This window comes from Mesoplodon densirostris, chromosome 19 (assembly GCF_025265405.1).
Source record: "Mesoplodon densirostris isolate mMesDen1 chromosome 19, mMesDen1 primary haplotype, whole genome shotgun sequence".
Classification (NCBI taxonomy): domain Eukaryota; kingdom Metazoa; phylum Chordata; class Mammalia; order Artiodactyla; family Ziphiidae; genus Mesoplodon; species Mesoplodon densirostris.
The window spans coordinates 12698905-12975851 of NC_082679.1; the positions used below are offsets into that span (position 1 = coordinate 12698905).

Here is a 276947-nt window from a genome sequence, read left to right on the forward strand (position 1 = left end):
GTCAGCTTTTCTGTTGCTTGTGTCCAAGATTAATCAAAATATTTAACGACCAGTGATTTGGGCACTGAGCGATCAGCAGGCTTCATTGCTGTGCCTGATATTAAGGCTTTTTCCTCCCCTGTATTGGGAGGTCTGGGAAGTGGGGTGAAGGGGAAATTAGAGTGGTCACAGTGTGGAAAATGTGCAGATCTCGAGGCAGCATGATTTACCAACCAATACAGAAATAATTTAGTATCTCAACAATCAATGTAGCAAGATAGCTTGTCCAAGCTGTGAAAATTAATAAACAGAAACCTCATTTAAAATGAAGTTGGGCGGCCAGAAGGGAGAGCTGTCATGCCCTGCCTCTCTAGGGCAATTATAGACGGGACAGGAAGAGATGTACCTTTCTGTTTTCAACAGGAAGAAGGTTACTGCCTTACTACCCATCAGGAGGAAGGAAGAATTTCTTCTTGCCCAGCAGCGGTCCAGCCACTAAAAGGAGGCTGTTACAGCTCAGCCAAAGAAAAGCGATTAAACTTCAAGCTCCCAGTTTCTTCCACTGGACTCGGTTTATAACAGACCCTCCCAACTCTCCCTTCTCCTCTATAAAACAATGTCCCTCTCCTTTGTTCTCCCCACTTGCTTGTGCTTTACCATAGAGTCCATGTCCCAAATTGTAATTCTCTGCTATTCCCAAATAAACCCATTTTGCTGGTAAGATACCTGGCTGTTTTATTGTTTTAGTTTTAAAAAGCTGAATATTAGCTTTACTTGCCAACTGACGCAACCCCCTTTTGGCATGTGCTAGCGTGAATGGATTTCTGTTTCCTACAGCTGGGGGAAGAAAAAAAACCCTCTTATGAACTCTAGTCATGAATCAAACCTTTAGGAAATAACAAATAGCAGTGAAATCTCACTTTAACCGTATGAGGTCATTTCAGCTTCGGGTCAGGCAGAAACACTACGGAGATTTTGACTGTGAGTTGCCAGGGGATCCGCACCCTTTGGCCCAGCAATCCCACCACTGGGACGCACAAGGATGTGCATCGAGGCATTATTTATAATGGGAGGAAATTGGAAACAGCTTCAATGTCTGGCAACGCTGCCCTGTTGAGTAAACACCCTGCAAACATTAGAGATTGTGTTTATGCAAAGATGTTTTAACAAGGGAACAGCTTATGTTTTAAGAAGGGAAAAAGCAGGACTGTATAAACAATTTGCTCACACAGTTATGTAAAACACACACACACACACACACACACACACACACCACTTTTCAAGCCTGAATAAAATAGAAAAGGCTGAAAGGAAATACATCAAAATGTTAACTACAGTAGTGATGTGGGATTGGGGAAGAGGTATTTTTGTCTTTCTAGTTTTCTGTATTTTCCAAATTGTGCTTAACCAACAACGAACTCTTCTTTTTAATTTTATTTTCGAAAATTTTAACTTAGGTCATGAACATTTCCAAACAGCTACCAAAAGCAGAGAGACAATAAACTCACATGGGCCCATCACTCAGCTTCAAGAACTGTCAACATTTTGCTATTTCATCACCTTTCCCCTCTATTTGGAAATACTGAAAAAAAAAAATACAAGTGATGGACATCATGTCCATTCTTAAATACCACAATGAACATCAAAATAAACGGGGGGGCTGCATTTCCTTATATAACTCCAAAGCCTTATCACATCTAACAAAATTGACAAAATTTTAAATATCATCTCACAGCCAGTCCTTATTCAGGTTTCCCCCATCTGTCTCAAAAACATCTCTTTACGGTGGTTCTCTTTGAATTGAGATACAGACAAAGTACATTCACTGTTTGTTTTTTTAAAAATATTCTTATTTACAAATAGTAAAAGTCATCCATGGGTGTGTGTATGTGTACACCATTTTATGAATTTTAATAAATGCATAGAATTGTATAACCACCGCCACAGCAGGATTCATGGCAGTTCTGTCACTCCAAAAATTCCCTCAGGCTTTGTAATCAAGTGTGTTTGGTTTTTGTGTTTCTGTATTTTTTCTTTTTTTCTAATGGGAGGAGAAAAGCAGTCATCGGAGGTGGTTGAAGCCCTGAAGTTATCTAAGATTTCAAAGCAAGGGTTAGGTAGGAGACCTGGGCTCCAGTCCTGCTCTCTGGCTTGGGGGTCTTCCTGTCTTGGAGAGGCAGTTTCCTCATCTGTAAGGTAGGTGCTGTGAGGACCCAGTGAGTAAGGAAGGGTGCCCAGGAAGCTCTCAGTGATAGCAGTGCTTAGTCTGACCTGCCCTTCCTTGTTTATTCACAGCCCCCCAGGCTGAGCCATCTCCTTGTCCGGGCACCAGGCCTGCACAGAGCAGCCATGTCCTCCTTATATCCTCTCCTCCCTCGCCCTCACAGCCAACATGACTCTACATTCTGTGGTTTCTACTTTCCGTGGGACTGGAATTCACCCCCTCCTCCAGCCCAGAGTCCACAGGGCCTGCCCCATCTGGGTGCTTGCCTGGCCTCCAGCCTTCCCTTGGGTCACCTGGTCCCCTCAGCACCCTCCCCCCAGCCCCCAGCTTCCTAAATGTCACCACACCCTCTGGTGTGTCCCTGGATATCACAGAGACCTGCCAAGTGCCTCCATTCCCTATACAATATTATTTCCGGGCTTCCCCGGTGGCGCAGTGGTTAAGAATCTGCCTGCCAATGCAAGGCACATGGGTTCGAGCCCTGGCCTGGGAAGATCCCACATGCCGCGGAGCAACTAAGCCTGTGTGCTACAACTACTGAGCCTGAGCTCTAGAGCCCGCAAGCCACAACTACTGAAGCCTGCACGCCTAGAGCCCGTGCTCCACAACGAGAAGCCACGACAATGAGAAGCCCGCGCACCGCAACGAAGAGTAGCCCCACTCACCACAACTAAAGAAAGCTTGTGCACAGCAACAAAGACCCAACACAGCCAAAAATAAATAAATAAATAAATAAATTTATTTTAAAAAATTATTTCCCATAATAATCAGGAAATGAAATAAACAATATTAATGGCCAGAAAAGAGATGCAAAGGCTGAACTGTTCTCGAACCTCATATATATATAATCATGCCAATAAAAAAGAATTTAAAAATAAATACTACAGTACAAAAAAGAAAAAAAAAGTAGCATTGCTATTTATTCAAAGTTTATTGAAAGATTCAAAGTTGGAACTTGGATCCTTTGGTTACAGTCTGATGCAATAAAACTTCATGTAAATAATTGTGAGTTTTTTTCTTCTTGAGGAGAGAGAGAGATTGGGAAAGAGAGACACAGAGAGAAACCAAGAGAGAGCGTGCATGCAAGCAGGTTGCATTTCCAGTGGCTACTTTACAGGGAGTCTCAGCACTGAGTCCCACCGTCCAGACATTGGGCCCTGAGCACTTGGGGGCCACGCTGCAAAGCGACCCCCCCCACCCCGTCAGTACTAAGGGCAAGGGTATCGCAGGAGCATTACTTCCCGCTGCCTGGATGGGATTCAGAAATCCCATCCCTCCTTCTCCCTTTACAAGACCCCCTCCGCATACATCCCCGCCCCGGCCCTGTGCCCTGGCCCCGGCCCTGGCCCCTGGCCCCGGCCCGCTCGCTGCCTGAGTTCTGAGCGGGAAGATGCGCTTAGTACGCTGAAGAAGGGAACTGAGTCGGCGGGGCAGGGTGTGCGGGTGTAAAAGCACATTGTGTTGGGAGAGAGGGGCCTGAGGGCCTGAAATGTCTTGTTTCTTAAGTTGGGTGGTGGGAACACGGAGGTTCATTCCATTTTCTTTTCGTTTGTTTTGTTTCTTGAAGCTGTTTCTTGAAGTCGACGTGCATGCAAAACAGTACAGACTGTAAGTGTTCAGCAGGGTGAATTTCCGCCAGTTGAATGCACCTCGGTCACCAGCGCCCAGACCAAGAAGCAGTTTGGCTCCTTTCAGCGCATCTGCCCTCCCATCAGGGTCACCCTCATTTTGACTTCTGACGGCATAGACTGTTTTATCCTGTCCTGAATTTGAAGTAAATAGAAGCAGAATATATATTATCTCGAGTATCTGGCTTTTTCCACTCAACGCAGTGTGAGACTCACTCTTGTAACCACGTGTAGTCATAGGTTGTTCTCATAGCAGATCCCCGCTGTGTGGCTGTACCCAGTTTATTTATCCATTCTCTATTGGTGGCGAGGGAGTGAGTCAAGTGGAAAGAGTCCCCCAGGCAGAGGGAACGCCCAGTGCAAAGGTCCTGAGGTGAGAACATGTCTGGTGCTTCAGAGAAACAATAAGGAGATCCATGTGCCTGGAGAGGACTAAGCGGGGAGGAGAAGGGGGTGACGAAACCAGAAGCAGATGGTGCCAAGTTGTATGGGCTACAGAGGGGGCTCCAGCTTTTACTCTGAGTGAGATGGAGCAGGGGAGGGACTGGATCTGACTTGGGTGTTCAGAGTCCCTCTAGCTGCTTGAGAAAGGGACTGGGGAGGGGGGCAGCGGTGGGAGCAGGAAGCCTGGGGAGGAGGGTGGGACACGGGTCACCGGAAGTGTTTAGGCTCAGAATACAATTTTTCTCTGTGTGATTAGTGATATATTTTATTCACTCCAACCATCATACTGTGTGATTTTATTGTCCCCATTTTTTGCTATGCTTCCCCCCCACCCTCATTAAGGCTTCTTTGAAGTGACCGCGTTTTTTGTTTGTTTGCTTTGTCTTGTGTTTTCTCACTCTTCCTTTTCCCTCCACTAATTTGGAATCTAGGCACCATTTCTATTCTTTCAGTAGCAATCCTTGAAATTTTACATGCACACTGTAAAAAATCAGATCTGAAGTTTAATTAAAAGTTTAATCTTCAGACCAAACACTACCTGGATCATAGAGCACTTTATCTCCCCAGTTCTACTTATATTGATATTGTAGTCCAGAATTTTAGATCTCAAAAAAATTTTTTTAACCTTTTTTTTTGGAGATCAATTCAAATTTGCAAGACGAAGAATAGCATAAAGAACATTCATATACTTTTTACTCAGGTTCATTTCTTGTTAACATTTTTACCCTCTTTAACATTTGCTCTGGAGACTTCCTGGTGGTCCAGTGTTTAAGACTCCACGCTCCCAGTGGAGGGGGCATGGGTTCAATCTCTGGTCAGGGAACTAGATGCCGCAACTAAGACCCAGCGCAGCCAGATAAATAAATAAACAAGTATTTTTAAAAAATTTTGCTCTGTTATGTTTGTGGGGGGAAGGGAATTTGTATAATTTGAAGCTAAGATACATACACATGGCCTTCTACTCCTAAATAGTTCAGTGTGCATTTTCTAAGAATATAGATGTTCTTTTACATAACCACAGTACAATGACTAACGTTCATAAATTTAACATTAACATGCAAAAGTTTCTTACTCTACTATTTGTATTCCAGTTTTGTCATTGACCCAATAATGTTCTAATTTATAGCATAACTTTTCTTCCAATACAGGACAAGAGGATATATTGTACAACACAGGGAATACAGCCTATATTTTTATAATAACTATAAATGGAGTAGAACCTTTTAAAATTGTGAATCACTATATTGTACCTCTGTAACATATAATATTGTACGTAACTATACTTTGCTTAAAAAATGCAGGACAGGACATCTTTTATAGGTAGAGTTGACAGAATTTGCTGATAGATTTGATGTAGGATGTAAAGGAAAATGTCAACTTCCTGAAACATTTTGGGGATTCACTGGACCCAGAGGCACAGATGATATACGTCAGGAACAGTCTCTCTGTTCATCTCCCAGCCCTGTTTTCCCTTGTGTTGGCTTCACTTTCAGACTACTCTTCCCTCAGGGGAGCCCCCAGTGCTCCAGGCCTAAGCCCTTCCAGCACGGCGAGTCTACGAGGGCCCTCCCCAACAACCCCGCAATGGTTCCAGGACTGACTCTCATTGGTCCGACTTCAGGGACACGCCCAATCCTGAACCAACTGCAAAGGCCAAGGGGAGGGATTCACTCATTGGCCAGGCCTGGAGTCTTCCTGTGGGATCAGCTAGGTCCCTACTCCAGACTTACTGGGAGTGGAGCCCAGCCATCTGCCTTTTAACAAGCCCTCCAGGTGATTCTGGTGCCCTTGTTTTAGGATAAAAGCTGAATCGCTACCACAAAGACACTTCAAAATATGATGACTTAAGTAAAAAAGTTTATTCTCACATAATACTCTCTCAAATAATACCCACAGGTGAAATGATCCAGGCTGGCAACGTGGTGATCCAGGGACCCAGGTTCTTTCCACTCTAACACACAGCTGTTTGAAGCGATCCCAAGCCATCATATTACTTCGCTTCATGATTATTTTTGAACTGTTCAGAAAATGAACTCTGGAGACAAATTGCCTAGGTTCAATCCAGGCTCTGACACTTAGTAGTTGTGTGATCTTGGGTGAGTAGTTTCCTTACCTCTCCGTGCTTGAAATGAGGAAAATGCAAATGTAACAGAACCCATTTCATAGGGCTGATGTGAGGATTAAATGAGGTAACATGTATAAAGCAGCACAGTGCCTGGCACATAGGATGCACTATTTATGTATTACCTATGATGATGATGATGATGGTGGTGGTGGTGGTGAAGAAGAAGAAGAAAATGACGTTGACGGCGACGATGAAGACTGCAGTCAGCAGACCAAAGGCTGGAACCGGGGGTCGGTGCTCGCTGATGACTGTATAAGCATCAGCCACTAGGGAGCGCGGGCGGCTTGGGACGCGCTTGCTCCGTGACCGTCAGGGAGCGCTGCGGCGCTTGTCTGGCGAGCGTGGTGACAGTATGGACTATTTCCTCTGGACATTCCAGAGGAGAACGCGCTGGTCCCGGCACGTGCCAAGGACCCCACAGCGCCGGGGCTAGAGGCTAGTGAGGAGGATGTAGGCAGGAAAAAGCTAGCTCTTTGGCACACCCTCCAGTCCCGGCGCGGGGTTAGAGGGAAGTTTGGGGCTCTCAAAACCCCACCCCACACCCAGGATACTGAAATTCCAACTCAAAGTTTTCCAGCAGTGTTGGCTATCCCAGTCCCCATTCCTGGGATATTTATACAGCAAGATGGTTGCGGAGGGTAATGGGATAACTACCGGCAGCCCAGGCACAGGCGCTTGAGGGAATGGGAGTATTTGCGAATTGCCTACAACGTTCGTGTGCTTTTCTTCTGTGAATGTCCAGAGCTTTCAACAGATTCTCAAAGGGATCTTTGAACAGAGACTGTTCAGAACGCTAGCTCTTCCTCCAGGAAGCCTTCCCTGATGTTCTCTCAGACTGGCTCAGGTGCCTCCTCTGGAACCCCACAACCTCTGATCTTCCCTATCCCAGCCCCGACCCCTCTCCTGTGCCTCTCCCATCCCAGCACAAATGGTCATGTCTGGCAATGCATCTTTTTTTTTTTTTTTTTTTTGCGGTACGCGGACCTCTCACTGTTGTGGCCTCTCTTGTTGAGGAGCACAGGCTCCGGATGCGCAGGCTCAGCGGCCATGGCTCACGGGCCCAGCCGCTCCGCGGCATGTGGGATCTTCCCGGACCGGGGCACGAACTCGTGTACCCTGCATCGGCAGGCGGACTCTCAACCACTGCGCCACCAGGGAAGCCCTGGCAATGCATCTTTGTCCCTCACTGGAGCTCCATGAAGGCAGGGACCAGGGATTCCTTGGTCACTAAAAATGTCAGTAGCATTGTCCAACACAAGGGCTGACATACAAAAGAAAGGGGAGGGGGCATTTAAAGGATATTTGCCTTCCTTACCTGCAGGCCTTTGCTGATGCTGTTCCCTCCACCTGGCACACCCTCCTCCACTGCTTTGTCTGGCTCATTTCCCCATATTGTTCAGGTCTCAGCTCAGATATCTTCTCCACGAGCCCTCCCTAGCTCCTACCTCTTAAGGCTGGGCTAAAGTTTGTGTTCTCAACACTCACTTATTACAAAGCAGATATTATATAGAAAATATCGTTGAATGAATGAATGACAGGTCAGTGTTTGGGCCAGGGTCCCTGTATTAGCTGAAGGGTCGCTTCTTGACTCCCTTTGTAGAGTTTCTTTTTCTTTTTAACCACTTCATTGAGCTACAATTCACCTACCATACAACTCACCCATTTATTACTATTTTTTTAATTGGGGTATAGTTGTTTACAATGTTGTGTTAGTTTCTACTGTACAGCAAAGTAGATTCCCTGTGCTATACAGCAGGTTCTTATTAGTTACCTGTTTTATACATATTAGTGTATACCTGTCAATCCCAGTCTCCCAATTCATCCCACCACCACCCCTCCTTTCCCCCCTTGGTGTCCATACATTTGTTCTCTACAACTCACCCATTTAAAGTGTACAATTCAGTGGGTTTTAGTACAAAGTTGTGCAACCATCTTCCCTTTGTGGAGCTTTGAGCCTCTCACAGTCTGACACCCCTCCCTGCCAAGGTCCCTGTGCTAAGTGTTTCTCACTGTCCCATTGAAGGGGAAAGAGTCTGGCCCCCAGGTGAGGAAGATCAGGTGAAGAACAAGATCTAGCCATCTGCCCTCACCATCTGACCAACCACAGAGCTTGGCATTTCCAGGAAGCCCTCAGGTTATGATAACAATCACTGAGCACTTGCCAGATGCCAGGTGAAGTTCGAAGCACTTGACATACAGAATGATTCATGTAATCGCCACCAGCACTCCTGTAGAGTAGACACTATTGGTATGATCCTCCATGTGGCACCAGTGGGAAATCGACCCTTTCTGAAGCTCATGAGGGGTCAGGTCAAGAAGGAGCCCCTGTTCCCCATTTATACAACTTGAGCTGAACCTGGAAGATTAAAATTGATATCTCATGGACCAGACCCACAGGGTGGTTATAAAAATTATTATTATTTAAAATGGGGACATTTCCCTCTCTGTTCCATCCACTCCTTAAGCAGAATGTCCCTGGTTGCGTATCCTCACCTTTGTACTTTGATTTTCTTATCCTGCACCTGCTTCCCTCTAGCATCACTCACCTGGTCACTGAAGCATTTGAGTGTGAGAACCTAACACTAACAGGTGGGTGAAGAATGACTCAGGTACAGTCTTTTGTATTGTTTTTTTTTTTCCAGTGCCAATGGGCTCCCCCACTCCTGACTGTCCCCTGTCCTCTGAGCCTATGCTCATCCAGGCTTTCTGTTTTTCTTGGGAGGAGGAGACCTTTGGACTCCCCACATGGTCAGGAAGAAGGCAGCAGCCACTGGGGAGGAGGTCCGTGCTGGGCTCTTTACCATCACACACACAGCTCATCCCCACCTCCACATGTCCTTGCACAGGCCACCCACCAGGACTGCCACTCCCTGCTCTGCCACAGCCAAATCCCAGCTGGAGGCCCAGGCCTGGATGCACCCCTCCAGTGACTACTGCTCCCACCTCCTTTCCATGGCCCACTTGTACCAGAAAAGCTCTAAACTTCTTTGGGGGAATTCCCTGGTGGCACAGTGGTTAAGACTCTGCGCTCCCAGTGCAGGGGGCCCAGGTTCGATCTCTGGTCAGGGAACTAGATCCCACATGCATGCTGCAGCTAAGAGTTTGCATGCCACAACTAAGGAGCCAGCGAGCTGCAATTAAGGAGCCCGCCTGCCTCAACTAAGACCCGGTGCAACCAAATAAATTAATTAATTAACACTAATAAATAAATAAACTTCTTTGGGAAACAGAGGAAATGTGGGGTTCCCTGAGCAAAGAGGGAGTGCCCTGAGCAGGGGCTGAGGCTACCCCATCCCACCCCTTCCTGGGGCCTCACATAGGGGGAAGTGGGGGCTACAGACAGGATCTACTGAGAGGGTCAGGAGTATTAAAAATCCAGAGGTAAGACCTCTCTCGAGATCAGAGAGAGAATAAAACAGGGAGATAGGGAAAGAGAAAGACACAGCAACAGAGACCAAAAGACAAAGACACGGAGAATTAGGCAGAGGAAACAAGCAGAAAGGCAAGAGACAGAAGACAGAGACAAAGAAACAGACATAGGAGAAGAGCAAAGACCAAGGGAGGCAGAGATAGACCAAGTGACAGAGGCACGGGAATGAAGAAGTAGGGACGGCGAGAGGATGTGATTTAGTAGCTCAAAGAACAAACTCTAGAGCCAAAGTGGGAGAAACATTAGGAAGACAGAGACAGAAGATACAAAATAGGTGTTTTTTAATTGAACATTTTTATAAAAAGGAGCGGGAATATGAAGGGGACCATGGGCTAAGCCCGGGCCCGCGGCGTCCGTAGGAAGGGCACTCCTCCTCCCCGTCTGTCCCATCGACCATCCTCTGCTCCGGGTCCGGCATCCCTATGCGCATGCGCGAAAGCAAGAGGGCGGATGTGTGCAGCAGGGACCCCGCGTACGCAGGCGCGGAGTGGGCGGTCCACGGCTGCTGGAGCTCAGGCCCGGGGCCTGGCGGGCGTGCAGTGGTGCGGCTCGTGCGAGGGTGCGAATCCTGGGCGGCAGATGCAGCGGAACGAGCCATCCGTGTTGACGCAGCGCGCGTTGACGCAGAGCTGGGCGGCCGCCTCGGCCTCGTCACACTCGTTGATGTCTGGGGGGGGGGGGGAATACCAGGAGCGCTGTTCAGAGCTGGGGACCCGGGAGCCCACGTCCCTGGCCCCTGAGGCTCCTGGTGCAGAGGGGTGTGGATGCTGAGCCTCCTGTTGGAGTGGAATCCAGCCACTACCACCCGTTGGCTGTGTGAGCCTGGGCAGTAACTTAACCTCTCTGTGCCTCAGCCTTGTGTTCTGTGAGATGAGTGTGGTAGCCCCTAGGACACTATGTTTTTGTTAGAAAAACAATACTAATGACGATATCAACAACAATAAGTACTCACTCTGTGCCAGACATTGTTTTAAGTATATTACATGTATTAACTTTATCCTCCCAATAACCCTGTGAGCTAGGTACTGTGCAAACTGAGGCCTAGCGTGGGGAAGCCCCTTACCCCATGTCACACAAAAAGCCCACTCTGCCCAGGGGGTTCGCAGACCAGCTCACAAAGACCCCGAGTGCCCAGCCCCCTTGCCATTTCTTGGCTGTGAGACTTTGAGGAACTCAGTTCTCTTCTCTGAGCTTTACACATAGGCCTCACTGTCATTGTAAATCAATGTTCACGACTCTATGAAATGGGTTCTACGACTATACTCATTTTTCAGGTAAGAAAAACTGAGCAAGGGACAGTGACCTGTCCGGGGTCACACAGCAAGCTGCTGGACTGAGCCTGAGGTCTATCCAACTCCCCCCGAGTCCCTGATTGTAATCACTCTGCTTTACTACTGTCTAAACTAGGCAGACATAATTCCTATTCGATGGGAAGACTGAAAGCTCTTCAAAGAGGTCAAGCAAACTGCCCAAGGTAGCCCTGGGAGTTCTTAGAAATCACGCCTGCAGGATCCTATCCTTCCATCCTGCTTCAAGCTCAGCCACAGTGCTGTGGTCAAGCTCCACTTTCCTCCCAGCCTGACCTGTCCTTCAGGCAAGCCCGGTCTCTGAGCAAAAATTACTTTCTGCTCCCCACCGGGGCTGGCCGGTCTCCTTGACGTCCCTGATTACCCACCCCTAGTAAAGGCTTCCACCCTCTCTTGTACCCCACCTCCATGCTGGCCCCGGCCCACCCCTCACCGACGCAGGCCATGCGGGTCATGTCCAGGCGGTAGCCATCGAAGCAGTCGCAGGTGAAGCCCTCGGGGACACGCACACATCGGCCGTGGGCGCAGCCGTCCAGGATCCCACACTCCTCCGCCTCCAGCCCTTCGTACGGCCCAGCCTGGGCGCCTGCGGAGAGTGCGGGGACTCCGGGGTTCGGGTGGGGCCGCGCCCCAGGTTCGGTGGGTCCCCTTCTAAAACTGCCCATCCCGCTCCAGGACTCTGGGGGGCGCTGTGAGGCCAGGATGTTTACGTCGCTCTGCTCTCTGGCTTTCCTTCTGTCCTCATCGCTTTCTAGGAAGGTCTACAGGGATGTCTCTGTTCCTCTTCATCCGTGCTCTCTGTCGCTCTCTCCGACAATATCTCCGTTTTCCCATCTCTCTGAGCCTGTCTCTCCCGCGGCTTCTCTTCGTTTCTGTCTCTGTCTCTCCTCCTCCCCCTCCTTTCCTCCCTTCCCCATCTCCACCTCTCTGCACACCTGGCTTCTCATCTTAGTCCCCATCACTCGGGCCGCAGTACTCACCAGCATAGCTTCCACCTTCAGGCGACTCCTCAGGCTCTGGGACGGAGCCACGGGTGTCGCGGGACCGATAGCGCCAGCGGGAGCCCGGGCCGGGTGGAGCAGGAGCCTCGGATTCACCGTAGGGGCCACCATCGTCCTCAAAGTCGGGCATGTCGAAGGGTGGCGTCCCGTAGGGGGCCTCCCGGCGCGCGAAGGGCCCAGGTGGCGGTGGGTAGGGGTCATAGGGTAGGACGGGTGGCAGGTACAACTCAGGCCCGTACGGAAGGCCCTGGTAAGGTGAACCTAGGTCTGGGCCATACTCGTAGGGGAGTCCAAAGCCACCTGGCCGTGCGGGTCCATATGAGGGGGGGCGCAGCACATTGCACAGGGCCTCAAAGTCATCTGCGAACAGGAGCCAAGCCTAACAATCAGCCCTTGCTTCCTCGGCACCCATCATTCACGTCCCCCCTCGGGGAAGAGAAGCCCGAAGGAGAGGGTGGGGAGGGCCGTGGGCTGAGGCATTAGAGGGGCTTCAAAGGAGGAGACTGGGATTGCAGGCTTGGGATCAGGGGTTCTGGAGCCAGGATTGAAGGTCTGAGGACTGAGACGGGGATTCCGAGGCACTGGGATCGGGAGTACTGAGGACTGCGGCTAGAAATCAGGGTCCAAGTGCTGGAATTTGGGGGCCCATGAGATCTGGGGCTAGGGGCCTACAAAAATGGGATGGAGGTGTTTTAGGGACCAGGACTGGGAAGTACCAGGGGCCTGAGGGGTCAGGATGCATGGGAGGGGATCTGAACCATGGGACCTGGAAGTCAGAGGAGCAAGGGCCTAGGACTGGCACTGGTTTCCCAAGGGCTGAGAACAGGGAGACTCAGGGCTTTTTAGAGCCAAGGCATGGAGATCTCTGGAGCTGTGTGTTGGCTTCTTAGGCACCTGGATGTGGGTATCCAAGCCACTGGGACTTGGAGGTTTGCGAGCTATGACCAGAGTCTGTGAGCCAGGATGGCAGGATCTGAGCAACTGGTATTGGAGGTCTAAAGGTCCAGGATTTGGGGGAGGGGTCTCATGGGCTGTCCTGGGCTTCTAGAGACCAGGAGTTGAAGGTCTGAGAGATCAGACCTTGGGACCTTTTGGGACTGGAACTATGAGACCTGCTGAGTCAGGCCTTGGGGTTTCTGGGGTTGAGGCTTGGAGGTCTTTGGGTTATGACTTGGGGTCTAAGATTTAGGAATGCACTGGGACATAGGGGTCTGAGGACCTGGATTTGGAGCATGAGGGGCAGAGTCTCGGAGTGTGGCCCAGGCAGGTGGCAGTACCTGAGTCCTGTGCTGGGCAGAGGGCACAGTCCATGCCCCAGGCCTCGCCGTAGAGGCAGCAGCACTCTGTGTAGGTGGCCTGGCGATCCAGCCGAGGGCGACTGCACACGAGGTCAGCCCCCACTTCCTGCCAGCACACTCCCAGGTTGTCGTCTGAGGGCAGAGACAGCGTGCATCAAGGCGGGAAGAAACTCAAGCCCTCCCAAATGCTCCATCTCCTCCCTACTGGAGCAGCCCAGCCATCCTCTGCCTCTGCCACCAAATCCTTCTCAGCAGCTGTGATCTGACTCCCGGAAGTCGTCTGAGGTAGCTCCAGATGAGTACGGGGCTTGGTCTGGCACAAGGCTATCATATAGGAGGGTGAGAGGGTCTGAGAGGAGGATTCTATCCAAGACTGGCCGCTGCAGGGGCTCTGTGACCCCAGGGCAGTTGCTTTTCCTCTCTGAGCATTGTTGAATAAAGTCTCAGGATGTGGAAGGACGTTGTAGGCAAAGGGATTGGGAGGAGAAGAGACTTTGGGTCAGTGGGCAAAAGGAGAGAGAGGACCAAAAGAAATAAACACAAACACATCGAAAGAGAGACTCAAAGAAACACAGGAAAGCAAAGATGCAGAGAGAAACAGACCTAAAAGCAAAGACAGAGGCAGAGAGTGTCAGAAATTCAGAGAAAGGCCTAAAGACAGAAACCCACAGAGGGGTGCAAAGAGACAGAGACCCACAGGGAAATAATAGAAAGCACACTTTTAGCACTTAGTAAGACCAGGTCCCATTCTGTTCTTAAAAATAAAATTCCTCACTCAGAGCCACCCTATAAAGTAGGGGCTATTGCCAATCCACCCAATGTGCAGAAAGGAAGTTGGGGGTCCAAGAGGCGATAAGGAACGTGCACGTGTACACAGGGCCAGTAAGTGGCAGGGAGGCTCCTCTACAACCTTCGTCTTTAACCAGGCCCGCTGGCCTCTTGTTCCGAGAGACAAACACCGAGACCGGAAGCTAAATGGGGCATGAAGGGGCGTGCCCCGGGTGCACGCGGGAGGCTGAGTGGGGGTAATGAGGGGCTGGACTGCGTGGGAGAGACCTGGGCGGGGCTAACCGGCGGGGCGGGGCGGGAGGAGGGGTTACCGAGGCTCTGGCTCTCGTTGGAGACGCAGCGGCGCCCTGAGCCGTCCAGCACAAGTGGGGGCTCGCACGTGCAGTGATAAGAGCCTATGGTATTGACGCAGCGGCCGCCCTCACAGGCTGGCTCCTCGTCCGCGCACTCGTCGTTATCTAGGGAGGCATGGAGGAGTGATCAGGAAGCAGCCCTCTCCCCTTTCCCATTTCCCCGGTGCATTGACGGTGGGATGGATGGAGTCTAGACTCCAGGAAGGACTTCCTGCTGGTGGTGGCCACATTCCAGAGAGGAGCTGGAGTGGCCAAGGGTTGGGAGAGTCCCAGGCGGGGGTGTGAGTGCCGGTGGAGGTGGGGTTCCTACCGATGCACTCCAGGCGCTGGGCATGATAGTAGTAGCCATTGCTGCAATAACATGAGTAGCCTGGGGCCGTGTTCACGCACACGCCGCTCTTGCACACCTGGTCTCGGAAGAGCTGGCATTCGTCCACGTCTGCGGGAAGGATGGTCAGAGGCACACACACCCCCATCAAGAGAGACGGGGGGAGGGGGGGAGGCAGGCCAGGTTGTGGGGTGGGCTGGATGGGGGGGGGTGTGTGTAGCTGCGGGGCGTGATCAGGGAAGAGAAAGACAGAGATGGCAAGAGAGACCCAGAGGGAGAGATACAGAGGATAAGGGTGGGAGGGGGAGAGACAGAGATAAAGAAAACAGAGATAGCGCGAGACAGAGCTGGGCCTGGGGGCTGAGGGTGGGCGGGCCTTACCTCTCCGGAGGCTCGGGTCTCCGCTGGGCGCCAGGTAGCCCCGGCCGTGGGGGCACAGTGACTGGTACTCAGCTGCACACAGAGACAAGGCTGAGCCCAGACACCCGTGCCCCAGCCCCTGCCTTGGGCCTGCCTGTGCCCACTTGCCTCAGTGCCCACCCTTCACTGCCCAAGTCTTTAGCCCCTGTGCCTGTTTGTATCCACCTCTCAGACTCGCGCCCACCTGGCTGGCAGCTCACTCTTGCCCGTGCAATACCAGCACCTCAGTCCCTTGTCCAAATGTGTCCCTTTGTCCCAGTCCCACGTCCACCTATTGCTACCCAAACCCTCCGCCCTGTGTCCACCCAGCGGCCCATGCCCACCTGTCTCGGTGCTTGGGCACTGCTGGATGCGGCAGCCGCTGCCCCAGCCCTCACCCACAGTGCAGCAGCACTCCTGCCACGTCACGTTCCGGGCCAGGATGTTGTCACATGCATCCGGAGCTGCCGTGTCAAAGTAGCACTCCCGGCGCCCGCTGCCCACAGGGCCCTGCCTAGGTGGGCTTGGCCGGCGGGACGGTGGTGGTGGCAGCCTGGCTGGCAGACTGGGGCTGGCGGGTATGTGGGGCTGCGGGCCCGGGAACGTGCCTGAGGAGACAGTGTGGGCTGAGCCTCCAGCCCCTATGTTATGGATGGGGAAACTGAGGCCCCATGTGGCAGAACCGACTCCACACCTCTCAGCCTCTGTCATCATCTCTCTCCCATTCTCACCTCCTCTAATTTCTGTACCTCTTGCCTCCCCATCTCACTCTCCCAAGCGTCCGGCCCATCATCCAAGCTGCAGTTCAGGTAGGAGAAGAGGGGATTTCCCTGGCCTCCTGGAGGCCTCCCTGGGGCCTCACATCCAACGTGTCCCAGTCTGGTCTCAGAATCTTCATACCCAAATCTAGACCTAGGCCTGGACACCTCTCCCTGACCCAGGCAGCCCCACAGCCTGTCCACTTTGGCCTCTTGAGCCCCTCTCCCACCTGCCCTCTCCTCCCCTCCCATGGCCCTTGCCTTGGTCCAGCCCTGTCCTCTCTGCTCAGGTCCCAGCCCCACTCCAATCCACCTTCACATGGCAGCCAGAGGAAGTTCCAAAACCTGATCACACCCCTCTCCCGCTCAAAACCTCTCCGTGGTGCCAGAGCGCCTCAAGAAAAGTCCAACCTCCTGACCACGGTAATAAGTCAGTGTGGTCTGGCGCCTGACTCCTTCTGCAGCCTCACTTCTCCCCACCCCTTCCCTTGCTCTGTAGAGCATGTCACCCTGAACTTATTTCAGTCCCTCAAACATGTCGGGTCCTCTCTTGCCTTGCCAGGCCTTTGCCCTTGCTGTATCCTCTGCCCAGAATGCCCTCCCTCATCCACTTGGCTTGGCTTATTTCTACTCATCCTACTACTCTCAGTTCAGACATCCCCTCCTACAGGAAGCCCTCCCTAACTCTCCTTCAAGGCTGGGGAGGTGCCTCCTCTGGATTCCCACCATGCCCTAGCCTTTCCCATCACAGGCTTGTTTGCTCTGGCCTGTGCCTCATCCATCCCAGTCCTGATCACTCTGGGTTGTTACCATCAGGTTATATTGCTATCTGCCCCCACTAGATTGTGAGCCCCTTGAAGACAGGGTGGTCTCTCCTGGTCACTACTGTGTCCCCAGGGCCCAGAAAAGGGCCTAAACTCAGTGAACATATGTTGAATGAAGGAATCTGGTAAAGTCAGAACCAGGATCTACATCTCCTGATACTGAGTCCCACACCCAGGTTAACTCATGTGTTCTGAAGGTTTTTGTTGTTTAAAACAACAGCATCTAACTGATGGCAGCTGTCCACATCAGGAATGGTTAGATCCCATTATTTTTCTGCGGGGCCGGCAGCCATCAGTTAAGTAGACATTGATCTCAGTCTCACCAGCAGACGTCCGAGGGGGAACACAGCGCCCAGTCATGGGGTCAAACTCCTCAGGGCTGTTGGGGCAGACACAGAGGAAGGAGCCTTCCACATTCTCACACAGGGCAGCTCCACACACACCCTGTAGCGTTTCACATTCATTCACATCTGTGAACAGGAGACAACAGGGAAGAGGGAGTCAATGGTTGTAAACTTCTGGAATTCCGTAAGTCTAAAAGTCTGGGCTCTGAGTGTGAGTATTTTAATGGCCCAGATCCCATCATCTGCTTATCTTTTGGTGACAAGCCCTGAATTTCCCTTGGGAACCCTCTGCTCCTCCAACCTAAGTTTTGAGCAGGCCAAGCAGATTGCTGCATTTCTCTGATTCAGAGACAGGCAGTGACCAAGCTGGGCCAATCAAAGCCAGTCCTGGGACTCATTCTAGAAATATGGAGAAAGAGCCTCCCTCTGTAGCCAGGGATGTCAAGCTAAGGATGTCAACCAGAGGCGCTAGGGCCACTTTTGTCATTGTGAAAAGAGAATCTGCCTGAAAATAAATGCATTAGAGGATAGCAGAGCTGGGAGAACAGCTAGCCTTGTTACAATTCCTGGATCCACGTATGCCTGAAGTTCAAATATTTCCCAGGACTTCAGTTTAATGCCCTTTAAACAAATGAAGCCTGTTGTATTTGCATTTGTCAAAACTAAGTGAGTGTATAATTAAGACTCATGCATTGCACTGTATGTAAATTGAACCTCAAATAAAAATATCTGTAAGCACAAATTGAACTCTCGTTAATGACATGCATTATGCACAGAAGAATTTAGGGGGAAGTATATTGAAGCCTGCAATTTAATCTTAAAATTCTATCCAAAAAATTTTGTGGATTAATGGAAAGATGTGTGAGGAAACAAGCATAACCAAATGATAATAATAGAATATAGACCATGGGTATGCTGATGTTTCATTCTACAGGCCTTTTAACTTTCTGTATGTTTAGAAATTTTCCTTGGGATTTCCCTGGCGGTCCGTGGGATTTCCACGGTGCTTTCACTGCCGTGGCCCGGGTGCAATCCCTGGTCAGGAACTAAGATCCCACAAGCCGTGGGGCATGGCAAAAAAAAAAAAAAAAAAAAAAAAAAAATTCCTCATAAAATGTTGGGAAAAAAATAAAGGATGTTTATGTACACTTAAGATTAGTGCAGTTTTCGAACTTCCCCGGCAATCCAGCAGTTAAGACTCTGCGCTTCCACCGCAGGGGGCGCAGGTTTGATCCCTGGTCGGGAACTAAGACCCCGCATGCCGAGCAGTGCGGCCAAAAAAAAAAAAAAAAAAAAAAATTAGTGTACTTTTACTACTTTATGCATGCATTTTTAAAGCACACCCCAAATAAAATCTAGATAAATAGGGGTTCCTGAGTCACATGAAGATGATCTTATATTCCAAGGTCTAAATTCCATACCCTTAAAGTTTACATGCATTCAGATCTATGGAGAGAAGCAGGGCCTGACAACCTCTTCCCCACCCTCTGGCCCCACCCACCCCCTGGAGCCCCGTACCCACGCAGTGACGCCCGTCCCGCGCCCCCTCGTAGCCCTGGTCACAGAGGCACTGGAAGGAGCCAGGCAGGTTCTGGCACATGGCATGGGCCCCGCAGAAGGACCGGTTCCGGCATTCGTCCACATCTGCAACCACCAGACAGTCAGGCCATTGCTGGACCTTCTATCCCCTCCACATCTCACCCATTGCCCCAGGGACACCCACCCTGGCATCCGCCCCCTGGTGTGGGTTGGTAGCCAGGGTCACAGGCAGGTGTGCAGCGGTAGGAGCCAGGGGTATTCTCACAGCGCTGGGCCCCACAAATCCCTGGGCCATATTCCTGGCACTCATCCACATCTGCAAAAGAGTGGGGAGGGGAGGGGGGAAGGAGAGGGGAGTCACAGGCCTGGATTCACAGGTTCCTGGTGCTGCTTCCAGTTCCCATGACTGAGAAGTCTCTGAATCTGGTATTCTAGGAGTCTGAGCTTCTAAAAATCAACAAGCATTGATACCTCTTAAGGCCTCATTACCATTTCTCAAATAGCCTAAACATGGTCCTGCCTCAGGGCCTTTGCACTTGCTGTCCCCTCTGTCAGGAACACTTCCCTCAGCTATCTGCATGGCTCCCTCCCTTGCTTCACTCAAGGGTCTAGGTCTAGACCTAGCACCCCTACCCCTACTGCCCTGTCATCTCTGTCCATTTATCCTGCTTTACTTTCCTTCTTAAACTTCTTATATCCATGTAGTTATTGGTATGCCAACTGTCACCTCCCTAGAATGCAAACTCCACGTTGGCAGGGGTTTGTGCCTGTCTTGCTCCTCATTGTATCCTCAGGGTGTAGAACAGTGCCTGATACACAGTAGGTGCCCCCAAATGGTTTGCTGAATAAATCGAGTTCATATTTACATATTTATTGTCTGTCTCTCCCCCTAGGACGTCAACTCCATGAGGACAGGGATTCTGTTTTACTTATTGCCTGTTCTACTGCCAGTGTTGCACACTGTAGTTGCTTAATGAATTCTTGTGGAATTAATGAATGAGGTCCCATGAAACTAGGTTTCCACGAATCGGGGGTCTGGCAACCCAAGAGCCCAAGGCAGTCAGCAGTCATTTCATCTGTTCCACAAAATGCTGACCCACACACCATCCCCCACCCCCACCCCCAAATCTGGGCTGCTTCTGGAAGCGAGGCTTGCTCTGTTTCCTGACAGGAGTGTCTGCCCCTATCCTCCTGTCTCCCCTCTACAAAAAATTATAAAGACACGCTGGTGGCTTGTTTCCACCACGATTAGGAGAGTCAAGTACACTGGTTGGGAGCCCTTTCCCTCCCCTCCCCCCAAGTCCGTGAGGCCTGGAGCCGGCTTCTGCGACTCTTCGTGGGGGTGGGGCAGTGGTCTCACCGTCACAGGTGCCCTCAGGGCCTGCGTGGTAGCCAGGGTCGCAGTCGCGGACACAGCGGTAGGAGCCGGGGGAATTCTCACAACGCTGGGACCCGCACAAGGCTGGGCCCCGCTCCCGACATTCGTCCACGTCTGCGGGGGGGAGGCAGCGCAGTCAGATGGGAGAGGCAGGGAGGGAAAGGAAAAAAGGTGGGGGAGTCAAGGAGGGGAGAGGAGAGTCAGAAGAGGGAGGCGGGAGTCGCAGGAAAGGGGGAGGGAGAAAGCAGCAGAGGAGAGGCAGAGGGGGGAGACAAATGGGGGAGACCAGGACGCAGAGGGGAGAGGGACCAGGCAGAGGCGAGGCCTCTCACCGAGGCAGGAGGCGAGGTCTGGGCCAGCGCGGTGTCCTGGAGGACAGACGCACTCGAAAGAGCCGTCGGTGTTGGTACAGATGCCGCTCTGGCAGAGGTCCTCCTCGCTGCATTCGTCCACGTCTGCGGGACAGTGTCGGAAACCGCAGGCGGATCTCCTTTGCTTAACATTCCAAGCCGCGCCCCTCCACCGCCCTTTCCCCGCCCCTCCAGATCCAAGACCTTAACGCCTTCCCCACCTGCCTTAGGCTCCTCCCTTTCCTGCAAGCCCCACCTCTCCGACGGGTTTGGCTCCATCCTTTCCATTCACTGCCCAATTTATCCACACTCCACCCTTTCCCCTTTTGTCTCCCAACTCCGCCCCTCCCTTTCCCCACCGTTTCCCGATCCAGGTCCAGCCTGGGTACGGACCGAGGCAAGAGGCTCCGCGAGGTCCGGGCCGGTAACCGGGAGCACAAGTACAGGCAAAGGAGCCGTCGGTGTTGAGGCACTCGCCGTTGGGGAAGCAAAAGTCGCCCTCCAGGCACTCGTTCACGTCTAGGGTACCCAGAGGTAGGGCTGCGGGGTTACCAGACCCGCCCCCGAGACCCAAGCCCCGCCTACAAAGGAGCAACCCTGTCCCCCAAGCCACACCCCGATGGCCGGTTTCTAAATTCCACCTGCAGTCCCTTAGTCCAGCTCCCACCTCCCCACCAGGCTTTACCCAGGAAGCCAAGTCCCACTCCCAGGCTGTCCAGCCTTTTCCCCGCCCAGCCCACCTGCGCAGGGCCCGGGCCGACCAGGTGGCGCCCGGTAGCCTGTCGCGCAGGTGCAGCGGAAGGAGCCTTCAGTGTTAGTGCAGTGGCCGTGGGGGCCGCAGGAGGCTCCCGAAAGGCATTCGTCCACATCTGTGGGAATGGGGATTTCAGAAGGGGTTCTGTCTAGGAACACACTGATGGATCCCCTTGGGGGAGAGGGGTCTGAAGAAGGTGATGGGAAGTGTCTTGGGTTGGATATGAGGTGAAGGCTCCATGGCAGAAGTGGGTAGGGGAGACTGGGGTTGGGGGTCCTTGAGTCTGGGTTTCTGGGAACTCCCTGTGCCAGGATCCTGGGGTCAGTTGAAGGGACTCTGGACTGAGACAGGGGTCAGACATTAATTAGGGTAAGGGGTCAAGTATTTTAAACCAGGATAATTAGATGGCATTCTGGTGAGTCCGGGGCCAGAGTCTCTAGTCAAGGGTCAGGGTCCAGGATCATGAAGACAATCAGGCCCCAGGGAAGGTACTCTGAGAAGGGGCAGGGGCAGTGAAAGAGGCAGGGTCAAGCATCACACAGAGTCATGGGTTGTAGTCAGGGTTGTGGTCAGTAGTTACGTTTAGGTCAAATGTCACAGTCAAGTTGAGGGTTCATTGGTCACAGAGTCAGCAGTCACACTCAGGGCCAAGGGTCCTGGTCCAAATCAGGAACTGCAGTCTGATCAGGGGTTCATAGTCTAGGTCAAGAATTGCAGTCAGGCTCTGGGGGTTGTGGTCCAGGTAAGGGGATTGAGATCCAGGTTAGAAGGTTGTAGGCCAGGTCAGGGGTCATGATCTGGGTCAGGAGGCATGATGCAGGTCCAAGGTCACACCCAGGGCCTGATCTCACCAGTACATCGGCCATGGTGCAGGTGGTGACCAGCAGGACAGGCCCTGCACTGGAAGGAGCCAGGTGAGTTCACACACTCCTGCCCAGGACATGCCAGGTGGTTCTCACACTCATTCACATCTGGGGAACAGAGGAGAGGGTGGCTTTGGAGGAGTGGCCCAACGCCCCCCTCACCCATCCACACTCCTCCCTCCCTCCCCGGCCTCACCCTCGCACTCAGAGCCGGCAGCACTGGGTTGGAAGCCCGTGGGGCAGACGCACTGGAAGCTGCCTTCTGTGTTCTCACACCGGCCATAGGTGCAGGGCGGGGGGCTACGGGCACACTCATCCACATCTGGGGCAGAGGAGACCAGTGGGGCTGAGGAAGGGGCCTGGACCCATCGCCATCACCACCCACCCCAACATTCTACTCTGGAGGAAGCGTCCTGGACTTTGTTCAGGCTGCTCCCTCCTCCCAGAAGGACAGACCCTTTCGTTGTTTCCCCATTAACGGTCTCTCCAGCTGCCAGGATGCGGCTAAGGCACCACCTCCTGCATGTTGCCTTCCCTGACTCAGAGTTGTCCCTTCCTCAGGGTTCCCACAAGCACAAGAGTATCATCGAAAACACGAGGAGGAATGGAGAGCACCCTCATATTTGGAGAAAGGGGAGAAGATGCTGGAGCCAGACCCTCGCCACCCCCTCAATACCCCCAGGGACCCCCAGTCCCTGTCAATACCCCCAGGGACCCCCAGTCCCTGTCCTCCTTCACTGAGCCCCATCTCTCTGCCTCTCTGTCTCCCAAACCTGTCTCCAGTCCCTACAGCAGATGGAGGTGAAGTGGCTTTGGACTCAGCACCCTCACCTTGGCAGGGGGCCCCCGGCCCACGGGAGCGGAAGCCAGCAGGGCAGGCACAGTGAAAGGAGCCTGCTGTGTTGTCACAACGGCCTGGCCCACAGGGTGGTGGCTCCTGGGCACACTCATCCACGTCTTCTTCACACGCTGAGCCCCGGAAGCCAGCCGGGCACACACAGCGGAAGGAGCCAGGCAGGTTCTCACAGACCCCTCGGCCGCACACGCCCGGGCTCTGGATGCATTCATCCACATCTGCTCAGAGCAAGGGACCCAGGTCATACCTCCTTTATGCCCCTTCCGCCCCCACCAACCATGCTCTATTCTACCTCCCTGACCTCCTTCGCTCTGACCTTCCACCCTCCATCATTCTGCCACCCTGTCCCCGTGATTCTGCTCTCCACCTTCCATCACTCTGCCACCTTATCCGTCATCATTCTAACTCTATCCTCCATCCCTCTACTTCCTCAGTCCCTATTAAGCTGCTTGCCTGCTTCCTAGAACTCTGTCTTTCTAGTCCGTATCAGTGGGCCTCCTTAAACTCTGTCCTGCATAACCCTACCCCTTCCCCCATTAATGACGTCTCCATCCCCCATCCCTCTGCTTCTCCATCCTCCATGACTCAGCCTTTCTGTTTTCCAACACTTGGCCTCTCCATCCCCAACAGGCTGCATGTCTGGTTCTCAGAGCCTGGCCTCTTTCTCCCATCAATCAGCCTCCCTCTGCCTCATTGCTCGGTGTCTCCATCCCTCACCACTGCCACTCTACCCTTCCCCCTACATGCCCAATCCCTCACCCTGGCAGCTGGCTCCGTGGGGCGCAGCCTGGTACCCAGCGGGGCACACGCACAGGAAGCTGCCTGGCGTGTTCTCGCAGCGCCCACGGTCACAGGGTGGCGGCACGCGGTGGCACTCGTCCACGTCTGCGGGCACAAACCGCGTGGCTGGGACTGGGCCAGACACTCCGCCTCCTCGCCCCCCCCAGAAGGCCTGGGGAGGCGGGGAGGCGGGGATGGCAGGGGCGGAGTCAAGCTTCGGCCAGGGCCAGGTCGAGGCAGGAGCCAGGGGCGGTAGAGGGGCTCGGAGGGGCTCGGTTTAAGGCTGAGGCGGAGCTTCAGCGGGGAGGACAGGACAAGCGTTGGAGACCCAGCTTGGGCAGAGGCAGAGCGGGGGACCGTGAGGGGGGCAATTTGGGGAGGGCAGGGCCTGGGGAGGGCAAGGGCGGGAAGAACAGCTTTGGGGACCGAACAAAGGGAAGGCAGGAGCGAGGGAAGGGGTGGTTCGGGGACGGGGTACTGGTGTGGCAGGGTGGAAATCAGGAGTCATGGTGAGTAGATAGGTTGCAGCAGTTGTGAGACAGGGGAGGGGCCTTGGAGAGGGCAGAAGCTAGTCTGGAATATTGAAGGGGCGGGGCCAAGGGAGGGGCGGAGCCGGGACCCAGTCAAGGAGAGGGGCGGGACAGTAGTACGACAGGGACCGGCCCCGACGGGAAGGGCCGGCTGGGCCGGAAAGAGGCAGCGGTGGGGCCGAAGTGAGAGCGGGAGCTGGTTTGGAGACGGAGCCAGGGGCCAGGGGCCAGGCCAAGGCAGTAGTTGGGCTGAAGGGATGTGGGGAAGAGTGCGAGGGCGGGAACTGCTCCAGAGGGAGAGCTGGAGCGAGACCCCAGCTGGGGTGGGGCCTGGATTTCTCACCCAGACACTCCGCACCCCGCGGGCCAGCTCGGAAGCCCGGCCCGCACACGCAACGGAAGCTGCCTGGCGTGTTTTCGCAGCGCCCGGGAGCACAAGGCGTGGGAATGCGGCGACATTCGTCCACGTCTGAGGGTACGGAGGGGTCTGGTCAGGAGGTGACAGGGTAGAGCCGCCCACCCCGCCTCCGTCCTCCCCCTCGGCCTGGCTCACCAATGCAGCGCATGGCCTGCGGGCTGAGCCGGAAACCGGAGTCGCATGCGCAGGTGTAGCCACTGGGCCGGGGAATGCAGCGTCCCGGGCCGCAGACCTGGGGATTACGTTGACACTCGCCTGCAGAGGGACCTGCGGGGGTCCAGTGAGCCAGGGTTCCCCCATCTATGAATCTTCTGTCCCTTTCATCCCAGTTCAGTTCCCTCAGATCCCCTGCCTAAAACACCCTCCCGGATGTCCCCCCTCAAGCCCAGTCTTCCCCCTCTGATGTCGCTCTCCTTTATCATGGGACATTCTCATCAGATCCTCTGCCTGAATCCTCCCATAATGCCACTCCAAAGTCTTCATTTTTTAATATTTTGCTCCCCAGTCTTCTGCCTGAGATATGTTCTAAGTGTCCTCCGTGAAAAATAATTATTTGTCTCATGTTAACTGAGCACTTACTATGTGCCAGATACCTCAGAGGCAGCTTGCTGAATTCTCACAATGATCCGCATTTTATAGATGAAGAAACTGAGCCTCAGGGAGGTTAAGTTGACCTTCCCAATTGACAGAGAACTTGCACCCAGGCTTGCCTGACTCCAGCTCCTGATGTAACCACCACCCCACCCTTCAAACCTTTATCTTTCCCCACCCATTCCTTAACTCCTCTGGCTGTCACATCCTTATCTGTTCTATTGTAGAATCTTCACTTTGGAGCCCCCCACCCCGAACTCCTGCCTGTAATACCGCCATCAATGCCGCTGATTCCCTCTACCGCACCTGATTCAGGGATCTCTGGACCAGTCCAAGCAGGGATGCTGGGCAGGGGAAGCTCAGGGCCTGGACGGGGGGGCTCTGGCCTCGGTTCTAGCCGTGGCTCAGGCCGGGGTTCTGGGCGATGAGTGGGCAGAAAGCCTGGTAAAGAAGGGCTATCAACAGTGGAGACCTGGGTTTGGGTGTCCCCACTCATCTCCCCTTGGAGACAACACTCCCTCCTCCAGAAACCAGCTCACCTGTGCGTGGCCGAGAGGTGGAGGATGGGGCACGGGGCTGGCTGAGGGATACTCGGGGTGGTTCCTGGCCCAGGGGTCTGGTGTTGTAGCGGAGGTCAGAGGCCGAGTAATGGTAGCCAGGGCCAGCTGGGCAGATCTCCCGAAAACCCTCTGGACACAGGAAAGGGAAGAAGATGGGCAGAGAGAGGGCAAGAGAGTAGGGGGGAATGAGAGGGAAGGGGGGTGAAGGAGAGAGAAAAGCGGTGGGGGTGGGGCTAGGGTCTGGCCTTGACCGTGGGTAGGGCTTAGCCTGGGAGTGTGTTAGGGGTTTGCGTTGGATGCTGAAATGGGGTCTAAGAGTGACTGGGGGGACCTGGGGTCTGGGAGCATCTGGGGGGAGTGTAGTCTAAGGGAATTAGACCCAGGGACGTTCTGGCATGAGGGTAGGGTGGACATGGGACCAGCTTCAGGCCCCAGTGGCCAAAGAATGGGACATCTCAGAGGCTAAAGGTGGGACCAAGGATGTTTTTCCCTCTTTGGGATGATGGCAGGGACCGGAGTTGAGGGCAGGGTCTGGTTTGTTGTCTACAGGGATGGGGTTGAAGGCCAGGAAACAGTCAGGTCCATTGTGGGGTCTGGTTTTATGAAGAAGCAAGATTGCCTGGGAGGTGTCTCCGGGAGGGGCGTGTCTGGGGCGGGGCCCAAGGCGGAACCTAGGTTGAAAGCAGTGTCTCAGAAGCTGGGGAGGTAGCCAGAGCCTGGGAACAAGGATGGGCAGGCAGCCTATCTCAAGGGCTAGGGGAGGTCGAGGCGGGGGGTGACGCTAGGCAGACGCAGCCTAACTTCAAGGTCATGTGCAAGCCAGGGTGGAGTCCAGTCTGAAGACAGGCTGTCTCAGATGCCGGGTGCGTGGCCAAGGCTAGGGCCCAACCTGGTTGGAGGCGCTGGGGGCGGAGCCTAGAATGGGGGCTGATTGTGTCAAGTCTAGAGAAAGGCGGGCAGGAGGCGCTCACCTGAGCCATAGGGTGGGCAGAGCTGGCAACCCCGGCCCCAGGCTTTGCCTACGCGGCTGCAGCAGCAGATCTGTTTGGTGATGTTGCGTAGAATGGGCAGCGAGCAGCCGCCGTCGCGGAGCACGCGGAAGCAGGGCCCCTTGGCCTCTGAGATCACGTGTTGGGCTGGGGGTGGGGGAGGAAATTCTTCAGGGCGGGGTTGGGAGTGTAGTGGGACTAGGGGATCTGGGAGGTAGGGGAATGGTCCCAGGGAGGGTTCGGTGGGTGTGAGGGGCATTTGGGAAAGCTCTGAGAGAGTCTGAGGAAGAGCTGAGGGGTCTGGGAGGTCTGAAAATGGTTTGGGGCTTGAGGAGAGTCTGAGGGGTGAGTGAGAGAATCTGGGAAGGATCTCAGGATCTGAAGAAGGTCTGGTGGTCCAGAGAGAGAGGAGGAAATTTGGGGGCTTGAGAGGAGCTGATGAAAGTCTGGGGATCCTAATCCAAAAGGTTTGAGGGGTTCATAGAGGAGCTGAAGAAGGTTCAGAGAGACTGAGGGTGAATGAGAGTCTGAGATGAGACGTTCTGAGGGGGATCTAAGAGTGACTGGGTGAACCTGGGGTCTGGGAGCATCTGGGGGAAGTGTGGTCTAAGGGAATTAGACCCAGGGATGTTCTGGCATGAGGGTAGGGTGGACATGGGACCAGCTTCAGGCCCCAGTGACTCACAGATGCAGCTGCTGCGGGACGAGTCAAGCAGAAAGCCGTCGGGGCACACGCAGGTGTATCCGCCATGCGTGTTCGCACACTCCCCGTGCTGGCAGCGCCCGCCAGTCTCGCACTCATCCACATCTGCGAGGGAAGGGGTGGTTCCAGTGGCGTCAGGGGCAAGCTCCCAGCCAGCCCCGTCCCAAGCTTCTCCCACGCCTGCCCCAGCTCACCTTCGCAGGACCCATTAACCCTTTCAAAGCCAGCTGGACACGGTCCATCTGGGACGCCCACTTGGTCGGAGTTACCTGTAGAGAGAGGAGAGGGTTGGGCCGGGGCGCGCGGAGCGAGATGGAGTGGGCGGGGACGAAAATGGGGTGGGAGGAACTAAAAGGTGTTGAGTGTGGTTTGAGTGCAAGGTCAGCCTTAGGTTGGCGATCTGCATCAGTAGGCCTATGGCGCAAAGTCCGAGTGAGAACAGGGGAGCCAGAGTCAGAAAGTGGGGTGGGTGGTCCCAGACGGTATGGATAGGTCTAGACTGGAAATGATCCCCACAACGGGTAGGCATGGCTAGAATTTGTGTAAGGGTATAACTATGGGCAGAGTACAAGAAGCAGCCGGGTTCTCACTCCTCCCCAGCTCCGAGCACCTCAGGGACATCCTGGGGCTTACCCAGGAGCTCCGAGCACGACTGACAGTCGTGAACGCCCCAGGCCAAGCCGGCCCCTCTGCAGCAGACCTCCTGCGTCCGGAGCCCGGGCAGCGGGGACGCACACTGTGGGGAAGTGTAGGGTGAGCGCGCCCCCGCGCGGTGGCACGCTCCGGGCCCCTCCCCACCGGCCTCCTCTCACTTCGCCTCCGCGCAGCTCCCGAAAGCAGTAACCGAAGCCCGAGGCGTCCGAGTAGCCGTCCTCGCGCGGCGCGCTCTGTGCCAGCACCGTGTAGGGCGCTGCCGCCTCCGCCCGAGCCGCCGCCTCCGCCCGCGCCACTGCCTCGGCGTCCGCCTCCTCCCAAGGGCCGGACACACGCTCCACCTGGTGCACCACCACCGACGCCTCCTGCGGGTGCTCCACGTGGACGCTCACCATAGACGCCACGCCTGGAGAGAGGCACGGGGGTGGGCAAAGTGGGAGTAGGAATGGGGGAAAGGGCGCGCTGGAGAAGGGTACTTAAGAGAAGGTAGGAAAGATGGGAGTCAGAGGAACGGCAAGGTGGTGGACAGAGGGGGCGGAGGGGACTCCGGCCGCACTTTCCTCACCATGCTCATCGTCACGGTGGTTGGCCAGTGGCATGGTGTACACAGAGCGGGTGAAGCCTGGCATGGCCGGGGCCGGGGGTCGGGCGCCCGATGAGTGCAACTGGCAGAACTTGCCAGCGAAGTCCGGGGGACAGAGGCAGCGGTCAGGCTTCACGCACACACCTCCGTTGTGACAGATCAAGGGACACAGGACTAGGGGGAGAGCGAGGACACTCAGGGTCGGCAACCCTCCTTGCAGCCCCCTTGGGACGAGCGCACTCAAACGAGCTCAGTCCCTAACGTTGTAACTACACATATCAAAGGTATCAAAGGTATCACTCAGTTCAAAGTCGTTCCGCCATGAACTGTCTTGAGTCATCCCCCCGCTAACCCTGGCCACTTGCGTTGGCTGGGTCCAGTCGTACAGCCCTTGATGGTATAGCTCCGCCCACTGGGTCCACTCGCCACGCCCTCCAGCTCCTTCTTCACTTTCATTTCACCCCGCCCTCCCTCTCGAGTCACACTTTCAGGCCGAGTCCACGGCGTACCAGCCCCGCCCAGACAGCGTTGTACCCGCCCGTAGGCTCAGCCCCGCCCACTCTAGCTCTTGCCTTCGCATTTAGCGCCGCCCATCTTTTACTGTTCAGCCCCTCAGACCCAGCGCTGGTCACTTCCATTGACCAAACCCACATTTTGCCACTCCCTGGCACTACCACTTGCTCGCAACTCCGTCTCCCTACCATTCTAGGCACGCTCACACCCCGCCCGGCAGAGTCCACTACGTTCAAGCTCCGCCCACAGGCTGTGCGGTTTTGCCCCCTCCCCTTTCTACGCACCCTGCCCACATCACCTTCTTCTACCCGAGGGATTGTAAACCCCGCCTATCAAGGCGTCTAACCTGCTGCCTTTAGCCCCACCCACCTTCCTTTCCTCAAGTTAATTTGCCCTGGCTCACTCGCTCACGCTCCTCTCACCCCACCTCCCGGCTATCTGGACGTCCTAGCCACCCCCCGCCCCCCGCGCTTTGTCTCCTCCCACCTCCCCTTGGCTCCGGCTCTCCAGTTCTAGCTCTGACTTCCCGCCCCCAGTAGCCCCGGGGCGGGGCCAGCGGGAACGCGCCTGCTCTCCCCTAGGCGCGCCCTCGCTGGGCCTCAGGCCACCTCTGGGCGGGGCACTACCAGCTGTGCGGCGGGGTAAACAAAGAGGGGTGCGGCGGGGGCAGGGCGGCGGCTCCTCATTCGGGACCCTTGGGGAGCCCCGGGCCCGCTGAGCCAAAGAAGGCCGGACGTATCCTGCGAGGGCACCCCCTCCCTTTCTCCCCAGGGGCTGCCGGGAACAGCTGGAGACAGCTGTGTGGAGGGCAGGAAGGGGGCAGGCGGCCGGGGCCGTCCAGGAAGGCGTGTCTGGGATTCTGAGCCACACACTGGAGACAGGAAAGCATAGAGGGAGCCCCCTCAATTTATAAGGGTAAAGAGACTGCACTCCTGGGAGGAGATCAGTTAGAAGGCAGCACTGTGGGGTTCAAAGACCACTGGAGGTTTCTGGAACAGAAAGGGAGCCTATCCCAGAGGAAACGGAGGCACCCTTCAACAGAAGGAATCCCTTAAGTCCTGTGGAGGAGGGTTACCTAAAAACAGGACTCTAGTGTCTTCTAGGGAATGGCCAATTTGAGGGTGCTGAGAACAAGGTTTAGATGGAGAAGTGGGATTCTTGGGAGTCCCCAGCCCAAGAGAGCCTCAATTGTCTGGGAAGACTGTAAGATACTGTGGAATCCCCCCTCTCCTCTAAGCTAAGGGATTAGGTACCCAAGTCTTTTTGATTAATGGCTGCTTGAGGGGAACACAGTATCTGTAGTCCTCTTGGGAGGATCACTGATCAAGACCAATTCTGGGTTTCTCTGAAGATAGATGGATCAGAAGTTCCTGGGGAGGGAGTCAGCTGAAAGAGAAGGACTTGGATAGACAGGAATTGGGGATCACTTGGAAACAGAAAATAGGAGCCTTTTGTGGGAAGAGAATTCGACTAGGGAGCAGTTATCACTGTATAGAATCTGTAATCCGGGGTTTCCCCTGGATGTGGGGAGGAATAGCTGAGGGACAAAACTAGAGTCCTCTGGTGAGGGGCACAGTCTGGGGAGATTACATCAGAAGAATGTGAGGGAATTTCACTGAAGGGGCTGGTCTCCGGAGTCCGTTGATAGCGGTGCAGAGGGGCTTAGGGCGTGAGGGCAGAGACTCTGGGCTCCCCTAGTTAGAGGAGTCAGGCCAGGACTCCAGGGTGCTCTAATAGGGGTCCTTAATTAAGTGGCAGGCCTAGGAGAGGCTTAACTAGGAAACAAGATTCCAAAATAGGAATCTGTTGGGGGGTTGCGGGTGGTAATCCAGCTAAGTCTGGGGGCATTTCCTAACCTCCGAAAACACTTGTCTGTCTTCTCTCATCCTGAATGTAGGCCACCCCCCAGCACCCTGAGGGCCTCCACACCCAGGGCGGGCCGCTAGATGGGCACAGGCAACTCCATGTCCCACACCCTTGGAGGGCTGAGGGGCTGAGGACATCGAGGTCCTCCCGAGGTCAGCCCCATTCACAGACCCCTCCTTGTGCCTCCAGGGGCTTGGCACCCGCCTGGGCAAGGCTCCTGGCACAGGCCCGTTGAGGCTGGGCCGGGAGGGAGTGAGGGAAGGAGGGAGGAAGGGGAGGAGAGAGGGAGTGGCAGCGGGCGGGGGCTCAGGCGGGAGATGAGCTCACGCCGGCCAGGGCTGGGTTGGCTGGGGGCCAGGCTGGGCGAGTTCTCCGGCGCCAGGGGCCCCCACTCCCCACTCCAGAGGGCCTCCGGGGCTGGGGGCAGGTAGGCCCAGACCCTGAGAGCCCACCCACCACCATACCCTGGGGCCAACAGGTGGCCCACCCCCCCACCAAGGGCTCTCCATCTCTAGGGGAGCCTGGTGCGCACACTCCTCCGGTCCCCTCTGCCCCCAGGGGGCGCCTTTTCCCCTAGGCCTCCTGCCTGGATTGCTCTTCCACGTGCGACCCTTGCAACTCAGGGTCCTGCACAGACCCTCCTTCTACGAACTCTTTCCCTCTCAGCTCTCAGGATCAGCTTTCCACACCCCAATCCCCCTCCTCACAGGCACTCCCATCCTAGACTTTCCTAATCCGTCCCACCCAAAGAAGCAGAAAGTGGAAAACCCCCCATGGCCCTGGATTTCTCCCTTGGACTCTGGGGACCCCCTACTCACAGTCACAGAATTCGGACCCCTTTCCCCCAAGACCCCAAGCCCCTCAATTCTGGTATTCCCCACTTTGACTCAAAGGCACAGAAGTCAGCCCCCAATCCCCTCATATGGGACATCACAGGTCCCTGAGAACCCTCATTGCTTGCAAAATCAAGACCCTCAGGACCCAACCCCAAAAGACAGGAATTTGAGGCTCTCTTCCTTAAATAAGCCAGGGATTCCCCAGCACTACTGCGTAAAGAATCTGGACTCCCGCGCCCTGGGGACTGTCTCCCCCATCCCCGGGAATCCTCCTCCACCCGGGGAAGCCCTCCCTCGGGACCACCACCCCGCACTCACAGGCGCGGAAGCCGGGGCCCCCCGGGGCCGCCCCGCCGGGCGCGCCGCTGTCCACGCTGGTGGCGTTGCGGGGCGCGCAGGTCGGGGTGCAGCGGGGGCCGGTGGGCCCATGGACGCAGCTCAGGCCGCACACGGCCGGGGTGAAGCGCACGCGGAGGCGCTCTCGGGGCCGACCCAGCCCGGGCTGCGGCCGGAGCAGCGCCAGCAGCACCAATAGCGACACCCAGAGCAGCCGCGCGCCGCCCGCCATGGCTGCAGCGCCGCGCTCCGCCGCGCCGCCGCCCCAGCCCGCCCGAGGGGCCCGGCCGCGCCCGCCCGCCCGCGGGGGAGGGCGGCCGCGCCCCCGCTCAGGCCCTCCGCTCCCCACCACTCCCTCCCCGGCGGCCGCGCGGGGGCGCGTGGGGCCGGGCGCTCAGCCAGAGGCGCGCAGGCTGGGCGCTAGACTCGCAGGGGGGAGGGGGGCGCCCCCTCTGCCCCCGCCTCGCACCAACAAGTGAATGGGGCCCGCAGGGGAGCGACGGGGAAGGGAACAGGTGGGGGCGGGCCCGTTTCCCCCCCAGACAGGGCTGAATCCATAAAGAGGAAAGAGTAGTGGGGGCCGCATTTGGGGAGGAGGCTAAAGGCTGTCTCTGCCTTAGTCACAGAGGAAGGAGCTTCATCTGGGTAGGCGGCTGTCATGGCACATCTGGGCAGCCAGGTGGCACATCTGGGGGAGAGAAGGGTCGGTGCACCTGGGCACATGAAGGAATTGGGGGTTTGGATGGTGGGCAGAACGCTGGAGGGGCACATTTGAGGACGCAGTCACATCTAACCAGGACCCTCACACCTGGGAGAAGTCAGAATGGATTAGGGGAAACGGTGGATTGAGACTGTGGGCGGGGGTCTTCACATCTGGCCGGAGGCCCACATCTGGAAGACTTTAGGGAGGAGGGGACACATCTGGGCTGAAGGCCACAGCAGGAGGGGGACTTCTGAGGGTGGTTGAGACTAGGGGGTGTGCTAGCCCCGGGGCCGAGAGCCGGAGCGGGAGGAAGGCAGGAGGACGGTTGGGAAAGTAGTGGGAGGCCTTTGGCCCCTAGCCGCCCCGCAGTTTTGGGCATTCGGTAACCAGGCAGGCGCCAACCCGCACAATCGCTTTTGTTGTCTGGGCAAGTTCGGCCGCTTTCTCTGCCGGGACAGCGCCCCCCTCTTCGACCGGCAGTGGGGAGCCCGGACGCTTGGCTTCCCGGCCCCACCCCCGCGGGTCAGCGCCTCTGGCCAGCGTCTGGTCCTGTCCCGGACTCACCTCTCGCTGCCGGACGCCGGGGTCCCTAGAGGGGGCTGCGTCCTGGGGAGGGGTGCTGAGCTACAATGGGGGGCGGCTAGGCGGCGGCTGGACCGTGGGAACCAGACGGCTTTATCTGGCCCGGAACCCCCGGCCCCCCGGCGGAGGAAGGGCGGATGTTCTTACCCTGGGACTGGCCGGCAGGGGCTCGCTGTGGGGGCCTCCTTCTCAGCAATGCCCGGGCCCCCGGCCCGCGGGGCCGCCGTCGCCTCAGCAGAGCTCGGGCTTCCTGCAGCCTGGGTGGGAGGGGGCAGAGAAGGAGCTGTCACAGTGGTTCGTCTGACACCCCCCTCCCCGAAACTGAAAGAGACCTCCCACACCAGGAGGTCTCCCAGTGGAGGCTCTGCGACGCCCCCCACCATCTCTTTATGGGGACCAGGCCTTGAGCATTCGTTGGAGGCTTGGAAGAAACAAAGTCAGTGGGAGAAACAGAGATGAGGAAGGGAGAGAGAGAAGAGAGACACAGAGGCAAAGAGACAGGTAACTATGAGAGAAAGAGACAGACGGAAAGAACAAATAGAGAGAGAGGAACATGGAGACAGAGACAGAGATAGAAACTGAAAGACCCCAGAGACAGCGATTGGCGAGAAAAGGAGAAACAGAAACAGAGACACAAGTTGATAGAGAGAGCAAGGGAGAGGAGACCCAGGGAGCAGAGAGAAAGATGTGCCAGAAATGGTGGCAGAGTTGGGAGCATCTAGTAGGGGAGGGTTGCACACTCACGTCAGTGGCTGCCAGTTAAGGGACACCTGTTTCTTCCTCACGCTGAGGCTGGGCCTTGACAGCTCTGGGGGCACTGGAGTCAGGCACCACTGAGGGCCTGCACACTTTCTGGGCCGGCAGCTCTGGACCCTGCAGGAGGCTTCAGAGACAGCCAGGGACTAAGTGGAAAAGGAGGCGACTGAGTTCCTCTTTCATCCAGCTCTGCAGCTGGGATGAGGGGTGAGGAAGGGAGCCCCCAGTTCCTCTGCTCCTACCACCTTTCCCCTCCTACCTATACCTCACCTACAAGAACCCACCTCTGAAGCAGCGGCTCCTCCTGGGCGATCGGCCTGGGCAGCAGCGACAAGCAGCAACACTATAAATAGAAGGATGGAAGTCACTCAGGCCCCTAGCACTGTAGAACTCCCCAAAGGAAGGCAATGAGGGATAGGGGAGGGAAAGCCAAGATAAGGTTTGAGGGTGCTCGAGATTGATGTGTGACCAATCTGAGGCACTGTGCTCGATGCCTCAGTTTCCCCATCTGTACAATAGGAGGCAAACTGGTTTAGGCTCTCCAGGGATAAAGGTCACAGCAACCTCACGTTTATTTTTCTTCTGAAGTGTTTGAGGTAAGGTATTATTGGAAAAGACATTTAATAGTCTTTTTAAAATGATTAAAAAAAAGAAGAAGAAGACTGAAAGAGGATTTCTAAGCGCACTTCCAAGTCCGATCTGGGAATCTAGAACCCCGCCCTCCTCGCACTTCCCTGTCCTGGACTCAGCCGTCATCCCGCGGTTGGCCGGCAGATGGCGCCACTCCACAGGCCTCAACGGCTGGGGAGGGAGGTCCTCCTTTGACTATGGGTCCAGCAGGGTGCAGAGGTGGAGGGGGATACAGGAGCCGCAGCCCAGTACTGGGAATCCCGAGGCCTGAGTTCTAGCCCCTTCCTGCCCTTCCACGTTGTGTGTCCTGGAGCCAGAGTCTCCTGGTCTATGGGTCTCAGTTTCCCGCCTGACCAGGAGGAAGGAGTCGTTCTTGGAGGAATCTCCGCGCCGGGAGGGTCTCAGATTCTGGCTGGCGGAGCCCTCAGCTTGGGCGCAAGTGCGTCGCAACCAAGGGGCCCCCCAGACAAATCCATTATCCCCAGGCTAAGGGGGACGAGGGACGAGGCCGCGCGCGCCGGCCGGGAGAGAGGGGCAGCGGGGGGATGCTGCGAAGGGGACGTCGGGCGTATGGACTCTTTTTAGATGGATGGGGCCCAGTAGGGGAGGAGGCCGCCCGGGTGGGAGCCTTCCGGACCCCCGATCCTGCAGTCATCCCTCCCGCCTTTTCTCCGGGTTAACCCCTTCCCAGCCCCGCCCCCGGCGCGGCTCGGGTTACTAAACGCATTCGCAGAGACGGAGGCGGGAGCTGAGCCCGGGGCCTTTGTAACGGAGCGCTGGGCCGCAGGGCGGGGGTGGGGGGTGTGGGGGGGTACTGGGCAGACTGTTTCCTTCGATCTCGTCACCCGTAGACAGGAAGAGTGGCTATAACCCCCTAAATCTATAGGAAATTCTGGATTTCTTGCCGCGAAATCACTGGTACCTCATTCAAGCCTGGAATCCGCTAATTCTAGGAAACTAAAGCATCCCCCAACCCTCATGAAACCTGAGGGCCCCCCATCTCCGCACAAATTTCCACAAGCCCCTCCACCATCAACCCAAAACTCCACTTCTTCCTCACTCATTAGGAAAAGGTCTCTTAATTAGTTCGGGCCTCCCCGCCCCCCAGAAAACCAGGACATGTCAACTCCCCCTTAAAGTGCCCTGATAACCTCCCATACTCTTCCTCCCTAAGCACCCAGTTAGTTTGGGGGACCCCATCCCAGCTCAGCCCCACCCATCTATTATCTTAGGAGAACTCAAAGCCCCATCCCCATATAAACTGGGACCCTTCTCCAAATAAACTCTAGAATTCCCTGGAGCCATATCCGTCTCTACCACACGGGAGGGGAATCCCTCCCCTCAAAATCTCAGTACACCTCGGATTCTAACCCTTACAAAATAGAGGGCCCTAATAAATTCAAGAGCTCTGGTTCTTCATCCTTATCACGAAGCAGTGGGTTCACATTCCCCTAAATCCGAAAGTCCTGGTCTTCCTAGACCTCCAGACTTATTGCGTAGAGGCGGCACAAGGACGAGGGGGCCGCAGCGGGGCTTACCCGGCCGGGCGGCCCGGGATCACCGCAACCTCGACGGCCTGGCTGGGGCTGGGGCCGGCGGCGTGGGCGGCGGCGGCGGCGGCTGCAAGGAGAGACAGCAGCAGCACCAGCAGGAGGGGGCGGCGGCCGCTGGGGCCAGGCAGCCGCATCGTGTCGGGCGTGGAGTCGCGCTCCAGGCGGCCAGTCTGTCCAGCGGGTCAGTCTTGGCGCGGCCCCGCCTCCCGCCCCCGCCCGAGGCCGACTCATTTTCTCCACAGTCCCAGTCTCAGGCTGCGAACTTCCCTCCAATCAGAGCCCGGCTCCGCCAGGGGGCGCTGCCCACGCGACCAATCAGGAGGCGAGAGGGGAGGGGTTAAATAGACAGGTGCCTGGCATGGGGCTTCGGGGACCAGAAATTTTCAGTGCTGTAGAGGGTACTGGCTCAGTGAACCCCGTTATAAAGGAGAGGCCTCAAGTGTGGAGTTGCTGGGACTCCTCCCAGTCGACGCGCAGGCGGTGGGCAGATTTCCCTAAACTAGATTCCCACTGGAAGACCTCATCCCCTGGTTCACAGTCCTGGGAGAAGTCCATCAGAATTTGCTCCTCGACTGGCATAAATTCTGGCAGACCCCACAGGTGCCTACTTCTCACGTGAGAGACTTGGCATTCTGGGGGCAGAACGCCAATCCTAATCCTGCACTGAGCTCCAGGTCCGGCCCCTCTGAGAATCCCAGGCCCACTCTGGACCTTCCCAAAGGATTTGTCCCTTCTCAAGGCCCTGTTTCAGGGGTTCCAGGCTCAACAAACAATAGCTTGTTCCTCAGAAGGCTGTAGCCTCTGCCCCTCAGAGGACCCAGGCTCCGCCCCTGACCCACAGACTCCACTCCCACAGGGCTCCCAGTTCTGCTCTCCTATTTGCACCCCCCTTCACCACCACCCCTAGAGGGTACCACAGCCCCCTCCCTGCCTGAATATTTAAAGGCGCCCAAGCGCACCCCTCCAACTCCCAGAATTGCAGACTTTCTCCTTAAAGAATTCCAGTCCCCTCTCTTCCTAGGGACCTCTACCATTAGGAGCCCCAAGCCACAAGTGGCCTTAGTCCCCACCCACACCTGCTTTAGTGGGTTCTAGGCTCCAAGCTCTGCTCACAACCTTCCAACTCAGAGGGTCTCAAGCCCAGCCCCGCCCTTTTATTATAAATTCAAGGCCCCACCCTCTTTCCTCAGAATTACAAACCTCACCTCTCTGCTCCCAAAGGCATCAGAGCTTCAGAACCTGCCCCCTAGTTGCCCCCTTCTCTGAGTTTCAGGCCACACCCTTTCCCATAAGAATTGGGCCAAGGCCTCACACTTAGGATTCCAAACCCTACCCCTTTCACGTTTGTCCCCCCTCCGGGGACCCCGTCTCTCAAAGCAGTTTGATTCTTAAGGTTCCCAGTTCTGTAGCCTTAGCCCCGCCCCGAGTAGGTCCCAGCCTCCGCCCACACAGGGTACTAGGCCTGACCATACGGCTGACTCCAGACCAAGAACAGCAATCAATTCAGCTTCGACTTCATCCCCAACTCCTGCTCCTTCTTCCAAGGGATGTGCAAGGAGGACAGGGGACCCCCTTCACCCTCCGCCTTACCTTGAGGCACACGGCCTGATTCACACAGCCACACTCACACCCGTTAATGTCACCTACAGCAATCCATGCCTACACCCAAAACTGACACCCAGAAGTCTGGGCCCACCCACCGTCCAGGGACACACAGTCCCTTGGAGCAATAACGACGGCACTCAGGCCCCACTCAGGGGCATTTGTGAGTTGTCCCAGCTCAGTGATCGAGTGCCTGGCTCTGCCCACTGAATATGCCCTGTGTCCCTGTCTTCATGTAGCTCCCACGATCCCTGCTAACATGACCCTGCAGGACAGTGTGTCCCTGCCCCCGCTGCCCCCCTCCCCGTCTCCTACCCTGTGGCTGGAGCATTTGCTGAGGGTGCTGCCGAAATTTCTCCCTTCTGCTTGGGATCCAGGGCATCTTCAATGCTCGTTGCTAGGCAACAGCCTCTGGCTTACCACTGCAACTTCCGGGGATGGCATTGGCTTCCCCTCCCCGCCCAGAATTTGGAGTTCCCAGCTCCCAATCCCCCCCATCAGTGCCACTATCTTCCAGGGTTGTTTCTATATCTCTCCTGGATCCTGATCTGATCTCGACCCTTCAGAATCCCTCAGAGCTCTAGAGCCCTGGCATTCCAGAAGCTTCCTCCATTGTATGTGCTCACACACGGGGTTTTATCCTGGTATTAAGAAAACAAACAAATCTTTTTAGTGTTCTTGATTTTCTGACATTCTCTTCCTCAGTTCTAGAATCATTAGCATCCCAGAAACACAAGTGTTCTGGATTCCCTGGCATGGAAAAAAAACAATCTCAATAATCTAGCTCTGTGAGCATTACAAAATACCCCCACATTCTAGATCACAGACATTCCAGAACACTCGTGTTTTAGAATCACTCACCTTTTAGGCCTCCCACTCATGTTCTAGATTCTCTGGCAATCCAGAACCCCTTGACATTATGGACTTCTTCGAATGCAAACAAATCCTCTAGTGATCTAGAAGGGAAGGGCTGGCATTCCAGAATATGCCTATACTCTAGATTTCCTAGTAATCCAGATTCCTTTGTTTCCTATAATTATCAGCATTCCAGAATGCCTGGCTTGCAAAATATTCCTACTGGTGTAGATTCATAGGCATTCTAGAAAACTCCTCTGTTCTAGAATCATTGGCTTTCCAGGTCCTTTTTCAGAAACTTCTACAGTCTGGATTCTTTGATATGCAGGGAGGAAGCCTAATACTGCTCATCCACTAGTACTCTAGAATATTCCTGTGTTCTACATTTCCTAACATTCTAGACCCCACTCCCCTATGTTACAGAAGTTCTGGCATTCCAGAAACTCTGGAATTCCAGGGTTAGCATATTCTAAAATCCCTTGTTCTTAGTTGGCCCACTTTCTCTTCTATTCATTGACCCAAGGAAAAGATGCAGAAAACTTCCCTGAGGTATTAACTGGGGAAAAACCTCAAGGATGTCAGGCTGGGGTGAGCTGATCCTGTTCTACATACCCTCCCTGGTGTGGGCAAGAGAGGGGTGAAAGACTGGGCAGCCAGGGATATGGACAAAGTGTTTGCAGTGGTGAGGTTTGGGGTACAAATGTCACCTAGCCGACATCTGTGTTTCTGCCAACCTGTTGGCAGAAATTCATCCCTGTTTGTGGTAATAGTACCCTGAATCACCTTTCAGGAACTCTTCCTCCACTCTGTCAACATGGGGCTGACCTCACTGCCTGGCTCGTGAGGGCACGTGATCCCTGGAAGGACACAGTGATTGGTCAAGGAATGGCCATCTGATTCAGTTTAAGTCAATGAGAATCAGTCCTGTGATTTTGCTGCTGCCAGAGAGAAAAATGTTGCTAAGGAGCTACCTGGAGGTATCTCGGCACAGAGGCGGGAAAACCTGACTGAGAATGATCCCAGAGGAGAGCAAAGCCAAAAGATGGAAAGATATTCTGGATGAGTGATTGAGCCTTGGATCCAGCCATGCCTGAAGCCAGAGTGTAATCCAATTCCCCTTCTTTACTTAAACCAGGAGAGACAGATGTTCCTGAATCTACAGCCAGGGACCTGGTTGGGCACCACGGCTCTCCTACCCTTTCCCTAGGGGTGCCCAAACCCTCTCAGAATGTGACCAAGGTGTTGGCAGTGAGAACTTTATTAGGGAAGGGTGACTTTGGCTCCAGAAAAGGGAGATGAGGGGGGCCTAGTAACACTAACCACTCCAAGGAGGCCCTGGCCCTGAACCCAGGGCTGTGACAGGAAGCGGGGCAGGCACCTGAGTCCCCCAGGGCCTGGGTATCTCAAGGCACCATGGCAGCCATGTTCAGAAGGAAGTTTCAGTGAGCTTCATCTTGGGGGGTGCAAGGGGAGCCCCGAGACCCGCGGAGGGCCGGGGGGCTGGTATCGGTGGCCGCTGGGGCTCCGGCCCACTCCGCACCAGTTCCTGGCAGCGTTCCACGAAGCTGCCTCCCCAGCGGCGCCGGGCCTCAGCCTGTGGGGGGCTCGGGCTCCCACGGCGGCCAGACAGGGAGGTGCTGCTGAAGGCTGAGTGGAGACTGAGGGGGTGATGAGGGTCAGTGCAGGTCATCAGGGTGGAGCTGGGTCCCCCCTGCCCCCAGGCCACCGTGTTCTGCCCTCCGCCCCATTGCTCAGAAGGGGAAGTGGAGTCACGCCTACCTGGTGAGAGAGGTCCGGGGCGAGGGGCTGGGGGGAGCGCCCCTCAAGGAAGCCAGCGGGGCTAGTTCGCACTGCTCTAGCTGTTCCAGCAGCTCTTCCTCTGTCAGGCCCCCTGCTGGGGGGTGCAAGGAAGCAGGGTCAGGGGCAAGACAAGGGCACAGGTCAAGAGACAAAGGTCATGTGCAAGGACTGAGGTTGGGATAGGAGGAAAGATGCAGAGGTCGATGGACAGGGGTCAGAAGCTAAGAAAGAGAGGTTAAAAAGCAAGGGCGAGGAGGGGTTGGGGGGCAGGGAAAGGGGCCAGAGGGCAAGGGCTTGGGGAGGGAGCTCATGGTGAAGGAGGTTGTGGAGAGAGTGCAGGGTGAGTCTGTGGGGCTTGGGACGGGACTCGAGCGGGAAGTACCAGGCGCCTGGCCGAGGCCGTCCATGGCGGTGGTCAGGTCCCACATGGCCAAGCTGCTGTTGGCCTGGCCAGTGAGCAGGTAGCGCCGGGGCCGGGAGCCCAGCCTCCGGGAGCCCTCACACTCGAGCACCGTGAAGGCGGTGGTGGGCGAGCCATCCACGGAGCGCACGGAGCACACCCTGAGAGGGGAGGGGCAGGGGTCACCTTGGTCACACCAGGGCCTGGCCTGGTCCCTCTTCTCATCTTTATACCCCTCCCAGGCCTCAGTCCCCACCGCCCTTGTGGTTTCAGTTCCTGCATCTCGGATGATCACCCAAGCCTCTCCACCCCTCCCAAATCTACTGTCTTGGGTTCCAGCCCTGTGGGGACCAGGAGCCTCCTGGATGTCCCCAGCCCCACACACCCACCATGGGGCCCAAATGGGATTCTCCCCCAAACATGTTGCCCTCCCTGTTCCTGTCTCAGGGAGAGCCCAAGACTCATCCTGGGTGCCTCCCTCACTTCCCAGCATTCCCCATGGCCGGCCCCCTCCTCCCCTCCCCATCTGGCCCTGATCAAGCCCTGCCCTCTCCGGCCAGGCATCTGTCCCAGCCTCCTCCCTGGGCTCTTGGTCTCCTCTCCAACCTCCAGTCCATCCCCCTCAGAGCGGCTATGGCTCCCCAGGACACTCAGGACAGTCTCAGCTCTTCCATACGATTGGCAAGGCTCCGCCCCTCTGCAGCCCCATTTCTCACCTCTTGGTGCTCCAGCCCCCCGAGACCACGTGCATGTCCCTGGTTATCCTCTCTGGCTGTTCCAGCCTTTGCACATGCTGCCCCTTCAGCCAGGCACAGACTTTCCCCGCCCTCCTTTCTTCTGCTCATTCCTATTTATCCTCAAGGTCTCTGCTCAGAGACTTCTATTCTACAGGCCCCCTTCCCAGGCTGGAGCAAGCAGGCCTCTGGGCTCCCACAGCTTCCCGTCCCTCCCCGATCCTGGCCCTCGCCCCCCAGCCTGTGCACACGCCCCCAGCCCCCAGCCCGGCCCTGACTACACTGGGCATCTCTGCTTGCGGTCCAGCAGGGGCACCTGGGATTGTTCCAGCTTCACTCCCATCCACACGTCGCACCTTTGATACCCCAAACTCCAAATCTAGGACCAGGCTTGTGCTCCTTCCCAGCCTCTGCTCCTGCGGTGCCCCTTGGCTGGGATGCCCTTCTGACCTCCCTGGCATCTTGCCTTCTCCTCTGACCCCCCCCCCCCACCCACCGTTTGACGCGACAGTCCTCACCGCTGACCAGTGGAGGAAAGACGCACGAAGAGCTGGCTGGCATTTGGTACCACCTTCTGAATGAACACTTGCTGGTCATCCCGCTCGCCGTAGGGGCCTGGGCCAGGTAGAGGGGGGTAGTCAGGGCCAGCTGGGGTCCCTGTGACCTCCAGATCCCAAGACTCTGCCTCCTTCCCCACTGATGAACCTCCCCCCAGGACCAGGTCCCCATCCCCAGGTGGCTAGAGTTGGGTGAGGTCAGACAGGGTTGGGTGTCAGCAACAGTCAGTGCAGTTCAGGCACATCAGGGGCAGGGGGCGGATCCTGGGTCAGCAGGAATCAATGCGGGTAACAGAATTCAACTGGGATAGCTGGGAGTAAGTGGCGGTCAATAGGGGTCAGGTGGTGATGGGTGGAGGTCAACCCCATCAGCTCGGTGGGTCAAGAGAGGTCTACAGGGGTCAGGAAAGGGATCAGTGGAGGCCAACGGAGGTCAGGCAGGGTCCGTGCGGTGGGGGACCCGGGGCTAGGAGGCACCAATGTCATTGCCAGCACTGCAGCCGCCATGCCCATCGGCCGATTCCAGCGCCAGGATCTTGAATGAAGCGAGCGGGGTGGAGCCAGGCTGGGTGGAAATCATGCCACGGAAGCGAGTCACAGACCACGTCCGCACGTGGTTGTTGTCGGCACAGACTGAGGAGCCAGGGGGCAGCAGCAGGTCAGGCGCGGCCGTGGCATCACCACTGCCCGACCTTCCTGAGCCCCGGGATGACCTCCTTTCAAAGGTGTCAGGATTCAGGCCCCTCTGAATTCTTCCCTTTCAGAGAATCCTCTCTTCGCCAGAACTCCAAATAGTTAACAATCCCGTTGGCTCTGCCTCCAAGGCATTCCAGGGCCTGCTCTCACGTTTCCCTGTCCACTGCTCCCACCCCACCCCTACCCTGGTCCTGTCCATCTCATCTCCTGCCTGGACCATTGAAGCAGCCTCCTCCTTGGCCTTCCTGCTCCCATCCTGTCCCCACATGCAGTCAGAGGGACCCTGTGGACACCTGTGTCAGGTCACAGCCCTCCTCTGCTGTGAGACCTCCCGCAGCGCCATCTCATTCAGGGTTAAGGACAAAGCCTTCTCCATGGGTTACAAGGTCCCATGGACCTACCCCATCATCCCCCACCCTCTTCCTCACCCACTCCACTCTGGGCCCAGTGGGCCCCTGCTTTTCCTTAGACACACCAAACATCCTCCCACCTCAGAGCCTTTGCAATGCCTGTTCCCTCTGCCTGGAATGCTTGTCCCCACTGACCTGCACTGCTCATTTCTGTTCAGAGCTCCTTCCTCAGGAAGAACTTCCCGAACCATGCACTCTCCAGTGATCCTGGCACTCTCTTGGCCTCTCACATAGCTTTGTTTTTATTCATGGCCCCCATCCCCATTGCCAGATAGTGATTTATATTTTTATTGATTTATTGTCTGCTGCCCCCACTAGAGCATCAGCTCCACGAGGGTAGGGACTTGGCCTGTCTTATCACTGTATCCCCCGTGCCTGGCAATCGCTAAATTGATTAATTTTCTCCTCTCCCTGGCAAATCCACTCTCCCCCAGACTGGTCCCCTTCACGGAGTTCTCCAGAGGCCACTCCCCACACACTGTCTCTCCCCAGTGGAAACCCTCATCCACCTGGCTTCGTGCTCACAGCTAAGCCATCCCTCCTGCAGGGAGATGGGCATGCGGGGCAGCCAGGCAAGGCTCACCTGAGATGAGGTGCTTCTCTGAGAGCATGATCTTGGTGACGGGGCTGCGGTGCACGGTGAAGGTCTGAAAGAGCTGAGGCCCCGAGCCCACGGTCTCGGGATGCTGCACAATGACACGCACGCCCCCTGAGCTGGTGCCATAGGCGATCTCGATCCAGTTCCCACTGTCACCTGGTGAGGGGCCGAGGAGGAAGAGAGGGACAGGGTCACAGAGTGACAGAAACCAAGGTAGAGAGAAGAGGCAACAAAGAACAGATGCAGAGTCAGAAAGTAAAGGGAGAGGGAGAGGTGGAGAGAACAAGGTGGCGAGATGTGGGAAACAGAGGAATGGGAGACAGAGGGACAGGGCGGAGAAACCAGAGACAGAAATTAAGACAGAGAGAGGGACAGATTGACATATGTACACTAATATGTATAAAATAGATAACTAATAAGAACGTGCTATATAAAAAATAAATTAAAAAATTAAAAAAGACAGAGACAGAGCTGAGAAGAGGGGGAAGAGAGGTCGAAAAATAGAGAAACGGGGAACCAAGAAACAAATCACAGGGAGGGACACAGAGACAAAGACTGACAGAGAGAGAGAGATGGAATTCAAGAGAAATACAGAGAAACATAGAAAGGGACATATAAACCAACAGGCCAGGGTTCAGTCTCTTCAGGGAACTAAGATCCTGCAAGCCACATGGTGGGGTGGGGTCAGACAAACAAACAAAACCAGACAGACAGCAAGACAAGAAAATGAAACTCGACCCAGCGTGCCTGAGGGACTCCCCACCCTTGCCAAATTTCCACAGGGGAAAGGTTTGTTGTAACGTCACAAACTTAATGGACCATCTTAAGGAATGTGGGTAAAATGTGGTTTTAATATTTTATGCAGGAGTTAGAAGCAATGGATTCGGGTTATGAATAGTAACATGGATGGATATTTAACCTAGGGCAGGATGGACAAAAGTAAGATATATAAACTGAGTTATATACCCCATACTATTTATGCAAATTCAAAAACATGCCCATAATATCCATTTTGTAAGGACACATACAAATGAAAATATAAATGCTAAACATGACAGAATAGTGGCACGTGGTGAGGAGGGGGATGGGGAGGAAAGGAGTAAATCAATGAAATAAGAAAGGGGCCTTAGGAATTCCCTGGCAGTCCAGTGGTTGGGGCTCCGTGCTCTCACTGCCAAGGGCCTGGGCTCGATGCCTGGTCAGGGAACTAAGATCCCACAAGCCACACGGTGTGGCCAAATAAATAAATAAATACAGTTTTAAAAAAGAAAGGGGACTTATGTGATGACATGCTGTGAAGTTAAGTTTATTATTAGTTTACGCCTGCTAGAAAAAAATTCACTGTGACCCCTACCTCACACCATACCTAAAAGTTAATTTGAAATGGAACAGAAACCTACATGTAAAAGCTAAAAGTGCAAAGCTTCTAGAAGAAAACATAGGGAAAAATCTTCACAACCTGGGGGTAGGGTAAGAGATCTTAAGCTGCAAAAAAGCACTAACCATTAAAAAAAAATTAATCGTTACCCAAAGTGAACAAAGTCAGACACAAAAAGCCACATACTGCATGATTCCATTTACATTAAATGTCTAGAACAGGCAAATCCATAGAGACAGAAAGTGGATTAGAGGTGTCCAGGGGCTGTCAGGAGGGAGGAATGGGGTGTGATTGCTAACAAGCATGGGGTTTCTTTTTGGGGTGATAAAAACGTTCTGGAATTAGATAGTGGTGATGGTGGCACAACTTTGTGAATCTACTAAAATTACTCAGTTGTGAATTTTATGGTATGGGAATTATATCTCAGTAAAAACAAACAAAAAAAACTAGTTCTCTGCATTTGCAATCAAGAAAACAAAACACAAAGACTGTCTCAAGTGAGAGAACTCAGCTTCATCCACTGTAACACATGCATCCTCTTTTTGTTTGATCGTTTATGTTTTTTTGATTTTGTTTGTTTTGGGTTTTTGTTTGTTGTTTTTTTTGGGGGGGGGGGTTGGCCACGCTACACAGCTTATGGGATTTTAGTTTCTGACTAGGAATCGAACCTGGGTCCTCGGCAGTGAGAACTCGGAGTCCTAACCACTGGACCACCAGGGAATTCCCAAGACATGCATCCTCTTTGTTTTAGGAGCGTGCAAGCATCACGCCCTAATCACAGATATGGGAAAGAAACACCAAGATCAACTACTAGAGGTCAATTTTGCCCCTGGTGAAGAGGCCCGCCGTGGCTGAGCACCTAGAACAGTGCCTATATGTAAGTGGTGCTCAGTAACTGTTTGTTGAATGACTATATGAGCTGAATCTGTCTCCTTCTCCATAAATCTCACTGGGTCATGCTACACAAGTGATGGGGAGACAGCTCCAGGCTGCGGCCGGGGCTGGCTGCTGACGGCAGGGCGGGGAGCTGAGCTATAGCTTACTGGTCTTTGGGGTGAGGTAGACACTCAGGGCTGTGACTCCATCCTCCGCCGGGTCCCGGTAGAGCTCGCTGACAAGGAGGTCATTGTCCTTCATGCGCAGGGGGAATTTCTGCACATCTGGGGTGGACAGGGAGGATGGAGTGGGTTTGTTCAAGGTACCCCAGCCTTTCCCCTCCTCTCCCACCTCTCAGGGGAGGTTCCCAGGCAGCTGGGGTGCCGGCTGCTGCTCACCCACGTAGTAGATGGAGCCGTTGTTGCAGCCCAGGAGGAGGAAGGAGCCTGCGGCATCGTAACTGGTGATGGGCTGCACCTCCTGGACCTGGGGGTGGGGCGGGGTGGGCTGTGGCCATGGTGCCATCCCTTCCTGCCTTTGCCTCTGCAGTGCCCCCCCTGGCATGCCCATGTCTCCCTGCTCCAGCACCCTCCCTCCAGCTTCTAGGCCCACTCCTCCCCAGCCTTGCCTGCTCCAGGCCTGCATCATCGGCATCTGTCTCTGAATGGCTCTTGGTTGGCGCTTCTGTCTCGTGGCCTCTCCTTGACTCTGTATTTCTGACATTTCTTTATTCATCTCCATCTTTCTCTCTGTGTCCCTTCATCTACTACAGTCATTTAGTCCTGGTTTCTCTCCATCCACCCTCTTTCTGTCTCTCTGGCACCTCTGACCTCCTGTTTCTATTTGTCTGTTTCTCTGCATCTCTGTTTCTTTCTCTCTCCTTTCTGTTTGTCTGTTTCTCTCAGCCAAACGCTCACACTTTAGAAAACAACGCTGTGGGTGTATTTTCTGTTTTACAGGTTGGACAGAGCTTGGGCCGAGTGCAGAGAGAATGACGGACGTTGGCACGTCTGTCTCTGGGTTTCCGCCTCCTCTACCATCTCCCCCGACCCGGTCTCCCACCCAGTGTCTGGAGAATCCTCTCTTCCTTTCCAAACCCACCCTCCTTCACGTCAGCCACGAAGGCCTCCTGGATCCTCCTTTGGTCTTTATCATACCCCATCCTACCCCACCCCTGGATCTGGCCCACTGCTGGGTCCCCTGGTTCTCTCCACGTCGGGTGGGGCAGAAAGGAACCCCGCCCTGGGTCTGACTGGTCTGGGCACCCGAGAAAGGGGCAGCCAGGCTGGCCAGTGCCCTGACCTGCCAGTGCTTGGTGACGGCATTCCACACCCCAATGCGCCCTGTGTGGCTTGTGGCGATGAGCTGGTTCCCGACGAAGAACAAGGCCTCCACAGGCACGCCCAGATGGAAGACTCCTGCACAGGGTGAGGAAGGCTGAGCCAGGACCCCCTTTCACGGGGGAGAAGAGGGGTGGCAGGAAGGACTCCAAGGGCCAGAGGATTCAACTTGGTCATAGAATCTTTACAGGCTAGAGGATTCCAGCAGGAATTACAGAGGATTACAACGGGCCAGATTCCTGCTGCGGTGTGGGACTCTAACAGGGTGTGGAATTCCAACACAGCTAAGATTTTCAACAAAGGCAAAAAACTCTATGGGCGGCAGAGGATTCTCACGAGGATTAAGATTTGTTAGGGAACAGATTAGTCGAAGGAGTCAGATTTCTAATGGGAACAGATTCTAACAGGTCTGGGGTTTTACTGGCATGGAGAATTCTCCCCAAGCAAAGAGATCTAACAGGGCAGTGAATTCTGACGGAAGACAGAATTGTATGTGGGTGGATTTTTCTACCAGACCAAGGAATGCTAACAGGATACGGAATTCTAAAGGGCTGGAGCATCCTAACAACGCAAAGAGAATTGTGGCACGTGGGCTGTTTTAACAGGCCACAAGTTGGAGCAGAATTCTAAAGGGCAAAAGGGTTCTGGGAAAAGCCTGGTGCCATACCTATCTCAGAGCCACCGCCTTCTGCCTGCAGAGCCCACAGCAGAATCTCGCTGCCCGTGGCTGCTGCCACCATCTTGTCATGCTCACCCAGGGCCCCACTGAGCACCCGGGCTGTGAGTGCCAGTCGCTCAATGGGCCAGTCCAGGCGGGGACTGGAGAACACCAGCTGCCAGCCAGAGGCTTCCTTTAGCCTGGAAGATTGAGGGACATCATGAACCCTCACCCTGAGCCCTCCCCATCAACAGGGCTTAAGGTGTCCTCCCACCGCCTTCCCTGAGCACCTATAGCAGACAAGAAACTGGGTATAGGCCACAGCGATCCAGTTGTTGTGTCCACACACCAGGCGCACCATTCCCGGCTCCTCTGGTAGCCCTTGGGGGGAAAGGCAGGGATCAGGGCAGGGTCACAGGGGCCCACTGGCTGCCCCAATCTCCCAAGAGACAGAAATGTACCTGATGGGGAGGGAGGGGCTTTCTCATCTAGCATTCGGCCCAGCAGCCCGGCATTGCCCAGGTTGGGGGGCATCGTGTTGCTCCGTCGAACAGGGGCTGGGCGTCCCCCTGCTTGCTGGGGCCCCACCAGGCTGTGCCTGTTCCGCCGCTTCACCGGGGACACTGTGGCAGGGAGAAGGGGCAGAGTGACAATCATTGTCATAATTGTAATAATTGTCACATAGCAAGCACTTAAATTGTGCCACATACTGATTTTGCCACGTGGGTAGCATCGTCTCCTAGAGAAAAGATTTTCGGTGGTGCAGGGACATGGCGTTAAATGAGACTGAATCACAAAGCGAGCTGCTCCCTTTTCAGTTCCTTTGAGCCCATCAAAAAGAAAGAATCAGTTTGGGGCTGCCACGATATCGATACCTCTTCAATATTTGGCAATCTTTCCTTTTAAGAAATGGAAGCCTGTCTCATTGGCAGACAACAGCATCTACCCAGAGTTTAATTACACGGTTATGTTTGGGGTTTATTTCACGTCTACTTGTTTATGGCATGAAAATAGTGACAAAAAGCTTCTATTTAAAACAATTTTAAAAAACTGGGTCAAACTAAGTTAAGAGAACAATACGTCTTCATATTTGACAAACTTCATGAAGGTTGTAGGTCTTGACTGAGGTTAGGGAAATAAAGCCATAAACTGAATTTCCCCACTCTGTTCCTTCTACCTATCAGCAAAGTCTAGTAGATTACAGTTCCCAATAACCACTGGTGCATATTCTCCATGGTCAGTGGGCTGGCTGCTCCATGGAGATTATAGTCAATAACTCTCCTTTAATATTTCTCCCCTCCATGCAAAGGACACCAGTTCTCCCTAAGCCTCCCTACAAGGAAATCAAACCTGGACTACAACTCCCATTGGGCTCTAGGGTAAGCTTCTGAGCCTCAGGGAGACTAGCTTGGCCCATTGCCTCATTGGAAATGCTGTTTCTTACTTCTTTTCCAAGCATCAATCCAAGCATCTGATATAGAACTACAACTCCCATAGTGTCTCAGGGCCCACAGCTTAGGCACCCAAGAGCTGCAGCCTTATGGGAAATGTAGTCTTTAATCCCCCCTCCATTCCTTAGTAGTTCCCACCTGGTGGAGGCAGGAAACCATTGAAGAGGACGTTTCCGCAAGAAGATCGATCCAACTCTTCCCGAAGCTGCAGACGACGAACTAAGACGGAAGGACTCAAAGGCTGGGACTTGGAGAACACTGAGGCAGATCCCTTTCCCCCTCCCCCATCTCTTTCTCCACAGAATATCACCACCCTCCTGAGACCCAGGACCAAACCCAGGGCTCTCAGCTCTAACCCAACCTTCTTTCAGGAGAGAGGGGAAAGGGGGAGCATCACTAGAGGGCTGGTTTTCTATGGGATGAGGATGCTAAAGGGGGCCCCACTTACCCAGAGGAGTGAGCCCATAGAACTGGGCTTCGTGGAGGAGGCTGGAACCGTGGACACCCCTGGGTAGTAGAATTGACTAGGGGTCAGGGTCTGGGGAGTGGGAGTGGACAGAGAATTCTGAGGACGAAGTTTTCAAAACTGCACAGAGAATCTCAGGAGGTAGAAAATTTTGATGGGATCAAGATTCTAAAGAAGCAATGATCTGGGCGGTGAAAATGTGTGTGTGTGTGTGTGTGTGTGTGTGTGTGTGTGTTTTGTGGGGGAGAATTTTAAGGACACATAATTTAAATATGATCAAGAAGCTTAAGTGAACATTCTGAGAGGAAGAAGAGACTTCCCGGGGGGGTGAAGACGGTGGGGGACTCCCCTTTATCTTCCATGCCAACCTGGGGTCCAACTCTTTGGTGCGCAGGAAGTTGAGGATAGGGGCGAAGACGGTGGGGTCCCTGTCGATGAAGATCTGCGGGGAAGGGAAGCAGAGGAAAGATAGGGCAAAGAGCGGGGCTGAGTGCGGATCCTGTCCCTCCTCCTACCGGCCGCCCCATATCAGCTCTTGCTCTACTCACGGCTCCGGTCTCATCTTTCAGTGTTGAGATGCGTCCGCTCAGAAGACTGCAGGGAGGGGACGCAGAGCAGGTGTCACGGGCCGGGGTGTGTGTGTGAGGGGAGATTAGGTCTCCCCATACCCTCTCCTCCCGCCCCCCCACCCCAAACTCGCTCTTCCAATCACCTGGAGAAGAAGGAGTCTGGGATCCAGGTGAGAGTCTGGCGAGAGGTACTGAATCTGTGCGGGGACCGTAAGCGGACGCGAGATGATGGAGGGAAGATGAGGAATGAGGCCCCCAATCTCAACCCGGTGAGTTCCCTTCCTTCCCCCAGCACCCATCCAGGCTCCCCGCCTCCAGCAGGGGGCGGAGCAATCCCTGATGGACAGGAATTCCCCCTGGAGAGGCGGGTACTCCCACCCCGTTCCCCGCTCCCGAGAGTAGCGCCTCAGGAAACTCCTACACTCACCTCTTGCCTCCCACGTTCAGATGAATCACCTCCCCGGGAGGTCCCCGACCTGGGACCCCGTCTGCTGCAGGGGCTGCGGCTGCCATGGCCCCCGGGCTAGCCGGCCGGCCTGCACCCGCTTCCGGGTGTGCCTCCCGCCCCGCCCCCACCGGGTGCTCATTGGGCAGGAGACTCCCGGAGCCACCGGCGATTGGGTAAAGCGCTCACTCATCGCAGTTAATTTCTCCGCCTCCTTAAAGGGTCCCGCCTTTCCTGTCCTGGACGGGGCGGACCGAACGGCTCCTTTGGGGAAGTTGTTACCACGGATAGCAAAACGTTCCTCCATCCCTCTGGGGTTCCCGATTTAGGAATGGCATCTAGGTGATTCGTCGGGGACACGTGTTTAGATCTCGAAATTAGTCCACACCAAGAGGGACATCTAAATGTTCTCCGCAACAGTTTCTTCCCCTCGCCCCACCCAGTCCTCCTGGGCGCAGCCCATGAAACGCGAACAAACCAGCACAGACCGTCAAAGCCAAAGGATTTATTATAGGTACACAGAGTGCGCGCCTGCCACACGCCCCCACACCCCTGGGTCCCAGCGGCTTCTCCAGGTAGCCATGGGGGCTGCCCACAACCCGGTTCCCCCACTCCCCAGGAAAATGCTCCAGCCAGAAGCATGCAGGGGGAGGGCTTCCCCTCGCCCCTCCCCTCCCGAAGTGGCATTTACAGCTGGAGGGGGGAGGAGAGAGGAAGACAGTTTTGTGCTTTGACGCCCCTCCCATTAAAAGCCTTCGCGGATGCGGGGCAGGGGGAGGAGGAAGTCGACGTTTTGCAAAAATAAACTAAGTCAGGAATTAACCGCACGGTTCTGAGACGGCGGAGTGCGGGGGCTACGGCCCCTTCACTCCCCCTTCCCAGACAGAGATCAAGGCAGCATTGGAAGTGAGGTAAAGGCGGGGAAGGGGGCGTCCCCTCCCCACCCCCTAGCACCCTGGATGGTCCAGGGGACCTCACCAGCGCCCCCATGCCCATCCCTAGGGCGGGAATTATCGCCCCTACCACCCCAGCTTCTTGGGGCTGGATCTGGGCATCCGGGCAGGGAGCTTGGCTCAACTGGCCCCTTACCCGCCCCCCCCCCCAAGCTCAGTTATTGCATAAAAATAATGGAGCCCCAGCACCTGGGGTGGAGGTGGCGAGCGGGAAGGGGCCGAGATATGGCTATAGGGGCAGCAATCCCCCCACCACTTCTTGGGGTGCAGGAGAAGTCCCCTCCTTTCCGGTGCCGGTCAGGGCGCGTCCGCAGTGTTGGTGGGACTAGGGCCTCCCACCCCTGCGGAAGAAAACGTGTCTTTGTGCCCACAGTGCGGGGAGGAGGGGCGGGGAGGTGAGTCAGGCCCTGCGGGTGGGAAGTCACTTCCGGCGCCCGCTGGCCCTGCGCTCCCCCGCCTCCCGCTTGGGATTGCCCTCGTCTGTGGACGACGTGGTGGGTTGTGTCTGGCCCCAGCGGGCGATCTCGGCGTGTTCCCCCACCGAGGCAGCCACAGCCTCCAGCCAGCCGTTCATCTCCTCCTGGTGAGAGAAACAGGACACAGTCTATATTTGGAAGACAGGAGACTGATGAATCTAGAATCAGACTGCCCACTCTGAACCTAAGTTTCCTCATCTATTAAATGGATAATAACAGTAATGATGATGATGATGTAAATAGTTACATAGCACTTATTTTGTGCCTAGCTCTGTTCTAAGCACTTTTGTGGATTAATTCACTTAATCCTATGCATTTGGATTATATCTAACACCCACTATAGAGATAAACAACAAGAAGCAATAATATCAGCAGACACAAAGCACTGTAATTTTATGGGCCCTGTAAGTGCTCTATCTGTATCAACTTATTTAATTCTCACAATAATCCTATGATGGAAAACTATTTTTATCTCCATTTTAAAGATAAGTAAAAGAGGCATGGAGGGAAGAAAGGCCTACTTCATAGCCTCTTGTGATGATGAATGAGGTAACAAGTGTTACTATTTTCAGCATCTCTTCAAACCACCTCCATGCCTGCTCCTCCTCCCCTGACCTCTCCCCTTAGCCCCAAGCCCAAGGTCCACTCACATTCTTGTCTCTCACCCACCTCCTCCTCCCCTCCCCACAGGCCTGCCCTAATCCAATCTTGTGCTCTCCCACTTGGGTTCCTGCCCTGGCCACCTCCTGTGCTCCACACCTCCACTCTCGCCCTCTCCAATCTACCCTGCACATGGTAGCCAAAAGGATCTTTCTTATCCATCACTGTAACCCTCCCTTGCTCAAAACTCTGCCATGGCTCCCTAGTGCCCTTAGAATAAACTCCAGCCTCTGAATGATCCACGGTGTCCTTAGAGATCCAGCCTCTGGGAACCTTTCTGAGAACTTTCCTCCTTGAACTCTCCTCCAGCACAGTTAACCCTTTGCGATTCTGTACTTCTGGTTCTTTGCACTTGTAGTTCACCTTTTTTTTTTTTTTTTTTAAAGCTAACTCCCTCCCAACTTTCTAGTTTCATCTCAGAGGCCAAGGCAAGGAGGTTGGATGTTGTCCTGGGGCCTCCAGGCCAGCCCCTGATCTTCCACCTCCCCCCAGCTAGATTAGGAACTTCTTCTGGTTTCTCATTGCCCATGGGCTTTCCCATTTCAGCCCTGGTAACTCTGGCTTGTGCTTCTCCTCTTCACAGCCCCATCACTCTGGGCCAGGAGTCAGCCAGCCAGGTGGTTCCTGAGGTCAAATAGGGGAGAGAAAGGAACAGATCTCACCTCATCTTTAGCCTGGAGCAAAAACTCACTGCCATCCTGGGTTCTGTGGGAGAGGACACAGGATCTGGGGGCTCTGAGGCAGAGGCCCAGCCCACCCATCCACCAACCGTCCTCCAGGGAAGCAGGGTATTGCCGGGAGGGGGAAGGTGGGTCTTGGACCCTCCCTCTTGCCCATTGAGGGGGCTCACTGGAGCTTGAAGACGTGCTTCTTTTTCTTGTAGTCACTAGCCACCTCGCTGGTGGCCTTGTGCAGGCTGAGCAGTGGCTCCCCGCCATGTGTGCCCCCCGATGCTGGGCCCTTGGCGTCCTTGTAGAAGCCCAGCTCCCCCTTGCTGAGCACGCAGTATAGGCTCACCCACGACCTGGGGTGACGACATGGGGCTCAAGGCAGAGTCGCAGCACTCTGCCTGAGTACTCTTCATTAATACCCTTCGTGGGCTGAATATGCTTGAGCCTTCCTCCCTCTGGACCTTTGCCCTAGTTGGGCCATACACCTGGAGTGCTCTTCCTATGGCAGTTGCTGAGCTGAGAGGAGGGTCTAAGCCTCTGGGTACCAAGCCTTTGTCCAGGCTGGCCACTGCTGAGGTTGGCCTTCCTTATCCCCGCCCACACTAAATTTCCTGAAGGCAACACTTAAGCTGTCTCCTCCACAGGCCTCTGCTTGGGCATGTTCCTCGCCACTCCTCCACCACCCCCACCCCGAACCCCGAATCCCCTGAAGGGAGATCTATTGGTCTATTGGTCTACTGTCTGGAGTGAGGAATTCTTGTCTCCCCATTCAGCGGAAGCACCAACCGAGGAGGAAGTCTTCCACGATCAAAATACATCCAGGTGCCCCTGTTTATTCCCATCTTGGTCTCAGCACAAGGAGGAAAGACTACCTCCACAGGCAAAACCTCAATCTGTTCTGCCAACTCCTTCTGCTTGTTCAACGCTTCCCTTATGGGCTCCACCTCTCCCCACATTCTGCCTCTCAGTTGGACAAAAAAGGGTTGGACAATCGGGAGCTGGACTCCAAGAGTAGACACATCACTGTTAGGCCCCCATCTGGAAACCTATATGAGGTGCCCCCCACCCCTCAGCCCTCAGTTTGGGATCCGCCCCTTATCAGGCCCTTCCTCAATTTTAAATTGAGATATATGAACCCACCCCACTCACTGGTTGAAGGACCTCTCAAGGCTCCACCTCACGAGCCTTGAGAACCCTCTAGACGAGACCCCACATCGTTTGCTATTAGCTCTAGTTAACTCTTGGGTTGGTTGCTATGAGATTGAGTAGTAATAACTTTTTCTTCAGGTCCCGCCCCCATCTAAGCTCCACCCACTCACCCATTGGACGCACTAACCTTAAGCCCCGCTCCTCCGGTTCATTGATTGATTCTTTGAAGTTAAGGCCCCCTTTTCAGGCTTCGCCTACCCCGCCACGGGTTGGGCGCCCTGAAATTTAGCCCCACCCCCCTTTTCAGACCCACTTATTCATTCATTTGGCCCTGAGCTTGGGACCCGCCTTCCAAAGCCCCGCCCACGCGCTCACCGGTTGGACGACTTGCGGTTAGCGTCGAGCTCGCGCTTGCGCAGCAGGAAGCCCTCGTGCTGCACTGTATGAGTGGGCGGTGGCGGAGGCGCGGGGGCGGAGCTGCCCTGGGCCGGGGCGGACCGCGAGCGCCGGCTTCCCCCGCCCTCACCACCCTCTCGGGGCCGCGGCCGCCGTCGCGGCTTGGGCCGGTCCCGCGCCCGCGGCCGGTCCGGCCGAGGTGTCCGCTCGGGCGGCTCAAGCCCGTTGGGCAGGCGGCCGGGGGGAAGCTCGCGAGGCTGAGGCAGCGACGGCTGTGTGAAGGGAGGGGGAAGAGGGGTGCTGTCCATAGTGGGGTGTGGGAGCCATCTGTCTGGGGGAACTCACAGGTCTGGGGGTCCCATCTGTCTGCAGGGCAATCTGTCTTGAAGGCGAGTATGGGAGGATCTCAGGGTTGGAGGCCCAACTCTTAAGGGCTCCCCCGGTCTTGGGAGTGGGTCTGTCAGGACTCCTACTCCTACGTTTGGAATCCCTCTCTATCTAAGGGGGAAGGGAGTTAGACCTATGGAGGTAGGGGGTGCAGGCAGGTAGATGTCCCAGCATCTTTGTAGGAGGAATCTGGGGCCTCCTGTGTGTGTACGGTTGTCGGTAAGGAAATCTGAGACCCCCACTGGGCTAGAGAAAAAGTCCAGGACAGATGTGGGAAGAGTCTGGAGTCTACTTGTGTGTGTGTGTGTGTGTGTGTGTGTGTGTGTGTGTGTGTGTGTGTGTGTGTGTGTGTGTGTGTGTTGAGGGCGGTATGAGTCTCTTACGTCGGTGGCCTCATCTTTCTAAGGGAGAAAATTTCAGATTGTGGGAGGCATCTGGGGGCCCTCTCCATCCCCTGAGAGCCTCTGCAGGGTTCAGATAGGGGGGCAGGGCTAGGCACTGGTGTTTCTGGGATTCTGACTCCGGTTCTGAGGAGAGGGGCCCCCACACCCCCACCCACACCGAGGCTCAACTTACCCCAACAGGGAGCCCTGGGCCTGCCTCTTTCTCCTGCAGCTGCTCCACAATGTCAGCCAGGGTGGCCTTCCTGGGGGTGGGGGGGGGGTGGGCACAGAAAGACCCAATGGAACTGGGATGCCTTCTCCCAGAGACCAGCCTGGCTGGCCAGAGGAGCCTCAACCTCTTAGCCTGAGATGCCAGGTCCCTGTCCACTTCTGCAGCTGCCTGTCTCAGATGTCTGCCTTACACACCACAGGTGCTCAGCACATACCTGCCAAATGGAAGATGGAACCTCTCTCCCCTCTTGAGTTTTAAGCAACACAAAGACCAAAATGCAAACTGGTGCCTTCAAGCCTTTGAACATACTGTTGCCTTTTTCCACCCACCCCCTAAGCTTTCAAGCTCCCTGGACTTCCCCCATCCCAGCCCTGATCATTCTGGGTCACACTCTCTGGTGACAAGTCTGTTTCCCCCACTGGACTGTGAGCCCCATGAAAGCAGGGCTGGAGCTGGTTTGGTCATTGCTCTCCCCAGCACATACCACACACAGAGTGGGCACTCAGCCAATGTTCACAAAATACAAAATTAAAAGGGGTCAGGAAGTCATTGTCACTGAAACGTATTTGACCAAAGGCCTCTTTCTGGGGACACAGCTGGTTGAAGTGATGTGCACAACACACTCAGGATTCTGAAAGGCCTGAGTTCCAGTCGTGCTTCACCCAAGCCGAGTGACTTGCCCTCTGTGAGCCTCAGTTGCTCCATCCATAAAATGGATATGATTACAGCACCCAGTTTATAAGGTTGAGAGAGACTGTGATAAAGGGTCTTAACTCCAATCAGGGAGGTGATGGTTCCACCATTAGCCCAGTGGAGAAACTGAGATGCAGAGAGGATAAAATCCCTGCCCAGGGTCATCCAGGGGATTTGATGCAGGGGTCAGAAACTCAGTAGCAGAGAACCTGCACCTAGAGGAAGCCATTGCCACTGTGGGATAGTGGGAACGACTCCCAACCTCTTCCAGCCTCAGTTTACATCTCTGCAGAATGGGTGCCACAAATGTATATCTCCCTCCCTAGGCAGTTCTGAGCCCGGAAGCCCTCTCCGCTGGGCCTGTGCGGCTCCAGGAGCTCTCCGTGTCCCCCTTCCTCCACTCCCTGGGCACATGGGGCCTCACCCCTTGGCCAGGTCTCCTCTGGTGGGCATCTCCTGTTCGCTGGACTCCTGCCGCTCCAACCGCCGCTCCCGCCGCTCGCGCCGCCTCTCCATCTGCTCGTAGCGGCCCAGGGTAAGGCTGTGTGCCACCTCATGTTCCGTTGACTCCGGCCGCTCTGGCCGCCGCCTCCGCGCAGCCTCCTCAGATTGCTCGGCCGATTCCTGCCGCTCCTGCCGCCGCCTCCTGGGCAGCTCCTCCGCGCGATCAGCGGACTCCTGGCGCTCTGGCCGCGGCCGGACCTGCTCCACTGCCGCGGGGGCCCCAGGGGTCTCCGCGGCGTCCTCTGGTGCAGCCGGCAGGGCCGTGGGCTCCACCCTCCCCGGGACCTCCGGCAGCCGATCGATGCGCGGCTGGAGGCGCTCCGGCTTGAGCTCCTGGCGCACGTACCCCACCCGGGTCCGCACCTCGGCCGAGAGCGTGTCCGAGGCCCGGCGGGCCAAGGGCTCCAAGCCCCTCTCATAGCCCCCTGGTCTCAGCAGGGGCGCAGCCTTGGCCGCCAGTTCCGTAGGGTCTCCAAAGAACTTGCGCCCCAGTAGCGGGGTGGGTGGCTGCTTGCTCTGTTCTGCCTTGAGTTTCTCGATCTGGGGACAGAGGGGCCAGGCTCAGGTGGAAAGGCGGGGTGGGGGCGGGGCCTGGGAAGGTGGCTCTGGGTCGTCTGCCTCACCACCTAGTTTATTAGTTATTAGTGAAAAAGCAAGGTTGTCCAGGCCTGTCTCTGCCAGGAGCTTAATACCTATCTTCTCCTGCAAACACCTAGTGTTCTTTTAAGAATTGGATAAATCATCACTTTCTCTAGGTGCCTTTCTGCCCCCCTCCATTGCCTCCTTCCTTCCAGACCTTAAGACTTTTAATTACAATGGTCCCTTCTCCTCATTCTTCAAGTCTCAGATCAGAGTCCCCCAGGCCAAGACAAGTGTTTCTGGGCTCTCATGTCCCCCTGTGCTTCCCCCATCCTAGCCCTGGACTGTCGCTGGTGACAGGTGACAGGTGACAGGTCTGTCCCCTCCCCCCTTCAACCCTCTCCCCCACCCCTGTACCCCCCAGAACTGGGAGCCCAATGAGGGTGTGTCTCGGCTCTCACTCAACACAGCGCTGAGCCCGTGTGTTTGTCTCATACAGAGAGATGGGTGTGGAGCTGTGGGAGGGGTGCTGGGGCAGGAAATGGGGTGCTGACCGTGGTCAGGCGCCGTAGAGAGCTGAACTTTTCTTCCCAGGCCGCAGCCGCTTTGCGGAAGGCCTCGTGTCGCCGGATAAGCTGCTCCACCTCGTCCACGCTGCTCCCCAGCTCCCGGCTCTGCAGGAGCGGCTCCTGGGCCGTCAGCCAGGCATCAGCCACCACCGCCTCCTGGGCAAACTGGTGCACTTCCAGCACTGAGGAGAGACATTTGGGGTAAGGGTGCTGGGGGCACCTGTGGGCCCTTCACGGGGGCAGTGGCTATTTTTTCTGGCCTTCCACACCCGCTCTGGTTTCCCAGCCCTGACCGCTCTGGGCTCTGCAGGAAGGAGAGAGGCGGGGGCTATTTCTGAGGGCACCAGCTCCTCCCCTAGGTGTCTGCCATCAGGGAGTCAATGATAAGGCAGCCCCCTTGTCCACCCTCCCAGGCCTTCGTGTTTGCTGCTGAGGACCCATGGGGTGTGCAAAGCATGACTGTCACCCTCTGGGCTTTTCCTGACACGCTGGGGCATATCCCTGTGCCCTTGAGCCACGTGTGTCTGGGCCCCCACTCACTCTGCTGCAGCCATTCCCAATGGCGGTCCCACTTGTCCGACACCTCCTCCTTCCTGGTTCCCAGCTTGTCCAGCTGTGCCTGGATCTGGGAGTGGCGGGTGGGGAGGGAGAGGCATCAGGGGTGGCTCCCACCCCGATGGGCACAGATGGCAGAGGGAGACCCCTGCTCCCCTCCCACCTCATCAGCCACTGCACTCTTGTTGAGCAGCAGAGAGCACCCCAGCTCCTGGCAGGCTGTCAGCTCGGGCACCCGTGCCTCCAGCTCAGTCTTCAGGGCCTGGTGGTAGTTCATGAGCACCTCCACCGATGACACGTCCCTACAGTGGGTGGTGGGTAGGAATCTGAGCCATGGGCCGCCTCCCTCGACCTCCCCCAACCCTCCACATACGCAGCTCCTGATGAGCCCAAATCCCTGAGGCTGGGATTCCACACCACCTCGGGACACCCCCCTCCCACGATCAAGTTCTGAAGGGCCAATCTTCTTCACTGATTCAATGATTCCAACTTTCCCAAAGGGCTAAAATGTCCCACTTTGGTGATTCTAACCTAGAATTCCAAGATCCAATTTTTCTAATTTTCTAAAGCTATACTTCTGAAGCTTCCACTAGCCAATGATTCTAACCTAAGTCTGTGCTGTCCCATATGGTAACCACTAGACATGTGTGGCAGTTGAGCACTTGAAATGTGGCTGGTCTGACTTGAGATGTGTTCAAGTGTAAAGCAGACACCATATTTTGAAGATTTAGTATAAAGAAGAAGGTAAAATTATCTCGATAATTTTAATATTGACTACATGTTGAAGTAACAACATTTGGGGTATAATGGGTTAAATAAAATGAATTACTAAAATTAATTTTCACTTGCTTCTCTTTACTTTTTCTAATGTGGTTACAAGAAAATCTTAAGTTATATATGTGGCTCACATTTGTGGCCTGCATTGTATAACTATTGGACAGTGCCGTTCTAAGCTGTTATATGGCCAAAGCAAATTCCAAATTTCTGAAGGTTCTGTCAGTCAACAAGTGTAGCTTTATAAGTCTTAATATGTCCAGGGACTTCTCTGGTGGCCCAGTGGTTAGGACTCCACGCTTTCACGGCTGAGGGCCTGGGTTCGATCCCTGGTTAGGGAACTAGGATCCCACAAGCCACACGGTGCAGCAAAAAAAAGAAAAAAAAACACTTAATATGTCCAAATGTATTTCTGATGGTCCCACATGGTAATGATTCCTACCTAAGACTTCGTATGCCTAGAACAATCTCCCTGATTCTCCCCTATCTCCCAAATGTACCCTCCCCAAAACTGTCTACCTCAGCAAATCCACCCATCATTCATCCGTGACTCCTCTTTTTCCCTCAGCCCCTTAAGCTAATCCATCAGTCAAGACTGGACATTTATAACTTGAAAACATACTCTGTGAAATGATATGAAATCTGAGATTTGTTTTGAAATAACTCCATTAAGGGTGGAGGGGACGTGGGGGAGTGTATAGATGAAGATGGGCCAGGTGTTCACTGTACACATGTGGGTTCCCTATGTGTCACCGCTACATCTGCGTAGAGTTGAAATTTTCCATAATGAAAAGGTTTTTTCAATTCCTAAAATCCATCATGCTGCCTTGTTTCTTCAACGGCCGCACTGGGCCAAGCCAACATCACCTCTCACTTGGATGATGGCAGCAGCCTCCTGACTGGCCTACCTGCTTCCACCCTGGCTCTCCACAATCTATTTGTCACAGGCACCCGGAGTGATCTTTCTCAAATGTGTATCATATCACATCACTCCCCTGCCCTAAGCTCTCCCATGGCTCCCATCTCACTCCAAGCAAAGGGAAACTCCTCAGCATGCCCTATTGCCCCTCTAACGTCATTTCCTGCCATTCCCCACTCTCCCCCCTCACTCCAGCCAGCCACAAGGACCACCTAGCCTTTGCTGAAACATGTCTGACGACAGCCTACTTCAGGGCCTTTGCACTTGCTGATCCCTCCACCTGGAAGACCCTTCCCCCCAAAACTTTACCCAACTCACGATCACTTCACTCAGGTCCCCTTACCTTGCTCTATTTTTCTTTAATTACTCTCTGAAATAACATTACGTGTTTGTTTATTTACTTATCTGTTGCCTGCTTCCTCCCTCAGAATGTAAGCTGCATCAGGGCAGGGTCTGGACCTTGCTCACCATCTGGCATACAGTAGGCATCAATAAATATTTGCTGAGTAAACGAATGCAGGCTCAAGGCCCTACAGTTCACAAAAACAATGTTATGTATCCACCACTCTCCAGGCCCTTGTTTTCCTGGACACACTGCTGGGCTAATATTTCCCAGCCTCTCTAGCAGATAGGTTGGGACCACTGAGCCAACAGAACGTGAGTGCAGGTTTAATCCCTAAAAGGTCCCACGGTATCCTCCCGCTCTCTTTTTCTTATCTGTAGCTGGATGCAGAAGGTCCAGCAAATCACCCCAGGGCTGATGATGGAAGAACAGTGGCTCCCAATCACCGTGGGACAGGCTTCTGCTGGATACTTATATCGAACTGTTATGTGAGCAATAAATCAGTGCCTACTAGGTTAAGCCCCCAGCACACCTCCCTGTCCCTATCTTGAGTCAGCCCATCCCATGCTGCGACACCTCCACAAAGGCAGGAGGATGCACTGTGCTCTGAGCCCCAATGCCAGGCCTGACAAGGGGTCTTAAAACACAAGAAGCATGTAGAACAGTGCATGGTAGGCAGAGGTGCCACACAGGTATTGGCTATTGTGATTTTTTTTTATGGGAAGGGGACTGCTGATGGGCTGGGGGTGGCTGCCCAAAGGCAGGTAAGAAGCCTGAGGTATGATAAGGGGCACCTGGGCTTGTCAGTTGCCCCAATCTGGCTGGCGATGCCATCCATCCAGGAGAGCAGGTCACGGGCCTGGCTGTGGAATCGCAGGGCGTCGGCCGTGGAGCTCACGTGCAGGCGGGCGTCCTCGCAGGCTGCCAGCAGCTCCTTCCAGCCCAGCAGCACCTCCTGCTCCCGGCTGGCGATGGCCTCCGCGTACTCACCCGCGTACACCGTCCGCAGCTGGGCTGCCCCCTCCTGGAGCTGCCGTACCTGAGGGGCATGCCAGGTCGAGCACCAGCCCTCCACGGGGTCCAGGCTCCACCCTCTCTTTCCCCCATCTGCTGGCTGGGTGCAGAGCCTAAAGAAGTAAGGAGCCTGCACCCTTGAGATTCCAACTGGGTTTCATTCCTATCCGCTGCCTGATTTCTTTTTGACTTTCCCACTTTCTGACTTCTTTTAGACCCACTACCGTATTTCTCTCATGTCTGCTGCCTGATGTTTCTTTGACTTACCTGCATTCTGACTTCTTTTACACCTACCCTCAGGTTTCTTTCAGTCTACTGTCTGATTTCTTTTAGTCTGAGAGCTCTATTTCTATTGGGTCTGCCACCTCATTTTTTTCAGGCTCACCTCTATCTTGTTTCTTTCAGGAAACCCTTCCTCCACCCTGACATCTATTAGACATGCTGTCCAATATTTTCCACTCAATTTTTTCAGACCCACTCCCTACTACCCAATTTCCTTCAGAATCGCTATCCAGTTACTATCAGGTCTCCTGCCCAATTTCCATTGGTTCTGCTATGTGAGTTAGACCCACTGCTCACTCTCCATGAGCTCAACCACCTGATTTCTTTTGGAGGGACCACCATACTTGTATCAGACCCACCATGTAATCACTATCAGTCTCTCTGCCTGATTTCTAACAGTCATCTGTATGATGCATATAAAATAATTGTCCAATTTCTACCTTCCATTAGACCTGCAACCCAATTTCCTTTGGTTCTACTGCTTGAGTCCTATTAGGCCCACAGCTTCATTTCCATCTGATTTCTCAGATCCACCTCCTAATTCCTATCAGACCCACTGCTTGATTCCTATTAGCTCTGATTTCCATTCATTAAATCCAAACCCACCAAATTTCTTCGAGGAAACTCATGTGATTTCTATCAGAGACCTGCTGCCTAATTTCTATCTGCCCCACAGCCAAATTTCTCTCAACGCCCTCCCAATTCCTTTTAGACTCTCCATCTGGATTTGGGTAACAGTTTCTGGGAGAACCCCTGCCCCACCTCCACTGGAAACACTGTCTACTTTCTATCAGCCACGCTATACCACTTTTCTTCCGTCACTGTCTGAGTCTGTGCAGCAGGCCATCAGTCCGTTTTCCACCTGCCACATCATGTGACTTCTCCCTGTTCCGTGGTCTGTTTTCTATCTATCCCACCATCTAATTTCAATGTGGTCCACAGCCTGATTTTTGCCTGCTCTGCTGCCCCCATCCCTTGGTCACACTGTCCAGGCCCTCCCACCTGTCCCTCCTGGCCGCCAGCTCCCCACCTGGGACACGAGGAGCTGCAGGTCATGTTCAAAGGCGCGCAGGGTCCGCTGCATGGAGCCGGCGCTGGGCCTCGGCTCAGGCGGGGTGGTCAGGCGAGGCAGTCGCCTCCGCTTCTCCTCGATCTGTCCTTGAAGCTCTCGGGCGTCGCTGAAGAACTTGTGCAGCTCCCGAGAGGCGGCCAGCAGCTGGGCCCGTGTGCCCATTAGCTCCAGAAGCTCGGCCCAGGCCTCGTTCAGCCCATCCTTCCACTCAGCCATGGTGGCCGCCGCCGTGTGGCCGCCCTCGATCAGCTCATCCACCATCTGGTTCACTGCCGCCAGCCGCTCCCGCCCTGCCGTGCCGGTCTCACTGGCGAACTCCGAGAATTTCTCCTGCAGCACCTGCCACCAGGAAATGGGGGGCCCAGCGTGGGCAAAGGTGCTGTACACGCCAGCCCCCTCCAACCCACCATCTTGTGGCAGGTGAGAATAATAACAACACTAATGATGACAACCAGAACAAAAAATATCCGACACTTACTGAGCACGCATTCTGTAGCGATAACAGTAACAAAAATAAAAATAAGACGACAAGAATAGGCCCTGTGTGTGCTCAGTACTGTCCTAAGGGCTTTACGTTATATCAATCCATCTGTGTCTCAACAGAGCCATGAAGTGGTGCTATTACCATTCTCCTATTATGGATGGGGAAACTGAGGCCCAGAGAACCTTAGTAGCAGACACAGTGGCCACTGGATCATTGTTTCTTCCTAATGCTGCTCACCGTGACGTGCTCAAAGTCCTGGCCGAGCTCAGGTGAGCCAGCTACCACCTCCTTCTCTGCGATCCAGTGCTCGAGCTCGTCCACCTGGCGGCTGAGCTGGTACAGCCAGTACTGCTGCTCCAGGCCCACCCGGCGTTCCTCGCCCAGCTCCTTGAGTGCCACGTACAGGCGGTCCACCTGAGACTGCCGCCGGCTGATCTGCTCGCTGCTGGGGGACAGGGAGGGGCAGGGATGGAGCCCCCTGAGACTTCCAGGACAGAGCTCTGACCCCCTGCCACCCCCTCGCTCAGGGCAGAGCCGTGCAACCCTTCAGGCAGGCCACCCTTCAGGCAGGGTTGAGTCCCGTCAGACTCCTTCACGAGGGACTATGTTCTGCAAGCCTTGGATGCAGCCAACCCGGCACTTGCATCTCAGCGCTCAGGGAAAATTCTGCTTTCCTAAGCTTGATAAGCTCATCACCCCCTCTCACCCCCTCCCAGCCTTCCAGTCTGTGGTCCCACACCTGGCCCCTCCAGCGACCTGAGTGGGACTCCAGACCCCCTACTTGGGTCCCCAGCCAACCCACCTCACCTCCAGTCCCAGTCTCCAGGCTCAGGCGGACAGAGGTCTAGCTCTGTGCCTCTGTCTCAGATCTCACCCCTCGGCCCAGCCTCCTAGATGTGGGCCCTGCACTTAAACTCAGGGAGGCCATATGACCCGCTGTCCAAGAGGTCTCAGGCCATGCCCAATCACAGTGCTCCAGGATTTTCTGTCCTAGGGAGAGGACCCTTCTCTGTCCTGAGCTCTTACTTCTCCCCTCAGACCTAGACATCACCCCCCTCCCCTACACTCAAATCCCAGTGCTCCCGGCCCCACCCCCTCAAACATCCCTGCGCAGCGCTCCTCTCTTCCCGGCCCCCAGCCACTTGCCAAAATCCGAAAGCACCAGCCCGGGGCAATGAGGGACCCCTCCCACCCCAATGTCCAATCCTGGCCTTGCCCCAATTTCCAACAGCGAAGCTCCAGATCCTGCTGGACCATCCCCCAAGAACCGGCCCCGCCCCTGCGTGGCCCCGATCCCCCGCCTGCCCACCTGTCCGGGTGCCCCATCTCCAGCAGCGCCCGGCACTGGCGCGACAGCTGCGCGATGCTTTCCTCGTAGTTCTCCACGCCCTGCTCCAGCTGCAGGTGCTTCTTGAGCAGCTGCAGGGTGCTCTGTTCGTCCTGGGGGCACACGGCGCCCGCGATGAGGCGGCAGGGGCCGGCCCCGGGCTCCAGCGTCCCCAAGCCCCCCCGCACCCCCAGCCCGGGCGCACCTTGCCCTTGTCCTCACTCATCATGAGCAGCTCCTGCTCGCCCAGCCACGCCTCCACCTCGGCCACGTCGAAGTAATACTGCTCCACTTGGAAGGCGGCGTCCAGCACCTGCTGCCGCCGCTCGGCCGCCTCCCGCAGTCCGGCCCAGGCGCTCTGCAGCTGCTCTTGGCCGCGGCGCACGGCCTCAGCTTCGGGGCTGCGCAGCGACACCAGGGCGCCCGCGCGCTCCAGCACCTCCTCCAGGCGCGTCCCGTGCGCCTGGATCTCCCGCCGCAGGCCCTGGGGGTGGGAGCGGAGAGGAGCGTTCAGAGGGCGCCTCCATGACTGGCGCTGCCCAGGAGAGGATAACAAACAGCCGCAGATGGCCCACCACGTGCCGGGTACCACTTAAGCATTTTGCGGTTCCTCGATCACTCATCCCCCACCACCACCACGTTTCAGGTGGGAAAACAGGCACGGAGAGGTGAAGTACGTTGCCAGAGAACAAGCAGCTAGTAAGGGGGTGACAGGATTTGAACACAGGAGGCTGGATCCAGAGACTCTGCTCTCAAACAAGATGCCCGATGATAGCAAGATTACCCCTCTAATGGTTGCAACACAGGCCCAAACACAGGTATCATTTACATGCGTATCATTTACATACAGGGAAGTGCACAAATCTTAGGGGTACAGCTCGACACATTTTTACACACTATACACCTGTGTACCCAGATCAGGATACAGAATTCTTCCGTCACCCCCAGAAGGTTCTCTCCACCAGCGCTGTAATTGCTGAGTACTTTAGTTAACCTCTCCTATGCCTCGGTTCCCCAACTGGTAAATGGAGTTAATAATAATAGCCAACACCAAGTGCCTGTCAGACACTTTGCTAAGTAAGGGCTTTGCATAATGTAGCCACTCTTTTTTTTTTTTCCTGCCACACCGCATGGCCTGCGGGGTCTTAGCTCCCCACTAGGGAGCGAACCTGTGCCTCCCGCAGTGGAAGCGCAGAGCCCTAATCACTGCACTGCCAGGGAATTCCCTGCATAGTAAGTCTTTAATCGATGTATTATTATTATTGTTATCATTATTATTATTTTTTGGCCATGCCGCGTGGCATTCGGGATATTAGTTCCCCCGACCAGGGATTGAACCTGTGCGTGCCCCTATAGCGGAAGTGTAAGAGTCTTTTTTTTTGGGAGGATGGGAGTTTCTTTTTTTTTTTAAACATCTTTATTGGAGTATAATTGCTTTACAATGGTGTGTTAGTTTCTGCTGTATAACAAAGTGAATCAGCTGTATGTATCCATATATTCCCATATCCCCTCCCTCTTGAAGCACAGAGTCTTAACCACTGGACCACCAGGGAGGTCCCATCACTGTATTATTATTACCTCTCTTATATATGTCTTACTTTGGGCTTTGGTGAAAGAGTGGCTTTGATCAAAGGGTTCCTCTGCAATTGGGTTCCTCTGCAAAAGGGTTCCCTAAGCAATTGGGAGAACCACGGCTCTAGACCAAGTCTCTACTTATTTAGATGTGGAAATTGAGTCTCAGAGAAGTAAATAAAGGTCCAGAGATTTTTAGTGGCTCAGAAGCCCCCCACTGTGCTCGGTGTAGGTGTCAGCCTCCGATTATCTCTGTCCTCTCTCCCTATAGGTGTCTGCGGTTCTTGTTGGTTTGTTGTTTTCTTTTTCGTGGCCCAGTAGCCAGTGTCCTTACTTCTAGTCACAGGACCCTAATTTTCATTTGGGGAATCCCCTTGCCTCCATCTCAGCCCAGATAAAGTTAAGGCTGACCCCACCTACAGGTTCCAAGGGTGAGCCCTTAGTCCAGACCAGGCCATTCAGAGCTGTCTAAATCCCTGGCCACCATGATTAGTTCAGCATGGACATGTGATTCAAGTTGAGCCCCAAAGAGTTATTCCTGCGACTACTGCTGAAATTATTGAGAGAGAAAAATTCTCTTCAGTTTTACTGGTGGGATATAAACTTGAATCTGTTGGAGTTCTTTTACCAGCAGGAGAGGAAAGCTGGCCTGAGAACAAAGCTAACAGGAAAAAAATATATGGAAATGAGAGATTCATGACATCTTGGAAGCACCTGATGCATGTATCTGCGGTCCACGGTCTCCCCAATTACAAGAGCCTATTCCTCTCTTTGGCTTTAACCACCTTGAGCTGTTTTCTATCATTCGTATCCAGATGTGTCCTAACCCACTCCCTTGCCATGGCTCTGCTCACCTGGTTCTTCTTGATGTACTGCTGGACGGCCTGCAAACCATTGCCTCGCTCTGTCTGCATGGCCAGTGGCAGCCGCTCCTGGACCCATGCCTGGAGAGGAATCAGGGAGCAGGTCAAGGGAAGGACACAGGGAGCAGGGCAAGGACCCCTCCCTCCCAACTAAACTGTAAGCATCCAAGCCTCCCCGGCATCCAAGGCCCTTCCTCACCTAAAAGTCTGCTCATGTCTTCAGCCTCCTCTCTGGACATGTTCTGTCTTGCTCTCTGCACTCAAGCCAGGCTCATGCTTACCTGTGGCCTTTGCACAGGCAGGTCTTGCTTCCTCGAATTCCCTTCCCATTCCCTCAGCAGGCTCCCTCAAATGTACTCTTCCTTCACGTCTCAGCTCAGACATCCCCTCCTCCAGGAAACTCTCCCTGACTTTGGAACTTGGCCAGATGCCTCCTCCCGGCTTTCACAGCCCCCTGCTTCCCGCATCACATTCCTAACCACACTGGGTTGTCACTGACTTAGGACAAGTCTGTTTTCCCCTTTGGACTCATCTGTGGGCAGGAACAGGGTCTGCCTTGGCCACTCCTGTGACCTAGCATCATGTAAGCACAGGGTTGCGCCCAGAATGATCAAGTGAATGAGCAAATTAGTGAATGACTGAATGAGGAAATGAATGGATGAGTGACAAGCGAGTAAGTGAATAATAAATAAATGAGTGAAAGAATGAATAAAGGATGAGTGGATGAATAAATCAATAACCTCATGAATAAATCAATGAGTGATTGAAAGTGTTAATGAAATGTGAAAGAGTGAATGAATGAGTGAATAAGTAAGTGAAAAAGTTAAGGACTGAATGACTGAGTCTATCTGCTTATTAGTGGATAGGTCCCTCAGCCATCTCCACCCTTGAACCCTCCTAAGTCCCATGGCCCCGCCCCCATCCCAGTCTCCACCCCCTCTGCCCGCTGGCCCGCCTCTGGCCTCCTGCCCCGCCCCACCTTCGCACACCCCTCCTCTTATCCTGGCCCCGCCCGAGATCCCCGCGCAGACCCTCACCAACTCGTCCTCGACGTCGTGCGCCACCTGGTGCAGCTCCTTGGAGGCGAGCAGCAGGCGGCGGCGCTCCTGCAGCGGCTCGAGCAGACGCACCAGGCGCTCGCCCACCGCGTTCTGCCGCTCGCCCACCAGTTCCTTGCTCGCCGGCTCCAGCGGCAGCGCCGCCGTCTGCGCCTGCAACTCTCCCACCTCGCGGTACCACTCCTCCACTTGAGACTCCATCGACTGTAGGGACAAGGGTAGGGTCAGCAGGCCCCACCCTCCCTCCTGATCCCGCTGTGGCTCTCCAGTACCTTTATGGTAGCAGCCAAACCCCTGATCGAGGCCCACTATTCCACTCTCCCCTGGCCCAATTCCTTCCAGAAGCGCTGCCCTCCTCTCTGATCCTGCAACCCACTAAGCTAGTTCCTGTCTCAAGGCCTCTGCAGTAACTATTCCCTCTGCCAGGCATGCTCTTCCCAGTCAATCAGATTTCAGCTCAGCTGTTACCTTTTCAAAGAGTCTTTCCTGACCCCCTGGACTAAAGTGGCCCATTAGTTCATTAGTTCTCAGAAAAACCCTTTGAGGTTGGTGGTATCCCTATGTTACAGAGGAGGAAACTGAGGCCCAGAAAAGTTAGGTAATTTGTCCAAAGAGTCAACCTTTCCAAATATCAAAAATAAATACAAAGCTATAATGGTTGATGTGCCACAGGGATAGACAGAAAGTGGAAAAGCAGGCCCAAATACACAGGAGAATTCATACAGTTTATAGATGCCATTGCCAACCTCTGAGGAAAGGATGGGTTATTCAATGAATGGTCAGGGGCCAAGTCGCTGACCAATTTAGCTGGATCCCTTCCTCACTCTTTATGCTGAAAATAATTCCAGATGGATTAAAGACTTAAGTGGAATAAGTAAATCCATAAGGCATACTAAGAAAACCGGGGCAAATGCTTTTATAACCTTGGGATGGAGACAATCTTTCCAGGCACATAAACCGTAAAGGGAAAGATTTATAAATTTGGCCACAAAAAATACTTTTGTTTTTAAAAAAATACTTTTGCAACAACCAAAATTTCTAGATTTAGTTAAAGGCAAATGACAAGCTGGAAAAATAATATGTGTTAGAGCAAGGCACTAGTTTCTTTAACAGTAAAAGAATTCCCTTTTATCCTGCTTCCTTTGTCTCTGCAGCACTTAACCATCATCGGATAACTGTCTTTACTTGTGAGGCCTTTTTTTTATTGGTCTCCTGCTTCTGGAATGTTAGTGTCAATTCACCTCTGTATTCCCAAGTGCCTAGAACAGTGTCCAGCATGTAATAGGCCTTCAATTGCGGTTTGTTCAATGCACAAATGAATGACATCAGCAAAGAGAGGTTGCCCCAAAGAGAAATGGGCATTAGATGTGAACAGGCAACATAAAGAAGAAAAATTAAGCGCACGAAAAGATTCCCAGTCTCACTAATCAGCAGGATAATACAGATTAAAACAAGGTATCCTTTTCTATTCAACAGATTGGCAAAAATTTAAAAGATCAATAATATCTAGTGTTGGCAAAGATACAGGGAGATGGGCACACTCAGCCACTGTCAGTGGTGGTGTAAATTAGTAGAGCCTTTTTGGAAGGCAGTTTGGCAGGTCCTATCAAAATGCAATATGTGTCAAAATGCTTTGATCCAGCACTGGCACTTGCACTTCTAGGAATGTATTTAAAGAAACACTGGCACAGAGACTTCCCAGGTGGCGCAGTGGTTAAGAATCTGCCTGCCAATGCAGGGGACATGGGTTCGAGCCCTGGTCTGGGAAGATACCACATGCTGTGGAGCAACTAAGCCTGTGCGCCACAACTACTGAGCCTGCGCTCTGGAGCCCACGAGCCACAACGACTGAGCCCGCATGCCACAACTACTGAAGCCCGCGCGTAGAGCCCATGCTCCACAACGAGAAGCCACCGCAATGAGAAGCCTGCACACCGCAATGAAGAGTAGTCCCCACTTGCTGCAACTAGAGAAAGCCCATGCACAGCAACAAAGACCCTACGCAGCCAAAAATAAAATAAATAAAATTAATAATAATAAAAAAACTAAATTAATAAAAAAAAGAAACACTGGCACATATGCACAAAGATGCTTGTCTGAGGATGTTCATCATAGCAGAGATGTTTGTCCAAAGACCTCAACATAGCAGAGCTTATAATGGGGAAAAAAAATGGAAACAACCTCGATGCTCATCAAGAGTGAAATGGTTAAACAAATCCACATCAGTATTGAATAATACCCAAGATATACTGTTAAGAGGAAAAAAAATTTAGAACATACTTATGAATAGATATTTGTAGTGGATTACACATGCGTAAAAATTCCCTGGAATAAACAAGAAATTAATAACAGATGGTACCTATTGGGGGGACGAGAATTTAGTGAATGGGGACAGGGATGAAGGAGAGACTTTTCACATAGGATTTTTTATATAGTTTTTGATGTCTGAACCATGATATTTATTTATTCAAGAATTTAAGTTAAGCATGAAATCCAAAGAAAATAAAACCATTGGTAATCCATATAGGTACATCTATTAACACATAGAAAGAGATCTAGAAGGATGCACACCAAGTAATAGTTGAAGTCCCCTTTGGAGTGTGGGATCCGGAGGCATGTTGAAGTGAGACTTTATATTTTACCGAAGATATCTAGGTTAGTAGGATCTTCCCCCCGCCCCAAAATTTTATGTATTGTGTGATTCTAAACAGATGGGGGAAATCTAGAAAAGAAAACAAAATAATGAAATTAAGTGGTAACAGATTACAGCAAAAGACTGAAACCCAAAGCTGGAAACTTAAGAACCAAATCAAGACTTTTGTTGGAAGGTTCTGTAGTGCAGAGGGGTTGGTTTTGCCTGTCTAACATCCGTCCCTTCCTTTGCAGCACCTGAAAATCCACTCTCAGGTCCTGAACTTCTTGAGGAACTAATAAAACCTAGAGGGCCAAGGTGGCCACATGATCTAAACCTGGCCAATCAGAACACTGGGTCAGGGATGGTCATATTACCTAAGCTGGGCCAATGAAAACTATTCCTGCTTCCTAAGGGGCTGATGAAACCAAGCGGTCCAAGAATGGCCATGTGACTCAGGCCTGGTCAATGAGAACACTGAATCACCCTGGCCACAAGGATTGGGTAAGAGATGGCATGTAACCGAAGATCAGCCAATGAAAACTCTTCCCACTTTTGCTGGAAAGGTGTGTGAGCTCAAAAGGGGTGGCCTCCTTCTCATCGTATTCCTAAAGGTAGAAGAACACAGACCTGGGATACTGGAGACGATTTTGCCACCAAGAGGGAACAGGCTCCCCAGTGACGGTGCCAACACAGAGAAAAGCAGGGTGCAGAAACAAAGACAGAGAGATTCCTGAGGACGTATTTGAGGAACCGATCCAGCCGTGCCCCAAGCTCATGCCCCCTGGATCTTCCAGCTGTGAGCCAACACTGTCCCCTTTTAGCCTAAGTCCTATGAACTGCACCCCAAAGAACCCCAGCTGATACAGTCCACAATCTGTAGGAGTCATAAAAATGGGTAAAAATCAAACCTTATAACAAGTCAAAACCATGTACAATGGAAAAAAATTTAAAGGCACAATTAGAAGTGGGAGAAATCAAAGAAAAATGAAATAGTCATCCCCAAAATGTTTTCGCTAAGAGAAACATTGTAGTGATGTGTAGGAGAATAAAAATTCAGGAAACTTTCAAATATAGTCTGAAATATGAAGGTTGTAAGTTCCACTTGCCTATGAAATGAAAACTCCTCTACCACCTCTCCAGCAAGTGGCCGTGTGACCCGAGATGGAATAATTCCAGGGGCTGCCACTTTTCTACTTCTACAAAAATGCCACGTATTTTGAACACCCATTTAATGTGTATCCTTTCCTGCAAACATGGGCTAAGGATACAGAAGTACAGTGGTCCTTAAACACATGAAAAGATGTTCAGCCTCCTTCAATATTTAGGAAAATGCAAATTCAAATAACTACAAAATAGTATCTTTCACTTCTCAGATTAGCAGAGATGAAAAAGCTTGCTAATACCTAATGATGTCAGCCATGTGGGGAGATGGATGGCTCTCACACTGCAGGTGTGTCCACTGCCGTTTCAGGAGAACACTTGGCAATATTTATCAAAAAGTTTAATGCATACACCTTTTGGTCCCAAAATTTTACTTTGATTATGATCTACAGAAATATTTGCACGTAGGCTCAAATACATATGGACAGGGAGGTCTGTTGTGGCATTATTTATACGAGCGGAAGATTGAAAACAGCCCGAAGGTTTCTCAAAGGCTGGTGAATGACATTGTCAAACTACCCCTGGAATACCATGCAACCGTTTAAAAGGACAGACTATATCCTAGATTTTGTGACAAGGAAGGACGCCTCGGGTGTTTTGTCAAGTGAAAAGGCAAGCTTCGCTATAGTCTGTATGTCGTGTGTATGTGTGTGGGTATGCATAGGATATTTCTAGAAGGATAGAGAAGAAACAGTTGAGAGCAGTTACACCCCTGCGGAGTGGGACTTGCATGTGGAGGAGGAAGGAAGACTTCACTTTTCACATCATACCCTTCTGTTTGAACTTCTTGCCATAACAGCAATAACGGGTAACACACCCTGACTGCTCTAAGCACTTGACAAGAATGAATTAGTTTAATCCTCACAACAGCATATGAGGTCAGGGAAGATGCGGATGTTTGTATTGTTCACAACTGGAGCCCAGCTCCTGGCTCCACGCCTGGCACAGAGTAAGTCTCCATGAATGTGTGTTGATTTTGTTTGTTGGATTGGTCACCACGCTCTTCTGCGTCTCTTGGTATTAAAGGTTAACATTAAAAAGAAAAGTAAACTAGCTTTAAACATTAAAACCAAAGAAACAACACGGATGATTCTTGAAAACATTACGCGAAAGAAGCCAGACACAAAGGACAATATATTGTACGATTCCATTTATATGAAATGACCAAAATAGGCAAATCTGCAGAGAGAGAAAGTAGACTAGTAGAGGGAACTAATGGGTGCAGGGTTTCTCTTTGGGGTGATGCAAATGTTCTGGAATTAGATAGTGGTGAGAGTCACTTGACTTTGTAAATACACTAAAAATCACTGAATTGTACTTTAAGAGTGTGTATTTTGGGAATTCCCTGGTGGTCCAGTGTTAGAACTCCGTGCTCTCACTGCTGAGGCCCTGGGTTCAATCCCCAGTCGGGGAACTAACATCCCACAAGCCGTGCAGCACAGCCAAAAAAAAAAAAAAAAAGATAAAAAAAGAGGTTAAAGGTAAAAAACAAAACAAACAAACAAAAGACAGAAGAGCCTACTTCCAAAAGAGCTTCAGGCGCTCTGCCACATGGTGACACACAAGCCCTGACCCCCACATCAACCTGATTCCTACTCGGATCCACCTGCTGTCTTCCCGTATTCCAGCTGGGGAGACTGAGGCTCAGAGACGATCAATGCCTGGTCCAGAGTAAAAACTGCCAGAACCAGAATTTGAACCCAGGACTATGTGACCACGAAACCCTAGTGGCCCTCAGTCACTCTGCTTCTCTGTAATTGGGGATGATGTGGCTCAGAAAGGTGGGGTCACTTGTCCTCAGTCACACAGTAGGAGAACGAGGGTTCAAACCCTGGACTGTGTAGCTCCTGACTCTGGGCCATGATGAGCCAGATGAAGAAATGTGGGGCAAAGAATGAAAAGGGGCGAAGAGGGTGTTTTCTCGGCCAGAGAAAAGAGCCTGGCTTAGGGTGGGAGGTAGTCTTTACGGACGCAGCTCAGCAGCTGCAAAGACTCCAAGTGCATCTTCCCCTGACTGGTCCCCCTTAGATGGCAGGAGACCAGCTCCCCACTTCCCTCCCCAAGCAAGAGCCCATGGCTGAGCCAGGCCAGCTGGTCAGACCCCTGGGACTGGGAAAGCAGGGGTTTGGGACTCTACCATCTGGCCCCTCAGCCGGGAAGGACAGTTGGAGGAGGCCCTGAAGGAGGACTCTGGGTCACATGGCCTAGACCTGGGAGGCGGGGCTCCAGGAAGGCTGCTGCAGCAGCTGGGGTGGGGGACAAGGGGAAGGACACGAGGAGGACACAGGGATGAGGAGAGATCAAGGGAGAGGGGCAGAGATGGAGAACTGAAATGAAAAGAGACGGAGAGAAGAGAGTGAGAGAGTAAGACAGAGAGAGATAAAGAGACAGAGACAGACAGGTGAGAAAGAGAGAGAAAAAAACTAAGAGAAACAGAGACACAGAGGAACTGGGGGAGCAGGACTGGGAGACAGGCCCAGAGTGAGGCAGAGGGGGAAGAGATCACTCTCACAGCCACACCCCCTCGGACCCCAAGCCAACACCGCCCCCAGCCCAGCCTGGCCCTGGTGCCCTGAGGGGTAGAGCAGCCAGGAGATGCGCCCGGTTGGACCGACCCCTTCCCTCCTGCATATGCCCAGTGTCTGGGATCTCAGGCAGGCCCCAGGGGACAGCAAGGCCTTGGGAGGCCACTCCCCTCCCCAGTGGCAACTCCTGAGGCCCAGCTGGACTCCATATGGGGGCCTTGGCCCACCGAGTCACTCCCCACCTCGGGCTCCCTCTGCTGGGGAAAGGGGCCAGGAGTCCTGTGCTGGGCCTACCCATCGCTGCGTGACCCCCCCCCCCCAACAACCAGGCTCTCATCCGCCCTGGGCCTCAGTGTCTCCCTTAAACAATGGGGACCTCACCTCCTGGTCCCCAGGGCTTGGTGGGCCTAACCCCCTCCATGTGGAGGGAAGAGCCGGCTCTGCACTTGTCTAGGGCAGGAGGCCCCAAACCTTCCCTCTGAAACCTAAATGGCCAAAAAGGGAGACAAGGATGCTCAAGGTCACCAGTTCCCCCCAGAATGCAAATGCAAAGACCACAGTGAGATATGCTGCCTATTCACCAGACTGGGAAAAAAATCTAAAAAGTCTGCCAACACCAAGTGTTGGCAAGCATGGGTAGAAACAGGAGCTCTCATTTGCTGCTGGGGCAAGGGCATGAAATGGCATCAGGACTCAGGCGAGCAATCTGTCACAACCAGGTGAACTATAAACTGACAGCTCTAACTCTCGGCGCTATATTAACGTCTCATATAGCACCTCCCCCCGCCCCACCAAATACATTTTTTAAAAGCTACATGGATGCGGGGAAGTGCCAAACTGGAATATAATCAGAAACAAATGAAACAACTATTTCACATAAATAACATAATCTATGGAAGGCAGAGAAATAACCCAACTTTTGAACACAGTATAGTGACGATGTGCCCTCTGGTGGAAGACAATTAAAAATTTAAAACCTGTAAGCAAGAATTGTCTCTTAGTTAGATTTGCTGGGTCAGCAATTCTGAAACTACATCATGCAGTACATCTTATAATCTTTACAACGTTCGTATGAAATCACTACTGTTATTATGTCCATTTGACTGAAGAAGAAACTGACGCACAGAAAGAGAAATAATTCCAAGTTAGCCAGTTGGTAAGTCACAGAGCTGGGCTTGACCCCAGGCAGCCAGGCTCCAGCATCCATGGCCTTGACCTTGGCATGTACTGCCACCCAGAGTCCCGCTGTCACCAAATGGCTTAGCATTAGGGTCCTTCCCTTTGCACAGAGGAGGCGCCTGACGCTCAGACCAGAGGCAAAGCCACGTGCCTAACATCACACACCTCGTAAGTGGCAGTGCGCTGATTCAAACCCACACCTGCTGAGTCCCGAGTCTGTGCTTTTATTCACTGCAATAAACTGCTGAGGAAGAGTTAGTAATCATCGTAAGACAATGAATAATCCTAGTAATAGTTGCTGCTGTGCTGGAGGTCTCCATTTGCCCCTCCTGACCCACAGTCTAAGCTTCTCCATCCTGCTCTGTGCCCCGGGGTCGGCGGGGGCGGAGTGGGGTGGGCTGACCTGTATGGACCACAGCAACTGGCTCCCCTGCCTTCTGGCTTCCAGGTGGGCTGGGCTCAGGATTGGCTAAATAATTTGCAGGGCCCAGTGCAAAATGAAAATGCAGGTCCCTTGATTCAAATGTTAAGAATTTCAAAACAGGACAGGGACTTCCCTGGCGGTCCAGTGGTTGAGAATCCACGCTTCCACTGCAGGGGGCACGGGTTCTATCCCTGGTCGGGGAACTAAGATCCTGCATGCTCCGCGGCACGGCCAAAAGAATTTCAAAACAGGACAGCAGAGCATAAAACCGAGTGTGGGGTCCCGTGGGACTGCACCCATGAAGTAAGTCCTGTGAACTAAGCGGAGGGGACCTATCATTTCCCGGCTCCTCCCTGCAGCAGCGGCCATTCTTGCCTAAGGGTCCCCGCTCCTTCCAGGCGACTCTGCACCCCCTGTCCTCCCCCACCCCCCTCACTCCTGCCCGGAAGTGAAGCTCCCTCCTACTGGCCCCAAGGCTTCCCCATTCCCTGCTCACACCTTTGTCAAGACTCTCGATAGGCCCTCTTCAAATCGTCCTCAGTGGAGCATGCCTTCTGTTTCCTGTTGGGACCCTGACAGTCACAGATCCCCATTTGCTGGGAACTCACCACATCCCAGTGCACACCTTCACCTGGCCCTGGGATGCCCGCGCTGAGGCAGTCCTACTTAAGATGAGACGACAGAGGTTCAGAGAGGGACTACACTTGTGCCCTGGCTGGAATTTGAACCCAGGTCTGTCTGCCACCCCTTAGGGCCTTCACCACTTGGCCCCTGGCTGCTACTACTCCTTGTTCCCTCCTCTGTCTGACCATCCAGGCCACCACTTGTTTCTGCCAATATTCCAGGTGATCCCTCAGAGCAGACCTGGGGCCGAGTCATCCCTGCGTGACCACTGCCTGTGCAACTAATGCAGTGTGGACCTCAGGCAGTGATGGATTTTTCAGAGGCCAGTGAGAGGGTCATGTTCCCCACTATGGTCTGGGAGTATTGAGGGAGGAGGGTGGATGGGAACTAAATGTGGTCCTGAATGGCCACTTGGTGGCTGTGTGGCGTTGGGAGAGCCAGGACTCTTTCTGTGTTGTGGTTTCCTCACATGTCCAGTGAGGATAAACCACAGCACTTCCCTCGTAGGGCTGCTGGGGAGGAGGGACAGGTTAGCAGTGGCTGGCACAGAACACAGATCAGCGGCTCTCAAAGTGTGGTCCGGGTACTCCTGGGGATTCCCAAGATCTTTTCAAGGCGTCTGCAAGGTTACAACATTGTTTAAAAAAAATACTAAGCTGTTGATTTGCCTTCATCCCTCTCATTCTCTTCCAGGTGCACAGCAGGGTTTTGCAGGGACCGTATGACCAGTGCTATTGCAAGAGACACTGAATACAGAAGCAGAGGTGAGAAGCCAGCACTCTTTTTTTTTTTTGGCCACACCGGGTGGCATGCAGGATCTTAGTTCCCCGACCAGGGATTGAACCTGTGCTAACCACTGGACCGTCAGGGAATTCCCTCCAGTGCTCTTTTTTTTTTTTTTTTTTTTGCTGTACGCGGGCCTCTCACTGTTGTGGCCTCTCCCGCTGCGGAGCACAGGCTCTGGACACGCAGGCTCAGTGGCCATGGCTCACGGGCCCAGCCGCTCCACGGCATGTGGGATCCTCCCAGACCAGGGCATGAACCCATGTCCCCTGCATTGGCAGGCGGACTCTCAACCACTGCACCACCAGGGAAGCCTCCTCCAGTGCTCTTTTAAGCCAGGCATGAAAGGGAGCTGCAACATTGAAAACGATGCCAATCTTTTGCCTACGTTTTTTTGTTGTTTTGGAAAATACAGTTATTCTTCATAAAATAATGCTTTGGGGTTCATATGTGATTGACTTATTGTTGTTGTTTTAAAACAAATCAACCGTTTAAATGTGTCTCAGTTTTCATTTTTTAATATAGTAAATATTAAACACGCAAACAAGCTCTCTGGGATCTCAGTGATTTGTAAGAGGTAAAGGGATCCTGGAGACAAGGCAGTTGAGAACCGCTGGGGTACAGAAAGCAATGATGTCCCTGACATCCTATTCAGATCTGTTGCTCTTTGCTTCTTTGCCCATCTCCCTCACCAGAATATGAGCCCCACGGGGGCCGTAAGTTTTTGTCAGTTTTGCTTACTGCTGTATTCCAGAAAAGCGCCTAGCGTGTTGACATAGGTGCTCAGTAAAGATCTGCTGCATAGATAACTGAATAAATACTAATTAGTGTCATGTGCTTTTATTATCAGTCGACTTCTTTTTTTCTTTGCCAGACACTATGTCAAACACTTTGGAAGCATAACTATGCAGGAGTGGTGAAGAGTTGAGGGACCTGGATTTGAATCCAAGCACTGCCACTGGCTACCCTGGGCCATTAGTTCACCTCCCAGAGCCTCAGGCATTGTTCCTGGGATGTAAAGGCAGGAGCTGTCACACCTTGGGTGGTGAGATGCAACTCCTACATTCGCACCTCCAGTCAGCGCATCAAACAGTAAGATACCGAGCACCACAGGCTGCCAGCCTAGGAGCAGAGATAAAGCAGACACTGCGTCTGGAGACACTGGCTAGCTGTGTGTCCTTGGGCCAGGCGGTCTACCTTCCGTGCCTCAGTTTCCCCGTTGGTCAAATGGGGGATAATAACAGTACCAATCTCTTAGGGTTGCTGGGAGGAGTCAGTGAGAGCTCGGCACAGAGGCTGGTGGGGGAAGCACTCCATGAATGCCGTTATTTTATTCATTTATTTATTTTGGCTGCCCGAGTGGCATGGGGATCTTAGTTCCCCCACCAGGGATCGAACCCGTGCCCCCTGCACTGGGAGCGTGAAGTCTTAACCATCGGACCGCCAGGGAAGTCCCATGAATGCTGTTATTATGCTGTGCAAAGCCAGCCCCCTACCTCTGGGCCTTGGTTTCTCCATCCAGGAAACAGGTGTCAGGGTCCTGGAAAACCCGCAGTGTGCTTGTTATCTACCTACTGCTTTTTGGCTCTAAATCTCTCCTCCCCCTTTGTACCCCCTGCCCTAGGGGTGGTGGGTGCTTCCAACAGTGGCTACTAGCTGGACTGCCTCAGTATTCCCTTTATGTTTCCAGCTCTTCTAACACATTTGAAATAAACCCTTATCTTAAATCCCTTCTGTCTGAAATATCTCAAGTGGGATCTGACCCTGACTCTGGCCCCACTATGTTTAGAAAGCCCCCGTCTGTGTCAGCCAGGCCGTACCTGCAGCTTCTTGAGCTGGCTGTTGACAGTGGCCAGGTCCCCACCAGGGTCCACATCTTGCAGCTGGCTTTCCATGTGAAGGAGCTTCTTGTCCAGCTCAGCGAAGCTCTGCACCAGCTGGTCGGCCTTGCTGGCCTCAAAGAGCTGCCTCGCCTTGGCCTGGGTGGTGCTCTCCAGCTCCGCCCAGCACTGCCGGATCTCACCCAGCTTCTTCCGCACCGAGGCTGCCAGCTCTGGTTTCTCCTGCATCAGTTGCTGGCCCTCCTGCCCCAGAGGACGGGAGACAGGAAATGAGGGGGAGGGAGTGGATGGTGGGGAGGGACAGAGAAATATGGGGGCAGCAGAACATAGGGAGAGATGTGGAGAGAGAGATAGAATCAAGGAGTTGGAGACACACAGAGAGACAGAGACATGAAGGGTGGTTGGAGAGAAAGCACCAAGCATGGGAAGAGAGACGAGGAGAGACAGACAGACAGAGGTGTGGAGAGGGAGACAGACAACACAGAGGCATGAAAAGGAGACAGAGAGAGACAGATAGCCATAGAGTGATGGATACAGAGACGTGCACAAAGTTAGAAACATGGGAAGAGGACCATAAGACAGAGAAGGGGAGCGAGAGACAGAGATGGAAGAAAGAGACAGAGAGAGAGAGAGGCAGAGAGAACAAACCTCCATTAAACTCAAAGTCAAGGAGAGTGGCTTTGCCACGTGCCACCATTATGGGGCATCGGTGGCCATTTAAGGGTTTAAGACCCACCTGGGTGCCTCTGTTTGAGTGAAAAGAGTGGGGGGATCCAGGGCAGCAGGTCTAGGGGCAGTTTTGGGGGTTGATGCTTAGAGCAAAAATCTGCCTGGGTCCCTCCAAGCTGAAGTCAAGCTCCAATATATGTTGGCCTAGAGCCACATATATCATATTACATATTACAAATAACAATACCATAGCAATTACAGCTCCTAGGTGCCTGGCCTTGTGTTAATAAGCACTTTATATACTCAAGAGCCTATATTTATTATTTCCTAATTTTAAAGCAGAGCATAAACAACAAGGTCCAATTGTATAGCACAGCAAACTATATTTAAAATCTTGTAATAAACCATATGAAAAATAATATACATGTATACATATGTATATATGTATACACATATATATATAACTGAATCACTTTGCTGTACACCAGAAACTAACACAACGTTGTAAATCAACTATACTTTAATAAAAAATTTAAAATTTAAAAAATAAAGCGGAGCAAACTGAGGCTCAAAGAAGTTAATACAATTCTCCCAAGGCCCCAGAGCTGGTAACAGGCATAGACCGAATGAGAACCCAAGGGTGTAGGAACCCACTGTTCACTTTAACCCCAGCTTCCCAGGCCTGCCCCAACCTGACTACCTGACTTTCTATTTTAAATGCTCCAAATGGTGTGGAAGGAAGCCTGGTGGGGGAGATTATAAGAAGGGGTGAAATATTTAACAACCATTCAGAAGAGATGTTGGCCATTTTATAGACAGGCAAACTGAGGCTCAAAGAGGTTACACTAATTACTCAAGGCCACAAAACTAGGAGCAGATGTGGAAATTATCTGAACCAGTTCAGGGGTATGAGAGGAGCAGGCTGGCAGTGGAGGGTGAAGGAGGTGAAACATGGGTTCCCTGGAGGCCCCTGGCACCTGGCATGGGCAGCAGGTCCTTCTGCATACTCACCCTCTCAATCTTCTCCAGCCACTCCTTATTCTGAGCCAGCTCTGCCATGAACGCCTGATGCCGGAGCCATCTCTTATGCAGCTTGTGGCCGTCTTCCCGCGTGCTGTCTCGCGCCATCAGCATCTTCTCATGGATCCAGCCATCCAGCTGTGCAGGATGGGGGAGGGGCTCAGCCAATTCCCACAACCTGCCATAGCGCCCCCCGCCATCCCCTCCACAATGTCCCAGGTTCAGGGCCTAGGCTTCTAGGACTGGGGAGGGAGAGAAGGGTGGGATGGAAAAAGCTGTGCAAGTGAGGCCTTTATGGCAGGGGTGTGCAGCTTAAGCCCTTTCCTAGGGAGTAGGGGATGGATGAAAGGGTCCCCAGAATGCATCATCTCTTAGCCCTCTGTCCTCAGGTCAGCCCCTCTCAACTCCTCATAAGCCCTAAGCCCCAAGGTAGGGTTCCTAGGCCAGTCTTCCCACCCATAGCCAAATCAGCCCTCCAAAACAAGCCCTCCAACCTAATTTAGCTCACTTTCAATTCAGTCTTGCACCACTCACCCCCAGCAATACTTAGACCCTTCAATTCCGTCTCAGCCACCTCCAATAAGGACCAATTCAAGATCTCCAACCCATTCCCAAAGGTATCAGGTGAAGCCCCCATATCTAGTCCCAGACCCCCAGTATGGCCAGATGAACCCCTAAAAAACCTCCCAACTAGTGCCAAGTCTAGTTCCCTCCAAACCATCCCTCCAGTGTGGGGTAGACCCCTCCCCTGCAACCCAGATCCAGCCTCCTTGATGAGCCCACAGGACTCCCCAAATCCAACCTTGAGGATCCAGCCCAAGACCACAGTTCACCAAAACCATGATGCATTCTGGCCCCCAACCAAAGCCAACCCCGCCAAATGCAAGCATCAGGGCTACCTTCTGGCTCCCCAGATGAGTCTACCCCAAATGAGATGCTGCAAATCTAGCATCACACTCTCCAGCGTGGACCAGATAGAACCTCCGCAGCCACCCCCCCCTCCCAAACTAAAGCCATTTCTAGTGCCCCCACTCACCAACAAAACCAGTCATCCCAAATGCAAGCAACAGGAGTGGGCCCCTCTCACTACCCTCAGCAGGCCCAGTCACGGGGCTGCTTTCTGAGCCACCCCTCCCTCCCAATGAGACTTGTCCCTCAAGGAGGAACCTCCCCACTAATGACCAAACCTGGCACCTGGGCAGTTTGCTCCTCCCCTTTCTCCTCCCCCCTCAGTCACAAGATCCTCCTCCTCCCTCTTGGAAAAAAAAAAAACAACAAAAAACCACGGACTCTGGCTTACAGTCATAGCCAAGGACAAATTCCCAGTCGGCCAAACCCCACTCCATGTCCCCTGAGCATGTGCTCCCCAGGGGTCCAGGACAGCGTCATACTCCCTCATACATACACAGACACACACACGAGCCAAGTCAAATGCTGAATCCCCCAATGCTATCAGATTCCCGACAAGCAGGGAAGAGTTTGCCAATGGCAGCCACAGCTCATAGGGAAGGCAAAGCCCCTGAAGGAGAGGTACTCTGTCATCAAGGTAAAGCCGCCCAAAAGTGATTGACCCCCATCACTGAGGGCAAAGCCAGAGTCCCCAACAACCCAGGAAAAAAGCTCCCAAATGTCAGAGCCCTCCAAACCCAGAGCGAGTCCAAGACCCTCATCGCCCAAGGCAGACCCCCGCAAAAGTGATTCGCCCCCATCATCTAAGGCTAACAGATTCTGCAAGAACCAGGGAAGAATCTCTCCAAAGGTTGAGAGTCCCCCAACCCCAGGGCAAATCTCAGATGCCCCATTAGCCAGAGGAGAGGCCCCTAGAGAGGCTGGGACCCCCTTAACCCCCAGGGCAAATCCACACTACCCCAGGAGTAGCCTTAGAAGTCCTCCCTTTCCGCTACTCTCCCTTGGGACCCGGCCCCTCAGTCCGGCCCGCAGCAGCACCGCGGACAGCTCCCGGCATCTGGGCCCCTCCCCAGGGCTGGGGTCCCTGCGCCTTACCGACCCGCCCCCGTGCCGCCGGCGCCCCTCCCTCCCGCGGCGGGCGGGCGAGCACGCGCCCAAGCCCCCTCCCCCGCCCGCCTCGGCGGGGGTGCGCGTCAGCCCCCTCCCCTGGGCGCCCCCGAGACCTGAAAGTGGCGGAGGCGTTGGCGGGCGGTCCCTGCAGCGGGCGGGCGGGCGGGCTCTTGCCCCTCTACCGCGACGGCGGCAACAGCGGTGGTGACGGCTGAGTCTCCGGCGGACACGCGCCCCCTCCCCCGCCACCGCGCAGCGGCAGCGCGCCCGCCCGCGCGCGCCCCCTGCCTGCCTACGTGCCCGCCTCTCTGCCGGGCCCCAGATGCGCGTAGAGGAGAAATCATCACGCTCCCTAAAGCATGGGGAGGGGGTGTTCCTGCGCCATCTCAGATGATTGCTGCTTGGTCCAGAACAATCTAACGAGAGGGGGAAGGGGCTCCTGGGCCAAATCAAACGGCGTGGGGGAGAGGGGGTAGGCTGGGGCCTGGGCTACCTCAGCTATGTGAAGGGGTGAGGTGGGGTGGGAAAGGGCTCAGATTCCTGGCTACCTCAGCTATACAGGGGTAAAAACTATGGGAGGGAGCCGGAAATATCTCTTATAAGACTTCAGTCCCGAATAATCTCCAGTGGGAAGAAGGGGGACAGGGGGTTCTTGAACTCATCTCTAGTGGGCTCGAGTCCCAGACCCATCTCTAATGGACTTGAGTTGGGAGGGGGAATATGGAAGCCCTTATCCATTTCATGTGTGGGGAGAACATGGGGGTTCACCATGGGGGGAATCAAATCATCTTTAATTGGGGAGATTCGGACCTGGTTCCTGAACCATCTTTGGTTGGGGGAAACTTAAGATGTATCATCGCGGAGGGGGTACTAATTATCCTGAGTCAGGTAGATAGATGAGACCAGGACCATCTCTGTTTGGGATTAGGAAAATGTTTACTGGGCCATCTCTCATGGGGCCATCTCTTATGTGGTCAGGGTCCAGAATAGTTTCTATGGAATGCAGGGTAAGGAGAGAAAGGCAGCGTATCTCCTGGGCTGTCTCTAATGGAGAAGGGGACCTGGACCACCTCTGATTTGGGTTGATCCTAACGGCTGTGTAGTTCATGTCTAAAGGGGCAGAGCTTGATTCCTGGACACTGTTAAAGGGGCGAAGGCTTGGCCGGGGACTGTCTCTGACCGAAGCTGCGCTCTGGGCTTCTGGTCCACCCACGGCTCCCCCCACCCCTCTCCTGTCTCCCGTCCCTCTCTCCCCAGCAGAGAGCTTCTCACGAACCTCCGGCGGGGAAAGGTGAGATCAGCGCGCGTCCCCGCGGGACCTGTGGGCGCGGACGCGCGCCGTTGCCAGGGGCACCCAAGGCCCCTCCCTCCTTCCCCAGCGCGTGGGTGGAGGAGACTTGAGGAGCATGCGCACTGAGGCCAGGATCCGCACGCCTCCTGGCGGCGTGAGGTGAACCTCGCTCCGCGACCCACTTAGACGGGGCGTCCCCTCCCCCACTGCGCCTCAGTCCTGGAGCACTTCCCTGCCTAGGAAAGAAGTCCCTGTGCCCCAGCAGAGGTGGAGTTCCTACCTCGTGGCAGTCTCGGAGGAAGTGCTGCAGCCCAAGTTGGTCGTGTAGCTTCTGCATCCATTGCTGGGCCCGTAGTTGGTTTTCTTGGCTCCTGGGGGTGGGGAGATAGGAATTGGGGGAAGCCTGTGTCTGGGGGCGCTGGCAGTAGGGCTGTGAGGGCGTCTGGCTTGGCAGGGCTAGGAACCTGGGGCATATGTACGAGCGAGGAAGAGGAGAGAGCAAGGTAGGGATGGGAGTAAAGGCAAAGAAACATCAGTGGGGGCAGAGCCAGGGACAGAGCTGAGGGAGGAAGAGAGAGGAGGGAGGGAGAGGAAGGCGGGGGAGAGAGAGAATGGGAGAGAGAGGGACAGAGACAGACAGATATCTGAAAAGAAAGAAATACCCTTAGAGAGACACAATCCCATAGAGAGAGATAACAGACCTACAGAGTAAGAGATACCGAGAGAGATAAAAACTTAGAGAATGAGAGACACCTAGGGAGAAAGAGAGATCAGGAGGGAGAGATAGATTGACGGGGGGGGGGGGGGGGGGGGGCGGGGAGGTGGGGGTATGCAAAGGCTTAGAGAGATAAACAGGAACACATACAGGCACAAGACCAGAGATAAAGAAAAACAAAGACTTCAAGAGGGAATGATTGACAGAGACTTGGACTAGAGACAGACAAAGAAAGAGACCCAGAGATAAAGAAAATAGGAAAACACAAGGGAAGAAATGAAGCAAGGGTAGTGCCAGAGACAGCGAGAGAGATAGAGAGACAGAGAGGAGAGCAGTAGACAGAAAGCAGAGGGAAGGAAAGTGACAGAGAGGGTCAGGGGAGGGACAGCCCAAAAAGGGACAGGAAGAGAAGTGGCCAGATGCCCCCAGTAAAAGACACAGCCAGACAGACAGAAGGCTGCAACAGAGTTGGAGAGAGGGATGAGAGCAGGGCATGGATAGATGCAGCTGGAGCCACACGGAGGCAAGGAGGGGCAGGCCCTTGGCCTAAGTGAACTGGCCGGGCTGGACCCAGGCCCCGCCACCCCGGAGCCAGCAAGCACCGCAGCCCCAGGCAGTCTGGCCTCCTGGCCACAGTGCAGGGCAAAGTGCCCAAGAGGCCTGGTGGAGAGGGCTGAGGGGGTCCCTCTTTGCTGTGCCTTGAATAAGCAACTCCCAGCTCAGGGCCTTGGCATTGGCTGTTTCCTCTGCCTGGAATGGTCTTCCCTCCAAAGTGTACTCAAATGTCACGTTCTTAGCGAGACCCCTGCTGATCACTCCCCAACACTTTCTGGCTTTCTTTCCTTCTTTAACTTTCTCCTTTGCACTTAACACTATCTAACATACTGTATATGCTACGTATTTCTCTTGTCTGTCTCCCCCCCAGGATGTCATTCCGTGAGGGCAGGATTTTTTTGTCTGTTTTGCTCACACCTGTATCCCCAATGCCTAGAAAAAGGAGCTGGCACACAGTAGGTGCTCAATACATATTTTATGAATGAAAGAAAGCAAGAGAGACAGAGAGGCAGAGAGAAGAGGGAGGGCAGAAATAAAAGTAAAATATCCGAGAGAGAGAGAGAGAGAGAGAGAGAGAGAGAGAGAGAGAGGCAGGAAAAAAAGACAGAGAGATGCAGATATAGGTAGAAAAAACAAGGAGAGAGAGACAAGGAAACAGAGATACATAGTTGTACAGGGAGACGGAGGCAAAGAGATGGAGTGTGTGGGAGCAAGTTACAGAGAGAACCAAGGGCAGAGCTGGATGGAAGGGCCAGAGACAAGCAAAATATGTACTCCCTCCTGCCAAGACTCAGCTCAGGAACCAGGAAATAGGAAATGCCTCTGAAATTGAACCACACTCAATCCCTCCAGGCCTTCAGCAGCCAACTTGTCAAGCATCAGTCCTAGGGGTGAGGAAAATCCCTTGTTTCTGGGAGGGTGAGAAAAGAGCTGTGACCTCTGGCAAGTCTGTTCCCCTCTCTGAGCCTCATGTGCCCAATGCAGACAAGATGCAAGAGCGCCCTGCACGCAGGACTGGGCCAGGTTCCAGGCGAGGTGAGGCTCGTGGAGAGAGAAGTGACTTGCTCTGAATCTACAGGTTGAGAGGCAGAGCTGGGACTAGGACCAGGCCCTGTTTGACCCCAGGGCTCCCACGGCCCCCTGCATCTCTCCCATCCTGGCCCTGACCATTCTGGGCCATCCTTGTCAGACAGCATGCGAGCTCTATGAGGGCAGGAATCGTATTCTGTGCTGGTCACCGCTGCACGCCCAGCATTGCCCCACACAGGGCCTGGAACAAAGCGTGGACTCAGTACTTGTTTAATTGGCTGAAGAATAAATGAATAGGGACTTCCCTGGTGGTCCAGCGGCTAAGCCTCTGTGCTCCCAATGCAGGGGGCCCGGGTTCGATCCCTGGTCAGGGAACAAGACCCCACATGCTGCAACTAAAGATCCCACATGACGCAACTAAAGATCCCGCACGCGGCAACGAAGCTCCCACGTGCTGCAACTACGACCCCGGCGCAGCCAAATAAATAAATAAATATTTTTTAAAAGAATAAATGAATAAACAATAGAATGAAAGGAGCCATTAATGACTGCAAAGGAATGAAGGCATGACTCAGAAGGAACAGCCCTCCAGGCTCCACCTCCTCATTCTGCAGAGCCCGGCAGAGAGCAGACACTCAAGAAATGCTGGGTAAAAGAAGGAAGGGGCCAGGCCTGGAGCGGAGGACGCTAGATCATGAATTTGCATCCTCAGGATGAGAATCTCCATAAAAATTTTCCTTTAGGAAACTCCAACCTTGTCTCAAATGAATTTAGGGAAGCCAGAGACTGAAAAGCCAAGGGGCTGGGGCCTCGGGGCTGTGGACGGTGGTGGAGGGACTGGGAATGATTTCCATCAGGAGACAGAAGATGGAGCAGCACTGGGCTCTCTTCCTGCCTCGCTCATGCCAGAGAGGAGAAAGCTGGGGTCACCAGGACGGGCAGAAACAGCAACAATGACGGAAAGAAAGAAGCGGGCCTGAAGGAAATCCTATAAATGACTCTGCTTGAGGGCTGGGGTTTTTTGTTTTTGTTTTTTTTGTTTTTTGCGGGGTGGGGAAGGGTTGCTGTTTTGTTCAGGGCTTAGAATAGTGCCTGGCACACAGTAGATGTTAACATTTTAACAACCAGTCCGGCTATCCCAGGCTGAGGGCAGGCTTGGGAGAGAAACTTTTCATTGTATATCCTTTTGCAGCTTTTGGGTTATCAACCACAAGTTACCTTTTCACAGATCATCAATTTAAAGCGAATCTAAAGCAATATGGAATTAAATAGAAATCAAAGACACAGAGAGGGAATTCCCTGGAGGTCCAGTGGTTAGGACTCCACGCTTCCATTGCAGGGGGCATGGGTTCGATCTCTGGTCAGGAAACTCAGATCCCGCAAGCCGCATGGCACGGCCAAGAAAAGAAAAAGAGAGAGACAGAAGAGCAGAAATGTGATGGAAAGAAAGGGAATTCTGGCCTCCTCGACCCTCCCCTGTGCCGAGGTCCCACCCCCTGTGCCCCTGGGGTCTGAGGGACCTACTTCTCCAGCAGCTGAGTCACGGCCTCCTGGGCCTGCTCCCCGTAGGCGTTGCCCTGTCTCAGCAGGCTCTCAGCAGCCTGCACGGCCACCTGCATCTTCTGCTGGTTCAGCTCCATCGTGGTGAGAAAATCCCGGTGCCGTTTCAGTGCCTCTTCCACCGACTCCACGGTGCCCGGCAGGTCCAGACCCGACAGTGCCACCTCCTGGGAATGGGGGAGGGGTGATGCTCCGTTTAGCCCTGCTTCATTCCAGGACCAGGGAGAGGCTGCCAGCCTGCCTTGCCACCACTTTCCTCTCCCTTGCTCACTGTGTTCTAGCATTGAACACGCCAGGTATGGTCCCACTTCAGATCCTTTTCCCATGCTGGTCCCTCCAGATAGCCCCATGGCTGGCTCTTTCACTTTCTTCAGGTCTCTGACCATCTGTCAAAAATAGCATCCTCCTCCCCCAGCCATATCCCTTTATCCTGCTTTATTATTTTTCATAGCATATACCTGACATGATATTATATATGCTATTACTTGTTTATCATCTCCTCCCCCACATATATACACACACACTAGAATGCCAGCCACAAGAGGGTGGGATTTTGTGTTTTGTTTCCTCTGTGCTCAGCCGCAGAATAGTGCCTGGCACAGAGGAGGCACTCAGTAAATATTTGGTTATTTGATGAAGACTGACCTGGGTCCTGTGTGACTTCAAGGAAGTTCTTTCCCTCTCTGGGGTTAGTTTTCTAACTGGTAAAATTGGTGGATCAGAAAGGGTCTCTCAAGGCCACCTCAGCTCCAATGTTTAGTAACCTCATGATTCCAGGGGTCCCTGGTCTGTTTCTCCAGATAATCCTCTAACTGGGTCAGCTTTCTCTAGATAACCAGCACAGGTAGTCATGCTTTCTAAAATGATCCCTAGGGACTTCCCTGGTGGTCCAGTGGTAAAGAATCCACCTTACAATGCAGGGGACGCAGGTTCGATCCCTGCTCAAGGAACCGGGATCCCACATGCCATGGGGCGACTAAGCCCGCGTGCCACAACTGCTGAGCTCGCACGCCTCAACTAGAGAGACCGTGTGCCGCAAACTACAGAGCCCACGCGCTCTGGAACCCGTGCGCCACAACTAGAGAGAAGCCCATGCCACAACGAAAAGTCCCGCATCCTGCGGGCCGTAACTAAGACCCGATGCAGCCAAATAAATAAATAAAATGCTCCCTAAAAGCTGGTACCTACTCTTGGACAATCTGAAAACTGGGTGTTCCATCTTGTCCAAATCCTCAAATTTGGTTCCCATCCCAGCAAGACCCCCCAAATGGATTAGCTGTTACCAGATAACCACGGCACTTGATTCCTCAAGCCATAAAGGCAGTTACCCTCTCCAGAAAATCTGCAAATTACCATTCCCAATAAGAAGATAATCTGCTAATTTAGGCCCCCAGAACCACTTAATCCACCATCATTTACTGACCCCAATAATCTCTCAGCCTGAATTCCCTCTACCATAATCTTCATCCTCTGTTATCCACCCCAAGATCTTCTTTAAACCCCATTGACCATCACCAATCAACCTCATACTCTTATTTCCTTCCAGATAATCCACAAACCCAAGAAGCCACTCCAATGAACACCCAAATGCATTACTTACTCAGAATAGTCCATAAACTGTTAGTCACCTAAAATAAGACGCCACCCCACACATCGTAATCCTCAACGTAATCCTCAAATTCTGTTACACATCCACCCACACATGTTCACACCGGATGCTCCACAAACCCAGCCATCCGTACCAGATACCTGCCACACACACACCGCCGCTGACAGCAGATAAGCCACGAAGCCAGTGGTCCCCGCAAACACACTCCTCCATACATTCCCTTGTCCCCGAAATCCCCCGCGGCCTCAGACCCCCGCCTGCGTCAACCCCGAAGCGGGCACCTGGTTGCGCAGCACCGCCCGCGCCTGGCGTAGGTCGCGCAGAAAGAGCTGGTAGACGTGCGCCTGGACCAGCGCCTCCCTGCGCGCCTCCCACAAGCCGAGCAGCTTGTGCCAACCAAGTTCGAGGTGCGGCAGCCACTCGTCGAGTGCCAGGCCCGGACCCAGCTCGGTGCCGTCGCCCGCCAGCAGTGCCTCGCTGGCCGCCACGATGCGCGCGTAGTCCTCCTCGCGCTGGTCCACTTCCTCCTTGAGGGCGGCGTGGCGCGCCAGCAGCGCGTCCGCCTCTTCCAGGCTGCCGGGCAGGGGCCCCTCGCCGCCGCCCGCCGTCTCCTGGGCGCGCACCAGCCAGTCCAGGAAAGCGTCCAGGTCATGTAGGAAGCGCTGTAGGCGCCCGGCCGCCGCCACCGCCTCGCCACAGGCCTGAGCCGCGCTAGCCAACGCGCCCCACTCGGCACCCAGTTCCTCGGCACCCTGATGCAGCCGCGCAGCCTGAGCCGGGAAGCGCACAGCCAGCAGGGCCGCCTCCTCCTGGAGGGCCGCCTGGCGCGGCTCTAGCGCTTGCAGAGCAGCCTCCAGGCCGCTGAGGCGCCACTGCAAGGCGCCGCCCGCGCGGGGCGCGTTCTCCACAGCCCTCCGCTTCTCGCGCATCTGGGCGCGCACCTCCGCCACCTCCAGCAGGTGGTTCTCCACCAGCAGCACCGCGTTCACCTCCTCTTTGCGTTGTTCCGCCAGCTCCACGATGCGGTTCCACCTGCCCAGGGGAAGCAGGGCGGCTTAAGGAGGACGGAGACCCCTCTTGGGTGTGGAGGGCCCATCGACCCTAGGTAGAACCCGGCCACTGTGTGACCTTAGAATGTCACCTTATCTCACCGAGCCCCAGTTTCTGTCTGTGTAAAATGGACTCTACCGGGTACATTTGCTTAGAACAGCGGTTCTCAAAATGTAATCTGAGCAAGGGCAAAACTATCTTCATCAAAATGCTAAGATGCTATTTGCCTTTTCACTTGCATTCTGTCCCGAGTGCACAGTGGAGTTTTCCAGAGGCTGCAGGATAAAGACTGACTGCAGAAGCAGACCTGAGAACTCAGCTGCCTTCTCCTAAGCCAGACATGAAACAGATGTGCAAAAACGCAGAACAACACCATCCTTCTCGCTACATTTTTTTTGTTTTGAAAGGTTTTTTTTCATTAAAACATGTTAGCTATGTTAACAGACTAAGTTTATTATTGTTATTTTTAACGACGTAATATTTTTAAATTACTCAGTATTAATTTCTAATATAGTAAATATTAATAGATATAACCCACTAAAACAAGCTCTTTGGGGTCCTTAATAGTTTTTAAGAGTGCAAAGTGTTCTGAAACCAAAGAGTGTGGGAACTGCTGGCTTATGACATCAGATAATACATTGGATGCAATGAATAGTTACTGAGCATGTACTATAAGCCGGGTGCTAAGGCAAACCTCTTTCATTCCGAAATAAATAAATGGGGAAAATTACACATTGCCCTGTGCCTTCAGGCAAGTGATGATATTTCTCTGGGCCTCAGTTCCCTTTCATAGGCAGTGTATGGTCCAGTTTATAAGCACAGAATCCGAGCCAGACTGCCTGGCTGTGTCAGGCTCAAAGTCAAATCTGAGCTATGTACCCTTTGGTTAGTAACCTTCTCTGTGCCTCAGTTTCCCCGCCAGTAAAATGGACATAGCACAGTATCTACCTCATAGGGGTGCTGTGAGAGTCAAATGAGTTATGGTTTGTGAAGTGCTTAAAACAGTACCTGTTAGCTACTATTATTGAGTGGGGATAATAGTCCCCACTATTGATATGGGGACTTGATATGGCCCCGAAGACCATATCAGGGCCTTTGCCTTGGCTGTGCTCCCTGCCTGGAATGCTCGGTACCCTCCCTCCCCTCCCCCATATGTACTCTTCCTGTGGCTGGATCCTTCTCATTCCCCCCACCCCTTTTATTAAGCTCTGCCCTCACCATCCTGAAATCCTTTTCTCAGCCAGCCCCCAGGGAAGTGGCCCCAAAGCAGGCTGCCCTCCCTTCTCAGGGAAGCTGAAGGAAAAGGGCTTCCCCCAGGTCCACCCGAGCCCCCCGGGTCCCTCACCTGGAGGACCCACCTGATGGGGGGACCTTCCTTGGCTGCCTTCTCATCCCCTTTGAGGGCCCAGCTCAAAATGTTATGGCTGACCACAAGATCTAAAATCACCCCCAAGCTCCAGTTATGCCCTACCAGGTCATAAATCCTTAAATAAATCCTTAAAACTCTCTAAATATCTTGTCCACGTATTAGTCTATTTGTGAACTCTCTGTCACCTCTAGAATGGACACACCACAAGGGCAGAAATTAGGACTCTGAAAGCAGAAGGACTCAAGTTCAAGTTCTGCTCTGGCCAGATTTGCCATGTGAACTTGGGCAAATCATTTCCATCTCTGATCCTGTTTCCTTATTTGGAGAATGGGGATAATTATGTCCACTTCATTGGGTGTTTAATGAGTTCATGTGGCTAAAGCACTTAGCACATCATCTCACTAAACGGCGTAAATCACTATTGCTGTCATTATCTTTTTAGGCCCTGGTGCCCTGGGATTGTTGAGTCTACAGAGACTTGGAAATCACTGGATATTGGGATCTTCCAGCACAGCAGTTAAGGGCACAATCTTTGGAGTCAGACAAATCCAGGCTTGATCCCCATAACTTGCCATGTGACCTCAGGCCACCTTCACCTCTCTGAGCCCCCATTTCCTCCTCTCTCACATGGGTAATTTACACCCCACAGAATTGCCGGGAAGACTGAATATATATATATATATATATATATATATATATATATGATCAAGAGCCCCAGTTCTGGATTCAGGCAGAACTGGGTTTGACTCCTACTTACTAGACTGAGTAAGCTTGAATAAGGATTTCACCTCTCTGGATCTGTGTCTTTATCCATAAACCCTACCTTGCAAGAACTACTGGCAGTGTTCTAGTGGGAAAGATTTAATTTGTTGCTATTCTTAAAGACTTCTGAATTCTGGAAACGTTACTATGGAAATTGGGATATTGGGAGATAAAACCAAAGTACTTGGAAAATTTCCTGGCAGATAGTGGATACTCAATAAATCATTTCTGAACAAGTAAGTTAATACCCCATTGAAAGGTATCGTGTCCTCATTTTACCACATCACCACTAGCACTGGGTATTTTAATTTTTTCAAGATTTTGCTAATTTACTAGATGGCCCTTATCATCTCGGGGATTTGAAAGTGCACGTTCTTGATTTCTACAGTTGGTGAATGAGGAAAAGAATGATGGGAAGAACTGGTGTGGGATACCTAGAAGAACTTCCAGCCCCAGGCCTCACCTACCTGCTGTTGAGGTGGTCCTGGCAGGAGCGCACCTCTTCTGAGCTGGGGTGGCCTCCTTCCACCAGTTCCTGAACTGTGCGGTTCACATCCAGGACACGGCCCATCAGACTGTTCATCTCCTGGTCCAGACTCTCAAATCTGCGGAAGAAGGATGGACGTGCTCAGAGAGGCCTGGACCCTGGGGACCTGTTCACTGGCTTTTGGGAAGCTGCCTTCCCCTGGTTCTTCTCCTAACTCTCCAACCTCACCTCCTTAGGCTCCTTTGCTGGCTCCTCTTCTTCTACCTGCCCCTTAAATGTTAGATTCCTCAGGGCTCCATCCTGGGCCCTCTGAGCTTTCCCTCACATCCTGCCTGACCCATCTCACCCACTCCCACAGTCCTTGCCCCTGAACCCATCACCCACACATCTGTCTCCAGCTTCAACCTCATTCCTTTTGAACCTGTCTCCAACATTAAAGCCTGCTGTGCATCTCCTCCAGGGTCCTCACTGTACTCAAACTAGCTTCAACATCTCCCCCAATTTGTTCTCCCTCTGGGTCTCCATCTCAGGGACAGCCCCCACCCCCATTCCCTGGGCTCTGTTTTGGACAAACAGTCCCCCCAAGCCTGTCTGCCCCCATGGCCTGTCTACTTGGGCTCCAGCCCTGGTCCAGTCCTGTCCTCTCCTACCTGAATCCTCACCCCAGCTGCCTCTCTGGGCTCCCAGCCACCATTCTCACCCCCTCCAACCTACCCTCCACATGGCAGCCAGGGAAACCTGTTTTAAGTTGGCCATGGTCCTCCCTTGTTTAAAACAATGCCCAAGGCTGTGGCTTGGGTAACTGTGGGCACAGTAACAGCGGGGACCAGGCCTGTGTTTCCAGCAATGCTCAGCCCAAGACCTGGAACAGGGCAGGAGCTCAATAAGTACCCACTGAATGAGTGGATGCATGAACATGCTCAGAGAGAGATGCAGAGGGTTCATCCACTATCTTAACAACCCGTTTCTAAATCTGCCGACAGACAAATCAGTATCTAATGTGTCACATGGTGGTAACTGCTGTGAAGAAATGTGAAGTGGGGTGAGGGAAGAGAAAGTGACAAGGGTCAGAACAATTTTATAGCTAGGGAGGTAACATCTATGCAAGGGCAGTGGGAGTCCCAGGGAGAGGGGTCAGGCTGGGACACCCCTGGAGGAGCTCAGGTTAATTTCGTGCCAGGTGACTATAAGCCTCATAGTAATAATAGCAGCCGCTCATGGAACGCTCCCTGGACCCAGGCGTTTGCCAAGTAGTTTGCACATACTAAGTCATTTATTGTTCTCCAGTAGCCTGTGAGGTTGGGACTATCATTCCCATTTTACTGGAACCCCCGGTTCCAGGTGAGTGGACATGGGAACTGTTGAACCAAGGAACGAGAGACCGTGTGCGTGAGGAAGGGGACCGGGGAATCCCAGCAGTGCGCGCTCACCGGTGCTGCACCACCTCGACGTCGTCGAGTGAATCGGGCACACGCATGGCGAGCAGCCACTGCTCCTTCTCACCGATCCACAGCTCGCACGCGTGCACCTCGCCGAACATGCGGTAGACAGCGAGGGCATCCCGCAGCCACTGGCGCCGCAGAGCAGCCACCTCGGTCACCTCGGAGAATAGCTGCTCGGCCTCCACCACGCGCACCTGCAGTGCCACCACCAGTGGCCCGGCGCCGCTGGCGCCCCCCAGTGCCGCCAGCTGACGCCGCAGGCCGCCCACGGGCCCGCGATGCGCCTCCACCTCCCCGGTGAGCGCGCGGTGCTGGCGGGCCAGGCGGCGGCTGGATGCTTCGTCGTGGCCGAAGTCGCCCGCGGCTGCTAGGCGGTAGGCGTCGCGGAGCCAGTCCAGGAGACCGTCTAGGTCAGCACCGAACTGGTGCAGCGCCCGCGCCTCCTGCAGCCGCCGCTCGCGCCGCGCCGCCGCCTCTTCCAGCCGCTGCCAGCGCCGCCGCGCGCTCGCCGCGCGCTCCGCCAGGCCCGCCAGGTGCACCGTCTCGGCGCCCGAGCCCACGGCGCCACCGGCCGCGGCCAGCTCCTCGCCGCGCCGCAGGGCCTGCTGCAGCAGCGCCCGCCGCCCGCCCACCTCGCCCTGCAGGATCTTGTGCTGAGCCAGGAGGCGCGCGGTGCTGTACAGGTCGTGGGCGCCGTCCGCCGCTCCCACCGCGCCGCCTCCGCCCGCCGCCTCTAGGAGGCGCTCCTTGTCGCGGGCCCAGCTCTCGGCCTCCTCCAGCTCCTGCAGCAGCGCCCACAGGCTGCGCGAGGCCTCCAGTTCCGCGCGCCGCCCAGCCGCCTGCTCCTGCAGCTCCGCCAGACAGCCGTGCACGTGGTTCACGCGGTTGCAGATGACCTGCGGATCGCAGGGCTGGTAACCTGGACCAGGAAAAGGGGCAGATCCCGGGTTGGGCACGGGCCAGGGGGCGTCCAAGAGAGGGTGGTACAAGGCTACCTGCCTAGTCCTTGGCCCGACTTTATCAGATGCTAGGTTACACCTCCCCTCCTCCAGGCAGCTTTCCCTGACACCCCAAATCTGGAGCAGGCGCCTTCTCTGGCTCTCCCAGGCTTCTCTGCTTCCCATCCCAGCCCGGACCACTCTGCCTGTGACTCCTTCACCCAGCTCTGAACCCTCTGGGCCGTCACTGACAGTCTGTCTCCCCTACTGGACTGGGAGCCCCGTGAGGACAGGGCCAGGGACTGTCTCCAGCACACCATGTCCCCACCACTGCCCAGCACAGGGTGGAGCCCAGAGCAGTCACCTAGTGAAAACGGTGACTTACTGATTGAATGATGAATGGAAACAGAGATTCAGAGAATCCTAGAATGTGTATATTTTAGTGTAAATATACAGTGTTTTCCCTTCAGAAATGGACCCGATGAAACTTCTCTACTCTTAAGCTATGCTTCTGGGTTCCCTCTCTCATCCTCTGTCACCGTATCTATTAACCCAGTGATGACCTAAACTCCTTTTTTGTCTTCAAATATTTCACCTTCCTCCTGGACCTCTGGTTTGTGACTAAGAACTGTGAGATTAACTTAATGGGTTGCAGCCAGCATTTCTTTAATGAAATGGAATAGAATGAATAGAAAATATCAGAGGTAAGGAGAAGCATTGTTTTATAAAGACTTTGTGTCTCTGTGTGTCTGTGTCTGTGTGTGTCTGCACGTGTGCCTGTGAACTCTGGGTCATGAGGTAAATGTATTTCTTACTGGGTCAAAACAGTATGAGAGACACTGCCCTAGATGGCCTGTGGGATTTCTGCATTCCTGGACATTCACTGAAATTGACCCAAATATGGAGGCATCCAACTGAATTAATAAACATCAACAGCATCCATGTATCTGGCCCTTACTCTGACACACTGTCATTTAGTTCTCACAACCATTCTATGAGGCCAGTGTCCTCCTTAGCCCCATCTTGCAGATGAAGAAACTCACACCCAGGGAGGGAAGCTACTTGCCCAGGATCAGCTAAGAATTAGTTGAGCAGGACGCCACACTCTGGACCACTTAGCAGACAGCGCTGCCTCCCGTCACCATGACAACACCCCCCCACACACTAGTCTCTTTGCTGTTTCCACGGTGCTGCTGGCGCATTGTCACCAGGCACCGAGACCTCACAGGGAAAAGACCGAGGGAGCTTCCTTGAGAAACATCCGTAAGAATGAGGATGAAGAGTGAAGATGAAGGAGAGGGTCCCCACAGTGTCTCGTGGGGTCATGAGGTTGGTGATGGGCTGAGCTAGGATGGGGATGTCTGCACTGGGGCTTGGAAGGAGACCTCAACATCTGCTCTTAGGACATGACCCAGTCCATGAGGGTGAGAAACCCCTGGCCATCCTGCAAGCTGGACAGCGTCTTCCTTTCCTAACAATGCTCCAGGATTCCCAAGGGCCATGGCTCCAGATAAAGGAGTGAGACAGACTCAGCCTCCAAGCCCTCTCTCTGATCAGCTCTGCAGCTCTGGGCCTCAGTTTACTCATCAGTGAGAAATAAAAAAGCAGCCCTGATGCTGTCAGCACTCATACACAGTTGCACAGGACACAACATCAGACAAGACCACTCTGCAATAGGGATGCAGCGGGACGAGGACAAGACCGTTCCACAATCACGTCTGAGAGCACCCAAAACAAAGTCACTGTGCAAACCACAAAAATGGCCACCCCCCTGCCCGCCCCCTCACCTGGCCAAGGTGAACCACTCCTGCCAATCCTGTTCCTCCCACTACCTGGATAAAAATGATTAAGATGTGCAATCATCTAATTACCCCCACTTCCTGACAGCATCCAATCTGCAGCAAAACACACTATGTTAAATCATCCCAAATCACCTAACACAAGCCCACATCCTATAACAAGCCCCTCTTAACATCCTCTTACTAAGATGCCCCATGGTTCCCCTGGTGTGTGCAAAGAACCAAAAAACCCAGCTTGGTTTGACTACAGCAGGGTTCCTGGTGGTCTTTGGCTGGAGGGCGTTGACATCAGTAAAATGAGAACATTTTTAGAGCCAGTCTGGGTTTTGCCTATCAGCATCCATGTCCCTGCATCTGATAATGGCGCCCCACCCCCCTCCTTCTCAGTTCATGTCTTTGAAGGGAGCTGACCCCACTCTTGGCTCTGGGAGGGCATGTCACATAGATGTGGCCAATTAGATCACTGGATAGCCTGGGGCCATAATGCTTGGCTGAGTGATGGGAACGGGACCTACAGTGGGCTAATGAAAACTTTCCTTGGACCTTTTGCCAGGATATTGAGAGAAAGGGGCCTGTCTCTTGCTGGGTCTGCGAAGCTGCTGGATGATCCCAGATTTACACCACAAGGGGAGGGACAGCCCAATAGTGACACAAACATAAAGACTGGAGTCAGAAACAGATGGAGTCTTAAAAGCATCACTGAACTATCCCTGGATCCAGCCATACCTGAAGCAAAGCTCATCCTTTCCTGCACAGTTAGTTACATCAGCCAGTACATTCCCCTTTCCTCCTTAAGTGAATTGAATTGAGTTTCTCTCACTTGATGCTAAACAGGCCTTGACAATAATTACCTTACCCAGTCTTTTTATGGTATTCACTGAGATGAGTTGTGAAAGGCTTAGCACATAACAAGTGCTCAAGAAACGTGAACTATTACTGCAGAATCTCAAAACAGGAAGAAGTCATGTGGTCCAACCTCTCACTCAAGGCACTAATTTCCCATGTGATATCCCTGATGGAGTGTGATCCTAGTTGGTGCTTGGATGCCTCCAAAGATGGGGAGCTCACTCCTTCATTCTGCCTCTCAGGAGACATTCTGCTTCTATTAGCACCAGCCCTGAAAGTCTCCACCCCAATCCCCAACCTCAGACTCACCCTGAAGCTGGGAGAAACGCAGGGCAGAAGCATTGAGCGCCTCCACCCGCTCACTCTGGGCCGAGATGTCCCCCTCCAGCAGTCCATGCTTCTGCAGCAGGTCCTCTGCCTCCACCAGGTGCTGCCCACACTCCCGGGACAGCAGCTGAGCCTACAAGTAGGGGCAGCCCTGAGTATATTTTTGGCATTGGCCCTTAGGCCACTCACGCCCCCCGCATCGCCCATGCCAGCCCTCTGCTTCTCTACTCCATCACTTGAACTCTGATCTGTCTCAGTCTCCGTGTATCTGTCATCATCTCTCTCCATCTCTGTCTCTCTGGATGTCCCATCTCTCATCATCTCCCCAATTCTGGGCTCTGTCTATCTCACCGTGTCTCCCTCTCTATGCCTCCATCTCCCCCTTCTTCTGTCTCTCTTTGCCTTCCCCCCATTCTCATTTACACTTCTGTCTCCATCTCGACCTCTATCTCTTTCTTTCCATGTCTCTCTCTCTTTTTTAAAAAAATATTGGGACTTCCCTGGTGGTCCAGTGATAAAGAATCCACCTTCCAATGCAGGGGACGCAGGTTTGATCCCTGGTCAGGGAACTAAGATCCTACATGCCGCGGGGCAACTAAGCCCACGCGCCACAACTACTGAGTTCGCACATCTCAACTAGAGAGCCTGTGTGCCACAAAACTACAGAGCCCACACGCCACAACTACAGAGCCCATGCGCCCTGGAGCCTGTGCGCCACAACTAGAGAAGAGAAAACCCTCATGCCACAACTACAGAGAAGCCTGAGCGCCACAACGAAAGATCCGGCATGCCTCAACTAAGACCCAATGCAGCCAAAAATAATTAATTAATCTTTTTAAAAATATTTATTTATTTATTTGGCTGTGCTGGGTCTTAGGTGTGGCATGCAGGATCTTCCGTTGCAGCATGTGGGATCTAGTTCCCTGACCAGGGATCGAACCTGGGCCCCCTGCATTGGGAGCGTGGAGTCTTACCCACTGGACCGCCAGGGAAGTCCCTCCATGTCTCTCTTCGTGTCTGTATTTCTCTCTCTCTCTTTGCTTCCATCCTTATCTCCATCTTGCTCTGTATCTGTCTATCTGTCTCCAGTAGGTCTCTCTCTTTCTCACATGGATTCCATCTTCCTATGTGTCTTTCTCTGTAGCCATTTAGATTTCTGTTGCTACCTTTGGGTCTGCTTCTCCAGCTCTCTCTCTTTCTTTCTCTGATTTCTCTTTCTCTCAAACTGTCGCGATCTTCCTCTGACTTAATCTCTCTGCCTCTCTGTCCCTGACTCGCTCTGTTTCCATATTACTGTGTATTTTTATCTATTTCTCCAGATATTTTTCTCTCTTTCTCACACGTTCTTTTTCTGCCTCTCTGTCTCTCTCTGTATCTTTCACTCTTTCTTTTTGTCCCCTTTTCTCTTTACCTCTTTCTGTCTCTCTCCCCTTCCCTCTCCATCTTTGACAACTCTTTCAGTGTATATACCCTTTCCTCCCCTCCTGGCATGCCACTCCCATCATTGGCCCCCGATCTGGCCCCTACCTGCATCTCCTCCATCCAGTCCACCATGTACACCATCTCCTGGAAGACTTTCTGCAGGGCCAGGTTCTGCTCGAGCCGTGTCCGCCGGGCACCTACCAGCCCAGTCAGCAGGGCCCACTGCCGCAGGACACTGTCACGCTGGGCTGCCACGCGGCGGGCATCATAGTAGCTTTCAATCGCCAATGCCTGGGCCAGCTCTGCCACGCCCTGCACCCGCTCCTCATAGGCCGCAATGTCTGCCTCAATCGCTTCGTGCTTCTTCATGGCTGCCTCCACTGCTGGCAGCTCATACCCAAAGTTGTCCTGGGGCAGGGCAGGCCACAGACACTCATCCGCGTTGCCTCAGCAGTCAACCTGCTACCTTGAGCCTGCGTGACCCTGGAAACTCCCCCACTGGCTCCTGTTACTCTGGAGACCAGTCCCATCCTTCTCTGTTACCCTGGAGAGCAGCCCCACCACCCCAAGTTACCCTGGAGACCAGCTCCACCCTTCCCTGTTACCCTAGAGACAAGCCCCACCATCCCCAGTTACCCTGGAGACCAGCTCCACCATCCGCAGTTACCCTGGAGACCAGCTCCACCCTTCCCTGTTACATCTCTAACCCTAAACTTGTTACCCAGGAAATAGGCCCCATCCTTCCATTTCCTTAGAGACTGGGGACCAGGCCTACCATATGCTGTTACTTAGGAGACCAATTCTATCCTCCTGAGTTACCCTGGACACCAGATAACAACCTCCTTTGTCACTTAAGAGATAACTAAATACTCTCCCTCTTCTGTCCTCTCTAGTTACCCTGGAGACCAGTCTCACCTTCCTATTACCCTGGAGAGCAGGCCCACACCCCTCCCCCGCCAAACACTTAGGAAAACAATTCTCCCTTCCCACCTTCATTTGTCACCTAGGAGACTAATCCAACACTTCTCTGTTGCTTAGGAGATCAAGTCTCTCTCTCTGGTCCCAGGACCATCAGCGTCATCCTCCCTCCCTTTCCCCCAGAGCCAAGCCCTACGCCCTGTACCTGGGACACCAGGCGCTGGTTCTCATTCAGCCAGCTCTCCCGCATAGCCACCTTGTGGTCAAACCTCTGGGCTAGTAGTTCCAGCTTCTCCTGCCGGATCAGCTCAGCCCGTAGGGCAGCCTCCCGCTCATGTTCTGCCTTCTCCAGCTGTCCCCATGCCTAAGGAGGCAGGAGGAAGCAGTCAGATTCCAACAACTGCCCACAGTTTAATGGCCCTGGCTCCTCTATTTGAGGTCACTCCTAGCACTTGTGGCACCTTTGTGCAGATTGGAAAGAAACGTTGCTTCCTCGGGACACTTTACTGCTGGAAAAACCATCAGAATGAATATCCAGTCCATGATGTCTGCAGTGTGAACGGCTCCCTTGAGCAGTGCACAACCTACACAACTTCACAGAGCAACCCTTCCTCTCCCCTACATCCTCAGCCTCACCTTGTCAATATCCCAGATGCCACAGCCCTCCCGGGGCACGTAGAGGCGACGGTTGCTGGCACGCAATTTGCTCTGGATGCTGAAGAGCAGCACCTCCAGGTTCCCCTTCTCCTGAAACCTGAAGGGGCCTGAGCTCAGGAACCCTGCCTCCACACCTCCACCGGCTACCCTCCCTCCTGAGCTGGGCCTCACTTGACGGGCTTCTCCAGTGTGCAATACGTTGTGAAAGCCTGAAGCTGCTGCTGCACCCCACTCAGTGAGTTGGCAAACTTCTGGTTGCTGATGAGGCCCACGGTGCGGTGGATCCAGGCCAGCAGCTCGGCTGCCAGCTCCTCGTAGCGCTCAATGATCTTCCCCACCTCCAACACCTGGTCCAGGACCTGACCCGGCAAAGGAAGGTGGGGTCAGCCTCATCCCAGATATGGTTCCCAGGCTCCCACCCTCCCCATTCCTTGGCTCCTCTTACCTTCCCAATTCGCTTCCCCTCCACAGCCAGAGCCTTCATCTTAGAGAAATAATGGTAGAAGGAGACCACATAGGTGATGATGGACTTCTCATCCGGAGCCTCCATGTTCACATCTGATGATTAAAGGAGAGGGAGGGAGCATGATGATGAGTGCTCTGACAGAGAGACAGAAGGTATTAAGTGGTGGGAGGGAGAACTCACTCTTACTTGCTGTGTGACCTTGGGCAAGATAGCTAACCTCTCTGTTCCTCAGTTTTTGTATCTGCCCAGTGGGCATCTACCTCATGGGATTAAATAGTGCCTGACACATATAAACCACCATAGAGAAATTATCTATAATGATTTCTTTTTTTTTTTTTTTTTGGCTGCTTTGGGTCTTCATTGCTGTGCACGGGCTTTTCTCTATTTTCAGTGAGCAGGTTTTTTTCTCATTGCGGTGGCTTCTCTTGTTGCGGAGCATGGGCTCTAGGCACGTGGGCTTCAGTAGTTGCAGCTCATGGGCTCAGTAGTTGTGGTGCACGGGCTTAGTTGCTCCACAGCATGTGGGATCTTCCTGGACCAGGCTCGAACCCATGTCCCCATGCACTGGCAAGTGGATACTTAACCACCGTGCCACCAGGGACATCCCTCTATAATGATTTCTGGAACACACTATTCTACTTTCTACCTCAGGGCCTTTGCACATGCTGTTCTGTCTGAAACACTGTTCCTTTTCTTCATGCCAAACTCCCACTCATCCTTCAGGGCTCCACTCGACTTAAGTTTCCTCAAATAAGCCTTTCTGTTCATCCTGTCTGGAGATGGTCTCCTCTTGTTATTCTTCCTCATAACATCTTATCATTTCTTCCTAGAACGAATCACAATTTATAATTACATATTCCCTTATGTGATTATGTTCTTACCTAGAGTTTGAGCTCCATGAGGACAAGGGCTATGCCTGTCTTTTGCCACTGTTCCTGCCATGCCCAGCACACAGTAGGAGCTCAGTAAATACATACACTAAGTGATGAATGGTATGTGAAGTTTGAAGTCAAGGACATGGGCTTTGGAGGCAGCCTGAGCTTGAATCCCAGCTCAATCACTTACTCACTGAATATCCTTATAAAATAGACCTAACTTCTTTGAGCTCAGTTTCCCCATTGTTTTTTTGTTTGTTTGTTTTTGTTGTTTTTCAGTACGCGGGCCTCTCACTGTTGTGGCCTCTCCCGTTGCGGAGCACAGGCTCTGGACGCGCAGGCTCAGCAGCCATGGCTCACGGGCCCAGCCGCTCCCCAGCATGTGGGATCCTCCCGGACCGGGGCACGAACCCGCGTCCCCTGCATTGGCAGGTGGACTCTCAACCACTGCACCACCAGGGAAGCCCCCCACCCTTGTTACAGTAAGGATAGTCACAATGCCAGCCACCTAGAAACACTATCAGTATTAGAGAGAATAACCTGGCACAGAGGAGAAACTCAGTAAATCCTGATTATCATTTTAATTTACTCATTGAATGCACAGCATTATACTTTGCTCTTATTCTTCCTCATCTCATGAAACTGACATCCAATAAACACCTACTATGTGTCAGGCACTGTAAGAGGCAAGGTAGAGGAATGATTCAGACCATGAATTCTGGAATCAGAAAGTCCTGTTTACTGGGTTTTCAGTGTGACACTGGGCTACTGACTTCACATCTCTGAGCCTTTGTTTCCATCACTTTATAACAGGATTGATGACTTCTATCCAACCAGGTCAGTGTGAGGATGAAAGGGAACAGTGCTGATACAATTCCCAGCCATGTGCTTGGCACATGGTAGATGCTCAGAAAAGGGCAGCAACCCTTATTCCAGATATGGGGGATTGGTGGGGTATGATTATGGCCATTATTCCAGAGATGGGGGCTGGAATTGGGTGAGATCATGGACTGGGAATGAGGTTGAAGTCAGGGGTGGGGTTGGGAATAAACTGAAAATGGGAAAGGGGTTGGGGATGAGGACAGAGTTGTGGATGGGGACAGACAAAGGGATGGGCTGGGGATGGGGAGGGGGGTGGGCATGGGAATAGGACAGTGCTGCAGATTGGGTTGGGGATGGTGTTGGCTTCAGGGATGGGACCGGGGTTAGGAAGAGAGGGGGGTTGGGTTTGGTGGGGAGGTGATTAAGGATGGGGTTGGGGAAGGGGGGTTAAGCTGAACACAGGAATGGAGATGGGGGTGGGTTTGAGGTAGAGATAGAGAAAGTAGAAGATGTGGGGATGGGAAGGAGGTGGGATTGGAGATGAGGAAGGGGAGGGAGATGGGAGGGAGCTGGAATTTGAAATGGCCTTGGGGTTTAGGATGATATTGCAGCCAGATGGGGTTGAGTCTGGGATGGCACTGGGGTTGGGAGTCCCCCAAGAGGAAATCTGGGCTGGGGCCATGCAGGGCTCACCCTCAGGGTCCAGCAGACGTGCCAGCCCCAGGTGCTGCTCAGCCGTGCGGAAAGCTCTCTGCAGGTTGTAGTTGGCGTTGGACTTGGTGAGTTTGCTGAAGTCCACGAGATCGGGCCTGGGCAGGGGCACAGAGAGGGCAGGCAGCAGGCAGGCTCCAAAGCCAGTGGGCAAATGGATGAACAGACATCCCTGTCTGAGTCCCACCCAGGGCGAGGGCAGGAGGAGCACGACCCGGCCATTGAGAAAGCTGTGTGTGCTGGTGCATGTCTGTACAGCACTTAGCTGTGGGTGTGAGCGCTGCGTGAGGGCACATGTACGTCTGACTTCATGACACACACGTGTCTACGTGGGTGTGTTTCTGTATAGTATTATGTAGTGCTTTGAAGTATGAGGTCTGGAGCCAGTGCTCCTGACTCAAGCCCCAGCTTGGCCATTTCCTGGCCGTCACTCTGGGTGAGCTACTGCATCACTTTGTGCCTCAGTTTCCTCGTTTGTAAAATGGGTAGAATAACAGCATCTGCCTCTTAGGGTCATTGAATATTAATGACTTATTGGAACGCACTTAGACCAATGCCAGTACACCCAGTAAATGGTTCCCTTGTTAGCAGGACCCTGGTTAGAGCTTGCAGGTTTCTGGGTATGTAGGTGGGGCTGGGTATCCCCATATGTGCATGAGTGTGTACATACGGGTTCTGGCTTCCCTCACACTAGAGCAAGTCCCTCCCAGTCTCTAGGCCTCAGTTTCCCCAAACTGTCACATGGTCAATCATGATGTGGGTGTAATTTATCTGGGTACCCTTCCTCAGCCAGTTCAGCCCCGGGCCCTGAAGTATGAATAGGTGGGTTCACAGGGAGGCAGATGGGGGGCCTGGGAGCTCACCATGAGGAAGGACTTTCTGATGGGAGGAGATGCTGTGCACACTCCAGAGTGGACCATGCATGGGGAGTGAGCTGCCCACCCTGTGGGCATCCAAGCAGCAGGCAGAGGTAGAAGCCATATAGATGCATGAGTATATTCCTGTGTGCACACATCTGTGCAAGGGCACACGTGTTTCCATGTGTGTACAGGGTATGTGGCCCGGACAGGGGACTGTGTGTGCATCTGTGTGTAAGTGTGTGTGTTAGAGCATGTGTGTGAATGGAAATGTGTATGTGTGCAGAGAGGTGAAGGGGGTGGGTCCTGTGTCTGTGTGTGTCATCTATATACATCCGTGTACAGGTGTGTACCTGAGGGATGGGGGTGGGGGTAGGGTTCAGGGCAGGGCTGCCCCAGGCCAGGTGGTACCTGTGACGGTGGATGAGGGCATTGAAGGCCAAGCCGTCCCGCCAGCTGGTGGTAAAATTCTGGATGTTTACCTCAGGGTAACTGGCAGCGTGGAAGGGAGAGACAGAGGCAGAGATGGAGAGAGTCAGGAGGAAAGAGGCAGGAAGGGAGAGAGAGACAAACAGAGATGGATTGATGGATGGTTGGATAGATAGATAGATAGACAGATAGATAGATAGATAGGAGATAGATAGATGATAAAAGATAGATGATAGATAGGTGGGTAGATAGAAGGGTAGATAGATATAGATGATATATAAGTAGATAAGGAAGAAAGAAAGGAAGAAAGAAAGAAAGAAAGAAAGAAAGAAAGAGAGAAAGAGAAAGAAAGGAAGGAAGGAAGGAAGGAAGGGGAAAGAAAGACAGAAAGGAGGAAGGAAGGAAAGAAAGAAACAAAGAGCCAGGAAGATGGAAAGAGAAAGAGAGAGGGAGGGAGAGGGAAGGGGACAGGAGAGGAGCAAGAAAGAGAGAGAGGCAGAGGGAATAAGCAAGAGAAGGAAAGAAGGAGAAAAGATGAACGGACAGAGAGAGACAGAGAGAGACAGAGAGCAAGATACAGACAGAGATAGGGAAAGAAAGGAGTGGGGAGAGAGATACAGGAGGGGAGAGTGGAGGGGAGGAGAGATCGGAACAAGGAAAAGCAGACATAGAGGTAAACACAGACACACGGAAGAACAGATAGCATTGCAAGACAGACAGAGAGCCCCAGGAGGACAAGAGTCAGAGAAAGCCCAGTCTGCATCCATACCTGCCCCTCCCGCCTTCCTCCCAGGGCTGCTCTCCAGAGGGCACTTCAGTTTCAGGTCAGGCCCCTCCCAGCAGGGGGACCAGGGACATGGCCGGTGGTGTCTGCGAGCCCCTCTTCCCAACCCCACTGAAGGTACCAGGACGCTGAGCTGCCTAAGCCCTGGTGTGTGCCCCCCTAGGCTGAGGGGTGGCTGCTTTCAGGGGTGGGGGAGCAGGGGAAAGCTTGGGAATAGGGTCAGGGGTCCATCCAGGTGCACATGAGGCCTTTTGAGGTGCAGGACGAGATGGGGGGAGAGAAGGGAGAAGGATGGGGACAGCCCACCACCTTCCGACATTGTTCCCTGAGGAGTCTGAGTTCTAAATTTGAACCTGGCCTTCTGGATTGTTATACAGGTTTATTCATCAAGGTCGGAAGAGTCTGCTACCAGTTCATTAATTTCAGATGTAACTTTTGATGCTGAGGATTTGGGCTGCCCCTTGAGCTCCTGTCCCAGAGGGAAGCCCAGAGGTTAGGGCCTGGCCCTCCTCGGGATGTGGGAGCTTACCCAGCTGTCTTCATCTGACACCACAAGAGCAGCGCGTCCTTGGCCGAGCGAGTCTCTCTGTTGTCCTCAGTCTCAATTTTGATGACTTGAATCTGTGAGGATACAAAACATGGCTGTTGGGGTGTGGAAGGCTTGAGCCTGAGAGTGGCAGCAGAGATGGGAGAGGCAGCTTCAGGCTGAGGGTGGGAGAACCCCTTCTCTCCCCCTCCCCTTCCCATATGGCATGTCCACTCCTCCCTCCTCCCAGAGTCTTTCCTACCTGGCCCCCTCTTCACCTCCCTATGGCCACACGGTGGTCCAGCTCCAGTCTCTTCCTTGGGCTCCCAGCTCCCAATTTTGGCCATGACCCTCAACCCAGAGGGATCCTTCTAAATCTGATTATGCCCCTCCTCTTGATAAAACTCTCTAATTTCTCCCCATCTCAGACAGAGTAAGATCAAATTGCTCATCACAGATCACCAAGGCCCTGCCAACCCTTCTGAGCTCAACTCCTCCCTGTCTCCCCCCGCCTCCCAGTCTCTAGCCATACTGGTCTTTCTCTACCTGCAACATGCCAAGCTTATTCCTACCCCAGGGCCTTTGCATCTGCTGTGCCCCCTGCCTGGAATGCTTTCTCCTTTCATCTTCACTCAGCCATCAGCTTCTCAGAGAGCCCTTCTCTGGTCCCCAAGGCTAAAATCTCAACACAATCAACTGGATATTTTAGATTGCTTTTACTGCTTTATCATAATCTATTCTTTTCTCATAGCTCTTTTTACTTCTCTGCTTAGAATTGATCCTTTTCCCATACATGTCTTGTTTGCACATTGACGTGTTTATTTATTATCTGTCTAACCTCCCCACCCGTGTCTTGCTCCATAAAACAGAAAATTTGTCTATTTTGTTTCTGAACTGGAGCAAGACTGCCTGGATTCCAGTTCCAGCTCTACTACCTAGCTGTGTGATCTTGAGCATATTACTTCACATCCCTCAGCTTCAGTTACCTCACTGGTAAAATGGAATAATGAATAGTACCTAATTTTTGGGGTTGCTGTGCATATTAAATGCCAAGTGCTTAGAAGAGAGTAAAAACTATGTAAATGAGGATCATAATGATGGTGGTGATAATGATTTTTTAAAACAGGGTTCCTGGAACATATTAGGAATATTTTTGGAATGATTGATTGAGTGGGTGAGGGACACCGTCCTAAGGCCCCACCCTGGGGGGTGGACTGGGCTGGGGTCACTTGGAGATCACCTGGAAGCGCAGGATGATGGTCCAGACCAGCCCGAGGGTGAGTCGGTGGTTCCCGTCCACGATGTCATGTGAGCCCACGTTCTCCAGGTGCACACGCTGCTCCTTCAGGAACTGCAGTGCCTTGTCTACATTTTCCAGTGAGTGGATCCTCATGCGACCACGCGTGGGCCTTGGCTAGGGCAGCAGGGGCATTAGGAAATCCGGCACCTCGCCAAGAGCACTGTGCCCTCGACCCCACCCCTTCCAAAGAAGGCCACCCCCATAACTACGCTCCCCAACCCCATGTCCAAGTCCAGGCCACGCCCCTTCAGTCTTATCAAAGACCCAGGACCTAATCCTTCTAAAGAAGGCCTGACCCGTTCATAGCCAGAACCTTTCAAGTCACCTCCTTTCAGGACTTTTTCAAGTTCCAGGCCTCGCCCCTTCAACTTAAGCTCCACCTCCAAACTGATAGCCACGCCTTTTATCATGAAGCTCCGCCCTCTGCCTGTAGCCATACTCCCGCCCCTTCCATTGGATCTCTGCCCCAGGCCACCAATGTTTTGCCACTAGTTCCACCACTCACTTCCTCCTTTTCAGGTCCCTGTCTTGAGCCACGCCCATTCCTATCAGGCCCCGCCCCACTCCAGGGCTCTCCTCTTTTTTTATAGCTCTATTCCTTCCAAGGGTGTTTGTTCCTAGCCATGGCCCTCACGACTTCCTGAGCTTCAGGCTCTGGTCCTTTAATCAATCTCTAGCTCCATCAGAACACCACCCTTTGCGATGAAGTCCCATCCAAGCCCAGAAATACAACTGCAACCCATACAACAAGCCACACCCATACAAGAGTTCCGTCTCGTCCCCCAGACTCCCGTGACCTAGGCCTCACCCTTCCGATGACAACCACACCCTCAACCGTAGACCCCCTACAACAAGAGTTCTGCCCCTGTTTTATAGCCATGCCTCCTACTACCGCAACCCCAGGCCAGTCCCTTCTAATAAAGCTCCTCTCTTTTCCAATAGCCCCACCCCTTCCAGCGGAGCCCCACTCAAGCCCAGAGTCCCGCCCCGAAGGACAGCCCTCTCTGACGGAAACCCGTCTCTGTTCCAAGCCACACCCCCAGGCTCCTCGCAACCAGGCTCCATCCCTGGGCCATAGCCCCGCCCACCCAAATGAGGTGCCTTTTACCCACCCAGCCTTTCTTAGGTCGCTCCATCCACCCATTAGCCAGGCCTGCAGTAGTCCAACCCGAGACGCTAGGGCCGCCCCCTTTACCCAGCCCTTCTGGCCCCCTCACCAGCTGCTCCCCGGACAGCACTTCCAGGAGCCGCGTGAGCACGAAGCCATCCCTGAGGTCCGCATAGAGGTCCCCGATGTGGCAGCCAACGCGAGCGAGGTGCGAGTTCACCCACTTGGTGAAGGTTTTCTTCTGCACGGCCTCCCGCTCATCTGCAGGACAGGCCCTGATGAGCCCTCGTCTCTTCCAGGAACTCCCCCTTCCAGCTTCACCCCAGCCCTCCACCGCCAGCCAAATCCTGCTCAGGCCCAGCTCCCTGCAACTATCAGGTCTCTGGGCAGGCGGCTCCTCCTACCTGGGACGCCCTCCCCCTCTCCCCCCCTCCCATGCCCACCTGGAGACCGCTTCTCTGTCCTTTAAAGTTTTCCTGAGATGTCACTTCCACAGGAAAGCTGCCCTGTTTCTTACCCTAGTCAGCGCTGTTCATTCGTTCAGGAAATACCTGAGCACCCACTATGTGCCCCACACTGTTCTAGGCTCTGAATACGAGGCAGAGCTCAGTTTAGTGGGGACACATAATACGCTAGGGAGCCACAGCGGGTTAAGGAGGGAGAAGGACAGGATGAGAGTTGGGTCTCAGGAATATCTCTGGCTTCTGTGGGAAGGGTGCATCAGAGAGAGCAAGAATAGCAGCCCAGAGCCCAGGGAGGAAGAGACTGGGGAAAGGACCCAGGAGAGAGAGGAAGAGGCTGGACCAGGGCAGAAGCTGAGGGGATGGGAGAAGGAGGCATACTGGAGAGTTATTTAGAGATGAAAAAGTAAGAGTCAGCCAGTGACAGGCTGTGGGGAACGAAGAGGAAGGAATATGCTAGACTGAATGTCCCTTGAGAGCAGGAACCACATCTCCCCCTCTGTAGTAGCTGGACTGCCAGGTTTCCCACATCCCTGGGGCAAGAAGTAGGCACGGGATTACTTAAGCGGGGTGGGGGAGGGGAAATGTGTACAACTTCCGCCTTGCTTGCTTACAAAGAAATTGTTTGGGACCTCTCTTCCCTCTTCCCATTTTTGTTATTTTTTTGGCGGCGTGGCATTTGGGATCTTAGTTCCCCAACCAGGGATGGAACCCATGCCCCTGCAGTGGAAGCGCAGAGTCCTAACCACTGGACCGCCAGGCAGGGAATTCTCGCTCCATTTTCTTTTTTTTAAGTAACAGTTTTAGGGACTTCCCTGGTGGTGCAGTGGTTAAGAATCCGCCTGCCAATGCAGGGGACACGGGTTTGCTCCCTGGTCCGGGAAGATCCCACATGCCGTGGAGCTACTAAGCCCGTGTGCCACAACTACTGAGCCCGCGTGCCTAGAGCCCGTGCTCTGCAACAAGAGAAGCCACCGCAATGAGAAGCCTGTGCACCACAACGAAGAGTAGCCCCCGCTCGCTGTAACTAAAAAAAGCCCAGCAACGAAGATCCAAAGCAGCCAAAAATAAATAAATTAATTTAAAAAAATAACAGTTTTAGTATGAGCTACATTCCCATACTATAAAATTCACCCTTTTAAGGTGTAAATTCAGTGGTTTTTACTATATTCACAGAGTTGTGCAACCATCACTTCTATCTAGTAACATTTTTATCACCCCAAAAAGAAACCCTGTACCCATTAGAAGTCACTCCCCATTCTCCCGTCTCCTAACCCTAGGCAACCATTCATCTATTTTCTGTCTCTAAGGATTTACCTATTCTGGATACTTCACATAAATGGAATCATGCAGGTCTTTTGTGTCTGGCTTCTTTCACGCAGCATAATGTTTTCAAGGTCCGTCCACGTTGTGGCATGTATCAGTACTTTATTCCTTTTACAGTCAAGTAATATTCCATTATATGGATATACTACATTTTACTTCTCTATCCATCAGCTGATGGACATTTGGGTTGTTTCCACTTTTTGGTGATTATGAACAATACTGCTACAAACAATAAGGTACAAGTTTTTGTGTAGACACGTGTTTTCAGTTATCTTGAGTATCAACCTGGGAGTGGAATGGCTGGGTCATCTGGTAACTCTATGTTTAACCTTTTGAGGAAATGCCAGACTGTTTCCCAAAGCAGCTGAACCATTTTACATTCCCACCAGCAATGTACAAAGGTTCCAATTTCCCCACATCCTCGCCACGACTTGTTATTTTCCTTTTTTATTTTATTTTTTAAAATTACGGTCAACCCAGTGGGTGTGAAGTAGTTTCTCAATGTGATTTTTCCCCCAGGTTCATAATTTATTGTATAAATTGAGTATCACATGATGAGTTGACATTAGTTTCTCCAGGCATGAGAACTTATGAGATGAGGTACAGTTTAGAATCCATTTATGTGGCTTTCACAGCTGGAGTTTTTTTGGACCTTAACTTGAAGTATAAGACTATCCAAGCAATGCCTTTATACGTGACCAGTACACAGTTCATTCTCCCTGTGAGAGTATAAGAGTTGAAATATTTTTTGATACCAGTGAAATGGAATTGGGTGTCAGTTTCTGGACCTGCCACAATTCCAGCCTTCTAAAAGGCACAAACCGCCAGCCTGTCTCAAGGTGGTTTCGATTTGCACTTCCCTAATGATGAATGATTTTGAGCATCTTTCACATGCTTATTGGCCGTTTGTATTGCTTCTTTGGTGAAATGATCTATGCAAATCATTTGCCCACTTTTATTTTATTTATGTATTTTTGGCTGTGTTGGGTCTTCGTTGCTGCGTACGGGCTTTCTCTAGTTGCGGCAAGTGGGGGCTACTCTTTGTTGGGGTGTGGGGGGCTTCTCATTGCAGTGGCTCCTCTTGTTGCAGAGCGCAGGCTCTAGGCACACGGGCTTCACTAGTTGTGGCACGTGGGCTTGGTAGTTGTGGCTCGCGGGCTCTAGAGCACAGGCTCAGTAGTTGTGGCACACAGGCTTAGTCGCTCCACGCCATGTGGGATCGTCCCGGACCAGGGCTCGAACCCATGCCCCCTGCATTGGCAGGCGGATTCTTAACCACTGCACCACCAGGGAAGCCCTGGTCCACAGAGCACGGGATGGAAGAAGGAACTGAGAACCCACACTAACTGCTTGGAGCAGAGCCTCCTTGCCAATGAGGCTGCTCATGTAGGGACTATCCAGGGGAGAGAAATAAGCTCCTATCTCCTTTAAGCCACTGTATTTTTGGCTCTCTTGTTACAGCAGAGACCTTAGCCTGTACAGACACTGTTTGCATTTTATCACTAAATAATTTAGCAGTCGCACTTTTAAGTTTCCCATGAGTACAGAAATCATGATTTATATTGCCAGTTTATTTCCATTTTTAGCCACTTGAAATCTCCCAATAACTTTTATTTCCTAACATTAACCATTTGTAACATTATCACCTGTTGCATTTGACTCTGGCAGTAGAAAATACACATTGCTAGAAAACACACACTGACTGACCTGTATTTTTTTGTGCTTCAAGTTGGATCTTGAATGTTTGCCTCTAATTTGAAAGTGAATATGCAGAAACAAACAGTAAATCCAAATGGCAATCTTGTTTGCCTAAGTGTGGGTTTTGTGCTGTTTGGATAGGATGGGGGACCTGTGTGAACACATGGATCACACACGAGGAAGTGATGACAGAAAAGATGCTGAACTGGGTATTTGGTGATTCTGCCTTCCAAAGGCGATGCCCATAGCAGATTGTGGTCCATGCTGAGGCCCAAGTAGAACTTGAGTGCATCCCCAGCGTGGTGCAGAATGAGGGCAACTGGATTCAGTCCTGCTTTTACTGATGACCAGCTATGTGACTTCAAAAGCACATCCCTCCTCTTTGGGCCTCCATTTTCCCATTTCCAAAATGAGGGTTTAGGACTAGATCAGGATTTCTTCAGTGGGTTCTGGGGGACACTGGGTGTTTGGGAACTCATGCTTGGAAGACAAGGACCCAGGAGAATATTTTTAATTTTGTAACTTCATTTCAATGATCCTCAGAGAAAATTAATAGAAACACATCCTGGACTATCTGGATGGTGACTTTATAGAGGACTACGCTGTGAAACTTGGGGGTTTGTGGTTACAATCTCGTTAGCATGAAGCTGGGGTCCAGAACTGAAATGCCCACCAGGGCCAGGCAGGCTCCACATGAGAGAACGAGGCCCTCCTAAAAGGGGGCAGCGGCCACATGGCCCTGGCGTCTGGAGTCTCACAGGAGTGAAGACCTAGCGTTGCCATATCACATGATGGCCCATGAGGTGCCAAAAATCTGGAGATAAAAATCTCCCTGTTTTTAAATGTTGGCAACTGATTTACGTTTTTTTTTTTTTTTTTTTTTTTTTTTTTTGCGGTATGCGGGCCTCTCACTGTTGTGGCCTCCCCCGTTGCGGAGCACAGGCTCCGGACGCGCAGGCTCCGGACGCGCAGGCTCTGGACGCGCAGGCTCAGCGGCCATGGCTCACGGGCCCAGCCGCTCCGCGGCATATGGGATCCTCCCAGACCGGGGCACGAACCCGTATCCCCTGCATTGGCAGGCGGACTCTCAACCACTTGCGCCACCAGGGAGGCCCTGATTTACGTTTTTATAAAACACAGTGGGGCTGAAAACCAAATGTGTCCCAGAGTGCCACTTCTGACCTAAGTTGACATTGAATGTTTACTGTGTTGGTGAGTGTGTGTGGCTACCTCACTGGATGTCTTCCATCTGCCCCTCAGGTGCCTTCTCCCCTCTTCTGCACCTACTCTGAGCCCAGGGAGCCTGGCTGGCGTGAACTATATGAATGGGCTCCCTGGCCCTTAAAGGCCTCAGACTTTTGGCTGGGTTTCGCTATCAGGAGATGAGAGGAGAGAGAAAGGGCTGAGGGACTTGTTCCCTCCCTGCCTAACCAGCTTCCCCAGGACCTGGTGCCTCTCCCTACATCCCCCACTCCTCCTGGGGATGCCTCTCTCCCCTCTCACTACTCCCTGCCCTGCCCCAGTCCCTGGGGGTGGGGAGGAATCTCCACACCTCTCTAAATAGTCCCTTCATTCAACTCTCCTTAATTTTACCCCTTTGAGGGGGCCATCTGCTTCCTCCTGGCGCTCTAGCTGGCACACATACCTTTGGGTTGTCAAGACTCCAAGGCAAATGATAAACGTCCTACCTCTGCCATTGTGCTCATATTATTTTGCCATTTATATATTCTTCCCCACTGTGGTAGTCACCAATCACAAGTGAAATGCATTTCCTTAGAATAACACTTTAATTTTTCACATCTTTAATACACTGAGGTTTTCATAGAGTAGGAACTAACTACTCCCTTATCTACTACTGGTTACAGAGAAAGGATAGAGAGAGACAATATGTAAATGATATGTTGGCTATTAGTCTGCGAAAAGTTAGGAAGCTGGAGACACTAAGTATTGGTGGAAATGTGAGGACATCATAACCCTCATGCCTGCTGGTGGGGCAGCCATTCGGAAGGCAATCTGAGTCAAATTAAATTAGTGCATAGCCGCCATGGGCCAGCAATTCTTTCCCTATGTATATGGCCCGTAAACTTTTCCACGCTGGTTTATAAAGAGCATGTATGACGATGTTCAGTGTAGTGCTATTAGCGGGGACGGGGCAGGGACAGGTTGGGGGTTGGGGAGAGCCTGGTTGTCCATTACTGGGAAAGTGGAACATGGCGAGTGCACACCATCAACTCTATGCAGCAGTTAGAAGCCAGAGTAGAGGCGCACAGAGCCACATGGATGAGTCTTGAGGCTACAAGGCATAGCACTGAATGAGAACATAATGCAAAAAATGCAATCGAGACTATGATAAAACATGCATCGATTAGCAATACCTGCATGTACAAACCCACATGTATAGGGCTCCCAGATTTATGACAAAGTGAAATTGCAGTTCAGTAGGGAAAGTCTTTTCAATAAATGGAGCTGAGTCAACTGGACATCCGTGTGGGGGAAAAAGAGAACCTTGACCCACACTGTACACAATAATAAATATACTAAATACCATTTGGCTTATAAATCTAAATGTGAAAGGAATACAATAAGGCTTTCAGAAGAAAACATCAAAGAATATCTCCATGACCTTGGAGTAGGCAAAGATTTCTTACACAAGACACAGAATTTTAGCCGTACAGGAAATAATGATTAAGTAATTATCAAATTAGACTACCTTTAAATTAAGAAAAACTGTTCATCAAAAGGCACCGTTAAGAGAATGAAGAGGCAAGCCACACAGTGGGAGAAAATATTCACAACACATATATCAGACAAAGGACTTGTACCCAGAATATATAAGAACACCCGCAAAACAATTAGAAAAAGGCAGGAATATTAATAGGAAAATGGGCAAAAGACTTGAATGGGCACTTCACAGGAGGCTATCCAAATAGTCAGTAAATATATGAAGAGGAGCTCCACTTCATTCGTTGTTTTTAGTCATCAGGAAAATGCAAATTAAAACCACAGTAGAATGCACACCCATTAGAATGGCTAAAATTACAAGACTGACCTCACCAAGGGTTGGATGTACAGCAACTGAATCATTCATACACTGCTGGTGGGAATGTGAAATGATACAAACTGGAAGTTTCTACTAAAGTTAGGTATACACATACCTTATGACCCAACAATTTCACTCCTGGGTGGGTATAAGCCCCCAAAATGAGTGCTATGTCTCTCAAAACATGTATATTTAGAGCAGCAATAATCTGTAATAGTCTGTGATACTACAAATCACTAGTTTGTAATAGTCTAGTTTGTGACATCCCCAAATTAGAAGCAAACCAAATGCTCATCAACAGGTGAATGGATAAACCATGGCATTTTCACACTGTGGAATACTATACAGCAATGAAAAGGCACAACCTACACATACAGGTAGACATGGGTGAATCTCATGAGGAGCGTGTTGAGTGAATGAACCCAAACACAGAAGGGTACCCACTGCATGATTCCATTTATATAAAGTTCAAATGCTAGCAAAATGAATGTACACTGGCTAGGACAGTGTTTACTCTCGGGATGATACAAAGGCAGCCTGAGAGGGACTTCTCTAGGGCTGTCAGATTCTGTTTCCTGATCTGGTTAAAAGGGGGTGCTCATTGTGGAAATTCTGGACACACAATATATCTGCCTTTCTGTGTCATGTAATACCTTTTAGAGTTAAAAAAAACATGGATACATGCACACTAATTAGCAACGCACGTGTTGCGAAGAAAAAGATTTGCGTTAAAACAATCAGAATGATTGCCTATAGGAGAGAAGGCATTGGTGTGAGATATGGGGCTAAAAGAGAATAAAGGAGTAGATCAAGAGGAAAGGGGCTTCCAACATTGTGAAGCAACTATAGTCCAATTAAAAAAAAAAAAAGAGGAAAGGGGCCCCCACACAAACTGTGGAACATGGGACTTCCCTGGTGGTCCAGCGATTAAGACTCTGTGCTCCCAATGCAGGGGGCTGGGTTCAATTCCTGGTCAGGAACTAGATCCCGCATGACGCAACTAAAAAGACCCTGCATGTTACAACTAAGACGCAGTGCAGCCAAATACATAAATAAATATTTAAAAGAAAAAAAAAAAACTGTGGAGCATGATTATGGGAAATCTCTGTGGTGGATGGGACCAGACAACTTTAAAAAATATCTTCATGCAGGGACTTCCTGGCGGTCCAGTGGTTAAGACTCCATGATTCCACTGCAGGGGGCATGGGTTCGATCCCTAGTTGGGGAACTAAGATCCCGCATGCCGCACAGTGCGGCCAAAAAAAAAAAAAAAAACCACCATGCAAAAACATATTACAGAGGACTCTGCTCAAGGGTTTGGCCTTAGTGTGAATAGAGGAAAACCATGAGAGAAGTGGGCAAAGGGATGCAAAAGAAAATGCACCCTAGCTGTCTACGTCATGTTAGTATCTTGACCAGCAGGATAGCAGCATCTCGAAGTCACTGTTAAGCTGAAGTTACTGGTTTTGTGGTTTGGGTCTGGAATCCAGTATAATGTGTTTTAGTTGTAGAGAAGCATAGCATAAGAGATATAAACAGAGCTGTGTGTTTTTGTGCATTTAAGAAAACCATATTTCAATGATAACACTTATATGTGGAATCTAAAATACGACACAAATGAATTTATCTATGAAACAGAAACAGACTCACAGATATAGAGAACAGACTTGTGGTTGCCAAGGGGGAGGGGGATGGGGGAGGGAAGGACTGGGAGTTTGGAATTAGCAGATGCAAACTATTTTATCTAGAACAGGTAAACAACGAAGTCCTACTGCATAGCACAGGGAACTACAATATATTCAATATCCCATAACAAACCATAACGGAACAGAAAACCATAGTTCTAATAATTAAGTAGACACAGGGAGTGTATGAGAATTTTTTTTTTTTTCTTAGCTGGGTCCCTACATTTCTCTGGACTCTGTGCTGTCTGAGGTGTCCAGGGCTGGTGCTCTCTGAATCAGTGGTTCTAACAGTTGAGGAGTCCTTGATCCTCACGTCACCACATCCCACCTCTGCTTAAAATCTCACCATAGCTCCAGGTGCCCTCACCCTCTTTGGAATGGCCTTCAAGGCCCCTCAAGATCTGGCAGCCACTGGCTCCTTGCCTGCCATCATTTGCTCACCACTTCGCTCCAGCCACTCTCCACTTCTAGAGGTCTTGCCTATTCTGTTCCCTCTCTCTGGAATATTCTTCCACTCTCCTCCCCAGGGTTCACTCTTGTTTGTCCATTAGGGCTCAGCTCAGCCATCTCTTCCTCCAGAAAGCACTCTGATTCTCTAGACTGGATCAGGCCCCTCATCTGGTCTCCTACAGCCCTGAACTTCCACATCTGGCCTCTGCCTGCGCCTCCCCCATCTCGGCCCTGATCCCTGTGAGTCATCATTTGGGGCTGGATCTAACTTTCCCACTGGACTGGGAGCCCTGGAGGAGCAGGACCAGGTCCGCCTCAGTCACTACTATGTCTCTCATATTGTCCAGGACAGGCCAGGCGCAGAGCAGTCACTGATTAAATATTTTGTGGATGAAATAATAAATTCTAGAATTCTAAGTAGATACGTTCCCAAGTTTTTTAATCTATGAGTCTAAAAATACAATTTTGGGACTTCCCTGGTGGTCCACTGGTTAAGACTCCACACTTCCAACACAGGGTGGGCTCAGGTTTGATTGTTGGTTGGGGAACTAAGATCCCACATGCCGTGCATCACGGCCAAGAAAAGAATAAAAAATTTAAAAAATTTTAAAATACAATTTTGGGCTTCCCTGGTGGCGCACTGGTTAAGAATCTGCCTGCCAATGCAGGGAACACGGGTTTGAGCCCTGGTCCGGGAAGATCCCATATGCCGCAGAGCAACTAAGCCCCTGCACCACAACTACTGAGCCTGCTCTCTAGAGCCCACACACCACAACTACTGAGCCCTCGTGCTGCAACTACTGAAGCCCACGTGCCTAGAGCATGTGCTCTGCAACAAGAGAAGACGCCACAATGAGAAGCTCGCGCACCGCAACGAAGAGTAGCCCCTGCTCGCCGCAACTAGAGAAAGCCCGTGCACAGCAACAGAGACCCAATGCAGACAAAAATAAATAAATAAATAAATGTATAGGAAAAAAAAATGTTAAGTTTCCATGAGTATATGTTTATATTCTTCTAGGTGTCTAAACCAGAGGAAGCTAGCAATCCATGGGTTGAATCTGGTTCAGACTTTATGCACTTACAATTGTTTTTCATTTTTTGTTTTTTGTTTTGATTGGGAAATTGCAGATAAACAACAGAGCTAGCAGCTCTGGGCCTGCCTTTCCCCATGGTTAGAGCAGGTGACTAGGGCGACCACAGTCCCCAGGCCACTCACTCGTGTATGTTACCTGCTTTCCCAGAGGTCCTTGAGTTTAACAACCTGCTTGACATCTTATACGTTTCCAAGAATCTTAATATTGAAGATCCCATGATTGTCAAATGCTGAGTTACTAAAATTCTGAGATTCTAAGGGAACTCATTCTGACTTTTGGATTTTAAGATTTCATGACTCTTGACAATATATATTTTATGTGTATAACACTCCATGTTTCTGAGATATTAACATTCCAAGGGTCATCGTGCTAAGGGTCTAATGTTTTAAATGATTATGGAGTTACATGTCTCTGAAGGGTCTTTGTTCATAAAACTTTACTATTGATGATTAAACACTTCTGAGATTCTAAAGCCCCGTGAATACAAAGTCCTAAAGTTCAAGGGCCTACAGTTCCAAAGGTCTAAGATCGTAAGACTCTATAACTATACAGTTCTCCAGTCTTTGTTTATATTGTCCTAAAACATCCAAGTATGGTGACCAACCATTCCAGTTGTCCCAGGACTGAGGGTTTCAGTGCGAAAAACATGAATGTGTGGTTATTCTTTCTTAAAGTGCTCAGGATCCACGTTTCTAATCTGAAATCCTATAGGTTTAGGATTATAAAGCCCTAAGGATCTCTGTGCATTAGAGTTTAAGTTTCTGATGTTCTAAGACCCTAGGAGCCAACGATTAAAATGTCTTAAGATCTGTGATTATAAAGTTCTGTTTACACGAGTCTCCACTTCTAAAGGTCTTGGGTTTAAAGAATCTCTGGGTATGACATTCCAAGGTCCTAAGATGCGAGGTTTCAGCACTTCGGGATTCTAAGGAAGTATGCTTAGAAAGTCCTTCGTTTCTGGGATTGTATTAATACATTTCTACGTTTCTATGGCTGCACTGCTCCATACAGCAGCCACAAACCACATGTGGCTATTGAAATTTAAATTAATTAAAACTAAATCAAATTAAAAATTCATTCCCTCAAATAGCACTGGCCACATTTCAAGTGCTCACAGCCACAAGTATCAGTGGTTAGTATATTGGACATCACAGATACAGAACATTTTCCCATTATCATGGAAAGCTCTATTGGACAGTGCTGGTCTAAAGATTCAAGGTCCGGGCTTCCCTGGTGGTGCAGTGGTTGAGAGTCCGCCTGCCGATGCAGGGGACGCGGGTTCGTGCCCTGGTCCGGGAAGATCCCACATGCCGCGCGGAGCGGCTAGGCCCGTGAGCCATGGCCGCTGAGCCTGCGCGTCCGGAGCCTGTGCTCCGCAACGGGAGAAGCCACAACAGTGAGAGGCCCGTGTACCACAGAGAAAAGAAAAAAAAAAAAAAAGATTCAAGGTCCAAATGTCTGTAACTCTCTTCCCATCCTCCAGGCCATCAAGGTACAAAGACACCATCCCAGCAGCTTCCTCCCTTCCTTCCCTCCCACCCTCGCACCCCAGCCCTCCTCCAGGTACCTGCCAAGGCCTTGATCCTGGAGCACTCAAAGAGTGAGGCGGCCGCGGTGGAGGCGGCTGGTTGTTCCCGCTCCCAGCCCCGATCTGGACTCTCCCAGCGGGCTGCAGGGTTGTTATTGTTAGGGGCTGGCGGCCCCTCCATGTTATCCACTTCCCCTGGTACCTGCGCCATCAGGGAAGGTGAGGCCTGGGAATGAGGAGAGGAAGGTTAGGGCTAGAAACAGAGCCTGAGTTCAGAGGTCCCACTTCTAACAGCAACTGGCTGTGGGTCCTGTTCCCTCTCACCTTCAGTTTCTCTGTCTTTAGAAGGGACATGATAATAATGGCAATAGTGTTCACCCTGACCACATCATAGGGCTGTGGTCAAGCACCAAGTTTAGTGCAGGGTAGGGGCTCGGCAAATTGTCACTGTTGGGACTTCCCTGGGCGTCCAGTGGTTAAGACTCAGCGCTTCCACTGCAGGGGTCACAGGTTTGATCCCTGGTTGAGGACCTGAGATCCCACATGACACAGAGATCCCGCATGCCGTGCGGCAAAAAAAAAAAAAATTGTCACTGTTATTATTGTTAGAAAGATAACATTGTTATCAACAGAACTCTATAAGGCAGTAATAACAATAATTCACATTCATTGAGCAGTTGCACTGTGCTCAGTACTTTATATGCATTATCTTATTTAATTCCCACAAATTCAATTCTGTAAAGAAAGGTACTATTAAGCCTATTTTACAGAGGAGGAAGCTGAGGCACAGAGGGGGTAATTCACTTGCCCAAGGTCACACAGCTAGTGAGTAACCAAGATTCAAATGTAGTCACTTTGATCAAATAACTGCATTAATGCCCTCAGTTCTTCATCCTTATAGCCACACCCTTTGCCATATAACTCTTCAGTGTTCTCCCACTCTGGGTTTGGGAGGAATGGAAGAGGGCGTTGGGGGGACATGCCCTACCCCTTGACTCTGGGTTTGGCCACATGACTTGCTTTGACCAACAGTATTAGGTAGAAGTGCTGGTGAGTTCTGAGCCTAGGACTCAGGAGACATTGCATGTTTTTGCTTGTGTTTGACTGTGGCCATGAGACTACTAGGCTAGTCCAGGTCCAAGGCCCTCATCACAGCCAAGGTCAGCTAGAGCAACTAACAGTCAACATCCCCCTACCCATCCCAACTGGTGAATAAGCTCATATAAGCCCAGCCTAAGTCGCTGACCTCAGACTGACTCGAGGCTAAATAAATGCTTAGTGTTTTAAGACACTGAGTTTGGGGGTGGTTTCTTATACAACATTATTGTGGCAACAGCTAACTGACATACTGTCTGACTCCAGAGCTATGTTCTAGAACACTGCCAGATTGTAAATATGAAATCTAAGGGTGTGGGAGACATTAGATACATCTCCTCCACCCTCTGGAACCCCAGGCCTGATTCTAAGACTAAGAAAGGAGGGAGTTGGGAGGAGATCAGTGTCCCCATTCTCAAAATATTCCGACAGTTGCCAACTCACCAGATTTTAGGAAGGCAGGGTCTAGGTCTTGGTCAGTGTAGTGGAGACTGTCCCTTTCAACAGACACTCAAAAATCCATTATTATTTTTCCCTTCTTCCATGGAAAGCTGTAAGTGGGCACCTGTGTGACCTTGGCTGAGTCACTTACCCTCTCTAGGGCTCAGTCTGTTCATCTGTAAAGTGGTAATGATAACGGTACCCATTTCCTAGGGGTGTTTGAAGATGACAGGATTAATAATGCAGGGAACATGGTATCTAGTACACAGCAAGCCCTCAATACGTGGGCCTTGCTATTATTATTCATCCTCCAGTCACGTATCTTAGCAAATAAAAGTGCCTGTGCTGGAGTCTGATAGAAATGAGCTCCAAGTCCTGCTTTATTCTTGCTGTATCTTTAAACCCTTTAACTTGGCTTCTCTGTGCCTCAGTTTCCCTCCCTGTGAAACGGTGAGCACAACTGTTTCCTCAATGGAGGATACTTGGAGATGGAGAGGCACTTAGCACTTCGTGATCTCTCAGGCAGTCTGGCGGTGGAACAGCCCTGGCCATTACGTGATTCAACGGGAGAAGGAAGGGAGAAGGCGGTGGCGGAGGTGGAAGGGGGTGTCCTGCAGACTCCAGGAAAGGTTGGCTGGGCGAGGCTGGGGATGGGACCTGAGATAGGATGCTTTAACCCTTCCAAGGCCGCGCCTCTCTCTCTCCCTGCAGTCTAGTCACCGTTCCCAAGGAGAGGGGCCTGGGAAGGACAAGGCTTGGATAAAAGACCCACGCATGGCACGGAGGCTGGACTGGGTTGAGGGATGGGAGCTGATTCTGCCCTCGACCCTCCGCCTCCCCCAGCCGAGGAGACCCTCGGGGCTCAAGCCATGCCCAAGGCGCGCGGGGGAGGGATGCTAGGGCAGGTGGGAAGATGCTGGAGGGAGGGGCTATCCATCCCCAAGCCGCTCACCTGGGCCCGCGGCCGCCGGTGCCGCTGTCCCCGCTGCTGACCGTGCCCGACCGCCCTCCCTGTCGGCGTCCACTGCCCGGCCTGGCCGTCTCTGCTCGGCCCCACCGGCCCAGCCGCTCGGTCAGATCCGCATGCGCCGCGGCCGCCGGCGCACCTCCTCCCGCTCGCGCAGCCGCCGCGCTCGGCGCGCCCCCGGGACCCCCTCCCGCCCGCGGTCCCCCGCCACCCCGGCCGCCTGCAGCGCCGGCCCACGCGCGGTCACACACCCGGCCACGGCGTGTGATACACAGCTGCAGGGGCCCGAGATAGCGTCACACACAGTTCACACTCTCACGGGGTCACACAGTCCCACACTGCCACACACACACGGGGTCACCTACAGCGTCACAGACATTATCCACATCCACACACTCACACTGCCACCCCCTCACATGGGGTCACACAGTGTCAAATATTCAAACCGTCTCACGCAGTCATAAGCTCACACGAAGTCCCGCCCTGGAACAGGGCGCGACAGCGTCACACACTGTAAAACACTCAAATACTGTCACCACCATTCACGCGTTCTCATACACAAGCACACATATGCCACACACTGTTGCACACCTCCATGGGGTCACAAAGAGTGTCATATACTCACACATCACACACTGCTTTCCTATCACACAGCGTCACACACTTTTACACACTCAAACTTGTTACATCCCTTACACACTCGCATGGGGGTCATACACCCTGCACTGTCACCCACTTACACATCACACAGTCACAGGTCACAAATAGCACCACCACAACAGTCAACACCCACAGCCACACTCAAATGATGGCACGTTGTCACACAACTTACATGACACACGCAGTGTCACACACTAACAGAGTCACACACTCCCACATAACACAACTCACACATGTCCCACACTCACACCATATCCCCCAGCGGCATGGATGCATACAGCATCACAGACTGACACACCGTCACCCAGTGTCACCACAAGATCTCAGAAGAACAGCATCAATGTCTTCCACACGTGGTGTCACACACAGTCTCATACTGTAATACGGTGTTTTACGCAGAGGATGGCACATGGTATCACCCACAATCATGCTCTCCTTTGGCGTTATTCACAGTCACACAGGGCCACACGGGCACATAGACACGCAGTTACACAGTGTCACACCCACGCACCCACACTGGCCTCCCTCACTTTTTCCCCTTGTAGCCTAGAGGAGCTTTGGGGCGTAGTGTGAGTCCCAGATCAGCCTAGTGGCCCTGAGAGAGGGGGTCTGAGCGAGGTGATGTGGGTGTGGCCCGCGCTCGCCCCGCCCCGCTCTGGGAGTTTAGAGCTCGGAGGCGGGGCACTGGGTTCACCTTCGTAGACCGCCAGATACGGCCACGCCTCCCAGTCTAAGGGGCGGGCTGGAAGGCGGTGCTGGGCCGCAGGCGGAGGCGAGCCGACTCCCGCCCCGCCCACCCCGTTCTTAACCAGAGGAGAGGCCTTATGGCCCCGCCCCTCGGCCGGAGTCGGGGACAGGAGGCTGGCTGAGGCGTGGCCCTCTGAGCGGCCCCGCCCCGTCTCTCCCGCTAGGGAAGGACGGAGAGGGCGGCCTAGCCGCCAGTCGGTTCCCGCGTGTCCTGCGACTCCGCGGCCTCGCACCCCCACGACCCCGCAGCATGGCCGTCAAGAAGATTGCCATCTTCGGCGCCACCGGCAGGACCGGGCTCACCACCCTGGCGCAGGCGGTGCAAGCAGGCATGAGCTGGGGCGGGCAGGGGGTGTCACGGGGTGCACAGACAGAACTTTAGGAAGTGGCATCCTGGGGTCGGGCCGAGGCTGGTTGGGGCCCTCAGTGCCTTGGTGTGTGAGGACCTAGGGGGGCAAAACAGGTGGCCACGGGGGCAGAAACGGGGCACGCTGTGAGGTCCAATTTTACGTGAGCCCAAGGAACAGGTATTGGCCCTAGGAAGCTGGGGGACTGTAGTGACAGGTTTAAATTAAATCCAATGCTCTGATGAAATGTAGTTGTTATTGTGGTGCTGGTGGTTGCACACCCAGCAAGGGCTTAACTAAGCCAGGCATTGGGCTGGCCTCCCAGCACTGTCCTCTCTTAGCACGTGTTAAATCCGCACAGCACTCATGTCGGGTAGGAACTAGTATCACGCCATTTGACAGGTGAGAAAACTGAGGCCCACTGAGTGATCTGCCCAATGTCACATAGCTGGAAAGTGGCAGTGCTGGAATTTGTACCCAGTGCTTGCTCTTTGTTTGTTTTTTATTGAAACCACCAATGGGTCGTTTCCCCCCCCACACATTTTATTTATTTATTTATTTTTGGCTGCATTGGGTCTTCGTTGCTGCGCGTGGGCTTTCTCTAGTTTCAGAGAGCGGAGCTACTCTTCGTCATGGTGCGTGGGCTTCTCATTGCGGTGGCTTCTCTTGTCGTGGAGCACGGGCTCTAGGCGTGCGGGCTTCAGCAGTTGCAGCACGTGGGCTCAGTAGTTGTGGCTCGTGGGTTCTAGAGTGCAGGCTCAGTAGTTGTGGCGCAAGGGCTTAGTTGCTCCGCCGCATGTGGGATCCTCCCGGACCAGGGCTCGAATCCGTGTCCCCTGCATTGGCAGGCAGATTCTTAACCACTGCGCCACCAGAGAAGTCCCACCAGTGCTTGCTCTTAACTGCCAAAAGTCCACCGGCTCTTGGTTTGGGCACCAGGGCTTAAAGTTGAAAAAGCTGAGGGGTGGGTTGCTGTGGGCACCTAATGGAAAGAAGATCACGGAGACAAGGGTGAAGACTTGGGCACACGGGTCCCGGGAAAGTCAATGAGCACTGAAAATTTGCAGTTGCCCCAGGAAAGGAGGCAGGAAAGGGCATCAGTATCATGCAGCAGTACCCTGCCCCCACCGTCCAGACTTCACCAACCCCCCTCGGAGCCTGACACTTCCAGATATAGCACCCCACCCTTGCTGGCCTTGGTGACTCTGAAGATATTGACTATCTGGTTGCCCCAAAAGGGTGGAGGCCGCCAGGCTCCCACTCTCAGCTGTCTCCTAGCCCAGCTCTCCCTTCAAGGGACTCTGCCTGAAAGTTCCCCATTCGGCCCACTGCTCTCCCCCTCCCTGGGAAGACCTAGTGAGGATCTTGGCTTGTAGGGACAGGAGAAACGAATTTGCTGGTAAACATTTCCTGGCGGGGAAGTAAGAGGGAGAAGTGGAGAGTTGCTGAGTCACCCTGAGGGGCTGGATTCTCATGTTACTACCTTTCTCAGTCCTGGATTCTATGAAATTCTGCTCATCCACCCTGCTGGGCACAGCTGGAACTGCACCTGGGGGTGTGGAGCGTTGAGGCCTACGGGAGTCCCCGGCTTTTCACTGTGGCTCTGACAGCTCTCTTCAGAGCCACAGTGAACCTGAGCCTCACTGTCCCCATCAGAAAAAGGAAGAGCTTGAATGAGCTCGGCTTTTATTTACCTCAGTGATTCTGTAAGGCTGAGTCCTGACAGGCATAGACTCTGGTGCCTGTGTGTCTGCATTCCAAACCCCAGCTCTGCCACTTAACAACTGTGTGGTCAAGTGCCTTGTCATCTGTGTACCTAGATATCTGTAAAGTGAGGATGAAACTAGGAGAACACGACCTGGGGTTCTTGTGATGATTAAATGAGATATTACAATATATGGAAAATGCTTAGAACCGTGTCCAGCATATAGTTGGTGCTCAAGAGGCACTCCTTGGCTGACAGAACTCAGATTATAGCTGTGTGATCCTGGCCCAATTACCTAAAATTGCCTTAGTTTCCCCATCCTCAAAATGGGCATATAATACAACCTACTTTGTGGAGTTGTTGCAATCTGGGGCTTTTCAAACTGTGGGTCATAATGAGTTCTGAAATATATTTAATTGGTCACAACAGTGTCAGAATGTATCACATGTTAAATATTGGTTTTATGAAACTTTCATTTCAATTATATATGTATGGGTTTGTGTATACTGGGTTTGGAAGTGAAATCTATTCTGTATGGAGGGTTGAGATCAAAAAAGCTTAAAAGGGGCATGATCTCTACAAGTGACTCTCACATCGTTAGGAAAAAACTTTATACACATATAATTATACATGTTATGTGTATATTTTATATATACACAGAGAGAAAGATAAAGCAAATATGCGAATCTAGGCCTTGCAGCCTTCCTATAGGTCTGAATTTATTTCAAAATTAAAAATTAACAGAAAAAGATAAATAAAGTAAGGGATTTTTTAAACAAAAAAAAGAAAGAAAGAAAAAAAGAAATGTTTAGAAATAACCTACAAATGCTCTCGTTCTTTGTAAAGGGCAAAATCTGTGAATTCTAACACTATAGTTTGGTATGGTAGCCACTAGCCACATGTTGCTATTAAAATTTAAATGTGGGTTGTGTTAAAAATTTTTGGAAAAAAACGTCATTCATCTGCAGAAAGGACTTAGCACAGCACTTGGCACATAGGAGGCTCTCTCTCTCTCTCTCTCTCTCTCTCTCTCTCTCTCTCTCTCTCTCTCTCTCTCTCTCTCTCTCTCTTTGGCTGTGCCACACAGCCTGTGAGATCTTAGTTCCCCGACCAGGGATTGAAGATTGAACCTGGGCCGTCAGCAGTGAGACTGTGGAATCCTAACCACTGGACTGCCAGGGAATTCCCTAGGAGGCCCTCAATAAATGTCACTAATCATCAATAATGTACCATTAACAGGCACTCTTGTGCTGGGCCTGCGTCACTGAGCTCTCACTGTCCGTGAGAAAGTTTCTCCTCCAAAATACCCACGATTTACTAGGGTCCGTTTTAACGAATACAGTGGTAATTAACCAGTGCCTGCGGTGGCATCATGAAAGCTTTCATTGCTCCCTGATGTGTGTGAGGGCAGCACAGGTGTCATTCCCTTATGAAAGGTAGTCACACAGGATGGGGATGCTAGGGATTGTGATTTTCACTTTAGAGAGGAGACTGAGGGCCAGTCAGGGAAGGTGTTTCCTGAGGTTCCTCAGCCAGTAAGTGGAGCTGGGACTTCCCTTGCGGTCCAGTGGTTAAGACTCCACACTTCCACTGCAGGGGGCACAGGTTCGATCCGTGGTCAGGGAACTAAGATCCCACATGCCCGGCTGGACCAAAAAAAAAAAAAAAGAGGTAGAGCCAGAGTTCGAACCCAGGTCCGTGCGCTTTTGTGTTGATATAAAAGTCAGGGAGATGGTGGCGAATATGTCACAGTCCCTGGACCCACGGGGCCCTTGCTTGACTCCAGGTCAGCATAAGTAGGGCCATGACAGAGGAAGCACAATTGGCTGGGGGTTCTGGGGAAAGAGGGTAAGGGTGCTCCAGGCAGAGGGGCACGTGCAAAGGCCAGGAGTCAGGAAACAGCGTGATGCATTTGAGGAACTGAAAGTTGTTCAGTGTGTGAAAAGGGCCATGGCTCCAGCATAGGTGAGAGAGGAGAGGCCATATCCTGGGGGGCCTTGAAGTCTGTCATAAGGAACATGACTATCTCAGGGCACTGGGGGGGTCAGGGGACGGATCTGAGCCAAGGGCACTTTGATATAGCAGTGGAAAGCTCTACCTGGCTACCATGTGAAATATGGGTTGGAGGGGTTGAGAGAGGCCAGGAGCCCAGGGAATACTAGACCAGGACGGGAAAAAAAAATTGTGAGATGGTGAAAAGGTATAACAACCAACACCCATATAATGCTCTTTCCTGTGCCAGACACTCTTCTAATCTTTTCATTTGTTTTCGTTTTGCATTTTTTAAATAGCAGCTTTTTAAAGATATCATTCACATACCACACAATTCACCCATTTAAAGTATACAGTTCAGTGGTTTTTAGCATATTCACAGACTCGTGCAAACCTCACCACAATCAGTTGGAAACATTTTCATCACCACCAAAAGGAACCCTTAGAAGTCACTCCCCGTTTTCCTGCTCAACCCCTTCCCCAGCCCTAGGCAACCACTCACGTGCTTTTTGTTTATATGGATTTTCCTGTTCTGAACCTTTCGTATAAATGGAATCATACGCTATGTGGCTCTTTATGACTGGCTTCCTTCACTTAGCAAAAAAATTGTTTTTTCAAAGTTCATCCATATCGTAGCATGTGTATCATTTCTTTTCATTGTTGAATACCATTACATTGTTTAGATATACCACATTTTATTTATCCATTCAGTTGATGGAGATTTGGGTTGTTTCCACTTTTTGGCTATGATGAGTAGTGCCTCTATGAACATTCACGTATGAGTTTTGTGTGAACAGATGTTTTCATTTCTCTTTGGCATATACTTAGGAGTGGAATTGCTGGGTCACATGGTAACAATATGTTTAACCTTCTGAGGAACTGCCAGATTATCTTCCAAAGCAGGTGTATCATTCAACGTTCCCATCAGCAGTGTGTGAGGGTTCCTGTTTCACCACATGCACATCAACATTTATTATGTCTTTTTGATTATGACCATCCTAGTGGGTATGAAATGGGATCTTGCTGTGGTTTTGATTTGCATTTCCCTGATGGCTAATGATATTGAGTATCTTTTCATGTGTTTATTGGCCATTTGTATAACCTCTTTGGAGAAATGTCTATTCAGATCTTTTGCCCAGCTTTTTTTTTTTTTTTTAATTTATTTATTTATTTATTTAGGCTGTGCTGGGTCTTAGTTGCAGCATGCAGGATCTTCGTTGAGGCATGCAGGATCTTTGTTTATTTATTTATTTTTTTAGTTGCGGCACGTGGGATCTTTTAGTTGGAGCATGCGGACTTCTTAGCTGCAACATGCGAACTCTTAGTTGCGGCTTGCGGGATCTAGTTCTCAGATCAGGGATTGAACCCGGGCCCCCTGCATTGGGAGTGTGGAGTCTTACCCACTGGACCACCAGGGAAGTCCTTGCCCAGCTTTTAATATTCATCTTTTATTATCAAGTTGTAGGTGTTCTTTATATATTCTAAATACAAGTCTCTTATCAGATACATGATTTGCAAAATTTTTCTCCCATTTTGTGGGTTGTCTTTTCTTTTCACTTTCTTGATAGTGTCCTTGGAAGCACAAAATTTTTTTTTTTTTTTTTTTTTTTTTTTGCGGTACACGGGCCTCTCACCGCTGCGACCTCCCCTGTCACGGAGCACAGGCTCCAGACGCGCAGGTCCAGCGGCCATGGCTCACGGGCCCAGCCGCTCCGTGGCACGTGGGATCCTCCCGGACCGGGGCACGAACCCGCGCCCCCTGAATCGGCAGGCCGACCCCCAACCACTGCGCCACCAGGGAAGCCCCAAAATTTTTTAATTTTGATGGTGTCCAGTGTATCTATTTTTTCTTCTGTTGCGTGTGCTTTTGGTGTCATAGCTAGGAAACCATTGCCTAATCCAAAGACACAAAGATTTATGCCTATGTTTTCTTCTAAGATTTTTTTTTATTAATTTATTTTATTCTATTTATTTTGGGCTGTGTTGGGTCTTCGCTGCCGTGTGCGGGCTTTCTCTAGTTGCAGCAAGCAAGGGCTACTCTTCGTTGAGGTGTGCAGGCTTCTCATTGCGGTGGTTTCTCTTGTTGCGGAGCACGGGCTCTAGGCGCGCGGGCTTCAGTAGTTGTGGCTCACGGGCTCTAGAGCACAGGCTCAGTAGTTGTGGCACACGGGCTTAGTTGCTCCTCGGCATGTGGGATCTTCCCGGACCAGGGCTCGAACCCATGTCCCCTGCATTGGCAGGCAGATTCTTAACCACTGTACCACCAGGGAAGCCCTCTTCTAAGATTTTTATAGTTTTAGCACTTACATTTAGGTCTTTGATCATTTTGAGTTAATTTTTGTATATGGTGTGAGGTAATAGGGATCCAACTTCATTCTTTTACATATGGATATCAAGTTGTCCCCGCATCATTTGTTGAAAAGACTGTACTTGCCCCATTGAATCATCTTGGCACCCTTGTCAAAAATCAACCAACTACATTAAACTTTTAGACATATTATTTAGGCAGTTCGTTGGTGGTCTAGTGGTTAGGACTCGGCGTTTTCACTGCTGTGGCCCTGGGTTCAATCCCTGGTCAGGGAACTAAGTTCCTGCAAGCTGCATGGCGCGGCCAAAAAAAAAAAAAGAAATGTTATTTAAACCCACAATAACCCTATAAGGTAGAGCCTATTATTAGCGTCATTTTAAAAATGAAGGCCCTAAGGCCCAGGCAGGTTAAGTGAGTTGCCCAGTGTCACAACTAGGTAGTGGTAGGGCCAGACAGAATTCAAACCCAGGATTGCTTTGAGGATTAAATAAGCAAATAAATGTAAGGAATTTGGCACCTAGCATATAGTGAGTGCTCTCTAAGTATTATGTATCATTATTATTATTATCACTGCCCCAGAGTGTACAAATTTCTAATCATTTGTTTTTTACATATATGATGACAGCTATCAAGAGAAATGTAGGGCTTCCCTGGTGGCGCAGTGGTTGAGAGTTCGCCTGCCGATGCAGGGGACACGGGTTCGTGCCCCGATCCCGGAAGATCCCACATGCCGCGGAGCGGCTGGGCCCGCGAGCCATGGCCGCGGAGCCTGTGTGTCCGGAGCCTGTGCTCCACAACGGGAGAGGCCACAGCAGTGAGAGGCCCGCGTACAGCAAAAAAAAAAAAAAAAAAAAAAAAAAAAGAGAAATGTAACAGGGGCGTTCCCTGGCGGTCCAGTGGTTAGGACTCCGTGCTTTCATTGCCAAGGGCCCGGGTTCAGTCCCTGGTGGGGGAGCTAAGATCCCACAAGCTGTGTGGCACAGCTGAAAAAAAAGGGAGAGAGAGAGAGAAAAATGGAACAATTTTGTTGTTTTCCCTTTTCCTTTATCACTTTCAGAATAATGGATTAATCCTTTGATAGGTTCCAATGATGACCAATGAAGTTTCTTAGTATCATTATGAGCTCACAGATTTTTGTATATTTGATGTACTTCATTTCTTTGCCATCAGTATTCTTCTGGACAAATCATATTGCCCCCTATTTGCCTTGTGGGAACCCCTTCAAGTGGCTTCTGTGTCCTCTTGACATCACCCCATCATTTTTTGAACACCACCTTACCAGCTGGAGGTACAAGATAAGATGTTCCAGGCTCATCTTGTCCTCTCCCTGGCATGGCCCAGCAAGCGTCCATTTCTTCAACGAGCTCTGGCTCATTTTTCATGAGAATGCTATTTAGAGGCTGTCTTCATCAGCTCAGGCCACTATAACAAAATGCCACAGACCGGGTTGCTTAAACAACAGACATTTCTCACAGTTCTAGAGAGCGGAGAGTTCAAGATCAAGGTACTAACAGGTTTGGTTTCTGATGAGGGCCCTCTTCCTGGCTTGCAGCTGGCCGCCTTCTTGCTGTGTTCTAACATGGTAGAGAGAGAGAGAGCCTTGGTCTTCCTCTTCTTATAAGGACACTAATTCCATTATGGGGACCCTACCCTCATGACCTCATCTAATCTAATTACCTCCCAAAGCGTCCATCTCCAAATACCATCACATTGGGGGTTAGGGCTTCAGCATATGAATTCAGCATATGACACAAGCATTCAGTCCATAACAGAGACTACAACTACTAATTTTATTTTTTTTTGCAATACACATAAACATTGATATATTTTGCCATTATTTAAAACAAAGGAAGAACTATGTTGTTTGTAATCTTTAAAAGGGAGGATATGTGTCAGAAAGGGGACACAGAGTTACAGAGTTATCCAAAATTATCCAAAATTCTAACTGTTTAGTAACTGTTTAGTAACCACTAAGTCAGGACCCAGCCCTTCAGAAGTAAGACCTGGGGAACCAAACCCAATAATGGACAACCTTTGGGCAGCTCATGTCCTTCTCTGTACCTCAGCTTGCTCCAGGACCATGGATGGGGGGCATAGACCAGTGTGATGCCAAGCATTAACCCTTTAGTTGCCGGAGGGTGGAGAAGTTGCAGGAGTGGGGACTGAAGGGAAGAAGAGACCCTTGGAGGCATCAGAGCAGGTTATTTATGAACCGACGTCAAGGTATCACCTTATTTTAACAACCAGCTGGATATCAACTGTGGGTGTGCCAGCGAAAATGTTTGAAGACCATTGTCTCAGAACAGGGGGCCTGCGGGATGGATTTGGGGGTTCGTGGCACCCTCCAGGACCCAGCCCACAAGCCGACTGACCTGACTCTCTGCCCCTCTCTGCAGGCTATGAGGTAACAGTGCTGGTACGGGACACCTCCAGGCTGCCCTCAGAGGGGCCCCAGCCGGCCCACGTGATAGTGGGTGACGTTCGGCAGGCGGCCGATGTGGACAAGACTGTGGCGGGGCAGGACGCCGTCATCGTGCTGCTGGGCACCGGCAATGACCTCAGTACTGGGCCCCCCCTCTGCCCACGGCCCACCCCTGCACCTCGGCCCCCAGCGCCACCCCCGCCCCCCGCCCCGCCCCTGCCACCGCCGCCGCCGCCGCCGCCCACCAGTGACAGCCACTCTCTGTCTCCTCTAAGGTCCTACCACAGTGATGTCCGAGGGTGCCCAGAACATTGTGGCGGCCATGAAGGCCCACGGCGTGGACAAGGTCGTGGCCTGCACCTCGGGTGGGTGGCGGGGTCATAGGGGTGGGACTGAAGAGTGGGGGATAAGTACTGGACGGGCAGCCCAGGGGCTCCTACAAGGTGGTCTTAGAGCCACTCCAAGTTACTGTGTATTTATTGAGCACCACCTGAGTGCCTGAACCTTGCTGGATGGGGCCAGAGACACAATACAGCCCTGGGCCCTGCGCTCATGGTTCTCATAAGGAGGAGGGAAGTGGCAACAGAGCCATCATCAAACAGTGACCAGTCAGGGCCAGGGTTGGGGGAAGCACAGGCAGAGAGGTCAAGGCCAGGATTCGGGGGGGAGCATAGGCAGAGGGATCAGGGCCGGGATAGGGGAAGCCTAGAGGACTCTGGGGGCCCAGAGGGGTGCCTGACGCATCCTGAAAAAGGGTCAGGGAGAGAGCGTCATAGAGGAAATGACAGAGCTGTGTATACATAGGCCAGGTCTTTACCCTCACAGAGCTCCCAATTTATGAGGAGATGGTATTAAACAAATGGTTGCCTGGAATAATCTGAAAGGAAGGCTGCAGGGTGTGTGACAGGAGCAGTTAATGCTAAGAGCATTTATTGATCTCTTATTGTGTGCTCGGCACCATGTGAGTGCCTTACAGATGAATGCCACTTAATCCTCTCCAAACTCCTTTGAGTAGTACTTATATTCACAGTGGAACATAGTAGGTGCTCAGTGAATAGTAGCTGTTCTTATTGCTTCCTAGCTAAGGGGGTGGAGGCACAGAGAGGCCCATCACCTTACCCGAGATCACACAGCCTGTGGCCGGCAGAGCTGGGGTGCAGAACCGGACTGTCTCCGTGGTCCACACTCCTCACCTTTGTCCCATCACACGTTGTCTCCCAGGGAAGGGAAGTGACATGAGGGCGCAGTGGGAGGATAAGGGGACTCCAGGCAGAGGGATCAGCATTTTCAAAGGCTGTGAGGTGGGAGGGAGTGTGGCTGCAGCAGAGCGAGTGAAGGGGAGAGTGTTGGGTGGTGAGGTCACGTGGGGCCTCGTGGACCCGATGGGGCCTTTGCTTTTACCCTGAGTGGGATAGGGTCACAGATGAGTCTGACCCCTCTGGCTGTGCTGGGGGAACAGAATGTGGGGGGGCAGGGGCAGGGAGACCAGGGAAGAGGCTGTTGCCATGGTCTAGGCAGGAGGTAACGGGAGCAGGCAGGGTGAGAAGCCTGGAGAAACTAGAGGGCAGTAGTGAGCCCCTGTAGGGGTGGGTCCTGGCAGGAGACCTGCGGGCTATGGGCCTGGCCAGGCTGTCCTCAAGCCTTGGCTGATCCTGCCCTGTGTGCCCCCAGCCTTCCTCCTGTGGGACCCGTCCAAGGTGCCCCCAAGACTGCAGGATGTGACTGATGACCATATCCGGATGCACAAGATACTGCAGCAGTCGGGCCTGAAGTACGTGGCTGTGATGCCACCACACATAGGTGAGTGGGTGGGGACCCAGCTGCGGGGTTACCACCAGCCTGCCCCCTCCTGTCCTCTGTCGACATTCACTGGGCCTTCCCTGGCCAGTTGAAAATTGCAAACCTTCCTCCCACACTTTCTATGCTCTTTCCTGCTTGATTTGTATCTCCTTTCTAACATACTTTTCAATTATCTCTGTTGTACAAACTATCCAAAATTTTAAAACGTAAAACAAAAACCCTCATTTATGATGACTCTGTCAGTACTAGGAGCTGACTAGGCTCTGGGGGCACTTCTTGCTGGGGTCTCGCATGCCTTTGCTCAGTAGCTGGCAATAGAATTGCGTGGAAGGAAGCCACGACAAGGCTCGTGGTAGGTGCAGACTGTCTGTCCCTGGAACACCTGCATGCTGCCTTTCCTAGCGTCAGATCTCTCAGGGTTGCTTCCACTGTATTCTCTTTATTAGAAGCAAGTTATGGGACTTCCCTGGTGGTCCAGTGGTTAAGACTCCATGCTCCCAATGCAGGGGGCCCTGGTTCGATCCCTGGTCAGGGAACTAGATCCCACATGCATGCCGCAACTAAAAAGATCCCACATCCTGCAACTAAGACCTGGCGCAGCCAAATAAAATAAATACATAAATAAATAAATATTTTTTTAAAAAAGAAGCAAGTTATACTGGGGCTGCCCCACATTCAAGGGACAGGGACTTATGCTTCACATCGTCTTTTTCTTTTTTTAAACCCATTTATTCATTCATTTATTTGGCCACACCATGCAGTATGCAGGATCTTAGTTCCCTGATCAGGGATTGAACCCATGCCCCCTGCTGTGGAAACATGGAGTCCTAACCACTGGACCACCAGGGAAGTCCCTCGTTTCTTTCTTTATCTTACTTAGCGCGTGTCTCCCACACTAGAATTTTGAAGTCTGAAGTTTTGTTTGAAGCACAGATTTTGTCTTGTTTTGATTACAGCTGTGTTCCTAGTGCCTAGAACAGGGCTTGGCATGTAGTAGGTGCTCAGTAAATATTTGTCCCATGAGCTAATACCAGGGAAGATGCCTCACCTCCAGGTGGTGCTGTGGAGGGAACCACACCCTCTTTTCCCCTCCCAGGTCTGGAATACACATTGAGAGAGAGTCAGACCGAGGGAGAGATGCATTTACAAATGTCTCTTGCATAGGAAGTGTGTGCCTGGCCATGATTACAAGTACCAATGATGTAGTCTCTGCTCTCATGAAGCTTACATTTCTAGCGGGGGAGACAAACGAAATAGATGATCTATATTACTGTTGGGTCGTGCTACACTGAATGAAGAAACCATAAAGTTCAGTGAAGGAACTTCCCTGGTAGCGCAGTGGTTAAGAATCCGCCTGCCAATGCAGGGGACACGGGTTCGATCCCTGGTCTGGGAAGATCCCACATGCCGCAGACCAGCCGCGGAACAACTAAGCCCCTGCACCACAACTACTGAGCCTGCGCGCCACAACTACTGAAGCCCGCACACCTAAAGCCCGTGCTCCGCAGCAAGAGAAGACACCGCAATGAGAAGCCCACTCGCCACAACTAGAGAAAGCCCGTGCACAGCAACTAAGACCCAACGCAGCCAAAAAGAACTCGGTGAAGAGAGTAAGCCTCAGCTGTAAGCAGAGGCTCGCTAAGGAGATGGCCCTTCCCCCAGATACTCACCTGATTCCCCCAGTCAGGGGACTACATTCAATGTCCTGGGCTAAACCATAATGGAAAAGAACATTAGAAAAGAATGTGTGTACATATATATATATATATATATATATATATATACATATATGTGTGTGTTAAAAAAAAAGACACCAGGCCTGTTATGTTTCATGCTATGAAAAACATTAAAAAAAAAAATGATTGTTCCAGGTTAAAGGTGACATGGCGACTGAACTGGATCCTGATTTTGAGGGGAGGGGGAGGTTGGAAGATATTTTTTGGCAGTTGGGGAAATCTGAATTTCTAAATTCATCATTCTAAATGATGTCTCTTGCATAGGAAGTGTGTGCCTGGCCACAATTCCCCTCAGGGGGAATCAGGTGAGTGTCTGGGGGAAGGGAGGACATTCTGGGATAAGGGAACCGCAGTGCGGATGCCCGAGCCAGGCACTTGTATCTCCTTCACATTTGCCTGTCTGCTGGATGAGCACTTCTGCTGTGCCCTCTGCCTTCTGCTTGGAGAAAGACGAGCCCTGCACACCTTACAGAGGTTCAAGTAAGCTCAATGTTGAGGTTCAATTCAGGATTCTTGTTGAGACGAGAATCCTAAGCTCTGAATCAGTAGTGAAGCGGCATGGCGGAGAAGCCGGGCAAAGTCCCAGCCCCAGCACTTTGTGGACTTAAGGCCCATGGCCTCTGAACCTCAGTTTCCTCATCTGTAAACGGGGTTTTACTTCTTGACCTCCCAGGTTTGAAGTGAATATCCAGAGAGATCATGCCTAAAAATTATTTAACACAAAGGTTTTTTTTTAGTTCTTCTTTTTTTGAATATTTATTTTATTCATTATTTTCCTTTTTTTTTTTTTTTTTTTTTGGCTTCGTCGGGTCTTAGTTGCGGCACACAGGATCTTTGTTGAGGCACGCGGGGTCTTTTTCGTTCTGGCACGCAGTCTGCTCGGGCTGCTCTCTAGTTGTGGCCTGCGGGGTTTTTCTCTTCTCTAGTTGTGGTGCGCAGGCTCCAGGGCACATGGGCTCTGTAGTTTGCAGCACGCGGGGTCTCTCGTCGAGGCGCGAGAACTCAGTAGTTGTGGCGTGCGGGCTTAGTTGCACTGCGGCATGTGGGATCTTAGTTCCCCGACCAGGGATGGAACTCGAATCCCCTGCATTGGAAGGCGGATTCTTTACCACTGGACCACAAGGGAAGTCCCAGTCCTTTTTTTGTACGTGTATGAAAACTTTGAAACCTCCAGAAAAGTTAAAGAAATTAAAGGTTTGTGAATACCCATAAACCATTCATCTAGGTTCACTTGTTAACATTTTGGCCTTTTTGCTTTCTCTATCTGTCTATCTATCTATCTATCTATCTATCTATGCATGCATCTAATGTGTATGTGTATATATGTGAATACATATGTAATGTATATATCTTTTTTAAATAAGTGTGTATTTTTATATTTTTCTTTTTCTTTCTTTCTTTCTTTTTTTTTTGGCTCAACCATTGAAAGTAGGTTGCAGACAGCGGCACACTCTACTCCTAGAACCTCTTGATAGGCATCTTCCAAGAAGAAATATTTGGATACGAACCACAGTACTGTTATCGCACCAAGGGAATTGACATTAACTCTACCACATCATTTAGTATCCAGCCCATATTCAGATTTCCCCAACTGCCAAAAAATATCTTCCAACCTCCCCCTCCCCTCAAAATCAGGATCCAATCCAGGATCGTGTGTTGTGTTTAAGTCACTATGTCATATTTAACCTGGAACAATCCTCCATATCCTTTTTTTTTTTAATGTTTTTCATAACATGAAACATAACAGGCCTGGTGTTTTTTTTTTTTAACATATATATACAGTCTTTCTAATATTCTTTTCCATTATGGTTTATCCCAGGACATTGACTGTAGTTCCCTGTGCTATACAGTAGGACTTTGTTATCCCAGGTGTCTTTTAAAATATCCCACGTTCTGGACTTCTGTAGTTATTTTCTTACAGACTCATATTAAAAATTTTTAGCAGGATTGCCACATGGGTGAGGGTGTGTATTTCTTATTGCACATGACCCCAGGTTGTCTCTGCGCTGGTATGCTGCATTTGATCCCTAAGTTAAGTTGGTCACTGTCAGAATACAGGCGCTAGATGCCCTGGTAACAGCCAGGTCATGGTGGGGGAGGGCGAGGGGGGCACAGAGCAAATGTAGCCTTTGCCACTGTGAAGTCACCCTCTGCAACCATGGGACATAACTTCCTCTCTCCAAGACTCAATTTTCCCACTTGTAAAATAGAATTAACAATAGTTCCTAGCCCATTCTCTGCTTTATTTCTCACCATCTAACATATTGTCTATTTTACTTTCTTATCGTATTAGTTGCCTTTTCCTAGTGACTGTCTGAATGCTGAGGGCAGGGATTCATATCTGTTTTGTCCCTTTCAGTGTGCCCAGCGCCTGACGTATAATAAGTCATCAATAAGAATTTGGCGAATGGGACTTCCCTGGTGGTACAGTGGTTAAGACTCCGTGCTTCCACTGCAGGGGGCAAGGGTTTGACCCCTGGTCAGGGAAGTTCTGCATGCCACGCCAAAAAAAAAAAAAAAACCTCACTTAGAGAGTGAATGAAGTAAAGAGTACAGGTTAGTGCCCTGCATGTGGGAAGAGTTTCATACATTGTTGGCTGTTATACCATCTTATACCATCTGGGCTGGGCACACTGTAGACACCCTGGGATGATCATTGAAGTGATCACATGTTGCTTGCAGGAGGGGAAAGGACATCTGATTTACCCAGTCCCTTTGTCTTTACCTTGCAGGAGACCAACCGCTGACTGGGGCCTACTCAGTGACCCTGGATGGACGAGGGCCCTCGAGGGTCATCTCCAAACACGACCTGGGCCACTTCATGCTGCGCTGCCTCACCACTGATGAGTACAATGGGCACAGCACCTACCCCTCCCATCAGTACGAGTAGGACTCTGGCCCCGTCCAGGAGGACAGCATCCCAGGAAATAGAGAGCAAAGGAAGGGAGCAATAAATCTTGAGCCAAGAGCTTCAAGTTATTTTAGAGTACCCACCTCTGTGACTCCTCCTCTCTCTGGCTCTATCTGGGTGTCTCAGTGTCTCTGTCTGGCTCTGTGTGAGATTTTCTGGGTATTCATTCATTCATTTCCTCGCTTGGTCCTGTGCTGGGGACCCAGTGGTGGCTGTGAGGACCCAGTGGTGACCCTGCCTTCACAGATCTCACAGTCCAGTGGGGAAGACAGCCCTGCCCCTGTCAGTGACAACACAGAGTGGCCAGGACTCTGATAGAGGAAGTACAGAGGGCTGAGGGACCCAGCTTGAGGAGTGAACAGGGTTCTGTGGAAGAGGGGATATCCCACCTGAAACCTCGTTTGGTGAGAATGAGCCAGGAGAAGGTTCTAAGGAATGATAGCATTCTGGGCAGAAGATACCACATGAGCGAAGGCCAGGAGGCTGGAGAGCACATAGCCCCTTTGAAGAACTAAAATCTGTCCCCTACAGTTAATAACACTTTGCTCGGAGGAGAGAAGCAATCAGCCCCAAGAGGCTGTTCGAAGGACACTAAACTGTCCAGGGTCATTGTAGAAAGTTTAAGCTTTAGTCTAAGATGTTATGCAAGGAGTGGAGCAGGGGAGAGGTGGGGAGGGGACCGTCAGGTTTGTGTTTTTTAAAGCTTCCCTTGGCTACGGTGTGAAGGTGGGTCAGAGGATGAAAGAGTGGAGGCTGGGGACCCAGGGGGTGCCCAGAGGCAGAGAAGGGAGAGTGGGCGGGAGGGAACCTGAGTGGACAGTTCGCTGGGGAGGGGCAGGGAGGGAGGCATCCAGAAGGAAGCCTAGGGCTATATCCTGGAGATGGGGTTTTACGGGGGCCACCCTGAGAAGGAAACCCTGGAGGAGCAAGTCTGAGAGGGGGAAGGGGAAGAATCGCCCCTTCCTCATCATGTCCCTCTTTGGAATTTACCTTTGTTCCCTAGAAACACCCTTCCCAGGCCTGAGCAAGCCAGTGCTCTCTCCTCTCCATAGCCCCCCCGCCCCCCCCCCCAAATCCATTCCAATCATGTACTGCTGCAAACAGCTGGATGACTTGGTTAACACATTCCAACCGATGAGAACTGGTCTGAGGAGCCTTAAACCTTCCTTCCCAGGGGCGGCCTGGAGAAAACTGTCTCCTCTGCCCCTTGGTGACAACTTGTTGTGGAGGTGAGGCGATGCTGGTTCAGGCTTTCAGGGCACTAGCACTGTTTTATTTCTTCCCTCTTTATTTCTTTCTGTCACATTGGGCATTTAACAAACTTTCACTGAGTGCCTGCTTTGTGTCCAGCCCTGTGCTAGGTGATGCTGTGGACCAAGCAGTGGGTGACTGAGATAACCTTGGTACATGTCCTCAGGAGGCCCACAGTCCAGACAGAGACAGCCCAGGGCCAAGATGGGGGAGGCAGGGGCAGAGGAGTCAAGGCCAAGACAGAGGAAGCACAGGACACCATGGGAGTCCAGAATGGGTCCCAACTCATCCTGGAGGCTCAGGGAGGGCTTCTGAGAGGAGGAATCCTTTGAGATGAGTTCTGATGAGAATTCTGGGTTCTGGGAATTGAGGGTGTATTTTCAGGATGGGGGAGCAAATTTAAAGATCCAGAGGCCTTTTATTTTTCTCATTTTTGAGAACTTGTTATGTACCTGAGATTGTTGTAAACACTGGGGATAAGGCAGGAAGGAAAACAGAATCTCTGAGTTCATGGTGGTGGAGGGCACTTGAAGCCGTTTTAGAAAACCTGAAAGTCAATCCGTGTGGCAGGATTGCTGGGATCAAGGAGGAGTGTGTATCAGGCCAGACCTGAAGGGCTTTGAGGCAAAAATATGAGTTTGGACTTTATCCCCAGGACAGTGGGGAGCGGTGAACCAGTTTCCAGCAGCGGGGGTTGCCACCCTGAGAGAGGAAGGATGGGGCGTCAGGAGGATGTATGAGACACCACCAGAGGACACGCTGCGGAAAAGTCCTTATAAGAAGAAGGCCGCGGGGTAAAGCCGGGGGGAGCAGAAGGACAGGGGCGGTGAAGGGGCGGGGTTGCGATCGCCCAGGCAACATAGGCCACGCCAAACTATTGGCTGGTCTTCAATGCGTCATCCTCCTCCGCCCCGCAGGGTCCGCCCTCGGAACCCAGGGGGCGCGGCCTCAGCGAGAGACTCAGACCCGCCCGTCCGGAAAACGGGTTGGAGTGGGGAGTGCGAGGCACTCTTGCTCCGCGACGCGGTCCAAGCTGGTATAAAGAGATCGTAGAGAGCAATAATGACGATCTCGGAGCAAGGATAGTAACTGAGTTGAAAGAAACAGCGTTGATATCCCCTCCACTCTAGAGACGTGGCCCCCCCCTCCCAGCGAGTTGCAATCCTTTAAATAGTCCGCGGAGCAAGGGAGGGGAGGACCGGTGGGGCGTCTCCAGGCGAAGGCCTGGTGGCCCCGCCCAACTAATCCGCGCCCCGCGGCGGGCAGCACTCCAGCCAATCGTGGCTCGCGGCTCGGCTCCCGGGCTGAGCTGGGTGGCCCTGAGGCCAGACTGAGAGTCCCCAGAGAGGTGAGCGAGGGCCCTACCCAGCACTGGAGGGTCGCAAAGCCGCGGGCGTTCCCGGAGGTGGTCATTGCGAACCTGGTAGTTGAGGTGAGGTGTGGCTGCCTGGCTTGGGATCTGCCTTGGGTTGGAGGAGGTGGAGGCGCGCCTCCGAGAGTTGCGGAGGCGGGATACTGGTGGGAGTAGGAGACGCAGATTAAGGGGAGGGTTAGGGACCGGAGTTTCGAGATCCTGGACGGAAGGCGAAGTTTTGGGGGCAGGATCTTCAAGTGAAGGGAGTTTGAAGCTGGGACATGGGGTGTTTGGAGAAGCAAGAAAACTAGAGAAGGAACTTTTGGGGTAGGAAATCTGAAGATTAGGACAATTCGGGCCTCCGGGACAGGTTGAATTCGGGGTTCTAGTGTTCAGGAAAAGGTGTGAGGGGTTGGGCTGGGATCCCAGGCATTTGGAGAAGCGCGAGAACTAGGGGCAAGGACACTTGGTCTCCAAGACGCCGTGTCGGAGAGGGGGTGCTGGGGAGAGTTCCCTGTCAGGTATTGGAGCCAGAGGGGGAGACTGGAGGTGAAGTCGAGAAGCGTTTGAAAGACGGGAGAACAGGGGAAGTTGACGGGAGAAGGTCTCAAAATTGAGATACCTAGTGTCCCGAACGGAGTGCGTCGTAGAGCATTTGTAAATCTTTGAGCACTGTGTTGGGGTCTGGGTCTCTGGACCCGAGGGCAGTTTGAGGGGAAAATCCAGGACCTTCTGCGGTCAGAAGAAAAGCAGTTTCACAGCCCGAGTCTGGAGTGGGGGAGGGGTGTTCCGGGCTTGGAGCTCAGACCCTCCGCCCTGGAGGCGGTGGAGGGCGGGGCTCGGCAGGCGCCCGGCCGCTGGACGTCCGGGTTCCCTTCCCCCACGTACTGCGGACCCCTCTGCGCATGCCCAGGGGGAGGGCGGGGAAGGTTAGTCCCTGCGGCGTGCGGAGCCTTCCGGGAATTGTAGTGCGTGCTCAACGTCAGTGCGTGTACCTGGAGGCTATTGGTCCACATTTCCCAGAAGCCTCTGGGCCAAATTGGGGCGTGTCTGAATGCTGAAAGGAGATGCATAAAGGAGCGGGGCCTGTAGAGGGCCCACGTCTGGTTGGATGGGCCGGTAGGGGCGGGGCTTGGCTTGAGTCGAGTTCTAGCAAGCTTTCCTGCGGGGCGAGCCCTGGGGTAATATGAAGGCACCCGCGAGGGCCTGAGGGAGGCCCCTTCACTGTCATTGGGCGCGCTCCCAAGTCAGTTAGCGAGAGGGCATGGACAGAGAAACATCTTCCCTGTGAAAGACGAGTGTCCATAGATAGGTGCCCTTACAGGGCTCCAGGTGGCTGGAATATAGTAGGCACTGAAAATATCGAATGAATAAATGGCAACTAACTCTTGTTCATTAAGTGTGTAATGTCACATTACTTCCCGAGATCACACAGCTGAGCAGCGTGAAAGGCAGAATTCAAACCCAGGATTTTCTGCTTTGAGGCCGGGTCTCTGTACTCAACCCCTGTCTTGTGTATGTCACATTTGAAGAAGGGTATTGTGGAAAGAACAGCTTTAAGATTTAGGGGGACTTGAGTTAGTATCCTCATCTTGCAGATGAGGAAGTTGAGTCTCAAGGAGGGAAATTCACTATTTGAGCCCACATGGGCAAGTAAGTGGGATTCAAACCCAGCTGTTTAAGTCCAGATCTTGTTTTCTTTTCTTTTCTTTTTTTCTTTCTTTTTTTTTTTTTTTTTTTGATGTGGATCATTTTTAAAGTCCTTACTGAATTTGTTACAATATTGCTTCTGTTTTATGGTTTTCTTTTTTTTTTTTTTTCTTTTTTTTGGCCGCGAGGCATGTGGGTCTTAACTCCCCAACCAGGGACCGAACCTGCACCCCCTGCATTGGAAGGCGAAGTCTTAACTACTGGACCACCAGGGAAGCCCCCCAGATCTTGTTTTCTTTTCTTTTCTTTTTTTAAATTAATTAATTTATTTTTGGCTGCATTGAGTCTTCGTTGCTGTGCGCAGGCTTTCTCTGGTTGTGACAAGCGGGGGCTACTCTTTGTTGTGGTACATGTTTCTCATTGCTGTGGCTTCTCTTGTTGCGGAGCACAGGCTCCGGGCCCATGGGCTTCATTAGTTGTGGCACGCAGGCTCAGTAGTTGTGGCGCACAGGCTTAGTTGCTCCACGGCATGTGGGATCTTCCTGGACCAGGGCTCGAACCCATGTCCCCTGCGTTGGCAGGTGGATTCTTAACCACTGTGCCACGAGGGAAGTTCCAGATCTTGTTTTCTTAATCTTATACATTTACTCTCCTCCTTAGCCTTGTGGTATTCATGCTATCTCCATTTTATAGATGCAGAACTGAAGTTTGGATCATTACAAATCAACAGCAACCATACAGGAGATTCAGGGTTTGAACTAGCCCTGGTGTGTCTAACTTGCCCCTCTTCTCTCTACAGGGCATCATGGTAGGAGGCTTGAAGAGGAAACACTCAGATCTGGAGGAGGAAGAGGAGGATGAGAAGTGGGACTGGGGTCCGGCAGGCCTGCGGAGCTACCAGCAAGCCCTGCTCCGTATCTCCCTAGACAAAGTCCAGCGAAGCCTGGGCCCCCGAGCACCCAGCCTTCGCAGGCATGTCCTCATCCACAATACCCTCCAGCAGCTCCAAGCTGCGCTTTGCCTGACTCCTGCACCTGCCCTGCCCCCAGAGCCCCTCTTCCTGGGCGAGGAGGACTTCTCCCTGTCGGCCACCATCGGCTCTATTCTCAGGGAGCTGGAGACCTCCATGGATGAGACCGAGCCCCCTCAGAATCCAGTGGCTCCCCCAGGCCCTCAGAATGAAGTGCTGCCCCAGCCCGATCCAGTCTTCTTAGAAGCTCTGAGCTCCCGGTACCTGGGGGACTCTGGCCTGGATGACTTCTTCCTGGACATTGACACATCTGCAGTGGAGAAGGAGCCTTCACTGGCCCCACCAGAGCCTCCTCACAACCTCTTCTGTGCCCCAGGGTCCTGGGAGTGGAATGAACTAGATCACATCATGGAAATCATTCTGGGATCCTAAAACTTTGATGTGGGGGGCCCTTCCTCATCGCAGCCTTGGTGGGCTGAATCCCTGGATGCAACTCTGTGTGTGTATGTGTGTGTGTGTGTGTGTGTTTTGATGGGGGCTCTAAGCAGTGGCTGTGGCCTCCTTCCTCCCATTTCAGGGTTCCAAATTGTCTCGCATGTATGTGTGTGTCTGGTTATCGCAACCTTCTGTGAAGGTGGGTCTTCCTGAATTAATTTATCTGTTCCAAATGCCTTAATGAGACTCTGTTTCTGGGAGTCTGGTTTCCCACTTCCACATTTCTTCTGCCTTTCCCTCCAGTTCCCACTCCCCTTGTGTCCACTGGGGCCTCAGGGCAGATAGTTTGGGCCTGTCAGAGGATGACAGGGATGTGCGCCTGATTGCTATGGAAACCCAGCCTCTGCCTCTTGCACTTCCAGGTAGTGGGAGGGGCTGGCCTCCTCCCCACAGGCTGAACCCCACCTCCTTCACAGGACCGCAATCCAAGCAGGCTCCTGATTCATGACCAGGCCGGACCATGTGCAATAGGGTGGAAACCAAACTGCTCCATGCCACGTTATTTAAAAGAAAGGCGGGTTTTGTGGTGGTTTTTTGTTTCTGTTTTTGTTTTTTGATTGTTTGTAATGATTTTTTTTTTTTTTAATAAAAGTACTTTGGAAGGAGTGGTGTTAAAGTTTCTAAACTTCAGTGGGTCAGTGGGAGGGACCTGGTAATTTCCCTAGACTCCTGTACCCCTTCCCTGTCAAAGGTGGGGCAGGTATATTATTAAACATAACATTTATTGAATGCTTTTTAAGAGCACTGTTCTACCTACTTTATTTGAATTAAGTCATCTAATCCCCATGATTATACAGAAATAGATACTGTTCTCACGTTTTACATAGGAGGAGCTTGAGGTTCAGAGAGGCCAAGTCACTTGCTCAGGGTCACACAGCCAGGAAGAATGAGGACCAAGGAGCTAGAATTCAAATTCAGTCTACCTCCAGAGCCTTCTTAACAATTGTATTTGTTGCTTCTTTGTAGATTTAGATTCCCCAGACACATGGGTGGACACAGGAGAGAGAGACTGGGTCACATGAATTACATGTCAAATGATAAAGCCCTCTGGCACGTAAAAGTCAGCCCTTTCATTGTATGAAATGTGCTGCTGAGGCCCAGGGGAGAAAGAAAATGCCCAAAGACCCCCAGTACTAACAGCAGATCTTTCTAGAAAACTGTTGGCTAGGAAGCAGAGTAAAGTTAATGGTTCTAATGATTTATTTAAGAGGTGTAAGCCCAGGCTGGTGAGAGTGAGGGGAAAAAAACGGGAGGCCAGGGAAGATGTGTTGAGATACACTGCTGCAGGGACTTCCCTGGCGGTCCAGCGGTTAAGACTCCATGCTTCCAATGCAAGGCGTGCAGCCAAAAAAAAAGATATATTGCTGCACTGGCTAGGCCTCCACAAAGACCTTTGAAGACATGGCAGCAGGTAAGGTTACACAGCACTTAGGGACTTTTCTAGAAGGGTTGCAAGGAGGAAGTGCACCTGGGTGTAACACAAAGGGAATGGGGGGGGGGATTTTGCCTTTGTTTTCTGGCTCAAAGCCAGATTCTCTCCCTGAGAGGGGCATTGCATCTAAGTCTGAAAACAGCTGGGTAACTAACAGGTGGGTGCCAATCCGGAGAAAGAGGAGGTGGTCAAGGGATCTCAAGAAGGTACATGGGGTCCACATCTCAATGTGGATGCCCAGTGGATCGTGTCTAACTCCTAGTTAAAACGTTCAGTGACTTCTCACACTCAGAATAAAACCCCAACCCCTGCAAGGCCTGACAATCTTGCTTCTAACTTCCCCAGTTTAATCTCCCATTCTCCCCTCCCTCACGCAACTCCGGTTGGCCCCAGGGCTTTTGCACTTGCTGTTAACAGCTGCAGAGGACACTTCCTCCATAGTTTCACCAGTCTAAATGTCCCCTTCTCAGAGAGGTCTTCCCTGCCCTTCCTAGTTCAACAAGACCAGGTGCACCCCCACCCAGCCCACTTCCCATTGTTTGATTTTCTTAGTAGCACCTATCCAATCTCAAGTTATTTATGAACTCTTCATGCTTAGGCTCCTGGTCTGTTGGAGAAATCTCTCAGAGAGAGGGGTCATGTTGTAGTGCATAGAATTATGCTCGGCACAGATAAGCACTCAAATTGTTGTTGTTGTTGTTGAGAAGGCGAACTGCCAACTTTGCAATGGCCAAGCCTCCTTCCCACCTCCCTCATCTCCCCCACACCATTCTCTGCTATTCTTCAAACACACCATGTCCCACCCTCAAGACCTGGAGTAACACCTACCTCACTGAGCGATCATGCCAAGTGTGTAAGAGGGCGTCTGATGCACACCAAGTATTCCAATAATTGCTCAAATTTACTGAGTGCCTACTGTGGACCTGGCACTCTTCCAGACACATGAACAAAGCACAGTTCCCACTCTCATAAAGCCTCATAGTGGGAGAAGGCTGAAAAAATACACGAGTGTGTACTGTTTACTGAAATAAACAGTAAAATGTAGTCTGTCTAATCTGTCCAGGGGTGATAACTGCTGTGGAGAAAAAGCAGGAGAGTGATGGGGGTATTGCTATTTAGATGGGATGGCAAGAGAAGGCCTCACTGACAGGATGACATTTGAGAAAGACCTGAAGGAGGTGAGAAGTGAGCCATGTGAATCTGTGGAGAAACAATCCTGGTGGCAGGAAGACAGTGCAAAGGCCCTGTGGTCAGAGCATGAGTGGAGTGTTTGAAGGACCATTTGGAGGTCTGTGTGGCTGGAGTAGAGGGAACAAGGGGGAGAGTACTAGGAGATGAGATGAGAAAGAGTTGAGGGGGGCAAATCATGTAGAGTCTTGTGGAGTCCCGTAGGGAGCATTTGAGCTTTACCCTGAACCCTGAGTGAGATGGAAGGCATGGGATGGCATTGAGCAGTGGAGGAAGGAGATCTGACTCACTTTTACATGGACTCCCTTTGCCCTAAAGATACAGGAGTGAAGAGGAATCATGGAGCTTGTTAGGACCACAGTGAATCCAGAATGAGGAGCACCCCAACTTTCTAGATCATCACACTGAGGCTCAGAGAGGTCCAGCTCCAGCCGTCAAGAAACTGGCAAGATAAGTGGAAAGGCTGGCCCTGCAGAGGGAAATGGGTCCCTGAGGGCAGAGTCCGCGTTCCCCAAGCTGCCCTCCCCCGCCCGGCCCCGCGGTGGGGGATGGGCCTCGGCCACCTCGGTCCCTCCCACCTGCCCACTCTCCGCCCCGAGCTGGATGCCCGGGAGCCCCGCCGGCGCCTCCTCTCTCCCCAGGGGCCAGGTGGGGCGGCCGGCGGGGGGCGGGGCGCTCCCCCGAACCTCCCTCCCTCCCCAGCTGGCGGACGCTCCGCCCCAGGGCTGCCTGGCCAGTGGCTTCGCTTCTGGTTTCATTTCCCAAGGTCCGGGCTCTCTCCTTTTCCCTTCCCCCAGCCCTTTGAATTCCTGGCTCCTTTTTCACTTTCTGGTCTCAGTTCCAATGTCACCTCTCTGGGAGACTCTCCCGGACCACCCTGGCTACAGGCACCTCTCTCCCGGCCTCTCTATTACCCCGTCCTATTTGTATTCTCCAAGTCACTGAACAGAAGCAGAAAGTATCTTCCTCATTTATTCATCTTCCAGGGTCTTCTCATCCCACTCAGAATGGAAAACAAAGGTCCAAAGAGTGCTCTCAGCAGCGGTCCCCAACCTTTTTGGCACTAGGGACCGGTTTCGTGGAAGGCAATTTTTCCACAGACGTGTGTGTGTGTAGGGATGGTTCAGGCGGTAATGCGAGCGATGGGGAGCGACGGGCAGCGGCAGATGAAACTTCTGTTGCTCGCCCTCCCGCCACTCACCTCCTGCTGTGCGGCCCGGTCCCTAACAGGCGGGGGACCAGGACCGGTCCGCGGCCTGTAAGTTGGGGACCCCTGCTCTAAAGGGCCTGAAAACTTCTCTGACCTCTTCCCTGGCAGCAGAGACAGCACCTCTCAGCCCAGGGCCTTTGCACTGGCCCTTTCCTCTGGCTGGAACACTCTTCTTCCAGAGCTTTACTACCTCTCCCACTTCATCAAGTCTCTACTCGATGTCACCTCTTCGGAAACCCCTCCGCCACCACCAGCTGCCTGTCCAAACTGCACACCTTTTCATTACTCTCGTCCTGCTCTGCTTTTCCTTTTCACTTGTCACCTTCTAAGATACTAAGTAATTGCTTTATTAAGTTTATTATTGTCCACCTCCTCATATCAGGGATTTTTGTTTATAATTTTATTGCCATAACTTCAGTGCCTAGAACAGTGCCTGGCACACAATTTATTTGTCTTCATATTTCTTTTTCCACCCCATCCATCCCCTCATCCATGAGAAGAGAGGCTCTGTGAGGCGATTCCAGAGCTGTAGCCCCATTGTCTACAACAGTGCCCACCACATAGTAGATGCTCAATAAACACGTTAAACTCCTCAGACTCCTGTGAGCTCTTCTTCCCTTTATGACCTGGAAAGACCCACTTGGAGACTCTGAGTCTCCTTTTTCCCAGGCCAGAAAGATAGGTTGTGAGGGAAATTATGTGAATTTGCCTAGCAGATTAGCATTTTACCCTTTTTTTATTATGAAAAATTTCAAGCACAGAGAAATGATACAAAAAAAAAAAGTATGTCTTCTGAGCACTTGAATACCCTCCCACCTAGATTTAATTTTCAACATTTTAAGTTTCCTTTCCTGCAGATGTGTATGTACATTTTTTCTTTTGCTGAACCATTGGAGAGTAAACTGCTGACATTTTGACATTCTACCCCTAATTAATAGCTCAGCAGACATCTCTTAAGAGTAAGGACACTTGCCTACAAACCACAATCCTTTTTCACATCTAAGAGAATTAAGAATTCCCTAATATCATCTAATCTTCAAACTTCCCCAGTTTTCTCAAGAATGTCTTTTATAGAAGTTTTTACGCCCAAATCAAAACCAGAATCTAATGCAGGTTCACATGCCTATTTGGTTGAAATAAAGAAATTATATAGTATCTTTTATTCTGAAACTTACTCCCCCTCAACCCCACCAATCCCTTCTTGTGATTTCTTGAAATTGAATTTTTGGTAGAACAACCCAGTTGTGCTGTAGATGTCCCATATTCTGTTTTTGTCTGATTGTGTTTGTGTTTAATTTTGTACATGCGAATTCAACTCTTGCAGAAACCCTATGTGGCAGGTACTCTTTAGCTGAGTTTTTGTTTTTTTTACTCTCCTTGTATAATTATATTTAAACTTTTTTTTTTAAATTTGTCTGTGCCCCACAGCATGCGGGATCTTAATTCCCTGACCAGGGATTGAACCCGTGCCCCCTGCAATGGAAGCGCGGAGTCTTAACCTTTGGACCACCAGGGAAGTCCCTGTTTGTGTTTGTCACTCTCTGTTCCCCATATAAGCTGGAGGTTGGGTCTAGACACTTGATGAGACTCAGTTTATGAAATTTAACAGGGAGACTCCACAAGGAATGTTGTGTACTTCCTAACGCATCACATCAGGTGACACTGCTGTGGATACAAAGTTTCATTACATGGTTAAGGTGTTGAGCATCACACCTCCACAACATAAAAGGATATTTCCCCCTTTGCAGTTAGCAAGGAATCTGTGGGATGATTCCTTGGAAGCTGTCAAGATCCTGTTCCCCCCTAAACTTTTACCCTAAGGAGTGAGAATCCATTGATAACGGCTGCCTGAATCAACCAGTCTAGTTAGCATTTTTAAAAATTAATTAATTAATTTTTATTTTTGGCTGCCTTGGGTCTTTGTTGATGCGTGCGGTCTTTTCTCTAGTTGCAGTGAGCAGGGGCTACTCTTTGTTGCGGTCTGCGGGCTTCTCATTGGGTGGCTTCTCTTGTTGCGGAGCACATGCTCTAGGCGCGCGGGCTTCAGTAGTTGTGGCACTCGGGTTCAGTAGTTGTGGCTCGCGGGCTTAGTTGCTCCGCGGCACGTGGGATCTTCCCGGACCAGGGCTCGAACCCGTGTCCCCTGCATTGGCAGGCGGATTCTTAACCACTGTGCCACCAGGGAAGCCCTAGTTATCATTTTTGATATCTTACTTGGGTCAGGAGTTTTATTCACAAACAGTTCTTCCCATAGGAGGAGTTAGCAAATGAGCTACTTGAAGGTTAAGTCCCATTGTCGGTTTATCTGACAAGTATTAAACTCCTGCCTACTTGCACCCCACCCTGAATGTCTCACTTGAACTAAGCACCTGTGCTATTACCACAACAGCTATTACTACTGAAAAAAAGGACACGTTACACACCACTCTGAGCATTTTGCAGGAATTGTTTTATTTAATCCTCAAAACAATCCTCCGAGCCAGACGCTATTTCTCTCATTTTAAAAGTGAGGAGGGCCTCCCTGGTGGCGCAGTGGTTGAGAGTCCGCCTGCCGATGCAGGGGATACGGGTTCGTGCCCCGGTCTGGGAGGATCCCATATGCCGCGGAGCGGCTGGGCCCGTGAGCCATGGCCGCTGAGCCTGCGCGTCCGGAGCCTGCGCGTCCGGAGCCTGTGCTCCGCAACGGGAGAGGCCACAACAGTGAGAGGCCCGCATACCGGGAAAAAAAAAAAAAAAAAAAAAGTGAGGAAACTGAGACCCTCCTAAGGCACTAAAGTACTTGCCCAAAGTCAAACAGCTACTTAGGAAATGGACCCCAGGGTGGGATTCCAGTGGCATCCCACCCCCACCCTCCCACTCCAGCCTGTAACCACGATTGAATACAACTACCCAGCATTTGCTGATATAGTGCTCTTATAGGTACTACCTTATTTTAATTTTCCTAACTCTCGAGAGGTAGGCAAGAAGACCCCCATTTAACAGACTTTGTAGGCTCAGAGACCAAGGTCACACACCGAGTGAGTGTGAGTCCGAATTTGAACCCAGGCCTAGCTAGCCTAGAGTGTAGACCCCTCTTGGGGCTGGGTGCGAAAGAAGCTCAGTTACTGGGTTTGGCAGGTGAGTGGGCAGGTGTGAGGGGCCCGCACCTTAGGAGACAAAAGCCCCACCCCGCCACTGTGCCACAGGGCAAAGAGCCACCCTACCTTCCCCCCTCCCCTCACGCAGCTGCCGGGACATGCGCCCTGAAGCCAACTTCCTCCCTCTTCGAACCCGCCCCCTACAGGCTCCGCCCATCACCGTCTAGGACCAATCCCTGGATGAAGGGCGGGGTTGCCACGGGAGTGGGCGGTAGCTAAGGGAAGTCAGTAGCCTGGAGTCGTGAGCCGGAGTCAGAACTGCGTCTCTCAACTCAGGCGCCGGTTGCTGAAGGGGACCGGGCGAGCAATGCTGCCGCCACCGCTTCCTGATTGGCTGCGGGTGGCTCCCTCTTCGTTCTGATTGGCAGCTGCTGAGCTGGGTATGTAAATGAAGGGAAGAGGCCTGGGAAAGAAGGGGTACTGGCCGCGGGGTCATTTGGCAGGTTCGATCCCCGGGTCCGGCAGGTGCGCGCCAGGGCTGCCCGGGATCGAGACGCACGGGCCTCTCTGTGCCGCCCGCCCCGGCCAGGCCGGGTGAATCACGCCGCAGCCCGGGAAGGGGGCGGAGGCGCCGGCTCCCTGGCTCCGGCTGCGTGACTCACCCGCCCCCGCCGCCGCCGCTTCTGGAGGAGTAGCCTCCACTGCCTTCCGGAAGCGAGCGGAGGCCGAGAGGGCAGAACAGCTCTCCGGGGATCCAGGCACGCAAGGTCCCGGGTGGCAAGCAGGAAAGACCGCGTCCCGCGGGGCAGTGTAAAGGGTCCCGGGGTATGGGGAACCGGAATACCCGGGGGAAAGCCGGCCTAGTGCCGCTAGGGGGCGCCGGGACCGGGGCGGGGGGCGGAGTCGGGGGTGGGGGCTGAATTCCTGCGGTTCCGGATGCTCGGGTCTGCTGGGAAGGAGGCAAGGACCCAGTTTTGAGTAGTGTGAGTGGTCACTCTTAAAGTTCTGCTGGGCAAGGATCTGGATACTGTACCCTGCAGGCTGCCTGGCTTAAAAAAGCAGGTTGGCTCAGGGGCACCCACCCCGGGGAAAGTGTGGGTCCTCAGACTTCTCTCCGTGAACCCCGTGCCCATCAGGATTTTCCGGCAAGCTCTGTCCACTCTGTCTCCCAAATAAATCCTGAATCGACCAACTTCCTTCCATGTCCACTACCGCCTTATACTCCCAAGTCACCTATCTTTGCCGACCCCAAAGAGTGCAGTAGCCTTCGAATGGATCTCAGGGACACCCTCCCCGCCGCCCCCCCCACCCCTCTCCGTCGCCCTACCCCTTCCTCTTAGCAGCCAAGGGGATCTTCTGGAAACTTAATCAGTCCACAATACCACTCTCCCTGCTCAAAACCATTCAGTGACTTCCCACCACACTCATAATAAAAATCCAAGCTCCTTGCCTCTGCCTAGTCTCCCCAGGGTAGGCTGGGTTGCCTGCCCCAAGCCCCAGCCCCTGTCTCTCTGTGCACTGACCACAGTCTTTTTTCAGTTCAAATTCATCCAGCCTCTAGGTCTTTCTTTGCCTTTGTTGTTCTTTATTCCTTCTCATACTTGAGGGCTCATTTCAATTGTCACCTCCTCAGGGGAGCCTTCCTTGACCACTCTCCAGAACCTTTTAGTATCTTCCTAGCACCATCTGTACATTTCCTGTATTTGTCTATTTATTTATTGAGAATACTATTAGTAGACAATAAATATTTGATTAACCCATGTGAAACAGTTGCTATTGTGGGTAAAAAAAAAAAAAGGTTGAATATTGGACATTTCACATGGTTCATTGAAGAAATAAATAATAATAGTTATTATTAATAGTACTTATTCACAGGAGTAATTGCTATGTACCAGGCACTGTTCTAAGTGCTTTTTGTATCTCATTTATTCCTTAAAACAACTCTAGGAAATAGATACAATTATCATTCATGTCTTAAAGTTTCCCTAAGAAAGCCTAGGCTCAGAGAGGTTAAGTGATTTGCCCAAGATCACACGGACAGCAGTGGTCCGAACTTCACATTGGCTTTCCATAACTGAATGACTCTTCCCTCCCCACAGATGATGCTGAGCAAGGGCCTGAAGCGAAAGCGGGAGGAGGAGGAGGAGGGGAAAGAAGCCCTGGCAGTTGACACCTGGTGGCTGGATCCTGGCCATCCAGCAGTGGCACAGGCACCCCCAGCCGTGGCCTCCAGTTCCCTCTTTGACCTTTCGGTGCTCAAGCTCCACCACAGCCTGCGGCAGAGTGAACCGGACCTGCGGCACCTGGTGCTGGTAGTGAACACACTGCGGCGAATTCAGGCGTCCATGGCACCCACAGCTGCCCTGCCACCTGTGCCCAGCCCGCCTACAGCCCCAGGCATAGCTGACAGCCTGCTGGCCAGCTCTGATGCCGCCCTCTCAGCCTCCATGGCCAGCCTTCTGGAGGACCTCAGCCATATTGAGGGCCTGAGCCAGGCTCCCCAGCCCCTGGTAGATGAGGGGCCACCAGGCCGCCCCATTGGGGGAGCCCCACCCAGCTTGGGTGCCTTGGACCTGCTTGGCCCAGCCACTGGATGTCTGCTGGATGATGGGCTTGAGGGCCTGTTTGAGGACATTGACACATCCATGTATGACAGTGAACTTTGGGCACCAGCCTCTGAGGGCCACAAATCCAGCCCTGAGGATGGGCCAGGCAAGGAGGAAGCTCCAGAGCTGGATGAGGCCGAACTGGACTACCTCATGGACGTGCTGGTGGGCACACAGGCACTGGAGCGGCCACCAGGGCCAGGGCGCTGACTCCCCCAGAGCTGGGATGTTGATCTGGTGTCCAAACTGAGCCTGGTGGCTGGACCAACTCTCCTTTGAAAGACACAGCTGGCTTCCCTAGAGAGGGGCTTTGGAGAGAAAGAATCCAGTCCTGGGCAACTTCACCTCCGTCCTCTGGTCTGGCTGATCGGGGGAGTCTGGAATTGGCCCTTGTGATGAAATGACAGGGCCTGGTGGCTGGAATGTGATTGGACCAGGCCCAGTGCTGAATCCCTGGAGGCACAGCTTGGTATACTCTTTCCCTGATGTGGGAAAAGACCCCAACCAGTTTTTTTGAAATTAAAGCCAGTTGTGGGAAGTCTCAAGTCTGTGTATTGCTTTATTTCTGGGCTAAGGCGAGGGTGATAAAATAACCTCTAACATTTATTGAGCCGTGGACACCCAGCACAGTTCTAAGCACTTGACATGTGTTAATTGATTTAATCCTCATAACAAGATGGGCATATTATTAGCCCCATTTTACAGATGAGAAAACTGAGGCTCCAAGAAGTCATCACAAAAAAAAAAAGTCATCACTTGAGGAGATAGGTTTCAAATTTCACTGCTTTTTGGTCTGAGAAGCAGACCAGTTAGGTCTGGTAACTGGCCCTCTGGAAAACTCCTGGAATATACTCAGCCAGGTCTCCCTGATGTGGCTGTGTGTGTACATGGTGGTAGAGGAGGAGCCCCAGGCCACTATTTAAAAAGGAAATCTAGTCCTTGCCTGGAGTCTACCTGTGTGTCTTGGGGGCTGGGGTGGGGGCAGATGGGAGCTTTCAGAATGAGCCAGAAATAAAAGCACAAAGCTAAAGGCTGGATGGAGCCTGTCCTTGGAGCGCTGAGAGCCAGCTCTCCAGGAAAACACTGAAAGAAAGGGAGACTCCAGCAAGTTTTAAATAAAATCCACTCTGGGTCTCAAATCTCTCTTTGGGCAAGGGATAAGGCAGCTTGGAAGCTGATTCCGAAATAAAGTCACCAAGTGTGGTGGCTTGACAGAACGGCAGGCGATCCTGCTTTCCTTCTAGAAGAAACTCGGGCCCCAGCGAGCTGGGGCCACCTGCCTGACAGCCTGTGTGATAGGGTTGGCCTGAGCGCCGGGTGTCTGCGCCGCCCCCGCCGTCCAGCCGCATTCCTGGCCCCGCGGGAGGGGCCGCACACTCAGAGGCCTGGCACGGGACCCAGGCAGCGTCCTTCCTGGCGGCCGTGGGGGCAGGGCAGCGCCCGGGGTACGGGACGGGGGGAGGGGCACGATGAAAGCTGCATCTGGGGAGCGTGGAGGTGGGCTGGGGGGGAGGGGCAGAGGGTCGGACGGTGACCTGACGGGCTGGCTGCCCTTCGAATGCGGGAAGCCCCGGCTAAGGGACACTAAAATCGTGGGGCCCGGGTGCCTCCACTCTGGCCGGAAGCTTCAGGGAGGCTGAAGCTGGGGTGGAAACGGGGGGGGGTGGGGAAGGGAGGGGGGACAGGGGAGGGGAGAGAGGCAGGCTGCTTCGGCCGGCCGCTCGGGCCTGGAAGGGGCGGGCAGAGTGGAGCTTCCTGGAGGAGCGGAGGAAGTCGTGCCCATTTCTGGAAGTGGATGGGATGGCCCCGGGTGGGGAGTGGAAATGGCCCAAAGGGAGCTGGTGCCCAGGCTGAGGGTCTTCCGGGTGCCTGACTCCAGCACCTGGTGACTCCAGCCCTGGGCAATGGGACTCAAACTCGGTTTTTACCCAGACCCAGACCTTGGAAGGCTGAGCTCAGCAATGCCCCCTGGTGCCCAGTCTGGGGGTCTGTCCTGCCACTGCCCTAGATTCCCTGGAGACCTGACCAGTGGTCAAGGGAGTCCCCAGTGTGGGTTCAGCAATGCGTTCTGTTTACAACACCCTGAGGACCTATTTCTGATGTCTCTGGGTGCCAAACTGGGGGATAATCTGTGATACCTACTTCTATTTTTTAATTTTTGGCTGCGTGTTGGGTCTTTCTTGTGGCGCACAAGCTTTCTCTAGTTGCGGCGAGCGGGGGCTACTCGTCATCGGGGTGCGCAGGCTTCTCATTGCGGTGGCTTCTCTTGTTGCGGAGCCCAGGCTCTAGGCGCATGGGCTTCAGTAGTTGTGGCACTGTGGGCTCAGTTGTTGTGGCTTGAGGGCTCTAGAGCGCAGGCTCAGTAGGGGTGGCACACGGGCTTAGTTGTTCTGTGGCATGTGGGATCTTCCCGGACCAGGGCTCTATCCTGTGTCCCCTGCACTGGCAGGCAGATTCTTAACCACTTGCGCCACCAGGAAAGTCCCTGTGATACCTATTGATGCAGACAGCCTACCCATCTGTCAACGATGGTCCCATCTGCCCCTGTGCCTGTTTGGCAAGCGTTGCTCCCCTCTCGGCAGAGTCTCTGTGTACAGTTTCTCCGGTTGTGCACTGCACATAGGCTCCATATTTAAGGGGCTACCACACGTCTCACACACCATGCATTTACATATTTATTAAGGCAGTTTCACAGCAGATGGAGGTCAAGTGCCTTGGGGAAGGGGTGTGCCTTTTGCACAAAAGCAGCATATGGGCTAGATCAGCCCTGGTCCCAACTCCCTGGTGCCCTCGGTTTATGACAGCTTGTGCCTGAAGACCTGCCCTACTCTCCCCATGTCTGACCCCTGGACGATTGTGCAGCTCCCTGGCTCTGGTGTGCCCCTCCGCCCTCAGGCTCAACCCCAGGAGGCCACGCTACCTCGGCCAGCAGATTCCAGGGCCCACACCATTCCTAATGGAGCCACCAGCCCTGGAGCTGGGGCTGCTTTTCACAGAGCCTCTGTGTGCTCCCACCACGACACTCCCCAGGCCAGCTCCCCTCCATGGGCATTCACAGGGACCCCCATCACACGCATACTCTTCTTTCCTCCAGCACCTGGGAGAGCTGTCCTTGGTCTCCTTCTCCCTCCCCTCCTTCGCTTCCCTCATTCAGCAAAGATTTATGGGTACCTACCCTACTGTGTGCCTGGCCCTATGTAAAAGGCAAATCTGACCACATCTCTCCCCTGCTCTGAGCCCCTCAGAATGTATCCCAGTCCTTGGGGGGGGGGGTCTGAACCCTGGACCGTCCAAGGCTCACCTTCTGCCCCTGTCCCATTCACTCATTCAATGAGCATTTACTGGACACCTACGGTTTGCAGTCCCAGTGTGGAGATCTAACGATGCTTAGTCAATGATGATGATGATTATGATTATTTTGGCTGCATTGGGTCTTCATTGCTGTGCGTGGGCTTTCTCTAGTTGTGGTGAGCGGGGGCTACTCTTCGTTGAGGTGCACGGGCTCCTCATTGCGGTGGCTTCTCTTGTTGCAGAGCACAGGCTTTAGGCACACAGCCTTCGGTAGTTGCAGCACATGGTCTCAGTAGTTGCGGCACGTGGGCCCTAGAGCACGCGGGCTTCAGTATTTGTGGCACGTAGGCTCAGTAGTTGTGGCGCATGGGCTCAGTTGCCCCGTGACATGTGGGATCTTCCCGAACCAGGGGTCAAACCCGTGTCCCCTGCCTTGGCAGGCAGACTCTTAACCACTGTGCCACCAGGGAAGTCCAGTCAATGATTATTGACTCAATAAGCCATACTGTGTTGAAAGCCAGGCCACCTGTGTTTGAACTTCTGCTTTGCCGTCTGTGGCTGTGTGACCCTAGGCAAGGTTCTCGACTTCTCTGGGCCTCAGGGTCCTCATCTGTAAGCTGGGACAGCCCTCAAAGGACTGTTGTTCTGAGGGGAGAGTGTTCTAGGCAGAGGGATGTGCAAGGGTTAGGAAGTGAGGGACCCTACAATCTTTTCAGGAATCTGTAAGCTGCTGGGTTTGATTGGAAACGGGAAAAGTGGTAAGGTAAGTGATGGAGCTGGAGGGGTTGGCAGGGACCAGGGCACACAAGGCCCTGGATGGGGGAACTTTACTCTGAAGGTACTAGGGTAAAGGAATCTGGAAGTAAATGGATCTCTCTGGCTGCCATTGGTGGGAGGTGAGACTGGGGGCCAGGAGTCCAGAGGGGAGGGAGGCCACAGAGGGACAGAGAAGCCTTGGAGAGGAGAGGGGAGGGGAGGGGAGGGGAGGGGAGAGATGCTAGAGAGGACAGGCTGTGGGGGTGATGAGCTGCAATAGAGGAGGGGCCTAGGATGAGACCCAGGGCTCTAGCCAGGGGACTTGGGGATGGTGGGGCGACCCTGGGATGGTGACCCAGAGGGGGAGCAGGTCTGGGGTTGACACTGAAGCCAGAGAGGGACACAGTGGGTGCAGGGGTCTGTGAGGACACCCAGGGGCAGGCATCCAGGTGGCTGGGCCCCTGGGACTGGAGCTCGGTAGAGAGGGCAGGGGGTGGGAGCAGGCCTAAAGGACGGGAGTGAGGAAGACAGCAGTTTCCCTGGGCTGCACTGGGTAGGACCTGGCTCCTGCTTGACTCAGACTGGGTGGGGAGAGGGTGGTCCCTGAGGAGAGCCTTCCACCTCCTTCCCCAGCTCTGCAGGATGTCCTGTGTTTATGGAGGTGGCCTTGCCAGGAACTGGGACACTGGTGCCACCCCTGAAATTCAACTTCCCTTGGCCACACCCCCTTGGGTGAGGAAAAGCAAGAGACAGAGAAAGAGAGACACAGAGAGACACGAAGAGAGATAAGGAATGAGGACAGAGACATAGAGGGGCACAGAGAGAGACAGAGACACAGAGAGAGAGACATATCTTTCACCACAAAAAACTCAGAGCAAACTGGGAAAGGAGGCTCCCTTCACCTGCTAAAGGGCAGCTACAAAAAACATGCAGCTAACATCATACTTCATGGCAAAAGACTGTGCTTGTCCCCTAAGATTGGGAACAAGCAAGGATATCTGCCCTCTGAGACCCAGAGAGGGACAGGATAGCCTGTACCAGCCTCCTTGTCTGTCTGACCCTGAGCAACAAGGGGTGAATTTTCTTTCCAGCTCTAGCCTGGTCTGTCATCAGATTCCTTCCACCCTCCACCCTTTGTCCCTCCTGTAGGTACCCAGGGCCCTCAGAACAAAGTCGCAGCCCCTCCTCGTGGCCCTGCTGGCCCTCCCCTCATCTTCCCCTCACTCTCACATTCACCAGTTTCTCAAAGGGGCCCTTTGCACGGGCTGTTTCCTCTACCTGAAACCCACTCTCATTTATCCACCACCTGCAGCTTGGCATGAACTCCTATGTATCCTTCAGGTGCCAGCTCAAATGTTACCTCCTCCAAGAAGCCCTCCATGCCATTCCTGATAGTATCAGAGTGCCAGACCCCTCTTACAGACCTGGATCCTTTTCTCACAGCACTTAGCTCCGAGTGTGTAATTATACACTCATTTTGTTAGTCACTTCTTTAGTGTCTGCCCCCCTTGGACTGAGTCCTGTGAGGGCACAGTCACAGTCACTGCTGTGTCTCCAGAACCGCCCAGCCCAGGGATGGATGGATACAGCGGAGGTGTCTGCAAATAGCTGGTGAATAAGTGTTTAAATGAGAAGGAGATGCAAAGGAAGGGGCATGTGTGGCTCTAGAGACACAGCCATGAACAAGGACACAGTTCTCAGCTCCTGGAAATTTCCTATGCGCTGAGCTCCGTCTGGATTCAGATCCTTTGCACAGGCTGTTACGTCTGCCCATGAAACTGTTCCCCTCCCTCTTCTCTCTCTCCCTCTTTTTTGTTTGTTTGTTTGTTTTGTTTTGTTTTTTTGGCCAAGCTGTGTGGCTTGCAGGATCCTAGTTCCCTGACCAGGGATCGAACCCACGCCTCCTGCAGTGGAAGCAGAGTCCTAACCACTGGACCGCCAGGGAATTTCTACACTCCCTCTTCTCTTGCCTAGATCCTATGGGTCATTCAAGTCTCAGCTCACATGTCCCCTCCTACAGGAAGCCTTCCCTTATCTCCCTTCCTAGGGTGAAGCAGGTACCTTTCCTGGGCTACCCCAGCAAGGCTCTGACCTCTCTGCCTGCAATTCCCTCATCCCAACCCTGGCCACTCTGGGTCTGTCTCCCTGTTGGACTGTGAACTCTGTGAAAGCAGGCCCAGGCTATCTTGGTCACACTGTGTCGCCAGCACCATCCAGCATGGGGCTGGGCAGAAGACCAGGTGCTCATTGACCGTTTGCTGACATTGAATGAAGGACTGCTCCCTCTCTCCCCCTGGTGCTTTGCCCGTGTTCCTCCTCCCTCCTTCTGGAAAACTCTTCCCTAGCCTTTTACCTGGTTCCCTCCTCAACCCTCCAGTTTGACTCCAGGAATCCTGTCCTGAGCCTGCCCCCCTTGGTGAATTTAGGTCTGTTAGTGTCCCCAGTGCCCAGCAAAGGGCCTGTCACCAAGGGCTTGTGAATGTTTGTTGAATGAATAAATGAACAGATGAATGTTTGAATGAATCAATGAATGAGAGAGAGAGAGAGGGCACCTGCAGTGGAGGAAGGGTCTCCTCAGGCCCATCAGCAGCCCTGACCACACTGTTCCTTCCACCCTTCCCGGGAGGAGGGCTCTGGCTGGGTTCTGCCACACCCCAACCCTTGGTGGCTGCCAGGCCTGGAAGGCATTTCCCAGAGGTCAGCACATTCCTGCCTTCCCCGGTGGCTGAGAGTGGGCAGGGGGCATTTCGGAGAGAGGGGAGGAGGGCCCTAGCATTCTGGGTTCCTGCCAACCAGTTCCTAGTCCCCCATGCCCTCGTGCCCATGCCCTCGGGAGTAGGCCCCAACTGCTCAGTGTGGGGAGGGGGATGAATTCGCAGAGGGGCCAGATGAGCTGACGTGAAGGGTGAGGGTGCCGATGGAGCTGAGGGCCTGGTGGCTGTGCCTGGCTGGACAATGGGGCCGAAGCTGCTGACATGCATTTTGGGGGTAATCCCCAGCCTCTTCCCAGCCCCAGCCCCAGGCCCGGGCTCAGAGAGCCAGGAGCATCCGAGGCAGCGGCCGGGTGGGTGTGAGGGGCATGTGGGGGTACTTGTGCTCCCTGTGCCGCCCCCCGGGGTCTGGTGAGTCAGGGCAGGCTGGGGGCCGGGGGTCAGGGGATCAGGGTGAGGTCTAGTGGCCTTGGTTTGGGAGTTGGGCAGGTCTGGGTTCAAATCCTGGTGCTACCTATTACCCGCTGTGGGTGACCTTGGTGTCATTCCCCTCTCTGAGCCTCCTTGTCTGTTTTATGAAGGGGACAGACGTGTGTTGCAGGGTCTTTGGGCTCCAGCAGAACTGAGGTTGGACCCCAGCTCCACCACCCCCTGCTGTGTAGCTAAAAATTGGGCAAAATCTATCTTGCGCCCTTGATTCCAGGAGCCGAGCTTTGGGTGCCCAGCACAGTATTTAGTACAGGATAGGTGCCCCCTGAAATGGCAACTCCATTAAACAGAGAAGTGGGGCTCCCCTGGCCCCAGGCTCACTCAGACCAAAAGTCCCCTGACAAGTCTAGCTGGTCCCCTAATTTGTGTGAAGAATGCAAAATACGTATAAGTAACATTCACTCCGGGCCAGGCACTTATTAAAGTTTTTAGTCTCTCTTAAGTCATTTTATCTTCACAAGAAACCCATAAGGTGGGCACTTTTACTGTCCCTGTTTTAGAGATGAAGAAACGGAGGCCCAGAAAGATGCTGCGATTTGCTGAAGTTCACACAGCCAGGACATGGCTGAGCTGGGATTTGAACCCAAATTGACCAGGAGAGGGAGTAGAAGTTTAATCTAGGGGTCCCAGGAACCAGCGGGGTCATGCCTGGGTGTGGAAGCCAGGGGATAGTGCTGGTGAGGGGCTGAATCTCCAAGTGGCACCAGCAACGTGCAAATCCCAGGAGCAGGGCTCATGGTGGAGGTCTCAGCCCAGGCAAGGGAACAGCACTGGGCTGTCTTGGCTTCTCTTCTGTGGTTCCCACCCCCTTGCGGGTGGACATAGCTGGGAGATGGGGATGTTTGTTTCCCTACCACCCACCCCCTGGTGATGTCATACCTCGGCAGCCAATGGCTGGGGTCTCCCCCTCCTCCCCCTCCCCATTCCTTTTCCCCCCCAGCTTGGGGCTGGGGCTGAGCAGACGGACCAGGAGCTCTCGAGGTGTCTGGAGGCCCAGTGGTAAGAGACCGGCCTGCCAATTCCCTTCCTGGCCAGGCTGAGAAGCCCTGGGAATGAGACCCAGGATCTTGGGAGGTGCTGGGAGGGTGTCTGGGGCCCAGGAGGCTGCGTGGTATAGGAGTTAAAGGTACAGACCTTGGAACCAGACCCTGGGTTCAAATCCCAATGTTCTCTTCTTTCTAGCTGTGTCGTCTTGGGCAAGTTATTTCATTCTTTGTGCCTCTACTTTCCCATCTCTAAAATGGGCTGAGGGAGGCTACCTCCCAGGGCTGACATGAGTGTAGATGAGTTGCTGCTTATAAAGAGCTGGGGCAGGATGCTGAGGGTGGGACAGGAGTTTTTGTTCCTGGAATAGAGTGCTGGGGAGGCAAGGCTGATCTTGTTGGTTGGAGGCTGGTGCCCGAGCTGCATTTTGTCCCTCACCCGAAGCTCCTCTTTGGTATGTGAGCAAAGGCTGGATATGAGACACTTTGAGATGCAGACACACTTGCCGTCAGAGACTGGTTTATGTTCCTTGAGCACGTACTACATCCTCTGAATATTCTAAGCACCTGTTGTTGTCTCACAATTCCTCAAAGCCAGTCTTATCGGCTCCATTTTACAGATGAAGAAGCTGAGGCCCTGAGAGGTGAAATACCTTGCCCAAGTATTCAAACCTGAAGAGTGCTGGAGCAGGCCCTAACGGAGGCAGCTGGAAGCCACTGCCAGAATGCCTCTCCCCCCCCACATCACTAGATGGCCTCAGACAACGCCTAGGGGCCCGGATGAGTCAGATCTACCCCCCACTCCCATTGCAAGGGCACCAGATCCCTCTGGTGGTTGGGGTGGCTGAGGCTCTGAGAGGGGAGAATTCCTAAACGAGGCTGGCGCCAGCCATGGTGGGGGGAGGAGGGTACAGTGAGGCAAATCTGGGGGATTCCTCAGCAGGCCCAGCTCGGCTGAGGGGCCCAGGGTACAAATGACAACCCCTCACCCCAGCCACCCTGAAGGGCATGAGTGATATCTTAAATGGGCATCTAAGTTGTGATTTCCCCAGGGAGGTGTTTTCAGGAGTTAATGAGCCCAGGCAGGGAAGGATCTTTGCACATAGTAAGTGCTCAAGAAATGGGGACTCTCAGAATTCTGGAAGCTCAGGAATGTACGAGGGCAGCGTCACAGGAATCGCTCAAGAAGTGGGCTGTTGGCCTCTGGAGGGTCCTGCCTGGCCTTGATTCTCCAGGGAATCCCCATTAGATCTTCCCCTAACACAAGTCAGCCCCCCCAACCCCACCTCCCTACCCCTCCTTCCCCTGCCTAGTGGGACAGGCAGATCTGGGAACAGAGAGTACCCGGGGTTGGGCCCTTCCAAAGCTGCTTCCTTCCGAAGCTGCTCCCACCCCATCCCACCCCAGGAGCTGGGTACGTGGCTCAGGAAGGGCACAGCTGGGCTAAATATAACCTGGGCTGGGCAGCTGTCCCGGGCAGGGATGAAGAAGCCCTCACCCTGGCTGAGCTTCCTGTGCCAGCCTCTGGGTGTGACCTTCTCTGGCCTGTCCTGGAGCAGGGAGCTTGCGGCCTAGGGGATCCTCCCCTCCATCTCCACCACCTCCTACAAGTAGCAGGCTTCTCTCACCCCCAGCTCAGGATACTACGTTATATCAGGGAGTCAGAGTTAGCATTTCAGACCTGGGTTCAAGTCCCAACTCCCTCACAGTGACACCCTGGCTCTTTTTTTTTTTTTTTTTTTTTGGCCAGGCCACGTGGCATGTGGGATCTTAGTTCCCTGACGAGGGATCGAACCCGGGGCCCCTGCAGTGGAAGCACGGAATCCTAACCACTGCACCGCCAGGGAATTCCCTGTGATATCCCGTTTCTTAACCCTAATTTACTCATCAGTAAAATGGGGTACCATGAGGCCATGTCTATAAAGTGTCTGCCTGGCTCAGGGTTGGCACCAACGAGGTCCCTCTAAAAATGCCTGTTCCTGACACCCTTGATCCCCTCTGCCCAGCCCAACTCCTGCCTCAGCTGTTTTGCTGCTTGGGCCTCCTCCAGTGCTCAGAGCCACCAACACAAGTGAAGGTACAGAGTTGGGGTCAAGGGCACAGGTCCTAGCTGTGTGACCCCAGACAGGTCACTTGCCCTCTCTGAGCCTCAGTTTTCAACCCTAAAATAGCCATCACATCCAGAGTGATTTCGAGGCCTAAGGGTGCCAGCATAAGGCCCAGTTCAGAGGAAATAATCCAGATGTGGGAGCCAAGCACTACTTGGAGGGGCTGGGGGCTCACAGGGGAGACCAGGACCCCTAGGAGAGCCAGAGAGGAGCCTTCTGACACCGTGGGGGGGGGGCAACCAGTGAAGTGGGTACAGCTGGAGCATTGAGGGGGTCCCAGTGTCCTCTATCCTGGCCAGTGGTGGGCTATGAAGGGCCATTGTGCAGCTGGGGGTGGGTGGGCAGGGGTGGAATGTGACTGGGCACAGCAGATGGGCCATTGTTTGAGGGAATGTGCCGCGTGAGGCCTGACCTTTCCCTGTGGAGTGGGGGTTGGCGGGTTGGCATGCCAGCTGGGGGCTGGGAGGACAAGGCCAGAGTCGGGGGCTCGGAGGAGGGAGACAGGATCCATCCCCTTTTCCCCAGAAGGGCCTGTCGGGGAGGCTGCACGCAAATCCTGGCTCTACCTCCTTCCCGCTGTGCTGTGACCTTGAGCAAGGCCCCTGGCCTCTCTCAGGGCTTAGGGTTTTCTCTCTCTCTTTTTTTTTTTTTTAATTATTTTTTACTGGAGTATAGTTGATTTACAATGTTGTGGGGTTAGGGTTTTCTGCGGTGAGGTGGAAAGTGAAGGTCTTAGCAGAGGACTGGCAAAGAGTAACCACGCAATGCCCGTTAGTTATTATCAGACAAGTTCAAGTCCTGGCTGGGTCACTTGTGACCCAGGAAAGTGACTTTCCTTCTCCCAGCCTCAGGTGTCTTCTTTGTAACAAGCTCAGTAATTGTATTGACCTCACAGGGGTGTTCTGAAATCCACATGCAATGACCCCCATGGGATATTCGACACAAGATCAAGACCACAGGAAGTTCTTAGTGATAATCATAGCAAGTGCTTATGAAGTGCCCACCATGTGCCTGGCACTGTATATTTACAAACACATTTGACCCTCCTAACAGCCCTGGGAGGTAGGTGCCCTCATTCTCCCCATTTTATAGATGAGGAGACTGAGGCACAGAGAGGTGAGGTGATTTGCCTACAGGGAGTACATGGCAGTGGATATAATGATTTTACAGTGAATTTGGCCCCCTCAGTCAGCTGAGGTGGTTGGTGTAGGGGCTCTGCTGTCAGAAAGGCCTAGGAGTCAGTTCTGGCTATACTGCCGTGTCACCTTGGATAAAGGTCTTCTGAGCCTTAGTGCCCCCACCTGCCCACCTGCACTATGGGGATAGAGTACCCCCTTTTTTTTTTTTTTTTTTGGCCACACCGTGCAGGATGCAGGATCTTAGTTCCCTGACCAGTGATCAAACCTGTGCCCCCTGCAGTGGAAGCGTGGAGTCCTAACCACTAGACTGCCAGGGAATTCCTGGGGATAGAGTACTGACAGAGTGTGGAAAGGGTCAGACACTCAGGAAGCAATCAGTGGGGTTAGCTGATAGTAATGCTCACGTTACTCTTCTTAGAGCCCCGGACCCAGGAGGCCCAAGGAGCTGGAGGTGACCCTGAGGTGAGCACTGGCTGGTGCCACATGCCCCTCCCTGCCCCTCCCTGGCCTGTCTGGAGCCTCATGACCTGATCTCTCCCTGGCAGGCAGCGAGACCCCAGAGGAAGGGCGCGAGCCCCGCAGACGACTGTGCACCACCCCAGGCTGGGCTCCTGTTAGGAGGGGGTGCTTGTTCCCAGGCAGCGGTAAGAGGACAGCTGGGATGGGGGGCCCTTCTCCCCTTCTCATACCTACCTTGACCTCTCCCTTTAAGCCCAGCCTTCTCCTCTCATCCTCTCCTGGCCTCAAGCCTCCATTGCTGGCCTCAAGCCTCCATCCCTGCCCCTGCAGGCTCAGAGGCAGCTGCTCCATGCAGAACTGAAACTGGTCCTGCAGCAGAAGGGAGAGAGGAAGCAGGAGCCTGGGGCCCAGGTGACTCCCAGCAGCGCCATGGAGGCCAGGAGCCAGAGTGCTGAGGTGAGTGCCCAACACATCCTGCAAGGGGGGCTTGTGGGGCCTTGGTGGGAGGCACGGACTAGGGTAGCAAGGCAACACTTCCTGGCTTCTCTGTGCCTCAGTCTCCCCATCTGTGAAATGGAGATAGCTGCAGGGCCTATTTTATGGGTCACTGTGAAGGAAAAAAAAATTAACATTTGTAATGTGCTTAACACAGTACCTGGCACAGACTAAGATTCAAAGAAGCTAATTCATTGAGCATAATGGAATTATATTAACAATAATAAGTTTTAAAAAATAGAGTATAAACCCTTCATCAGAAGAGGCAGGATGGTGTAGGGGTTAAAGACATGGGCTTTGGACCCATGGGCTTACATCCCAACCCTATCACTTCAGCTGTACAGCCCTGAACAGATGACCTGAACTTTCTAACCCTCAGTTTCCCCATCGGTGAAATGGGGCAATGGTCCCCACCTCTGAGGGTGCTGAGGACTCACACTTGTGTCATTTGCCCAGGGCCTGGTACCTAGGAAGCCTCCTCGAATGTCAAGGGCTTTCACTGTTATGGAGATGGAGCACTAGCACTGACTGCATCCCATTGGATGCCAGGCACAGAGTAGGTCTCCTTTTACAGGAGTCAAGCTGAGGCCGAGGGGTGGCAGGCAGGGAGTAAAGTGCACGGAGGCCACTGCCTACAGGACGGCTTATGGGCTCTGAGGTCACAGACCTGAGGTTGAGGCCCCACCGCTTAACTTGCTGTGTGGCGTTAGGCAGTCACTTCACTTCTCTGGACCTTTGTGTCCTACTCTGTGACTGCCCAAGCTGTGGGGAGGATGAAAGGAGATGCCACACATAAAATGCTTAGCCCGGGGCCTAAGGGTGGTGGTGATGGTCATGCTTTTCCCTGCTGCCTCTACCACAACTCTTCCTACCCCTTCTCACCATGCCCCGCCCAGCTCTCCAGTCCCGGGGCCACTGCTGTGGGGCATCTGGCCAGACCTGCTTTCCCCTCTCCAAGCCCTGGGCTCAACCCCAGTCTGTACCAGCCTCAACGCACTACCCACTACAGCAACCCCTCACATCTCTGTTGCTTCAGGTCTCAGCTCACAGTCAGAGACTCCTTCCAGTACACCCATGTTACCCAACTTTACAGTAGGGAAATGGGTCCAGAGAGGGCAAAGTCCCGCCCCCCACCGCCACCAAGACACACAGCAGATTGGGTTCCTGGATGGTTGTGGAACTGAGGCCTTTCACTGTTTCTTCTGGGAAGCCCGGGTGCGGATCCCACAGTGCACTGCTGGGCCAGGGCCAGGTCAGCACCATTTACAGTAAATGCCAGGAATACCACATCTGCCAGCCCACCACTCATTACCCACGCACGCTTCTTCACTGGATTCCCTCTCCAATGGGCGTTATGCAGGGCTTGGGGTCATAGAGTCCACAATAGGGCACAGTCACACACATCAAGCCTTCAAGGAGGCCAGTCCCACCTGCACCCCTCCATGCCGCACCACTAAGGGTCGGCCCTTTCTTCGGGACCCCATCCTCCATCCCACCCCTGTTCTGCTGTTATTAAAGCCCCTCCCCATAATTCAAGCCCGTCCACAGACTATGGGTCCCCTCCGCACCTCCACGGTTACACTCTAGCCTCATCCATCTCCTATCTTTCGCCGCTCCTCTCAGGAAACCGTCCTCTATCCGCAAATGCTCCAACCCTAGCTCCGCCCCGAACTGGCCACGCCCCTGGGGGGGAGGCACAGCCCCGCCCTCATATCAGGCCCGCCTCTCAGTCACAGCTCAGGTTCTCTCTGGCCTCCCCACCCCGCCCCTCCTCTACAACACCATCCCGCGCCCCGCCTCTCCCGACAGCGGTCTTTGGGGCTCCACCAGGCCTGTGAGCCTCGAGAGCCGTTGAACCCTTTCGCGGGGTCTCACTGAGCGAGCGGCCCTCGGGCTCACTTAAAGGGGAGATGCTGGAGAGGGTGGGCCCGCGCAACCTGCCTGAGCCCCGCCGAGGCGCCTGTGCCCTGAGGACCCGGTTAAGAGCCGCTTTTAAGCTCAATGGCGGGCTCTGGGCGAAGTCCCGCCCTAGCGCCCCATGGCGACCCCTCGCCGCCCTCCGCAGGAGCTGAGGCGGGCGGAGTTGGTGGAGATCATCGTGGAGACGGAGGCGCAGACGGGGGTCAGCGGCATCAACGTAGCCGGCGGCGGCAAGGAGGGAATCTTCGTCCGCGAGCTGCGTGAGGACTCACCTGCGGCTAGGAGCCTCAGCCTGCAGGAAGGTGAGCGGGGCGGGGGCATGGGACGGGGCTTTCCTGCGGGGGCGGGGTTGGGAAGCTGCCCTGGGTACTGGGACCAGGAGGCGGGGTTAAGGGCTAGGGGCGGGGCTTTGTGTTACCTATCGGCTTTGCGGTTGATCCGAGCAGGAGCTCTGGAGGTTCATTGTCTCGGTTCGACTCCCAGATCTTGTGATCTTTCTGTGCCTCGGTTTTTTCACCTCTAAAATGGGACTAATTCTAGTACTTATCTCATAGGGTTATTATGTGGATTAAAAGTTTGAAAACACAGCACGTAGCTAAGTGGCACATGGTAAGCACTAAGTAAGTGCTAGTTATTGTTTTGTTGTTGAGGCTGAAGAAAAGAGGCGGAGTTAACAACTTGGAGGGGGTGGGGAGGGGAGCTTAGTAAGGGCTATTTTAGGTAACATGGCTGAGGCTGATGTGATTTATTCATGCAACAACTATTTACTAAGTGCCTTCTATTTCCAGATTTATTCTGGGCGCTTGGGCTACTGCAGTGAACAAAACAGATAACACTCTCTGCACCTATGGAGCTAACGTTCTAGTGAGGAGAGACATATTTAAGCAAAATATGTAAAATACACAGTAAATTAGAAGGCGATATATGCTTACGGATTCCAGGACGGAAGCTGCATTTTAAAATATTTATTTATTTATTTATTTATGGCTGCGTTGGGTCTTCATTGCTGCTCCCGAGCTTTCTCTAGTTGTGGCGATTGAGGGCTGCTCTTTGTAGTGGTGGGTGGGCTTCTCATTGCAGTGGCTTCTCTTGTTGTGGCGCACAGGCTCTAGGCGCGTGGGCTTCAGTAGTTGTGGCATGTGGGCTCAGTAGTTGTGGCACACGGGCTTAGTTGCTCTGCGGCATGTGGGATCTTCCCGGACCAGGGCTCGAACCCGTGTCCCCTGCATTGGCAGGCGGATTCTTAACCACTGTGCCACCGGGGAAGTCCCGGAAGCTGCATTTTTAAATAGGGTGAGCCAGGAAGAGCAGAAAGGCCTGAAGAAGGTAAGGGAATGAGCTATGTGGCCATCTGGAGGAGCATTCCAGGCAGAGAGAACAGCCAGTGCAAATGCCCCAAGATGGGAGCGTGCCTGGCTTGTTGGAGGAACAGCAAGGAAGCCAGGATGGATGGAGTTAGTGAAGAGTAGAGTAAGAGATGAGGCCAGAGAGGTAAGAGAAAGGGTCGTTTTTAGAGAGCTTTATAGGCCATGGGGAAGACTTTGACTTTTAATCTGGAAGGTTTGTGAGTGAAGAAAGAACATGAATTGACTGTGTTGAAATGCTGTGTTAGCGGTAGACTGGGGGTGGTGGGGGGCAGGATGGGGAGCAGGAAAAGAGGCTACTGTGATCTTCCAGGTAAGAGATTGGTGATGCTTGGGGCCAAAAGAGTGTTATTGGAGATGAAGAGAAGGGTTTGGATTCTGGATATCATTTGGGTCTCAAGCAGGGGTTCAAGCAGATGAAGTCTGGGACTTGACCGTTGGACTTAACTACACAGAGGTCACTGCATAGCATCTTGAGAGGAGCAGTTCAAGGCTCTGGGAAGCGGGTGTCAAAAGTGTAATCAGAGAGGTGGAAATAATGCAGCTAGACAGCTCAATGAATTTTGCCATCAAGGTGAACAGATAAATGGGGCAGGAGCTCCAGAAGGAGTGAGGTCAAGACAAACTTTCTTATGAGAGAAAGAATGGTATGTTGTATGCTGATGGGAATAATGTAGACGAGAAGGACAAATTGATAATGTGGGGAGAGAGGGGAGAATTGCTGGAGTGTGTCCCTGAAAAGGTGGTGGAGGGATTGACCAGAGCCAGGAGTGGGGATGGTTTATCCCTACCTAGAACAGGTGGAGAGTGGAGAAAATCGCCACAGGATCAGAGGGTTGAATAATGGGGCGGGAGCTTCTGGAAGTTCTCTTCTGATTCTGTTCTCTCAGTAAAAGAAGCAAAGTTAGTGTCTGAAGTGTGAGGATGGGGGAGGGGAGTAGGAAGGGGAGGGGTGTGACCTGAATGGGCTTGGATTTGCTCAGTGAGGGAGACGGAGCTAAGGCCGAGGCCGTGGCTTTGTCCTTAAGCGTCAGAACCTCAAACTAGGAGGAACTTTGCGTCTCAATCCTGTGCTCGGGTATAGGCGGGGCCAAAAATTTGGGAGGCGCCTCGCTGCACAGGCTCCAGGTAAGTGGGTGGAACCAGGCCTGGGCGGAGCCGAGAGATGCCCACGCCCCGCCCACCTCCACCTGGCCTGCAGGGGACCAGCTGCTGAGCGCCCGAGTGTTCTTCGAGAACTTCAAGTACGAGGACGCACTACGCCTGCTGCAATGCGCCGAGCCTTACAAGGTCTCCTTCTGCCTGAAGCGCACTGTGCCCACCGGGGACCTGGCGCTGCGGTCTGGGACCGTGGCTGGCTACGAGATCAAGGGCCCGCGGGCCAAGGTGGCCAAGCTGGTACGCGTGCTTAGCCCGGTTACGGCCCTGGACTGCCCCAGCAATCCTGTCTCTGCGCCATGAGCCCCACTGCCCCACACTGGTGGGCCAGCCTTGCCCTCTGTCTCGTCACTAACCCAGCGCTAATCCCATCCACTGCCTCCTGTTCTCTGCCCCTAAACTCCTCCCTGGGGAGGGGGACCCACCCATCCCAAATCAGGACCCTCACCCACCTCGTCAGGGGTCCTGAACCAGGACGCTCTGAACCAGAGAGGCCAGGTTCAAGCCTGAGGGCAGCTCATTTACTGCTGAGTGACCCTTGACAAGTTTCTTTCCCTCCTTGGGCCTCAGTTTCCCCATCTCTAGAGTGAGGGTTTGGGGGAAAATCCTGGAGGAGGAGCCAGAAGTCCTGGGTCACAGTTTCTACACTCCTGTTGATTCACTGTAAGATTCTAAATAAAGTCTTTGCCTTCCGGGGCAGTAAGGGTGAAATGACAGGCAGGAAGTGGGGATGGTGTTTTGGGGACAAGATGCTCAATCCAGCACATCCTCAGCCTGGTAAAATAACCACATGGGGCTCCCCCTGTCCACCGCAGGCCTCCCACTGTCCCACCGCCTCCTGCCTCTCTCCTCTCTCCCCAGAACATCCAGAGTCTGTCCCCTGTGAAGAAGAAGAAGATGGTGGTGCCCGGGGCCCTGGGGGTCCCTGCAGACCTGGCCCCTGTTGACGTCGAATTCTCCTTTCCCAAGTTCTCCCGTCTGCGTCGAGGCCTCAAAGCCGAGGCTGTTAAAGGTCCTGTCCCAGCTGCCCCCACCCGCCGGCGCCTCCAGCTGCCTCGGCTACGTGTCCGAGAAGTGGCCGAAGAGGCCCAGGTAGCCCGACTGGCAGCTGCAGCTCCTCCCCCCAGGAAGGCCAAAGCAGAGGCCGAGGTGGCTGCAGGGGCCCGATTCACAGCTCCCCAGGTGGAGCTGGTTGGGCCTCGGCTGCCGGGTGCTGAGGTGGGTGTCCCCCAGGTCGCAGCCCCCAAGGGGGAGGTGGCCCCTGCAGCAGAGGTAGTCAGCGGCTTTGCCCTCCACTTGCCAACCCTTGGGCTGGGAGCCCCAGCTGCACCTGCTGTGGAGCCTGCAGCTGGAGGGATCCAGGTCCCCCAAGTGGAGCTGCCCACCTTGCCCTCGCTACCCACTCTGCCCACACTTCCCTGCCTGGAGACCCAGGAAGGGGCTGTGGCAGTGACGGTGCCCACCCTGGACGTGGCAGCGCCTACGGTGGCGTTGGACCTGGCCTTGCCTGGTGCAGAGGTGGAAGCCCGAGTAGAGGCGCCTGAGGTGGCCCTGAAGATGCCCCGCCTCAGTTTCCCCCGCTTTGGGGCTCGAGCAAAGGAAGTTGCTGAGGCTAAGGTGGCCAAGGGCAGCCCTGAGGCCAGGGTGAAGGGGCCCAAACTTCGAATGCCCACCTTTGGGCTTTCTCTCCTGGAGCCCCGGCCCGCTGCCCCTGAAGCCGTTGAGAGCAAGCTGAAGCTGCCCACCATCAAGATGCCCTCCTTTGGCATCGGGGTCTCGCCGCCTGAGGTCAAGGTGCCCAAGGGGCCTGAGGTGAAGCTCCCCAAGGCCCCAGACGTCAAGCTCCCCAAAATGCCCGAGGCAGCCCTTCCAGATGTGCGACTCCCAGAGGTGGAGCTCCCCAAAGTGTCAGAGATGAAACTCCCAAAAGTGCCGGAGATGGCCGTGCCAGAGGTGAGGCTTCCAGAGGTGCAGCTGCCGAAAGTTCCAGAGCTGAAGCTGCCAAAGGTGCCTGAGATGGCCGTGCCAGAAGTGCAGCTCCCAGAAGTGCAGCTCCCGAAAGTTCCAGAGCTGAAGCTGCCAAAGGTACCCGAGACGAAATGCCCCGAGATGAAGCTCCCGAAGGTGCCCGAGATGGCTGTACCGGAGGTGCGGCTCCCAGAGGTACAGCTGCCAAAAGTCTCGGAGATAAAACTCCCCAAGTTGCCCGAGATGGTCGTGCCGGACGTGCACCTCCCGGAAGTGCAGCTGCCAAAAGTCTCAGAGATGAAAGTCCCCGACGTGAAACTCCCCGAGATGAAGCTCCCGAAGGTGCCCGAGATGGCTGTGCCAGAGGTGCGACTCCCAGAGGTACAGCTGCCAAAAGTCTCGGAGATAAAACTCCCCAAGTTGCCTGAGATAGTCGTGCCGGACGTGCACCTCCCGGAAGTGCAGCTGCCAAAGGTGTCGGAGATGCGGCTGCCAGAAGTGCAGGCGCCAAAGGTCCCAGATGTGCATCTGCCGAAGGCACCTGAGGTGAAGCTGCCCAAGGCTCCAGAGGTACAGCTAAAAGCTGCCAGGGCAGAGGAAGCAGAGGGGGTGGAATCTGGCTTCAAGATGTCCAAGATGACTATGCCTAAGCTAGGGAGGGCAGAGTCCCCATCTCGAGGCAAGCCAGATGAGGCTAGTGCTGAGGTCTTGGGGAAGCTGGTGACACTTCCCTGTCTGAAGCCAGAGATGGGCAGCGAGGCTCGTGTGGGTGTCCCCCCTCTCACACTGCCCTCAGTGGAACTAGACCTGCCCGGGGCCTTCGGCCTGGAGGGGCAGGTCCCAGCAGCCGACATGGGCAAGGTGGAGCAGTCAGAAGCCCCTGGGGTGGAAGCAGGTGTCGGGGAAATGGCCTTCTGGTTGCCCTCCGTTGAGATCGTCACGCCACAGCTGCCCACAGTGGAGGTTGAGGAAGGGCAAGTAGAGGTGACGGAGGTGAAAGTCAAGCCTTCCTCCAAGTTCTCCCTGCCCAAGTTTGGACTCTCGGGGCCAAAGGTGACCAAGGCAGAGGCTGAGGGGGCTGGACGAGCCACCAAGCTGAAGGTGTCCAAGTTTGCCATCTCACTCCCCAAGGCTCGGGTGGGCGCCGAGGCGGAGGCCAGAGGGACGGGGGAGGCAGGCCTGCTGCCCGCCCTCGATCTGTCCGTCCCACAGCTCAGCCTGGATTCCCATCTGCCCACAGGCAAGGTGGAGGTGGCAGGGACTGATGCCAAGCTCAAGGGGCCCAGGTTTGGCCTGCCCAGGTTTGGGGTCAGAGGCCGGGACAGCGAGGCAGGAGAACTAGTGCCAGGGGCGGCTGAGTTGGAGGGCAAGAGCAGGGGTTGGGATGCGAGGGTGAAGATGCCCAAGCTGAAGATGCCCTCCTTTGGGCTGGCTCGAGGGAAGGAAGCAGAAATCCAGGGGGGGCGAGTCAGCCCCGGGGAAAAGCCAGAGTCCACGGCTGTGCAGCTTAAGATCCCTGAGGTGGAATTGGTTACTCTGGGGGCCCAGGAGGAAGGGCAAATGTCCGCAACCAGGCAGGTGGGCACTGAGGGCCAGGATGGGGGGCCGAGGGTGCCGCTATGCATCTCCCTGCCCCAGGTGGAGCTGCCCAGCTTTGGGGAGGCTGACCTGGGTGCCACCCCCGGGCAGCAGGCCAAGAATGCACCTCCTCCAGCAGAGGGCACACCAGGCTATAGGATCCAGGTGCCTCAGGTGACCTTGTCTCTACCTGGAGCCCAGGTGGTGGGTGGTGAGCTGCTCGTGGGTGAGGGTGTCTTCAAGATGCCCGCTGTGACAGTGCCCCAGCTTGAGCTGGACGTGGGGCTGAGCCGAGAGGTGCAGGTGGGTGAGGCAGCCACAGGTGAGGGTGGGCTGAGGCTGAAGATGCCCACGCTGGGGGCTAGAGATGCGGCGGGGGGTGAGGGGCCTAGGGACCAGCCCCCAGGGGCCGAGCGCACCTTCCACCTCTCGCTGCCTGACGTGGAGCTCTCCCCGCCCGCTGTGGGCAGCCATGCTGAATACCAGGTGTCGTCCGAGGGCGAGGGGGATGCCGGACACAAGCTCAAGATGCGGCTGCCCCGGTTCGGCCTGGCACGGGCCAAGGAGGGGGTTGAGGAGGCCGAGAAGGCCAAGAACCCAAAACTCAGGCTGCCCCGCGTGGGCTTCAGCCAGAGCGAGGCGGCCGGTGGGGAAGGCTCCCCCAGCCCCGAGGATGAGGAAGAGGAGGGCTGCGGGGAAGGGGCCTCCGGGCGCCGAGGCCGCGTCCGAGTCCGCTTGCCCCGTGTGGGCCTGACTACCCCTTCCAAGGCCTCTCGGGGGCAGGAGGGCGAGGCGGCCCCCAAGTCACCTGGAGGGGAGAAGTCACCCAAGTTCCGCTTCCCCCGGGTGTCCCTAAGCCCCAAGGCCCAGGAGGAAGGTGGATTCCGTGTCCGGCTGCCCAATGTGGGGTTTTCGGAGACGGGGCCTCCAGGACCCACGAGGATGGAGGGGGCTCAGGCTGCCGTCATCTGAAACCCTTCAGCAGAGGGAGACTCCCTTCCTGTCTTCCCATCCCCCTCCTCGTTTTGTGTGTGAGATAACTAGCACTAACCCTCAGAGGGCTGGGAGGCGGGCAACTGACCGGTCAGGGCCGGGGAGTCTGTGCCTGGCTCTTTGGCAGGAGTGCCCGTATCTTGCCAAGCCATGTGAATAAAATAATCCAGAGGTAGCTTTGTGTCAGGTCTCCTCTGTGTGTGTGTTTGTTGGGCGGCGGGGGGGCGGGGGGGGCGGGTGCAGAGAAAGGAGTCCCTTGAGGATGGCCTGAAGGGATCCTTTGTGCAGTGAGACAGGCCACCCCTGGTCTGAGGAGACTCTGGGAGGCCTTGGGGTGGGCCTGGTGGGAGGGGGCTGTCCTAGCCCTTCAGAATTCCCAGGGGCCTCTGAGCTGGGGAAGTTCCCCAGCAGAACCCAGCTGCAGGACCCACTCCTGCCGGGACAACCCCAGGGCCTCCACCCCAGGCACCCGGCTGCCCTCTTAGGACTAAGTCCCAGGGTCGGGGCTGGGCCTCAGGCTCCAGGGACCCATCTCCACTCAGGATCCAAGTCCCTAAGCCCCCTCCAGGGTCCCCAGGCTCCCCCATTTCTCTCTGAGATGCCCTAGACAAGCTGTCTAGTCCCAAATCTCCCCCTGATGGCACTATAGCCACTCCTCCACTCCCTTCACATCTCCGCCCTCCCATTCTAGAGGAAGATGGGCTATTGATCAGTGCCCTTGTGTTGTCCCAAACTCCCAACTTACTCCAGTGCCTTCTTCCTTCAAGCCGACCCCGCCTTGGGTCACTCACTACCCACCACATGCTTCCTCTTCATGCGCACCAAACAAGGCAGGAGTTACCTACGTTCCTGGTGCGCACCCCTTGCCCAGGCCCCCAGCATTTGAGGTTTTCTTCCTGCCACAGCTGACCTGTCAGTGTCCTCAGTGGCCTGTCTGTGGCCACGCTCAGGGCCTCTTCTGTCTCCTGTGTCCTGACTTCTCAGGGCTCCTTCCTCCTTCCTGAGCGCTCTCTTCTCTCTCTCCCACACTCCTCCTCTCTCTCCTCCTGTCCCTTGGGCCCTCAGGGCTCCTCCCAGGCCCTCATGCATCCCCACACCCTCCCTGGGCCATGTCGCCCTCCCCTCAGCTTCCACTCCTCACCTCTGTGCTGATAATTCCCCAAACCTCTCCTGGGTCCACACGGGCCTCCAGTGCACGTCTTCATCTCTGCACACCCCCCTGACGTCTCCTGGATGCTAAGAGGTTGTGTCCAGTGGTTCAGAGCTTGGCTCGAGAGCCAGACTGCTCAGGGTCAAAGCCTGCCTCTGGCACCACCTGGGTGACCTTAGGCATTTTTAAAATTTCTTTTGGCCTCTATTTTCTCTTCCATAAAATAGAGGTATTGAGATGTATATTGTAAGGATCAGATAAGGCTTCTAAAGCACTGGGAACGGGGAATTCCCTGTGGTGGTCCAGGGATTAGGACTCTGTGCTCTCACTGCTGGGGGCCCGGATTCAATCCTGGTCGGGGAACTAAGATCCCACAAGCCGCGTTGCCAAAATAAATAAATAAAAATTTAAAAAAAACCAAACCGGGCTTCCCTGGTGGCGCAGTGGTTGAGAGTCCACCTGCCGATGCAGGGGACACGGGTTCATGCCCCGGTCCGGGAAGATCCCACATGCCGCGGAGCGGCTGGGCCCGTGAGCCATGGCCGCTGAGCCTGCGCGTCCGGAGCCTGTGCTCCGCAATGGGAGAGGCCACAACAGTGAGAGGCCCGCGTACCGCAAAACAAAAACAAAAACAAAAACCCAACAACACTCAATACCCGTTTAAATGTTTTAATGTTAAATTTCCTGACGTCCTCTCCGCCAAACTGCTCCCGGTCCATGTTCCATCCCTCTCAAGGCCAGAGCCCTGCACGGCTCCCTCCTTTCCCCCAACCTGGCCTCCTGTGTGCCTCTTCCCCCGCCTCCCCAACCTCTCCCACCTGGGCCCTGCTGCAGGCTGGGGCCCTCCACTCTTGCCCCGTCCAATCCACTCTTCTTCACACAGTAGCTTTCTGATACTCAGATCTGCCCCTGGGGAGTTCCCTGGTGGCCTAGTGGTTAGGATTCGGCACTGTCACTGCTGTGGTCCAGGATCGATCCCTGGTCGGGGAACTGAGATCCTGCAAGTTGAGCGGCGCAGCTAAAATTTAAATAAATAAATAAATAAAAATCTGAACCTGCCCTTCCTTGTTCAAAGTCCTTCTGTGGCTCCCCACTGCCCTCGGGACAAAGTCCAGACTCCTTAGCCTGGCATTCAAGACCCTTTGCACCATGGCCCCCCTTTAGCCACGCCTCCCCAGGGCAGCCACAGGCAGGGGCAGCTGTTTTCTGAACACGGACGCACACACAAATCCCCTAGCTCGGGAAGCCTGCCGTTCCTCACCTCTGTTTAAGAATGTCCCATTCCTCTATGCCCGAGGCCCACGATCAGACTCCCCTCTCTGTCGACCCTTCTCCTGTCCAGCCCCTCTAGGGTTCCGCCACTGGACGGGGGAGGGGGCATTACCTGCCACCCCGCCCCCCATTCCAGCCAGGGGCTCAGGTCTCCAACAACAGAACCGGAGCCACTCGGCAACGCTGGAACACATTCAGTGGGGCTTGGGGCCCCTCATTCCAAGCCAGGAGGGCTTCGAGGGAAGAGTGCTCCCCCTGGCAGACTTGCCCTGCGGCCCAGGTGTCTGGGGGTTGTCAGGGAGGTGGGGGTGAACCTCGCAGGGCGAGGCACGAGTGCGGTTCTCTTTCCTCCACTGGGGAGGCCTCGGGGCCAGCGTCGGGGTGGGAGGCCTCGGAAGCAGAGCCTGTGGGGCGGAGGTGGCGGCAGGACAGTGTCTGGTGGCAGAGGCACCATGGCCACCATCCAGTCGGAGACTGACTGCTATGACATCATCGAGGTGCTGGGCAAGGGCACCTTCGGGGAGGTGGCCAAGGGCTGGCGGCAAAGCACAGGCGAGATGGTGGCCATCAAGATCCTGAAGAACGATGCTTACCGCAACCGAATCATCAAGAACGAGCTGAAGCTGCTGCGTTGCATGAGGGGCCTGGACCCAGAGGAGGCCCACGTTGTCCGTTTCCTCGAGTTCTTCCACGACGCCCTCAAGTTCTACCTGGTCTTTGAACTGTTGGAGCAAAACCTTTTCGAATTCCAGAAGGAGAACAACTTTGTGCCCCTCCCCGCCCGCCACATCCGCACGGTCACCCTGCAGGTGCTCAGAGCCCTGGTCCGGCTCAAGGAGCTAGCCATCATCCACGCCGACCTCAAGCCTGAGAACATCATGCTGGTGGACCAGACTCGCTGTCCCTTCAGGGTCAAGGTGAGCGTGGCCATCCAGCCCTGGACACTCTTCTGAGGCTGAGGTTCCCCTTGTCCCACCTCCCAACCCTGAGGTCTCTCCCTCCCTGGCCATGATGGCTCTCCCCACCTCCTGGCTCTGATATCCCCATCTCCCCATCCCAATTCTGACATCCTCTCCCGCTCAGCCCTGAGGTCCCCCCGTCCTCGTTCAATTCTTAGCTCAGCTCCTCTGGCCTAGTCCTGTCCCTGTGGGGCTGACATTCTAGTGGGGGAGATAGAGTCGCCAAGGTAAATGAGTAAAATATGGTAGGGCTTCCCTGGTGGCGCAGTGGTTGAGAGTCCGCCTGCCGATGCAGGGGACACGGGTTTGTGCCCCGGTCTGGGAAGATCCCACATGCCGCGGAGCGGCTGGGCCCGTGAGCCATGGCCGCTGAGCCTGCGCGTCCGGAGCCTGTGCTCCGCAACGGGAGAGGCCACAACAGTGAGAGGCCCGCGTACCGCAAAAAAGAAATGGTATATGAGTGAGAAGGAGACAAGATAAAGTAGGGAGGAGGAGGAGGTGGGGTGGTGATGAGTAAAACTTTAGACTCTGTGGTCAGGAAGGCCTCCCTGAGAAGGTCACATTTGAGAGAAGTCTTGAAGGAGGGAGGGAGCTGTGTCGACATCTGGGAGAAAGTATCAGTGCAAAGGCCCTGAGGTAGGAGTGGACCAAGTATACGTATTTGAGGAGCACTGAGGAAGCCAGTGTGGCTGAAACAGAGTGACTGAGGGGAAGAGGGAGGAAATAAGATCAGGAAGGTGATGGGGCCAGGTCGTACAGGGCCTTGTGGGCCACAGAGGAGACTTGGGCTTTATTCTGTGTAAGGTGGAGCCATAGGAGGATCCTGGGCAGAGGAGGGCTGTGATTGGACGCAGGTGTTCACGGGCTCCCTCTGACTGCAGGGGCAGGAAAGACTGAGGGGACAGGAGCAGGAAGACAGTGAGGGGTGACTGCCCCAGTCCAGGTGGGAGATGGGGGTGGGTTTGGGGTAGATTTTTTTTTTTCTTTTTTTTGACCACAAGGCGAGGCTTGCGGGACCTTAGTTCCCTGACCAGGGATTGAACCTTGGCCCCGGCAGTGAAAGTGCTGAGTCCTAACCACTGGACTACCCGGGGATTCCCTCAGGGTAGATTTTAAAACAGGACTTGCTGGTAAATCTTATGTGAAGTGTGAGAGAGGAAGAGAGGGCTTGAGGGAGGCTGAAAGCCTGTTGGCCTGAGCGACTGGAAGGATGGCAACAGCATCCTTCATCATGAGTTTGTTCATCAGCAAACATTTTCTGAATGCCTGCTCTGGGCCTGACCCTCTGCTGGGCACACAGCCACCTCCTCTGCGCTGTTACGGGTCCCTGGATTCCCCCATCCCGGCTCTGACCCCTCTGTCTGCTTATGGGTTTGTTACTGTCTGGTGATGGTTCTGAACTAGGAGCATCGTGAGGGCGGAGCCAGGGGCATTTTGGTCACCACCGTGTCCCCGGCATCTCCCAGCACAGCACCTTCATGGAGTCAGTGCTCAATGAATGTCAGAGACACAGGGAGATACAGAGACAGGAAAAGGCAGATCATTCTGTCCCAACAGATGGAGGGATAGAGACCCAAGGAAGGAAGGTTTTCCACAAACATAGCAGGAGACAGACAGGACAGAGCCACAACACCTGGCCAGCGCTGGCACCCCTACCGCATTTGTGGAGTGAATGAATGAGTCCCACGAACGTTGACTGAATGATCAGGGTCAGTCAAGCTCTCTGGGATTCAGGCCTCAGCCATCTGTGTTCAGAGTCCAGATTAATAACCATTTCGTCATACTGCCTTCTGCAAATAGAAGGTGAGGGATAGCTGAATGAAAAGCAGAGAAACTCAGGGAGGGAAACTGAGGGAGGGACTAAGATAGAGTCACAGAGATTCAGAGTGAGAAATGGCAGATCGCCCCAGAGGCATCGGGAGAGAAAAGGGCTTTCGGTCATTCACAGTGTTAGTCAACAGGTGTTCATCAAGCACCTGTATGAACCAGGGGCCCGTGTGGGGTGTTAACAGTGCTTGATGGTGAAGACGGAAGAGGACCTGGGTGTCAGGGAGGTGTCCTTCTAGTTGGTCGACCCAGAGATGGGGACAGAGAGAGACACTGAGAGTTGAGGGACACAGACAAGTGACGAGAGGCAAAGAAAGAAAAGAGAGAGGTACCAAGAAGAGACAGAAAGAAAGAGAATGACGCGAATAAAAAGCTCATTCATTCATTCATTCACTCTTTACTGAGCCCCTACTGTGTGCCAGGCACTGTTCTAGGGATCTAGGGATGCAGCAGTGAACAGACAAAATCCCTGCCCTTGTGGGACTGATATCCTAGTTGGGTAGAGAGACAATGAACTCCATACAAACGTAAAAATATGTAGTACGTGAAATGGTGTTAAGAGCTATGGAGAAAAGCAGAGGGCTAGGGAGGTGGATAGGAAGGGAGGGGTGTGCTGTTTTTAATAGGATGGTTAGCGGAGGCCTCCCTGAGAAGGTGACATTTGAGTAAAGACTTGAGGTGAGAGAGGGGAGCCGTGTGGACATCCGGAGGAAGAGCATTCCAGGCAGAGGGAACAGCCAGTGCCAAGGCCCTGAACTGGGAATGTGTCCGGCTTGTTCAAGGAATAGCGAGAGGTTGGTGTGGCTGCAGCTGGGTGTGTGAGGGGGAAGGTGGGAGGAGGTGCGAGCAGAGAGGGGACCGGGCAGATGTTGGAGCCTTGTGGGCCAGGGTGAAGACTTTGGCTTTTATCACAGGATGTGGTAAAGCCACCGGAAGATTCTGAGCAGGAGAGGGACGTGATCTGACTTACGTGGTCACAGGGTCCCTCGGGCTGCATGTGAGAAGCAGACTGGAGGGAGAGGGAGGAACAGGGAGACCAGCAAGGAGGCCCTTCCATTAGTCTAGGCAGGGGATGAGGAGGACAGGACCAGGGTGGGGCTGTGGCTGAGATGCAGAGTGGGCAGAGCAGAAGGTGTTGTGCTGGGGCTGCCCTTCTGTGAGAAGGTGGACGTGTGGTCCCTGGGCTGTGTCATGGCTGAGCTGCCCCTGGGCTGGCCCCTCTACCCAGCCAGCAAGATTTGCTGATGGACAAGGCATGGGGTGAGAGAGAAAGAGACAGGTCTTAACCCTCATGGACATAAGTTCTAGTGGAGAGAAACAGAGACAGAGAGACGAGTACGCAAACCAGAGACAAAGGCTGGAGGAGACAGATAGGGACGTAAACAAGAGATCAAGATTCACAGATGTAGCGACAGTCAGGTGGCAGATGCAGAAAGACACTGGCAAGAGATGCCGGGGAGGCTCAGATCGATCAGCTGTCCCGGCCCACTTGCCTCCCTCCCTCCGCTCAGGTGATCGACTTCGGCTCGGCCAGCATATTCAGCGAGGTGCGCTACATCAAGGGGCCGTATATCCAGTCTCGCTTCTACCGGGCCCCCGAGATTCTGCTGGGGCTGCCCTTCTGTGAGAAGGTGGACGTGTGGTCCCTGGGCTGCATCATGGCTGAGCTGCACCTGGGCTGGCCCCTCTACCCAGGCAACAACGAGTACGACCAGGTGCGCTACATCTGTGAGACCCAGGGCCTGCCCAAGCCCCACATGCTGCATGCCGCCTGTAAGGCCCACCACTTCTTCAAGCGCGACCCTCACCCCGACGCCACCAACCCCTGGCAGCTGAAGTCCTCGGCCGACTACCTGGCTGAGACCAAGGTAGGGGGGCAGGTGGGGTGAGGGCCATCAGCGTGGCAGCTGCCGCATCAAGAAAAAGTCTAGGTTAGATCTCAGAGAGGATTGGAAACTTGAGGGCCAGCTGTGGGGGTGGTCACAGCCAGAGGGAACTGAGGGAGACCCCAGGTGGGACTGGAAGTCAGGGCAGCCTGTCTGCCACCTCTGTGGCTGCCGTCATCAGACTTGTGTGGCAAGAGTCTGGCTGAGATAGCAGAAAGGACTGGAAGTTTGGACCAGCCGCAGGAGCTGTTACAGCGAGAGAGGGGTCTGAGCGTGACCAAAGGTGGCACCGAAAGTATATGGCAGCTCCTCTGATAACTCCTGAGCTGGTCGTGGTTAAAGAATTTGGCAAGAATTGTCTGGGCTTGACTCCTGGGAGGCCTGAGGGCTGGGATCAGATGTGGCGATCAGCTGTGGCAGCAAGAGGGATCTGGATTCGATTCCAAGGAGCACTAGAGGTTTAGGGCAGCCCTTCTGCTAGCTGCTGGTAGGGGCTGGACCCATGGCTCGAGGGAGGACTGGAGGCCTGGGGCGAGGTGTGAAACTTGGGTCGGTGAGATCCCTGGGTTAGACAAGAGGAGGACCAGAGATCACCGTCAGCTGTCCTTCCTGCAGCAGTAGGAGGGGTCTGGATTAGACTAGAGGGGTTCTGGTGTTAGTGAGCAGGTGTGGCCCGCCCCCCCAGATGCAAGAGATCTCCAAGTCAGATCATGGGCAGAACTGGAAGTCTGGGTTCCTGTGGGTGGACTTCATAGCCACAAGAGAGCTCTGGGCCAGACTGGAGGGCCCACCGGAAGCTGGGGGGTCCTATGTGGGCTCCACAGCAGAAGTACCTGGGGCCCAAGTCCTGGACTCGATGTCAACCCCTGCCCTACCCTGTGGCCCACCAGGTGTGCCCACTGGAGCGCCGCAAGTACATGCTCAAGTCACTGGACCAGATAGAGACGGTGAACGGCGGCAGGGCAGCCCGTCGGCTGACCTTCCCCGACCGCGAGGCGCTGGCGGAGCGCGCTGACCTCAAGAGCATGGTGGAGCTGATCAAGCGCATGCTGACGTGGGAGTCGCACGAACGCATCAGCCCCAGCGCCGCCCTGCACCACCCCTTCGTGTCCATGCAGCAGCTGCGCAGCGCCCATCAGACCACCCGCTACTACCAGCTCTCGCTGCACGGCTGCCGCCTCTCCCTGCAGGTGGAGGGCAAGAAACCTATGTCTGTTGTGGATGCCGCGGAAGACGGGCCCCCCTGCTACACTCTGGCCGAGGAGGAGGAGACCGTGGGTCTGGGCAGCGGGCCTTTATTCCGGGAGGGGAAGGCACCAGGCATGCAGAAAGCCATCGATCAGCTGGACGACTTGAGTCTGCAGGAGGCGGGGAGTGGGCTGCGGGGCGAGACCCACACCGACGTCGTCCTCGACGTGCTGGCCCCGGTCAAGGCTGCTGCTGCTGGCCGCTGGGTGCCCGACTCTGGCCCCAAGCCCATCCTGGCCTTCTATGGCAACCGCCTGGCAGGCCGCCACAAGGCCCACAAGCCACCCGCAGGCTCCAAGTCCAACTCCAACGTCAGCAACCTCATCCTGCTGAGCCAGGCCTCGCCCGAGGAAGACGCCCCGTGCAGGGGCGGCGGCTGGGTGGAAGGAGAGCAGCGAGGGGCCTCTGCGGAGCCGCCTGCCATCCCGCAGCGGGACGGGGATGGGCCAGACATCAAGGACGTGACCGTGGATGCTGAGGTGACCCAGGGGGCAGCTAGGATGCAGGTGGTTCTGGGGTCAGGGCCTCCCCAGAGCTCCAGGATCGGGGCATAGTGAACCAACCTTGCCTCCCGTACATTTGCATGGCCCGCGGCTGGCTCAGGATCCAACACACACAACTAGCCCACCCTCAGCATGTGACAAGGCTCAGCAAACACTAATACACCCGTAGGATGTGATGAAGCTCAGCAAACACTAACCCATATTAAGGCTGTGTAAAAACTCAGAACACAGTAATCCACATACGGGAAGTGATAGAGGCCCAGTACTCTGAACAAGGCCATGGGACAGCTCAGCGCCCCCCAGGAAGATGTAACAGAGCCTCAGCAAACACACCTTCAGGACACATTAAGGTCTCAACACACAGCATTTAAGCCTCCAAAATGGGATGAGGGTTCAGGATGTACAAAATCGTCCTCAGGAATTGACAAGGATGCAGCTGGGATCAGGAGGAGTCCATGAGGGGCAGCGTGGTGGTTCCGGGGTGGGGTGGGGGGCGCTTCTTGGCTGATGCCCATCTCTTCTCCCCAACAGGGGCCAGGTCCTGAGTTCTTCGACCTCAGCAGCTGTCCTGGGGAATGGCTGGGTCAGCCAGACTGGACCCTGGAGAGCGTCGGGGGTCCACGGGCTCAGGGGCTCCCACCATGCCACGCCCACCCGCATGGTCCACCCCGGGCCACCAGCTTTCTGCAGCACGTCGGCGGGCACCACTGATGGTGACCCCACCCCTGCCCATCACTGGGTGATGCGCTAGCGGGGCTGGCATCCCCTCCTCAGAGCTATCCCCTGAACTGACAAATTATTCTTACAGAAAGATAATTATCCAGAAATACCCCATTCCCCCCGCCCCGCTCACGGCGCATGCCTGCACACACCCCCCGAACACAGGAGGGTTTTGGGGTCTGGCCCGTGGCCCCCTCGGCCAGAGGGATGCAGGACGGGGGCTGCACCCCACTGGCCCTGGTGCCTGTTTATTTCCATAAAGCACTGCTCACCAGTACTGCCTCACGCCTGTCCTCCCTGCCTGAGGCCTGGACTGGCACTGGGGTGGGGTTCGGGGGGGCACCCAGGCCCTGCTCTCTAATGCTGCACCCAGCCAGCCACTGGCTCAGGCTGGAGGCTGTGCTTGGCACACTGACCCATCCGCTAAATATGCTCAGTGCCTGGCACGTAAGAATCCACCCTCAGAACATTCTCAGTGCTCGGCAGATGCCAGTCTGAGCTTGCCAGATGCCAGGTTCTCAGCGTCTGTTGACCTGTCTTTGCCACACGTGACAGGCTTGGCATGCATCATCCATGCTTGGGACATGAGAAGTGTAAGTTCACTCAGCAGGTGTATGTAAATTCACGCTTGGTACATGCTCTCGTGTCCAGACGTGTGAGTCCACCCTCGGGCTATGGCAGTGGCTCAGCGCGTGCTCATCTGGCTGGGGACACACCAAGTGTGCAGCACACGCTGCGCCATGCTGGCTACATGAGGCTCGGTTCATGCCAGCCCACAAGGTCACACGCGCATGCTCAGCACACACTAGCTCATGTGCATTGTGCGCCGACGGCTCAGCGCACGCCAGCCCACGCTGGTCACCCACTGAGGGCTCAGCACACACCAGCCATGTGCTGAGCGTCCAGTACACACCAAACCACACTGGTCACATGCTGAGGGCTCAGCATGCGTGAAGGTGTCCCCACCAGAGGGCCATGCCAGCTGTCCCCTACCCGGCACCCCACCTCACACCACTCAGTCAGGCACAGGCTGTACACACAAGTTATTTACTTCTTATTATGACCTCAGGCCCTCTTTGCCCTGGAAAGTGGGGTGGGCCAGGGGGCCAGGCCCAGCATGCACCCCTACTTCTTCGGGGGCTGATCCCTCCCCCAGCTTGGCTAGGTCCTCTGCGGCCACAGCATCAGGCTGGCGGGGGCGGAGGTAGAAGCGGGAGAGCACGGTGGGGAGCCTGTGGGAGCCACGATGGGGCAGACAGAAGCGGGGGCACGGGGACAGGGATCGAGACCTGGAACACCCGCGCCCGCGGGGGCCTCGCAGGCCTGTTCTGTCCGCTGGACCGGGCCTCAGAGCAGGCGACAGGCGTTGCCCACACTGTCAGCTGAGGTGTCAAGGTCATGGCTGTAAGGGGAGTCCCAGTCCCTCAGGAAAACGGCCTCCAGCTGGCTCCGCAGGCCGCCCCGCCCGTTCTGCGTCACCAGCAGAGAGGTGCCCGCCGTCTCGGTGAAGTAGCTGCCGGACCAGTTGGAGGTTCCTACAGGGAGCGGGGGTCCAGAGAATCAGGGCCCGTGGTGCTGCCTGGACCCCCTTCCGTCCCCCCACCCCGGCGGCGCTCAGGACACTCACCGATGTAGGTGGCACGTTCAGTCACCATGTACTTGTTGTGGTTGACGCGGGTGTAAGGGATTCGGGCCTGGGCCTCGTCCGCAGGGACCACAAAGAGTTTCTGAGAGGGAGGGGAGATGCGGGGTTGGGTTAGAGAAGCCCCAGGGTCTGGGGTGGGGAGTGGAACCAGGTCTGCGGGACTGGGGACTCAGCTTCTTCTCTCGCGGGCCTGGGGGCCAGAATGGGTACTCGGTAAACGCCGGCTGAAAGGGAGGACCCTGTCGCCTCATATGCCACCTGTTCCCTCTAGAATGACTCCGGTTCATCCCTTAGGTCTTACTTCAGATGTCCCCCTTTCCAGAAAGTCTTCCGCGACCCCTCAGGCTGCAGCGGGAGCTTCTGCTGGGCTCCCCCATCCCAGCCCTAACCCCTCTGCCCGTGCCCTTGATTCTGGCCAATCAGGGCACAGCCCACTCTGGGTTGTCCCTGTCAGATGACAGGTGAGCTCCACGATTGCTGTGTCCCCGGTACTGCCCTGCACAGGGGCTGATGGGTAGGTCTGGGGTAGGTGCTTACCACCTGGATGTCAAAGTGGGTGTGGTTGTCACGCAGGGCAGCCAGGGAGAGCAGGAAGGCCCGCATGGATGGCTCAGAGTGCCCCCAGCAGCTGACCAGCAGGCGCACCTTGACGCCCCGCTCATAGGCAGCCCGCCGCAGCCCGTCGTCAATGGCAGGCCAGAACCTGGGGGAGGCAGGTGCAGGATGCGGAGGGAGGCCTCACTTCAGCTTTAGGGAGCCAGGCATGGGGCCCGCTGCAGCTTCTGAGAAGCCCCAAGCCCCTACCCCATCTCTAGCTCCAAGCCCTGCTCCCCCCACCAATCTTCTCATTGTCTTGTCTGCTGCCCCCAGACTACCTGCTCTGAGCCCCCAGAGTCCAGTCATCCCCCCTTCCTATCCCAGATCTCAAACCCAAACCCTGCCACCCCAAACCTGAATACCCTTAGTCCTACCTCCCAAGCCCGTCATCCCATATCCAGCCCACACTCCCTGCCTCCTAGCTGCAGAAATCCCACATCCCGCATCCTCTGCCTTAAGCTTCCAGTCCCCCGTCTCCACACCACCCCCCGAATATTTTCATCCTCTTCTGTCCCCTTCTCCTTGTCTTGAGCATCCAGACCCACTCTCCCTGTCACCTCTGTCTCTCCCCATGGCGTCCCCTCCCTCTGTCCCCTGGTCTTGGCCCCGTGCCTGCTTTCTGGGCCCCATCGCTCTCTCTCCTGTGTCCTCTTCCACTCACGGTGGCTCCCTACCTTGACCCCTGTCCACGCGCCCAGCGGTACCTGTGTGGGTGGGAGAACTCCATGGTGGGCAGGTAGTTCATGATCGCGATGTAGATGAAACTCCGCGCGTTGTCCACCACGTTGAGGAGGGCTTTCAAGTCTGGGGTGCGGCCACTTGGACACAGTGGTGGGGGTGCACTCTGGGGGATGAGGGGACAGTCAAGACACATGTCCTTCACAGTGGACCCCTGCTACAGACAGCTTGTCACGAGCCAGGTCCTGTGGGTCTCACTAATGCTCAGCCCCCATGAAGGAGAGGGATAATTACCACGTCCTTTTTTTGCAGGTGAGCAAACGGAGGCTCAGAGAGGGTAAGTGATTTGCCTAAGGTCACACAGCTGATAAATGGAGCCAGAGTTTGAACCGAGGCTGTCTGGTTCCAGAACTTATGCTCTAACCCAGTGGTTCTCGACATGAGGTCCCTGGTCAGGTAGCAACAGCATCAGCTGGAAACTTGTTAGAAATGCAAATTCTTGGGCCTCACTGCCCACGGCACACAGAACCAAGGTGCTGGGGTGGAGCCCAGGAATCTGGGTTTCAACAAGCCCTTCTGGTGATTCTAATGCATGCTCAAGTTTGAGGACCTCTGCTCTAATCACTTTTGTCCCTGACTTATAGTCCATCCTGATGGCACTCCTCATGTGCCCAGCCACACCAGGCCCTTCACCCAGCTCTCTCCATCCTCACAACAGGTGAGCAAACTCGAGCTCTGAAAGGGGTAGTGGTAACGGGGGAACCATTAATGTCCCGTGGGAGGTCACTGGAGCAAAGGACCCCAGTGAATCGTGTCCCCCCATCCATGCCTTAGCGTGGCCCTCCAGGATGACACTCGGCTTGGTCAGGTGACTTGCTCGGGGGGAACCCAGGTTGGCCACCCCAACTAGTGAAAATATCAACAGCTAAAAACAGCGGTGCCTTGTCCAGAGTGCCAAGGGCAATAGTGGGTGCTGTCCCATAGAACTTTCCGCACTGATGGAAATGTTCTTTATCTGCACTGTCCAGTATGGCAACTGCTTGCTATGTGTGGCTGCTGAGCACTTGAAATGTGGCTGGTGTGACTGAGGAACTGAGTTTTTAACTGTAGTTCATTTTAATTGATTAAAAATGCGACATGCAGCTATACTGGACAGGTCACCCAGAGCTCGGCCTGCATGGACCCAGCCGTGCCTCTCACTAGCCCTAAGAGGTGGTAAATATTGCAATACTTATCTTCTGTGTGAAACCAAGGCCTAGGGAGGTTGGGACACAGCTCAGGCCCTGAGTGAGCAGGAGTGACAGCCAGTGGTCAGGAACCCCCATCCCTACCAAATCACTGGGCAGGGCTTGATGGGGGCCTAGAGAAGGGATGTGGCCGGGGTGTGACAGGCCCCTCTGCCCTCAGACTCACTGCCAGGTAGGCCAGAGCAGGGGTTCCGTTGAGGCAGATTTCCATTGGTGTCTCTTGATTGTAGCGGGTGTCATAAGGCCGGGGCCAGGTTGACGGGATGGAGATGCCCGCCTGGCCCAGGTACCAGTAGGCCTCAAAGATCTTGGTCAGGTCTCGAGCTAGGCAACTGCAGTTGTACATGACCACGCCCAGCTCCTTGACCTGTGGGAGGGCAATGCTGAGCCCGGGGTAGTGGCCTGGTGCCCACAGATGACATGGACACCTGCAGCCCTTCCCCCTGCCCCCCACCAAGTCCCCCTACCTGCCCCTTGCCCTTCTATCTCCCCCTCTCTCTGACCCTGTCTTCCTTCTTTCTGCCCCTTAACCACGCCCCCCACCCCCCCTCTCCCAGCTAAAGCCCTGGGATGGACATGATCTTGACTCAAGACTAAAATCTTAAGTTTTGGTGAAAATCAGTTATTCCAAAGCTCCAGGTTTCCTGAGCCTTTGCGTACACCGTTGCTTCTACCCTCCACTGAGCTCCTACTCAGTCTTAGGTCTCAGCTGACAGTTTCCTCCTCCAGGGATCCTGACTTGACTGCCCAGCCTGTGTCAGGCATTCTTTGAGGCTCTCAGGGTCCCTTGGGCCTCCTTCATCACCTTCTCTGGTGACAAACCTGCCTCCCCATTGGACTGGGAGGACAGGCACAGGGGATGTCTCAGGGACAGCTGTGTGTTCAGCATCTCCCTGCGGAGCTGGTGAGATTAGGGGTTTGGAAAATATTTGTTGAGCAAATGATCACTGCCTAAGCTGTACCCTTTTCCTGTCCTGTGCCAATTCCTACAGCTCCTCCAGTTATCAGATTAGTTTTCATCTCTTTTGGGAGACTTTCCTTGGTACCCCAGGTTGGGTCACCCGTCCTGGCCCTGACCCCTCCACTTGTGCTCCCCCCTCGCCACCATCTCAGACTTGACCCTTTTGGGCTGACACTGGAGACAGGCCCGTCTCCACCCTGGACCGGGGGTTCCAAGAGGTCCACCATGTTCCCAGCATCAGAACAGGGCTGGGCTTAGAGCAGGCACGCAGAGAGTGAATCATGAAGGTCAAATGGGTGGACAGGGCCTGGAATGTCCTGTAGATGCCATCGGGGATCAGAGGGGCTTCCCTGAGCAGAGCGAGGCAGGTGGAGGGCTGGATTTGGGGATGTTAGGTAGGAGGTGGGAAGGAAGCCATTGCAGAGACTGGAAGAGAGGACTCTGGGGTTGAGGTGGGGCGCAGCTGGAGGCCGGGCGCCCTGTGGGGCAGGGAGCGGCCTAGAAGGGCAGTGGGCAGGGTGCAGGCAGACCTGGGTCAGGGAACGCCAGTCCATGTTGGCACTGCCAAGGTAGAAGTGGGTCTGGTCTACCACCCAGAACTTGGTGTGCAGGACGCCATGGGTCAGCTTCTGCATGTCCACCATGCGGACCTGGGCACCTGGAGGGACAGGGGTGGTGGTCAGGGGCTGGCTTGGGCAGCCGCAGGCCCGGCCCACTCCCAGCTGCCCCCTAGCTCACCGCTTTGCAGCAGGGCCTGCAGATCTGCCTGGGGCTGGGGCCCACTTGGCTTGCTCACGGCAATGCGGACCTTCACACCTCGGGGTGCCAGGGTCTGTAGCTGCCGGAGGACCTCCTCGCCCTGCGGGGAGGGGAGAGACTCTGAGGGGCTGGATCAGCCAACTCTCCAACCCCATGCAGCACCCCCCATGGAGTTGTTTTGAGATTAGGCTTCTAGATCTGATCAGGCTTTACATTAGCCGGGACACTCAGGGAAGGCTTTACACAGGTTAAGATGTTAAAACCTTTATCTGTTTGTTTTTGTGTGTGTGGTAATCAGGGCCTCTCACTGTTGTGGCCTCTCCCATTGTGGAGCACAGGCTCCAGACGCGCAGGCTCAGCAGCCACGGCTCACGGGCCCAGCCACTCCACGGCATGTGAGATCTTCCCGGGCTGGGGCACGAACCCGTGTCCCCTGCATCGGCAGGTGGACTCTCAACCGCTGCGCCACCAGGGAAGCCCCTATCTGTTTTATTTTATTGATTTTTTTAGCCACACTGTGCGGCATGTGGGATCCTAGTTCCCCGACCAGGGATTGAACCCGTGCCCCCTGCAGCGGAAGTGCAGAGTCTTAACCATTGGACCACCTGGGAAGTCCCTTTATCTGTTTTAATAATTGGCGCTCTGAGCCCTGCTAGGGCCTCCCTGCCACTCCTGCCCTTCACGCGACCTTCCCAAGATCCTGACTTGGAAGTATCAATGCCTGTCACAGAAGGGACCTCTGGGCACCTTGCAGGATGTTGGGGGCACAGTGCAGGCTTGGGGTCTGGGAAGGTTTGGGTGAAGCTTGATGATGCCAATAACATGAATAGCAACAGCCATTGATTCCCTGGTTTCTACTGTGAGCCAGGCCCCTTCTAAGTCCCTTTACATGTGAACTCACTGACTTCTCACCACTCTCACTGATGAGGCAAATCTGAGTATATCCCAAGGTGCAGATGGGGAAACTGAGCATTGGAGAAATCAATGGGGAAGCAGGATTTGAACTCAGATGGTCTGCCTCCTATGTCTGTGCTTTGTGCTTTGAACCATTCCAGTAGGAACCAGCAGGGCGTGGGAGCTCATGACTTTTTTTTTCTTTTTTGGCTTGTGGGATCTTAGTTCTCCAACCAGGGATTGAACCCGCGCCCTTGGCAGTGAAAGCGCAGAGTCCTAACCACTGGACCGCCAGGGAATTTCCAGCTCATATCATTTTTAACTGTCGTATATTTTTTCAGGCAGTGCTTAATAAACCTCACAATTTTAATACATTTTAAGCCTACCTCTGACAAAGAGTGGCAGCAAGGAAAGGGAAAAAAAGGGACAAATTCACCATGTCTTTCAATGAAGGGCTTATCCACCTAGGCTGTTCCTTTTCAAATCTTGAAGTTTTATGTTTTTTAAGTTTGTCTGCAGACCCTAACGAGGCTATCAGAGCAAATGCTTATAAAGGGCTGACTCTGTCGGGCATTGTGCTATAATTGGCAGGGATTGGCCCGTTTCATCCTCACAAGAGGGGAGTGCTAGATATTGCCCCATTCTACAGATGAGGAAACTGAAGACCGAGAGGTGAGGTGACCTGCCCAAGGTCACACGGCTGGGAAGTGGCAGCCTGGCTTGAGGCTGGTCTGGTACTCACTCCATGTTTCCATTTCTTTGTGTGACAGGGTCGGGGCAGCTTGTGGGTGAGTGATATCTGCCAGCCTAATCCCTCATAACCAAACCCATACCCTGACATTCAGAGGCCTCCAGATGAATGTGACAAAACGCCCCCAGTCCAGAGGGCCATGTGAAGACAGTTGCTTCCAAACACCTGTGTCCAACCCGCTGTGTGAGACATGTCCACCTGTCTCCCGGGCTATAGGGAAACCCCTTTCATCCACCTCCCCAGTGCCTCCCCCCACCCGTTGCCAGCCAGGGCCCAGGTTGCCAGGTACCTGCTGAGCAGAGGGCTCCTGAGTGTGGGTGTCATTGTTGGTGAGGGTCCAGTAGAAGGAGGCAATGTCCAGGCTGCTGTGGGCACCGGCGAGCAGGCCCAGCCAGGCCTGGCTGGTGGAGGGGTTGCCCGTGGAGGCATTGGGGAAGTCCAGGCCCTCGGGAATGCTCTCCACCAGCACTGCTCTGGGGGGTGGGGGGAGGCAGAATCAGCCATAGGGGGCTGAAACGTGAGTGCTCCCTTGTCTGCCCACGGAGGATGGAAGACTATGTGTATTTGTGTCGGTACTCATGATTCTCTGTGTGTCTGCATTTGCCTGTCTAGAGGTGTGGAAGGAAGGTTGTGCATGTGGATGTGTGTGTGTGTGTGTCTGTCCCCAGATGTGGATGGAAGACGCCATGTGTGTCCATTCACAGACAGATAGAAGATGATGCTGTGGCTGCCATGGCAACAGTGTGGGGGAAGGGGGTGGGCATGGAGGGAAGAACCGTGACGGTCCACTTGGGAGCCGGTGATCACCTTATTCTGTCTCCACCACTGGGTGCAGGCCCTGCTTAGTGCGTGTTGAAGTGTCCCTGGCCTGGCAGCGCCCCTCCCCCCTCCACTTACTCGCAAGGGTCATAGCAGGGGGCTGGGCGCTGGTTGGGCCCAAAGAGATGCAAATCGCCGTATTCCCATAGAAACAGCTGAGTCATCAGGGCACCGAAGCCCACAACCGCCAGGATGAGGACCAGCAGGACCCAACGGGCTTTCTGTGGGGAGGAGGAGGCGATCAGCCAGCCCAAGGAGGGCAGCCCAGGCCATGGCTGAGACAGAGTGAGGGTGGCGGTGGGCTCCTACCTTTTCTGCAGCTTTCCATGCCTCGATCTCGTTCATGGGTAGTTCGTTGGAGGGCTCCTCAGCAGGCACCTTCAGCTGGAGGACAGGGATGATGGTGTGTGTGTGGGGGGTGACAGGGCAGCTCAGTGGGGCCCCTACTCTCTGCTGGGTCCAGCCCCTCCCCACTGGGTCCCCCATCCACCTACCTCCTGGTACATCAGTTTAGGCTTCATCTTGCTGGGCAGCCAGGGGTTATACAGATTCCAGCGGCAAAGTGGGTGTGTCAGGGTCTCCAAACTGCAGGGAACAAAAGCTGGCACTGTGTGGGGGTGTTCTAGGCTTTTGGGGACATCACAGAAAGCAGATCAGCTTCGGGCTCACGGGACTCACTGGGTCGCCTTGTCTGTGATCACGGGGGCCACTGGCACTGCGCCTGCCACCCCTAAATGAGGAAGCTGACTGCTGGTCAGTTGGGATTTCGAAATCCCTCAAGGTCCAACTCCTTTGCTTCCCTCCTATCCCTCTGCGGTGCCCTCCCTGCCCCCCTTTAGTGCCCACCATGCCCCCGCCCCAAGCCCCACACTGCCCCTCATCAGCACCCACACTGCTCCCCATTAGCGCTTTCCCTTCTCTGAGCTCTAACCTATACATTCCCAAAATGACAGCTCCGGATTGGGTCAGCGGAGCCCTAAATCTTTGTGCCTGGCTTCTCCCAGCCCTGGGATTACCCAGAAGTCATTTTCCAGGTGGCTCCTTTGCCCTCACCCTCAGGTAACCACTAGATAGCTCAGGCCAGGAGCCCAGGACCATCGCGGCCTCCCCGCCAGACCCCAGCCCATCCCCGAAACCATCCTCCCCTCCCCTGCCCCAGAGGGGCCTCGGTCTTACTCGGCAGGCGGCTGCTGCTACCTCCACGGGGCCCCAGCTTCTGCCCCAACAGGCTGAGCAGGGGCTGGAGGAAGGAGGGGGCGGGGCCCGAGGGGCTCCGCCCACTGCAGCGGGGAGTCTGCGCAGTGAGAGCGCCGGTCCGGGCTCACCGCAGGAAGAAGGGGAGCCCGGCCGCCCAGTACAGCCAACCTGACGGGGGTGGAGGGAGAGTACATGGCTGAGCGATCGGTTTTGCTACGGTCCACCCTAGAGCCCCCATGTGGGGTAGGGAGGCCACAGGTAAAGAGAAAAAAGACCCCCACATCTTTTCTCGTCTGCAAACCTTGTGAATTTTTGTACCATGGGCATGTATTACCTGGTCAAAAATAAATACATAAATAAGATTAATGACTTTAAAAATTATAAAATGAAATGGAATGATCAAGGCTGAATAACACGATTTAGGGACGTAGCGATGAAATCAGCTTAGAAGACACAGCCCACGCTAAGGGAGGGGAAGAGCGGTGGGGGGGGAGGGGATGGTGGGTTTTCCCTTGGACTGTGGACTGCAGTCAGTGTTTCGTTAAAAAAAAAAAAAAAAAAGTCAACTGATATTTTGATAAGGATTTAAAAATTTTTGTCTCTTAAATCCAGGCTCTGGCTGGAGGGGTAAGCAGGGTTTCCCACATACCATCTCATATCTCCGAAGCAGGATTTGAGGCCACAGATGGAGAAATAAATTGGAGGTCCCCCTCCCCGCCCACCTTTCTCAATGAAAGAGGGGCAGGACCCCCTTCCCCACATCCAGGCAGGAAGTCAACAAATGCAGAGAAGGATTATTACTGAGGGGAGCAACAGCGTTGGAAGTGGTTGCCTTGACAGCGGGATTTGGGGGTGGGTCAGGATTGCTTTTTATCGTCCGCCTATTTTCTTCTTTAAAATTGTGAAACATGCACGACTTACAGAAAAGAAAACATCTCTGTGCAGGTTAAAAAATAATTATAAAGCCTACACAGGTGTTGCCGCGTCCCAGGTTTTGTCACGTTTTTAAAAATTCATGCGCACGCATTAATGTGTTTTTAAAAAAAAGAAGAAAAAAGGAAGGAAATTCCAAAAGGGAGCCAGGTTCTCTCCTTACCGCAATATCCTGCCTAGATCTGAAAGGATAATTTGGAAACCCCTTTCCCCCCAACGTCGGATCCCAGATTGGCAAGGGTGGAAGAGCACAGCTAGATCCCCTCCTATCATTGCAGGAAGCGAGCCAAACCGGCATGGGTCAAATGGATCCAGCAAGAAATGGCAACAGATCAAGGTTATTTGGAACTCCAGAGGTCACCAAGAGAAGCAGAGGATAACAGTCTTGGATGTGGCTGACCTCAGGGTTGGAGGGTGGGGGGAGGGGGAGGCATGGGGCAGGAAACAAGTTTGCCTTTTATTTATTTATTTGTGAAGGGCCTTGGTGAGAAATGTTTTATTTAAGAATATGGGGTTGGAACTGCAGGTGATGTGAAATTAGGGAAGCTAAGATAAACAAAAACAAAACTGGGCAGAGGTAGGGTGCGGAGCTGTGAGGGACGTCACTCTGCAAGGTGAGCCGGGGAACTGGGATGGCTGGTAATAAATCAAAAATAGGAAGAAAATAGACGCATTTCACTCAGTTTGTTAGCGAGCTTTTGGCTTTCAAATTGTGCCATGATGATAGGTCTGTAATGATGGGTTTAATTTTGACTTGTTATATTTTTATCAAAGCAATACACCTAAGGTATCAATATTTCAAAAGAAAACTAGTCCTGAAGAGGTGGTGTAGACTGGGTTAGATTGGCGAGGCAGTTAACACTGTGGCTTCCAGAGCCAGGTGCCTGATTTTAATATGAGCCTCAGCGTGTACGTGACTGACTTCAGAGAAGTGACAGTGCATCTGTGCCCTAGTTTCCCCATCTGCAAAATGGGCACAGCAAGAATAGCACCTACTTTTTACGAGGCTGTTCATTAATTTTGCACACATTTATGGAGTACCTGTGCACCAGGTATTGTTTTAAGCACTGGGGATATCACTGTGAACAAAACAGACATGAGGAAAGACGGACAAAAAAACAGTATTAAATTAAATTATATGTTAGAAGGTAATAAGTGCTATGGAGTCTCAGGGAAGAGGGACAGGGGTGGGGCCGGGGTTGGGATTGCTTACAATTTTAAATAAAGAGGTCAAGGAAGGCCTCGCAGAGAAGGGAGTACCTGAGGGAAAAAAACTTCAAGCAGAGGAGGAATGGAGCTACTGGACATCTTGGGGAAGAGTGTTCTAAGCAGAGGGAACAGCGAGTGCAAAGGCCGTGAGGCAGGAGTGTGCCTGGTGTGGATAGGGAAGAGCGAGGAGACCAGTGTGTCTGTAGTCGAATGGCCTGTGGGAAGAGGGAGAGGAGGTAAGTCTGAGGTGACAGGACCAGATCATGCTGGGCTACCTGGACTGTGGCAAGAAGGACGGGGCCGCGGGTAGGTTCTGAGCAGAGGAGGGAACATGATCTCCTTTGGGGGTTGTGGTGGGTTGAGTGGGGGCCTCAAAAAAGATAGGTCAGATGTGGTCATCACTCCTGGAACTTGTGAATGTGACCTTATTTGGAAAAAGGTTTCCTTTTCTTCTCTGATTGCTGTGGCTAAAACTTCCAAAACTATGTTGAATAAGAGTGGTGAGAGTGGGCAACCTTGTCTTGTTCCTGATCTTAGTGGAAATGGTTTCAATTTTTCACCATTGAGGACGATGCTGGCTGTGGGTTTGTCATATATGACCTTTATTATGTTGAGGAAAGTTCCCTCTATGCCTACTTTCTGCAGGGTTTTTATCATAAATGGGTGTTGAATTTTGTCAAAAGCTTTCTCTGCATCTATTGAGATGATCATATGGTTTTTCTCCTTCAGTTTGTTAATATGGTGTATCACGTTGATTGATTTGCGTATATTGAAGAATCCTTGCATTCCTGGAATAAACCCCACTTGATCATGGTGTATGATCCTTTTAATGTGCTGTTGGATTCTGTTTGCTAGTATTTTGTTGAGGATTTTTGCATCTATGTTCATCAGTGATATTGGCCTGTAGTTTTCTTTCTTTGTGACATCCTTGTCTGGTTATTGGTTGTAACCACTCAATAAATGTTTATTGAAAACAGAAGAAAAGAAGCAGTAGAGCGGAAACCCTTGAGAATAGACTTTCTTAGAAGTCTCTCTAGATCTAGTGACACTCAGTGTATACACAATGTGTGAGTAGCTTGTGTTCTAAGCCCAGAGCAATAGGGTAGGTGCAGATGACACCTCAGCCTGAGGGTAAAATTAAGGTCAATTCAAGGTTGATTCAAGCCGTATGAAAGTGCAAAGAAGGATGTGGCGCCAGTTAGCTGTTGAAGCCCACGTGAAGCACTGGACAGGCCATACCTCAGGAAACATTCACTAACCTATGAACCTTCCATACGGTTCAAAACAGAACTGTTCTTGGGTTTAAAGGAGCCGACTTCCATTCGATTGTGCAGACCCCTTCAGACTGACTGCACAATTGTCTGTGGTCAAGTCTACAGAAAACAGAACAGGGCACTGGTTTTGTGAACTTTTTTGTTTTGTTTTTAGCAGTAGACCTTTTATTTCAAAGGACCCCCTAGAAGGTGCCCCTTCTAGGGAGAGAAGATGCTCAGTCTGAAAAACAATTAAATAAGTAAAAAAAATACACACACAACCCCCTGTCCCCCAACACTCCATCATGAATGGTGAATACTTCTGAACTGGAACTCAAAAATCTAAGCTGTCCCATCCCTACTCAAACCCCCTCTGTGGCTCCCCATTGCCTCCAGGACCAAGTGCAACCATCTTACGATGTCCTCTTGGGCCCTACATGGACAGCCCCTGTGGACCTTCCCCACCATTACAGCTTCAGTCCCCCTTTCTGACTCCAAAGCTGTCTCCGATTCCCACCTCCTCCCTGAATTTCAGCTCCGGAAGTCCCATGGCCTCCTAGACACCTCCACCCAGGTGTCCCTAAGCCCCATACACCAACCATGTCTCCAACTGTCCTTAGGATCTCTCCCAAACCTGCTCCTCCCCCGGGTCCCCCTTTCAAGGAGAGCTGTTCTACCCATCCTTCAGGTCTCAGCCTGTGCGCTACCTTCTCCAGAAAGCCCTGCCTCCCCCAGAGTCCTGGGCCTTGTCCTGGACCGCCCAGAACTTATCCACTTGGCCTCCCAAGCATGTCTCCCACCCCCACCCCCCTTTTTCTCTCCCCTCCATGGCCCCGAACTGGCCTCTCCCACTTGGGTCCCTACTCCAGCCACATCCTGTGGCTCCCAGCCTCCACTCAACCCTTCCAATTCCCCCTCTATCTGAGTCTGACTTGTCCCCCACTCTGCTCAAAACCTCTCTGTGGCCCCCCGGTATCCACAGGATAAAGTCTCAGCTCCTCACTGTAGCTCCCAAAGCCCTGAATGATCTCCCCTCAATAACCTCTTGGGCTTATTCTCTTACCATCCCTGATGGCCTAGTCATATTTAATGTTTTTCAGTTCCTCGAACTGAAACCACACGTTTACCACCAAACCTGCCCACAGCTTCTCCTCCTGCCTAGCATACCTTTTCTCCTCTTCATGTTGCTTATTCCCATCAGCTCGTGTACCACCTCCTCCAGGAAGCCCTCCCTGACCCCCTGTCTGGTCCAGGCATCCTTTTTGGGATCTGACAGTTCCCTGGGCTTCTCTATCCCAGCCCAGACCCCTCTGCCTGTGTTTCCCCCAACCTGGCCCTGAACACTCTGGGCTGTCACTACCTGATGATGGATCTGTTTCTCCCACTGAACTGCAAAACCTGTGAGGGCAGGGCCAGGCTGGCTCAGTCACTGCTGTGTCCCCAGTATCACCCAGCACAGGGACAGTACATGGCAGATGCTCAGTGGCCAGTTCATCCATCTATTCATTCAATGAGTATTTATTCAACGACTACTGCTGACAAGCCCTATCTAGAAATTGGAGATACAGCACAGACAAAAAAAAAAAAAAAAAAAAAAGTCCCTAGGAAGGAAGAAATTCTTTTGAGGGAGTAAGACAGTAGATTAAATGAGCGAAACATACAGTTGGTGCCTTGGAGAAAAATAAAACAATGAAAATGGTTGATGTCTCAGTTCAAAAAGAACAACACAACACATCTGGGGCAAAGAAGCATTATTATCCCTGTTTTTCAGATGAGGAGGTAGGGCTCAGGGAAATCACTGCCCAGGTCACACGGCGTTGGTCTGTCGGCCAAGAATTTGAACCCAGAGCTCAGTTCTGTTCCAGGACACTACACTGTCAAACCAATTCCCGAACACAGAATAAGGCAGAATATCTTTTCCTTGCCACCCTCAGGGAGATCTGAGCCTGTGAAAGGATAGGATGTGGGAGAGCAAGGGCTCCTTACGTTTATGGAACCAGGCACTTCTCAAAACACTTTATATATTCAATTCTAACAGCAGTGTTTCTTTTAGCCCCGGGTAACAGATAAGGGAACAAAAGACCTAGAAAGGTTCAGTCACTGGCACAAAGGGACACAGCCAGGAAACGGTGGAGCCAGAATTTGAGCCCAAGCTGCCTCAGGGTCCCGGGTGTAGACAGCTACCTCTCCTGCTGTGTAACATCTGTAGATCTGTGAAGCCCTCCGTCCCTCCCCAGTAGCCTCTAAAAACCCCTACCAACATCCCTCCCCCATCCCACCCCACCCCAAATCTTTGAGAGGGACATTTGAAGCTTTCTCCAAATACAAAGGATATGTGAGTGCAGCTTTAAGAAGAAGAGTCTGGCTGTCCTTCCAACCAGGCTGCTCTTGCCAATCCATCCTTGGTAGAAGTTCTCCAGCTGCTTCTGCTTCTTCATGTCACATCATGTCACATCAGATCACATCCCTCCTCTCCTCCAAATCCTCCCATGGCTCCCACCTCACTCAGAGTAAAGCCCAAGTCTTCTCCATGGCCCATGAGACCCCAGATGATCTGCCCCCATCACCCCACTAACTTCATCCCCCATCCCTCTCCTTCCTCACTGGTCTCCTTGCTATTCCTTAAATATTCCATGCATGCTCCTACCTCAGGGCCTTTGCATTTGCTGTTCTCTCGGCCTAGAATGCCGCTCTTCCCCCAGATAGCCAGGTCACTCTCTCCCCTCTTCAAGTCTTTGTTCAAATGTCACCAGATCACCCTACTTAAAACTATAATCTTTGCATCCCCCAACTCCCTCCTAACACATCATATAACCTACTTCCCTGTTTGTGTACTGTCTCTTACCCCTGCTAGAATGTAAACTCCGTGAGGCCAAGGATCTCTGTTTTGCTCACTGATGTATCCCCAATGCCTAGCCCAATGCTGAGCATGTAGAACATGCTTAATAAATATTTATTGAATGAATTAACTTGCATTTTCATTCCCATGTTGCAGGATGTAGCAACTGAGGCACAGGGACCTTAAGCCAGCTGCCCAAGGTCATGCAGTTATTTAAGTACTAAATGCTAGAACCAAGATTGGAACCAGGGTGTTCCAGTCCCCAGGCACACACTGTAATGACTGTCCTACACGGTCATGCTAAGGCAAGCTGAGTGACTAAGATACTTACCTTTCCACCTGGGGATTCAGGGTTGCTGAGGTTTGACAAAGGTGTGGTGAGACCTGCCTCATCTCTCTGCACCCCCAATTCTATAAGTCAAGGGAGGGTTGGGTCTAAGCTTTCTAGAGTCTTCCTCCCACCAAGCGCTCCTCCACTCCTGCCGTTGGCTAAGTGCTCTCAATTTGGGGGTGGGAAATCAGTCACTCCAACAAGGTAAGGAGATAGGGATTAAGTATTTACATGAGCAAGGTTCATGATGGCTGATGGGTCACCCCCTCAGGTGTGGTGATGTGGCAGAGGTGAGGACAGCATAGAGATCATGATGTGGGACAGCAGGGGTTGGCTGCTGTGGCAGAGAGTATCAGGATACAGAGAGTGGTGACGACACCACGGTAATGATGAGGGCAGCTGGGGGGAGGGGGAGAGCGATAATGAGGAGGGGATGAAGGTGACTGGATGAGGGTGAGGGTGAGATGATTAATAATATTAGCTCAAATGACCACATCAAGCTGGGCATGTCACAAGAATAAACTCGCAGGATCCTCACAATCATCCCTGACGTAGGTGTCCTTGTGTGCGTTTCACAGATGAGGAAGCTGAGACTGCAAACGTGTGATTAGGTGGTCAAGGTTACCCAGATGTTTAGTGGTGGAGCCAGGATAACGGGCTCTAGTACCCGGTATGTGAGAGGGGACACGGGGAAATACCGGGGATATGAAGGGAAGAATAACAACTGTAAGGCAGGGTAGGTCCTTATGGGGAAAACTAGAAGCATTAGGCACGGACAGTGACTGTCAGAGGACGGGGAGGGATGGAGACATAAAGGATGAGGAAGATATAAGGGAAGCGTGAGCGCGACTTAAGGAGATGGTGACAAGAGGCGTGCGAAGGTGACACGGGGGTATGATGACGATTTATGAGAAGGACTTCGTAAAGGAGTAATAGAAACAAAAGAGGGAGAGGGGTGCAGGCGATATGAGAAGGCGACACGACTTAAAGGGGGGGTGACTGCGACATTTGGTGGCCATGGGGACTTAAAGGGAACGAAATCTTATCAAGGGGGTTGACGGCGACCTAAGAAGGGTGATGGCGACATAAGGGGAGTGGTAACGATTTAAGCGGGATGCAACATAAGGGGAGGAATGGGGACATAAAGGGACAGAGGATGATATAAGAGGAGAGATGCATTATATTCGAAGGACGACACGAGGAGGGCAGCCGAGACGCCGCGCCCCCAGATCGCATATTACCTGCACTCCACGTCTCCCACTCCGGGACTCAGCCCCGCACGTACCTTCTAGGCTGGAGCCCCGCCCGACCGCCCCCGCCGTGCGCAGGCGCACTCCGGCTAGACTGCGGGCCGGTGGGGACCAGGCAATTGCCTTTCTCATTGGCCGCGCTCCTCGCTAGCGTGGGGAGGGGAAGCGCCTGGGAGAGTGCGGGTGGTCACGTGACGGTTGCCGCTATGCTCTCGCTGGTGGCTACCCGGAGGGCTAGAGCGGCCGCGGGCCGGTAAGTCCGGCTTCCGGCGGCGAGGACGGTGCTTCCGGGGCGGGCAGCCGGGCCGAAGGAGGAGGGTCTGACAGTTGGCGCGCCGGGTGGGAGGGCGGGCGGCGCGAGTGGGCGCGGGCCCAGAGGGCCAGGTGAGGCGCGGGCCGTGAGTGGTGGGACTGGGTTGGATGAGGTGGGGATGAATGGCGCCCGGGGTTCCTGACTCAGTCCTGGCGCCGCTGTGCGACTCGGCTCTTGACAAGCTACTTCTTTCTCTGAACCTCAGTTTCCTCTCTGTAGAATGGGGATCAGAATCTGGCTATGGCATCCTCTTTATGGGTTGGAGTGAGAAGTCAGCTCGTGCATGTCGGAGCCCCTAGCTCAGCGCCTGGCACACTGTTCACTTGGTTGCTATACTGTTATTGTTTGTATTGTTGATGATGTTTGTACTTGGTGTGGAAGATCTGGGTGTGGGAGCGTGGAATTGGGAGCCAACAGATCTCAGTTCAAGACCTAGCTACACTTTGTGGTAGTGGACCTGTGCCTTCACCTGTCTGAACCTCGTTTTCCTCGTCTATACAACGAAGGCTAATAGCCCCAATATCATAGAGTCATTGTGAGGATGCTGATGAAATGTGCGTGTAAACTCCTTAGCATAGGATCTGACAGTATAGAGCAGGAGCTCAGTGGATTGGGACTATAATAAAAAATGATTCTGAGAGTCATTGGTGTAGATGGGACTTGCAAGGAAGAGAGGAGGAAGGAAGCTCAGAGACGGCGATAGGAAGAACTTGGAATCTGGAGCTAGGCAAATCGACATCCTGCCACTTACTATTTGATAAATTTTGCCAAATCCCTTAGTATTACGTTTTCCTTTTTCTTAAAAACTGATGCATTTTCCTCCAGTCAGTTCATTTGAGAAAGAAAATTTGTATTGCTTTATTAATGGAAAACTAGCATTTTGGCCGTGAGAAGAAGGAAAACTTAACCTGAACTCCAGTGGAAGCAGAACGGTCTATTAAATGGTAGACAGAAACTGAAAGAATTGAAAAGGGAATAACTTGTACTATTGTGGTTCTATGTTGTCAGATCCCATGGACCCTGTTAAGTTATACTCTGTTCTCAGCTCACACTTTGCATATGACTGACATCAGCTTAGTGACTGTCCTACCCTTTTTCTGACTCGCTTAAGATTTATTTAATGCACATGTACAAAACCTGCTGAGCATTGTTCTAAGGGCTTGGCGTTTATAAACTCTTTTAACCCTGCTAAGCACTTTAAGAATAGATAGGCTTATCCTTTTTTCTTTAAGTTGAAGTATAGTTGATGTACAATAACTCCTATCATTCTTATTTTATAGTTGAAGGGAGTGAGATCCAGAAAGGTTAAGCCAGTTGCCCCAGAGTCAGGGTTAGGAAGTGGTAAAATCGAGATTTGGAGCCAAGCCTTCTAAGGGCTTAGGATGAGGAGTCTGGTGCATGGTGATTACTTGAATTTTGGGAGCTGTCATTTTTCTATTATTGTTAATGTTATGTAATCTTCACTGTTCAGAAAGTCAGTGCTGGAGATGGGCTTTTAGTGGTGGAGAGAGGACACTGAGTCCAGCAGGGAATTCTGCAGTTATAGTGGGAGGATACCAGTACTTAGAGCCTCCTAGTAAGTGTTAACTGAAACTTTGCAAAGACAGACCACAGTGCCTGGCGCATAGTAATCCCTTGACCAGTGTCAATCATAGCCACTGACTGACTTGGGTTCAAACCCTGGCCCTGTAGTTACTTGCCGTGTGGCCTCGGACCTGCCACTCTAATCTGTAACTTGGAGATCATTTTTACTTTTTACTGCGGTGGTTGTGAGGAGTCATGGAGATGTGAACATATTCAGTGCCTGGCACGTAAACATTCAGCAGGAGCTCCTGCATGGGCATCGGAATCAGGGAGAACTTGTTTTTGAATCCTAGTAAAGTGCTTGCTAGATGTGGCATTTGGCAAATGACTGCACCACAAGGAGTTGGTTTTTTCATTGATTAAAATGGGGCTAATTATAGTCCTCACTCATGAGGAGGTTGTGAGGCATCAGTGTGATGCCTGGCATTGGTCCTGGTGCATAGTTAGTGCTTGGTATGTGAAATGCTGTTGTTCTGTCTGACTTACTGAAGCCTCTCCATGCCTTGCTCTTTGAGAGATGTTGGTTGTGTTGTCTTTGTCCAGTGGTAAAATCCCGAAGGGAAAAGGGATCTTAGGAGCCAAGTACAGGGTGAAGTGACGTCCGTGGTCATGTTCATCCTACTTGGGAGTAAAGGAGAGAGCCTCACATCTGGGGGCTTTGGGAAGGCTTCACAAAGCAGGTGGCAGCCAAGCAGAGTGATGGAGAGCTTGCCAGGAGGACAGGAGGAGCAAGCATTCCAGGCACAGGTGACATTCTGTGTGAAAAGTGGGTGGCAGGGCTTCCCTGGTGGCGCAGTGGTTGAGAGTCCGCCTGCCGATGCAGGGGACACGGGTTCGTGCCCCGGTCCGGGAAGATCCCACATACCGCGGAGCGGCTGGGCCCATGAGCCGTGGCCGCTGAGCCTGCGCGTCCGGAGCCTGTGCTCCGCAACGGGAGAGGCCACAACAGCGAGAGGCCTGCGTACCGCAAAAAAAAAAAAAAAAAAAAAAAAAAAGTGGGTGGCAGGCAAAGCACTTGGGTGTTAGAGGGAAAGCCGTGGTGGGAGGCCGGGGGAATAAGGAGAACCAGCACTTCTAGAGTAGGTACTTAGTATACACCAGGCACTCTTGAGCGCTTTGTACTTAGAAACTCATCTAACCCCACAGCAGTCCTCTAAGGCAAATAATGTTTGTACCATCCCAGTTTACAGATGGGGACACTGAAGCCCGACTGGTGAAGTCCCTTGCCAAGGTCACACAGCTAGTAAGTGGTAGAGCCAGGTTTGAATCCTGCAAGTCTGGTTCCAGAGTCCTTACTCTTGTACTATCTCTGTGATACCATCATAATGGGGGAGGTGCGGGAACGGGCAGATTGTACGTGATGGTGAACAGAAAGGTGCTGGCCAGTGGGCCTTCTGCACCCTGTAGAGGAGGCGGAGGCGGGGTGGGTGAAAAGGATCAGAACTGGGGGCTGGAGTGGGTGGAGGGGAGCAGTGTGGAGGGAGAGGGCAGGGACTGAGAAGAGGAGGCGGGCCAGGTGGGCAGTTTGGGCCGGGGCAGCACGGGACAGGTGGTCCTGGAGTCAGGTAGTAGCGAAGCGTCAGGTGAGGAAATGATTTCTGTTAGTTCTCTTTCAACACTGCTGTTCATGTGCAGGAGGAAGTCTCCGTTGGGGCTAATGTCTTTAACACCTTTCTGGCACCTGCTGATCTTCCCCAAGAGAAAACTGGTTTTCCATTTCTGCTCTGGGACCCCCTCCTGACTGGTGCCCCGCCTCTCTGCTCTGGCCCCTCACACTTGCCTCCTTTCTCCCTCCCCTGTTCCTGCTGCGCCACGGACATGCCAGATGGGCTCCTGGCTCAGGGCACTGGACTTGCTGTACCTTCTCCTGGAACACTCTTCCTCTGCAAAACTGCACGGCTCACCCCTCCACCTCCTTCAGGCCTCTACATTGTCACTTCAGAGAGCTCTTCTCTGACCACCCATTCAGAACCGCAAGCCCTCCCTTCCCCGGGCCCTCTGTGTTTTCTCCATAACGCGAAAGCCTTTCTGACACCTGATATTGTCCACTGGTTTGCTTGTTTACTCTCTGTCTCCCTGTTTCCCATGTCCCCACCTAGATGCCAAGCTCTGGAGTTTGTTTGTTTTTTGCTGCGCCTTGCGGCATGTGGGATCTTAATTCCCTGACCAGGGATCGAACCTGTGCCCCCTTCAGTGGAAGCGTGGAGTCTTAACCACTGGACCGCCAGGGAAGTCCTCAAGCTCTGGTTTTTGTTAACCTCAGTATTCCTGGCTCCTAGAACAGTGCCTCACACACAGTAGGTTCTCAGGAAAGAGTTTTTGAATGGGTGAATGCAATGAGTATTTAGGGTTAAGGTCTTGGGCAGGGGGTGTCTTTTTTTCTGTCCCTCTCTTATTCCAGCCAGAAACTTGTGAGGTGTGTGGGAATGGAGATGTGGACATTTGCTGCCTCTGGGCCTTATCCGAGGCAGGAGTGATAGTTGTGCTGACAGCTCTGCCCCAGGCTGACTTCCTGCCAGCCGCTCCAGGCTATTCCTGGGCTGTGAGCCCCCAGCCCAGGAACTCTCCTCTGGCAGGCAGACAGGCAGCGAGAGAGGGACGGACACTTAGCCGGCGGCGACTCATGGGGGCTCTCCTCTTGTTCTCTCTTGCAGGCTCCAGGGAGCAGAGTGAAGGCGAGGGAGGATGGTCTCTGTAACCATGGGTGAGTCTTCTCTCTGGGGCCCCCTCTCCCCTCTGCCCTGTGTGAGGTATGACCTTGGTGGCGGGAGCAGGCTGGGGGAGGGAGGGCTGGTCACTGGCAGGAACAGCTGTGCTCCGGGGAACGTGGAGGGAGGGCCAGGGCCTGCTCAGGGCCTATCCCCCTCCGCTCTGTATCTTGGCCTGCTGACAACGTATTTTGGCCATAAAGAACTTCAGGCCATAAAGTCCTGAAGTCCAGCAGATTTCTCATATGACCTCTCAGAGCCTCGATTTTCTCACCTGTAAAATGGAGATAGTAACATCCTGGGACGTTGTAAGGATTAGGAGGTTATTGCATGTGAAATCTTGGGCATGGTTCTCAGCAAATGTTAGCTGTTTTTATTCTCATGAGCTTTATCACCACATTCTCTTCGAACTCTCTACTTGGGGATTGCCAAAGCACAGAGATTATTAGCTGGTAGCTTTTAAATTTTTGGAGATTTGTACATATAGAAAAGTACATAAAACATATTTGTGTGGTCATAAGAGCAATTAAAAGCAAACATCTGAGTGCATCCTTTATGATTCTATTTATATAAAGCACAGAAGCAGGCAAAATCAATCTATGCTGCTAGAAAGTGTTGATTGCCCTTGCGAGGCAGGGAGAAGTGACTGCCTAGGGAATGTGAGGCAGGGGATGCTTCTGGAATGTTGGAAATGTTTTATTTCTTGATCTGGGTACTGGTTACATGGGTATGTTGGTTTATGAAAATGTATCGACTTGTGTGTACTTCTGTGGGTGAAAATGATAGTTCAATAAAAAGGTTTTAAAAAAACACCCCCGGGGCTTCCCTGGTGGCACAGTGGTTGAGGGTCCGCCTGCCGATGCAGGGGACGCGCGTTTGTTCCCTGGTCCGGGGGGATCCCATGTGCCGCGGAGCGGCTGGGCCCGTGAGCTGTGGCCGCTGAGCCTGCGCGTCCGGAGCCGCCTGTGCTCTGCAACGGGAGAGGCCACAACAGTGAGGGGCTCGAGTACCACAAAAAAAAAAAAAAAAAAAGAACTAGAATATTGCCTGCCCCCCTGAGGGCTCCAACGCAATCATACACCCCCTCCCTCCTCCAGATGGAATAAACCACTATCTTCTCTTTGTGATAATCTCTCCTTACCTTTCTTATAGTTGTACCACGAATGAAAACATTCCTATAGACTTGGTTTTGAACTTAAGTGAATGCAATCATGCCATGAGTTCTTTTGCGTCTGGCTTCTGTTGCTCAGCACAGTGTCTGAGAGTCATCTCTGGTGCTGTGTGTAGTTGCAGTTCTTTGCTTTGCACTGTTCCGTAGTATTTATTGTGTGAGCAGCCACCATTTGTTTGTCAATGCTATTGTCGGTGGATATTGCATTGTTTCTGGGTTGCAGACAAGCTGCTGTGAATCTTCTAGTGCATGTCTCCTGGTGTGTACAGCAAGCCACTCCTGAGTCCAAGACACACGTTGTGGCCCATATTAATATTTCTGAAATGGGGGTTCATCTTACAGCTGGTGCTTGTGATCATTTAACTGGCAGCATATTTTCCTCCTTAGTAGGACACGAAATGATGGTGAGGACCAGACAGGAGGACTTTTGCAGTTCCTTGACGTTGCTTCAGGCAGCTAGCTACCCCCAACCTATGTGGTGTTTTTCCTCCCCTTAATAACAGCTTAACTGAGAGGCAGTTCACATTTCATACAATTCACTGAAGCGTACGATTCCATGGTCTTTATATTCTATGTTCGCAGAGTTATGCAACCGTCACCACAATCAATTTCAAAATATTTTCATCACTCCCCGCAAAACCTGAATACCCATTAGCAATCACTCCCCCCTCCCCCCTGCTCTCCCACCCAGTCCCTGGCAACCACTAATCTACTTTCTGTCCCTATAGATCTCTACAGATTTACCTCTTCTGGACATTTCACATAATGGAACTGTTGTGTGGTAGTTTTTGATACTTAGACAAAGGTGCCTGCTTTTGGCTAAGGGAACCCAGGGCACCATGCCTGGACAGGTGGATAGTGCCTGTGAAAAGTAGAAAAAGGTCTGCCTTTCCTCTGGGCTGGTGGAGGATATCCTGAGGGCATGAGCTCCTCACTTGCCTCAGGCCCAGGGAGACTGACCTGTGGCTGGGTGGGCAGGGGCCTCTTCGGGAGGGGATGCGCCTGAGCCCCCTACCCCCCACCCATGCAGTGTCTCATCCAGAGTGTGTCTCTTTCCCTGCTCTGAGCCTCAGTTGTCTTATCAGCAAAATGGGCATAGTAACATCAAATTTCTTCTTATCTAAAATAGCATGGATTGTTATGTACCCTGAGAAAGATTAAAAAAAAATGTTGCCAATTAAATTGTGGCACACCATCAATTGTGAGGTAAATCCTAGTTTCAGAGATACTAAAATTTGAAAAAAAAAGTTCTCCTTGGAACCAATGATCTTCTCTAACACCTGGCCTGACAGGTCAGGGTCAGTTTGAAGGTCACACCCAAGAGGCCAAGAAAGAACTTTGGAAGCAATAAAGCTACATGGATGGGGTCTGCCTGGTCTTGGCTCCATGTGTAGCGGTGGCATCATCATCACCATTATCCCCTTCATCACCATCATCATCATCATGGCTGCAGTGGGTTGAGGACATCCTCTGGGCCACGTGCCACTTAGAGCCCTTTTTGTGGACTTTCTCTTTAGTCTGCACAATGACCAAGGACGTCAGTGCTGTTATCACTAGAATGTCAGCTCCATGAGGAAAGGGACTCTGTCTTGTGCCCTGTGGTATCCCCAGTGCCTAGAGGAGGACCTGGTGTGTGCCAAGTGCTCAGTACCTACTTGTTGAGTGTATTACCCTAGAGGACACTGAAGCACCAAACGTTACCTTGCCCAAAGTCCCTCAGCTGGGAGATGGCAGAGCCAGGATCTGAACCCATGCTCCAAACAAAGCCTATGCTTTGGCCTCACTCTGAGGCCGGGCTGCTTCTGTGTGTGTGTGTGTAGAGGGGGGTTGCTTCTGACACCCAGGGGTCAGCTCTGCAACCCTTCTTTCCATCCGCCTATGAATCCTGTCACCCGCTGGCCCCGCACCTGCTGATGGGGACCTGGGTGGAGAACCCAGAGTCCTGGCTCCCCCAAACCAGTCATTGGCCAAACATGGTGGGGGGTGATTGCTGCGGGTCAGCTCCAGGGTAGAGCTGCAAGGAGAAGGGCAGTATGGAAGCACAGGGGCTGGGGGAGTCTGCTTCTTGTTAGCAGGGTGGCCTGGGGCGAGTCCCCTGACCTCTCCCTGCCTCAATTTCCTCACTGGCAAAATGGGGGCGTCAATGCTGCTTAACTCACAGGGCTGTCAGGCCGGCTTAGTTCCATCGTATATGCAAAGCTCTCAGGCCCAGGGCCTGGCCTTTGATAAGCATTTAATTTGTGGGAGCCGCTGCTGCTGTGGTTTTGCTGCTGCTCTTCTCTAAGGAGAGTAATGTAATAATGAGCCCTGTCCGTGCCCCCACCCCCCAGCCACTTCCGAGTGGATCCAGTTCTTTAAGGAAGCCGGCATTCCTCCGGGACCTGCTGTCAATTACGCAGTGATGTTTGTGGATAATAGGTAAGGCTGCCGAGGGGACGGGGCTGAACTTGGGGAAGGGAGGGGAGTCAGGGGGCTGGCTGGCCCACCCACCCTGGCCCACTTGTGACCTCCCTGCTGACCCTCCCCTGCAGGATCCAGAAGAGCATGCTGCTGGATCTCAACAAGGAAATCATGAATGAGCTGGGCGTGACTGTGGTGGGCGACATCATTGCCATCCTCAAGCATGCCAAGGTGGTGCACCGCCAGGTGGGTGCTCCACTCGACCCCTCTGTCCCTGGACTTAGGGTGGGGTAGAGGGGCAGTGGCAGAGCCGACTGGAGGCTTGGAAGTAAAGGTAGGCAGACTGGATTCTAAGGCTGGTTCCACTGTTTGCTGTGTGACATCGGGCATGTTGCCTAACCTCTCTGAACCTTACTGTCTCCACCTGTAGGATGTACGTAGGCAAACCAGTTTCGCAGGAGGGTTGTGAGTACTAAGTTCTATAACGCCCTAGGACAGTGTAGACAGCAGGCCGCGGTAGGGGCTCGCTATAAGTATTATTATTACTAGTTCTCATCCTCCTCATGATAGTTATCCTTACCAGGACTCTTTCTCTGTCCCCAGAACAGGAGCTTTCTATGTGGGACCCAGTTGGTGGCTTGGCCAACAACATGGTGGTTCCACTCTTGGCCCTTCTGCTTACAGTGACCTTGGACTAGTGATTTCACCTCCCCGAGTCTCTGAAACAGGCTTTTCACACAGCCCTGCTGCATGGGGTCGCTGTGGCCATTTACCAGAGAGTGTATGTGGCACCAAGGGCCAGGCCTGGAGTGAAGAGCTTGTTTAGTTATGGTAGTTTGCACTTACCAAGCACTTGCCATGGCCTGTCAGGCCCTGTCTTCATCCTCTACGACTATGAGCTCACTTACTCTTCCCTCCTCTTGACTGAGGAGGAAGCTTGCTTCAGAGCTGCGCGCTCCAGCGCTCCACTTCACCGAGTGACGGCTGCTGGGGTTATTCTCGTCAATTTTAGTGGCTCCTCCATCCCAGGGACAGGCCTTCGTCTGTCCACCATCCAGGACGAGAGCCCGCAGTGAGGGCTTTCTCAAGCCAGGGGCGTTAGCTGAGTTATCACGGAGGTCACTGAGCAAAATGATTTCTTTAAACTTTTAAATTTGAGACCAATTTTAGATTTACAGAAAAGTTCCAACAGTAGTACAGAAAGTTTCTGTACTTCCTTCACGCAGCTTCCCTTAATGTTAACATCTTCCATAGCCATGGTCCATTTGTCAAAACTAAGAAATGGACATTAGTAGTATGCTATTGTTAACTAAATTATAGACTGTTTGGATTTCATTAGTTTTTCCACTAATGTCCTTTTTCTGTTCCAGGATACCACATGGCATTTACTTCTCACGTCTCCTTAGTCTCTTTTGATTTGGGACAGTTTCCTAGTCTTCCCAGGTTTTTGATGACCTTCACAGTTTTGGAGAGTACTGGTCAGGTGTTCTGTAGCCTGTCCCTCAGTTTGGGTTTGTCCGATGCTTCATTATGATTAGGAGGGAAATGTTTTGAAACCTCTAACAGCTCAGGCTCTGATCCCCCGAGTTTTGCTCAGATATCTGGGTTCCCTCTTCCGCCAGCTCATGCCCCTGTCCCCATGGTAACCAGGCGCCTGTTTTCTTTACAGGACATGTGCAAAGCTGCCACTGAGTCGGTACCCTGCAGCCCCAGCCCCCTTCCAGGCGAGATTCGCCGAGGCGCCTCTAGCGGTGAGTCCCATGTGTTCAGCCCTCCTTTCCTTCATTCTTACACTCCGGCAGTGAAGGGGACACACCTGGAGTTCGCAGAGGTGGAAGCAAAGCCGTCCGAGGCTCTCCTCTCTTAGGTAGTGAGTGGCTGTATATACAATGGATTTTCGTTTGTGGTCGTTCCATTCTACACAGCCACTGCGAACACCGAGTCAGTGAACACTGAATCACTTCTCCCAGGGGAATCCATATTCTCATTATCATCATCTGACCAATACACAACCTTATTTATGTGTGTTTCTGTTCCAAGACACCTTATTTAATATATGGTGTTGATTCATAAACATTGAACTCACAGCCCGCAACACTAAAACTCATGCCTGAACGAAGCTTATTGAATGCACGTATTTTTTCCATAAGGCACATCCCAGCCTTCTTGAACTTGGGACACTAGACAGCACCTTATCACCATGCTTGGGGGCCATTTTAAACAGCAAAGTCACTAACAAAAAGCACAAAGATTTGAAAATAGCAATAAGGAGACCGTAAATAGACTGTGGCACTAAATAGACTTGTTTACTAAGTGAGAACTGCAACAGGAAGGCAGAGCGTCACCTTGTTTGACCTCAGTTGGGAACGTGTGTCGGGCGACTCAAGTTTTTTGCCTCTCTGTGCATGTCTGTGAATGACCACAGAGCACCACGAGTATTGGTTTTGAGGTTACGAATAAATCTGTGAACAGGCGAATTTACAAAATGGAATCTGAATGGTAAGAATCAACTGTATTTATACTTTTGTTTTTTTCAGCAGTGTGACACTTAAAAAATTTAACATACGTATTAATTAGCTTTCGCTGCTTAACAAGCCACCACAAAACTGGCTTAAACACAGACTTTTTTTGTGTGTGTGTGGTACGCGGGCCTCTCACTGTTGTGGCCTCTCCCGTTGCGGAGCACAGGCTCCGGACGCGCAGGCTCAGCGGCCATGGCTCACGGGCCCAGCCGCTCCACAGCATGTGGGATCCTCCCCGACCGGGGCACGAACCCGTGTCCCCTGCATCGGCAGGCGGACTCTCAACCACTGCGCCACCAGGAAGCCCCAAACACAGACTTTTAAAAAAATTTTTTATTGAAATATAGTTGATTTACAACATTGTGTTAGTTTCAGGTATACAGCAAAGCGATTCAGTTATACACGCACACACACACACACACACACACACACACACACTCACACACATATATATCTTAGTTCCCTGATCAAGGATTGAACCTGTGCCCCCTGCAGTGGAACGAAAGCTCGGAATCCTAACCACTGGACCGCCAGGGAACTCCCTATATATATATATTTTTCCAGATTCTTTTCCATTATAGGTTATTATAAAATAGTGACTATAGTTCCCTGTGCTACACAGCAGGTCCTTGTTAGTTATCTACTCCATATATAGTAGTGTGTATATTTGAATCCCAAAGTCCTAAATTATCCAGCCCCCCCCTTTCCCCTTTGGTAACTATAAGTGTGTTTTCTCTGTCTGTGAGTCTATTTCTGTTTAGTAAATAAGTTCATTTGTATCATTTTTTTTAAGTCTGTCTGATTTACTTCACTTAGTATGATAATCTCTAGGTCCATCCATGTTGCTGAAAACACAGACTTTTATTTCTCATGATTCTGTGACTTGGCTGGTCACTTCTGCTCTGGGACAGCTCAGCTGATCTCAGTGGTCACTTGGCAGCTCCTAGATCTCTTGATCTAGGATGGCCTCCCTCACACATCTGATGGTTGGCTTGGTGTCATCTGGGCCAAAAGAGGTGACTTGGCCACATGTCTCTCATTACCCAGCAGGCTAGCCCAGGCTCATCTACACTGTGGTGATTGTAGGGTTCCCAAAAGCAGCATAAGAAGGCAGGACCCAATGTGCAAAGCACCTCTTAGGTCTCTGCTTGTATAACATTTGCTTCTGTCCCATTGGCCAAAGCCAGTCACATGGCTAAGCCCAGCGTCAGTGTGGTCAGGGCCTACCCAAAGGCATGGACGAAGGGAGGTTGAACAAATTGGGTTCGTTTCTTCAATGGTCTCCCTCAACTGACATACAGAAAAGGGTTCCGATGACAAAGGGGCAGCTGAATGACTTTTCACAAATGGAGCACGCGTGTAGCCTGCAGCATCCAAATCCAGAAACAGAAAAGATGACTGACATCACTCACCACCTCTCAAGGGTATCCACTGCCCTGATTTCTAACAGCTTAGGTTAGTTTTGCCAGTCTTTCAAACCTATATAAATGTAATCAGGTAGTATGTACTTTTTATGCCATTTTGAGTATCTTAAATAGTTTAAAATAAGTTTAAAAAATTAAAACAAAAATACTGATGGAGAAAATAGGCAGCTAAAAGAGTAGGGGAAACAGGCACAGATGGAAAAGGGTGGAGAAGCATACCCCAAAACATTCCGGTCACTTGTGTACACTTTGTAATATTGAACACGTGTGTCCGCACTGGGAGAAACAAAGAACAGTTCGTTGTACTCTGGCATCTGACTGCAGCTCAGCTTCAGTCGCTCACAGACAGAGCTGTTTTCCCTCCACCCAGGTGATGCTCACCTGGTGTGAGAAAACATCATATCCCTTTTAAGCAAGACCTTGCCCTCTGTGGCCATTGCAAGAGGCAGGCCCTCTCAACTGCTTATGTTTTGTAGCAGAAAATCCCGATCGTGTTGCATTTGGCCTGTCAGAGTGCTGTGAGCGGAGGCTCTGGGTGCAGATTCCACACAGCCACTCATCAGAAAGCCACCCCTGGGAATTCCCTGGCAGTCCAGTGGTTAGGACTCGGCGATTTCACTGCTGGGGCCTGGGCGAGGCCAAAAAAAAAAAAAAGAAAGAAAGCCACCCCTATTGGGCTGAAGAAATGTCTTGGGAAGATCACGGGAGGGTGTATGCCAAATCATCAACAGCAGTGAGCAGGCCTGAAAACTGACCATTTCTTCCTGGGTGGTGGGGAGGGAGAAGGTCTTGTTGGGAAGGGCCAATCCCCGGCCTTCTGGGTGCCAACAGTGCTCCAGTTCCTGACCTGGGTGGTGGGTATATGGGAATTGATGTTAAATGATCTGTGTGGGTTTGATGTATTTTTCTGTATGCTGTAGTTATAATTTAAAAAGTAACCAAGCAATATGGAATTATAATCAGGTGTTGAGGGTCATTATGGGGGACTTCAGGAGGCTTTGAGAGACAGCACATGGCAGAAAGAGAGAAGGCTTTCTTGGGGTTAGGTAGGACAAAATACCAAAGTCTGAAAGCCACTGTGGGGCGGGGGTTGGTGCTGGGCCTGCTGAGCAAGTGGTAGTAGCGTGAAGGTTCCCCCTCTCCCCTCCCTGCAGGGCTTCCCCAAGAGCTCAGCAAACCCGCACCCTGAAGCTAGCAGCAGCTGCACCTGGAGACACTATCCGTCTCCTCCCCCCACTGGAGTTGGCCCTCCAGTCTGCTCGCTGTAGCCCACCTTGCACCCTGGGACATCCCTTCTGCTCCACAGAATTCAGGGGGGCCAGAGACTGCTTTCCACCCCTGAGGGAGGTCACCTCTTTTCTTGCCCCAGCCCAACTGGAGCCAGACCCACAATGCCCAGGGCCCTGGCTGAGTGACCCCACTCCCCGAGTCTCAGTTTCTTCATCTATAAAATTGGTTTACAGTGGAGCGTGTCTAGTAGGGGTGTTGGGACTTTTGGTGACCATGTTCATCTTTTCAGTAGATGTTTACTGAAGACCTGTGAAGTGCCAGAAACTGTGGTTGGCACTGGGGATACAGTGATAAACAGACAGTATCTCCTCGTGGGCCTTGCAGTCTTGTGGGAGAGTCTACCAGTAAACAAATAAATGTAATTTTAATGTCAAGCAGTAATAAGGGCAGGGAAGTATTCTCTGAGGAGATGCCGTCTGAGAGGAGACCTGAATGCAGAGCCAGAGCAAGCCCATTGCTTCTAGGGGAGCTGCACACCAGACCTGTGAACAGCAAGTGCCCTGAGTGGGCATGTACTTGCTGAGTGAGGAAGATCCTGGAGGCCAGCTTGGTGGAGGGAGAGGGGAGGGAAGAGCTCAGTGCAGGGCTGGGTAACTGATAGGTGAAATGTGCTAGGAACCCATCTGGTCTGGGGCCTCAGGAAAGGCCCCCAGGGCAGGGAGGGGCGGGCTAGTTCCTGGGAAGACAGGCCCACCCCAAGCATGCTCGTCTTGACAGTGCAGCCATAGGGTGCATCTGGCTGCCCTTTCCCCGTGCGATCCCAAGGTTGCCTTCCCCATCCTGACCCCCTTTCCAGGGCCTCGCCCCACTGGACTCTCTCCTCTTTCCTCCTGGCAGCCGCCTCCCGGATGATCACCAATAGCCTGAACCGAGATTCCCCACCCGGCACTCCCCCCAGGCGGCCGGACACCAGCACCTCCAAGATCTCTGTCACCGTGTCCAACAAGATGGCAGCAAAGAGTGCCAAGGCTGCCGGTGAGGGGACTCAGGCAGGTGGTGGGAGGAGCTGGGGGCAAATGTGGGCTGGCAGACGGTATTTGGGGGACATGTTCCCAACGTTGCAGGGTGCTTTGGAGGCCACAAGGTGTCCAGAGTGTTCAGACTTGGTCAGATCACTGCACCTCTGTGGACTTCACTGTAGAAGGGGGCTGGTGACACCTTCCCCAGAGGATGGCTGGAAGCACTTGAGATGGTGTCTTTAAGCGTCGTAGGTGCACTGCAGTTCTCATGCGGTGGCTGTTTCAGTCTTTTTGTACTTTTTATTTTATTGTGGTAAGAACACTTAACGTGAGCTCTACCCTCTTCACAAAGTTTTAAGTGTACATACAGTATTGTTGACTATGGGTGGTTCAGTCTTTTTTAACAGATGGTCACTGAGCCCCGAAGTGGTGCCCGGCCCTGTGCTTGATGCCTGGGGTCAAAGGTAAAGAAGCTATCTTTCCTCTTAGCGGCCAGAGGGATCCTTTAAAACCTTTAATCTGATCCTTTCACACCCTTGTCTAGAACTCTCCAGGGCTTCCCATTGTTCCACTAATAAAGTTGTCTTCCCCTGTGGCCTTACTGGGCCCTGCGACACGTGGATTCACATCTCGCTTGCTGCCTCGGTTCCCCTCCAGGCTCCTTCCTGTTGTGGGGCCTTTGCCCTGATGTTCCCTTCTCCCAGACCTTCTTCCTCCACAGACTTTTCCATGCTTGGCCGCTGTTCCTCTTCCAGTTCTCAGCTGGTAAGCTGGGAATGGGACTCCGGCCTTTGGGTTTCCAGGCCCTCCTTCTGTCCGTCACGCTCTCCTGCCTTTGTTGGACCCATCTCCACAGCAGTGATCTTGGCCCAAGTTGAAACTGAGGCCCAGGGTTGGGGCTTGGCAGTCCTGGCCCGCAGCCCCATCACGCCCTGTCCACCTCCATCACACGTGCCCCCTTTTGGCCACGTGTGTCTGCACGTGCCTCACCCTCCTTCTGATCTTTTGATTTGTATGCCATGAGCAAGAAAGTTAATATTCATTTCTAAAGTATTGAAAAGATGGGGAGCCTGGGAGGGACTGGCTCTCTTCGACTCAACACATTTGAGGAGAGTCTTTTAAATTGAGGTGTAATTTACTTATGCACGATGCACAGATTGTAAGTATATACCTTGATTAATTTTTAAAAAGTGATTACACCTGTGAAAGCACCACCTAGATGGCTTTTCCACCACCCAGCAGTTTCCCCATCTGAGGGGATTCTGGCTGGACTGGGAGGTGAGCCTGCTGGGGGACAGAGGGCCAGAGCCACAGAGAGCCTGGGAGGCCCGCCACAGCCTTCTGCGACCGCACTGTGCCCAGACCCCTGAGTTTCCCGGTGGTTCAGCCAGTGGCCTGGGGGGTGGCTGGGAGGATAAGGGATTCCAGTCACGTGAATGCATGGCGATAAAGGGCACATGTGTGCCCTTTGCAGGGTGTCCAGCCCCCACCCCAGGAGAACATTCCATCCCAAACGATGCTCACCACCCCCTCCTCCTCCAGCAGCCCTGGCCCGCCAGGAGGAGGAGAGCTTGACTGGTCCCACCAAGCGGCGCCGGGTCACGGCCGAGATGGAGGGGAAGTACATTATCAACATGCCCAAAGGCACCACCCCCCGGACCCGTAAGATCCTGGAGCAGCAGCAGGCAGTGAAAGGTACTGGCCCCGGTGGGGACTGGGGGGCACAGACTGTGTTTCGCTTTTGCTGCATCTTGCAGGGTTGGTCACGTCCTACAGGCATTGGCCCAGAAGCAGGCTCTGATGGGGTCCAGGGGGCCTTGGACCAAGGGGACAGTGATGGTGACCATAGTAGTGGGGGACTCATCACTGCCCCTGTCCTCTTGTCCTGCAGTTAGTGTAGCAGGGCTCCTCGGTGCCTCAGCTGGCGCCTCTTCCCCGAGGGACCGTGGCACGGATTCAGTGCTAGCCTGCCTGTTAAGTGAGTGATTGTGCCTGGCTGAGGGCAGATGCCCAAAACAGTAGGAACCATCGTTACAAGCCAGAGGTGTCTGGATGAGGTTCAGTCCATAGCTGGGATTTGAATCTGGTGGTGCAGAGATGGTCTTCCTAACAGTGTTCCATTTAGAATATTGTAAACATTCTCATGGAAAAACATCCAGTGGATGCCAAAGCATGTACAGTAAAACCAAACTCTCTCCCCTCACTCCCATATCCCACACATATTGTTAACCTTTCCAGACCAGCTGCATCTGTTTGTACATTTACACATATCTGGGCATTTTTTTCTTTTTAAGCACAAATAGCATTTTCCTATATGTATTTTTCTATAACTTTTTTATTGAAGATCTTTTCATCTTCTTCATTCTTTTTTTTTTTCTTTGCGGTACGCGGGCCTCTCATTGCTGTGGCCTCTCCTGTTGCAGAGCACAGGCTCCGGACGCGCAGGCTCAGCGGCCATGGCTTACGGGCCCAGCCGCTCCGCGGCATGTGGGATCTTCCCGGACCAGGGCACGAACCCGTGTCCCCTGCATCGGCAGGCGGACTCTCAACCACTGCGCCACCAGGGAAGCCCCTTCTTCATTCTTTTTAATGGTCGTTTAATATTTTCATAGTACTTCTATACTGTAATCTAGTAAGCATTCTCCTGTTAATGGCTCTTTAGGCTGTTATTTAGGGAGAGCATTACCATTCATCAGATTCTCTGAGAGGCCTATGGCCCGAAAAAGAGGGAAAGGAACCAGAAGGGATTAAGAACTCTTCCCGCACATACACTTCATGAACTGGTACGAAGGTGTGAGGACCGGAAGTGTCCATTTTAGTTGCTCCTTCCCACATTTGACACTAGCCAGAAGTGTGTGGGTTAAGGTCAGTGTTAGCTGACAACATAGACGTAAAACCTAACTGGGCCCAGTCGGTGCCTGCTTGGACCAGAGCTGCCTGGGGTCTGGGCTGGCTGTGTCGACCCCTCCCTGTCTGCACGGCGCTCAACCAGGCCTGGGCCCACAGGGCCGCCCAGCAGGCTCTGGCTGATGGCCTCGCTTCCCTCCCAGGTCCCCACAGGACGTCTGTGTTTGACCGCCTTGGCGCCGAGACCAAGGCAGACACGACGACGGGGAATAAAGTGAGTTGGAAATGGGGGAGCCGCTGGGGACTCTCAAATTCTTGTCTTCCCTGGGTGTTGTTGCTGTCATTTCCCACATACATCTCACCCTGTCTCACCCACCTTTCCAGGCCCAGTGCCCTTCTCTGCACTGGTGGCTTCCCTGTCTGTCTTCTATCCCGACCTCTCTCCCGATTTCCAGCCCCGGGGGTCTGGCAACTCATGGATGCCGCCCTCGGACCCCTCCCACCACCATGTCCCCAAATTGTCCTCAGCATCTTCCCCCAAAGCAAATCCTCCCCTGGGCCCTGTCTCGGGTGCCCCACCGTCCCCACTCCAGGCAGTCTTGAGTCTGATGGGGCCATCTGTCCCCACCTGTCTCCCACCTCTCCCTGCCTGCGTAGGTCAGTGGCCTCCTAGCTGGTCTCTGCACAGCTCCTGTGAACCCCTCCAGCCCTTCTCCCACAGCGGCAGCACGTGCTGCCTCCAGGACAGGCCCTCCCCCCTCGCCCTCGGGAAACCCTTCAGAGGCTTTTCGCCACGTGCTCAGGCACAGCCCGCTCTTCTTCCTCCATCTGCGGTCCTGCAGGCCTAACCACGGCATGTGCTTGGGAGACGCAGCCTGAGCCCACCGCCTGGCACAAATCCGTCTCTGCCACCGCCTGGCTGCGTGGCCTCGACCGTGTCACTTAAGCCCTTTGTACCTCAGTTTCCTCCTCCGTATAGTACCTCACAGCGTGGTCGTGAGGACTGAGTGAGGTATAGCTTCGTAGCGCGGGGGCTGTCTGGTGCAGTGGTGAGCATCTTTATTTATTTATTTTTAAATTTTAAAATTTTCATTTTATTATTTTTGGCTGCGTTGGGTCTTCGTTGCCGCGCGCGGGCTTTCTCTAGTTGCGGCGAGCAGGGGCCACTCTTCGTTGTGGTGCGCAGGCTTCTCACTGCGGTGGCTTCTCGTTGCCGAGCGTGGGCTCTAGGCGCGTGGGCTTTAGTGGTTGTGGCACGCGGGCTCAGTAGTTGTGACTCGCGGGCTCTAGAGCGCAGGCTCAGTAGCTGTGGCACACAGGCTTAGTTGCTCCACGGCATGTGGGGTCTTCCCGGACCAGGGCTCGAACCCGTGTCCCCTGCGTTGGCAGGCGGATTCTTAACCACTGCACCACCAGCGAAGCCCTGGTGAGCATCTTTAAGTGGCACCTTTGAGTAACTCTGGTGGAGCTCTCCAGCCGCACATAGTGAGTGTGCCGTAAATATGATTCTTATTCCTGCCTTGGGGACTTAGACGGCACTCTTTACTCTCTTAACCGTTGATGCCTCAGAGAAGGCTGTCCTGAACTCCAAGAGGAGATGAGGCCTCCCTGTCCCCTGCTCTCCAGCGCTCCCCTCTCCTCCCAAGAACACTAATTAAGGCTCATGGGATCTTAATTCCCAGGGATTGAACCTGGGCCCTTGGCAGTGAGAGTCCTAACCACTGAACCTCCAGGGAATTCCCTCTCGTAATTAGAGAATTACTTGTGCTATATCCGATGCTGGGTCTGTTTTCCCCACTGGACTGTGAACCCCCTGAGAGCAGGACCAGGCCTGTCTTGGTCACCGCTGGGTCCCCAGCACTGCCCAACACAGGGCCCGGTATTGACCTGGGACTCAGAGAATGTCTGTGGAGCGAATGACCAAATTAGCCTTTTCTCTCACGTTCACCTGTAGACCTTTGCAAATGGTCTTCCCTTTCACCTCCCCTCCCCCTCCCTCTTGATTCGACTCACTTCCACTCGGCTTTCAGATCTCATCTCTGATGTCCCTCTCCACGGAGCCTTCCTCTCCTGGTCTCCTCCAGCTCCCTGGGCTTGCCCTCTCCTGACTCTGATCACTGTCTAGTGTGTCACCGATGGGTGTTTTTCCTGACTGTGAGCCCCGTGAGGTAGGCACAGATGAGGCAGCTCTCTGTGAATGCATGTTGAGTGACTAAGTGACTCACTTGTCCTGTCTCTGACCTCCACAGCCCACAGGAGTCTTCAGCCGCCTGGGGGCCACCCCAGAGATGGACGAGGATCTGGCTTGGGACAGTGACAACGACAGCAGCAGCTCTGTCCTGCAGTATGCCGGGGTCCTGAAGAAGCTAGGCCGGGCCCCAGCCAAAGCCAGTCCCCAGCCCGCACTAACTGTCAAAGCCAAGGCCACAAGCTCGGCGGCACCGGCTGCCGCCCCAACGCTGCGGCGCCTGGCTTTTTCCTCACGACCTGGGCTCGAGAGGAAGCCGGAGTCCCTATCCAAAGTCAGCATCATCCAGAGACTGGGCAAGGCTGCCCTCGTGCCGGAGGCCCAGGACAGCCAGGTCACGAGCACCAAGAGTAAGTCCTCGGCTGAGGTCAAGGTCACCATTAAGAGGACTCTGGTGGGGCCCCGGGGGAGCAGCTCCAGCGAGGGCCTTGGTGCCCAGATGGACCACGCGGGCACTGTGAGCGTGTTCAAAAGACTGGGCCGCAGGACCTTCTAGCCCAAGGGCGGGGCGCAGGCCCCTCTCCAGACTCCAGGCTCCATCAGAGTCTTCAGCGAGGGCGCGCTCACGCCTCCCTGCCGGCTGCTGGATGACACTGCTTGTCTCCCTCAGGCATTCTGCCAGCCTGAGCTTTCTGGGGATTCACCCAGTTTTTCTGAGTCTGAGATGGTCATTGTGGCCCGGCCTTGCCGCTCTGGGACTTTCCCTTCTCTCCCGTCCTCTGTTCTCTCCTCTCTGACCGTGGCCTTGGCAGGACACACTTTTCTACCTCTCCAAGTGCCAAGTGCCCTTTTCCTGTCCTCCATTCCCCATCCTCCCTCTCAGCAACATCTGCTGCCTCAAACCCTGGCTCCGGGCCTCCCTGTCCCCCAGGGTGGGTGTCGTCTGAAGGGGCTCCCGTGTCCCCCACCCCCCTGGCTTCCTCGCTGCCCTCCCTCCTCTGCCCCCTCCCCCGGATGCTGTGACTTCTCTCTCTCCGTCTCTTCACTCTGTTCATTTCTTTTCTGTTTTCTGTCCGTGTGGCAAGGCCCGACTGTCCGCTGCGTCCTGCCTGACCCTCCTGCACCTCCGGCCTCCCAGCGGCCCCCTCGTCGGCGGCGGTGGCGTCGAGCCTGTAGAGACTGTTAGCCGCCGTCACTCCTAGGCTGGAGGGACGTCCCCAGACCCCAGGCTGCAGCTGGGGCACCTGCCTGGGCATCTTTTTCCCTGAAAGTCGGTGGCGGGTGGCGCGTAAGGGGCACGAAGGAGGGAAGCCAGCACCGAGAGAAGAAAACAGCTATTTTAATATATTTTTGTGACTTTCAGACTGTTTCCCTCCCCTCCTTCAGGGCGAGTCGCAGGACTGTTTTTCACGTGAAGCACAGTGTGGGCAGGGCACCCACGAAGGGTTGGGCCTCGTCTCTGAGGGTCAAGCTCCCCACATACATAGGTGGGCCATGTCTTTGCTGCAGGCCCCGAGGTGAAGGGAGTCACGGTCATGGTCATCATCTAGTTGGGCCTCCTCCTCCCTTCGGCAACCCACAGGGCTTCTGTCCCGCTGCCCTCCCCTTCCACAGATTTCCCGTTTCTGCCACTCTGCCTGTGGATGGCTTTCCAGAGTGCAGGCTTCGTTTGTGTGGGTGCCTGTGGATTTGACCATTTACCTACTCACCACTGCACAGCACCTACTCTGTGCCAGGCCTGTTCTAGGAGCTGGGGATCCATCCATGAGCAAGGCAGACAAGTCTCTTCCTGCGTGGCTGACCTCTCTAGCCAGGGAGACAGGCGGTAATCAGTAAATCACAATTTGCCATTTGAACCATTTTTAAGTGTACTGTTCAGGGGGTGCCCAAAGAATTGGAAGGGTGACTGCAAGTGACCAGGGCCTCTTAGATGTTTGGGGCAAGAAGGCCTTTCAGAGGAGGTGACCTGTAGGGTGGCCTGTGTGCAGTTCAGGCAGAGGAAACAGCCAGGGCCACAGCTCTGAGGCGGGACAGTGAACACGGAGAACACCAGCGTGGCTGGCAGGTGAGTGAGGGGCTGGAGGAATCCGGACATCCTCCCAAGAGCGCTGAGGAGTCTGGGGGGCGGTTAAAGCAGGCAAGTGATGATCTGAGTTGCCTTTTACGAAGATTGCTTGGGCCACTGTGAGGAGGACAAGCTGCTGGGAGGGCAGGGGCGGAGGCGGGGAGGCAGCGTGGGGAGAGATGGTGGGTGGAGGAGGCAGTGGGTGGACCTTGGGTGCGCTTCGGAAGGGGCAGCAGGACTCTCCACACGGGTGGATTGGAAACTGGGGCAAAGGGAGGGGCTGGATCACACCTAGATGGAGGACTTGAGCATCTAGAGGAAGGTGCTGTTTGTGGAGCCGGCTGGGGCGGGAGGGCGCTCAGCTGTCAGGGGTTGACTGCGAGGTGAGCAGGCTGCTGGGGCAACAGCTTGGGGGGTGCTCAGAGTACAGCCGTGTTCAAAGCCAAGGGCCTGGCGATACCAGCTGGAAAAGGGTATAGAGAGAGGAGGGGACCCAGAAGGGAGTTGGGGCCCTTTTCCCATGTAGAGAACAGGATCTGATAAGGAGATTACCAAGGAGTGGGCAAGGGGTTTGGAGGAGAACTAACTGCAGGTAAAGCTGAGATTAGAACTCCTCCTTTTTTTTTTTTCATTGTGGTAAATTATACATAACACAGAATTTACCGTTTGAACTGTTTTTAAGCGTACTGTTCAGTGGCATTAAGTAATTCATATTGTTGCATAACCGTCACCATCACCCATCTCCAGACCTGTTTTTGTCTTCGTAAGTGATCATCCACTTATTTTTAGGTTTTTAGTAACGTCATTTGGGGAGGCTACTGTGTGTCAGGTGGCGTCCCAAGAACTGGGCCTGTGGTGTGAGGGGCCGGACTTCAGTACGAGGGGCAGTGGTAGAGGGAGGACCCATAGACCCCTTTCCTGGTGAGGCCCAGGCCAGACCCTCGTGGGCCTTCTGGACCTCAGAAGGCCGGCAAAGGATGGCAACATAGGGATTCCAGAGGCTGCCCTTTTGTGTCAGGGCCACAAGGAGGCGCTCACACATATACACAGGTTTCTTGCTGATCTTCAACTCTTCTTTTTACCCCACCCAGTAATTTCCTTGAGTTCCACTTCATGGATAATTTTAGCAACTGCCAGGGTTAACTGGAAGAGTTCCAGTTACTAAATTGAAGAGCACGGGGTAATTTCTTGATGCGTAAGAGGAACTGAAATGGTATAAAAGCATGTATAGCTCACTTCTCGTGAAAAGCTGATGAGGTTAGTCGAGTCACTCTTGCCTCCTTCCAGAGGCGCAGAGGGGAACGAACTGCTGAAGGCCTCACCAGCTGGCAAGTGGCAGCACTGGGCTTGCCATCAGGGAGGTGACCAGGAGCCTCGCCCTTTAGCCCCTGCCCAACCGCAGATTTGAGACGAGGCCCTTTTGGAAAGGGCAGGGTAGGGTCATAGGAGAGTGGTTTTGGATTTGCTATAGTTGTCTGTGCGTACATGTTACCCCGCCCCCACCAACTTACCCTAGGGAGCATTTGTAGCTCTGGGAGACCTCGGGCCTTGAGGGTCATGCCCATCCCGCCACCGGTTGCCAGACAGGGTGGAGCCAGACACCTCCTCAGCCTCCTAGCCAGCCGCTCAAGAGTGCCAGTGTCCCACTCATTTGATATGGCGATTCCCCCAAACCAGCCCCAACAGCTGTGGCCCACAGGGGTGCGTTATTTTTTCTCTGGTTCTGTGAAACATATTTGAGCATAAATAATACATACACACGGTGCAAAATGCCAAGATACAAAGGGCTTCATGGTGAAAAGTCTCTTCCCATGTCTCCTAGCTCCCCAGTCCACTCCTCAGAGGCCATTAGCGTTACCAGTGTCTTGGATAAGCCTTCCAGAGATGTGTGTGCATGTGTGCGTGTGCACACACACACACATACATACAAGAGGAACACACAGTGCACACAGACGAGCACACATGCACGTTAACGGCCTAGCTTACTTACCCAGTCCTTTTTGGAAGGTTATTCAGGTTGTTTCCAGTTCCTTGTTATTAGCAGTAGTGCTGCAATGGAGAAAGGTGGGGTCGATTCAGGGGTGAATTTTAAGAACTCCAATCATATCACTTTAGTGCCAACACTGTTATTGGGTCACTAGCAGATCTGAATGAGGTTCTCCCCCAAGATTATTGGCACTCTTCAGTTGATTTACTTATACATATATCACCCCATTCCAAAAAGGAATTAAGAGCAGTTGGACTCTTCTAATTGGAGACCGCTGGAGGAAGCGGATCAGGGGATGCTAAGAGCTAATATGGACCACCACCTAGGAAGTACAAAATACATGCCTTGCTAAGTTGATAGGGCTTAAGAGGTGCTTTGTGCACTGGGGCCTGCCCTCTTGTGCTGCTTTTGGGAACCCTGCGGCCACCACTGTGTAGATGAGCCTGGGCTAGCCTGCTGGATAATGAGAGACGTGGTGCAGCCAAAAAAGAAAAAAAAGTAACGGGGGAACCCCAATATATAAAACATGCTTAAAACAGAAAAGCAGTAATTTATTAGCATACATTTAAATGTTTATTTTGCATTAATTCATGCAAACAACACAAAATTCAAAGGTACAAAAGGATATATACAATAAGACTGTTTTGTGCCCTACTGGGCAAAAGACTAGCAAAAAAATTAAAGTCTCAAGTGTTGGGGAAGATTTGGAGTAATAGGAGTGTATATACTCCTGTTGGAATGTAAGTTGGTATCAACCATTTTGGAAAATAGTTTGATAGGTTGTAGTGTAATTGAAGGTGACATACTCTCCAACCCAGTAACTACCCTTCTGGAGAAGCTTACACATGCACACAGGGCATGTATCAGAATGTTCATAAGGTCACTGTTGTAATGCCATAAAAAACTTGGAAACAACCCAAATATCCATCTGCTGGAGAATGGGCAGATTGTGACATAGATGTTCTAATTATCTAATGCATAATGAATCACCTCAATACTTAGTGGCTCAGATCAATAATCAGTATCCCTGATGGCTCTGGGTGCTGACTTGCTCAATTAGACTGTTATAACTTGGGCACTCTCATGCGCTTGCTGTAAGATCTTGGCTGGGGCTGGCGTCCTCTTGAAAGCTTCCCCAGTCATCTGGCGGTTAACCAATACTGGCACTTAGATAAAACCTGAGTGTGGGCTATCAGCCAGAGTGCCTACATGTGGCCTGGGCTTCCTTACAACATGGCAGCTGGGTTCAAAGAGCAAGCTTCTCAAGAGAGTCAGGGAAAACTGTGTTGCCTTTTCTAACCTAGCATTGGAAGTCACTCACATTGCTTCACTTCTGCCATAGTCACTAGCCCACCTAGATTCAAGAGGGACCATAGGCCTTACTTCTCAGTGATAGGAATGTCAGTGTCTCATTGTAAGAAGAGCATATGGGATGAGAGATCACGTTGTGGCCACCTTGGAAAATTATATAGGGTTGGCCAAAAAGTTCATTTGGGGTTTTGTAAGATGACAAGGAAAACCCCGAATGAACTTTTTGGCCAATCCAGTACATCAATACTGGATGTATTACATTATGTATTGGATGTGGAATATTACACTTAAATGAAAATGAACTAAAGTTGTACATATCAATATGAATAAAGCAAAACATTGGGTGATAAAAGCAAATTACAGAAGAATATGTGTAGTTTTAAAATATGCAAAATAGGGAGTTCCCTGGTGGCCTAGTGGTTAGGATTTTGGGCTTTCACTGCCATGGCCCAGGTTCAGTCTCTGGTCAGGGAACCGAGATCCCGCAAGCCGCGTGGCCAACAACAACAAAAAAAGCAAAATAATGCATATTGATTATAGATACTTAAGAGTGTAATGAAAGTGTAAAATGCATGGGAATGATAAACTCCAAATGTAGGACAGTGGATCAGTTCAGGGGTGGGATGGGACGTGATTGGAGAGGTGCACATGGGGTCCAGCTGTATGGTAGTGGTTTTTAAAGTTGGGTGGTGGGCACACAGGTGTTCATTGTGTTCAAAGTTTTAATACTTTCTTGGTTTCTATTACCAGTTAAAAAAAAACAATTCTCTCTCCTGCTCTAGATGCCTCAGTCATCCAGTTCCCCTCTCCAGGAGAATCAGTGTTACTGGGGTTTTATGTGTCGTTCCAGAAACATTTCATTTATAAACATAACTATATTTTCTCATTCAGATGGTAGAATATATGATAGCTTTACACTTTGCTTTTTTTACTTAATATATATCCTGGAGATCATTTCATATCAGTACATAAAGAACTTAAGAAAAACACTTTATTGAGATATAATTCACATATGCGACAATTCACCCATTTAAAATGCACACTTCAGTGGCTTTTGGTTATTCACAGAGTTGTGTCCATCACCACAAGTTTAGAATATTTTCATTATCCTGAAAAGAAACACCCACACTCCTTAAGCACAATCCCCAAGTCCTCTCATACTCTACCCCACCCCCTGCTCCAAGTCCTTGGCAACCACTAATTTGCTTTCTGTCTGTATAGATTTTCCTCTTCTGGACATTTCATATAAATGGAATCATACAATATGTGGCCTTTTGTGTTTGGTTTCTTCCACTTAGCAGGTTTTCAGGGTTCATCCATGTTGTAGCATGTGGCAGTACTTCATTTCTTTTTGTTGATGAGTAATATTGCATTGTGTGGACATTGGGTTGTTTCCACTTTTTGGCTATTATGAATAATGCTGCTATGAACATTCATGTACAAAATTTGTGTAGACGTATGTTTTCAATTCTCTTGGGTATATACCTAGGAGTAGAATTGTTGGATCATAAGTTAATTCTATTTTTAATCATTTCAGGAACTGCTGGACTGTTTTTCAAAGTGGCTGTACCATTTTACTTTCCCACCAGTAGTGTATGAGGGCTCTAATTTCGCCATATCCTTGCCAACACTTAATTATCTGTCTTCTTGATTATTGCCATCCTAGTGGGTTCGGAATGATATCACTGTGGTTTTTTTTTTTTTTTTTTTTTGCGGTATGCGGGCCTCTCACTGTTGTGGCCTCCCCCGTTGCGGAGCACAGGCTCCGGACGCGCAGGCTCCGGACGCGCAGGCCCAGCGGCCATGGCCCACGGGCCCAGCCGCTCCGCGGCATATGGGATCCTCCCAGACCGGGGCACGAACCCGTATCCCCTGCATCGGCAGGCGGACCCCCAACCACTTGCGCCACCAGGGAGGCCCCACTGTGGTTTTGATTTGCACTTCCCTGATGGCTAATAATCGTAAACATCTTTTAAAATAATTAATTAATTAATTTTTGGCCGCGTTGAGTCTTCGTTGCCGCGCATGGGCTTTCTCTAATTGCGGTGAGCGGGGGCTACTCTTCATTGCAGTGCGCGGGCTTCTCATTGCAGTGGCTTCTCTTGTTGAGGAGCATGGGCTCTAGGCACGCCGGCTTCAGTAGTTGTGGCATGGAGACTCAGTAGTTGTGGCTCGCGGGCTCTAGAGCGCAGGCTCAGTAATTGTGTCTCACGGGCTTAGTTGCTCCGCGGCATGTGGGATCTTCCCGGATAAGGGCTCGCACCCGTGTCCCCTGCACTGGCAGGCGGATTCTTATCCACTGCACCACCAGGGAAGTCCTTAAACATCTTTTAATGTCCTTATTGGAAAGAGCTTCCTTTTAAACTAACTGCATAGTATTCCCTTGTGTGGATGTACCTTTGAACCAGTCCCTTATTGTGGGCATTTAGGTGGTTTCTAAGTCTTTTTCTATCACAAACAGCGCCTCTTGTATATACCATTGTTTGCTAATGTGTGAACATATCCATAGGGTAAATATCTAGGAGCTAAACTGCAGGGGCAAAGGGAATGCTCCTGTTTTATAAGTTTGAACTTATGCCATTTGTGTATTTAAAAGTAAATATTGAGAATAATCAGATTTGTTTGACGAATATTCTAATTTTTCCTCCAGTGTTGACGGCTAGCAGGTTCACATCAGAATAAGCAGCCATTTAATTTCCCTATTTTATTTTGGCTAAACCTTGCATAATTCAAGACTGACTTTTACATAGACTTGAATGTCAGGTTGAGGCAGGGGTTCAGAGCACATAAACCTATATTCATTGTTCCAAAGTTTTCCCCTAGAGCTGCGTTTTCTGCTCCCTCATATTTAATGCAGTGCTTGTTCCTAAATAACCAACATAGCATATCCTGGTGATCATTTGGCCTTCTTGGTGGTCTGTTATGGTTAAGAGCTTGAGCTGTTATGATTAAGAGCAGCTGTGTGATCTTGGGCAAGTTACTCAACCTCTCTGTGCTTTAGTTACCTCCTCACTAAGATGGGAGTAATAGTAGCATTCACCTCACAGGATGATTATGAGGATTAAATGAGTCAACTCATGTGAAGGGCTTAAACAGTGCCTGGCACAGTGTGGTTATCTAATCTGTCTGAAATTGATGATTTTCAGGGAAGATTTTCCATACCAGCATTAGCATCACCACTTAAAGAACCCTTTAGTGACATTCTCATTGGCTACAAAAAAGAGCTTTTGGGGTAACTCTTTATTTTAATATAATTATAAACTTACAGCAAAGTAGCAAGAATAGTACAAGAGATTCCTGTGTACTCTTCAGCCAGATTTGTCAACTGTTTGCTCCATTTGTCTTATCATTCTCTCTTCTCCCCTCCCCGTCTCCATAAGTGCGACACACACACACACACACACACACACACACACACACACACACACACACACACACACACACACACACACACACACACACACACACACACACACGCTGTGTTTTGTTTTGTTTTTTGTTTTTGGTACGCGGGCCTCTCACTGCCGTGGCCTCTCCCGTTGCGGAGCACAGGCTCCGGACGCGCAGGCTCAGCGGCCATGGCTCACGGGCCCAGCCGCTCCGCGGCATGTGGGATCTTCCCGGACCGGGGCACGAACCCGTGTCCCCTGCATCGGCAGGCGGACTCTCAACCACTGCGTCACCAGGGAAGCCCATTATTGTCATTTTTATCCCCGGCTCAGAATCCAATTCCAATCATGTGTTGCGTTTAGATGTTATGTCAGAGTTTCCTTTTAAACAGTGAATGTTTCCATAACAACACAAAGGTCCAACTTTCTCCCGGAAGGCTTGATGCCTGCAAGTCAGCTGGGTTCCAGCCGGGATAGTCAGCTCACCTGGCGCCATCTTGTGGTAACAGCACAAATAGAGTTTATAAATCGTCTCCTTGGGCAGCTGTGAAGTGATTTAACCTAAAAAGAAATTAGGTGATATTCATATCATCTCATTTTTTCTTAATAATGTGGGAAACTATGTTTTAAATATTTTTCGGTCTTTCCTGGTGGCGCAGTGTATAAGAATCCTCCTGCCAATGCAGGGGACACGGGTTCAAGCCCTGGTCCGGGAAAATCCCACATGCCCCGGAGCGACTAAGCCCGTGCGCCACAACTACTGAAGCCCGCACGCCTAGAGCCCGTGCTCCGCACAAGAGAAGCCACCGCAATGAGAAGCCCACGCACCACAACGAAGAGTAGCCCCCACTCGCCGCAACTAGAGAAAGCCTGTGCGCAGCAATGAAGACCCAACACAGCCAAAACTAAGTAAAATTAAATCTTAAAAAATTTTTTTTCTCAATTCAAATAATCCACATACCTTAACTTAGCATAAAATGAGATTTTGCTGTATCTCAAATCTGGACTCACGCAGGTGAAGTCCAGTGCTGTGGGTAAAAACGAGGGCTTGGCCTGAGATATCTTTGGGAATGGATCTGGGAGCCACATTCTGGCTAAGTGATATTTTGCAAGAGACTTCCCCTCTCTGGGCCTATGTTTACTTCTGCAAAATAGGCCTTACAGGGCTTCCCTGGTGGCGCAGTGGTTGAGAATCTGCCTGCTAATGTCGGGGACACGGGTTCGAGCCCTGGTCTGGGATGATTCCACATGCCGCAGAGCAACTAGGCCTGTGAGCCACAACTACTGAGCCTGCGCGTCTGGAGCTTGTGCTCCGCAACAAGAGAGGCCGTGATAGTGAGAGGCCCGTGCACCGCAAAGAAGAGTGGCCCCCGCTTGCCACAACTAGAGAAAGCCCTCGCAAAGAAACGAAGACCCAACACAGCAAAAATAAATAAATTAATTAATAAACTCCTACCCCCCCCCACCAAAAAAAAATAGGCCTTACAGAGACTTCTACCTGCAGGAACATATTCAGGTCATGGATATAGTTACCAGCACTGTGCCTGATATGTGGGAATTCTTCAATAAAGGTTAAGAGATTATTATTATTTGTTCAACTTTTTGTGAGTAGACAAGTTCAGACCTGAAGTAAAATTCACCCCAGTACAGAGCTTTAACTTTCCTAATCAAAACCACGTTCAGTCAACAAGTATTTATTGATCCCCAAGTCCCAACTGTGTGTTAGGCATTGTTCTAGATGCTGGGAATACAGCCCAAGACAAGTCTTTGCCCTACACGGGCAAATTTATGTTCTGGTTTTGGGGGAAGACAGTTACAAAATTAAAAAAAAAATCTTTAGTGTTAAGCGCTAGGTAGAGAATTCAAATATGCTGAAAAGAAGTGACAGTGTGGCTCTTTTGGATTTGGGGTGACCAGGGAAAGCCTCTCTATAGAGATGAGATTTGAACTGAGTTCTGAAAGACAAGAAGGAGTCAGTCATGCAAAGATCAGGATCAGGGGGGTGACCAGTCCAGGCAAAAGGAACAGCAAGTGCAAAGGCACTGAGGTAGGAACAAGCTTGTCTTTTTGGTGGGGCAGAGAAGAATTTAGTGTGTCTAGGATATGGTGGTCAAGGGTGAGAGTAGCTTGAGATGAAGTTAGTAAGATAGGGGCAGCTCACATAGGTCCCTGAAGACCATGGTGAGGCCTTTAGCTTTTATTTCATGCGGGATGGGAAGCCATCTACGTGTTCAGAGCAGATCGATAAGGTGTTCAGTCTTAAGAGTAGAAAAAGTTTTATCCCAAAGTTTGCACTAAAGCACATTTAGCCTCACCTGACACGTTTTGGAAATCTGCGATGTGTTAAAAAGTTGAATGTGCATGGTGCATGGTATCTTCTATTAGAATTTTTGAACGATAAAACATTTTATAAAAAGGAAATTGGAACCAACATTTACAGAATCCCTTATCTGTACTACTGCCAAACACTTAAAATGACTCTAAAAGGATCTTTCCAACACAGTAGCATCTCGGGTGGGGCTTAGTAACTTCTGGCTGCGGCGTCAAAGATATTATTTCAACATTTCTGTATAGTGTGGGAAACTCTTTTAAATAAAACTTTTTTTTTAAACAGTTCCAGTCTTCTTTGGGAATCTGATCAATGCTATGGACTTTCTCCCTTGAAAATGCTCTGCTTAGGATGAAGAAAGGGGAAATCTGAGTATTCCTGCTTGTATCTCCTGATCACCCATGTAGCAGGGAGGGTCCCCCCACCCAGAGCCACTGCCAGGGATAGACCCCCCCTAGACTTTGTCGGGTGGAGTGGAAGCCTCCCCATCTGGGGCTACCAGGAGGTTCTTTATGGCTGGCCCAGGCAGCTTGCCCCATCACCATCGGAGCGCAATCTTTGAGAAGGGTTGAAATGAACTCTAGGGGCTTATTCCCACTCCCTGGGGACAGAAGGGGACTTTGAGGAGATGCCCTCTCCATCCCTCAGGGCAGGATTCTTCATCATCTTTTTTAAATCAAGAGGCCTTTGAGCAGACTCAAGATGAGAAGCTTTGGGCCCTTCTCCCGAGAAAAGTGCCTGTGCAGCCCATATTTATAGTCATAGGTGGGAAGTTCACAGAATAGATTAGAGGGTAGAGAACACTTTGGGGTTTTAGGAAATTTTCTCCTCAATCACCCTTGATGTGGAAATTGAGAGACTGAGACCCCCAAACAATAATTAAGTGGTTTGCCAAAGCAACACAAGGGACAGAAGTAGGGCTATTACTTTCCATTTTCCAGCATGATGTGAGTTCTAAGCACAGGCTCTTGTATCAAGCTATCTGGGTTCAAATCCCGCCTCCAGCCCTAACTTGTCCTGGGACCCTGAGCAAGCCCGTTAACATACTGTCCCACTTAACCTCCAAGATTGTGTTGACAGCAACAGGATAGCATTGGTGAGATTGTGTCAGGAACAGAACCTGGCCTGTAATAACTGCTAAATAAATTCTGTTGCTACTGTTTTGCAACGAGGAAAGGCAGGCTCAGAGAAATGATGTTATTTTGACAAGGACACAGGAGAGGCATAATTAGAACTAGGGCCTATCTATTTCCAAAGCAAGTAAGTGTTGTTCGCTCCCAGACTAGTGTTTTTCAAACTGCAAGGCACGACCCACTAGTGGGTCAGAAAATCAGTTCAGCAGGGTCTCAAACAGCACTGAAAAAAAAATTAAATATCAGACTGCATCATACATAGGGTAAATAGCATTTGGTTGCACTTTTATTTTTCCTTGGCTGCACCTCACAGCTTGTGGGATCTTAGCTCCCCAACCAGGGACTGAACCCAGGCCCTCAGCAGTGAGAGCACAGAGTCCTAACCACTTGACTGCCAGGGAGTTCCCTTTGGTGACACTTATGTTTCACGGGATTGTAAGTATACATCTGTGTGTTCTTGGTCTTTTTTTTTTTTTTTTTTGATTGCGCCATGGCTTGCGGGATCTTAGTTCCCCAATCAGGGATTGAACCCGGGCCCTCGGCAGTGAAAGTGCCCAGTCCTAACCGCTGGGCCACCAGGGAATTCCTACTAGGTCTTAAAATAGTTTGAAAGCCATTACCCTTTACTACTAGTGCCCCTACAAGTTCAGACAGAAGCACACGGAAGCTTTCAGTGACATCTCTGTGTCTTGTAATCCATCCTGTTTCCCAGGAGGGGCACGGATTCGAGCTAGCCCAGGAAGACTTAGAGGTAGGGAAATGGGCTATGAGCTGTTCATCCTGGAGTGGAGTAAATCGAGTAGGCCAGAGTAACCTTGAGTCTAGATCAGAGCAGAAGGGCTACTTTTTGAAACAAATATTCCTCGAGAGCCCACTCTGTGCCAGGACCTTTGCTGGTTAGTGTTAGGTACACAGAGATGACTAAGATAGTCCTGGACTCTTCCCTCTTGGGGCTCACTGTGCAATGGAGGAGACAGATCTCTTACCAGGCAGTGAGAGGCTAAAATGGTCAGGGTTGTAGTGGGGAGGGTCCGGTCAGAGTGTGATGGGGGAAGACCAGGAATTAGGAACACAGAGCAAAGAGTTCCAAGCTGGAGACCCACCAGCAGAGGGCTAGTTCCAGCAGTAGATTTACCTCTGGGGAAACTACCACCCCTGAGTAGGACTTTGCCTGAGACACTCTCGCAGACTTAGGTGGACCCAGGGTTCTTCAACTCCCACCCATGCCTTCTGTGTGGCATTACTGGAACCCAAATTCATAAAGTAGGAAGCCCCACCCAACCCATGAGAGAGAGCAGGGACTGGGATCCGGATGTCTCACAGCTGTCTACTACACTAGCTAATACACGGGCCAGGATCTGTGCTCTTTTTTTTTTTTTTTTTTTTTTCCAGGGCGATTTTAAGGCATTTGTAGGCCCAAGTTACCCCGTGAAAAAGTTATATCCCATATTTAATTGCATATATATATCATGAGCAGATAGGATTAATATTTTGGAGTTATAGCATGTCTAATTGACACACACCGTTCTGTTTACATAAAATAGCCCAATAGCCCAGGGACGCAGCTATGATTGTTTCCATTTTGCAGATGTGGCTACTGAGGCACAGAAAATGGTAAAGCCTTCTGTCACCAGTAAGGAAATGCAAAGCTGGGTTTGTGTGGCTTCAGAGCCTGTGCTCAACCATGAGAGGAAATACTGAAAAGGAAACCCTTCCTAACGCCCGCTCCAAGGCTCTTTAAGAGCCTCGGAACCTGAACTAAAGGCGAGAGCGGAGTAAAACCAGATCAAAGCGTATGTAAATAAGGACCAGGGGCTGCCGGGAAATATCATCGCGGCTAGCCTCCAGGGAAAGCGGGCGTCAGAGTCTTACTGAGCCGGCGCAATCTTCTTTTTTTTTTTTTTTTTTCCGTCCGGCGCCTGCGCGAGGCACATCCCTTGCCCACACCGGTTCAAGCTTGCCTAATGTACGCAGGCGCCCTTCTCTGAGTCGGCCACCTCCCCTTCCTTGCGCTTGCGCTCTAGCGCTCTTCGAGTTCCTTTCTCCCTCTCTCACGTCAGTTCCTGTTTGTGGCGGGAGAAGGCGGTATTTCCGTCCAGAGGGTGGGAGGGGGCGGTAAGCGGGGGCTGGGGGGAGGGGGCGAGGGGGCGAGGGGGCGAGGGGGCGGGGGGGCCGCGCCGCGCGAGCCGTTGGGCCTGGCTCCGCTAAGGCGTTGTTGCTGGTGCTGCCGCCGCCGCCGCCGCCGCCAGGAAACACAAGGAGCGGGATCAAGCGTAGCGTGGCGATGGGCAGGAGTAGAACCCCGCCAGAGAGGCTGGGCGTCCGCCGGTGACAGGTGAGTGCGCCAGCGCGTGTCCCCAAGCGCCCCCCCCCCGCGATGGTCGCGTCCGGACCCCCAGCGAAGCTGCGCTGGGCCGTACCACCGGTGCCCACTGGGCGGGGACGGTAGTTCTTGAGCCCCCCCTTCCGGGACTGAGTTGGGGAGGCTGCGCGGGGGCGGCGGGCTGTACCACTGAAGCTGCAGAGGGCGCATATCAAAGTGTGGGGACCGGACCACTGAAGGGCTGGAGGCGCAGACCCCTGCGTGCTGGGCTGGGGGTTGAGCCAGTGGACTGGGAGGGGAGAGCCCTCCTGGTGTTCGAAGGCTAAGCCTTTGAGGGGGCGCGTCTTACCAAGTGTAGGGGGCTGTGGAAATAGTTCCTAGAGTGTGCTTAGAGGGGTAGGGGCTTCTGGGGAGGGAGCTGTACCTAGTGTGGCCCGGGTAGCGCCCTCTGGGTTGTACCACTGAGGTCCTGGGGGGAGCCATCCTTAGAACGTAGAGCCGCGGTATATCAAAGGAGGAGGGCTGTGATGTTTATAATTTTGAGGGACGGTGGGGGGACGGGCCCGAGTGGGTTTTCAGGGGAGTTACTCTGGGAGCGCTGTAATGCCGAACGATGAGGAGGGGGTTCTGCCTCCTGTGTTTGGTGGGTGGAGCTTGGGGGTTTACGCTGAGCTGGAGGGGAATCACCCTTTATTGAACTTCTTATTGACTTTGAGGGGAAGTGGATGGTCAGTCGGACTGCTGTCTACCCTAGAACCTTTTCATGTTATTAAACCTTATTTTAAGGTGTGTTGGGACACCTCTGTGGCAAATTCTTCCAGTGGTTTTGGCTGGGGCGTTGGGGGAGACGTCTTAGAAGCCGCTTGTTTTCTGAGCTTTCGGCTCCATATTAGGGAGGGGAGGGGGTGTGGAGCTTGGATTTGAGGATCTGTGTCCCTGGACCTGCTTAAGACTTGGGGGGAAGGAGTGCTTTGAGGGACACTTCTCCCCGTGGGGAGGGTGGCTGGGACATCTTTATCCTTGGAATTCTGAGCACCCCTTTCCTCTCATTTGGAAGGCACTTGGGCTCAGCAAGAGGCCTGGGCGTAATTAGGTCTTCCGTGGTCTGCCCTTGAACCTTGTTTACTCTTCCTCTGTCAGAGAAGCATCAGGAGCTCTGGCCTGAGAGTGGTTGGTGGTGGGTGCCAAAGGGCCAGGCACCACCCCAGGCCCCTCCATCCCTGGCCATGAGGCCAGACACATGTTTGTGTCTCCTTGGTCCAGCCGCTCATCATGTTTACGCTCCCCACCAGGCGATAACAGTTGGCTTCACCATTAGGCGGCAATGAGGCTGAGTGCTGTTTTCCCAGCTGTTCCTCTCTGCATAGGCCAAGGGGACTTGGTGGCGATGCCCCTGCCCCACACTGACCCAGGGAGGAAGGCTGCTCCGAAGGACTTGGGGCGGCCAAATCCCCCACGGATCTGGTTTCTCACTGTGGTTGCTGGGTGGGAGCTTGGCTCCTCAGGCCAGCCTGTGACCTTGGCTTGCTCCGTAACCTTTGTCCTGGGTCTGAGGGCTGGCCATAATCCCTGATTGACCCAGCTAATGTGGGCTGGTGATGTGGTCAAAGGGGGCAGACAGTCCCTCTGGTCCACATCATCAGCTTCCTAGCTAACTGGCTTCCATGGGTTGTGGTTGCTGGAGAGAACGGTCCCTGAGTCTCTGTGAGGCCACGGTGGCTCTGTAGAATTTCTCTGCGCCAGGGGTTTCTTTCTCTGGTCTGCCAGCTTTTAGAGGGTTTGCCTGATGGGATTAACAGCAGTAGTAAAAACAATAATCTTGAGACCAATGGCTGATATTTATTGAGTGCATTCTGTGTGCCATACACTGTTCAGAATGCTTCACGTGGATTAACTTGCAGAATGCCCACAGCCTAGAGCTTTGTGTACTGTTGTCATGATCTCCACTTTAGAAGGGGAAACTGAGGCACAGAGTGGTAAATCATTTCCAGAGCTACTGAGCACTCACCCTATGTCAGGCATGTGACAGGCCTTTTACACACATGACCTCATTTATTTTTTATTCTTTTATTTTTATTTATTTATTTAGGTATTTATTTATTTATGGTTGCGTTGGGTCTTCGTTTCTACACGCGGGCTTTCTCTAGTTGCGGCGAGCGGGGGCTACTCCTCGTTGTGGCGCATGGGCTTCTTATTGCGGTGGCTTCTCTTGTTGAGCACGGGCTCTAGGTGTGCGGGCTTCGGTAGTTGTGGCACGCAGGCTCAATAGTTGTGGCTCGCGGGCTCTAGAACGCAGGCTCAGTAGTTGTGGCGCATGGGATTAGTTGCTACGAGGCATGTGGGATCTTCCCAGATCAGGGTTCGAACCTGTGTCCCCTGCATTGGCAGGAGGATTCTTAATCACTGCGCCACCAGGGAAGTACCCCATGACGTCATTTAAATCTCAAAACACACCCATGGGGTAAGTATGGTTATGCCTGTTTTATAGACTCCTATGAGCTAGGTAGCAGTGTGATACCCATTTTACAGATGAGGAAACCAAGACACTTGCTATGAAGTGAAATGATTTGCCCGACATCTCAGAGTTGGAAGTGGTACAGCTGGGACGTGAACCCCTGGCCTGGTTTGGCCTCACAGTAAACCGCTTGTCAACATGTAACTGGAACAGTGGTTTAGTTGAATCCAGGGGTGGTTATGGTGTTTCTGTCCATTTTTCAGAGTCAGAAATTGTCAGAAATTGGGGCTCAGAGGAGGAATTGCTTTGTTCTAGGTCTGTCAGATGCTTGGGGGCCAGACTGGGGTTTGAATGAATTCTTTGCTCATGGTCCCAAAGCTGGAGAGGGTCTCTGTCACCTCAGAGCTCCTGCCCTAGACCCTGCCAGCTGCGGGCATTTCCTTCCCCTCACCCTTGGAGCCTAGGGCTGCCATGAGCACCTCTGCCGGCAGCCAGTCTAGCAGTTTCTGGGCTTGCTGATAAAACTTGATCCCTCCTCAGAGTTGAGCCAGGGCATCTTTTAACCTGGGGCAGAATGTCTGCTGGGAGCCAGGAGGAAACAGCAGGAGAGACATGTAGGGGGTGACACAGCTACTAGGGGACCCGTGTTTGAGGTCCCTGCACAAGGATGGTGTAGTGGGCATGTGTGCAAGTTCTGGTGCTTTCACGTTTAGTTGTGTGACCTTGGGCCACAGTGTTCACCTCTGTGCAATGGGCTCAGAATGACATCCCCCTCAGGCTTTCATGAGGATTAAATGAATGAATCCAAGAGAAGCTCCTAGAATGGTGCCTGGCACTGAATAAATGCTCCAGTGGCAGTCTGAGGGCATCGATCCTTCCCCACCACCCCCACCCTCAGTCAGTCCTCTCAGGCATCATCCTGGAATCCAGCCCCCCAGCCTGGCCCAGCCAGGATCCAGGAATCTGCTGTTCTGGTTTCTAAACTCTGTAAAGAGCTGTACTGAAGTGCTTCAGTGCTTCAAATCCAGCCCTACCACTTGCTGCCTGTGCGACTCTGAGCATGTTCTCAGTTCTTCTGAGCTCATTTCATCATTTGTGTCATGGGATGATGCTAATTCCCTCCTGATAGGTTGTCGTGATGGTTAAACGGGTTAATTTCTGGAGAGCACGTATACCTGTGCAGGTGTAACAGTAAGCCTGCTATCACTATTTAAGAAGAATGCTTGGCACATGGTGAGCCCTCAGGGTATCTTCACAATTGTAATTCTTATTACTTCTGCTAGGATCTTGAAGGCCCTTCCCAGGTTACAGAGCCTTGTCAGGTAACACCAGGAGGAGGGCAGGGCTGAAATTATCATCTCCATTTTCCAGGTGAGGAAACAGGAGGTTCTGGAGGCTTGAGGGGCGGGGCAAATGCAGCCCCCAGGTCCCCGCCATCTCCTACACAGTGGCTGCCCGGAGCCCCTCCTCGAGATCGAAATTCTAGCTCCTTTCCAGATGTCATACTCTGCTAAACCCTTTTCCTGCTTGTGCTTTTATTGACTCTCCACCATAGCTCCCAGGAGTGGTGGTAACGGCCTTGACCTGGGTGAGAACAGTCCTTTTGAAGGCCGAGAGGCAGAAGGGTGGTCTCCAACAGGGAGGGTAGCAGCAGTGCTTATGGGAGTCAGGGGCCAGGCCTCTCACAGCCTCGTGGGCCTGGGCAGGAAGTGTGGCTTTGATCCCGAAGGCATTGCGGAGCTGAGGAAAGGTTTTCGTTCATCCGCCACCATTTATTGAACACCTGTTCTGTGCCTGGCATTGCTTCACGTGCCGGGGATACAGCGGGGCACTCAACAAAGGCCCTACCCCTGTGGAACTGAGGGAGGCAAACCCTAAACCTGCTGAATAAACAAGGGGCAGGCTAAAGGGAGGTGCTTGGCAATTAAAATCAGGTGCAATGGGCTGTCAGCAAGGCCCCTGAGCTGATCTCAGATTGACAAGGTGACCTGAGGAGAAGGAGCAGCCTTGGGGTGTGGGGGGAACCACAGTGCAAAAATTGCAGGGAGGACTGAGCTCAGCGAGGTGCAGACACGGGCTGCATAGAGGCCCGTGTGGCTGTGCAGGGTGAGGTGAGGAGCAGCTGAGGGCAGGCAGGGTCGCTCAGAGCCTTGGGGACCATCTTGAAGAGCAGCTTGGTCAGATTTAGGGTTTTAGAAGATGCCTGTTGCCATATGAGAGGTTCTCAGGCTTCTGCCTGGGGTGGGGGTAGATTTTAGAGCCGGTCAGGGAGTTTCACATGCCTCCCACTTCCCCCTTGAGTAGAATCTCTGCCGTAGAAAGAGCAAAGGCCTTGTTGGTTGCCTCCCTCCTCTGTGGTTTTCACACCATGTTTCCCAGGGCCCATGGCTTTTCCCTTTAGGGACAGATGGCGGAGGCTCAGGGGGCTAATTTTCTGCCCACCCCTCCCCAACCAAACAGCTAATATCAGGTAACAGCACAGAACAACAGTAATACCTGCTAAAAACTGTACTTGCTGATTCTGCCTTCCACTCAGCTTATGGCCTGAGGGCCTGCAACATTCCTGGCACTGCTCTAGAACTTGGAAGACTGGGCCTTATGAGCCTACCTTCTACTGGAGGCAAGTACCCAGCAAACAAACTAATAATAGGACATCAGGTTGTGATGAACGTTTCAAAGGCAAAATGAATGAGGGTCAGGGGAAAGAGAGAGTGGGGACGTTATGTTTTAGCTGGAATGACCAGGGAGGGCCTCCCTGGGGAGGTGGCCTGTAGGTAGGACTGGTGTGCAGAGAAGAGCCATGGGAGACTTGAGTGAAAACCCCTCAGACCGAGGAGGAATCAGCTGTGGTTCCCACCTCCCAGGGGTGAGAAATGAGGCCTGGAGAGCCTCGGTAATCTCTGAGGGGTCCCCCAACACTGACAGGCTTTGTATTTGGGCAGAGTGGCTCCAGAGTCCCCCGAGCCCAGGAAGGTGCTTGGTAACCATGGACTTTTAATCCCACACCTGAGCCTGGAACCTAAGGCTTAGCGCAGTAAGCAGGAGCCTGGCTGTTGATTTTCCCAGGCTCAATCTGGAGTGTCTTCCTGGAAGGAGCACAGCCCCTCAGAGCTAACATCCTTGGGCCTCCAGAAATCCCTTGGGATGGGGGGGGGATGGAAAGGAGTATTTTTCTCAGTTGATCTCCAAGCCTCTGGGGGACCCAGGGACACCCCTCCCTGGGCCCCTCTTCAACTTCCCAAGAGCTCTCAGTGGAAGGCTCTCAAGCACCAGGCCTCTGGGCTGCACGGTGGGGTGGTTCCGTGGCAGGCTCTTCTGGACAGCCAGCCAAGCAGCAGGAGGCCCAGCTTGGGGAGACAGCCCTGGGAGCAGACCGGGAGGGAGGGAGGGAGGGAGCAGGGGTGGGAGGGGTGGTGGAGTGGGAGCTCAGCCTGGCCCCTTGGGGGCAGGACCTGCTGCCAACTCGGCACCCACGTCAGGTCCCGGCTGTCCTGGGTGCGGGAACAGGGGGCAGCAAGCCAGGGCTGGCCGAGGAGAGACTACATGTCGGAGGTTCCTGCAGGAAGTTCCTCAGGCCCAGCTGTCCTGCCCAGGAAGCTCTTCCGCAGATGTTGTTTCTAAGGGTGAGGCCAGAAATCCAAGGCTGCCTTGGTTTGCCACCTTGTGGGCCCTTTCCAAACGGGCTGGGGTGGCTGCCGCTCCTTTGCCCCCCTCCCCAGGCCTTTGCAGCCTGGTTTCAAGGTGTTCATCATCTGTGTAGTGGTCCGGGCTGGGGGCAGCCAACCTGGGTGTGAACCCTGCTCCTGGCTCCTGTCTTGGTTGCCATGCAACGGTGGGGGCCTGATTTCATCCCTTGGAGATGCATTTTGCTCAGCTGACGGCACATCCCTGCCGAGAAGGGCTGTAGGGAGGATTCAGGGAGCTAACGTGTCAGAAAGTACGTGGCACGGGGCCTCCAGAGAAGGTGCTCAGTGTATCTGAGCTGCTGTTGCTGGAGGTTGTCAGGCTGGGCACCTGAGAGCAGAGAAGGGGCTCTGGATGTGGCCAGCCTGGGCTTATTGGTTGGCAGGGAAGGAGTGGCAGGCCAGTTAGCTGAGGTTCCCACTGGAGAGGGCACCGGACAGGAATATTCATCACGCCCGTCGCTGAGCAGGGGCTCGGCCAGACGCTATGAGCACTCCGTGCATGCTCTTTCAGACACATGGCAGACCGTGAGGTAGGCAGCAGTCACCCCATTTTGTGGAGAGGAAATTGAGGTTCAGAGCGCTACACAGAATGCCCGTGTTTTGCTGAGAGCTGGCACGGTGGGCTCTCTGTGCCAGGCACTGCTCCAGGGCTGTACATGCCTGCTTCCCACCACGACCTGGGAGCTCGGTGCAGCTCTTCTCCCCAGATGAAGGCCCGGGAGGTCATTGGATTTACCCAAAGTTAAAGTTTTAATAGGTGACAGACATGAAATTTGAACCCAGCTCTATCTGGGGTCAAGTCTGCCTTTTTAAGACTGGCTCTTCTGCCTCTGACCAATGCCATGGCCACTGTTTCTGGGATTGTTACTGCTGTTCTTTTTTGCTTTCTCTTCTTCTAGACAGAGCTGGCACAAGGTAAGCCTCACTTGTCCTGGAAATGAGTGAGTTAGAGCCACTTGATGCCTGCTTGGGAGAGGGGTTGCGGCTGCCTCTCATGCCTGTGGGGCCCTGACCTTGGCCAGCTCCATCCTTCCCCAGAGGCCAGGGGGAAGGGATGAGGGTGGAAGGCACTGATTCCTGAATGGCCTCTGGAGCCAGCTTCGGCTGTTTCTGGTCATTTGCATATTCCATCCTCTCAGCAGATAATTTACTGAGTACCTACTTTGTGCCATGTGTAGTTCTGGACACCAGGGAGCAGCACCTAGTCTAGAGGAGGCCGTGGAGAGGTAACGTTTGCCTTACTGGTGCTCCGAGGAAGGGAACAGAGATCTAAGCTGGCCGTGGGGGGGGGGGGGCGGTGCAGGGTGCGTTGGGGAATTCTCCTGAGGTGAGACATTCAGGAATGGGCCAGGCACGCTAGAGTCTGGGTAAAGGCCCTGAGGTGGGAGGTACCTTGATGTGGTGGTGATACTGAGAGTAGGCCACTGTGGTGGAGCTGGGAGAGAGGGAGGGAGCGGAGGGCGGCGGGACCCAGGTTGTTCGGGCAGGTCTGGGGTCCCCTAGGGTCGTGCTTCTCAAACTGGTGTCCAGAGACCTAGGTGGGGGGTGGCCGGTGAGGGTGTTGAGCATGTGTTTTGGGGTGGTGTCTGCGAGTTGTCTGCTTTCTTTCTAGCTGTGTGTTTTCATTTATATGATATTTTTTAAAAGTTAATATGGGTATGTCATGAATCATCTGGCTGATACCTTTTAACCAGCTAGTGACAGTATTAACATAGCTGCCACTTCCATAGCTCTGGCTAACTCAGGCTCAGGCTGGCCCTTGACTTTGGAATTCACCTTTGTATAATTGCTTCCCGTCTTCCAAAGCGCCGGCCTCACCCCCAGCTGTGCTGGAAGCACGTTTCATTGGGTCCCCACGATGACCCTGGGTTGTCAAAAAAGGCATCTTTTGAAATAACTTAATAAATGCTTGGTCTGGTTGGTATTAAGATCAAATTTTATAGACCGAGGATGCTGACGTTCAGAGAAGCATCCCTTGCAGCCTGGAAGTGGAAGTCAGGATTTGAACCCAACAGGACACCAGGTGTGGGTCTGGGCCTCGGAGCCCTGTTCCGGCTCTCTGGGGCGAGCAGGTCAGGGTCATGGCTCGGGAGTGGTGCTGTAGTGTGGGAGCATCTCCTCGGAGGGCCGGGATGAGCCAGCCCTTGGGCCTGTGAGCATCCATGGTACTTGGCTTGCCCTCAGCCCCGCCCCTGCCTTCAAGCTCCTGCTGAGGTTCTATAGAGCTACACCTCCAGTATGCTAGCCACTAGCTAAATTTAAGTAATTAAAATTAAAGTGAAATTTAGTTCTTTAGTTGGACTAGCCCCAGTAGCCACATTTCCATCATTACAGAAAATTCTGTTGTCTAGATCAGCCATGTCCTGCACTCACCCACTGTTATGGTCTTGGGCACACAATTTATTCTCTCTGGGTCTCTGTTTCCTCTTCCAAAGAATGGGGATAGTAATAATATCTACCTTACAGGGTGACTGTGAGGATTATTAATATGAATCCAGGCCTGGCACGTTGTGAGCGCTCAGTAAATATTAGCCCTGGTTAGGACCCTGCCTTTTTGCTCCAAGGTGCCCTAGGGATGACGTGGGGACTCACACCACCAGGCCCTGCCTCTGGCGGTGCAGAGTCGCTCCTGTGAGGGAGGAACCCCTCAGCCAGATGGGAGGGGCCGTGTGTGTGTGTGTGTGTGTGTGTGTGTGTGTGTGTGTGTGTGTGTGTCGGGGCGGCCCTGTTCTTCTGCAGGGCATCGAGGATGGTAAGGGAGGGCTGGCTGGGGTGTGGGAGGGGTTCGGTTTCTCGGGAGTGAGGGTAGAGGGAGGTGGAAGAGGCTCAGGCTGGGACGCCGTGATTCAGTCTCCTCAGCTGTGTCCTAGCTGTCCAGCCTTCCTGTCCTGTTTTCCCCATCTGTGAAGTATGGGTCCTTGTGGTCCCCAAGTGAGCCAGGTGGTGGGAGTGTCAGGCCAGTGCATAGGGCTTCTTCTGGGCACAATTCCTGGAGGAGAAGGCTGGGACACAGCTCCTGCCTCACTGGGGCCAGGGGATTCCATACACTGCACCCTCTTCAAGCTGACACTTGCCATCTCTCTCCAAGAAATAGCCACAGCCCTTTGTTGGTTTTTTGTTTTTTGTTTTTGTTTTTTGTTTTGGCTGCACCGTGAGGCTTGCAGGATCTTAGTTCCCCGACCAGGGACCCGGGCCCTGGCAGTGAGAGTGCCGAGTTCTAACCACTGGACCTCCAGGGAATCCTAGCCACAGCCCTTACAGTAGCCCCCCAGGCCCTGCCCAGCCAGGTCCCCGGCTTCCTTTGTAGCCACACGTGCCTCGCTCCCGTCCGCCACCTCCTGTGTCTCACGCAGGCCACACCTTGGTGCTGTTCTTCCTTGGCCTGGCCCATTCTCCCCCAGGTCTCCACATGGCTGCCTCATCTCTTTCAGGTTTGTGCTCAGATTTCACTGTCTCAGTGAGCCCTGCTCTGACCACCGTTTATAAAATCGGAAACCCTTGCCCGCTTCCCACACACCTAGTCCTCTATATACTTCTTTTCTCCATATCATTGGTCATTCTGGTGTACTGTATAACTTATCTGTTTATTTAAATTATTTGTTTTAAGGCCTGTCCAACCGCGCCCCCCCCCCCCCCCCTTAAATTCTTCCAGGACAGGGAGTTCTGTTTCGGTCACTGCTGACTCTCTGGTGACCAGAGCAGAGCTGACACAGCAAGGGTGCCATATTTGTGGAATGAGTGAACGCAGGTTTTTTTGTTTCCCCTCCACTTGGCAGAACTCTGAGCTCAGAAGCTGTGATTCTGTTTGCCACCCCCACCCTGAATTGATGAAAGCTCTGGGCCTGGCCCTGGCTGGGTGGGGCTGGGGACACAGTGCAGACCAGGACAGGCCCTGTCTCTGCCTCGTGCGTGGAGCTCTGAGTCTGGTGTGGGAGGTGCCATTACCCGGATAATTAATTATACGAGTGACTGAGCACGGTAGAGGTGGTAAGTGCTGTGAGGGGATAGGAAAGCCGAGCTCTGAAGGTCTGTGACTCGTGAGGCAGGGAGCAGTCAGGGCAGGCTTCCCTGAGGAAACAAGGATTTGGTAGGTGAAGATGGGTGGGGGACTAGCATGTGCAAAGGCCCTGGGGTGAGGGGGAGAGAGAGAGAGAGAGAGAGAGAGAGAGAGAGCGAGCGAGCAAGGAGTAAAGGGGACAGTGGAAGGGCAGGGAGAGCATGCTGACCAATGAGGCTGGAGAACAGGCAGGGGCCACCTCAAGTGGGCCTTTGTGGCCTCCATAAGGGCCTGTGACGTGATCCCAGAGCAGAGCTGTTTTTGGAGGATCCCTCTAACTGTGACTTGGTGCTCTCGAGTGTTACGGGTCTGTGGCCAGGCAGACTCAAACACTTGACATGATTTCTGTGGGTGCTGAAAGGCGGGCAGAGCAGGGCAGTGTGGGGCTGGTGGCAGGGAGGAGGAGGAAGTCTGCTCTGGTGCTTATTCTTGTCCCAGTATTGTTTGCAGCCCACCCACGTCTTCAGCCTGCCTCCAGTCTTACCTGCTCCAAGTAGACAGATGGGGCAGTTGTGGGGAGCATGTAGTGCCCAGGAGAAGAAAAAGTGTCCTCAATACTGCCTTCTTACCAAAGAGGCAGTATAGGTAAAAATTCACATTACAGAAGCGTGTCATGTAGGAAGTGATGGTCCCCATGTCTCCACCTGCTGGGGAAATGCTAACACCTGATAGGTGTTGAGCAGTCATCGTATTGGGCTCTGTTTGAAGGCCTTTATGTGGATAAATTCATTTAATCCTCACAGCAGCCTTGGACCTTTGCTCCATTGTTATCTCTAACCTGCGGATGAGGAAAACCGAGGTGGAGAAAGGGGAAGTGATTTGCCGAAGGTCACACAGCAAGTGGCGGAGCCGAGGTTGAAATGCATTTGGTTCCCGCGGCCACCTTCACTCCTGCTCCCATTATTCTGCCTCTGTTGGCTCTTTGGCACAGTTCCTTCTCTGCACATGACATTTAACGTATACCTTGTGCCCTCCCGTGGAAGACACTGTTCCCCGTAAGATCCACTGTTGATCACATAGCCACTTTTCTGAAAAGGATGCTGCAGATGAAGTTTATACGTGGTTTGTGAGATGCACGGCAATCTCAGTATTGTCAGCCTGTGAAAAAATAAGCATATCAGAATTGAGGCGATGTGGTGCATACACGTTTGTGCTTCAGAAAGGGATCAGGTCGATGTCCTCTTGTGCTGTGAGCACACTGAACGCTGACAGGCAGTGTCAGCATGTCATGTTGAGGTTGGTTCTTGCGCATGGCATGCCTGCATCATGTTCTGTTTGGTGGGTGGACCTTCACCGAGGGTTGGGTGCTTTGCTGGGCTCTTCCCACACATGAGCCTGCGATGGAGGCACTGCTGTCCTCCCCGTTGCATTGCAGAGAAAACTGAGACTTGGGGAGGCTATAAAGTTGACGGGCAGGGACGTGAATCCAGGTGTGCCTTAACTCCACAGGCCACTTGGGCCCGTGTGGTCCCAGCCCAGCTCCATACTTCCTGATCAGGTGATGGGGCAAGTTATTTCACCCCTGTGACTTAGTTTCTTCATAAAAATGGAGATGATAATAAGAGTGCCTTGGGAATTCCCTGGCAGTCCAGTGGTTAGGACTTTGCGCTTTCACTGCCTGGGGCCTTGGTTCAATCCCTGGTCGGGGAACCAAGATCCTGCAATCTGTGTGGCGCAGCCAAAAAAAAAAAAGAAAAAGAAAAAGTTTAAATATAATTATAGAAGGAGATTAAAAAAGAAAAACCCTCAGCTAAAGAGTGCCTGCCGCATAGGGTTTCTGTGAGAGTTGAGTTCTCATGTACAAAGCTCTTAGGTATGCCTGGCGTGTGCCAGGTGCTGCATAGGCATTGACACTTTCATACTGGCATCATATTAACCGTTGTGACAATACCAGACCCTTGTTGTGGGCATTTAAGTTGCTTCCTGTGTTTCACTATTCCAGCAACAGTATTCTCAGAACAGTGGTTCTCACCAAGGGGAATGGCTTTGCCCCCAAGGGACATTTGGTCATGGCGGAAGACATTTTTGATGGTCAGAACTCCGAGGGAGGTTGAGCTGTTGGTTTTAGCAAGTAGAGACCAGGAATGCTGCTAAAACCTTTTACAGTTGGCAGAACAGCCCCATGACCAGAATTATCTAAATGTCACTAGTACCGAGGTTGAGCAACCCTGCCCGAGAACCTGTGTGCACCTGCATAAGCGTTTTCTGCAAGGGAAATTGCTCCAAGGACATGTGCGTTTTCCATGTTATCAGTTTTGCTAAAGTGCCCGCACAAAACGCGGGTCCAGTTCACAGAGCTGCAGGTGGTGAATGAGGGAGTCATTTCGCTTGCCCTGTGCGCCTTTCCTCCCACATTCCCACGGGCAGATGCTGCCTGTCGAACCACAGGTTCCTATTGTCTTTGAATTTCTCTCCTGAGCAAGTCCTCCTGGGACTTGTAGAAGCTGTGCAGATTACAGAGCAGGTGACAGAGGCTCCTGGGGGGTCAGGGGTCAGGACGGAGCCCCACCCCATTGTCTGCAGCCCCAGGAGATGCAGAGCCTCTGTCTCCCCCTCCTGCCTCCTTATCCCATCTGTGCTGTCTGGCATGGAAAGCAGGTCAGGGAGAGGGGGCGAGTGAAAAAGGACCTGACAAGGGGCAAGGAAAGGAATTTAACTTACTTTGAAGGTGTTCTGGGCACAGAGCTTCACTCTTACCCACGTTCATTCCACAGATAGTTATTAAGTGCCCGCTGTGGACCTAGCACCGCGCAAGGTTCTGAGGACCTGAACGTGAGGATCGGGTTCTGCAGTGCCGAGCAGGCCAGAGCCCCTGCCCTTACCTTGCTGGCATCACAGTGCAGAGAGGTCGACAGTCAGCTTGTAAACAAGTAAATATGCACAGTCGCACTGGTGATGATGAGCACTTTACTTTCATAAAGGATAACGGGAGGTCCTCTTGACCACGGAGGGTATGGAGGCTTCGCGAAGAAAGAGACATGTGAGCTGAGGCTGAAGAAAGTGGGGCGGGGCCCCACGGATACTTGGAGAAGACACTTCTGACTGAGGGGGCAGCATGTGCAAGGGCCCCAAGGTAGGGGGGTCCAGGTGTGTTGGAGGCACCGGTGCCATGGAGGGTTCGGAGAGGTGAAGCGGGGGATGTTGCAGAATAGGGTCCTGGGCTCCTGAAAGGACTTTGGCTTCTTTTACTCTGGGTGAGATGGGGACTTGGGAGGGTTTGAGCAGAGGAGGGGGTTTCCTCTGACTCAGGTGGTCACAGGGTCCCAGATTGTAGAAGGGGCGAGGACAGGAGCACTAGAGCTCGCTCATCTAGGCCACACAGTCCCTCTAGTGGCAGGAACCACAGTGACCTTAATTTTACAGATGAGAAAAGAGGTTTGGAAGGACCCTTTCCAGGACCCAGTCCCTTCCCAAGGCTGCCAGCTAGGACGAGGCAGTCACCTGAGGGCCTGTCTCCCCGTGGCCCTGTGTCATCCTGTAAATCACCTCTAATGGACGTGATCCAGCAAGGTGAGATGAAGCTTCTGAGGGAGCTACAGTTTGGAAACCATTGAGAAATAAGACTTCCGAGGCAGACAGAAATAAAAAGTCCTAAAATTAGGGACTTCCCTGTCGGTCTAGTGGTGAAGACTCTGTGCTTCCGATGCAGGGGGGACAGGTTCGATCCATGGTTGGGGAACTAAGATCCCGCATGCTGCGCGGCACGGCCAAAATAAAAGTCTTAAAATTAAAAAAAAAAATTTACTAGAGTGTTTAAGACATACACTAGAATGAGTCAGTGATATCCATGTACTTAGCAGATATTTAAAACATCAAACTGTGCCCTTGCCCCTAGGGACCCGTCTCCAGTTACCTCTCCTTTCCCTGCTCAGAGCTGACCACTGTGGATGGTGATTTTCATTCCCTTTCAGCTTTCTTCTGTGTTAAACATACTCACCAACCCTCCAGCCCTGCCCCTCCGGGGTGCACGTCCCTCCTCCGGCCGGATCATTGTACAGATGGGAGCACTAAGGCCAATGAGGGTGTCGCTTGCAGCCGCACAGCCAAGAAGCAGCAAAGCCTGGGGCTGAAATCCAGAGCCTGCGGACCCCAGATTCCTCTTCCTTATTCATTGGTGACTGACCTTGAGGTGAAAATCCAGGCAAGCCAGCCTTGGGGTTGGGGGGAGCCCCAGAAGCCAGGAGGCCCGATTTTAGCTCCCCTATATGTTCTGGGCTCCCAAACCCAGGTTCTTTTTTATTGTGACTTCATCATAAAATAAAGAAAAATATGTTCAACGTATTTTATACAGTACAGTATAACAAATAACTGTAAAGCTGTGATTCTCTGTAATCACAGTAGAACATTGTCAGCTCCCAGAAACCTCCCTCCTCTGTTACTCCCAAATGTAACAACTCTCCTGACTTTTGGATATTTGCTTCCTTGATCTTCTGCACAGTTTTACAAGTGAGAAACAAATGGTGTCATGTTGCCTGTTCTGAACTTGCTGTCCATGGACTCATACTTGATGTGTCATTTGGCGTCTGGCTTCTTTCACTCCGTGTAAAGTTGTTCCGCTTCATCCCTGTTGTAGGTATCAGTAGTTCGGTCCCTGTGTGGTGGTGTGCTCTATGAATTTATCTTAGTTTGTTTATCCATTCTCCTGTGGGTGGATACCTGGTCTGTTTCTAGTTTTGAGGTTACTGTGAATGTTGCTGCTGTGAACATTCTAGTACATGTCATTTGGTAAACAAAGGCACTCATTTCTGTTAGAGGGCTGTGGAATTGCTGGGTCATGGGGTATTTTTTAATCGAGTTTTAATTGTTATTGCCAAACAATTTTCCATAGTGGTTGAACCATTTTATACTCCCAGCAGTACCGATTCCTTTACATTTTTGACAACGCTTGGAGTTGTCAGTTTTTAAAATTTTAGCCATCCTGGTGGGTGGTTTCAATCTTCATTTCCCCATAACTAATGAAACTGTGTGCGTTCCTTCATTGTGTGAGTGTCCTCTCCTTTGAGGTGCCCTTGCTCTTTTCACCTTGCCTCCCAGGTGGCTCACCTCTAACTGACAGCTGCAGCTCCTGCCCAGACCCTCAGCGATTGAAGCCCAGACACCCTACGGAGCAGTGGGTGGGGTGGGGCCATGCAGACACTCCCCTGCTCTGCTGATGCCTGGCTTCCAGAGGCAGGTCTGGGTGTCCTCCATCGGGAGCTCCCCAGGGAGCAGGCCATCTTCTTGGCTGCGGTGATGGTGTTTCGTCACTGCAGGACTGCGTCACAGATACCTCAGCAGAGGTGCCACCCTCAGTGGGAGGATGGGCAGGATCCAGGCAGGATGCAGGGGATCTTTCAGTTCCTCCCCCGTCCTCGCCCGAGCTGCTGCTTGCTGGCTTTTTAGTCCCTGAAGTGAGAATGTAAAAAGTGGCTCTGGTGTGCCGAGCAGCAGCCAGGGCCTCCACCACTCCTCAGCTGGGAGACCCAAGGTAAACAATTCCCTCTCTCGGCCTCTGCCCTGCCCTGGGCATGGTCATGGCCCTCTGGTGGGGTGGTTGGGAGTGATCAGGAGAGGTTCTGGAGGAGCGCCCTCACGCTCAAGGCCACCCAGCTGGCATTGGCTCCTGGACTCTGCAACCCTGACCACTCGCGGCCACACCCAGCTGCCTTCACCTCTCTCTGATCTTGGCAGCCATGTGTTTGGGTGTTCACTGGGGGCCAGGCAGTGGGCCGAACCTCTGCACACAGTGGGTGCTTTCATGCTGCTGACAGCCCTGGTGCTGCTGAATCACAGAGGCTCTGAGAGGTGAAGTTGCTGGGCTGGGGAGGGGGGGGGAGAGCTGAGATTGGACACGAGACCCCTGTCCTTTACTTCCACATCCACCCTTCCTTTGGACTCTGGGTTCTCCATCCCAGCCCAATTTGGGAACCCAGCCCTATTCTGAACTGAGCTCGTACCAGGGGAAGGTGTAGTGTTGGCCCGCGTGTTGGAGAGGAATTCCCTAATTCCCTAACTCCCCACCACGCCTGCCTCCAGGCCCCAAGTGTGCTCCCTGCCCCGGCTCCTTGCCCTGTGCCAGCCACAGTCCCCAAGCTCCTTCCCAAGCTTCCTCAGGGGCTTTGCACTTGCTCTTCCCCTGCCTGAAATTTGCTCCCTCCACGTTGGCTCACCTGTCCCTCATACAGCGTGGCTAACACAGCACCCATTCCCTGCCCTCCTTTCCCCTGTTCATTTTTCTTTGCTGCCACCTGACGTTGTGACCTGTGTACTGTCTGCCTCCCCCACTGGAATGTGAGCTTCCTGAAGGCAGGGCTGTGTCTTAGTGACTCTCTGTCTCTGGAACCCAGGACAGAGTCTGGAGCTTAGGACATGCTCAGAAAAAGATTGGTGGCGTGAATAGATTCTGGAATTGTTTCTGAGGCTGTGTCTGGTCCTGGGCTGGGAATCTTTTGGGGAGACTTGGGTTCGTTCATTGTGCATTCAACAGAGAGCCAGACACCCGGCTGGTGCACTGAATTAGTGTTTAGAGGTGTGGGGAGAGTTGACCAGGAGGTGCATGGAGAGGACCCAATCCAGCCTCTGAGGTCAGGAAGGCTTCCTGGAGGAGGCATTGGTTCAGCTGAGACCTTAAGGAAGAGGGGGAACTCACAGAAGGTGTTGGGGATGGAGGCCAGAGGGAAGGGCCTGAGTGCCAGAAGCCTGGCAGAGAGTGAGGGTCGGGGAGGAGGGGCTGGGGAGGTGGATAGTGGCTCATGTGGTAATAATTGTCACGGTCATTAGCCTTTCTTGAGGGCTTTCTAGGTGCCTTTCTGCTTATGCCGGGCCTTCTTTTGGTGGAAAGGACCTTGTTCTGTGTTCTGAGCACACTGGGGAGCCATGGAAGGGTTTTGAACAGAGAGGGACAGGGTCAGATTTAGGATGGAGTACAGGGGTTGAGAGCACAGGCTGGGAAACCAGGGAGAAAGCCAGGGTGGGAGGGGAGGTGGGGAGGGGAGGCGGGGCGGGAGAGGATCAGGAAGCCCGTGGATGGGCAGAGAGGACTGCCGGTGGAGCAGGGGTGGGGAGCAGCAGAGGCCAGGGCCTGAGGGGCCTGGAATCCCAAGCTAAGGAGCCTGGCTCTTTCCTGAGGCCCGGGGGAAGCCACGGGTCAGATTTGAGGGTCCCTCTAGGTGCTGAGGGAGACAGATGGGAAGATGGGAGGCCGGGTAACAGGTGGGGTGCGTCCTCGTGGGAGAGGACAGCACTGGACCTGAGCCGCGTTGTAGGGAGGCTGGGGTGGAAACCCTGGTCCCATTAAGACTGAAGCACAGATTGGTGGATGTTTGGGAGCGAAGATCTGGCGGTCCTGGGTGTGTTCAGTCTGTGGGTGTGAGCCCCAGAGGCGCCAGCCGTACCTGCTGGGGGATGGAGCCCCTGCTGGACCCTGTCTTTGCAGCTCAGAGTCCAGAACGTGATTTCTCCCCCGCTGTTTACTTCCCTGTCACTGTCCATCTTGTCTTCCTCTGGCTTCCTCCCACTTACCTCCCTTCCCTCTGCCTGGGGCCCGGGCAGCCTGCCACCATCACATGCCAGGCAGTAATGTGTCCAACCCACCAGCTCCCCTGGGGCACGAGAGAAAGCTGATGCCCACGGTGTCCCCAGAGCCAGCTGCCACTTCTCTGGGGGCCACCGTAGCTCCTGACCTGCTGTCCGCAAATAACCCCAGGCCAGGAAAGGCGAAAGGCGCCTTGAGCTCCATGGCCCCTGTCCAGGCCTGTGGCTCCAGGTAGGGGCCCAGCTGGTGGCTGCCTTCCCCCCTTTCTCCCCTCTGCCCTGGGAACCTGAGACGAAGCAGCGGCCTCGGCGTCTGTCAGTCTGTTGGCTGCTGGTCCCTGAGGACGGAAGCAGAGGTCTCTGGGAGGGGACCAGGGCCTCGGTCAAGCCCCCAGGACTGGCTCCTGGGCCCCAGATAAGTGTACACGCAGTAGGTTCCTTTCTTGTTGAAGATCCGGAGCACTGAGGCCTTTCTTTCCTCTGTCATCTGGTGGGGACAAGGAGGGAACTGAGGCTGAGGGAGTGATATGAGGTGGCCTGGTGCTGGGGTTGGGGGGGTACTCGGTTTGCTAAAGGTGGCAGGTTGGTGGCTCCTTGGTTTGGAAAGGAGAGAGTGAGTGAGTGAGAGAGAGGGAGTGTGTGTGTGTGTGTGTGTTTGGGGCTGGCAGGCAGATACTGGTGGCTTTGAGCACTCCCTCAGGTGCCCAGGGCTGTCTGATTCAGCCCAGGTGACCTCAGCGCTGGGGCATGGGAGTGACGCAGGGGGCGGAGCCTCAGCTCCTCGCCTGCCTCCTGCCCCGCCCCGCCCCGCCAGGAGTGACGGTGGGTGGAGGGGCTGCCTCTGCTCAGCACGGGTGTCCTGAGTGTCCGGGCACAGGCCAGGGAGCTGTGCTCCTTCCAGAGTGGGCTCTGAGGGCAAGCTCGTGTCCTTTCCCCCAAAGACTGGGCTCCCTGGGGACATGGCCACCTCTTCCCCCTCAGCCTGGGCCCCAGGGCAGGTCTCGCCCCACCCGCCCTGGCTCCACCCTGTCAGAGCAGCCCGAGGGGCCTCAGAGGCGGGCTGTCCCGAGGGAAGGCGCTGAGGCCCAATCCCCCTCCCACTCTGACAGGCTCCTCTCTTGTCTTGCAGGCTGTGCTCTGTCCACCGCACCTCCTGCATGTCCTGCTGCCCTGAGCTGTCCCGAGCTAGGTGACAGCCTGTCACGCTGCCGCCATGAACGAGGTGTCTGTCATCAAAGAAGGCTGGCTCCACAAGCGCGGTAAGGGGCTGCTTTTGCCCACGGGATTGCGTGTCTCCCCTTTCCGCCCTGGCTCTCCTGGCAGCTGTGCCCTGAGAGGCAGAGGTACAGGGTCTTTACCACCTGAGGAGCCAGCATTCCAAGCCCTGTCTGCCTCCCTCCCTGCCCCTGGCCAGTAGCTCCTTACCAGCCCATTTCATGGGATCTTTGAAAGTAGTCTGGACAGAGGGACTGTGGCTGTGCCTGGGCCTGAGCCTCCAGGCCTAGCTGGACCTCCTGCATGAGCCTCCAGGCCAGGCCTCACGTTCTGCCTCTGCATTAGTTGATCCTGTTTGTAGCCCCATTTTATAGATGAAGAAACTGAGGCTCAGAGAGGGTCAGTCACTTAACGGAAGTAACACAGTGAGGTGATATTCAGCATTTATTCATTCAGCAAATACTCACGGAGTGTGTGGTATGCCGGGCTGGCCACCCCAGGCTCTGGGGACACTGTGGTGCCCTCATGGAGTTTGTGATCCATTGCACTCGGGGATGGGGACAAACAATAAACAGACATGATGTCAGGTGGTGGTAAGTGCTGTTGTGAAAAATAGGAGCTGTGAGGGGGAACGGGCTGGAGAAAGATGGGGTTCAGTGGAAGCGGCTCTGAGGAGGGGACAGTGAACAGAGGCCTGGAGGAGGTGAGGGAGCGAGCCACACGGATAGACAGGCAGGGGTGTTGCAGGGAACGAGACAGCACGGACAAAGGTGGGACTGTGCCTGGACCGGAGAGTTGACCGGTGTGGCTGGCGGAGAGCGAGCGAGGGCGAGCCGGAGGAGGTGGGCAGAGCGGCGACGCAGCATCAGACTCCATGGAAGGGCTTTAACTCTCCAGGCGTTCAGAAGCCCAGGATGTGGTGAGCCGGCACGTGACCCGGTCTGCTTGTGCTGTGGGCAGCTGAGAAATGCAGCCCCTGCCCCAGAACCAGCGCACTTAACGCCCGCGCTGCCGTGTGCAGGGGCAGCTAGGAAGAGGCACGTGCTGAGAGTCAGCTTGTCCAGGCACCCAGGAGCAAAGGAGGCAGACTGTCCTGGCTTCCGCGGACCTTCCCCTGCGGAGGGGGACGCCAGGCCTGGGGGTAGCCACTCTGTGCGCTTTCGTTCACTCAGCAGACGTGTGTTGAGCAGCTCCCGTGTTCCAGGCACTGTTCTAGGCGCTGGAGACACAGCAGTAAACCAGATGAGCCAGAAATCCCCATCCTTTTGTTGATGTCTTACATTGGCGGGGAGAGCCCATGGCACCTGAGTAGACAGGTGTGTGCAGTGGGTGGTGAGTGCCTCGGAGGAAAGCCAAGCAATGTGAGGAGGAGGAGGGGTGTGAGGGGGAGCTGTCCCAAACGGGGTGGTCAGCAAGGGCCTCACTGAGAAGGGGGGGGGTTGAATAAAGATCTGAAGGGACGCGAGGGAGTGAGCCCCACAGTTAACTGGGGCAAGGGCGAAGGGGACAGCCCATGAGTCTACAGAGGGGAGTAGGCCAGGCATGTTTAAAGGGGGCGAGGAGGCTGGTGGGGCTGGCCCTGCAGAAACTGCGAGAGGTGCCCGCCCATCCTGCCCTGTCCCAGCCCGCAGACGTGGAGCAGTGATGAGGGACGGAGGTGGCTCCCCAGGCCAGGCCTCCCCCATCACACTGAGCAGGGGAGAATCCTTTCCTGCTGCCCTTTCCAGGCAGGGTGGTACTGAAGACACCTTGGCCTACCCGCCCAGATTGGGCCCTGGGTTTGGGGCTGTTGATGGAGCTTTCTGAACCTTGGCAGGTGTCAACCCTGGCTCTGCCACTTCCTCTCAGTGTGACTGGGTAAGCTATGTCATCTCTCTGAGCCTTGGTTTCACATCTGTAAAATGGGTCAACAACCCAGGCCTCTGAGATTGTCAGCTTCATGAGGGCAGGGATTTTATCTGGCTTGTTCACTGAGATGTACCCAGTGCCCTAGAAAAGTGCTTGGCATGCAGTAGGCACTCGGTAACTGTTGAATGAACGTTTGGGATTGTGTGTGTGGATAGTGCGAGCGTGTTAGGGTGTGCCAGGGTCTCAGGCTCCTCAGTTTCCGTGGCCCGTGGCTCGCTAGGCTGGGTTGGCGGAGCCCTGATGGTGGCCCGAGAACTGTGGCCGGGGCAGGGCTTTGTCTCTGGCATTAATGCTGATGGCATTAAGTGGATCTCAGCCCCTCCTAGACCTTCAGTGTCTCCACTTACCTGCATGGACCCAGACAAGCTGCTGAGATGACCACCTGCCTTGGGTTTGTACCATAGCTACACACATGAGTGCGTGTCACTCCTGGGTCTCTCCAGTGCCTGTCATTCTGAGCAGCAACTGGTAGAGGTGGGTAAGGCGAAGTGGGCCCTGCAGCTGTTTGGACACCCCCGCTACCCCACCCCACCCCACCCCACCCCACCCCTGGTGGTTGAAATAACAGCAGCTCCGGCTTACTGTGTGCCCACTCTGCCGGGCCTGGGGCTCTGCTCTAGGCAGACCCAGTTTTGTTGCATTTCCATTACTGCCCCGTCAGGTGCGCACCGTCTCGCAGACTAGGAAGCTGAAGCTTGGCAGGAAGACTGACTTGCCTGAGGTCTCAGCAAGGAGGTGGTGGTGCTGAGGTTCAGGCTCCAACTCCTGAGACAGCTCCTGGCTCACATGCCGCCTCTTGCTCAGCAAGGTCCACTCAAGGAATGGGTCCCTTATGCCATGTGCGGGTGTCCTTTCTGACACAGCCTCAGCATACTCTCTGCCAGGCCCCACCAGGCCAGGCCCCGTCTGCCAGTTTAGAGGCAGACAGCATAGTGGTCAAGAACATGGACTCTGGACAGAGCAAACCTGGGTTTCAATCCCAGCTCTCCCAGCCAACAACTGTGAGCCTCAGGCAAGTAATGAAACCTCTTTGTGCCTCAGTTTCCTCATTTGTAAAATGGGATTGTTGTGAGGATATTTTTCCTTCTAGGTTTCTTTTTTTTTCTTAGCTTGTTATCGATATATAAAGCACCACAGGTAAGTGCCTGTATTATAAGCTTACCCCCAAACCTGTGTCCAGGTCAAGAAATAGTGTCAGTCAGTCCCCCGAAGCCCCTGTGCCTCTCCCAAGCAGTAATCACTCTCCCAACCTCCAGTAGAGTAGATGAATTTTTCTAGTTTTGTTTTTCTTTCTAAAATTGAGGTAAAATTTACATAACACTGAATTAACTGTTTTAAAGTGCACAATTCAGTGGCCTTTAGTACATTCACAGTGTTGTGTAACCACTACCTGTGTCTAGTTCCCAAACATTTTCATCTGCCTGAAAGAAGGCCCTGTACTTGTTAAGTAGTCAGTTCTCATTCCCCCTCCTCCCAGCCCCTGGCAGCCACCAATTTGTTTTCCATTTTTATGGATTTACTTATTTTGGACATTTCATATAAATGAATCATACAATATGTGGCCACAAAAGTCTGGTTTCTTTCACTTAGCATAACTTTTTTTAAAAAAAATAAATTTATTTATTTTTTTATTTTTGGCCGTATTGGGTCTTCGCTGCTGCGCATGGGCTTTCTCGATTTGTGGCGAGCGGGGGCTACTCTTCATTGTGGTGCGCGGTCTTCTCATTGCGGTGGCTTCTCTTGTTGTGGAGCACGGGCTCTAGGCGCGTGGGCTTCAGTAGTTGCGGCACGCGAGCTCAGTAGTTGTGTTGTGGCTCACGGGCTCTAGAGCACAGGCTCAGTGATTGTGGCGCACGGGCTTAGTTGCTCCGCGCATGTGAGATCTTCCCAGACCAGGGCTCGAACCCGTGTCCCCTGCATTGGCAGGCAGATTCTCAACTACTCCGCCCCCAGGGAAGCCCCCAGCATAATGTTTTTGAGGTTCATCCATGCTGTAGCACGTATCAGTACTTCATTCCTTTTTTTTTCTTTTTAAATTTATTTATTTATTTTTGGCTGCATTGGGTCTTTGTTGCTGCGCGCAGGCTTTCTCTAGTTGCGGCGAGCAGGGGCTACTGTTCGTTGCAGTGCGTGGGCTTCTCGTTGCGGTGGCTTCTCTTGTTGTGGAGCACGGGCTCTAGGTGTGCGGGCTTCAGTAGTGTGGCACGCAGGCTCAGTAGTTGTGGCGCGCAGGCTCAGTAGTCGTAGCACATGGGCTTAGTTGTTCCATGGCATGTGGCATCTTCCCGGACCAGAGCTCGAACCCGTGTCCCCTGCATTGGCAGGCAGATTCTTAACCACTGCGCCACCAGGGAAGCCCCTTCCTTCCTTTTTATAGCCAAACAATATTCCGTTGTATGAATATACCACATTTTGTTTATCCGTATGTCTGTTGATGGACATCTGAGGTATTTCTGCCTTTTGGCTATTGTGAATAGTGCTGCTATGAACATTTGTATACAAGGATTTGAGTACTTGTTTTCAATTTTGGGGGGGGTATACACCTAGGAGTGGAATTGCTGGGACGTATATATCTATTAGATTATATTATTTGTAATCTATTATATATAGTTAGATAATGTAGGTAAGAAATGTATAAAATTTGGGTCATACATTCTGTATGTGTAATCTACAATGTATTCTGTATTTAACTCTTTGAGGAAGCACCAAGCTTCCACAGGGTTGCACCATTTTGCATTCCCACCAGCAGTGCACTGGGTTTCCATTTCTCCACATCCTCACCCACACCTGTTCTTTTTCGTTTTGTGTTTTTGTTTTTGTTTTTTTTAATAAAAGCCATCCTGGTGGGTATTAAGTGGTATCTCGTTTTGATTTGCATTTCCCTAATGACTGATGATGTTGAGCATCTTTTTATATGCTTGTTGGCCATTTGTATATCTTTGGTGAGATGTCTAAGTCCTTCACCCTTTTTTCTCTTTTAAGATTTGGGTAAATTATTTTTATTTTTATGCCTATTCATATCTTGTTGTATTGATTATGTTATATATGTATTTTAAGATTTTAACTCTTCAAAAGTGTCAATACTGATTTTTGGCATATAGTTCATAGTTTATACAATCAAGTCTATCAAGTTTTTTTGCTCTTTAATTTTTTTTTTTTTACATCTTTATTGGAGTATAACCATTTTACAATGTTGTGTCAGTTTCTGCTGTATAACAAAGTGAATCAGCTATACATATACGTATATCCCCGTATCTCCTCCCTCTTGCGCCTCCCTCCCACCCCTCTAGGTGGACACAAAGCACTGAGCTGATCTCCCTGTGCTATGCGGCTGCTTCCCACTAGCTGTCTGTTTTACATTTCGTGGTGTATATATGTCAATGCTGCTCTCTCACTTCATCCCAGCTTACCCTTCCCCCGCCTTCACCCATTTTTTAATCAGACTGTGTTTTTGTTGCTTAGTTGTAAGAGTTCTTTATATATTCTGGATACTAGACTCTTATCAGGTATATGATTTGCAAATATTTCCACCCATTCTGTTTGGTTGTCTTTTTATTTTCTTGATAACATCCTTTGCACAAAAGTTTTTTATTTCAATGAGTCCACTTGATCTATTTTTTTCCTTTGTTGTCATATCTAAGAATCTGTTGCCAAGTCCAGTGTCACAAAGATTTACCCCAGTGTATTTTTCTAAGAGTTTTATAGTTTTAGCTCTTATATTTAGATAGATCCACTTTGAGTTAATTTTTTTATATGGTATATGGTATAGGGTTCCAACTCTGTTCTTTTGCATGTGGGTATCCAGTTGTCCCAGCATCATTTGTTGAAGAGACTGGTCTTCCCCCCTGGAATGGTCTTGGTATTGTTGTTGAAAGTCAGTTGCCCATAAGTAAGTAGGTTTATTTTTTGACTCTCAGTTCTACTCCATTGGTCTATATGTTTATCTTTATACCACAATGATTTGATTATTATAGCTTTGTAGTAATTTTTGAAATCAGGAAGTACGAGTCCTTTTACTTTGTTCTTCTTTTTCAACATTGCTTTGGCTGTTTGGAACCCCTTGCCACGTGAATTTGAATTCCATGTAAATTTGAGGGTTGACTCTTCCTCAACAGCAAAAAAGGCTATTGGAATTTTGACAGGGAATGTGTTGAATCTGTAGATGGCTTTGGATTGTATTGTAATCTTACTATCAGGTCTTCCAATCCATGAACACAGGATCTTTGAATTTATTTAGGTCTTTAATTTCTTTCAGCAGTGTTTGTAGTTTTTAGTGTATAAATCTTGGCCTCCTCGTGCTGTTGTAAATGGAATTGTTTTCTTAATTTCCTTTTTGGATTATTCGTTGCTGGTGTATAGAAACTGTTTGTTTTTGTGTGTTGCTCTTGCTGAATTTGTTAGCTCTAGTAATTGTTTTGTGGATTATTTGTGGTTTTCTGTATATAAGATCATGTTATCTGCAAATGAGATACTTTTACTTATTCCTTTTCAAGTTGGATACTTTTTATCTTTTTCTTTTTCTCTGGTTAGCACTTCCATTACAGTGTTTCATAGCAGTGGTGAAGGTGGACATCTTTGTCTTGTTCCTGATCTTAGGGGAAAGTTTTCATCCTTTCATCATTGAGTATGTTGTTAACTTGTGGGTTTTTCATAGATGTCCTTTGTCCTGTGGAAGAAACTCCCTTCTCTTCCTAGCTTACTTTTATTTGAAAGAGTGTTGGATTTTGTCCAGTGCCTTTTCTGTGTCAATCTGGATGACCTTGTGTTTCTTACCCTTCATGATATGTACTGCATTGATTGATTTTCATGTATTTGAACCACCCTGGCAGTCCTGGGATAAAACCCACTTGGTCATGGTATATAGTCCTTTTATTGTGCTGTTGAATTTGGGGTTTTGCTAGTTTCTGAACTTTACATACATGGAATCATTCAGTATCTGCATTTGAAAGAATTTAACAAGTTAAAACCTGTAAGATACTTAGGACAGTGCTTGGCAGGCACACAGTACCACTGTATAGTACTATCTGATCATCATCATTGATTAATGGATATCCTCATAAGAGGAAACAAAGACATAGAGAAGTGAGGTGACTTATTGGAGCCCACCCTGCCATCCTGCCTCTCCATGTGCTACGTGAGTGAAGGGCCTGGCACACTCTTTGCTTGCCCAGTGGACTGATGATAAAGAGTATTTATTGATTTATTGGTGTGCTGGGCCCTAGCTAGGCTGGGTGCTTTATGTTTGCTTTATATTTGAAATCTCATTTTTTTTTTTAGCAACTTGAGATATAATTCACATACCATACAATTCAGCCATTTAAAGTGTACAGTTCAGTGGCTTTTAGGGTATTTAGAGTTGTGCATCCATCACCACAATCGATTTCAGAACATTCTCACTACCCTAAAAAGGACTCCCCCTTGGCCATCACCCTACAGTCTCCCCCCAGACTCGCCCCCTCCTCAGCCATAGGCAACCACTAATCAACTTTTCATCTCTAAGTTTCCCTATTCTGGACATTTTATGTAAATGAAATCATATAATTTGTGATCCTTCGTGACAGGCTTCTTTCACTTAGCATAAGGTATGATTCATCAACCTTGTAGCATGTATTAATACTTCATTTCCTTTTTTTTTTCTTTTGGCCTCATTGCACGACATGAGGGATCTTAGTTCCCCAATCAGGGATTGAACCCGTGCTCCCTGCACTGGAAGTGTGGAGTCCTAACCACTGAACCACCAGGGAATTCCCAATATTTCATTTCTTTTTATGACTAATTTTAATATTCCATCATACGGATATGTCATGTTTTGTTTATCCATTCATTAGTTGATGAACTTTTAGCGTTTCCACTCTTTGTTTTAAGATTTATTATTTATTTATTTAATTTATTTTTTTTGGCTGTGTCGGGTCTTAGCTGCAACTGCAGCACACCGGATCTTCGTTGAGGCGTGTGGGATCTTTTGTTGCAGCACACGGGCTCTTGCGATGCGGTGCTGGGCTTCTCTCTAGTTGTGGCGTGCGGGTTTTCTCTTCTCTAGTTGTGGTGCACGGGCTCCCGGGCGCGTGGGCTCTGTAGTTTGCGACACGCAGCCTCTCTAGTTGAGACGCTCGAGCTCAGTAGTTGTGGCACGTGGGCTTAGTTGCCCCGCGGCATGTGGGATCTTAGTTCCCCAACCAGGGATCAAACCCGCGTCCCCTGCATTATAAGGTGGATTCTTTACCACTGGACCACCAGGGAAGTCCCTCCACCCTTTACTATCATGAATAATGTTGCTGTGGACATTTATGTTTTTTGTGTGGATATATGTTGCACCATCTTATTTTAGTCCTTAGCAGCCCTCCGAGGAGTGGGTCCTTATAGTGTGCACCTGTGTGTATGTGTGTACAGGGTGCCTGGATATTCACGGTTAGAAAAAATGGAAGGGGTCAAGGAGCATTTGGAGGGCACAGCAACAGTTATACCCCGCCTGGCACAGTGTTTTGACATTTGATCCGCCTGCACAGCTGTACTGGTGAATACCCGCCCATGGGATTTGGCCTTACAGGGCCACAGGGCATGTGTGTTTGGAAGCCTGGGCCTCCCCTGGGACTGGGCCACGCGCTGGCAAGGATGGCTCGCTGCTGGACACACGCTGAGGCAGCTGGTGCCCTGAGGCACTGCGGCAGGCCCCTTCCTGCCAGGCATGACCTCTGGATCACTGGGCCCAGCCCAGTGCCCAGCCTGCATTAGCAGGGGCCATCTCGAGGGTTTCTCCATGAGAAGCACCCTCCTGCCCACCCTCTTGTCCATCCTTCTCCCAATGTGGTGCCCCTTGTGAGGCGCTGCCACACTGGGCTGGCTGCCCTGACCGCTGTCCCTCCCACCCTGCCTTCGTACAGGTGAATACATCAAGACCTGGCGGCCCCGGTACTTCCTGCTGAAGAGCGACGGCTCCTTCATTGGATATAAGGAGCGGCCCGAGGCCCCTGACCAGACCCTGCCCCCCTTAAACAACTTCTCTGTCGCAGGTGCGTCTCAGGGGCTCAGAGAACGGCTGGCAGGTATTGGGGACACGTGGGCTTGATCATTCTTGGGCTGTGGGCCTGTCTGGAGCCTGTTTGCCCTCAGATCTGTTTCCCACCCTTTCCCTGCTCCACCTCTGTGTTACTGGGCCTGGGGGGTGTACCGGTCAGCAGTGGAGAGCGGGAAGAAGAGAGAAGTTGGGGCACTTTCTGGCCTCTGTCCCCTCTGTGCTACCCGAAGTGGTGCCTTCTTGCCAGACCCTGACCAGTGAAAGCTTGGCCGGTGCAAAGCCCTTGCCTGGGCCTCACAGAACCTGCCCTCAGCCCACTGCCACCACCTTCCTTCCCCACTGACCTGATTGGTCACCACATCCTTGTCCCACCTCCTTAGAACATTTCAAAGACACTCACCTCCACCGCCACCTCATAGCCCAGACCACTGTCCCCTCCCCGCTAGCTCCCTGCTCTAGCCTCTTCCCCAGCCTCACCTCTCGAGGCCACCCCACCTGCTTGCTCTGCAGTCCAGCCCCACGCCCCTCCCTGTCCTGCTTAAAGCCTTGTCCTGGTGGCTTTCCTGTGTGTTGGTGACCCCCACGTGGCTGTTCCCAGCCCTGGCTTCCCTCCTGAACTCTCCCCACCTGTGCCAAGGAGCTTCCTGCATGTTTCTCCCTGGGATGCCCACCGTGGGATGCCCAGCGTGTCCCAAACTGGCCTTTGAGCCTCCTCTCCCTCCCCAACCTTCTCCTACTCCCCATCTCCTTCTCTGGGAGGGCCCTGTTGCCCCCTCATCCTCAGGCCAGAGGCCAGGGCGTCGTCCCAGGAGCCTCTCTGTACCTCCTCTGTGGCCCATCTACCTGCCTTTCCCTCCCCTCCCCTGCCCCACTCTGGTGTAGCCCCAGCCTCCTGGGCTCCCGGCCTCCATTCTCTCTCACCCTCTACACGGCAGCCAGAGGGATCTGTCTAAATCTGTTCACGTCCCTTCCCTATTTAAAGCCTTCCATGGCTGCCTGCTGCCCTCAAGACAAAGTCCAGATTCCTCGCCATGCCCCCTGAGCCCCGCAGGCTGGCCTCTGCTCACCTCTCCAGCCTCTCACTTCTCCCCGCCTCACACGGAATTTGCTCTTCCCTAAGTAAGCTGGGCCCTTTCTCACCTCTAGGCTTCTGTATACGACGCACCCTTCTGCCTTCAGAGCTCAATGCAGAGATGCCCCTTCCTCAGGGAAAGCGTCCTGAGCCCCTGGACTGGGTTGGCTGCCTCTTGGGCTCCCCACCCCGGTCACAGCCCTGACCACTGAGCCGTCACTGGAAGGGCTGTCTCCCCTCCACGTATGCACACTGGACCTGGAGCCCTGCGGGTCAAGGCCAGGGCTGTCTCGGTCACTAAAGTGTCATGGGGCTTGGCACACAGGAGGTGGCTTGGGGAATGTGGGGTGCAGACTGGCAGGGCTGTCCCTTTACCCTCCCTGCTCACGTCCCTCGTCTGCAGAATGCCAGCTGATGAAGACCGAGAGACCGCGGCCCAACACGTTCGTCATACGCTGCCTGCAGTGGACCACAGTCATCGAGAGGACCTTCCATGTAGACTCTCCGGATGAGAGGCAAGTCTGGACCTCTGTGTGGCGGCCCTTTGAGAGGGGCCAGGCTCTGTGTGAGGAGAAGGGGCGCAGATGGACAGATTGCCCTGAGCCCCTCCTTGGGAGTTTCCCATCTCAGCCCTTTTGCCAGCTAGGACGTGCAGGGCTTCTCAGCCCACAGACTCCCGCCCACACCGCCCCGTGTCCTCAGACTGGGGGCTGCATTGGCATCGCGGCGGGGCTTGTTAACAGTGAGGCGCTCTGGGCCACGTCGGGGCCTCTGATTGTCTGGAGATCTGCAGAGGGCCAGGGAGCTGCATTTTTAATGAGCATCTCCGTTGATTTTGAGGCAGGTGGTCTAGAGACTCCGTTTTTTAAAGGATCAGTTTAATAATCAGAAGACATACAGATTCACCTAGTTGAGAAATCAAACAGCAGAAGGAGGTGTCTAGTGAAAGCTTCACTCTCACTGGAGCCCCGTAATACGCCCCCATCCCCGACCCGCAAGTTAACTGCTGTTCTTCTGTATCCTGCAAGCGCTCCCTCACCGTGAACGCGGACAAGCTCACTCAGATAGGACTTCGGTGCCCTGCTCCCCTTGTTTTTTCTTTTTACACAAAAGGTGGCATTGTACCCAAACTGTTGTGAACTTGCTTTTTATTTAATGTGTGTTGGGGACTCTCTCAACTTCAGTATATATAGAGTTGCTGCTGCTGCATTTTTTTTTTAACAGCTGCACGTCTGTGTCCCCAAGTTTGTTTAGCAGTTCTTTATTCATGGTGGCTGGGGTTGTTTCAGCCTTTTGGGCTCATTAGAATAATGAGATAATTGTAATTAGATAAGCAATAATTAGATAAGCAGTACCTTGTGCTTATCTTGTTCGACATACTTGTAGTTAAATCTGTAAGATGAATTCTTAGATGTAGGATTGCTGGGTCACAGGGGAATATTCATTTGTAATTTTGAAAAATGCTTCTTTTAGGCCATGTCTAAGAGTGTCCTCACAGCCTTGTGTTTTCAAACGCTTGGATTTTTACCAAACGTTTGGTGAGTTTGAGCGTCCTTTCATGTGTTCAGGGGCCATGTGAGTTTCCCTTTCTGAACTGTCTGTTCATATCCTTTGTATCATATCATATTCATATCCACTTCATATCATATTCATTCCTGAAAGCTCTTTATAAGAGAGCTTAGATCTTTGTAATGAGTAGCAAATATTTTTCCCTCACTTTGTCCCTTTGGCCTTCACTTTGAGAAATATTCCTTTAGCTTGTCTGTGGGGTGAGGATTCAGCTGATCCTCTGGAGAAACCTGAAACAGTGCCATCCAAGAGAAGTTTCTGCCATGATAGAAATGTTTAACAGCTGTGGTGTCCAAGAGGGTAGCCACTACTCACATGTGCCTGTTGAGCATTTGAAATGTGAAATGTGGCTAATGAGACTGAAAATGGAATTTTGTATTTTATTTAATTATCTTTAAATTTTAAATAGCCCCATATGGCTAGTGGCTACCTTTATGGACAGTGCATTTCTAGAGCATACACAAAACGGTATCATAAGATATATTACTGTAATCTATACTGTAATTGTCATTGCAAAGCTTCCCAAGATTAAAGCTATATCGCCCCACCATGGGGAACAGGATGACCATCTCAGGCCAGCTGAGGTGTTACTCAGATGAAAACTGGGCACAGAAACATGGACTGCCAGTAGAAGCAAATTGAGACCAGTAGGTGCATAGGGTCTAGGTGTTGGGTTGAGTTTTGAGGAATGGGTAGGAGTTGGCCATGGAGATAGGAAGAAGAAGGTGGCTTCAGGAAAAGGGACCAGCATGTGAAAAGGCCTGGAGGCGAGGCAGCTTGTCATTCCAGGGACAAGAGGGTTAAGCATCACTAAAGAATCAAGGGCCAGGGGTCTTGGAAGAGGGGAAGTGGAGGCCTTGAAGCTGGCAAGCTCAGCTGGCGCCTGGACTCCAGATGGAGGTCCCCACAGGGCTTGGCAAGCAGTGAATCAATTGGGGTTTGTCACAGGGTTGCTAAAAGATTCAGGGGGATGATAAACAGGAAGCCCTTGACTCAGCAGTACCTGGCACACACTTCGCAAGCCTGGAGAAGGAGCAGTGGGGAGCTGGCAAAACGTTTTAGTAGGCAAGAGACCTGCTGTAGTTTCCATTATAGGAAGATACCATGCTCTTTGGCGTGGGGAAGAATCCCTTTACTAAGGCTGTGCGGGCTAGAGAGCCCCCAGCTTCCTCCTCCTCTTCGTACCTGCCCCTGCCACTGGAAAGAAATCTGATAGGATTGCTCTGAGACCAAACCCCAGGTTGCTGACCTTAACCCCAGGGAAGGTGTGAGCCAGAAACCCAGAAGAGAGGGGCTGCTCTGCTCATGGCTGTCCTCACTGCCCTGCCCAGGCCTGAGCCTGGGGAGGGGTGGGGGGCGGGGTGAGGACCGACAGGGGCCACGCTGGTGACTGGTGGTTGCCTGGATGCTGCAGCGGCCTGCTCACTTCCTCCCCCAGTCGGCTCTCCCCAGGGCAACTCGAGCGATTCCCCTACTCCCTGCCCCAACTTGTTGTTTCAGGTGGACAGAACAGTTAAAAGAACAGTATCGTAACTGAGCAGCTAGATACCCTGCACCTAGGTTCAGCAATTCAACATCTGCCATGTTTACCTCATCTGGCTGTGTTTTTTTGTTGTTGTTGTTTTGTTTTTGCGGTACGCGGGCCTCTCACTGTTGTGGCCTCTCCTGTTGCGGAGCACAGGCTCCGGACACGCAGGCTCAGCGGCCATGGCTCACGGGCCCAGCCACTCTGCAGCATGTGGGATCCTCCCGGACCGGGGCACGAACCCATGTCCCCTGCATCGGCAGGTGGACTCTCAACCACTGCGCCACCTGGGAAGCCCCCGTGGCTGTGTTTTATGCTGCATCTTGAACTTCTGTTCGTACTTTGTGACACGTTTCTCCTTAATACATCAGCAGGCATGTCCTAAGAATAAGGACTTTCTTCTACAGAATCCTGGTGCCCTTATCATGCCTGAGATGATCATTGATAATATGTATTTACTAACATCCTCTCTAGATCTGTGCCGTAGTTGAATTTCCCCAGTTGTCCTCAAAATGTTGTTTTTCAGACCAGGATTTGAAAAACCAAGGTACATGTTGTCTCTGGCCTATTTTAATCTAGTTCAGCCTTTGTCTTTCTTCCCCGACCATGACATTAATTTTTTTTTTTTGACAAGCCAGACTAGTTGTCTTGTAGGTTGTCCCATACTCTGGATGTGTCTTATTTTTGCTTTTTGGCACTGTTTTCTTTGTTCCTCCGTGCCTGTATTTCCTGTAAAACAGAAATAAGGTCTGAAGCACAGTTGGCAAACTATTGCCTGGCCTCCTCTTTTTTTTTTTAAATTAATTAATTAATTTTTGGCTGCATTGGGTCTTTGTTGCTGCACGCGGGCTTTCTCTAGTTGTGGCGAGCGGCGGCTACTCTTCATTGCGGTGTGCGGGCTTCTCATTGCGGTGGCTTCTCTTGTTGTGGAGCATGGGCTCTAGGCGCACGGGCTTCAGTAGTTGTGGCACATGGGCTCAGGAGTTGTGGCTCGCAGGCTTTAGAGTGCAGGCTCAGTAGTTGTGGCACATGGGCTTAGTTGCTCCACGGCATGTGGGATCTTCCCGGACCAGGGCTCGAACCCGTGTCCCCGGCATTGGCCGGCAGATTCTTAACCACTGTGCCACCAGGGAAGTCCCTGGCCTCCTTTTTTTTTTTTTTTTTTTTTTTCTGCGGTACGTGGGCCTCTCACCGCTGTGGCCTCTCCCACTGCGGAGCACAGGCTCCGGATGCACAGGCCTAGTGGTCATGGCTCACGGGCCCTGCCGCTCCGCGGCACGTGGGATCCCCCCGGACCGGGGCACGAACCTGTGTCCCCTGCATTGGCAGGTGGACTCTCAACCACTGCGCCACCAGGGAAGCCCCCTGGCCTCCTATTTTTATAAATAAAGTTTTATTGGAACATACCACACCCGTTTATTTACCAATTATCTATGACTGCTTTTGCTGTCCTGTGGCAGAATTAAGTAGTGACCAAGCTGTGACAGGGACTGTGTGATCTGCAAGCCCTAAAATATTTATTATTTGACCCTTTCCAGGAGAAGTTTGCAGACCCTTGGTCTTGGCAGGTATACTTAATAGTGCATCACATTAGTGTGATCTTTTTAATGTAAATCTTGTCTTGTAATTTCTCTGTTTAGGACTCTTGGTGGCTTTTAGTTCCACTTGGAGTAAACTCCAAAGTCGATGCTCTACAAAGTCCTACGTGATCTGACCTCCTCTCCAGAATCATTTCCTACCACCAATTCCCTCAACTTCAGCCACCCTGGTCTCCATGGTGTTCCTTAAACATGCCAAGCACACTTCCTACCTCAGGACCTTTGCACTTGCTGTTTCCTTTGTTTAGAATCCTCTTCCCCCACATACCATTACAGTTCTCTTTCTAACTTTGTGAGGTCTCTGCTCAAATGCCACCTTCTCAGAGTGTCCTGCTCTGCCTTCCATGACTGTTACCTTACTCTGCTTTACTTTTCTTCATAGCACCTACCCTACCTGGTGTGACATTTTCTTTTTTTCTTCTTTTTTTTTTCGGCCATGCAGTACAGCTTGCAGGATCCTAGTTCCCCAACCAGGGATCGAGCCCGTGCCCTGCAGGGGCCTGCAGTTGAAGCGTGGAGTCCTAACCACTGGACCACCAGGGAATACCTGACATTTCCTATTTATTTATTTATTTGTGCCGGGAATATAACTAGGTGTTCAGTAAGTGTTTGTTGAATGAATAAAAGAATAATTAGAACGAATGCTCTGTTGAGCCAGACCTTACTCTAAGGTCTTTACATATATTAACTCATTGATCCTCACAACGTTTCCAGGAGGGAGTTCCTCACCTGCTAAAGAGGCATAATGATGGTGAGGCTGAGGCACAGAGTGTCACAGAATAAAAGAAAGAAGAAGATCTGAAGGGCCTGGGTTTTCCCTACCAGGCAGGGCTGGACCTGGGTCAGCCAAGTCAGCCCGTCTGAGAGTGTCTGAACAGAGGGCGACCCCAGATGCCCTCCAGCTGTGAACACCCCTCTGGTTCAGAGGAGGGCCCTTGTTAGGGAGAGAGGTTCCCACCTGCCATCAGACCAGCAGTCAGCTGTTACTTCTGAGGCCGTGACGAGGACAGGCCTGTGCACTAAGGGCAGCTCGGCCGCCTCCAGTGCACCGAGCTTCCCTCCAGGGTGCAGTTCGTTCTGCTCAGCAGGGTAGCCCAGGGCTGGGGCCCAGGGTCTGGAGTCAGACCAGCCACTGTGCCACTTCTGCAGTGGAGCTCAGTTCCCTGGCTGTCGTGAGGAACGGAGAGGACATGGGTGTGGATGCGCCTGGCCTGGGCGCCCCATGGAATCGCACTTGTTGGTGCCTTTTTCCTCCTCCGTCTCCTGTGCCACCGGCTCCTTTTGCCCTGGTACTGCCATAGCCCCCTCTTGCTTCCTGTCTCGACTCCCAGTCCGTACCCCACACAGCAGCTGCCTACTTAAAGCCGAAATCAGATCCTGTCATCCCCCCTGATAAACCCTTCCAGGGCTTCCTGTGATGTTAAGGATCAAGACATAAGTCCCTCGCACAGTGGCTCGTGGAGCCGGGTGTGGCCTGTCCTCCCTCCTACCCTCATCCCTTCCATTCCTCTCTCTCTGTTGGCCCCAGACATGCTGGCACCTGCTGTGCCTTCCACAGACACCCCAGGCTCCCTCCTCGGGCCCTTGGCCATGCTGGTCACTCTGCCTGTATTCTTTTCCCTCTTGGCACTTCGCAGGCCTACCTCCTTCCCTCCATTTCATTTATTTCACAGCTAAGTCCCTGTTCTTGGCACTGGGGATGTGCCACGTTCCAGGGGTGTCTTCCAGATCCCGGCTTACATGCCACCTCCTCAGAGCGGCCTTCCCTGACCACCCTCTGAGAAGGGGCTTCCTCTCCAGCCCCTGCCTTGGAGCCTTGACATACTTGTCTTCTCCCTTAGGCCTGGAGCTCCAATGGGGCTTGTTCCCTGCTGCACCCTCAGCACCCAGAATAAGGCCTGGCACATAGAAGACACTCGGGAGGGATTTGCAGCCTGGCTGGGTGAATTCTCATAACCCTTTGAGGTGTTTACTCTGTGCCTGGCACTGTCCTGAGCGCTTTGTATCGTGTGCTCCCTCACGCGACCCTCTGGTCCCCGCTCCACGTGTCAGCCCACTGAGGCACCGGAAGGTCAAGTGGCCTGCCCGGTGTTGCCTCTGGGAAGGGGCAGGACTCCCGACAGGCGGCTTTCCTTCGCCCGCTTCTGGGCTCCTGGGCATGGTGGCCCTTATTCCCTGAGCCTTCCCGCGAACTTGCCCTGCTTGATCCTCCGAGGCCTGGTGGGCCTGGTCTGGGAGGAAGCTGCAGCTCATCAGGGCGGGCAGTGTGGTGCCGGGGCCGGTGGGGAGCCCAGGCACGGGGCTCAACTCCGCTGCCTCCTAGCCTCGTGACCTCCGCAGGTGACCCCCCCTCCATGTGCCTCAGTTTCCTCATCAGAAGCACCGCCCCTCCCCCTCCAGCCCTCTTGAGGAGCATGGAATGCGGTGGTGTGCGTTATTTTTCTCTGCGTGTCCCTCGGGGCAGGAGGCTCTTTCCCCTGGGGGCTCTCCTTTGAGGGGTGGAAGGCACGTCAGCCCCGGCCCTGGGTAGGAGCTCCCCTCTGCCCCAGACACCATGTTGCAAACCCTTGGGGAGTATCCTGGACGGAGGCCCTTGCTTTTTCTCTGCAATTCTGAGTGCTGCAACCTTGCCACCTCGGTCCAGTTGGAACAGGATCGGGGGCTTGTCGGGCAGCGGGAGAGTTACCCCCGACCAGCCTCCTGCATCTCCGTGGGTTCTGGCTCCAGATGGGATGAGTCCAGGTCTCACCAGTGTCTTTAGCCCCGTCCTTGAGTCAAGCACTTTCTCTGGGTGCGGGCTTTGCACACAGCAGCTCACTAGCGTCTCAGTGCCCCCAGGTACCAAGGAGGGGGCGAGCTGGGAGGCCTGGGCTTGCCCAGGTGGCAGAGTTGCTGTTTGAGCCCCAGCTCTGCTGCCCAGAGAGGCCCCACAGAGCTGCTTCTGGTGCTCCCTCTGTGGTGTGGAAGCTCCAGTCTCTCGTTCATTCAGGCTGCTGTTGATGGACTGCGTTCTCCCTTACAAACAAAGATGATAGCACACTACGTATCTTGGTCTGCAAGTTGCTTTTTTTTTTTTTTTTTTTTTTTTGCGGTACGCGGGCCTCTCACTGTTGCGGCCTCTCCCATTGCGGAGCACAGGCTCCGGACGCGCAGGCTCAGCGGCCATGGCTCCCGGGCCCAGCCGCTCCGCGGCATGTGGGATCTTCCCGGACAGGGGCACGAACCTGTGTCCCCTGCATCGGCAGGCGGACACTCAAGCACTGCGCCACCAGGGAAGCCCTGCAAGTTGCTTTTTTTATGTGACAGTCCCTTGAGGTCTGTATATGTGAGGTATATACGTATTTTTTTCTTTTTAGTATATTCTGCACTTCTTAGGAGATTGGTGATTTTTTTTTTTCAGTCCACGGTCATATACCCAAAGTCAACATTTTAAAATTTCTAAGAGGACAGTTATGATTGGATAAAGCCCATCACGAGATACGCTCCCCCACCCCTATTTTTATGAAAAACAGGAATATTAATGTAGGGATAGGGATTTGTACTGTTATTTGTTCCAAAGAGGGCATGGGTAAAACGCGTTGAGAAATGCCAACCTGAGGCAGTGGGTCAAGGAGGGAAGAGGCTCGTGCTGCTCTGCCTGGGTGTGCGCTGGGCTTGGGGCCACTCGGGGTTTGGGTTGCCAGTCATTCCCCAGATACTTACCGAGTACCCGCCGGGGTGCTGGTCACACCATGTATGAACAGACCAAATCCCTGGCCTCGTGCGGGGACGTGGACATATGTGGCTTAAGGGGCCCTCAGGCTCTGCTCAGGCTTGGGGAGGGCTGGTGTGCCAGCACCTGATATTTGTGCTCATGGTACACATGCATCTGTCTTAGGAAGCGTGATCTCATGTGAGTGAGGCCACTTGGACAGGCAGAGCTTCTAGGTGAGAACTGGGACCCATTGGCTTGGTTGCTGCTTTGCTCAGCGAGGCACGGAGCTCAGCCAGAACTGTTCACGTGGCTTTTATAGACCTAAGCAAAATCCATAGGGGGTTCAACAAGTATTGGGCTCAGCCACCTAAAATTGTGTGGTGGGTCCCAAATAATGGGGAGGTGTAGACAATTTAGTATCGTTCAGCTTCATATTTTTTTCTTTTTTGGTGTGTGGTCTTTTTTACTTTTTTCTCCTAGATGCATTTTCCCTTTCTACAGAAAGAACTTTAGCAAGTATCAAAAGAAAATTATTTCCCAGCAAGTTCTAAATCCTGAGTGACAGAACTAGTGTATTGTTCTTAAACCCGTCTGCCTTCTGCTGGGACCTGCTTCCGTGTCCGCCACCTTCTCTCCCCCGTCCCTGCCCCACCAGGATGGTCCCTGACCTGTCCTCCCAGCAGACGGGCACCTCCAGGGAGTCATGTCGGTCAGCTCTTGCTTTGTAAGATCTCCAGCTTTTTTGGCTAATGAATGCCTCCTTCTGCTCTTGATTCTCTTTTGCAGGACACTGGTCACTTGCACACGTGAGCTTGTCATTCGTTCTGAGGGGCTCGGAGGAGCGCTGTCTCTCATTCAGGGTTCAGGGTGGCGG

General features: G+C 52.9%; 12 protein-coding genes across 27 annotated transcripts in view; 7 read left to right on the top strand and 5 right to left on the bottom strand.

The window, feature by feature from the left end:
- Positions 1 to 10094: 10094 nt before the first annotated feature.
- LTBP4 (latent transforming growth factor beta binding protein 4) lies at positions 10095 to 39067 on the bottom strand. Of its 7 annotated transcripts, none has more exons than XM_060085464.1 (33): positions 39018 to 39067; positions 34656 to 34714; positions 34360 to 34498; positions 33763 to 33872; positions 28762 to 28953; positions 28355 to 28602; positions 28176 to 28278; positions 27737 to 27811; positions 27525 to 27647; positions 26822 to 26986; positions 25830 to 25979; positions 25597 to 25731; positions 24835 to 24966; positions 24625 to 24750; positions 23731 to 23856; positions 22947 to 23189; positions 22312 to 22437; positions 22104 to 22223; positions 21239 to 21367; positions 20892 to 21017; positions 20481 to 20603; positions 20131 to 20262; positions 18955 to 19086; positions 18750 to 18875; positions 17211 to 17357; positions 15650 to 15913; positions 15288 to 15359; positions 14889 to 15017; positions 14537 to 14683; positions 13416 to 13568; positions 12118 to 12498; positions 11571 to 11723; positions 10095 to 10497 (listed from the first exon to the last, which is right to left on the bottom strand). In XM_060085464.1, exons 1-33 carry the CDS (start codon positions 39035 to 39037, stop codon positions 10343 to 10345), a joined length of 4761 nt encoding a protein of 1586 aa, XP_059941447.1. In that variant the 5' UTR covers positions 39038 to 39067; the 3' UTR covers positions 10095 to 10342. The 7 variants fall into 7 exon arrangements, with proteins under 7 accessions (XP_059941447.1, XP_059941444.1, XP_059941449.1 ...); XM_060085461.1 differs by lacking the exon at positions 39018 to 39067 and adding an exon at positions 36540 to 36698; XM_060085466.1 differs by lacking the exons at positions 25597 to 25731; positions 39018 to 39067 and adding an exon at positions 36540 to 36698.
- A 1186-nt stretch (positions 39068 to 40253) lies between these two features.
- On the bottom strand, positions 40254 to 51501 carry SHKBP1 (SH3KBP1 binding protein 1). 2 transcript variants are annotated; one of them, XM_060084551.1, is made up of 18 exons: positions 51372 to 51501; positions 51088 to 51141; positions 50924 to 50969; positions 50744 to 50817; positions 50358 to 50416; positions 50048 to 50128; positions 48920 to 49081; positions 48749 to 48839; positions 48468 to 48658; positions 47763 to 47878; positions 46859 to 46946; positions 46628 to 46744; positions 44192 to 44362; positions 42980 to 43135; positions 42464 to 42560; positions 41194 to 41372; positions 40791 to 40905; positions 40254 to 40669 (listed from the first exon to the last, which is right to left on the bottom strand). In XM_060084551.1, exons 1-18 carry the CDS (start codon positions 51455 to 51457, stop codon positions 40438 to 40440), a joined length of 2115 nt encoding a protein of 704 aa, XP_059940534.1. In that variant the 5' UTR covers positions 51458 to 51501; the 3' UTR covers positions 40254 to 40437. The 2 variants fall into 2 exon arrangements, with proteins under 2 accessions (XP_059940534.1, XP_059940535.1); XM_060084552.1 differs by lacking the exon at positions 42980 to 43135.
- A 398-nt stretch (positions 51502 to 51899) lies between these two features.
- SPTBN4 (spectrin beta, non-erythrocytic 4) lies at positions 51900 to 122331 on the bottom strand. The gene is made up of 35 exons (XM_060083236.1): positions 122160 to 122331; positions 110948 to 111099; positions 109671 to 109844; positions 108434 to 108525; positions 107103 to 107183; positions 105817 to 105932; positions 103406 to 103518; positions 103132 to 103319; positions 102940 to 103057; positions 102509 to 102667; positions 101491 to 101793; positions 99946 to 100096; positions 96042 to 96972; positions 94592 to 94729; positions 91225 to 91975; positions 89299 to 89501; positions 85756 to 85846; positions 82157 to 82303; positions 80456 to 80719; positions 69284 to 69508; positions 68238 to 68327; positions 66017 to 66295; positions 65794 to 65924; positions 64722 to 64926; positions 63959 to 64339; positions 62427 to 62671; positions 59760 to 59898; positions 59582 to 59666; positions 59027 to 59223; positions 57814 to 58433; positions 56658 to 56727; positions 55674 to 55966; positions 54329 to 54502; positions 54141 to 54183; positions 51900 to 52922 (listed from the first exon to the last, which is right to left on the bottom strand). Exons 1-35 carry the CDS (start codon positions 122329 to 122331, stop codon positions 52764 to 52766), a joined length of 7680 nt encoding a protein of 2559 aa, XP_059939219.1. The 3' UTR covers positions 51900 to 52763.
- On the bottom strand, positions 113244 to 114011 carry LOC132480517 (ATP synthase membrane subunit K, mitochondrial-like). The gene is made up of 2 exons (XM_060084765.1): positions 113967 to 114011; positions 113244 to 113432 (listed from the first exon to the last, which is right to left on the bottom strand). The coding sequence occupies exons 1-2, from the start codon at positions 114009 to 114011 to the stop codon at positions 113244 to 113246; spliced, it is 234 nt and encodes a 77-aa protein (XP_059940748.1).
- Positions 122332 to 126161: 3830 nt separating the features above from the next.
- Positions 126162 to 141329, top strand: BLVRB (biliverdin reductase B). The gene is made up of 5 exons (XM_060084244.1): positions 126162 to 126359; positions 134779 to 134943; positions 135080 to 135169; positions 136476 to 136604; positions 141073 to 141329. The coding sequence occupies exons 1-5, from the start codon at positions 126281 to 126283 to the stop codon at positions 141228 to 141230; spliced, it is 621 nt and encodes a 206-aa protein (XP_059940227.1). The 5' UTR covers positions 126162 to 126280; the 3' UTR covers positions 141231 to 141329.
- Positions 141330 to 143556: 2227 nt separating this feature from the next.
- SERTAD3 (SERTA domain containing 3) lies at positions 143557 to 147575 on the top strand. Its single transcript, XM_060084261.1, has 2 exons — positions 143557 to 143934; positions 146306 to 147575. Exon 2 carries the CDS (start codon positions 146312 to 146314, stop codon positions 146906 to 146908), a length of 597 nt encoding a protein of 198 aa, XP_059940244.1. The 5' UTR covers positions 143557 to 143934; positions 146306 to 146311; the 3' UTR covers positions 146909 to 147575.
- Positions 147576 to 154188: 6613 nt separating this feature from the next.
- SERTAD1 (SERTA domain containing 1) lies at positions 154189 to 157029 on the top strand. Of its 2 annotated transcripts, none has more exons than XM_060084371.1 (2): positions 154189 to 154318; positions 155978 to 157029. In XM_060084371.1, the coding sequence occupies exon 2, from the start codon at positions 155978 to 155980 to the stop codon at positions 156692 to 156694; it is 717 nt and encodes a 238-aa protein (XP_059940354.1). In that variant the 5' UTR covers positions 154189 to 154318; the 3' UTR covers positions 156695 to 157029. The 2 variants fall into 2 exon arrangements, with proteins under 2 accessions (XP_059940354.1, XP_059940355.1); XM_060084372.1 differs by lacking the exon at positions 154189 to 154318 and adding an exon at positions 154603 to 154703.
- A 13668-nt stretch (positions 157030 to 170697) lies between these two features.
- On the top strand, positions 170698 to 178062 carry PRX (periaxin). 2 transcript variants are annotated; one of them, XM_060085057.1, is made up of 3 exons: positions 170698 to 171137; positions 173401 to 173597; positions 174219 to 178062. In XM_060085057.1, the coding sequence occupies exons 1-3, from the start codon at positions 170954 to 170956 to the stop codon at positions 177873 to 177875; spliced, it is 4038 nt and encodes a 1345-aa protein (XP_059941040.1). In that variant the 5' UTR covers positions 170698 to 170953; the 3' UTR covers positions 177876 to 178062. The 2 variants fall into 2 exon arrangements, with proteins under 2 accessions (XP_059941040.1, XP_059941041.1); XM_060085058.1 differs by lacking the exon at positions 173401 to 173597 and having other exon boundaries at positions 171050 to 171137.
- Positions 178063 to 180770: 2708 nt separating this feature from the next.
- On the top strand, positions 180771 to 187517 carry HIPK4 (homeodomain interacting protein kinase 4). Its single transcript, XM_060085533.1, has 4 exons — positions 180771 to 181235; positions 184616 to 184972; positions 185881 to 186717; positions 187273 to 187517. Exons 1-4 carry the CDS (start codon positions 180771 to 180773, stop codon positions 187450 to 187452), a joined length of 1839 nt encoding a protein of 612 aa, XP_059941516.1. The 3' UTR covers positions 187453 to 187517.
- Positions 187518 to 188494: 977 nt separating this feature from the next.
- PLD3 (phospholipase D family member 3) lies at positions 188495 to 204925 on the bottom strand. 3 transcript variants are annotated; one of them, XM_060085537.1, is made up of 14 exons: positions 204816 to 204914; positions 200411 to 200524; positions 196989 to 197177; positions 196307 to 196397; positions 196122 to 196196; positions 195891 to 196033; positions 195283 to 195466; positions 193328 to 193448; positions 193120 to 193247; positions 191795 to 191995; positions 190408 to 190547; positions 189644 to 189809; positions 189089 to 189188; positions 188495 to 188996 (listed from the first exon to the last, which is right to left on the bottom strand). In XM_060085537.1, exons 4-14 carry the CDS (start codon positions 196331 to 196333, stop codon positions 188809 to 188811), a joined length of 1473 nt encoding a protein of 490 aa, XP_059941520.1. In that variant the 5' UTR covers positions 196334 to 196397; positions 196989 to 197177; positions 200411 to 200524; positions 204816 to 204914; the 3' UTR covers positions 188495 to 188808. The 3 variants fall into 3 exon arrangements, with proteins under 3 accessions (XP_059941520.1, XP_059941517.1, XP_059941519.1); XM_060085534.1 differs by lacking the exon at positions 200411 to 200524 and having other exon boundaries at positions 204816 to 204907; XM_060085536.1 differs by lacking the exons at positions 196989 to 197177; positions 200411 to 200524 and having other exon boundaries at positions 204816 to 204925.
- A 253-nt stretch (positions 204926 to 205178) lies between these two features.
- On the top strand, positions 205179 to 225592 carry C19H19orf47 (chromosome 19 C19orf47 homolog). Of its 5 annotated transcripts, XM_060085540.1 has the most exons (11): positions 207068 to 207468; positions 207905 to 207964; positions 208821 to 209018; positions 209376 to 209425; positions 212931 to 213018; positions 213132 to 213246; positions 214670 to 214751; positions 219074 to 219211; positions 220738 to 220890; positions 222246 to 222316; positions 224292 to 225592. In XM_060085540.1, exons 4-11 carry the CDS (start codon positions 209407 to 209409, stop codon positions 224784 to 224786), a joined length of 1161 nt encoding a protein of 386 aa, XP_059941523.1. In that variant the 5' UTR covers positions 207068 to 207468; positions 207905 to 207964; positions 208821 to 209018; positions 209376 to 209406; the 3' UTR covers positions 224787 to 225592. The 5 variants fall into 5 exon arrangements, with proteins under 5 accessions (XP_059941524.1, XP_059941521.1, XP_059941523.1 ...); XM_060085538.1 differs by lacking the exon at positions 208821 to 209018 and having other exon boundaries at positions 207067 to 207468; positions 220741 to 220890; XM_060085539.1 differs by lacking the exon at positions 208821 to 209018.
- Positions 225593 to 257609: 32017 nt separating this feature from the next.
- The window catches only part of AKT2 (AKT serine/threonine kinase 2), a 29582-nt gene continuing 10244 nt past the window's right edge, over positions 257610 to 276947 (top strand). The window contains exons 1-3 of the mRNA XM_060083280.1: positions 257610 to 257736; positions 266482 to 266610; positions 268091 to 268206. Coding sequence (XP_059939263.1) covers positions 257691 to 257736; positions 266482 to 266610; positions 268091 to 268206 — 291 coding nt within the window. The 5' untranslated portion in view covers positions 257610 to 257690. The remainder of the gene's footprint in view (positions 257737 to 266481; positions 266611 to 268090; positions 268207 to 276947) is intronic.

Excerpts from the sequence above, each read along its gene's own strand:
- LTBP4 (XM_060085461.1), bottom strand. The coding sequence starts at position 36,688 with ATGCGGCTGCCTGGCCCCAGCGGCCGCCGCCCCCTCCTGCTGGTGCTG. Across the intron at positions 22,224-22,311 it reads TGCCGGCTCTGAGTGCGAGG|ATGTGAATGAGTGTGAGAAC; the intron begins GTGAGGCCGGGG and ends TCTGTTCCCCAG. Across the intron at positions 21,368-22,103 it reads GCACCATGGCCGATGTACTG|ATGTGGACGAATGCCTTTCG; the intron begins GTGAGATCAGGC and ends CCATTCCCACAG.
- SHKBP1 (XM_060084551.1), bottom strand. The coding sequence starts at position 51,457 with ATGGCAGCCGCAGCCCCTGCAGCAGACGGGGTCCCAGGTCGGGGACCT. Across the intron at positions 51,142-51,371 it reads CTGAACGTGGGAGGCAAGAG|ATTCAGTACCTCTCGCCAGA; the intron begins GTGAGTGTAGGA and ends GTCCCCGCACAG. Across the intron at positions 42,561-42,979 it reads CAGTGCTGGCAATGACATTG|GCCCCTACGGCGAGCGGGAT; the intron begins GTGCCTCCTAGC and ends TACCTGGCCCAG.
- LOC132480517 (XM_060084765.1), bottom strand. The coding sequence starts at position 114,011 with ATGAGCAGCCTCATTGGCAAGGAGGCTCTGCTCCAAGCAGTTAGT. Across the intron at positions 113,433-113,966 it reads CTCTGCTCCAAGCAGTTAGT|AAGGCTGGAATTGTGGCAGG; the intron begins GTGGGTTCTCAG and ends TGTGCCTTTTAG.
- SPTBN4 (XM_060083236.1), bottom strand. The coding sequence starts at position 122,331 with ATGGCGCAGGTACCAGGGGAAGTGGATAACATGGAGGGGCCGCCAGCC. Across the intron at positions 103,058-103,131 it reads ACACTGGAGAAGCCCGTCAA|GTTTCAGGAGAAGGGGAACC; the intron begins GTGAGGCCCAGC and ends AGGCCCCTTCAG. Across the intron at positions 89,502-91,224 it reads GGGCGGTGCTGCGCAACCAG|GAGGTGGCACTGTCGGGTCT; the intron begins GTGCCCGCTTCG and ends CCCCATTCCCAG.
- BLVRB (XM_060084244.1), top strand. The coding sequence starts at position 126,281 with ATGGCCGTCAAGAAGATTGCCATCTTCGGCGCCACCGGCAGGACCGGG. Across the intron at positions 134,944-135,079 it reads GGGCACCGGCAATGACCTCA|GTCCTACCACAGTGATGTCC; the intron begins GTACTGGGCCCC and ends GTCTCCTCTAAG. Across the intron at positions 135,170-136,475 it reads GGTCGTGGCCTGCACCTCGG|CCTTCCTCCTGTGGGACCCG; the intron begins GTGGGTGGCGGG and ends GTGTGCCCCCAG.
- SERTAD3 (XM_060084261.1), top strand. The coding sequence starts at position 146,312 with ATGGTAGGAGGCTTGAAGAGGAAACACTCAGATCTGGAGGAGGAAGAG.
- SERTAD1 (XM_060084371.1), top strand. The coding sequence starts at position 155,978 with ATGATGCTGAGCAAGGGCCTGAAGCGAAAGCGGGAGGAGGAGGAGGAG.
- PRX (XM_060085057.1), top strand. The coding sequence starts at position 170,954 with ATGGCGACCCCTCGCCGCCCTCCGCAGGAGCTGAGGCGGGCGGAGTTG. Across the intron at positions 171,138-173,400 it reads GAGCCTCAGCCTGCAGGAAG|GGGACCAGCTGCTGAGCGCC; the intron begins GTGAGCGGGGCG and ends CCTGGCCTGCAG. Across the intron at positions 173,598-174,218 it reads GGGCCAAGGTGGCCAAGCTG|AACATCCAGAGTCTGTCCCC; the intron begins GTACGCGTGCTT and ends CTCTCTCCCCAG.
- HIPK4 (XM_060085533.1), top strand. The coding sequence starts at position 180,771 with ATGGCCACCATCCAGTCGGAGACTGACTGCTATGACATCATCGAGGTG. Across the intron at positions 184,973-185,880 it reads ACTACCTGGCTGAGACCAAG|GTGTGCCCACTGGAGCGCCG; the intron begins GTAGGGGGGCAG and ends GTGGCCCACCAG. Across the intron at positions 186,718-187,272 it reads ACGTGACCGTGGATGCTGAG|GGGCCAGGTCCTGAGTTCTT; the intron begins GTGACCCAGGGG and ends TCTCCCCAACAG.
- PLD3 (XM_060085536.1), bottom strand. The coding sequence starts at position 196,333 with ATGAAGCCTAAACTGATGTACCAGGAG. Across the intron at positions 195,467-195,890 it reads CCCTGCTATGACCCTTGCGA|AGCAGTGCTGGTGGAGAGCA; the intron begins GTAAGTGGAGGG and ends CCCACCCCCCAG. Across the intron at positions 190,548-191,794 it reads CTGCTCTGGCCTACCTGGCA|AGTGCACCCCCACCACTGTG; the intron begins GTGAGTCTGAGG and ends CTCATCCCCCAG.
- C19H19orf47 (XM_060085541.1), top strand. Across the intron at positions 213,019-213,131 it reads GTGATGTTTGTGGATAATAG|GATCCAGAAGAGCATGCTGC; the intron begins GTAAGGCTGCCG and ends CCTCCCCTGCAG. Across the intron at positions 220,891-222,245 it reads GCAGCAGCAGGCAGTGAAAG|GTCCCCACAGGACGTCTGTG; the intron begins GTACTGGCCCCG and ends CTTCCCTCCCAG.